Source organism: Falco peregrinus, chromosome 11 (assembly GCF_023634155.1).
Source record: "Falco peregrinus isolate bFalPer1 chromosome 11, bFalPer1.pri, whole genome shotgun sequence".
Taxonomy (NCBI): Eukaryota; Metazoa; Chordata; class Aves; order Falconiformes; family Falconidae; genus Falco; species Falco peregrinus.
Window position 1 is genome coordinate 10,612,227 of NC_073731.1, and position 243,793 is coordinate 10,856,019.

Sequence of the window (243,793 nt, forward strand, 5' to 3'; positions counted from 1 at the left end):
ATATCAGGTGCACTTTTCTTCAGCTGTCAGTTAGACTTAATTCTGTTGTAGGATTTGGCAGTTTGTGACTATTAAAAACAGTTTGAAAGGGATATTGCTGCCCTTGGCTGAGTTTTGCATTTTAGCTGTATCACTATTTAAAACCTCTGTATTTTCCATGTCACATGAATTGTCAAGTGTCATCTTTCAGAAGAATGGACAACAGCCTTCTATACAAGCTTACAGTGTATACCTATCTTCCCAATACCCTGTTTATGTATTCCATATATTTGCTTAATATTTAGTTGAATACACATAGAAGAAAATAATATCTGCATGTTGCACCAATGAAAAATAGACTATAAAGTCATTGCGAAAATGAGAGTCAGAATGACAGAAGATTCTTTGTATATTCAGACCAGCAGCAAAATCTAGAAATGATCTAAATTATATCTTCCCAGATCTAAAATTCCTAAATAAAGAACTCGGGCTCTTCAGCATTTCTCATATTAAAAGTAACATGCCTTGAAGGAGAACAAATAAATTTAAATTTAATCTAAAATGATTGAACAGGAAATGAATTCTGATTTGCAGACACCTTCTTAGAAAAGCCTCTAACAGTAATTTCTATTCTTAGCAACAGAGAAAATTCTGGATACCTCTGTGGCTTACGTTATCTGATACCTAATGTTTCTGAGCAGTTTTTGGGAGGTGGGGTGAATTGGCATATGAGGACACCATGGGCATGCAGTTATTTGCTCCCTCTATGATATGATAACTTTCCCATAAAAAAGGAATGTCTGAAGAGTGCTGTCCTTTTTAATTGAGGTGAACTAGCTCTATCAATTGATTTGAGATCATTAATTTCTGTTTGGAAAACATGCACTGTCTGCATTTATAATATGTTTAAATAAGACCTGATCCTTCTCCTACTCACATTTGTTGTAAAGCCCTTACAATGGACAAGAATTGTGCCTTATTCTGATAAAATACATGTGTTTCTCCAAGTCTTTTACTTTCTAATATGTTATACCCTTGGCAGAGGAAGATTTCTCAGTCTTTGAATATTTAAACCAGTAATAGTATTTGTCAGCATCAAGTATGAAGTTAACACCAGTTATGAATATAACCTTCCTGCTGGGCAGTCGTTAAAAAGTTGTTCTTTCTGATTCCTGTGTAAATATCTGGGTTAGATTCTTAATAAAAATTCTGTGAACTGTAGTTGAAACAAAAATAACAGAACTATTTGAGGTTTGTTACAGTCATGTCTATATCCAGTTGACCTTGTCCCAATTTTAGCTTTGTTTCCCTTTTCTGTGTGGCTTCTGGGAAGCTGCTTTGAAAATAAAATCTACTCAGAGGGTAAAATCCTGACTTTCTTACTCTGATAAACCTTCTATCTCACTTTGCCTGGCAAAGACTTGAAAACAGTTGCCTTTGTCCTCCTCATTTTTTTCTGAATCAGAGCTAAAGTTCAATTGCTAAGGCAATGAGAACCTAGAACAAGTTAGTATATATTGAACACAGTGATTTTGTGCCAAACTAAGGTTTAAAATAGTGGGGAAAAAAATAACTACCCGTTCAAGCATACAGGAAGGAATTTCAATAGTAAATAAAGGTTGTGTATTCAACATTAAGGATTTGGGGTGGGTTTTTTTCAGATGCGAAAGAAGAAGAAGTAAAAAACAAACCAATAAACTGTCTTTACGTGAGAATATTAGCTTCAGCAAAGCATTTCCAATTCAGACCATATGCTAATGTAGACTATGCCTTTAAAATGCAGGTACAGAGCACTTTTTCCAGGTTTTCATCCTGAGATGGGAGGGGGGGGAAAGAGGTAGTGCACATGTTGCTTCTTTCCTCCATAGCTTAAGTATACATCATCCAGCTTTTCACACTGCAGTGGGCTGTAAAGCAAGATCTCCATGGGTATCTGCCTGTTCTTCATCCCTTCTGGCCCCATAGTGGGAACAATGTACTACTTGAGTTACCTGCCTGGTAACACTGAGAAAATAATAGGGTTTTTTTTTATTTTTCTTCAGTTTCTTGCTTCTCCTCTGTTTCTTGATTAATCAAGATATTAGTATCCTGACCTCTTTCATAAAGTTCTTTAAAATGTTTAATAAAAATGCTACATTGTTTATCTTCATTGATAATTAAAACAATAGGAAACAATTTCAGGATCACTGGTAATCGTTAGAGCAGTTTTGCTTTTAAATAGCAATGACCAATAGTGTGTTCAATGATGATCCACTATGTACCAGTAAAAGTTAAATTTCTGTCCCTGTTTCTCAATTATGCTAAAAATGTATATTCTGCTCTGATAAGCTAAAAGAATCTCAAAACTCAAACCCCAAAGATCTCATAAATCAGGGTTTGCCTAGGGACATAATATAAATTTATTGTGAAATTCTGTAATAAAAAATCAGAAGACTTAATTTGTGGCCACCATTGCCTTGTGAGCATTTCATATGCAGAAGATAGATATCTAACTGATAATTTCCACATAAACTCTTCTGATTGCCTAAGTGAGTGGTCACAGCAGCCGAGCACAAACATTCTTGTATGCAGGCCTGTGCCCTGCTAAGTGTTGCACTTCTCCATTAACATGGTTAATTGCTAAGCGTCAAAGGCTGCTACTCGGTATACTGTCAGCGGCTAAGAATAGATCCTTGAGAGCCTGACCAAGCAATAGCAAATGAAGCACTGCACAATGCAGACCAGAGCCACAGTGACCTCCACCGTGGTAGGGGTAGACTGTGTACAAATTCGCTGGCCATCCCTTGCCTTTTCCCAAGTCACCTGCGTGCTATGGTATAAAAAAAAACACTGAGGATGGCATAATGCATCTATGAAAGCCACACTCTGCAAACACTGCTGTTTCGACCAGAAGCACAGGGGGAAGTATAAGTTTTGCATCCTACTCACTTTACCCAGAGTAGTAGGGTCTTAAGTCTAATAGAAATAGCCACAGCATTAAGATGAGAAAGATCTGTGGGCCAGTATGTCCTGCTCATCGGTTCTGATGAAGGAAGTACATACTGTTTGTTTCTCCTTGTAGTAAAGCTGTTGTTGATGATGTGTGGGACTATCAACAAATGTGGGACCGGATGTTATTCCTATTGAAGTAAATGTTAATACTTCCATAAGGAGAACAGGTGCTAAGAACTTGTGAAACAGGTGCTACACAACATATAGCTAAATTTGGAAGAGATTTTTGGATACCACCTACATGGCAGAACAGGCAGTATTGATTTCAAACTGTTTAGACATTAATCTTGTGGAAACAGCACACAACAAAATAATTTGAGAGGAAGTTTGCAGCAGGATGGATACACAGTCAAAAAAATATGGCAGCAATTCCATAAGATGATACATTACTAGATAAACAATAAACCACCATATTCAGCATCTAACATTCTACATGTTGCATTTTATGTCCCACAAAAGATTTGCAAAAAAAATGCTGACATACTTAAAGTTTTGAAAAATTATCTTCTTCAGCAGCTAATAGGATACAGAAAGATTCTTCCCAAGAGCATCGTGAGTTCTAACATCCTTTAGAGAACAATTAATTTTTCAAATAATATATGTCACAGGTAAACTATGTTCTGTTAACTGAAGTAGTAGATCATAAAGCAATCAGATACACTTGATCTCAAACAAAAATGGTATTTAAAATAACACTAAAGTAGCCAAATGATAAAATGTCATGATTAAAATAACTTTAATTTGACCTACTTGAACATATGCACTATCACAGTCTTGTTCTACAATGCACAAAATTTCCTGGGAAAGTGAAGCTTTTGCAGGTCTCGCTTTGGAAAACAGAAGTACAAGAGAACATTTCTTTCCTTCTCTCTTTTTTGCTTCATCCACCATCTATCTCAAACCCCAAATGGTGGAGAGGACTGTGGCATAAATTAGATATACAAATTAGCTAAATGTTACACAACATACCGTGTGCACAAAATTAATGCCAGTCACTTGAAGAGCTTAGTCAGAAAGTACAAATGAGAAGTTTTGAGACTTTTATCAGTAAGCCTTCAACAAACTCTACTGAGGATATACAAATGATGTTCTTAAAGCTTTACAATTCAGATGATTCTGTCTGGATGTTCCTCAGATTGGTACAGTCCTGTGTCTTATATCAGGACTGTTCAGTCTTTCAAAATAATCTCAATGGAGATGGTAGAGCTTTACAAAACATGGATTTTTGAGAAATGTAAAGAAGACCAGCTGCTTCTTTACCTTTCCTTCATTATTTTTCTTTTGAATTTAAGTTAAAATATAAAATCTGCTTGGAACAGAGAATAAATGTAGAATTTTTCATTTCAGACTGTTGACATTGGCAAGGCTATAGGCAATTGTAATGAAAAGAACTATGCAATGTTAATTTTGAATACCAGTGCTTATTCCCCCTAAAGTACATCCATTTCAGTATTATTTGCTCTGCTGCGTAGGGGGGAAATACATAGGAATTAAGGCTTTTACATTTATAGAATGTTATAATCTGTTGTTGATTATTAAGTATTAATGCAATTTATTTTAAAAACTGTAAGGATCAAATTCCTACCAGAATAACTAAAATCAATTCCAATGGTCAGTTCAACCCAGTATGCTTACTGTTACTTCTGCAATGATGTTTTTGAAAATGCAGGCTTGGAGAATGGAAAAAGTGAAGAAGTATGAAAAAAGACCACAAGGTCTGACACTATGGGTTCTTCCTTTCCCTCTTCTGGCTCATTTAAGGACTTTTTCCTTGTTCTTAGGAATGCATTCCCCAGGAATGAAGTAAGATCATTCTCTATTTTGCTTACCAAAGTGCAGAGGGAAGAACCAAGCCAAAGTCTGTTCCCCTTCTGTTCTGGCTTACAAAGTAAGTCTTAATTCTTGGGGGTCATCTGCTCCCAAAGGCACGTAGCAGTCCCATAAATATTTCAAATACCGCCTGTACGCTGGGAAGCTCCAGGAAGCATTGGGGTCTCACTGGAACAAGATGACTCCCCTGGGAAGCCATGAGCTTACGTGAGGCCTAGCTGTGCTTACGGGGATGACTGAGCTTTCTGTATTGCTTATGAGAACTCACATTACTCCTTACTCCTTTTAAATCTACATTTGTGGTTTCTCATTAACTGTTCCTTTAGCATATTATCAAAGTCTGATGATACAAAGTCCAACATGTGCATTCCTTTACTTTTACTCCATTTCTCCAGGAATGTGTCTTGCAATTAATAGCATTTGTAACCTTTTGTGTTACCTATCTGCCAGCCCCTTGTAACTACTTTTACCCCAATTCAACAGAGAGCTAGAAGACTCATCCGTATTCATTTTGTACAGAACTCCTGAAAATAAGCAGTCAGGGAGGCAAGAGGGATGCAGACATTGCTCTCCCGGCAGGAAAGGCTGCAGTGTGAGTGTAACCATGGTTAGGCATAGGAGAATCCACATGGAAATTCACCCTCAGATACAAATCATAGGAAATTAGGCTTCATTAATTCCACTGCTTATAGAACTACTTGTTTTAGGTAATATGTCTACACTGGAAATTCAGATGGTAATAATATCTTTTCTAATTGATAGAGCATTAACACTTTTGTACACTAATGTATATAAAGAGCAAGACGTATTGATCGCCTGATCCAGCTCCCATCAACAACATCAAAGGAATCTTTCCACTGAGTCAAGTGGGAGTTGGACTAGGCCCATACATAGTATTATCCATCATAAGCATTTATAATTGCAACATTAAAACATAACTTATTTGGTAAAAAACTCAAAAGCAGAGACAAAAGAAACATTTTAATTCAGGTTTTGTAGATTTCATTTATACAAACAGCAGCATAAAAGGAAAACATAAATTCATATTCGTAAAGGCATAAATGGGTGTACCATAAGTGCAAGTAATGTTCACTTCCTTCACTACTCCTGCAACTTTATTATATTTTGGAAATGAAACTTTCCATTATGCTAGTTCTTGTTCAGTCACGCTGCTTACAGAGGTGGTTTTCACTGAAGTACAAGATGGCCAAAGTTATTCTGCTGGATGGAAAATTAATGTATATGAGGTATGGAATTCCATGACTCCATTTTTAAAACATTATATAAATTAACATTAAAATTTTCAGAAGACTTGGCTTTCATGGATTCATGGAAGTCCTACAGAGGCTTCGGTAAATGCCTCCGTTGAGGAAATATTTCATATCCTCCAGTAGGCTGCTATTCCACCCACGAGAGCATTCATATGGCTCTTGAACCTATGTTAAAGCTCAGCTAAGAAGCCATTAACTGTCCAGATTAGTCCTGTACAGGAAAGTCCTGTATGGTGAAATGGAAATTCCTTGGCAAGTTCCTAGCAGAGTTTCCGCTGTATTGTTCTTGTGGGGAGAAAAGAGGGGTTGTGTTCCCACAGAACGAGCAGTGGGCTCAGTCCAAGGGGCTCTGGCAGGATTCATCAGGGTCTAGGAGCAATCACACGTAAAACTTCGCTGTCTTCAGATTGTAGTTTGGGTCCTTGTCTCCCAAAGAATTGTACTGTCAAGTCCTCCCTCTATAGTTGCTACTGCCCCAGAAGCAAAATACAGGTCTTTGAAATTTATAGAGTTGAAATGTGCTCAGGGAAAACCTAATGTCAGTTAAGAACTTATGCTGGTAGGTCTAGGTCTGATTTTGCCTCTCTTTGTAGCAAATCCTCAGTCCTATGAAGAAGCAGCCAAAATAGGAGGAAAGTTCCTGAAAAGGCAATACTGTTTCCAGCTATAGAATTCGTCTTGGGGTTACCTTTTTTTGCTACTGGGAAAGTGGTTGGACTGCTTAAGCCTACATTAAGTTGCTGATCATTGAATCAGTACATATGTGTGCTCACCAAATACTTTTTAAAAGGAAAAAAGAAAGAGGCTAAAATACAAGCTATAGTTAGAGGAATAGTTTCCAGTCCAGGAATGTGCCCTGACTGGCTCCTGAACGAAGAGTAGGGCAAGTGTGTAAGTTAGCCCTTCTCTCCCGTATTTCTGCTCCTCTTGCCTCTGTGAAAAGAAGGCACACACAGGCCAGACCACAGCGTGCCGCATCAAGTGTCCTGGAACTGCATAATCGTGGGTACCTGGTAGCAGCCAAGTAACCCCCAAAAGAGCCAAACTGACTTAGAGGACTAGGTCCTGATTTCAAATCAATACAAATCAACACAAAGGGCATTAATCACCTGTATACATTTGAAAATCTAAACGAAGTCTTAAGTCACAGGGGATGTAGTTTCTTCTGTAGGATTTCTGAACACAGAACTTAAGCACCTTAATTAGCCAAAGCACTGCAGAAATTTTCAGATATAATTTCTCTGCTAGTGCACTTTTTTCAGTCTTGAATGAATTTAATTCACTTGCCTGTGATACAACTGCAGTCTGAACTCTCAGAAGACAGAAATCTTAAGATTTACAAATCTATTTCCATTCATGACAATATGAATTTTGATGTCAATTAAATGAGACCTTTAAAAGCAAGGTATATCGTCAATGAAATGGTGATTCTACAGTAGAAAACCAGACCACAATAGACAGTAGCAATTTTTTCTTCTACAAAGATGGATCATTGATAATAGATCTTTTTTTCTAAAAACTAGAGATACTACTGCTGATTTTAAAAGAGCACTTAGTCTATTCCAGTTCAGTTGATTGTGAATTAGTACTTCCCTTCCAGATCTTTTCCTTCAGAAACTTATAAATCAAAAGTTTGTAAACTGTCAGGTACTGACTGACACTGCTTCCAGCTTGGATAATATATTTTCTCTTTGACACTCCTTGTACTAAAATTAGTAGTTTGACTCCTTGTTTCTTATCTGGTTTTCTCCTATGTAGTGCAGTTGGTTGTATAAAGTATTTTTGGATGATGATTTCTCCAATGAAGTATGTCTTTGAAATCCCTTCAGGTTCTCAACTTAGAGTATTTAACTTCGTTATCCTTAAAATTAAACAGTAATATATTTTCTATACACTGCTGTAGATTATTGTAGTTACCGTGTTTGGAGGTAGGAAGGAAAACATATTGCTACTTCCATTTATTTCTTGAAATAAAAAGAAACTTGATTTATTTGGGTTTTTTAACATTATCCAGACAAGCTCCGCTTGCTGAATGGCATGTATAAAATATATATAAAAAAATGAAGGTGAGGTATTTTGCTTAAAATGCAAGTATTTGAGATAATCTGTTCTAAGAGAAACACATCCACTGATTGCTGATTTTGCTTGAGATCCAGTTAGTTGGGGGGAAAACCCTTTGGGGGAAAGGTGGGGTTGAAAAGTTATGGCACCAGGATTTAATTTAAAATATTTGTAAGTGGACTCCTATTTTACTTTTTTTGTCTGGTGCTAAGTTTGAGAAGAGTTGTTTCTGTAAGAAGATGACCATGTCCTGCAAAGAACTAGAGAGGACAGCGTGCCACTCAGTACTTAGGAAACAGACAGCTGCATTACAGTTTGGCTTATGCAAAACGTGTCAGGAAAAGAGAGGACTCCTGTAGAGAAGACTTGATCTGTCACAGGAGAAAGCAGCAGAGAAACTGCATCAGATTATTACCAAAAGAGCAAGAAATTAATTCCTGATTTATTCTGGGTGATTTTGTAAGTACTTTAATGAGAGAGGCTTTACCTGGATAGTAGGAATGTAATGCAGTACAACTTATTGTTTATAGATTTCCCTTTGTATTCCTACCTTTCTCTTATATTTTCTTAAGAAGTCTTGTTTACTATCCATCAGGGTGTATTTAGACTTCCTGTAGTGGCTTTGGTGCAAAGGAACTGATATTACTCATTAATAACATTTTGGGAGGACGTCACCAAAAACATATAGAAACTGGTCACCAGCTTGGTTTGAATTTGGCAAGTAATTTTAGCAGAATTTTTTTTTTAATATCAAAAAGTAATAATTGACATATACAAAACGTGAATTCTTTCAACATATCGGTGTTTATGTATGTGACATAAAAGTCAAAGAAAAGAAGTATTAGACTCTGCAGTTAGATCATCCAGATAAGAAATGGGAGATGCGTGCTGCACTCCGGCTTCTTGAGAGGTGTTGAAATAGTGTTACTGAAGAGTTGCACTATCCCCTCACTGTTCCCTAACACACTGTGAACAATGGGGCTTTCTCAATGTCTTTTAAGGGATACTGTTCATTGTGAGAGGCCTATTTAGAAAAGAGAGGTACAGAGAGAATGTAGTGGTTGGTGGCTGGCAAAGGCCTGAAACACCTGAGCTCAAACGTTGTGCTCCAATACAAAGCAGAGCATCTCCATCTTCAGAGACTGAGGATCTGCCCAGTCATCGATGCTGCGCTGTGGCGATGCAGCTCAGGGAGGAGGATAATACAGGTTCAAGTCCTTTCAGGTAGGGAAAGGATCTCCTCACCATTTGCCCCCTTCCTGGGATGTCTGATATGAGGAGAAGCCCTGTCAGTAATACCAGTAGGAAACTAATTCTCCATCTCCCTGACTTTTATCAGTGTGCACCTGAAAATTGAAACACTTTAGAAATTACAAACTAATGACTAAATGCTACCAAGACATTTCAGCTTTGAAGGATTAAAAAGAAGATTTCACCAGTCTGGAGGAATTGGGTTCCTTTCAATTTTCTGGATTTTAATCTTGGTGACAAGAAATAAAAATATTCAAATAGACTTATTGTCTGCATAATTGGTTTGACAGCTGAACCAAAAAAAACCCCTCCAAAACCCAAAAATAAACAAACAGAAAAAAACCACCACAAAACCCCCTCAGAGTCTTTGCCCCCCAAGCAAGGTTCTTTGTGTACTGCAGCAGAAATGAGTGTCACCCTTCGAAGAAAAACTCTTTCAGATTGTGTTGAATAATTCATTTTCTGTTTTCTGACTGAATTTCATAACAGTTGTTTGACTTGTCAAGAATCCACGTGACCATGTAGTGCGCATTTGGATCCATGTAAAGATGTTGAGCTTTCTCAGCTGCATTTCTGGAGGTATGAAAATTGTCTCATTATCCTCTAGATTTCCAGCCGACATTTGCTGGTGTAGGTGAATGGTCACTGAGGCACAGTATTATCGTTGCTGCCACACTGCCCATATCTCAGAAGAACGTTACTGTCGCAGTTGCTGCTGTTCGCTTTTCTGTAACATGAAAAGACTTAAACTAAAAATGTCATCTGTTGAGCACATATGCTTTTATTTCCAAGAATCTGGATAATTTAATTGCATTATCTATTACAAAATGTGTTTCACATAAAAAGCAGTATTTTAACAAATTATTTTAATTAATACTAGATTTTAATGCATGTCATAAAATGTCTTTTTTTTTCCAGACAGTATGCTGTTGTTCACAGTGATACAAGTAAATTAATGCAAAAAGATGATGTAGTCTATTAACTACCACTTTCACTAACTGGCAGCCTTCATTCTCCACCTTTTTTCATGTTAGGTATTTGGTGGCAGAGAATGCTGCGTACCAGACTGCATCTTCAGTCTCTGTTCTGAGCTAGTGTACTCTCTTCCTTTTACTAACACTTTCTTTGTCTATTATTTCCATTTCTTTACACTTTTTTTTATGAAAACAAAGTTAAATCCTTGTACTTTGCAAAGACTGCATTTAGAGTCTGGACTAAGTTTCCCTCTCTGGGTTGAAAGTGCACCATTAGAAAAAAGTTCACTTAAATGTTTGGGGTTTTTTTTCATTGCCCTCTGAGGCTAAAAAAACTTGTGATCTGTCAAAATTGAAAAGGAAATTATTGTCAAAGATATAAAGATATAGGAGGAACTCTGCTGCCCTACAGAATTTATGTTGTGGCTGTTAAAGTGCCTGGGACAGTCATAGCTGGTGTGGTAACGCACACAGAGAGTGCAAATAATTCCCAAAACCTTTGGGGGAACTTACATATAACATAGTAGAGTTAATTGAAGTAAGAAGTGAGGCCTCTTAAATATCAAAAAATGCAGAAGTATTTTGCAGGGTTTTTTTCACCCAGGTTCAATATAAATTTGGTTTCGATTTCATAGGACTGTGTGAACTGAGACAGCTACAATTCTATGAAACGTGTAGAAACTGTTTGCTTCTAAACTTGCCTGTCACCAACCTCTTCCTAACAGTCCACATTTAGAAAAGAAAGAAAAGAAAGAAAAAAGGAAAAGGGAAAAGGGAAAAGGAAAAGGGGGGAAAAAGGGAAAAGGGAAAAGGAGAGCAATTCAAGCCAGGATGCTAAAGCCAGGAGGCTGCAGACAGGATATTCAGGCAGGTGAGGAGTGTCTTATGGCTGCAAAGGCAGCTTATGGATAGCTTCTTTAAATACCCAAGTTTCCATTGCTTTACCCAGCATCCCTGCATCTTAGAGAGATTTTGTCTGTATGTAGTAAGGCTTCCCTTAGGCCACAGCTAATTCAAGAAGGATCTGTAGGTGTTTTCTCCAAAAAGTCCCAGTACCTGGCAGATGAGACTAGGGGTATGTTGAAGTGTGAAGGTAGCTGTACTACCCAAACAGCACAAAATTACCAGGTACCAACTTCCCTGTCACATCCCACCCATATGAAGCAAGGATGACCGGCCCTCCTCTTCCCCACTGTCACCCTCTTCCTCCTACAGCACTGGCTCTAATTGTATTTAAAGCAACACACAGTTAAAACTAACATGCAATTATGACAGAAAGTAGCCATTCCTGAAGCTCATTGGTTAGCGGCCCTTAGAAATTACCTCCTTTATCTTATTTTAGGTCAAGATTCTTATTATTTGAATTTGCTGATTTTTCAGTCTTTGTATGTGGGATGTTGTAACAGTATAGTTTTTGCCCTCATATGTCCTGAAGGAGGACCTACAAATACATGTAGATTTAGAAACAGCAGTTTGACTAACAAGACTGGTCGCTTCAATGTGGTTTTTAAAGATGCTGGTGATTTTATCATTGTTTGAACAATAGTAATAAAGAGAAAGGAAGAGTTCCACACAAAGTATAGCTGTGAAAGAAGCAGAAAAATGCATCTAAATGGAGTCCTAAGACTACCAAAGAACCCTTTCTCTGCCCTCCTTCACCCAACATTATTTTGACAATTTCTAATTTCCTTTATGTTTTCCCCAGCAGTAAAGGTCATCAATAACCTGTCCCACCTGCAGAAATTGCCAGCGCATCGTAGCGCTTGAGCTTTCATCTGACTCATCTGAAATACATGCCACAACAAGTAAGAGAAGTCATCTGCACCGTCCCCTTATTGTTGACAAAGCTCATTTAATAGCCCTGTTGCACCTTTGTATTGACTGAAATGAGTGAAAGCTCTGCAGAGTAAAACACGGGAGAGGAAGTGGTTCAGAAAACAGGCACTAATAAAATAGTATTTTGGAATGAATGGGAATTTCTGCAAAAGACAGGGCACCTGATTGCTCTGATTTGAACTCCAAACAAAAATTTCAGATAATACGGTGGCAATTTAATCAAATATTTCCATATCAGATATTAAATGCTTTGCAGTGAAGTCCCAGGAACTGAAAAATCAGCCAGCTGCGCTGAATGGGCTTAAATATAACACCTAAGGAGAATCTGAGATCAAGTCAACACAACTCCCCAATGAATATTCTCCCCAGCAGAAGGTTTAAATAGACGCACTTTGGCATTTAAAGCAATATAATTTAAAGAACAACTGTCAGGTTTAACCTTTTATACATGTCATGACCATTAAATGGATGAGACTATTGATAGATAAATGTATAATAGGAAAAGAACAAATAAAAAATTAACCTCTAATAGCTTTTAATATAAGAAACAAAATTAAAAACTAATGTTTAGTTCACATGTCAGAATTGAAAATATCCTGATAATATTCTAAATGTTGACTCTTCCTGGGTAAGCAGTCTTGTGTCCTATTTATTCTATATATGCTCTCAATATTGTCATGGTTACAGTCCAGCTAAATTATTAATATATATGTACAAAAATTCTGAGACCAGTTTTAGATTTACAATTAAAGTAAGCAGTACAGCCTTGCACATTGCTTCTGTGCCTAAAAAAAAAAAAAAAAAAAAGCCAGGTTTCTTACATCAAAGTTCAGAACAAAGGAGAAATCTGAATCATAGTTGATTAAAGTTATATGTATTTTGCATAAGTAATTTTTAGCTATAAGTTTATGCAGTTAATTAGAGTATTTCTATCAGCATCAGTAGGTGTTCAGTCCTTTAGTTATGTGCATAAAGCTCTTGTAATGAAAAGTTAGCTTCAGTAGGTTTTAGGAGCAAATGCATATTTCTCTATTAAAAATATGTCCATCAGACAGCCATAGTTAAACCAATACTCTCTTTGTCACTCTTAAGCTTCAAATCTCACTTATTAAAAATTGCATCTAAATAGCAAAAAGGAAAAGCATGGAATATAAACTATTTGAATTATTCATGGTGATCTGGAAAAATTAATTGATACAGAGAGAATAATAAATGTCCAAGGAGTATTCCTTTTGATAATTTTCACTTTTCTTTGCCTATTTGGTAAAAAATGAAAAAAACCCACCTTTTCTTACAACAAATGCAAAAAGATGGAATAATTTGTTACAGAAATAACCAGGTGGATTTGAAATACTGCATACTGCATAATTATATTTTTTTAAGCTTCAGCTACATAATTAAAAATACTTATATATATATATATTTAAAGTTTAATTGTACCTAAAAAATGTTACATTGAGAATGAATACCTGAAGAAGTTTAACAATTAAAAAAAGAGTACATTTATGTATTTTGTTGGTATTCATTCTGAAAAGTTCTCTTTAAAACATACGATATGATCCCAGCCACATCACTGAAGCTGAATCAAGGAACATGCTTTCTTGTTTGAAAGAAAAACAACAACAAAAAAGTAGTAGGTTGAGAGATGGGGAAATGTTAAGGAAATAATGTATTGGGAGCTTGATCTGCTGAAGCCTATATTGGACCACCAAAGAAAGGAAGGGGGCTGAAGATGCTTTTGCCCTTGTTTGACGCTGGATATACAAACTGATTCAGAAGGTGTAGGAAGGACCTGGACTTGGGTTACACCCTGCTGCCAGTTGTTCTCAGTCTTTTTCAAGTGTGTCAGGGGAAATGTGACCTGTTGTCCCCTTCCTGCTCACCTGCTCATGTTCTTGAGACAGTATCAGTGGGTTTATCCTCCTAAAAAGTACTGTAAAGAGTTGGATGCCAACAGGACTGGAGCAGCACTCTAGTCCCAATCTGGCCAAGAGAACCAGCTGAAGGCTGAGAAAAACATTTCTAAAGCTCAAGTCAAGACAGTGACAGTGCTACACTTTCTCATGAGGGACTGAGACAGAGTCTGAAAAGGCTTATATGTCCTGTAGAACATTCACAGGTGTGATCTGCTTGCTGTTTGCAAATTTAGTAATGAAAAATCACCTGTAGAACCAGACTAACTGGCCAGTGAAAAATAATATTGTACTGCTAGTCTGCATTGCTGTGAAGGCTTCAGCAAAGCGTAACAGCAAATCTTTCTCCTTATTACTAAGTAAGAAAACTAACAGCTTCACTGCCATAAAATAATAGGAGCCCTGTAGCAGTGTTTCTGGAAGAATTCAGAGATTGGCTTGTGAGAGTTGATTAACCTTTTTTTCCAGATTTGTCACCTAAACTCCCTGTATCTTCTTTTCTGAAGAAAAAAATTATTATTTTAATAACAAACATGCAAAAACATGTCAGTCAAACACTCAAGAGAACATATTAATTATATTAAACCCTAGAAAGTCTCTTTGATAATTAAACTCACTATCAGGAGTTAAAGCAGGCTAAAATCTAGCTCCCCTGTCCAGAGCCTCGTTAACCCTGGGACAGGCTGTGAAAGGCTGCAATCAGCTACGGGGGCTAGACCAGCTAGCTAGGAAAGGAGAGGGGAATTTCTGCTTTAGCATAATCCCATAAATAAAGAATTTCCTAGAACGGGGGATCTACTTCAGCTCAAAAGCAATGATGAGCAGAAAACTTCATGAGAGGAGAATGCTTCTGCTTTAAAGGGGATGACTTTGTAGGCAGTTGACATTAATCCCCTATATATTAAAAGGGAAGGACTGGGAGAGTAATACTGATGACGTCTTGTGGTTTTTATTGTTAGGATGTGATAGAACATGAGATGTTTAGGAAACTGCTAGATCTTGCAATTTCCTACCAGTGATAGGATGCTGTTCCCCATAATTGCACCCATCCCATCTTTTCCCCTGGTTTGAGAAAACTTTCTTGTCCACCTGGTCTTTACTAGTCCATACTGACCAAACCATCCTCCTTCCTGTCTTTGTTATTGCTGAGGCATCTCAGCTGTTCAGGGCTGGTTTCCTCTCACCATTGTTTTCCCAACTTCACATGACATGTTAACTTTGTGAGGCAGAAACACTTTGAGAAGATGCTGTGTTCTCTTCCTAACTGTATCACTGCCCTTGTTACAAGCAAGCCATCTCTGCCTTCCTGCTTCTTTCCTTAACCCCCACCTGCATCCCTAAACTGAAGATTCCGAATTCACACTTGAAAAGATAAATGCTGTTCAAAACACTGGGTATAAAGCCAAGCTGGACCAGGAAATCTACTGAATGTGTATTCCTGCAGTATGAAAGAAAAGGTATATGATCTTGCATGATGTTGGCTATCTTCTGGTACAGGCAGAATGCATTAACGTTTGTTAAAGCCTCCAACAAAATCCAGACTTGCAAAATCTCTCAGGCTGCTTAGCAATTTACAAGACAAATCACCATATTTCTAATTATATACAAAAATAACCCCCAAAAGTTAGCAAATAGTTATTGCTAACATACAGAAATCAGCCATGGGAGGCCAACTGATGTCACAACATGAATAAGAAAATATTCACAGAAAACAACTCCGACAATTAGTAAGTTAAGGCCTAGATACCCTTGAAAAAAAAAATCTGGTTTTTTTCCCCTAAAATATTACAAAAACTAATACAGACCAAACAATTGACACAAAAGCTGATTTATACTAACTTTTTTCTCTCACTGTAATCACACCAGAATAACTTTAGACATATGGACTTTGCAAACGGTATCCAAGCTGCGCATAGTTCTAACCAATCTGTTTAAAAGCTGAACAGTTAGATTGGCTATTTACTGTCCATCAATAGAAATAAAGAAGCTCAAGCAATTGATAGAAAAACTGGTTTACTTTGGGAAAATGTCACTGCTTTCCCCTCATAAGCAACATCAGGTTCCTAGGTTGGATGGATAACTAGCAAAACTTGATTTCCCCAACATACTTGGAAGACTATCAGAAGGCGGACTTCTTCATTTGGCGTGAATGAAGCTGTTGTAATCAGAACAGCCTTTGACATTGCCCTAAAGTTTTTCGCTAACGCACATCATCATCTGCAGAAATCAGGAAGGTGATTATGGACATGAATGGAAGCAAGTCAGTAGGGATGGGTGGCTTTTATGACCAGTTACATTTATCAGCATTAAAATCTAGAAAGAGCTAGAAAAAACACACACTGGAAATGTTCTGTGATTTCTTGGAATGAAAGCTTCTATCCAGCTTTAATAAAACTATAAAAAAATAGTTGTAATTTGCTAAATGAGTAAAGGTTCTGGTTGAGATTCTTAATAAACCCTGGCATCAGTGAGTTCCAGCAGTCAGAATGCAGCCGGAATACTCAGATTCTGAAAAAGTTATAGAAAACTGTCCGGGGGCTCGCAGGGGCTTATCTAGCCCCCTTGCCGTACAGCAGGATCAGCTGTAGTTGCCTTTCAATCAACTGCTGACAGCTTGTCTGGGTTATAGATTAACTGTGTTGCGAGACGGCAGGGAGACTCCTGAAAGCCCTGCCATGAGCCAGCCCACGCCTGCAAGCAGGACAGCTGCGTCTGCAGGACGCTGCCACACTGGCGTCCCCCCCACCGCCTGGTCCCCACCCCCCGCAGCCACTGGTACCAGCCGCCTGCTCACTTCCCCATCGCATCCTCATCCCAAAGACCCCCCAGCATTCATCTGGGACTGCCCGCGGCCTCAGGGGCAGGGGTGGGCTTTCATACATACTTATGAATGTACTGAATGAAGTGAAATTTCTCTATCACAGAAGATATATTTTGGAGATGTTATAGGTATAATGGAGACACAGGTATGTTACAGGTCTATCACATAGGTATATGTAGTAGGTATATTGAGATGATACAGGTATAATCCTCCTAGAAAAAGAGAAACAGATCTTCCTTGTCATTAATGTTGTTATTCAAAAATCTGTTTTCAGTGGTCCCTGAATAAAGTTGCCATTCACTCATAATTAGAGAACCTTCCTTTAAGCATTTGATTCAGCTGCAAACCCGAGGAGAGGCCATTTTGCCTCTGTTTGAATCAGTTATTTGAAAAGTTTGAAGCTCAGTCAAGTTCTGATGAGTTTGAACTGAAATAGAGTATTACAGCTTGGGCCTGACTTACCTGCACAATCCGCTACCCACCAGCTTAGTCTTTAACCACCAACTTCAGCCTCTCATGCTTTTCCTCCAAGAGTTCAAAACCTTGTTCAGAATAGGAAGCACCTTGCCTAGAACTCCATGAACTTCTCTTGGACCTACTAAACTAGGGAATTAGCTATGACAAATTTTATATCACATCCAACAAATACTTCATCTTACCCAATTTCATTTTATGCTGCAGTTATTGATACACAGCAGATTGCTCTGAAATAAACACAGTATTTTCAGTTTTATATTTTAACATTTAAAATCTTATCAGTATGTGGCACTACAAAGAGGACTGTAGATACTGATCTAATCCACCTACTTTTCTGGTGGCCAGATTTTCTGTAATAAAAAAGCATATAACGCCTAGAATGACATACCAGTGTAAAGGACTTCTACGTTTCTTTTGTAAACTGACAGCAAGTTGTTTTTCCTTGCTAACTGTCCTTATTTGCTAAAAATATTTTCTTCATGCTAAAGAAGCTAAAACCGTGACCTTGAGTGCAATCAATTTAAATACAGAATTGCATTTCTAGATATAGCAGTTATTTCTCCTGATAGGCTCCTAGTAGATAGCCTTAAATAGATACATAGTCCCTAGTTCTTTAACCTTGCAATTTTTGATAGCTATTATGAAACATTCACATCTGAAAAAATGCTTACGTTGAACGCCCGATGCTTTCAGTGATTTAAGTGCAATGGGAAGAACTGCACCTGTAAATGGCCAGTCCTATTCATTCATAGCATATTTATGTATAATTTTTATTAATGTGTAGTTTCTAAACCTGTGAAAAAGCATGCTCAAGTAAATTACTCATGCAATTGTATTTTAATGCTGCTTACGTAGTTGCTCTGGCACCATTAAAAGAGCAGGTTCTTTTTACCTGAATGTTCCATATGAGCAAAGATGTTATTAGGAAAAAGCTACAAACAATTCTGTCCTTGGTTATTCTGGACTTAGATTTTGAACTACTGAGCTGTCCCAAGCTAGGGATTCAACTGAGAGGAAAAGCTTACAGGGCTGAAAAAAAACAACAGAGACTATCTGATGGGATATTTATTTATTGGGAACTGATTCAAAACAATTCTTAAAAAGATTGTTTCTATTAAAATGAATTCTCATATTCGCTTTCCCAACTTCCCACCATTTTCCGTTTAAGGGTTTTGAAACACCTTGCAGCTACTAGTGTAATAAGTTTGTGATATCTCTGTGAAGAAGAGAGAAATTACTCTCATGTGTTTTAGACTGATTCAGCACTGCTTGTATTAGTGGCAGGTTTCATCTTTATGGGTTTTTTTTCTGGGAGTAGAGATAGCTCATGTGTATAACCTGTTTACCAAAGAGTTTGTCAAGAGACTGCTACAAAGGAGACACAAACGATCTTAACAGACTAAAGAAAAAAGGAATTTCATGTTCAACAAAGACACAATGAGGCACAGAAAAGAAACAAAACATTTGCATAGAAAACCAGTATAACTTTGGTATTAAAATTTACCAATGTTCCCAAAATTCAGAGATAGATAAGGAGTTACTAGTATATACCAGCACAGTAGAAACAATGTTTTGAATTGAAATGAAGACATTTCGGTATTTTATATTCTGTTGGGGGTGGAGGTGTTTTTATTTTTGGTAGTATACAGTTATCTTCACCTATGTCAAAAAATGAAATCTCTATTTCTGTTGTCATTATTGTGAATCTCACACTTACCAGGAGGTCTATGCTGAACGCCTGTTTTTTCACGTGGGGAGATTTACCAGTAGGAAAAGGAGTGAGTACAGAACTGAGGAATTAGTGAAGAGAGCAGTAGTTTTCTCATAGCGCTGCGTTGTTTTGCAAGAGCTCCGCATTACACGATGACCAAGAAAGCTATACAGCTCCGCTGGATTACTGCTGCAACTTCATCCAGCCTAGATGTGGCTTCGATACAGGACTAACACTGCAGGAAAACAAGCCCAGGAAATTTCAGCTGCTACAGTCTGTTTATCAGAATGCTTTTCTTCCTCCCACAGTTGTACTTAGCAGTATTTACAAACCTGTTTCTAGGGGAAATTAAGAGTGGGATTTCACTTCAGTAGCTGAATCTACTTACTCCTAAGCTATTTGGATCAGTAAATGAAGAGGCAGCAAGAAGCAGGGGTGAGCGAATTTCCCTGTGAGGATCCTTCACTGCTTCTTGTGGGGGAAAGCAGGTATGTGCACTTCCCCTGTGAAGTCATCAGATACCAGATTTGCTGATTTCCAGGGAGGACCTTGTTGTCCCTATGGACCCTCAGGTTTGGGGCAGAGGCATTCTCTACCTTTCCTGTTGAATCTGTGCCACTGTGCAATGAAGTATTTAGATTCCTGAGGCCAGAAAAGGGAAACAAGCATACGCACGACCAGCCTGTGACTTGCACCTAAAGGGCAAGACATAGGGAGAACCCTAAAAAAACCCTAAATTTTGGCCCTTGTCCCATAAATATCGCCATATTTTGCTCCCTTACATGCAGCTATCACTGGGTAAACGGTGTACGGAGCAGGGTACTAATCCCGTTCGCAGCTGAAGCCTCCCTCATTTGGCAGTCAGCTCAAAAGTTTGCTCTCTTTTTCTCAGGGCCCTGCAACATTCTTATCTAAGCTGCCCGTAGCTTTCCTCTTCATCTGTTTTTGTACTGCTTCTAGCGCTTCTTTGTTCATTCCCACACAAGCAAACAGGCACAGTAGGTCCAATGAATTCTTTGTGCATTGAGTATACTGCACATCAGTACAGTACATGACTGGTAGGTCTGGCATGTCTGGGAAATATTGAACCGCCTGTGCATGCAATCCAACATGTCTGGGATTTCCATGCTGGCTATGTTCACAAGTCCTGGAAAAATACCTACATATTTTTCATAGACCAGTTCATTTTTCCACATGAAGGGATTCATACACTGTGATCAGTTCTCTTTTCATCTTTTGATAAACTAAGCTTATTGAATTCAAGTCTCTGATCATGTATTGTATTGTGCAGCATCCTCTCTCGCACTGAAATCACTTTTGTGATTCCTCCCATCACAATCCTGGGTTTGTGAACAGTGTTTTAAAAATACAGCCGCTGGAGCTGTACACCTCATTCGAAAAGCAATCTCAGCGACACTATTCATAGATGGTAAAACCCCTTCATGCGCCTCGTCAGTAAAAGACATGACCAAAAGGCAGTGTTTCCAGTTCGTAGGAAACGGCATGTTTTTACAAACTGCTCTCATCCACATCACAGTGGGGTTTTGGTGGAAACTTTTGGTGAATCAAAAGTACTCTGACCCCTGCAGGTGCTTCGGCAAACTGACACGAGAGGGCTGAGGGGAGAAGCTGCCTTCTTGAGGGAACAGTGCAAAATTTCTTGCTTGGTGTGTTCCTACAGCTGCGAGTTATCATCCATTTGCCATAGTGTTCAGAGCTTAAGTGCTTGTCTAGTGCGACCTTCAGGGTGCTTTCCTGCCTTACTGCTCTCCAGAATACAGGAACACACAATGTTTTTGGTTGTTCTCAAAAATACTCATCAGGTTTGTTTACACCAAAACTTGGCGCCTTTAATGAGATCACCTTGTCAGTTACTTTCCAAATCTATTAAAAAATGTAGCACAGGATCAGTTCAAAAACTGATGCCAAGTAGATGGCTGCTTCTCAGTGCCCATTTGCTGTTGTGATATGTCAGCTGCATGGCCCTAATCCACATAATGTATGCTGTACTGATAGTGCTTTATCACAATAATGAAGTTTCACTGAAAAAAACCCAACCAATGCCTTGCAAACTACTGGGGCTAATTAAAACATTTGTAGCTCTTGCAAAATAATCATCCACAATGTAGTTTAAGTTCTGAGTGGTTGAGTCTACAGTCAGCGATTCTGATATGATTAAAATGTCATTATTGTTAATAATAGACAAATATGGGAAATGCTTTTAGACAAATATGGAAACGCTTTATTTTTCGGCGTCGCGTTGCAGGGCTGTACTGCTTCCATCAGTAACAGGCCTGGGCTAGTAATAGGGAACCTTTGCTACTGGTAGGCGTTTGGGCTGGAGTGAACGACAGTGAATTACAAGGCTTTTAAAAACACACCACAGCAGTACACCGCTGCTGAGAAAGCTTTACGCTACGGTTTCCTCTGTTAATGGCGGCAACTTGTCTTTTGCCTGGCCGATGGGGCCATACACAGCAGCTCCACCGTCGACACAAGACCTAGTTCTTTCTGCCAAAAGGGATGAGCGCGCAGGACCGGAGAAAGTGTCAAAGCCACACCTTGGCACTCTCCGTAACGGCCAACGTTAAGTTTCCAGGACCTTTCGCCTAAAATACCCGCACAGCTGGCACCAGTCCCCGCAGCCGCAGGCTCTCCCGGCACCGCACAGCGCGGCCCCGCCGCAGCCCGGGCAGCCCCAGCAGCGCAACACGCCGCTCCCAGCGCCGCCTTCGCACCCCGGGCAGGGCGTCACACGGCGGCAGCGCGTCCCGCTCCCCGGCGGTGCCGAGGGGCTGCCCTTGCCAAGGCGACGACCTCACGTTAAGCCGCCGTCGCTGCTCGCCGCCGCCCGCGGTTAGCGAGCGCAGGCAGGCCTGCCGGTCGCTCGCCGGTCGCGCCTCGGTGCCGGCGCGGGGCGGGCAGCCCCCTCCCGCCGCCCAGCGCTGCTGGCCCTCCGGGCCCCGGCCCCCACCGCCGGGCCCAGCGCGGCAGCGCCGCCGCAACCCGCCGCCTCCCACCGCCTTCCCCGGGCCGCGCCGCGGCTGCCCGCCCCGCTCCCCGGGCAGCGCCGGCAGCCGCTCGCAGAGAGAGCGGCCGGTAGCCGCGGGCGCCAGCAGGGACCCCTGGCCGGCCCGGGGACGGCGGCGGGTGCCGAGGTCCAGGGCCAAGCCGCGGCACCGCCGCTTGTTTACGAGCCGGCGAAGGGCGGCCCGGGGCGGCAGCCGTGAGGGGCGGCAGCGCAGCCGCCTCCCGCCCCCGCGGACACCTGGGCGCGACCGGGGGCCTGGCTGCGGGGCCGGGCCGGGCCGGGCAGCGGCGCAGGGAGCTCCCGTCCCGGCTGCCCTGCGCCCCTCGGGGGAGGGCGGGCAGAGGAAGAGGCGGCGGCTCTCGGCGCCGCGGCCGCGGGGCCCCTGTCGCGGCTCCCCTCGCTGTGGCTGCGCCCTCCGCGGGGCCCTCTCTCTCCCCTCCCCGCTACCCGGTGCCCCTCGGTGGGCAGCGGTGTCCCCCAGGCCGCTGCTGGCCCGTCCCCGCGGTCTGGCGCCGCTGCCGCGCTCCTGCTCGGCGCTCGCAGCCCCGGGCGGGGGAGGGGAGGGGCAGGCGGAGGGAGAGGCGGCGGGCGCTGTGAGGCCCAGGCCGCCGCTCGCCCCCGCCGCGTCTCTCCCCGGCCCCGGGATCTGGGGCTGCGGGGGGGCGGGAGGCAGGCGGGGAGGGCTGGCCTGAGCGGCGCCCAATGAGGGCGCGCTAGCGGGCAGGCGGGGCGGGGCGGAGGCGATCACCGCCCAATGGGGGAAGGGCAGAGGGCGCACTCGGAGCGGGGCGAGTCGCAGGCAGGAGGCGAGTCGGGACTCGGGCAGCGAGCGGGGCAGAGCGGAGCCGAGCCCAGCCGCTCGCTCGCAGCCGGGCGCCGCGCTGCCGGCCAGGACGGTGCTGCGGGAGCCGGCGGGCGGGGGGCGAACGGACTGACGGACGCCGCTTGCCGAAGGGCGCAGCGGGCGGAGCCGCCGCCCGCAGGAGAAGTTTGGCTGAAGCGGCCGCTGCCGCCGCGAGAGGAAACTTTCCTCGGGGGGCCGGAGGCGGGGGCGGCGGGAAGGAGCCGCGGCGCGCTCGGGTCCGCCGCCCGGCTCGGGGGCTTCCGAGAGGCTCCCCCGGCCCAGGCCGGGCTGCGGCGGCCGGGATGTACCTGGCAGCGGTCTCGGCGGGGAGGAGGCGCCCGGGCGGAGACGGCGGCTGGCACCTGGCGGCGGCGGGGTGGCTGTCGCTGCTGGCCCTGCTGCTGGGCGAGTCGGGGACGCGGGCTCTCGTCTGCCTGCCCTGCGACGAGTCCAAATGCGAAGAACCGAAGAGCTGCCCCGGTAGCATCGTGCTGGGGATCTGCGGCTGCTGTTTCATGTGCGCTCGGCAACGGAACGAGAGCTGCGGGGGAGTCTACGGGCTGCACGGGGCTTGCGACCGGGGGCTGCGCTGTGTCATCCGACCGCCGCTCAACGGGGACTCCATCACCGAGTACGAAGTGGGCGTCTGCGAAGGTGAGAGGCGGTGGGACACCGTCCGCCCACCCGCCGTCCCCGGGTGGGGGTACCGGCCGGCCGGGGGGGCACGGACGCCGCGCCGGTGCGTCCCGCTTCCCTCCCGCCGCCCGCCTGCCCCGCACCCCGGGGTCTTGTAAGCCTTTCCCTCCCCAAAAAACCTCATCCTTATTTAAAAGTTTCACCCTTCACTTTCTCAGCCTGAACTTCCAGGCTCTTCCACTTCTCGCTTTCCGTAGGGATTCACTGGTTTGCTAATAGCTGCCACCAGCTACTGATGCCCAGCTAAAAATCCTTGGTAAAGGACTTGGGAAGGGTCTGGCAGATGGAGATCGGCGGAGGTCAGTCGTGCACACATGATGCCTGTTCCGGATTCCCTCCTCCGTAAGGAAACACAAAGGCAGATCATCTGTTGTAAAGTTTTCCTTCCTGTTCCTGTCACTTAATATCTGCCCGCCTGTCCCGCTCGGTGTGTGATGATAAGCGGTGGCTTTTCCCGGCTGGAGCATCAAGGGGGAGGCAGAAATCCCCAGGGCAGAACTCCTCTCAAAGTCACTCCAGCTTCCTGCCGGCTGCTTGGGAGGTGATGAATTGGTATGAAATGCAAGAGGAGTTCACCCACCACCCCCCCCTTTCGAATTTTGTATCTATCGGAGTCCCTGCGATTTATTTTTTATAGTTTATAATTTAACCGGAGGCGAGAGGCAGACCTCTAGGCTCTTTTTGCCTTGTACCTTCAGCCCCCTTTTCCCCCAAGCTGAGGGAAAACATGGCGCTGTAAAAAGATTACAAATAACCAGTAGTTTGGGATATGTGTAAATGTATGTGAGACTCGGAGCGGGAGCTTCGACAATTCTGGAAAAGGAGCGGGAGGCGGGCGGCGCTCGGCGGGTAGAGGGCAGCAGCACGGCCGGGGAGCTATGCAGGCAGCATCTCGCCGAGAAACGGGCATTTAAAATGATGCGCTGTTTTGAGCGAGCTAAAACCGGTCGTTTCTAGGGGGCAGCTGACCTTTGTCCCGGCGCTCATTATTAGTTTAGGACGCCGTTTGCCTCCCTGACAAATAAATTGCAGATCACAGCAGAGCAGCGCGTCCTGCCTGTGCTGGAACCAATGCCATCAGCCCCTGCAGTTGGTGCTTGGGTAGGATGAGCTCCAGGGTTAAAAGCTCTATTGTTAAACGATTAAAAATAGCCCTAAACTACTCTGAAGAGCTTGGCTGAGACCATGTTGCTGAACATGTATACGTGCTGTGGGCTTTCTGTCTCGTTATTCTGATATGTATTGGAAAAGTTTTCTTCGGTAGAAAAGTGCAAGCAAAGAGGGGAGAAGGTACTTTAAAAACCTACCTGGTTTTGGATGAGTCTTCTCTTTTTGCATGTTTTCAGGTAAAAGCTTGGCTTAAACAGCTACCCCCTCGCCAGCTCCCCCCACATCCCCCGGTTAAAGGAACTAAAAGCCTGCAGTCATTAAATGTTCTAACTCCCTTACTGTATCACAGTACGAACGTCCCTGGCAGTTTAGGAGTATTTCATTCCTTTGAAGTGATGCAATCTGTACATTGCTGTAGTTCAACTCATAACACGTCCCATCTACTGTTGAAAATAGTGTGAAGCATTTGTTGGCAAGATTGCATTTCAGTTAGTGTTGTGGTTAGAAACTAGTTCCAGCTGTCTCTATAGGAATAGTTAAGGAGATAAGTTATCTATTCAGTTTTCATTCTCAGAAATGAAAAGCAACTGAGCTAAACTGTCAGCCTAATAAATAGTCCTGGAATACCTATTACTGAATTGTCAGGAAACTGCCTCATTCTAAGCAACAGGAGTAATGTGGTGTTCATGGCGCGTGTTGTGCATGAGGGGTGGCAGCAAGGAAAAAAGGGGACTTAATGTACTACCTCCGATGACTAAACCAAGGTTGATTAGCTCTATTTTTTTGATTGAGGTGACCCAAACAGTTGTGCAGTTTACAGGCACACATGCGACAGGGTAGGCTGGTGATGTCTGATGTGCCAGTAGTACTACGCCGTGCCTTTATCCATTAATGAAATGAAGGGTACTTTTTTTTTTTTTTTTTTTTTTTTTTTTTTTTAAATCCTGTCTGCTGGGAGTGCAAACCCTTTCGTGCCCCAGTTCAGAGAGGAGTAAATGGAAGTGACTTACAGAACTGTGTGAATAGAAATTGGTATTTTTACTGTCCTCCCTGTCTCTAGCTTTTTCTTTCACTGCAATTTTTTACACTGAAATGACCCCTACTGGCTATAGTTATAAGCATATTTTTTATCATTTTTGAAGCTTCAGCAGTGTCTTATTTCAAGAGTATCAACACATATTGGGCTACAGAAAGCTTTAAGAGCTGGAGTTTCAGCAGGTAAAAATACCCGTCCATTAACTCAGTTTTAGTATTTAATGCACTCAGCATAAGTGAACTCTGTAACACCTGATGGAGAAGTCTCTGTGGCACCTGTCACTGGTAGCCTCCATTTCTGAAACTAGAAACGGAGTAGTCTTGGTTAAACCAGTGTTTATTAATGAAATATGTTGCTGCTTCTGGGTTCTTCCCTTTATCCTAAAATCTGGAGGAATTCCTCATTTATCTCGCCACCTTAACTTTATGCAGTTTTAAGGCTCCATTCGTGGCATTATCCTGAAGTATGTAAATGCCCTTCGTGAATGTCCTTGCATTCTTGCTAAAGAATAATTCTGAGGTCAGCTTCCCCCAGCGTGGGCAGGTACCCTTCGTGAAGGGCAGTCTTGGGAGACTTTGCACACCTCCAGCCTCTGTTGGCTTTACAGGGATGCTGCTGGATTGGTTCCATAAGGTGTTAGAGCCTGCAGCCCCTTCCAAACACTCTTAACCTTGAGAAATTTTGAGCTCAAAGCAGGGACTGCCCTGGGTCTCTGCCTTTGAAGGTAGACCTGGAGCCATCCCCTAATTAGCTTGGAGTTCCCCCAAAATACCTGAGGCTGGGCTTCTGCAGCAGTCCGGCTGGGCACAGCTCCCACTTTCTGGGGCGTCAGAAAGCCTTGGAAAAGCTCTGCCAGAGAAGTTCGGTTACTCTGAAGGTACTTCGTGTGATGGCTCTCTTGTCTGTTTCAACACTTCGCCAATTTCTGGTGCTATTAGATGAAGAGGCCTTGATTGCTTTGCTCAGCTCTTCTAAGGCATAACAGTAGCAAGTAAAATAACACTGAAAATGAGCTGAGCTGAAATTATTTTTAACTGTGTAATAGAAACATAACTTTTCACAATATATTTGAAATGCACAGTTAACAGAACTGCTAGTCTCACACTGTTCTTGTGTTCCTTTCAGAACATACTTCCGTATGAATTAAACACTGTGTAGTCATTGAAAGAAGGTATTTCTGCTCTAGTAACTTACTAGTAACATACAGCGCTTTGTTTGTTTTGGTGTGTTCTTTTGGTGGAGTTTGGGGTTCTTTTTGGGGGGATGAATACAGTTACTGCTATATTCTTTTTGCTGATGGTAGGTAGTTTAAGGCTTGCCTTGAGTACTTGGGGCTTGTCTGCTTATTGTGTAGGTTCTGAACTAGAGTTCCCTCAGGACCAGGAGAAAGCTGCTGTAGCAGACTTGAGGCAAGTATATGTGTTCGTGTTAATCATCTAGGAGGATGGTAGAAGCTTGTCCTGCTGTGGCTAGTCCTGGTATCTTAGAATCATCGAATCATTTAGGTTGGAAAAGACCTTTAAGATTATTGAGTCCAACCATAAACCTAACACTGCCAAGCCCACCACTGAACCATGTCCCTGAGCACCACATTTACTTGTCTTTTGAATACCTCAAGGGATGGTGGCGTAACCGCTTCCCTGGACAGCCCCTTCCAATGCTTGACAAACCTTTCAGTAAAGAATTTCTTCCTAATATCCACTCTTCTACTGAACTGCATCTTTTGGGGAACTTGGAGCATTACTGCCTGTCTGACTCCTTGTTGGGACAAGCAGTGAGAACTTGGGTGTCATGTCGTCCCCCGTCCCGTCCCCCTCCCATGCACCATGAAGCCTACTGTGGATTAATTTTCCTCCTGTAGAAACATGTGCTAGAGTATGATGTGTAAGGGCACACTGTACTGTATGTAACCAAACTGCAGAGAACCTGGAGCTGATGAGAGGAAAGGAAACTTTGAAAACTTAGCTTTTTTTTTTTTTAAAAAAAATAATTGTTGCTAGTATTTTTACCATAAGTGGTGCTGCTTCTTGTAACTTCTGTAGCTAGTACCCTTGGGAGAAACTTGTTTTCAGTTGTCTTCAGACCCATGCCCTGTAGCTAATGGGTCATGGACCCAAAGCATAGCACGTGATGCTTTCTCTCCAGACAGACTTCTATACAACATGCTTGGCTTTTTGCCCATGATGCGGTCCAGACCCCTAAAGATCAGGTAGTATTTTGCTTTGAGTAAGAGTTACTGAAGTTCAGGTAATTTAGAAGTCGCATGTGGGTAACCTGGTTGTTTATATCTGTTTGACTGGAGCAGTGTTGCCCAGATACCTTAACTTTTTGTTTGGGTTTTTATCTTACTCTGAGTGGCTAGGGAGATGTCCAAATAGTTCTGATGTGTGTACACAGGACTTCCTCCGCTAACATCGCATGTTAGTACTGATGATTAAGTCTGGGACTTAATCATTATTAAGTGATGCACTAAATGATTGTTGGCATGAAGACAGTCAAAATACTTGGTTCAAAGGGTGTCAGCAATCCAGACTTTTTTTTTTGTGTGTGTGTATGTATGTAAAAATTATTCATGGTGTCAAAAAAAAACTATCACGAAAATTACTGACCTTGTGAAACTGGAATGAGAACTAATTCTTTGGTGAATGTTCAGATTCTCACGTGCTAGTCTTGACCATATTTAACAGGGTTTTTTTTTATTTAACATATTTAACAGACCCTTTCCCTACCCCCTAGGAAACACTTCCTAGGCACACGCTGACTTCATAAGCACAGGCTGGGTGATTTCTAAGCTATTTCTACTCCGTCTTGTGTCAATGCCGAAATCGCAACATCAGTAAAAGCATGCATCTTTGAGTATGGCATGGAATTTGAATTAGATCAGGTGCGTATTTGACTTGGAAATGGTTTCCTTTCTGTTTCTGGGCATCATGTTTCTATTTTAGAAATCACTTGGTTCCACTATTTCAACAAAAATTAAATGGAAAACTCAGATAGGAGGAGGGATATTGATACAGGAATTGGTAGGCTTTTGCTTTTTGTGGATCAGCACAGTTTAAAACTGGAAATATCACTGTGGATAGGCTGAATGACTACACATCTCTTAAGAGGAATACGCTTTTATTTATTTTTATTTTTTTTAAACCATTTGATTTCACATGACTGTATGTCAAGCATCCTCTGCTGAAGTGAATTTTTCCCTGAAGAAAATGGTTATTTCATCAGATTCCCTAGAATCATGCTGGGTATAAAGATTCTTATTTTTTATTTTTAAACTACCTTCAAACTTGTCAAATAGTAATTTCTGCACTCCTAGGCATGTTTGCTGGTTTAAGCACCCTCCAGCTGATTCAAGTATACTTGCATAATTTAATTTCTTGTGTAGTACTTAGTCAACCAAAATGTCATTTGACTGGCAGGCATATTATGCAATAATGAATCCATTAGTATGGCTCAAAAATACCTTCCTCTTCCCCTCCTTCCTCTGCCTCTCCTCAAGGATTCTTCATCTCAATGCATAAAGTTTACAGCATCTTGCAGACAGGACCAAATGTTTCTCTGTTTTAATGGATTAAATGCTTTGCAGAAGTGACCTATTAAATGTCTCTTGTGACTTGTAAACCGCTTTCATTTGCAAATGCATTTAATCTACAGGGAATGTAAACTTGGATATGGTGAATTCAGGGTTTTGCCTGAGACTTCAGGTGACACCAGTTGTGTAGTCTGGCAAGATAATGTTTTAACTCTCCCTTTTGGTATTTACGCATGTAGTTTGGAAAATGACGGATACTGACACAGAAAACTTACGTATATGGAGAAACTTAGCAGTATAAACTAACATGGGAAGACAGCCTTTATACAAACTAGATAAAATTCCACATAAGCATCTGAGTCAGAAGAGGGTCCCTGAGGGAGCTCTAGTCTAAGCAGACTAGTTTGGCCACGTTTGGGGGGAATAAGCCCTTAAGAATGTATTGAGATGAATGAACGCAGTTCACTGCCTTTACCAGAGGCAATATTAGCTCCCCAGCAGCTTTCACTGGGTATACTGAGAACTTTACTTCAGCACCTGCAAATCATGTTAACACCTTGAGGGTCATGAGCATGCAAGTATTTCAATAAGAAAACAAACTGGAGAGCATAGGGTTGTGGACAGGAGGGAAAGCACTGGCTCACAGGCAGGCACTCATTCCTATGTTCTTACTCGTTTCCAAAACTTTAAGCCTTATAGAGCCAGCTGTCTTGACAGTGATAGGCTTCAGGTGTTTTTTTAATTAGTGAAAGATCTAGCAAGTGTAATCTTTCTGAATCAGAGAGAGACCATTCTCTTGGGTCCCTTATCCTTGAAACTAATTAAACTTCAGTGTTTTGCTACAGCCTGTGTTGCGCTCTGTTCAGGACTTTCTAAAAAGGTTGGATGAATGTATGTGGAGGTTTTTCTTCCCCTCACTGATGGTCTGTGGATAAAGAGCTGGGGTCATACTGATAATGGTATTACATCTGCTAAAGTAAAATGTGCTGCTTTGATAACAGACACACTGAACTTGATGTCCAAGTTAAGCTTTAGAAAAAGGAAAAAGCCTTGATGTTAATTCTAAATCCAGGGTATGTAGAGATTTTCCTGTGGTCTTCTGTGACTTCAGGAATCAGGTGTAATTCCTTTGAACCATCCTGCAATTCTGGTGTTCAGTGATGCTGCACTAATGACTGGGGGGAGAAAGTGGCAAAAGGTTTAGGATATCAGGTTTCTTCCAGTAGTTTGAGCTGCTCGTGGTATAGGTTGCTTTATTCATATCTCTGTTCCAGAATTTGTCTTAGGCAAAACTTCTTCCTCCTCCTGTCAGCTTTGCCTCTGCTGAGCAGCTTGTGCAAGCTACCGGCCAGCTTACTTGTTTGCAATGCAGCTGGTGCGTGCTGCTGTACACGCAGGCTTCTGAAGAGTGTAGGTACAGAGTGCAACTTGAGAAAAGAATTGGAATTTTATCCACCTTTGGAAAATGGATGTGATGGTTTGGCCCTTTGCTGAAGCTTTAGCATATTTTTTTTTTAAAGAGTTTTCTAGAGCTAGAAGAAAAATCTGCTGGGACAGCTGAAACTCTGCTGTCCGTGCTCATTCTAATCAAGGGAGTACTGGCAGAGGCTGTGGCTGACCCATTAAACCCTGGGACACCACGTAGTATTTTCAGTCAACTATTTACAAAGAAGACATGGTTCTGGTCATAAGATTGAAATAACTCACTTGCAAGTCTCTTCTTCAGATGCTTAAATGTCTAGGGGTCAGACTTCAAAACTAATTACTTATTATTTCCAAACATTTTTGAGGCAGAAGGCTATTGGACATAGCGTCCAGTCTTGTTGCGGGAATGGGGGGTGGTACCTGGAGAACTGAAATATTGCAGACAGTGTGGGCAAGGGAAAACTATAACACTTGAAATAGTTGTCTATGTCATGTGGTTTGCTTAACACTTCCATTTATCTCATTGCTTTCCTTATGGCTATTGTGGAGTTTCTGATAATTATATGGAAAGCTGGTTTGTTTAAATACTTTCTGCATTCCTTGGTATGAAATAACTGCCTTGAGACACATGCAGAGCTGCTGCAGTGAAAATCTGTCTCGCTATACCAGGGAATCACCTGAGATACACGCTCTTGAATAAGATAAATCAGGCAGTCAGATTTGAGACGAGCCTTACACGTATGGTGTTCCTGAGGTATCTAAATGTTATGGTGTGGTTTTGCTGTCTAGCTTTGACTAGAAATTTTATCAGGAGGCAGCAAAACCCTGTTGTACTGATGCACATTTCACATAAAGCTTTGATTTTGGAAAGTGCACCCTTCCAGAAGGTGGGAAAACTGCTTTATCATAAAACTCTCAGCTGGGTGTTTTACCATAAAAGTTTCTGCCAGCTCTGGTCCCCAGTTCATGGCTTCACTGATAGAGTAAGTTGGGAGAGGGGAGAGGATTGCAGCCAGTACATGAGCTCAAACTCACTTCAAGGCTAGCCTTCCCTTCTGCTGCTTTTCAAGGTCTGGGGCTGGGTTTCAAGCATTCTTTAGTGGTGATTAGTCAGTTCTATTGTTCAGCTCCTCCAAAACATGAATTTCCTTTCCATCATTCTTTTTTTTCCTGTTCAAAGAGAAGCCAAAGCTTACTGGCAAGAAGTATTTCCTTTTTTTTATTTTAGAAAGTCTGTAGAATCTTTTCAGAGTCTCATACCATCTTAATGAATACCACTGATTTGAAAATGCTGTTGTGTATCCCAGTGTGTGGGAGTGGTGTGGCTCAGACCTTGGGTCTGAATTGATGGAGAAGCTTCTGAAAGGTTCCCCCCCTCCCTTTCCCATAGGGCAGTATCAGTCCCAGTAGTGATCACTTCTGTGTCACTGTGAAACCCGTTCTCTCTTCTCCTTCAAATGCAGGATTTAAAAGGATGCAAGAGTCTGTAAGATGTGACTTTATTTCATTTTCAGATCAGCACTGTATTTGATGGTCTCCTTGCTCTTTCAGTATCCTGAGAACCTGCCTGTCACGCTTTAAACAGGCAGACATAGCTGAGGAACATGCTGTGGTTAAGTGTGAATTATGGGAGTTCACTCAATTCACTCCAGTTATGTTTACCACCACCCCTACCCCCCCGACTTGGAATTTAAGATTATTGTGGGTGCAGTGCTTGTATATTAATGTTCAGCAGTGATAATTTAGTGACTATTCCAGCATGTTGCTTGCTGGTTTGAGGTGATGCCTTATCTTTATAAACAGTGAAGGAAAACAGTATATGGTTTTCCGAACAGTAGCTGATATTAATTAAATGTCCAGAAAGGAAGAGAAGGGTTGGGGCACAAAAGAGAAGATTTTGTGGCAGGCAGAAGGAATTGGGAACTCAAAGGAAGGGAAAGCAAAAAATTTAAGCAGGGAAGAAGGAGCCTCTTAAAAGGTCTTTCCTTGTACTTTTAACTTGCACCTGTTTTGAGATGGTCCTTTGCATATGGGGACAACAATTGCAACTATAGTGAGCTGCTGTGTACTTTATAAACGCACAGTAAAATAAGGCTCTAAGTTAGTTTCTCATAGTTGCATGCTTTTCTGGAAACATGAGCAGCTGTTCAGGTGAAGAAGATGTAAATGCTTCAGTCCTGAGCATCGTGCCTTGCATGCTGCTGTGCTGCTGTGTTCTGAGTGCTGGTATGTGGGATTTGGCATGGAAGAAGTGATGGAATGCTGCTTACCAGAGGCATGTTTCGCAGACTGGACCTGTTGTTTAAGGACCTCTTGCTCAACTTGTTAATGCCTTAATCCTCTTCCCTACTCTAGCTGCATGCTATGACAGGTCTCGGGAGTTCAGCAACCCAGAGCAGCACTTGAACTGTTAGCAAGCTGAAACGTTTGCTTTGCAGAAAGCAAGTGATTATATGAATGATGGAAGAAAATGGAAAAGGTTTGGAATTAATGCGATGCCTCCCCTCGCATGCTTTCCTGATGGTATGAAAGCACACTTAAAAGAATGAAAAAAAACCCCAGCTATGTCCAAGGCTTAACTTTGGTCTGAGTAAATGCAGAACTGCTTTACTGGCTGAAAAGGAAACTTGCCTGAATGAGTTGGAAGGAGTGAAGAAATGCATGTAGGTAGACATGATTTGAAAGAGTGATTTCTGAGCTATAGCTATCGGCCTGATGGGAACATGGGAACCACTTCTAGACAGTGTACAATAGGTAGCTGAGTGGCTATATAACAATCCAACGTCAGCTCAAGACTACTAAAAAGTGGCCCGTCCCTTTTTTGCCCCTACCTGGTCATGCCAGCACAGAGATGGTGGAAAGCACAGCTAAACTGAGATCAGTTTGGATGAAAACTAACAGTTTACTTGGGCTGCTTTTCAGCTGGATTGTTTGTAAAAACTCAAGAATGTTAAACACCTACTTGGTTTTTCATATTTTTAAATGTCCTTGAAGTCAGCTAGTGGATAAGATGTGCATACCGAAGCCTGAGAGGCTCTTAGATTCTTACATTTGGGTTTTGTCAACTCTGCTTGCAGAGAAGTAAAGCATTCACAAATGATTAAATCTCAGTTTCTTCCTTCATATCATCCAGATTTCTGAGAGGTACGCATGAAAGAGCACTCTTCTTAGAAGGAAGCCATAGAGGAGGTCAAACAGCATGCAGGAAAATGCTTCTGCGGTCTGAAATTGTTCATGAACTGTCCCAGGTCTCCAGATTACTGGTGTGTAAAAGTTTGTTTTTCTGAATAGTCCACAGGACATGATTATCTCAGGAGTAATAGAGGCTAGGTTATATGCTTCACGGAGCCTAGACTTTGTTCAAGACATGTTTCCATTATCAGCTGAAATACTGCTGACCTTTAAAGGAAGAAGCAATGCTGTACTACTGGATGACCGCTTACCTGCATCAAGCACAGCACTAGATGCCTTCTCATCAAGTAACTAAAGCTTTGCATTGCAGTGAGACACAGGATTCATCCCTTTAGCTCATGCGAGTGCTCTCATGTGGTTGTACCTTTTGTACCAAGGAATTTTGTTCTGCCTATACTGATATGACTTCTGAGGGTTTACTTTGTAGTAAACAAGTACTCATTTAATGGGACCTTAAGATTCTGTTGAAAAAAAGGACAAAATCAACTAGCAAAAGGAGTCTTAAGTCTGCATGAAAGATCATGCTGGACTGCATTGATTTACTAAACTAAAATAAGCTCTCTTCTTATGACATGTTTGTTCCTTTATTGATAGCAATCGTATTTCTAGACAAAATGGTGTGAAAAGCAGACTGGCAAAAGATGTTCAGGCTGGAACTGGATTTGTATTCTTCCTGTCTGAATGATTCAAGATTCAGCTGTTAGATGTATAGCTTGCAATTATTACTGAGGGATTTCTCTTCTCTCCTGTCCTCTTAATGGCTACCAAGCTAGTTTGGGGGCTGTGGCACCGAAGACTTCAAGTGTGCCTAGTACTGGGGCATGCGCTTCGTATGTACCCTCTCTTCTGTTCCCATCCGAGAAGCCATGAGAGGTGGCAGGCAAGATATCGAACACTAACCTGTCCTGGAAGTGACATAATGTTTTGGGCAGTGCTGCAGCGTGTGGTGCATCTGCATCGAGGCGTTCTGCCGTGAGCGAGGAACAGCCCTGCTGCCCATGCCAGGTGGGTACCACCTTACGGGGGGTGAGCCGCTCCTGTGTAACAGGTATCCCGCTGATCTCTGTCAGCCTTGAAAAGATCTAGTTGCTGAAATGCCACTGGGCAGAGACACAGAACTGCTCTGAACTGGTGTGCTGGAAAAGCAAAAGCGTGCTGTCATCCCCGTCTGTGGGCTCCACCTGTCTGCACTATGCTGGTCTCGGGGTGCTGGTGGGCAGAGCAGCTCTGGGGAGGGGGGCCAGCCTGTCCACAGTGGTAAGGGAGGAAAGCCTATGTGTCAGAAACAAGGAATGATTCAAACAGTTTTCTTAAGACCATTGAACAGACCAATCTGGATGAAGCTGTGGTCCCTGTGGTTACAGAATTGGAAACACCAAGTCTTGGAGTGTAACTATAGCCTCTTTTGTTCCTGTCATTACGTGGATTACTGCTGTGATTTGTAAAATACAAATTGTCCAGGCGGTATTCCGGCTTCTCGAAAACAGGATGTATTATTGTTCTCCAAATTCTCATGATTTTTTTTTTTCTCCCTCTGCATGCGTGGCCTCCTCACAATGAAAGTGTCCCAAGTGTCCCAAGCGTTACTGAAGCGGCATCTTTTCTTGAAAGAATTTTAATAGTTTCTCTTCAGGAACTTCTACGCTTCCTTTGGCTTTTATTGATAGAGTTGTTGTATGGGATGATAGATGAACTTTAACTAAAAAAAAGAAAAAAAAAAAAAAAAAGACAAATTACTTCCTGGGGTTAATGACTGCCCTTCCTCTGCTGTTTTTATGGCGTAGAAGAGCCATGGGGTTCCCATGGAAGTTCCCTTCATTATGTCTAAAATCGACCTGGTTTTTATTCGGTGCTTTTTGTCAGCAGGGTACTCTGCTGACTTACAACAGAAAGCAAGCAAGTAGTTGTACAGGGAGAAACATACCTCTGAGAGTTGGCTGTGGCGCTTTCTGTAGCACCATTACTTGATAGGTAAATGGCTTTTTCCAGGTGTTTCCCCCAAATGGGAAAACCTGCAGGTTAGTGCATGTTCTGCATGTTTCTTAGAGTGGACAGTACTTGCATGTCAACCCCAGAGTGTGTGTGTATGTGTGTACACTGTTATTTACTACTGGTTTTTAGACTTCTTTTGAGTGTCAGGCTATAAATGACAAAGAGTTTGTGTTTGGCTGTGGCCTCCCATACTGGAGGACACTTCTGATAACCCCAAAACCAACAACCCCCCCCCGCCCTTCATAGCTGGAAGATGTTTATCTGTTGGTTTGGGTTTTTTTTTTTTTCAGATGTTTCTTGGCAGGATCTGTATCGGAAATTTGCTTGTTGGTAGTGTATATTAAAATTGAGGTGAACCTACCAGAAGGTGTGACGTGAAAGCTGCTGTGGAATATGAGGATGTAAAGATTGATAATAAATGTTTGTTTCTTTTGTCATTACTAGAAGCCAGTGGACTTTCTGTGTGAATATTTTGTGGTACTTGTTTTGGTAGACAGACCAGGTTAGAAAATGATCTGGTGCTCTGTAGCGAAGAATACCTAATGACTAGTTTATTTTCTTGAATCTTGCATAAAAAGCACATGTCTTACTTAAACTTCTGCTTTGGTGGGATGTTGCTGGGTGTGCACTTGACCTAAGGAAGCTGAGATCTTGTAGGACTGGTAATCTTGGTGGAACTCTACCAGCTGGATTTATCGCTTCCTGGACGGGGGTGGGGTGGGGTGGTGGTGGGGTGGAGTGGAGCATCTTGTTGCATGTAGCCTCCTTCTAAAAGGGAAATGGGCAGCTGTGCAGTGGGAACATCAATTACACACGTTTGACGGGACTCATTGGAAAGAAGCAGAATTATTTGAGCAGAAAGACTCGTTCCGGCCCAGCTATCCCTCCGCCCCTTGACAGCAAGGAGCGTGATGTGCTTGAGCAATTCTCCTAGAGTGTGGATGGCAGTCCAGGAGTGCTGGAAAAATCACTTTTGGTTATATTACAGAATTGGAGGCCTGGCATCTTGCAGTATTTTTGTAATGAAAAAGTTATCTCTGTGGAGTGAATTCTATGTGATGTATTTTTAATCGGGTTTAAAAATGCTCTCTTTCTGACTCAATTTTGACTTCTGTAACAGCTGCAGATTCTGTCCAGCATTCTCACTTCCATGATAAATATAACTTCAAGTATCTGCAAAAGTTATTTCAGTTAGAATAGCAGTCATTTGTACTACAGCTATGCATTTCCCTGAGACATCATAGTTTTTCATACAGATGGAAGTAAACAATGCCAGTAGCTGTAGCAAAATGGGCAATAGAACAGCTGCAAAACATGGTATTTGGCAAACCCCACAGTTTAGATTAATCCATTATTTTTTTTTAATGTGTTATCTTCTGTTTAGCACTGTTGAACTCCAAGTAGATCGCACCCAACTCCAAAGCAGCTGAATTTATATGCTACAGCCAAAATCCAATAGTGAGTGAGTTTGTTTGTTTATTTTAGATGAAAACTGGGATGATGATCAGCTTCTTGGATTTGAACCATGCAATGAAAACCTTATAACAGGTTGTAACATAATCAACGGGAAATGTAAATGTGACACCATTCGGACCTGTAATAATCCGTTTGAATTTCCAAGCCGGGATACTTGCCTGTCGGCCTTAAAAAGGATTGAAGGTAAGCACTTGTCTTCCATAATTCAGTTAGTAATTTTTTTGTGCATTTGATGAAAAGCTAGGGTCTAGTTTAATGTGTTTTAGCATGACCTGGGTGGTTTCAGATACCTGTGGTCTTGTACTTTTCAGAAGACAGTTGTATGTTTTAAAGGAAGATAGGATTTCGGTAAGCTTGGTCTTCTGAATGCATAGGTTTGGAAGAAGCTACTACTCTATGTATTATGATGTTTTCAGATTTTAAGACTAAACCAGTTCTGTTTATAGTTCATGATAGCTACCGTAGCATATCTTTGGCTGAGAAGCAGTGGGGAAAACTCCCTTTAGATGTATTGATATATGACTGAACCATGAATAAACACAGTGGATTGTGTTAGCAAAGGCATAGAAAAAGGAGTAGTTGTTGATTATGCTTGTATGTTTTCTTGTATGAATGCATGAATTGTTATTTCTTTAGGTTTACATAACGTAGCATTACTTTAATGCTCATATTTTTCAGTTTGTGTTCCTTTGATTAGACTTGCATTACGCCACATACGTTTATGCTACTGCACGGATACATGATGGGTTTTTGTCTGGGTTTTTTTTGGCTTTTTTTGTTGCTTATGGCTGAACTGGAAATGAGTTCGCTCAAAAAAATTCAGTCGGAATTCAATTCCCACGATGTGTTTCTAGGACTGTTTTGAACAGCTATCAAAGCTTTGATCTTGGGTCCTTTCTATGATGCTGTAATTACTGTTTATTTTCCAAAGTGTCCAGGAACATGCAAAAGTTGATTAGTGGTGTGAACCTGCTTAATGACTTTACTTTAAACATTGGTTTAAAGTCATATTGCAAAAGTAAATGTATTTATAAGGCTACTAACCATATTTAAAGTTGCTATCTTTGAGTTAAGGAGGTGTGATCTGATGTCATCTGTTGTAGTCCTTTTGTGATAAGAAAAGTGGGTTTGAGCTTTACATTAACCAAGGAGATCTTGTGAGAAAAATGCAGCTGGTGGAAGTATGTTTGTTATCATTGTACGCCTGTAGTGACTGATGTCATGACCAAGTGCATTGCGTGGGTTTGTGTTGTTTTGTAGGTCTAGGAAGAGGAGAGGCACAACCTCCGGCCTCTTGTTTGTTGTTGCAGTAGTGGGCAGTAGTGTATATGGGTTCTTAAATAACCTTACTACTTCTATTTTTATTGGTGAATGTGTGACTAAGTCTGTAGTAGTTCAGCAGGACTCTAATGGCATGACAATTTATCATGTGTTTAACTTGCTAAAAATCTCTTGTGGGATGCCTTTTTGTTTTTTGCAGGCTTGGAAGAAATGGACTTAAGTTTGTGGAATGGTATAGCTAAAGCAGGTTGTGAGTAACTTGCCTTCAGCAGCTGCTTGTTTCGGCTAAAGTGGCATTTTAAAAAGAGCTGCCTTTTGAGCTTAGCCAGGTGGTAACAATATGCTACATGTAAACTGTCTGGCATGACAGTGATGGTGCGGTTGTTTTTCAGAGGTGTACTTTTCTTTTTTGTTTTCATTTTCTTGGTTTTATTTCTTTTCTGGGCGTAAAGTGGAGGATGTTCTTCCAAAACCTCAGACTATATTAGAAGAGTTTAGGACACGTTGATTTTTAATCCTTCACAGGTAGGAAAGATAGTGATAAAACAACAACGGTACCCTTATGTATCAGAAATCTGGCAGTTAGACCTTGAGTATTAGAACAGTCCAGCTTTTACTCATAAGGATGTGAATTTGCATTTGAATCCTCAGACTATCAAACCCTGCCACTGAGGAATGTTTGAAGTTAAAGCCATCCATATTTCCTAACAGAAGGGCAGAAGTCATAGCATAACTTTGATTTGTCTGCATTTGACAGCAGTAGTCAGTTAAGTCTGCCTGCTGTGTTTTGCACTGTAAATGCTTATCCCTCTTTCTCAAAATAGGATTGGGAATTGAATCATAACTGCTTATGGAGGCTGTTTCCTTAAATGCATTACTTGTTTTGGTAATTAAAACTCAATTAATGCTTCATCCTGTACCTAAGCTAATGGAAAAGAAGAGTAACTTTCTCCCCTCGTGCTTGCCACATCCCTATTCAGTAAGCAAGCCAAGTCTCTTGGGTAGAATGGGATAGGTACTTTGGTGTGTCTGTGCCGCTATTTGCTGTTTGAGTATTTCAGGCTTTCAAAATTTAAAGCCTAGAAGTTGATTTGATCCATTTGGAAAGTCTACCTGAAACATGCTTGGGCATTAAACAAAACAGGCTCTTTGAGCATGTTAAAACAAAGAAATCTTTCAGTTTCTTTAAGGCAAGTTAAGTCCTAAACTGTATTATCGTGGAAAAAGGAGTGATTCGTAAGATCAGTTAAATATGTCTAAGATTTTCCTGAAATCCAAAGTACTGATGTGTACTTTACTCTTGGCTTGTCTGTTGAAGATAATAGCAGGAAGATTTGAAAATAGTAATTCAGATCTTGAAATACTCTTAATAGAATCCACTGGCATGGAAAGTAAGACCAAGAGAGGGTAGTCTTATGTCCCTTTCCTCACCAGACTTGATATGGTAATTAAATGCACAGTGTGATTAGAAAGATGTAAGTTGAGCACCTGAATGATATCCATCTGTGCCATGTGCCATGATCAGAGTTTCTCAAGTAAACTTAGAAGAAAAGTGCCATCTAAGCAGCTACTTCTGTGTATTTTCTACTTTGAGGATACTTACTAAATAATTGAAAATGCTTTGTGTTGTTCAGTGACATGTGTCACTCTGCAAGATTTTGATATTCATTATAAGTTTGTGTGTCATTCACATGTTGTTGAACTTCCATAACACAACTGAGGCAAGGGAAGATACTTAACCCCATACTGCTGAGGGGAAAAAGGGGTCAGGTAGCCTTCCTTCTAATTATGGAGGTAATTGGGAAGGGAGAAGGTCCTACCAAGGGAACTTTTTTAACTTTACAGAGTATTTGACTAATTGGAACCTAGAAAATTAGTATACAATGGCATCTAGAGAAACTCTGGCTGGAGGAATTTCATTAAAGTTGCATAGCTATGACAAATTGTCTTGGGCTGTATAAATTCATTTAACTGAGGAGCCGTCTTTCAGTTTCCTGAGCAGTTGAGGCAAGGCGGTTATAGAGGCCAGTGGTGCTAGGTCAGTGTGGTTTGCTTGTTCTGATTAAAATGAATTCTGTGGCTTTTCTTTCTTTCTATCTCCTTTTTTTCTTTTTTCTTTCTTTTGTTTTGTTGGATTATTCTTTTGTTGTTGTTGTTCTTTCCTTGAAAGAAGAAGGAAGGATGTATTTAGGCTGCCTGAACCATGCTAAGTATACGTAGGTCTGTGCACAGGAGGTGCTGGTGCCAGTGCATAGCGTTAGCTGTAGGTGCCAGCTCTATCAGCCTGTATGGCTGCCTCTGCCTGCAGGTGTAGAATCCGTTCCATAAGTATGACCTGGCAAATAACAAGTGGTAAGCTGAAATCTGAAGTACCATCTCCAGATACGAATGTGTATGTGCTTAAGGGGTCGGGGCTTTTGCACGTGCTCTGGTTTCTTCTGTCTCTTTGCGCTCACGCCTTGCCTTTCAAGTGCCTCTCCAGTCATCTTCCTTTTGTATCTAGTTTGTCTTATACTGAAGCTTTTCAGGCTGTGTGTGGTCTTCCCTTCTGGGCTTGATGTCAGTTCTAGCTTGCTTACCCAGCTAACCCAAAGTTTTTCTTGTTACCTTGGTATAGGATCTTTCCCTGTCGGCTTGTGTCTGCCTGCCTTCCTGGGCTCCTCATATTGCATTCTATTTTTACCTTTTTCTGCCTCCTTTTCTTGCTTTCTTTGCCTACCTATTTCATCCCATTCGCACCCCAGTTCACTTAAACAAGCTACATGAGGCAAATAGGGCAACTTTATCTGTCCTTCCTTCCCAAAATTGGGCTGCACGGGCTCTGACGTTGTGTGGTGTAGGTGGCACTGACAGGGCCTGAAAGCCACGTTCTTGATTTTATCTCCCAGAGCCTTGCTCTGCCCTGACTGGGACAGCCTGTAATGAGGAGAGTCTGCTTTAATCTCTACCCAAATGCATGTAACTTCTGTAGGGGTGCTGAAAAAACCCTATTTTTTTTATTTGCAAAGGAAGGACTATTTGCAAGAAAGGACTGAGAGGCTGGTGTGGGGTCTCAGTCATACCGGTACTGAATGCCCTTGTCACCCCCACCCCGTGCCCTTGTTTCCCTGGGCAGATAGGGTTGGATACATTTGAAAGGATTGGTTTTGTCATAGAACTTGGTAGCTAACTTCTAACTAATCTTCGTGTAGATGTATTGCAAATGTTCAAAGACTTGTTACTTGCGTAGAGTACCACATAGTGTAAAGCATGCTGAGGCCTTAGAGGTCTCCCAGCTCTATTACCAGGCTTAAAGTGTCTGCTTCCCTGTATGGGCCGTCAGCGACTTACCATATACACGATTTGCAAGGAGGTCACGAACCATCCTACTGTGAGGAAATACACATATTTGGGGCTAGAAAGAAACTGTCTGGAAAAGCTATCGCGTACCTAAGTAATAATAGATTCCTGTGTTGGGTTTTTGTTGTTGTTATTTGAAAAGCTTTTGGTTATTGTCTTGATGAGCGCCTGCTCTGATATGGCTCAGGAAATCCTGTGTTCTTGAGCTTGGAAAGCTTGTCTCTATTCAAGAGACTGCTAACGATGACAGTTTGGTTGAACTTGGGCTGTTGGAGTGGACTGTGGAAAATACGGCCAGAGGGTGAAAAGTGATGAGATGCCATCTGTCTGCTGAGCCACAGTAACAGGCTTAAGTCTAATAAGCTGCATCGACACATTCTTGTAGTTGTGATCTGCTAAGATTTAGCTGTGGACAGTACAGAAGAGTCAGTTCTTCAGACTTTGCGTGAGACACTGAGGATTGGGGGTGAGGGAAGTGGCGGAGAAAGTTGTGTGGGGGTTTTTTGTTTGGTTGGGTTTTTTTTAATCAAGATACATTTGCAGGGCACTGGTAGGTAGTAGCATTGAAAACTTGTGTTGTGCCAGACCAAGTACCTTGCAAGCTTGCCTAGCATGTATGAAGAGTCACTAGGAAGTCAGTGTCTGTCTGACATGACCCAGCCTCAGTACTTTCATTACAACTCTCCTGTTCTGGCATCTTCTTTTTTATCCCTCTGTGCTAGACTCTGGCAGCAGTTCAGATGGCCCAGCAGAGCTTTAAAGAATAGGAACCGAAGTATGTCCTTGAGCCCGCTCTTCTTCCTCCTACTCTCCAGAGCAGGTCAGGGTCTGTGCTGCCACAAGCTGCTGGTGGGACGGCGGTGTGCCCTGCCGCCACCCCCCTTCAGAGGCAGCAGCAGGTCTTTGCAGTGGTAACTTGTTCCTTTAACAACCATACCCTGCTGAAACAGCTCTCCTCTCCCCTCTCTGGGAAGTGAGGGAAGAGTTGTGGATCAGAAGCATCCAGGCTTTCACTAGGTGGGCTGTACTTCAGGATGGGATCTCTTCGACTGCATTTACTAAAAAATTCAGTCTGCTGATTCTCGCAAAGATGAGAAACTTCCTGGTACTAGTTTGCTGCTTTAATATAATTCAGCAGCTGTGTTTGTTTTGGTGATACCAGGGACTGGTGTGACACACAGATAAAGGTTTCTCAAGTATTATGGAGAACCTAAGTGCCACTGGTCGTAGCAAAGGTGGTGGTTTTGTGTCACGATCTCTCAGTGTACACTTGGGCTCTTAAAGCAGAGAAACCAATTGACTTTCTTTATCAGTTCATGCTCTACAAAAGCGTGAGCATTTTCCATGTCAAAAGTTAACCCCTGTATTCAGAATATATGTGAAGGATAATTTTCTACCTTCTTCAATGAAAGATGCATTTAATGCTTTAGGTAAATAGACACCCTTCAGTTGCATCTTTGCATGTAAAACCTGCTGCTGGTACTAAGTTATTGAAACTGCTATTTTAAGAGTTGCTTCTTGGCTACCTGGCTTGCACCTTTCTGAGCTATTCACTGCTGTCCTTCATAGGTGAAAGAAAAAGGCCTTTTAAATCACTGGCATCTATTAAGCCGGCTTGTTGCAACATACTCATTGCATTCCATTATTTTTTACATGTAACTGAATAACTTTATGCTGGCAAATGTTGCAGTACCTGTTAGACCAGTCCTGGAATAACAAATATGAGAAGGTAATTTTATTCTGAATGCTTGTTTGGTTGTTGTTGTGTCTGATTTTGTGTTAAACTTCACTTGTGTGGTCTTAATGGCTGCAGCTATGCTGAAAAACTAGAACAGAATAAATCCAGCTTTATGCTGAATTATCAAGCAAGGAGGGGAGTGAAATACTTTCATATGTGCTTAATCTGATACACTTTCCACTCCTCTCGCATAACAATTAACGTATGTTTTTGCTCAAATAACTGAACTTTGAAGGTTGGCATGCATTCGCAATAAGGAATGTGGTTGTGGCAAAGGTCCAGATTTTACCCTTGAACATGCTTGTGAGAGCCAAGTAAATGCATTTGAAGGCAAAATTTCACATGAAAACACTGAGGAAAATAGCAGTATAGCTTTTGGGCTTTGTTTCTGGATGCGTAGATACAGAAGGAAAAAACATTTGATGTGGAAATGGTTCAGATTAGTAATAATGATATAAACTTGAATATACAAAGAAATCTTCCCAAAACCAAAAAGGAAGAGAGCTCACTCATTAATTGATGAGAGGGTTTTGTGGCATTGCAGTTGCCTTCAGAGCATAACAGAGCACTGTTAAATTTGCAGGACTTGTCACTTTTTCTAACTCCTCAGAGAACTGTTCCCTGATCAAGGAAATATCATCTTTTTCTAATGTATTGGCTCTTTCAGCATGTCCTATTTTTAAAATGAGTTGTCACACAGAGAACATCTGTGCCATGAAATTTCAAGCTAACAGTAAGAAAACCTTGCAGAAGTTTCAGAAAGATATCAAAAGGGAAAACTGACTTTCATATCTCTGTATTGATGTGGCCAGATACCTAATTTTAGGCTTAATTAGATTATGAATAATGCTGTTTGTATTAACGGGGGAAAAGCTGCATTGCAGAAACTGTTCGGAGGGAAGACTGAAGAAAGAACCCAAAAGTGAGTAGCTGGTTTAGGAAAAACCCTGGAATTGTTAGCATCACAGAGGTCATGTACGATTGTAACTAATACTGTATCTTTACATTTCTATTTTTTCCTTGCCATTTTATGTAAATGTGTGGTGTTTTTACTGTATAGTGACTGAGTTTATTGCCTTTCTGTGCTAATACGAGCTCACGTGAGCTGCTGGGCAGATGCCAGCCTTGCCTTTTCTTCTGTATCCAAATCCTGGGGTGTGGAATGCTTATGGAGAGAGGGTACAGGATCTTCAACTTGTGACACTTCTCTTTAGAGAAAACTTGCAGTTTCTGAGATGGCTGTGGACAGAAGTGTAACCTTAACTGTAGGCCTTGGGGTAGGGCTGCGTGACAAATGCATCCTACAAAGCTAGCAGTCTGCTGTGGATGGTCAAAGCGTGGTTTTTCCTAAAGACAAAGGCGCATTCTTCTCACCTTTTGCTGTTTCAAATGCTTACCTGCATTCATCTGAAACAGAATACAAGATAACTTATTGTACCTGGACCCTCTGTAAGAGACGGGAAAGGACAGTTACCTTACAGCTGGTAAGATCTTAACTTTTGATAAGGTCAGTGCCTGCCAAATGTTCTTTTCCATGTTGGCAAGCAGGCTGTGCTGAACTGTGTCCGCTTTAACTGTAGTGGCAAGTTAGAGGTTTTAATGAATGCTTGACCTTAACCTCTGTTCCAGTTGGGGAAGAGAGAGAAAATGAAGCGGGTCACTCTTAGCAGAACACTTCCAGATGCGGTGTTGATTTTAAGGATCAAAAGTTACCTACATGTGACAGAAGAGACTTGAGCAAAGATCTCAGATCTCAAATTTGAATGGAATGTAAACATGAGGTTAATGTGGCATGCTAGCAGAAAGCTATATTCCTGTGGCACTTCATGTCCTGGGTCACAGGTCTTGTTTTGACAGGGCAAGTTTTGTTTGGATATATGCAGCATTGATGCTGATGGAGATAACTGAGTGTTGGATGAATGTATCCAGTGATATTCTATCGGTGGCATACTGGCCAATGTGACAGTTTTAATACAATGGTTATGTCTCTGTAAATAATGAAGAATAATTTATTGGAAAAAGTTGTCTCTTTTTTGTTTGTTTGTTTGTTTGTTTGATTGCAACCAGTAACTTCACAGTTGTGTCTCCTAAAGACTGATATACCAATACTTTGTAGTTCTGAATGGTTGTATAGCATGGCAACAAATTATTTTAGATCTTTGTCTCCAAATTTAGGCTTTGAATTATTTTGTGAAGTTCTGTTGTGTTTTTTTCTCTAAATAGAACAAACATTATGCGGCTTCCACAGCATGAGGCTAAATTTTCTGTGCAATAGAATAAAGCATTATCAACAAAATGTTCGTTTCCAAGATGGATGGAGGGATGGAGACTAGAGGCAAAGCAAGATCCTGTGAACTGGTTGGCTTTTGGAGAAACTTTGAAGTTGGATAATCCCTTGCAGAGGATGGAAGGTGGGAGGGGAAAGGAGAAAGAGCAGTGTTTCTGGAAAACTTCCAATGACTCTACTTCAGAACAGGCTGCAGGTAGGACGCTTAGTAAGTTTGGTTTGCCCTGGCAGCTTTTAAGTAGAGCAAGGATACTTGAACAGTACCCTTTTCAAGACTCAGAAGAATTTAACTCAGTCCAACTTAAACATTCCAAAAATGTGTATGAGCCTGCTTTTTTATCTGTATTCACTACTAGAAGATGAAACACTTACTTCCCCCATATGCAAAAGCACTTGTTAATTAATACAGTAATAGAGGATGTCCCTATCAGTTTTCAAATATAAGATTTTCACCCTGTAAGAAAGCAAAATGATTAATATTTGCAATGGAATTGTGATATTAGTGTAATACAAAACCCCAAAATTATTTCTGTACCAAAAATAATTTTTTTGCATTACTAACCTTTCTCCTCCAGGTTATCAGTCCTTATTAATTTAGTAGCTTTAGATCTGGGTGATGCATGTGACAAGTCTGTAGTCTGCCCTTCCCTTTTAAAAAGGGGGGGGGGGGGGAGGGGTGGGTATGTGCAAAACCATTTCAGGTTTTCCTGTACATACAACAGCTTCAGTCTAACTAGCTGGGATTGGTCACTGACAGCCTGATCTAATGATCTAGGCAAGAAGTTTTGTTCCAAGCTTCTTAGTTCTGTTTGCCTGTTATATTGATCCTAGAAGGGCAGAGTGAGCAGGTGTTGCTTGATTGCACCCTCCTGCCTCCCAGAAAAACCCCAGGTCTTTAAGTTCTTCTTACAAAGATCTCTGAGAAGGATGTCTCACTCTGCCTCAGAGTGTTAGCAATGGTATAGCTCACAGTACAAACAGAAGTCCAAATGTCTGTTTAAGGGTATGGAAACTACCTAGTTGTAAATGGGCATGTTGGGACTCGGTTGCACCTTTCCTGGTGACACTGCAGTGAGATGATGCTCTGGCCAGCATCCTTATGCACTGGACCTGAGTGTAAGTGGTACGTGTGTGCCCTCTGTGGATGCCTGGAAATAAAATGCCTGTGCTGCAAAAGCTGGGGCATCTCTCTGTTCGCTGTCAATTCATTTTTGGGCACATGCTTGTGCTTCCAGTTAGCAATAAAGGATTCCTCTACACAAATACTTGGGGGTGGTGGTGGGTGCTCTATAGGCAAAGCACTGACCTACAGGTCGAATGGCTTTCTCATAAAAAAAAACCCTCAACCAAAGGCATTATTAGCCTTAGTGTTGATAAGCAATAGCTCTACCTCCTCCTGAATTCCTGCATATTCTCTTCTCTGTTCAAGGTTCCTTCGGGTGTTCTGTATTCAAAGTATTTTTTAAATTTTTGCTCTTCAAATCAAAGAAAAATTCCTTCCCTGTGTATAATGTAAGTTACTTGATGAATATTAAAAAGGTTGTCTAGAATCAGATATGTTATGCCAACTTACGTTAAAAGATGTAAATTCTGTGTTTCTGTCCAGGAGAGGTAAAGCTTTCAGTAACTTTTAGCTTTGGTTAGGAAGAGAACAAATAGTACTTTTGTATGATCAACTTTGTTCTAGAGACATGTAAAAATTGTTGTCATAGTGACAAACCAATCTACATAATTTAAGGTGCTAGAATTTAAATGACTTGTCAGATACATATGCCAGAATCGCAGCTTCTATAAATGAATGCACTAATGTTAAATGTTAAACATGTTTGGCACTAACATATAACTTTAGAAGGGCAAAGAAAACACTCCCTTGATTTAAAACAAACAAACATTTGAAAAACAAGACCCAACACTGGAAACCCAGATCTGCTTTTGACCTCTGGCTAGGAGATGTAGTCACATACAGCAGCGGAGGAAATGCCTGACATTCTAGCCATCTGAGCTGGGGCTTCCAGCTCTTTGGCACACTGACATGTGTAGGTCTGATGTTTTTTTCTTCTCAGTTGTCATTGCAGACTTCTTGTAGAAGTGAATAGGGGACAGAGTAATACCAAAAGCAATGTTTTATCTTTGTGCTTTGAGTCTTTCTGCATTATGTATTAATTGCTTTATGCAAGTTTGGAACACGACTTCCTAATCTTTTGTATGCTTTTAGAAGCCAGGTTAGAATATTAGTATCAAGATTTTACAACTTGAGTAAAAATACTATGTTTTTAAAAAGCCAGTCTGGATGCATCTGAAGAAAACTGCTTCAAACATCCAAAAATGTCCAGTGAACTTGTGACTGATATACCATACTGGAATGATGGACAGAAAAGAAGATGTAAAATAAATTTTTCTAATTATTGTGCTGTTAGTTTGTGGCAGTCTGGGTATTCCTTACCTGGACAGATCATATGTGACAGAAGGCTAAAACATCAATCTCAATGCTGCTGCTTTTGGAAAGTCTTGCATTTTGTACTGCCACATCAGCTGTACAGTTAGAGCATATACTTCAGTCCGTGACACTGTATGAAGCATCTAGTCCTTACCAGCCCTCTGTGTACAAGCCACTGCTTTCAGCTTCCAGCTTGCAATATCTGGGTCTCTGCTGTTGGGGCTTTGATGTCCTGCAAGGTGGGCAGGCTGGGTAGAAAGCAAAGACCTTGAGCCTGGAACTCTGCTGCTAGAGCTAGAGAGCTATTGGGAGCTAAGTGCCACCTGTGTCCTTGAACTGGATCAGTCCCTGAACAAGATGCTCGCAGCCCCCAGAAGTCATGAATAAGGAGAGCAAAGTAAGGCAGGACTCCTCGTCCCATTCAGAAGCTGAAAACAAGTGAGCCAAACGAGATCAGACTGCAGTGTCTGTGTGGCAGTGGGGATGAAATGAGAAACAAATGCCTGTCTCCCCCCCAGACATCTGGTGTTGGAGAGTTAAAATGCTGAAACAGATCAGTCTGTTGATGCTGTTTGTTGTGTGACACTAGGTGTGCTAAGCAAGAAATTTGAGTAGTTCAGGAAAGTGGAATTTTGGGAGAACATACAAGTAACCGAGGGTGGATGGGACTCTGATCCCGGCTTGGGGGCTGTACTTGGATAACAGGGCTCTGTTCATTATAAAAAAACTCTTGAACAACCGATTCACTGATAGGTCAAGATGTCTTACAAAACATGATATGCATAACATCTAATGAAGCACAGCTAGAGATTCGTAGAAATCAGATCACAGAAATTATACTATGTGAAAATGGCTTACTGTCTCCTGTGCCGTTCTGACTGAGCAAGTTATTTATTGAAATGAAGTGTAAATGAGGACTCTGGTTAACAGTCCCTTTTGAATATTGTCCTATATAAGGGGCTGTGTTTTACTACTGTACTCTGCAGGTTGCTTAGGTTGCAGCTGAGTTTCAACAGAGCTGGTCAGTACTAATGTGAAGTGAGATTAAGTGAAATGTGGAAACTGGGATACATCTTTATCTTCACCGTAACACATCCCTAACTTCTTGTGAAGGGTACCGTGATGTTACAGTAATGTGAGTAGCTTTCTATGGGTAGCCTAGAGCATGAGCACTCGGTGTAAGAAAGCCTAATGCTCTCTATGCTGAGCCATTGTGGGTTTGGTGCAGGAGGCTGCAGACAGAAGCAATCTGTGTCTGGCTTTTACTCACAGTCCTGTATTTGTGAAGTGTTGCTTCGCCAATGCATTTTATTCCAACAATCTCTGCTTTACTTCTCAATTCTAGGGACTATTGCTGTGAAAGCTACTAGCTTGCTGACAAGGGAGAGCGAGCTTTGCTTTCTAGCAGAAATCTGGTCTGTCTTTACAGCTGCAGTCCACAAAGCTCATCAGCGAGTGGTCAAACACGGTTTCACATCAAGGTACACATTGCACCTCTTTTCATCACTGTGGTAGTTCTTACATGCTTATTTTACAACTATACCTTACACAGCTGAAATTCAAATCTGTAGAATACAGAGCAAGAAATGAAACTTGCTGAAACATTCTCTTTTTATTTTCTCATAAAAGTCCAGCAGAGATCTGTGAATCATTGCTGCCTCTGCAGTATTGGCTCACCTGTGGTCTCCTGTGGCAGATCTGCCTTTTTCCTTCTTCTTCCCTACCCCTTAAGGGGGAAAATTGCCATAGGCTGCAGTTAACAAACTTTGGGGGACGTGCAGGGATTGCTGTGGAGTCAGAGGTAAAAAATTCAGAAGGTGAAGGAAAAATGTCAAAAGGATAGGACTTACAGCTGTATAGTGCTTGTGATCTTGCTAATGTTTTGGGTTTCTTGCATTTGTGGGTTTTGTTCATTTGTTTTTTTCTGGTGGTTTGGTTGTTGATTTGTTAGGGTTTTTTTCTGGACTGAAACTAAAATATCCAAACCTATCTGTTACTTACTAAGGGGTCTGTAGTAGATGTAGCCCAGAACTGCTCATAGCTTCCCAGGTTTACAAAAATTGTCAAATAGGGGCTGGAACCTGAGGCATCTGGGAGAGTATAAGCCTAGTAAGAATAGCAGATCACTTCAAACTACATTGTCAGTACTCCATGGAGGAAGCATATCTGTTTTCTGTGGAAAAGAGTTGTTTGTTACCTGGCTACGCCTGTGAGAGGTATGTTCTCTGAATGTGCCTTTGATAAGGATTTGTTTCTTTTTAAAAAAAAGGAAAAAATAAAAAGAAGAGATGCAATATGCTGCTCTGTGCTTTGTTGTCCTGTGGTTTTGACTGATCCTAAGTTGAACAAGTGATACTTCCTTTCTCATCTGTGTTTTGTGTAAACAAAGACTGACCTAGTTTAGGCATTAAAGTGTTTCTGGCTTTGAATCCCAAGTGGGAAGGGGGTCTTTTGAGTTTATGGCCTGGCAAAAGAGGGGGGGTTCTGCTAGCTGCTGGTCTTAAGGAGTTCCTGCCTCCGCCTCAACACGACACGCTGTGGCTCCTTGCTGTGAACTGGGCAGGGGAATCCCTTGACCTGCTGGGGCCCACAGAGATTCTTTACTAACAGGCTGCAATGCAGACAGTGTTGTGAGGAAACAAGGCTTTACCATGCTGCTGCTTTTGTCTCCGTCTCTGCCTTACCCTGTTTCTTGCCCACAGTTACTTTCAAGATTTACCAGATTCCAGCGGTTATGACAAATGGATAGGACCTCAAAGATACTGTAGTAATGCAAGTACTGAAAATGGGCAGCTGACTGTAAGAGAAGACTGTACAACCTGAAATAGACTTCAGTGTTAAGCAGCAGAGAATCTAATAGGAGCTGGAGGAGGGATGAAGAGGAAATATTCTATGACTGTCTGAGTAGCTAGAAAAGCTTCAATTGAAACTCTCATCATCTTGGGTGCTACAGAATGTAGTACTGAAATGAAGCTGCAGGGAATCAGGCATGGTAATTTCAATGCTACTGAAACTATGTGTTCTCTATTCTATCCTGTGCTGTCAAATGCTTCCAGTTAAAAAAAAAAAACAAACAAAAAGTAATAATAATATGGTAGAAGCAATAATTTGAGGATCTAGATGCCACTAGGTGGCAGAACCCCTGCATCTATTCTGTGTATGTCTCTTTCTGTGTCTTGATTCTTCATCTAAGTATACTGAAAATACTTTTTAGCTGTAGTGTAATGAGAATAGACATTGGTAGGGATGCTTGGATACTATCCTGATAGGGTTTATGTCAGCCGTTGTTGTGGGAAATGTGCAGGGCTTTCAATACTCTATAATATTTATTGCTGAGGCTGCTACACCTTCTGAAAAGCCTGCAACTCCAAGCAGTTTTCCTTCAGTTTAGTTGCATTTTGGTGTCGACACGTGAGTCTCTTCTTGCCCTGTTTCTTGGTTCTGTTGTTAATAGATCAGAAATTAGATGGCAAAGAGGAATATACTGTAAGGACTGATGGCAGTGGTAAGAGCATGAAGATGGTGAGTGGTGTGACCTGTGGTGGAAGGCATGATATTTGAGTGTTGGAAGCTTACAGTGTTGTGGAGTGAGTCACTTGTGTTGACCAGATGGTTGTAGCTAAATAAAGTTACCACTTGGGAACAAATGTATCTTGAAGCAATAGCTGTTAATGACTGTCTTTGATAAGCTTCCTCTTCTTTTAGTGCTAGTCTTCAAATGCAAGGTGCTTGCTATCTGCTCAATGTGGGAGATTATTTTAGCTTCGTTTTGTTGCTATTTTGACTCTCAGAGCAGCTGGGGAGGTGGCTGAGAACAGCCCACGAATAGGGTCATTGCCCGTCTGTATTTACTAGGAGAGGGCCAGATAGGTCATGGGTGTGGGGACATGATAAATTATGCAATTATTATTGTAAGTTTGCATATTGTAATACCTGGGCTATGGCCCTCATCTTGCATTTGGGGATACACTTGGGACCAAGCCAGAAGACACCCACATCTTTGTGATCTAGTTCATAAGTACGTCATCTCTTCTGAGCATCCACCCATTGAGGTCTTCATTAGTTATGAGTCTGATAAATACTGAATGACAAATCTTAAAGCAACACTATGGGTTTCTTTCTTCGGGTGCTGTATTTCAGGAACATCTTCTAGATACTTCAGTTTGGGGTATTAATACTGGTTGAAACAGAAGTGTCAGATTTTGAAGCAACTTGGTTGAAGTTCTTGGAAGGGTTAGAATCACTTAACGAAATGTGATGCCTACTCTGAATTTTTTTTGTACAGTTGATGTTCTGCTGCAACAGGGCAGTTTAATACAGATGCTTCATTTCAGCTGTGAAGAAACATGAAGGAACTTATTCCATTTGTTGGGTACCTAATGGTTAGTTTATAACTTTATTTTGCAGTTCTGGAGTAATCATGTGAATGAGAGTGACCTTTTGAATGTAGTGTCTTGGAGGAATTATACAAGTCTCTTATTTGTCAGTAAGCCCAAATAAAAGTTTGCATGCAAAAGGTTTTTCGCTACTTCTAATTTTCATCCAGTGCTACAGTCAGCTCTGTGTACAACCTTCTTACTCCTTCTCCTTTCTAGCACATCTACTGTGCCTACTCCTAACCATCTTTTCCCTAGCTACCCTACATCAAACCAGTCTCCTCTTCTGGTGATCTTCCGGGGCATGCCCAAACCTCATGGACACCTCATTCCTGGCTTCACTTCTTTCCTTGCTTCATCTTCTATGGATCTGCTCTGAACAGCTGATCAGGCAATGTGGGTGGTGACGCAGCCACTGTCCAGCTCTGCCGTACCGCTTTGGGGATGTGATGCGGATGTCTGGGAACTTCTGCTCTGGGTGGTGCTAGGTATAACTCTTAGTCTGGACAGTGTTGGTTTGGTTTTGGTTTTGCTTTCTTTTTTGAATAAGGAGATCTTAGGCTGTCAAATGCAGGCAGTGTGGCCTACCTTGAAAAGCTCTTTATTGGTACATGTGTCTGAAGCTAGTTTGTCTTCACCATTTCTTTAAAATTACTGGTGTTTGACTGAAGAGTCTTTGTGGCATGCATAAAGGAATGTTGAAGGAAGTACTGTGAAAGAAAGAAATTCAGCCAAAAATTAGGGTAGTTTGTAGGAAGGTGCTACTTTGGCTGTATGTTTGTTTATAGTGGGAAGATAAGTTAAAATACAACCCCCAAATACCAAAAAGTCATCTGTTTTTAATCTATTTTTAAAAATACATTACGCTGACAGAAATTCCTGAAGCATCTTGGTGCTCAGAATTGGGTGTATAGTTTCTCTCTTGTATCTTGTTCATGTCATCCAACTCCATATAATGGCTACCCACAAACCAATGCCACAGAGATCATTCAGCAGGATTTGTGGTGTAAAAGCTATGGGTATTTATGCATAATAATGACTTCTGTTTGAAAATTACTTATCTCTAATACATGCCTTCAGTTCTTCACTTAAAGCTATTACTGTCCTACTTACAGTATTTTGAAGATGATACATTTCTTGAAAGTTTGAGGGGTTTGGTTGTTAGGGTGATAGCGTTTGAAGAGCAGAAGTTTGATTTTTTTGTTGTTGTTGTTTGTTGGTTTTGTTTTTGTTTTTTTTATTAGACTTTACATTGCTTTAAAAATTGTGCATAGAAAGCAGCCTTCCTAACTCTGTGCTTCCGTATGCCGTGTTGAAAATAGCTGGTGGTTGGACCTTGGCAACTCGAGAGCTGTAATACACGAGATCTGTGTGACGCCTGGTGAATTCTAATACTGTCGTGTAAGGCAGCATACAGCCTTGCATGCTAAACTGGTGGTGCAAGATAGTTTGTACTAAGCAGATGAACTGTGAGCAAGAGTGATGCCTGGATATAGTCATCCCAATGTAATTGACTGTTTTCAAGTGCTGATGATTTCTGATGAAGCTATTGTAGTGAGGTAGAGAATACACTACTTAAGCAAGGCTTGGCAGCCCTCAGGTGCTGAAGAGTTCAGTGTGGGCGAAGGGGATTATTGAAGAAAAAATAGTGTTGTGGGCATGTGGAGACACTGAAAATACTATTTTACAGATAAAACCCCGAGTACAATTGAAAAGACAGCTGTGGAGTATGCATTCAGAGAAGCAGTGTTAGAGATAAAGGTGTATTTATCTCCTGTTGATGAGAGGATGGCTAATGCTGAAGAGAAACTCTCCTTCCTGGCAGAGGTCTTGTGTGGGTCCTGATGCGTTTTTGTCTGTTTAGAGAGAGGAGCTGGAAATCCACAGTGAGGGAAAACACCTTGCACTGTCAGATAGCCTTGGGTTCTGTTAGGCTTTGTTGTGGAGTATGTGAAACACCGTATGACGTCTGCCTGAGACACTGGGAGAGAATCTTGCTTGAAGAGGGGCTTGGCTTTAAAACACTGTTTTGTCCTGACATACAGGGTTGTACTGAGACTGTACGAGTGTGGTGGGCTCTATTCAGAAAGGGTGTTTCTGAATTCCTGAAATGATGATGACCCTGTAGTCGTTCTGAAATGAGAGACAGAGAAGACCGTTGTCAGTGCTGGCTTGTATGTCCAGGTTGTGGCTGTGGTCTTGTCAGCCTGGGGAGGAAACAGTTCAAGTTAGTTCCGTGCCAGCTTCTGTATGAAGGAGTTTAATTTCAGCCTTGCAGTTCTTCTTCCAGTTCATAGTAGACGTAACTGCTGACTGGGATGTAAATGTTTTAATTCCCATTGTAGTGTGCTGTGGGATATTCTTTTCCTGCTTACTTACGAGAGTGCCTCTGGGGAGAATTGCGTTGGTCTGGTGTGTCTTGTGCCCCTGAGGGACTGCTGCCACCCTGATCTGTTGGCTTCAGATTGCTTCTGTGACTCTGCCTGGCCAACGAGCTAGACAGTAAAGTTTTCAAGGGATGTCACACTGGGTTAAGTGAATTAGATTTGGACTGTGCAGCCAGTGGTTCTTACCAGCTCCAGCATGATCCTTTTTAGCAGGTGGATTAAGTCTTATCAGCTCTGCAGTCCCTGGCTTCCATCAGTCTTGAGCCTGTGGATTCGTTGGCACTGGAGAAGGTAAGTCCCTTAAAAGGGAATTTTCTTTGGAATAACAAACCCAGCATTCCTTTCAGTTAGCTTGTGAGGGAGTAACTAGGAGTTAGTGCTGTATATTTAGACCTTTCACTACTGCTGCACATGCCAAGTGATCATGCAGTGATCGCCACTCTTGCGGAGAAGTGTTTCCCAGTGTTGTTTCTCGAGGATCACAAAGCTTTGCTGGATCCAAGGGGATCATGGAGTATTCAAGAGCAGTACCATCGCTCTCCCCTGTGGCCCTGCCTTGCTCCATTTGGCCAGGGTTGGGAGAGGAGAGAAGCAAGCATTTGCAGAAACTACTGGCAGCTGTTCCTCCCCTCCGAGGGGAACGTGCCTGCAGCTGCTCCCTGCTCTTCTTGCTCAGCCGTAGTGGAGCTGCAGCCGATAGAAAGAACTGTGCAAGAACAAATGAGCCAAGCGGGAACTGTGCTTTCCAAAAGTTTTGAACCCTCTGCTTGTGCGTAAAAAGGCGTCACCCTCCTTCCCTGAGGGTGATGGTAGAATTACGTTCTTTCAAGTGTAATAAGTGGTTGTTGCCTTCCCTGCCCCGTTAAGACTTAGTTAAAGGAATGCTAAATTTTCAGGCGTTTTATCTGTGAAAACATGAAGTATCTCTTTTCTAGTCATGTCATACAGTTTTCTCTCTGTTGGTAAAAAGTTCGTAAGCTGTGGTTCTTAACATCAAAAAAAGAGGATAAATTGACTGAGACTTCTGTTGTCTGTGTCTTGAGGAGATACTGAGGTATTTGCAGTTCCTGCTGTTTGCAGTGAACCTCATGTAGGACTGGAAGCGCACAGATGACCAGTCTGAGTCAACTCCTTCATCTGCTCCCTCCGCAGGTCTTGGCTATGTAGGAATTCAGCTGCATCTCAGTTTTCCATTCTTAATCTATAAAACAGGAAATAACAGTTAAAAAGAGAGAAGAGCATTAAGTAAATAATGATAGATCAAGAATTTAAGGATCAGGGAAGAGGAATAAGTGTTGAAAACTGTCCCTGACTCGTTCTCTAGACATTCATAATGAGAGATTTTGGGTTTCTGATGCATGCAGGGTTGAAGCTTCTCTGCAGAGGATACTGAATTTTTGTCTTGCCATATTTCCAGCCTTTTGGCCTGGAATGCAGATGCTGAATCACGAGTGAGTGTTCAGTGCAAATTATGGTATTAGAGCACTGTACTTTTCACTTTTGAAGCTTCCTTTGTTGCAAATATGAGGTTATTATGAACCATATTATATTGTTGGTAGCTTGATTTGGAAACTTCCTTTTGGTTGGTCAATAAACATGATGAAGACTATGAAACTCCTTTACTTTTCCTGTTTGCTCTATCTATTACAGTTTTCTGCCTATAGTCACTTTCCTTTACATACTAACATTTGTGTTGAATTTACTTAGCTAGTACAGGGAGGTTTATATTCTTAAGTTTCGCTTAATTCACCTCTAGGGTTAACATTTTAGGGAGGAGTTCACTGTTCTCCATAATAAAACCCTTTCCCTTCTAGTCAAGGCATCTGCTTTGTTCTGTGCTGTTTCCCCAGAAACTATGAAATGTTCCCACTAAAACATTATGCCAAAATTGCTCCTTGCTAATTGCTTGTGGAAGCGCAGGATAGGTTTTACCACTGTTTATAATACTTTTTTGTTTCTACACTTTCACTGTCAAGGAAAAAAAATATCTTGAACCTCTTTTTAGAGTTTAGACATGAAAATTTTAAGATTATATTTAACACTCAAAAAGACCCCATGGACAGCAAAAACCCCAGCCTGCCCCCCACCCCCCCCCTCCACCCCCCCCCCCCAAAAAAAAAAAGGAAAAATAAAATCAACAAACAGTTGAAGGTAGGAGAAGCAACAACCACTACTTTTTTGTTCCTGTCTCTTTCTTATAGAGAAGAGATGGAGAGTAAACTGAATTAACTCCTATTTTGCTCTTGCATAGTCATACTTAGATCCTCTAGTATTGTGCAGCCTGATGTCTGCCAGTTAGATATAATTCAGGTTTTCTTACATTCTTTTAAGTTCCAGGTTGTATCAGCAGGAGGTGACTTCTGCTAGGTCAGCAGACCCTGTAATACACACTATGAAAACCAAGCGCTCGGAGGGCTTCCTAACCTTTCAGTATAGTAGAAATTTCCTTAGTTGCAGTCATCAGCTGAGAAGCAACCTCCTTCTCGTGCTTTTGCAGCATGCTTGCACTTCTAACATGAAGATGAGTAACATAAACAGAAGTAGTCAAAATCGGCTCCTTGCCAGTTCTTTTTAATTCTTGTGTGAAACACTTACCGTGCAGTTTTAATTTTTTGGGTTTGGGAATAGTTTCAATAATTGTAGAATAGCATTATCTTTTCTAGTCACTTTTGGAATCTAAAATATTTGATATAAATGTTGACTAAATCTCACTTTTGTCCATTAAATACTTCTCCTCCCTCTGCCCCACATTGTGGAGAGATCTTTGCCAGTCTTAGTCTTCACCTGTGGTATTTTTACTACTGTTTGAATTCTTTCTACTCTGATGTGTTTATACAGACATACTTAATTATTTTTCATAATTCCACTCTCATCATCATTCCTATAATAATGTACTCCCATTAGTTCGTAGTACCCAGTAGTTATTTTATTTAATATTGGGAATTTTCTAGTTGCTTTTTGTTATAACACACTAATAAAGAAGATTCTTAATGATTAAATTATGTATTTGTGTATATAATGTATATGATTTTGGATTATCTGTTCTTATATTCTGGTCAACTGATTATATTGCTGACTTATTTCCAAAATGTCAATTTTAGATACTATTTAAATCTCGGTAAAAAAGAAAGGATTTTGTGTCTCTGTGAGAGTTGAAGAGCAACACAAAAATAATTTTGGAGTAATATAATATTGTACTCGGCCTCATTCCTGTCTCTGCATTGCCTGCCTGTTGCCTTTTACTTTCAAAGCTGGTGGTACAGGTAAACACTTCAAAGATTGAGGAAGAGGATGCACTTGAGCTCCCCTCAAAGCACTTTAGAGAGGAAGTACAACTGACCCATCAATGAAATTCTCTATACAGCAAGTGCTGGTAAGTGTACTAAATGAACTGGGGGAAAAAAAATTGTCTATGAACTTTTAATTTTAGCAGTCCTATAATAGGACTACAGTGTCTAGATGACAATGTATGTTTGCTTTTCAAGTTGAATGGTGCAAAATTAATCATCCTGTCTTTAATTCTTCCCTTCTCTTGTCTTGGATCTACAATTGTCTGTTTCTTTCAGATAATCTGTGAAATTGCTTTTCCTAGACTGTTGCCTTTCTTGGCTGGCTTTCTTCCTTACAGCATATTCTCCTGTTCCTTTCACAGTAAGAATATTTGTCAGCAGCAGCACTACGTATCCATGTATGATCTTAAAGCATAGTTTTCTCCAGTGGAGGGAAGAATTGTTTCATGTGTGTATAAAAGTGTCTTAGATCTGCGCTTAAATCTTGCTGATTATTTGCTAACCACGCTGAGTGTTTGTTAGACCCAAACCATTTTGAATCCTCCTGTAATCAGATTTATCCTATGTTTCTAAGATGTGGAGATATATGATCTGACAGTAGATAGGTGAGTGTCAGCTGAATAAATTGTAACTGCTTTTGTCCACACGCTCAGCTTACTGCAAATGCAAATTAGAATTCATAAGTTTAGTTGGAATTTGCATTTGGGGCAGAGAAACCTGGTTGTTTCTTGTCACAGCTTAGGTGACCAAGTGCTAGGTTGGTAAGACAAGGTAATAGTAGTATAGTATAGATAGCACATTTGTGTCCTTGGCCTCATTGGAGGTATTGACAGTTTTAAACTTGCCTGTTACTGTCCATCCTTGATTTCTGACTGACTGTTCTATGTAGTACTGCAATAACTAATACTGTAGCTCTAAAAAAAAAATATTTTTTTCCCTTTTTTTTATAAGCCCAAGAGAGTCTTTTTAATAATAAAACAGATTTTTTTGAAACTTGTTTTAGAGAAATATTCCTTGTGGGTAGTTTCCTGGAAAAATTTACACAGGCATTTTCAAATACTTTGTGTTTTGTTTGCCTTGAATTCATATCCTCCCCCGCTTCCCCCCCCCCCCCCCCCCCCAAAAAAAAAAAAAAAAAAAGAAGATCCTAATACACTTTTTCATTAGGTAATTCTGTGGACTCCAAAGGTCTTTAAATGCTTAATTATGAGTATCTGCCAGTGTCAGATGTTCATTTCATTGACTGAAAAGTTTTGTGAAAGTTTTGCTTAGTTTCCTAATGATTGTATCCCAGTGAGACATGGAACTTTTGTGTGTTTTATTTATTATTTTTTTTTACCTTTTTTTTTGGAGAGCTGCATGTAGTAGGCTTTCTATTGGTAGAGGTTGGAATAATTTAATTCTTTCAGCATTTTCAAACATCGTTCTTGATGGCCTGAGACACTGTATTTTAAAGAAATCACTCCTTGCTTATCTTACAGACTTTGCTTGCCTTAACAAAAGCAAAAATGCTTTCTAAAATGCTAGTTATCCCCTCGGCTGCAGGTCTGTTGAACATCCTCGATAGCATTTTACTCAGTTCAGGCTTTTCTGGTGTAGTCATTCCTGGTAAAACTCCTCCATGTTATAGTTAGGATGTAGTTACAGTGAACTCTGAGAGGCAAATAGGCTTTCAGGAGCAACTTTTTTTTTTTTTTTTTTTTTTTTCCTGTGACATGTGGATGCAAACCTGTGTTAACTCCAGTAAGGACTGTAGTAAATGAGATGCTGTCTCATGGTAGTAGTTTAGAGGTTAAGGCTCTGAGGGGCTTCCTTCACTCCAAATAAATTTTAAACCAGCAGGTAGCTACAAAAAAGCAAAATTCAGAGAACGGAAAACTTAAGACCTTTGGTTTCATAGAATTGTAGAATCGTTTGGGTTGGAAGGGACCTTAAAGATCACCTAGTTCCACCCCCCCTGCCAGGGGCAGGGACACCCCCCACCAGCCCAGGCTGCTCCAAGCCCCATCCAGCCTGGCCTTGAACGCTGCCAGGGATGGGGCAGCCACAGCTTCTCTGGGCAACCTGTGCCAGTGCCTCACCACCCTCACAGTAAAGAATTTTTTTGTTTGAATCTTTTTTAATCTGTTTGAATATTGCGAAGCAAATGCTGCTTCACAAAAGTTTGCTTTTATGCACTGCTTCTGTCTGAAAATATCTGTACAGAGATGCCTTCCTTCAAAATGTGGAGTGATACTAGGCGAGGGTCAATGTGTATATATGCTTTTTCTTAACGTTGTGCAAAGAGGCTGAGAACTGAAATGAGAAAGTAAAAAAAAAAAATGCATTGATGCCAGTTGATGTGAACTTTGATTAAAGAAGAAAAAGGGAAGTGGCATGGCTATAATTGAATTTTTTAGTTATGAAAATGGAAGAGAGAAATTAATAGGTGATAAAGTTGACAGCTTAAAGCCTGGGTGAGAATGAAAGAGGAACAGTTGAGGTGTAATGGTAGCTAGCTAGTGTGGTGCACAGAAAGGTCTAGGAATGGAAGTAACCAAAGAGGTGTTAATAATGTGACTGAAGAGGATAATTGAGAGAAAGACGTGTAAGTTCATGTAGTTTTGAGAAGAAGAAAAGGGAGAATGTGAAGACGGTAGTTACTAAGAAAAATCCAAATCCTATAGTTGTGGTTCTAGGTAAGAATAAGGCAGTAATGAGAAGGCTGCAGGGTGCTTGTGTGTCTGGAGAGCAGTTGAGAAGGGTGCCAGGAATGGAAAAGTGTCACTCTTAGGGAAAATGGTCTTCCTGGATGATGAGATGAATCAGTGACATGGAAAGTGCAGAAGATAAGACTGAAGGATGTGAAGAGTATTAATTCTCCGAGGCAGAAAGGCCGGCTGTGGATTGGGAATTTAAGGGCTCTCTTTTCTTTTGATTTTGACAGAAACATGACATCTAACAGAAACAAGTGATAATTGCCATCCTGGAAAGTCATTGTAGTGTTAAATACCTGTTGAAGGGCTTTTGGCAGCCTGATGGTTTATGAATGTGTTCAGAGAGCATTTGATAAGATAGGTACTGAGGTGTGGCAAGGTGCACTCTTGTCAGGGTGAAGAACTGCAGCATTTCCTACTTCCCACTTAGGAGCTTGTTTTCCTGGGTCAACCCATCTGTGTGAAGAAACTCTCCTGCAGTTATTGTAAATACTTGTAGATTGGCTGGGGTGGGGAGAAGAATGGAGTAGCGTTCAGCACAACTGTTAAAAGCACAGGCTAGGTGTTTGCCTGAAGGTGTGCTGTGCACTTTTCCAGTGTTTCTTATATAGTACCTTCTGGGTAAAGGTTTTTGAACACCTAGTGTAGGTTAAATCTTCAGTGCCCTGGGGCAGATGGTGGTTCTTGTTTGGTTTTTTTTTTTTTTTTTTCTTTTTAAAGGCTGCTGGGCTTCATGCTTGATGAGAGATGTTATATTCAGCTTTGAGGTTTTGGAGGTATTCAACTTCGGGCTTCAAAGTGGGAGCCTTCAACTCCTGTTAAGTTGTCCTGGCTAATTCCATGTGCAGATGCTCTTCATTTTCTTAGAGGTCTTGGGTGGTTTTGAATGGCAGGAAGAATGGATATGGCTCCTACTTTTAATCTGGCCTTATACCAGCTAAATGCTTGTTTCCTTGTCCATTTCATATACTTCCCAATGTTTCTTTGCACCATTTATTTATTTATTTACTTTCTGTTTCTGTTGTGTTGGTAACTGTGTTACCATAATTTTGATACTTTTGGTTTTTTTAAGCACTGTCTGAAAAATACAGATGCCCAAATGCAGGCATCTGAGTCCGGTTTTGCAGAGAAATTAAATTGTAACATTTTGAGTTACCTCTGTGAGAATACCCGCCTTGGCAAGCTGGGAAGAAGAGACTCCATTCCTACAAAATTCTCACCTTCTTGGGGTGTTGTCTGGTCCATGCTCACCTTCAGCGTAGTGAGCTCACTTGGTGTCTCAACTCTTAATTCAAACAGGTAGCATTTCACTCACATGCTGATTTTATCTCTAGAGTCTTTATTTGGCACACAGGAAGTTTTCTGTGGTTTGATTTATTTTGTTGAATAATTATGATTTTTCTCATTTACTAACATTTCTTATTTCACCCCTTTCTTAAATAGCTGTAGTTGCTGGTTCCTTACAACTACATGTAACATGCTGTACAGACCTAAAATAGAAAAAGCTAACTTTTTTTTAGGTTTCTGTGGCTTAACATAGTAGTTTCTGTAAATGGTATTAAAATGTGACTATCCTTGAAAACTTCGTCTTATTTGTGGCATCGGTGAGCTTTTTTTTTTTTCAATTCTTAGCTCTTAAAAGAGGCAATTTTAAAACCTTTATGTAGAGAAACTTTATTGTAAAGAAAGTTAACACCCGGGAGAGGTGAACCTCAGATAGAAAGATGATCTCATTCTTGTTTTCTCTCATCGGCTTATGTATCATCACATCAACCTCTTCTCTGTAGCTAAGTTTTTTATACATTTGAGTTCCTCAGAGGTTATGAGTTTCAAATGTGATAATACCAGTAAGCTTGGCAGCTGAGAAGCCTGTCACTTTTACCTCAAAATAAAAACCACTTTTTTTTTTTTTTTTTTTTTTTTATAAAGCAGTTGTAATACTTGGAAAAAAGCATGTTAGAGGCATGGAATTTTATGACTACTTTGTCAGGTGTCCTCATTTTAGACAGGTAAATTGTCTTACATCAGCTCACACAGTTCTGAAAAACACTGTTTTGTGCTAGTCAATACATCTTACATTCCTCCTCTTCAAAGACTCCTGAGAACAGGTAATTTTCCCCCTCTATACAAAGATTAGATTAATTTAGCAGATACTTTATAAATTCCAACAAAAATAATAGGTAAGTATAACAAGCTTGTCTACAGCCTTTTAAAAAAGTTACATGCGTGTAATGCAACTAACTAATTTACAGATACACAGGTACAGCTAGAATAGCTTAAGATGGATTATTTGCCTCAATCCTTTGTACAGTCTTTCCTCTGGAAGTTGCATTAATAATGAAAGATTCATATCTCTTGTCTTCAAAGGACAGTAAGCCAACATAGCTAAATACTGCAGATAGTTGAAGTTTATTGGCCTAGTAGCACATCGTCTTACTGTAGCAGGAACAGCAAGTGTCTGTAATAGCAATGAAGTCCCATTCCTGTGTAACTTGCTATGCCCCATTAAGTTTCAGCTGTTCTAGTGTTTAGGCTGGATGGATTTGGATGCATGCCTTGAGTGTCCATTCGGCCTCTGGTAACTGTTCATAGCAGCCTTTCTTTTCTTTCTGATTTCATTAGCAGAAGCTCCTATTTAAGAAATGTATGGCAGGGGAGAAAGAGAAATCGTCAGCAAGCCATTGCTTCTCTCCAGCCTCCTCATGCCTCAAGCAACTGCTTTCCTTTTATTCCTTCTTTGTTACAGATTGGTGATGAGGTCTTTTTAGATTCTCACATGCAGTTTAGGTCTCCCATGCTATGGCAATGTAACTGAGATGGAAGTGCACAGGCTGATACTTCCTTAATGACCTTGATTGACAATTCTTTTGCTTCCTGGTAGGTGGGAGTCGTAACGCTTAGTGTAAGGACTCTGTTGTAGGCTGGAGGAAGAGGAAGACCGTGATAAACAGGACTACCGGTAAGTAACACTTCCTCCCCTCCCATAAAAGTGCTCAACAGGATACATGGTGATTGTTCTGGAAAAATTATTTGATTCTAGATGAAAATGTGTTTATTCCTGAGGCTTCCCAGGAAACTTTCTGTGTTGCTTAGGGATGTGTCTTAAACTCTCAGGAGGTCAGAGTGGCCAAGAATAGTGGTCCCAAGTAATGGGTGTGTGAAGGGCACTTTGAATCTAAGAGGCAGTTTCAGAGCAGCAGGACTTTTCAATCTCCAGCATGTTTCTGGATTAAAAGAACTCAAACATTAAGAAGTATGTTAAGAACAGAAAGATCACCCTCGGCAAAAATTATGTGACAAAATCAGATGGAAGAGCGTGGTTTCCCTGGGAAAGGAGTAAAGGTATTTCAAAGTTATGCCTGCTGTTTGGCTGTAGAGCATTTTAACACTGCAGGAAAATGTATGTTCATTAATTGAATTGCCTCTGATATGTATTTGGGAGGATGAGTTTCGTTCTAGTGCTCTTTTAAAATCTTTAAGATTTCTGGGTGATGGTATGATAGGCTTGAGGATGAAGAAGATGTTGGCGTTCAAATATTGATATGAGTAAAGCTCATAGCACATTTGTTTGTAGCCAGGGGAGAAGTGTGAAATAGTGACAGCTACCTATGTTGTCCATCTCTACATGAGAAAAATGAGCGGTGCCACTTAAATTCAGTCTGTTGTCCCTTGTATAGCCTTGCAGAACAGGTGACATCTCAGAAACAATGAGTTTTACATATAGCATCAACATTACAGCACTCTTGCAGTGTTGATTTTTCAATGGCAACTGCAGGACTGCGATGATTGTGATAGAGCCAGTGCTAAAAATTACTGGTAAAGGTTTGAGGAATCATCCTGGCCGTTTTTCTACACTGGCCACTGGCTCCCTGATAACCTTCAAAAGGTATTAGAAGGTAATGATAATACATAGAAAAATAGCTGGTCGCAGTAACCTGTGAAAGTTACTGTATTTTACAAGTAAACTTTGTAATAGTATAATCACAAAAGCAGGCTGAGGAATGTTCATTCATCAAATGGTGTTTGCTATCTTTTGAGTAAGGATTGAGTTAGGATAAATCTGTGTAACCAGCATGGAAGCTTCTAGAAAGCCTTGAACAGAGTTGGTAAGGTAGTCTACACTGACAAATTTGCTTAGGGAGGTAGATTTTCACATTATTTGCTGAAAATTGCATGATAATAAAAAAGACGCTATGAGCAAAGCAGGGGTATGGATGGATTACAAATGCATTATCACATGCGTTTACCTTAGAACCTGGGGTAGGCAGGGATAAACGGTTCCTTTCTTCAGCATAGAAGAAAGGTTTGTTGCAAAATAAAATTGCTGTCCCTTGCATTTTTTAATGATACTTTAACAAGAAAATGAAACATCAAAGGATGAGAGATACTTGCTTTGTTAATTATTTTTTTTCATATGCATGAATATAAACTAATCTTGTAATCTTTGCAAACGTCAGATGTTTCATTGACCTCCAGTTACGTGGAAACATTGCCTTATATAGTGTTTTACTTAGAGAAAAAAGCTTAAAAACTTAAAAATATGTAGTTGATGATTCATAATTTAATACTTCCCTTATTTTATTTTATGATATTATTTTTTTTCATCAGCTTTTGGAAGCTAGGGTTAATTTTGGCAACACCATCTTGTTACAGATTTCCACACAATGCTGTTGAAACCATCTCAATGTCTTAAAACTGTATTAGTGCTTGATCAGACTTTCTTAACTTCAACTCTGGATATTTGGACTGTAGTTTGGTAGCTCAGCACGTATAAAAAGCCAGAATATATCAAGTTTTTTGTAACAGCAGCAGGCTTCCTTCTGGGCCCTTTGAAAAAAACAAATATTCTTTCTGCTCCAGTTTCTTAACCTGAAGAACACTATGTATCTCTGGAGCTTCATAAAGCTTAGAGGGTGCTCATGTCTTTTAGCATTTCTAGTAACAGAGGCAGGTGAGGCTGAAGGGCCAGGCTTGCTGGTCTCTACAGAGAAGTGGAGTTACCCCACAGTTGTGTTTAGTGGACAGTTCCACTTTAGTGTGGTTACAGGAGCTGAAAAGAAAATAGTAATTTAGTACTGAGAAACTACTGTCACCATCTTGGGGCTATTAAGTCAGAAGCGTTAACTAGTATACATTTCCAGATGCCTGGAAGGAGAAGCATTTTGGCTATGCATTTCAAAATAAAAAATAAAAAAAGTGTGCTACAGGCTGGCATATATGCCTTTTAGCCCTTAGTTTGCTGTAAGTTATTATGTCCCTTTCACAAACAGTTCACCTCTTGCACTCATGCTATTGGAAGGATGTCCCGTAGTAGTTCTAGCTAGAAACAGCATTGCTATTTGCTTTGATATATCTAGTTAGCACCCATGCCATCGTACCGCTTCTAATTGGGAGCAAAGGGCATGCTAGTCAGCTGGAGGAAGAAACAGAATGAGTGTAAGATGGAGACAAGTCATCCCTACTCCCCTGCCCTTAGAAAGCACCAAAATCGGCTTAATCACTTTCTTCCCCCTTCCAGCCCTTCTCTGTTTTTCAGAACGTTGTAGCACTAATACTCCTGCAGGTTTCTGTGCAGCTTTTCTTTCCCATTCCACTGTTCCCACGTGTTTTAGAAAAGCTGTATACCCCTGCTCTGGCAACAGCTGTTTTTCCTCCTCAAAGGAGCTATATGGATACGATGAATAACTTCTCCTTACATGTGAGTTGTCCCATACGGAAATGATCAAAAGACGTTCACTGTGAAATAGTGTATGATGTGATGTGGGAGTACCATATTTACTGATACTCCATTGGGTGCACAGGGGAAAAATACAGCCATCTGACTAATAATTGATAGCTTGTAAGTGATTATAACTAATGGTGGTTGTTACAAATTATGCACAGACCTTAAAGAGAAAAAAATCCTCCAAGACCAGAAATTGTTTTAAATGTATACTATACTTGGAGTGAGGGAGAACAGGTCAATTAAGAAAAACTTCTGGATTAAAAGATGACAGACTTTCAGAAAAGACACTGTAAAACAGTTGGTGAGTGATATGTGATGAGAAGTAGTACTGCAGTGGGAATTAAAAAAATAAAAAAAGCAAACCTGAAATTTTCTGTAATGAAACATGCAGCCAGCTCCGTGAGAAACCAGAGATGCCCACTGTGACTAGTACACTGGGCTGAAAGAACATTTGTTCAAGAGAAATCTGGCACCTAACCAAGAGGATTGTTTCGAGTTAAGAAAGTAAAAGTTAACTGCACTAAATGTAATTTCAAGTGTAATGGTTGCAGGCTGCATTTTGGGCAGCCTGATCTGGTGTTTGACCACCCTTCCTATGAAGAATGTTTTCCTTGTGTCTAACTGGAACATCCCTTGCTGTGGTCCGAGACCCCGCTGTGCTCGTCCTCCTGCTGGGCACCTCTCGGAAGAGCTGGGTGCTGCTTTCTTTGTAGCTGCCTTGTCGGGCAGTTGAAGTCAGCGGTTCTGAACAAGACCATTTCTGTTTGCTTCTCTCTGTACCATGTGTGCTTCAGAGCTGGTTCACCTTGGTGGCTCTTTGGGGATCCTCAGTGCAAGGTACTGACAGACTGCGGCAAGTCCTAAAGTGTGTGCCCAGCGTAGCAGCCCAAGGCACAGAGAGAAATAACAAATTTTCTTCAGCCTGTTGGGTGAACTCTTACTCGTGCAGGCGGGTGTCTGGTAGCCTGTGTTGCCACAAGGCCACCCTGCTGACCCGCTGTCCGACAGTGCCCTCAGGTTGTCTTGTGCAAAGCTGCTTTCTGAGCAGCTAGCCCCAGCCCATACCGCTCCGTGGCGTTACTTTTCATCCCAGCAGCAGTACTTCCATGTTCACCAAACATGCCAGCCTGTTTTTGCAGCCTGTAAGGATCCCTGTGAACGGCCTCCCATTTATCAGCCATTCCTCCCAGTTCGGTGTCACCTGCAAACTTGCTGGGTTGTGTCTGTCCCATCATCCAGCTTCAGGAAGGTGCTAGTCTGTGTCAGTCACTGCAGAGGTGCCTGAGGAGCACTGCTAGTAACAGGTCACCCGCTGGACATCAGGTCTGTGCCCACTTGCTCTAAGCCTGGTAGTCCAGCAGGTTACTGGCTTCCCCTTGTGCTCCACCTGTCCAGTCCATTTCTTGCTTCCTTGGTTGCAAGATTGTTATGTAGGTGTTATGGGGAACCTGTGTTGAAAGCCTTGTTGAAGTGAAGGTAAAAGATGTTCACTGCTCTCCCCTCATCCACCAAACCAGCTGTTTCGTTGTAAGGAGCGATTAGGCATAATTCAATCAAGGGTGGCTGTTCCCAGTCAGTTACTTCATGTATCTAGAAGTGGCTTCCGCAATGACTTGCTTCATATTCTTCTTGTGGGCTTGAAGAATTGCGTATGTCCACTTTGCTCTCAGCTGTCTTGAACTTTATCTTTCTCAACCATGAGATAGTCCTTCATCCTCACGAACGTGTGGTGGTTCGGGAAACACTGTGTTTAATTTAGCTTTTCACAGATTTTGGCTATTGTATACGGAATAGAACTCTGCAGACTAAAAGAAGTTTGACCCTTCTTACAACAGATCTTAAGAAATAGTTTGCAGCAGTGGGGTTAATGATCTTTCAGGTACATAAGAAGCAGGAAAGAGGTTTTTCCCAAAATCAGCATTAAAGAAAAAACCAAGGAAAAGCATCATTGTTGTCCTTGTTCCCAAGGTGTTAAGTCATACATTTTCTTCCTTGATGAAGTTATATGGGAAAAAATACTCATGGTTGAAGTGCAGATAACATTTAGAAAACCAGCATTTGATCAAGTGTATTTGAAAAACTTTAAAGAAAAAAATCCTCTAGATAACGAAAATTTGGAAGTTACTTGCTAATAGCAGTCCTAATATGGGTTGGCTTTTTGCACTGAGAAGAAATTATTTTTTTCCCAGCACAGTTGTGAAAACATACAGAAGAAATTGACTGTAACTGTCTATTTTAAGTCTCTTTTCATACTTGCCTAGTAAATTCAAATACTGCAAAAGTTTTAATAGCAGTCTTTTTTTATAGAACATGTACCGTACATGATGAAGGCAAGCGAGAGGGTGACTTTGTGCCTAGGTCTGTGACCAATAACCATTGCAGGGCAGAGCAGCACTTCCCCCAGTCAGTTCCTCAGCAGAAGGTCCTGATCAGAAGCATCTTTGTGAGGCTTTTCCAGTGGAGGTTTCCCACCTCGCATGTACATTTGAGGAAAGGATTTTTTGCTTTATAGCTATTCTGCCCTTTGATTTTTTTTGCATTGACTTAGTGATGTGTAGCCTCTTTGTTGTTTTTGTTGGCTATAATTTACTACACTGTCACATTTTTCATACTTACTGTATTTAAGTAGGTGGTGGGAGTTGTATAGGTGGCTCATGAATTGTAGAATATTAAGCAATACAGGAAAGAATGGGTGGCCAGAACACTGGGTTTGTTTTCACTAGTTCAGGTGTTTTTATAATGTTGTCAGTTATTCACTTTGCTCTTGAGGAATGTTGAGGAATTGGTAAGTCTGCTTTAAGCAAGTGTTAATGTAATTAAGCAGCATTTCAGAAGTACCTGAAGCTGAAACACTCACATGTATTGGAAAGCAGTGTAAGTATAACGAAGGGCAGTACTAAATGCTAGAATATGGGATGTAAGAGTACCTGTATGTTAGTGTACTGCGTCAGGTTGATAGAGTAGGTTTTTGTATTGTCAGTCAGTGCTCTGGAAGTGGTAATACACAGAATATGTATCAAAGCCTCCACATGATTGTGAATTGAGTAACTGCGAGAGGTAACATGTATTACATGTATCCAGAGAAACTAGAAATATGTAACAAGCTCGTCAATTAAATATTCTGTCCCGACTGTTTATATTTTAGAGGGAGGCAGAAGAGACAAAGACATTTGAAATAATTACTGAGGCAAAAAAACCCAAACCTGATCATTTAATGAACAATGTAATGATTGAAAGTCTGTTGGGATACAGCTGCAAGGGCATTCTTTAATTGGGTCATTTGATGATCTGTTTAAACAGCCATCGCATACTGCAGCGAGAGTAAGAGATCTTCCCTGAAGCTCCTCAGAGAATCATGATCTTTTTCATCTTTCTTCCTTCACTAGTTTTTCCTACTTCAAATATATATGCCTGGCATCTAATCAGTATTGAGATTTCATAAATGGAAATTTTAGGTCTGGTAACATATTTGTTGAAACTTCATTTATCTTCTGCTTTCTATAATCAGGCTCTCTTGTGATCTCTGTGCACAGAGGAGCATATGCAGATTTCTGCAATTTCAGAATTCCCCATATTTTTTTATTGTTTTTAAAGTAGGTATATTTAAATGTAGGTATCAGTCATAATCTTCAGATGAAAAGGAACAGTTTATGCTGCTTAAAATTTTCTGACCCTGACCGTAATATAGTCAGATATAGCAGTGACTTACAGTAAAAGGACATCCTGGGAACGACATCATTAAGGAAGCTTGGCACTGTATTTTTACTGTGTCCTTAAAAATTACTTTTTCATGCAAATCTGTTGTTTACTAATTATAAATTCTTAGTTCTGTGGCTTCTTAACAGGAGCTGTTGAAAATTTAATTGATAATTCATCATCTTAAAATCATACTCCACATTCTAGTTTCTGATTATTTTTTTTTTTTTTTAGAAAAGTATTCAGGAATGAAGGGAGAAATATTTTCAGCAGCGAAGTAGAATCTTTTTGGGGAAGAGAAGCCAAGAAGCAATGGAGAAGATGCTTAGGATTAATTTGAAGGATTCTCCCATTAAGTTGCTAATCATGTCAGCTTTCACCTTGTGCTGCAGTACAGATGTGGATAGTGTAGTACTACCTGTAATGGGTTTGACTCTGAAATAGCAGAAGTGAATCAAATGCAGGCATTTTTCCTAGGCATTTTTCTGAAATAAAGGGATTACAGTGTTTCTAAAGGAATTCTGAAAGCTCTTAAATTTGGAGTAGTAGTTCCATTAGACTTATTAATTGCTCCTTATCTCAAGGTAATTTTAGTATGTAGAATTCAGTGTGTTTCTGGGTTAGAACTTTTTCACACACCACGTTCTTGTGGTTTAAGCATAAGATACCATCCAATCTGACCTCCAGTTTAAAATGACAAATACAGTTTTAGCTGGTGAAACTTAATTGAAAAGATGATTTGCAAGATGAGCCGTATGGAATAACCAGTGCAAGTATTCAAATGCAGTACGTACCTTAAACCATAGCGCTCTCTATTAATCTTTCCAAAACAAACTTTAAATTGAAATTCAGACCTTATTCTAAGATGATAACGGGTATTCAGACTAGTTGAATATGTAGCAAAAGTAAGTGTGCTGGGTAAAGAATTGCTTATATATTACATCAAAACTTGTCCTCAGCATAATTTTAATGATTCAGAAGGAGAAGCAAACCTTTTTGTACTTGTTGTGATGGTTTTGCTGGTTTGGATACTTTGAGGTAGAACTGTCCTGCTCTAAGCTTACAATGAGTCTCCTAGAATATCTCAGTTTTCCCTTTAAAAACAGGCTATGTAAGTTAGTATTTTGTACTCTTAAGTCAGCCTGTGTGCCATAGGAACTCATCCGCTTGGTGAAATGTTAAAGGTAATGGTTTAAAATCAAAACTATGTGTTCTCTCTGGCAGAGCATCGCTCCCGAGTCACAGTAAACCATTCCAGATCCCCACCTAGACCCTGGGAAAACCTCGTTGTTTTTCTCCTAGCACAGCTGTCTTAATGAGCACTTGACAGGTTAATCTGTGGTGTGCTGCCTCCGCTTTCTCTCTGATGTGTCGGTGTGGGAAACAGGCGGAACTCCCCAGCGGCCGGCGGTCTGCCTTGGATTGCTGCGGCAGCCCCACAGCCCTCCAGCTTACGGTTCACCACAGAGCACTGGCTTTGTGGTGAACCATAGGAAGTCTGACTTGAGACTGTCGCCGGCTGCTGTTCCCAGTGCTGGTACAGCTCCAGAAGCGGGAGAGAGGCAGAGCTTCTGCAGGGTGGTACAACTAGTAAGGCCAAGGCAACGACGTAAATCTAAAAATGAAGTATTTAAAATAAAACACATCTTTTTCCATTGTGATTTTTTCCTCTAAGGCTTCGTAAAAATAGCCTGCTACAAATGCTGTATTTCTGGAAACTTTCCTTACACAATTCATCATCTTCAGCCAAAGCTTGAATTTTCCCTGTGACTGTTAAATCTGAGGTGAACCTCCCATCCGTCTATCCTGCACTGAGGACATCTGTTGTCTTTCAGTTGGGCGTAGTCACCCATTCTGGTCCTCTGCCCTGTCACCTATCACATGGTATCAAAGTGCATACTTACCAGCTGGTTGCAGCTTCAGTTTTACTGAAATTTAGCTGATATATCCAGAAAGGAATCTCAGATTGCAGAAGGTAACATTTTAATACTACATCCTCAGCATAATCTTGTATTGCAGTCACATGTTCATGAGTAGTTCTTTTACTTCATTTTATCCGCAGTATGTATGGAAATTGGTTATTTATTCTATGTTGTGAGTTGTAGTAATGAAGTTTAGCAGTTAAATAGATTGAACAACATGGCTAATAATATAGACAGACTGGGTTTGTGTCCTTTTGTGGTTTTTTTTGGTGGTGTTTTGCTTTTGTTAATGCCATTACCATAATGTATGCCTGGCTGAGTTGCATTAGGGGCCCAAATTGTGTTAGGGGCTATACAGATTCAAAACAAAACCATTTTTCTGTCCAACTTACACAGAAGCAATGGATACCAATGAACGTGTAACTACAAAGGATCAGTAAAAATTTGGCTAGTGTGGAGTCTAGCACTGGAAATCTAGTATTGTCAAGATTTGTAACTGGTACCTTAGCAGGAACTTAGTAAGGATCTGGGGATAATGACACTGTGGGACAGTCTAGTAATCTGAGGGTGGCCACCACGCTTTTGGTGGCTTCCCTTTTGGAAGGGAGTGTCCATTTGTCCTTCACCCGTGCTATTCAACCGCCTCCTTTACTTTCTCTGGGTTTCTTCAGGTTATGGTTACAGGGATACAGGATTAACATATCTGGATAATTATGCTACTTGAATATTCACCACTTGCTTTAAACTGACCTCTGTTTGCTTAATAATCATAGGCAGCTTTTTTAGTGTAGTGAACTAAACCTTGCCATAAGTAATGTTGTTAGATGTGCACTCCACTTGTTTTTTTTCGGGTTTTTTTTTTGACCTGCTCTGTATGTATAGCTCTCTTCAGTACTGTAAATACATTTCAGGGAAATCAAGATCAAATAATACTATTTCAGAGCTCTGCTATTTGGTTTTGGGTTTTTTTGTTTTAGTTGGTTCAAGAACCTTACCTATGATAACTAGCTTGTGCTCTTAGGAAAATGTTTCTAGATGTGTTTGAAACTGTTTTTATTAAGAACTGGAAAAGTTCATTCTGCTTTGTAAGGCAACTTCAGTGTGTTCACTGTACAAAGAGAAGACTTATTGGTTATTTTTTTTTTAATTCTGTAACAGGAAAAAAGATCCCTCTGAATGAGGTGGGCACGTGGGTTTGAAGATGAAGGTGTAACAGATGTAGAACCTGCAAGCTAAAGCTTAGAAAGAAAATCTCATTAATGTTAAGGCTGGTTAAGCTGTAGATTGATTTTATTTATTTTCCCTACCAGTTGCATTTTCAAAGTGAGCATCTGAGTATCTTTCTAAAAAGATTCTTGAGCTTAACTGGAGACAATAGCTGCTATGTTTTTTTTGTCTGTGTGTTACACAGGCCAGTTTATATAATAGTGATTATTCCTCTTGGTATCAAAATAGTTCAGGAAGCCATATGTATGTAATATTATAAAGTTTATTTGAATGGAGTGAAAGGTGAGGGACTAGTGTGCATGGGCTGCATTAGGAAAGACAAGAAAGTCATCTGGACTAGTCAGCATGGATTCACCCAAATGAAGTCATACTTGGCCAATTTGATAATCTTCCATGATGGAATGACTGACTTAGACCACTGCCCAGCACTCTCATCTACTACCTTGACTTCAGTAAGGTTTTTGGCACTGCCTCCAATAAGATCCTCACAGAAAAGCTGCTGAAATATGGGCTGGATGAGCAGACAGTAAGGTGAAAATTGGTTGAATGCCCAGGTCCAGAGGGTGGTGATCAGTGGTGCCAAGCCTAGTTGGAAGCTAACTAGGGATGTACCCTAGAGGTCAATACTGCGTTCAGTCCTGTTCAACATCTTCATTAATGATCTGGATGATGGGGCAGAGCATACCCTCAGCAAATTTTCTGATGATACAGAACGGGGTGGAGTGGCTGATACACCAGAGGGTCATGCTGCTATCCACAAGGACTTCAACAGGCTGAAGAAAAGGGCTGGCAGGAGCCTCATGAAGTTGGAACAGATGAATGCAAATTCCTGCATCTGAGGAGGAAAAACCCCATGCACCAGAATATGCTGGGGGATACCCAGCTAGAAACTTGACATCACAATAAATAATTAATAAATATTAATTAAATAATAAAATACACAGGAGGCTCTAGCTGTGCTGGGGGGCACCAAGTTGATGTGAACCAGCAATATAACCTTGCAGTGAAGAAGGTTGATTGTGTCCTGGGCTGCACTGGGAGGAGTGTTGCCAGCAGGTGAAGGGAGGTTATCCTTTTACGTTGCTCAAGACCTGTTGAGGCCATACTTGGAGTGCTGTGTCCAGGTCTGGGCTCGACAGTATGAGAGAGACATGGACATACTGGAGAGCATCCAGCAAAGAGCACAAAGATGATTGACTGGAACACCTCTCTTTTATGATGAAAGGTTTGAGAGAGCTGCCTGGGACTCTTCAGCCTGAAGAAGAGGAGTCCCAGGGGGGATCTCTACAAAATACTTGAAGGGAGAGTGTAAAGAAAATGGAGCCAGGTTCTTTTCAGTGGTGCATAGTGACAGGACAAGAAGCAGTGGGCACAAGCTGAAAGACAGCAGATCTTTCAGAACATCAGGAAACTTTTGCTGCGCGGGTGACCAAACACGGGCACAGGTTGCCAGAAGCGGTGGTGGACTCTCCATCCCTTAGAGATAACTGGAAAGCTCTCTTGATGGGCAGCCTCTGTGCTCAGGATGGCCCTGCTGGAGCAGGGAGTGGGACCAGATGACCTCCAGAGGTCTTGGCCTGCCTCAACTACTCTGTGATTGTGAACTAGAACACTGCAATTTCTTTAAAACTTTTTTTTTAAAAAAATAAAATTATAAATGGACCTTCTAAAATAGTACTTAACAGTGTCACAACTTGTAATGCCATTTTTTTTATTTGAAGTTTTTAACCAAATTGAAGATATTTTTATTATATGTATGGAATACTCAAGTATAACTCTGGGGCTTGAATTGTTAAAGTTTGAAATTGGAGCTTGTGTATTTCTGTCTTCCTGATTTCAACAGAAAAGTACCACTTGTCAGCCTCTGTAAGTTGTGTGCTCCAAACAAAACTTTTGCTTGTATGGTAGTATTTTAGCAGTGCACATCCCTGCCTTAGACACAAAAATATTGACTTTGTTTTATGGAAGAAAAAAATGAATTTTCTTAAAAAAAAAAAAAAAAAGTCTACTCGCAAAGGCTTTATGCCGCCTTCCACAACTGTGAACGTCACAGGTCTTTTGAGGAAGAGCATGTGTAGTATCTGTTACTTGGGTGAATTTCCCCTTTGTTTACTGCTAGGGAAGTTTTCCGGGGGGGGCTTACACTGGTAAGACAGGCAATGCCTAGATCATACCATTTTCTCCTTTCGAACATAAAGACTAATCATTGCTGTCAGTACTATTTATAAAATAAAGCACCAAGGGCTTTGCTTCTTTCAAAGAATTATAGATTAATAGAAATAACATCCAATTCAGAAATTGTGATCATCACAAACCAAGTGTTTGAATTTCATCTTCTGTTTGTCTTGGTATACACCTATCTTAGTGCCTTCAAATTGCAAGTGTTCTATTATATAAAAGTATTAGTGATACATTCTGCAATAAATGATTGCTTTAATAGTTGTTTTACAATACCGTGGTATTGCAGGAAAATGACAGTTTTCCAAAATAACTTTCATATATTTTTGAAAGGTTATTGCAGTCTTCTGCCCTCAAACCTTAGAGGGGGAAGATTACTAATCCTTAGAGCGTGGCTTGATTTTCATAGTACTACTGTTCTAATTTGGAAGAAGACAATTCTTGGTAGTGTGCCTCACCTTGTATACAACATATACTCTCCCTTCATCCATACCAGGTTTTAATTCCAAAGCCTAACTGAGACATTTTTTCGTGGTTACTTCTACAGTCTCAAAACAAGAAGTCTTAAGAAATCCAGTCCTTAAAACAAAATGTTTGAAAATATGTATGAAAACTTTGTCCATATGCGTTTACATTTTTGGGGGAGAAAAAAGTCCCAACAAATACTGGCATCCAAAATTAACTTTCCCAAATAATTATCTTGCAAATAAATGTGGAGTAAGGGCAAGAGCTATTCCGCTTTTGCGGTTTTGTACCTCTGTCCTTGCTGCTTTCCATCAATGTCCTACTTCACCTCAGCAATCTTTTGGTGTTTTTGTGATTCATGAAAAGTGCTGTAGAGTTTAGCATTTTGCCAGTGTGAAAGTCCTGACTTGCACAATAGACTAATCCTTAACTTTCTGTTAATATAATGAGTTGCTTGGAATTCAGAAAGATGAGAGATGAATTCAAAAAGATTAAGATAAATCTTTCTAGACTGGTCATCATTGCACCATGAAGGGCTTAATCCTGTACTTCACAGAGCTAATTTAAAGGTAAGGAAATCTTGCAAAAGTAGAATATTTCTATTTTAAAAAGTGCTTTTCATGTCACACTAGCTTGCTCTAACAAGAGAACTTCAGCAGGACAAAAATAATGTTTTGTTGTGTGAGAAGTTTCCTAACTGTCCTCCCTAAAGCCTCACTGAGGAAGGTGTGCAAATCAAGTTATGTGCTGTTTGCAGGGTAGTTTTAAAGTATGTGGTTAGGTAATCATCTGCCATTTGTCTGTGTCACAGTATCTGGAGATTGACAAAGCTGCTGCCAGAGTTAATGAGAGCACTTGAGCATCTATCCCTGAAATAAAAGACCTTCAAAAAGGATCTTTGTAGAAGCCATAAAGAGCTTAAAGCTGCCCCTTCAAACAGCAGTAGGAGCTGCTTAAACCATCTGACAATTAATGCCGGGTGCTTCCAGTATGGAGACTTTCTTCCCTCTCCTGCTTGACCAGCTCCAGCTCCTCTCACTGCCCTTCCAACTGTTTGTTCTGATCAACCTCTCCCAGACCCTCCAGCGATGTCCCTTCTGCACTTCTATCTCCTCTTCTGTGTGAATGGTGACACAACGTTCATAAATAAAAAATGACAATTGTAACCCTATCTTTTGTCCCTATTTCTAGGCTGTTGAAAGCAAGTCTTTTTCATAGCAAAAGTTTACAGTCTCTGGCAGTACTGCAGCATCCTTTCAGCCTTGGCCTTGTTATTACATGTAAACATAGTTTTAGTGTAAAAAATATTCCTAATTAAAAAAAAAAGAGCAACAGGTTAAACTTCTCTAGAGTATTTTGTCCTTGAATCTTACTCTATTTTCCCATGTCTCTGTCCAAAGAAAAGCCCTAAAAACTCCCCATGTATGTCTGTTAGTACTGTCTTTATCCTCATTTTTCTCAAATGTGGAACAGTATTTTAAGTTCTTCCCATTTTACACTGTACCAGAGTACTACTATGCATGGTAAAATACAGTGGTACATCTGTTCTTTGAAAAAGTTGAATATTTTACTGGGTGATTTGGATTAGATTAGTTTCTGGTAGGTGTAATTCTGATACACTAAAAAAGGGTAGAATGTGTCAGAAATACGGAGTCGTTGTGTGGCTGATAAGGAAGCTGGGAAGAGGATCCAGGCCACCTCTGAATTGCCTTTGTGTCTATTCCAGGCCTGGCCGTAGCATTACGTCAGCATAGGGAAATTGGGTTCATAGTTTAAATACTTCAGCTGGATGCCTCAGGTTGAGTGTGTAAGTGGTATGAAGCTCCTGGTCACTGCTACACAAGCATGGGTTTTGTTTTATGTTTCCCTGACTCTTTCTGCACCTTTCACGGCACCTGTGCTAGGCAAGGAAGGATGCACGGTACGTAATTAACAGCTAAGCATATGATGATTGTCTGCCAACTATTTTTAAAAAGCAAAACACTATTGAATCTAAAAACCAATACAAATGACCCCACCCCAAAAACCCAGCAGCAAAACTCTACTTTTTCTGTTTCTCAAGTCACTAGTTAATGGTAATAATCAGATACTGGCTTCTTGTTACCCCTTACCTTTTAGGAGCTTTTTTCCTATTTTTCAAACTCTGTCCTTATTTGACTGGAATTGGCAACAAGTTTAAAAGCTGTCAGGCAGAGGTGTTCACGGATTACCAAAGTTGTGAAACTAGAGTAAAAAAAGGATCAGCTTGCTTTCAAGAAATGCCAGTATTGCTTCTCTTATTGCCTTGAAGATTCAATCCAAGCTGATGTTGCTGAAATGTGGTGGGTTTATTTCTCCTTAATAGTAAAGCCTGGGGATCAAATACAAAGAATTCTGGGTTAAAGGGCTTGGTTTGCCAGTTACAAGCAACCAAAATCTGATTTCAAAGATAAATGATAAATGGTGTTAATTACATCTCATCATTAGAAATTGTGACCTAACCAGACTTGAGGCTCTTATTTTGTTGTTTTGAGATTCGTCCCATCCATATAGTCTTTCAGAACAGTATACTTTTTATTGTAAAACTTTGGAAATACCCATGACACTTGTGGTTGGCTTTCAAAGAAAACCACAGACACGTACATCTGAATTGTTCTGGAAATCAGGAGTTGTAGGGCAGTGTGTTGAACGGGCTGGCAGACCTAGTGACTGGGTGGCAAAATAGGCTATTTTAAGACTTTTTGGAATGGAACAGGCCGATGCTGCTTTAAAAAAAAATAAAATTAAAAAAATATTAAAAAAATCTTTGTTGTATATGCATCTTGACATAGGTGATGTCCAAAAAAGTGAACTGTTTCCATTTGCAAAAGAAAGCAAGTTGTGTGGACTATCCAGGCCTGAAGAAAAGGCAAGGGTTCTGTAATGGGCAAGTGTGTAGCTGTACAGCATCGGTCTCTTGAGAATATGCAGCAGATACCTGTCACTGTTCCCAGTGTTACGTGTGAGTCAGACCTCTCCAGAATAAATGGGAATAATGCACTGAGTAGACAGTAAGAGGAAATCAGCAAAATCAGGTAAATGGGGAGAAAGTATATCTGAACAGGGTTCAGTGCTAAATCAAAATAACCCTGATAAGTTGCAGTGAAGATGAGCTAACTTTTGTACACAAGGAATGTATGTTTTATACACAAAGTTATATATATATATATATATATAAATAATAATCTATATCAAGATAGGAGAAACAGATTAACATCCTGCTCCAGCAAAGTTGAAAAGAACTTTCTGGAATAGAGTCTGAATCCAAATGCTTCTTGCTGTTGACTGTTCCACATTCACCTTTTCTGACGGAAAGTGTGCAAATCTCAAATAGGCTGTACCCAGGCACTTGAGAAACACTCCGAGCAGAGCAGCACAACTGCTCACAGACATACTGGGATTCCTGCCCTACAGAGGTAACAGCCACTTCCAGAGGGCAGTTGTTCTTCTGGAGCAGATTAGAAGTACAGTTACAAATGCCTTCATTCTGCCTCCTATTTCTCTCGTACTTTACAATTGCCTGTTTGTTGCATCTGAGAGATAATTAAGTAATTTAAAAGATTAATTGGTTTCATAACTGAATTTGCATTCCAGGGATTCTGGAATTGCAGGAAACTATTCATGCAAAAAATGCCTTTGTGTTAATTCTAAATAGCTTTATAAATATGAGACCTGATTGGTTTTATGACCATAGCCTTTAAACAAATAACTCGTCTGTCTTCAACATGATTAATTATTTAAAACATTTAGGGTGAGATTGATTGTCAAAGGTGATTAAGATGCTTTTATCCAATATTTTTCAATATAGGATTTAGAATTTAATTAAGATGTTGCTATCCAGCTGTCTTTAACGTGGAAGAAAGTATTCTCTCTGTATAGTTGTTTTATTGTTTTAATTAATGGTAGTTATTGGCAATAGATCTACTGAAGGTATGTACTGTAGTACAGACAAAAAAGATTAGTAGTTGAGTTTGTCGTTTTTTGTGTTTAAACCAAATGGTGTAAACAAACATACATTCCTTATCACAGAGCTTAGACTGGAAGTTTCATGTGTCTTTTTCTTTATGTTGCTAGATCTCAAGGCCCAGATTGCGATAGTGTGCCACAATGGATGTTACTTCGTGGTGCAGCATAACCCTCTATAATTTTCTTCTGGCACAATAGGATTTTGGAAATTATGGGGGGGAAATATTTATATAAACAAATGTTGCTTGCCTTTCCGCCCAAGTCCTGACAATCTTTTCAGATGCAGCACGTCTGTTTTTATTTTGGTTTAGTCCTAGAAGGCATTAAGTAATTACATAGACATCATTGCTTTGCTGTAGATTAACATGGGTGTGGAAAAGTTAGTTCATAAACTACTGATTTAATTTATTGCTTGCAGCTTTCTCATAGTTTCTTCTAGTTAATTTGTGTCTGTTGTTCATGAGATTGGTTAAAAACTAAATTCCTCATAGAGCTGTTTATAGTTGGAATGTTTCCAGGAATTTCTTTGGGATAAAATCTTCCATTTTATTAAAAACACACTAGATGACAGTTGCTAAGCTCGGGATATATAATTTGATTTCCTTTAAAGTTTCAAACGTATTTTCTTAGAATTCAGGATCCACTGAGCTTGACTCATCTGAGCTTCCCTAAATTTAATTTTACTTTTTGTTGCGTTTTGTTCGTAGGTGATCTCCCACTTTCCTGGTTGCACAGTGGGGCTTCTCCCACTGCTGCTGGTGCCCCAGATGGTGTCACTGTGGGAGGAGCAGCCTCAGCCGTTCTGCAGGTGAGTAGAGGCCATTGGGATGGAGGCCCGGACAGCAGTGCCTCTCCTCCTGCCTGTTCTCCCTCTGTCCTTCCCAGGCAGCACATGAGCTCCCCTCAACCTTTAACTAAACAGCATGCAGCGTTTGCATTTTCCTCCAGGTTACAGGCATGGTAGAAGTCTTTTGATATATGTTTTCATCTGGAGAAAAACTCTTGATAGCCTCCCAGTGAGGTGGTTGTAAGAGTGTGCCTTTCTGCAGCTCCTGGTTAATCTGGTAACTGCTTGCTTTCACTGATAAAGAAGCACCCTTTCCCATGTGCCTCCGAGTCTCTGTGGCTCCTTCCTTCCATCACTAATCTCGGTCACAAAGCTACAAGACCAGCCGGTGTTACAAGATCATGTATTCTTGTGCTTCTTCTGTTTCTTTGCCTTAGTCAATCTGGCTCTGATGAATTCCTGTTTGTTAGTAGAAGTTGGTGGAGAGGTGCAGGACTTCAGAATGGGAGAGGGAAGAACAAACAAAACCTCATAGCTTTTCTCTCTCTCTCTCTTTGTTAAAAAAAGATCTTTTATAGTACTTTATAGAGCTCCTGTAACTGGGATGGTTTTGGAGGTGGTTAGCTAAAATAAGAGCATACTTTGAAAACAGTATATTTAGTTTTACCCCTTTAAGATCAGTTTCTTATCTTTTGTCTGAAGGAGCTCAACACAGTACTTAACTCATTGATCATGAAGCTTTTCTTGTCAGCTGGAAGTGGCGCTTGAGTTAACAAGTTAGAGAAGCTTTTTCAAATAAGCAAGTTTTCTCTTTCCTAAAATGGTGGGATTGAAAGTCACCTTCACACTGTTGCTTGGTTAGCTATTAGCTCCATTTAGGATTTACATAATGCTGTCTTTAAAATAAACCACTGCAGTTCAAAAGCTATATAGTAGCATTTAGTACTAAATGATCATCTGAGAGGTTCACATACTCAAGATTTAGCAACAATAATCTGTTGAAGCCTTTAGTGTCCGTGGACGATTTATATACCTTCACTCTGTGTGAAAGATCTTTGCAGTATGAAGCTACATATTGCACGTTTATCACCAATACATCTTGAAAATGTTTTTTGCTATTAGACTGAAAATGGTATGAATTATCTTTGATGCAGATGTTTTCAAGCCTGTTGTAAAAAAACTGGTCAGATAGAGAAAGGAGTAGGTGCCGCACTTGCAGCTATCCGCAGCTCTTGACTCTCGGCAAGTGACAGGAGCCAGTTCTGCTGCAGGGAAATTGAGTGGGCAGGTGGCCAAGACCGCTTTGGCTGGCTGAGACACCACTGATGCTGACCAGGATGCTGACCAAGTCCAGCTTGGGATTGTTTTGGGATGTAAGTGAGCGAGCAGCCGTGCCAGGTTTCCCTCGGTTCTGCGCAGTGCCACCGTGGGGTCTGCCCGCAGCAGTGTGCAGGCATCTCGCTCTTCCCCTGGCACTGCCTGCAGGCAGAGCTCCCTGCGGTGGTGGCGATTCTCTCCTGTTCACTCTGCCTAGCAGTAAGGGAGGGTTTTGGTGTTCACCATGCCAGTGAAGAAAAGCCGTTTACGCAGTATGATCTTCTCAACTTCATGTCGTCTTCCAGTCATTTAAAATTCTCCCAAACTATGTTTTTGCACATCTGGCAGTAAATTGTGTTGATCATACCCGAGCTTGTTTTGTGGTTGAGGCTGCCTTCAGGCAGAGTTGTATCAGTCTCTTCAGTTGCTCAGTAAAACAATATCTTGGACTCTTTGATGTTCTAGTAAGCTCTGCATATTTTATAACGATATTATCATTTTAAAAAATCACAACAGAACTTAATTTGGATAATTTTTCTCCTCTGTGTGCTTTTATGGACAAAGTGGACAAGTTCATCACTTGTTTTTTTGTGGTGATAACATTTAATGGAGTAAGCATGTTTGGAGCAGGTGTGCTAAAAGAAGCCGAAGGTTGCTTTGAGGGTCAAGGCATACTTGACCTATTGCGGTTTTTTTGCTACCTTCTTGATGGACTGCTTCCAGCGTGTCCCTCTGCACCACACTCTGTGGCAACTGATCAATGCACTGGCTGCTCTTCTTCGTTATCATGGTTGATTCTGCAAATGTAGCCACGTTCTTAAAAAGAAAAGGCTTTTGGGCTGCATCTTTTATTTCTGAATTTCATGTGGCTTCTGTGGTGCCGTTGGTCCTGTGAGGAGCTCAAACTCAGTTTGCAAGGGGAATGCTTGCAGTGGAGGCAGATGATTCTTGATACGCAACATTGCCTGTTCAAAGATCTGAATTATTCTTAAGTCTTTGCTGTGTTTTGCAGTCGTGCCATTCCTCACGATGTATCGAATGTAATTAACTCTTCCCAAATTTGTTGTACCTCTGACTGACTCATCTGTTTTCAGACAAAAACAGTATTTCTTGTTCATTTACTTGTAGCTTGCTTCTGTGATGACCCCTGAGGGAGGTGTTCTTGACTACCTTCTTAGACACGATGCAATAGCAAACACCTTTTCTTTTGAACTTTTTTATTTTTTCTCTTTATTAGGAGCATTAGAAAGCTTTTCAGATTGATCTGGATGTGTGTTTCTCTCCTCCGCATTGTGGTGATGCAGACAATTAGAATATCATTGAGGAGATTTGAATACTCCAGGAATGTGTACTTCAAAGTGACAATAGCTTGTTTTTGTGAAGATAAAGGTCTGGTAGCTGCTTTTCTGGTGCTTATTTCCAGTGACGGTTTTGCTTTGATTTGCAGTTAACAATAGTAAACAGGGAAAAATCCCAACAACGTGGTTTGTAACTGTTACTAGTAGTAGCAGATATATGAACAATATTGTAGCAAATTCAATGATCTTTTTAGTGAGTAGGTTTTCCAGGATGACATAACGTTGTGGGGGTTTTTGTTTTGTTTTTTTTTTGGGGGGGGGCGGGGGGGGGCAGAGGGGGTTTTCTCAGGGTAGGCGGTATAGTTTATTGATTTGGCCTTATTTGTGTGGAAATCTTCCTATCATCTGAATTCTTAAAGAAAATAGCAAAGTAGTTCATTGCTTCTGTATTGTTTCAAAGAACAGCTGTGTGTGTTGTCTCAAATGTTACGCATAGTTCAGCGTGGTCAGAAGTACATGAAAAACCAGTAGGCTTTGTGATGAGAAAAAATGCACTGGTGATAATGCAAGAGCGACTGGGTTTGTTTTTGCTAGATTACTATTTTAAGACTGTTAGATAAACTTTGGGGAAATTACCTTTTTTTCCTGTAATCAGTGATATTTAGCTTTACTGGGTAGTAATATCAAGCAGACTTCTTTATGTGTAAGGAAGCTGCTGTATAGTGACTGTGAAGGGACTAGATATCCAGGACCAAATAAACTCACTTTAGAAACTGTGGACACTTCCAGTTGTCTGAACCTTAGGTTTGTATGAAGGGATCGACAGTTTTATTCACTTAACACTTGTCTCAAAACAAGATTTAATACATTCTTTACCTTCTCCCCGCTTTGAAGCACAGAGCAGGGTATTAAGCATTGTCGGTATGTTTTAGTATATGGCTACAGCTCAAACTAGTAAAATCTTTCTCCAGGTGATTGTTATTATGAGCATGTACGTTTTCTACTTACATTTTCTTTTGCTCTTTAATTGTGAAGAGGTGTTACTGCCTGTACGTATGATTAAAATGAAATAATTTTAAAGCTTTGGGTTTTATCATTAATGAAAAAAATATTGGCAAAAAAATTGAACAGTAAACAAGTTTACAGCACAAGGAAAATTATGTTAGGCCAGAATGAAAATCTGAAGTCAATTTTTTTAAAAACCACATTTAAACTGTATAAGCTTTTTAAAAGATGTTGTTATTTTTTTCTGCTGCACTATTTTGATTTGCTGTTCCTGAAGAATTTGTCGGAGGGGGGGAAGACTATCGTCATTTGATATTAAGATGGTAACTTCTGGTATGAGCTTGGACACTTAGTTCAAGTACGCTGATCTCGTTGTTCCTAAATATATATGTATAGGAACTTTAGCTGGACTGTATCTAAATGATGTTTACAGCCTCTATTACTGGAAACAGCAAAGCTAGAAATAGCATACACAAGGTATAACATCCTGCCAATTATCTGGGGTCCATGTAGTCATTCAGCTGTTTGCTTGTTTAGTATTCCAGGAGGTACTTCCATACCCTTTTCTCCTCTAATAAAAACTCATTTTTTACCATCTGATATTTGGACAGAACCTTGTTAGTCATCATTCTTGTCTGTTGCGTTTTTACTTTCTCAAAGAAATTGCTGTGCTATGTACTTCATTGGATTACACAGTTTTCTTCTGCATTCATAAGTGTGTGTAGTTGCTTCAATTATATCTTGCCTGGTACAGTGACTAAACCCATGTTTTAATGAGAAGGATGCATTTAGTCTTTAAGTAATCGCTTTCCTTTTCAGTCCTACAGATCTGTTTTCTTGAAATCTGATGCAATTCTGTTGAAAGCCTGCCTTTTTTTTTTTTTTTTTTAAAAAAAGTTATACTTCTGAGCATCTCATATTTATGAGCACTGTCTCCCTATCTGTTTTCTTCTTACTACATATTTTCTCGAGTCAGCAATGATGAATCTTCAACTCAGGCAGGTTTGGGCTGGAACCACCACCAAGAAACTACAATACGGGGAGGGTGTGTGTGTGAACTAAAATTACAGCAGGCAGCAAAGGACACAGTTTTTATCTTATTGTTTGGTGCAAGCTAGGAGTGTAAATTTACAGTGTATTATTTGTTAGGGTGTGACTGCCTGTATGTACTCTTCTGTCATAGGGTCACTGTGGGCTGGCTTGACTGGTGGAATACCTCAGGAACAGTAAACAGTCTTAACGCCTCAGTTTTGCTTATGATATTTATGGCTTTGTTCCTGTAAATAAAGAGTTCATCAGGATTTCATCTCATGTCACTTTGTGCTGTTTCATGGAAATGTCTGGTATGAAACCCGAGTTGACTCGCAGTGTCATTTTGCTGATGTTTTGATGAAGCAAGAAAAAAATTCCTTTTAATAATTCACAATTATTCTACTTTCTAATCTTTTCTACCTATTTTTCCCCATATTCTTGGGTGGATGTGAGAACTGTGTCTTCACTGAAAACTCTGTGGGGTGCGTTTGTTTGAAGCCAAATGTGAAGCTTAAAGGCCAAAAAAGCATGCCCAAAATCTTGCTGCTTCCCACGTAAGTTGTATGGGAAGTAGTTTTGTCCTCTTTCATCCTGCACCACATTCTCCCTGTTGTATTTTTCTGCTCTTAATATTCATGATCCAGATGTCTTTGGTTTAGTAACTGATAGATGCAATGACACATCCTTGCTGTATTTGGTGAGAATAATCTGACAGTTTTTACTATTCCAACTGTACTACTTAAAGCGCAGCATTTTAGGTGTATCACACTATTCTTTCTAATACTTTGTGGGGGCTAAAGCCTTCTCTCTCTTCATTTCATCTTGTATATGTAAGTGCGTTACTTTCAATGTTCAGTTGTTGGCAGCATCCGTTTCTCAATTTCTAAAGCACCTGTGCTTGGCTCCAGAATATTTATAGGAACTGGAATTGGCAAGCCTTTATTTCTTTCCAGGTTGTTACATTAAACTACAATAGATTTGTCAAAAGTGGCTTCTGACACTCTCTGTGATTGAAACATTTACAGTGTATAAAATTACGTAAGTGTTAATTGATGAAGGCATGGAAACTTGCTTTTACAACGAAGTGAAGCTTCTAATCCCTGAGCAACATGATGTAGAGGGAAAGATGGTATTTAATTTTTAATGCCTAATGAAGTAGCCTCAACTGGAAAAATTATATACCTGTGGAATTCTGTGATGAGTACACTTTTAAAAATGAGGATTTAGATTCATATGCAGAAAGGATTTGAACCTGAGTTTCTTCCAAGTTGAAAGTGGTGAGTGTGTGTCTACTGTAAATTCCAAAGGAAGAAAGGCAATTGTCTTTTATCATGAGAGAGTGTTGCCATGTTGTAGATGTTGATCTCCAGGATAGGGCTTAAAGCCCAAGTCCTTCAGGAAGGTCTCCTTGTGACAGTCACCACATGCCGTTCTTTTTCCTTATGCAGGTGTTTATGAACTCCCTCTGGGGCCTAAACGAAACCTAAAGAAACTCAGGGAGAGGAGTATACAGGGTTTTGACTTACGCTAGATATCAGACTGCCTAAATGGCTTGAGCCCTCACATGTAGCACAGAAGATCTTTCAGAATATAATTTGAGTTTTTCTTAATTGTGTTTCTCTTTGAGGAGAAGCGTACAGTTGCAGGCCTGCCTGGTTTCTTTTGAGGGTTGTTGCTGAACCAACATGGCAATTATACAGCGCTTACTAAAGAGCATACACATTGTAATGTACTCGTCTCAGAAAGAGCGGTCCAGTTTGGTAAACGCTATTGATGGCTTTGCTGGCACCATACAGGTGAAGTCAAGAGGACCAGCAACAACTACAGTTACTTCAGTTGTGGTGGGTCAGGCCCTTAAGGCACTGCTGTGGTCGAGTTTTGGCACAGCTGTGCTGTGTGGAATGAATACGCAAGTACACTGGGTATTTAGTGCTCTTTACGTTAGTGAGTGGGTCAGGACCGTGCTTTGCACCATGTTTCTGGTGCAGGTTGGGGTTCCTCACCCTCTCGCTTACCTGACTGTCTCTGAATGTTACTGAGGCAGTTGTTGGGTTCTGGCTGTCTCCGGTTTTTGTTTGTGCGTGTCAAGCGTGTTCAAGCTGATGAGTTCTGGGTTTTGTGCTTCTGCATGTATACCTTTAAACGTAGGCAGAACGTCAGGTGTGTTTCCTTCCCTTGCCTGTTCCTGTCTGCGTGCACTGTATGGTACGGGATAAAAAAAGGCTCTTAAAACTGTCATGGTAGTTGCTGTGCTCTTCTCTTCAATTCTTGGTGGCATTTCCTAAGTGAGATGAGGTATGCAGGGAGCAAGTTATGACTAGTGTTGAGATAATTTAGCAATTTAAATAGTTTTGTCTTCAGTTGTGTAGCTCTTCGCTGAACTTTAAATGTGTAAATTGAAGTGCTTTTTGCTGTCGTCTTCTGGATGGTTTAAAACCAAAATGAGAACAACAAAGTGCAATCCCAAAGCAAATAATCACTACAGGTTTTGTTTTCTCTGCGTTTTAAGTACATCATAATGATCATGATTAGGAAAAAAAAAAAAATGAAAAAAACCAAATCAACCCCAAAACCCCAAACTTCTTGCAGTGTTTTCACAGAAGAGCTCTGCCACAGGTATGCTGTTCATCAGATTTAACTTTGACATTGATGATTGCTGTACTTGGAGATAACTGGTAGGGGATCTGTATTTGTTATACTCTTTCCTTTATCAGCTCTTCCTTTTGTTGTCGACAGGACATTATCTGTCAACGGAGGTATTGCTTGTAGTTGGACGGGGTATAGACCATTCACAAAATGTTTGCAAAGGTTCAGTAGTGATTTAAGACAAAACTTTCCCATTTTAGTTCTCGGAGCCCTCTGTGTGCTTTGGACATGGGTAGACTGAGGAGGACTTCATGCAGGCTCTAGCTCTGTGTTGCAGGCGTGAGGGTTGAAAGCAAGGACAGAATTTTATGTTCTTGCTGCTCCACTCACTTGGACAGCGCGTGAAGGCATTTGTTTGAACTGAATGGAATAGGGATGGTATCTGAAGAAGGGGAAGGAAAAGTATGGAAGAGGGGCAGGGCCAGTATCGTAAATGTGAGGTGGCTGGTAATGAGGGAAACGGTGATGGGAATTCAGAAAGGGAGAACTGGAACAGATTGGGGGGCAGGGGGCACCACATGATAAGAGACTGGCTTTTGAAGAGGCGATGAGGAGAGGAAGATCCATGAAGTTTTGGGTCTCTGTACCGTCCATCTCTGCAATCCAAGCTTGGAATAATTGACAAATTTCATGGATTTGTTAACAAATACCAAGTAAATTGGTCTTGGCTCACTGTAACGTTGGTCCAGATTAAGCAAATTATGAATTTCTATTTTGTAGGATATTACTGTTGGAAATTATTTACAAATGCTGTAAATTGGTGGTGAATCTAATAAATGTCCTTCCTGCTGATATATTAATACAGTTCCAAATTATGTAAATCTTCTATTCTAAAAATCAATGCAGCTTTCAAAAATAAATGTCATGTCAAAAATCCTTGAATTCACGGGGTATTCTATACATACATGTTTTAAAAAGTCTTTGCTTCTGTCGTGGGGTAAAATGTTTCTGCATTTAATTATTTACTAATTGTCAGTAGTGGGCCTAGGAAATGCGTAAACTGATGTCCAGGTTATGATGTGGATAGAGCTGATCTGAGAGCATAAGGAAAAACATTCCTCTAGCAGGAAAATATGGTATTTAACTAAATTCTAATCCCCTTTGAATACCTTGGAATAATCAGAGGGTTAATCTCTTAAAAATGTGTACTTTGGGGTGAATAAAGCTGTATCCCATGTGTGCATGCAGCAGAACACTCACTACCTTGTGCAAGCTGAGCTCTGCTGTTCACTTGTGCTGGTTTGGGTTTCTCCATAGTAGCTTGCATGGGGCTGTGTTTTGGATTTGTGATGAAAACAGTGTTGGTAACGTACTGGTATTTTAGTAATTGCTGAAGAGTGTTTATGCTGAGATGGGGTCTTTTCTGCTTCTCACGCTGCCCTGCCAGTGAGTCGTCCGGGGGTGCACAGGGAGCTGAGAGGGGACACAGCTGGGACAGCTGACCCCAGCTGACCAAAAAGATATTCCAGACCATATGACGTTGAGCTCAGTAACAAAAACTGGGTGGGGGAGAAAGTTCGAAGCAGCGCTGTTGCTCCGGGTCAGCTTGTTAGTGAGCAACTGGGGCTTTTTGCATCACTTGTTTCTATTGGGCTTGTTTTCCTTTGGGGAATTTTGCTTTTGCTTTTTCTCCTTTCCCTTTTTTCGTTATTAAATGGTCTTTATCTCAACCCATGAGTTTTTAAACTTTTACCCTCCGAATTCTGTCCGCATCCCACTGGTGGGTGGGCAGTCAGCAAATGGCTGTGTGGTACTTAAACTGCCTGCTGGGGTTAAACCGTGACATAACTCCAGTTCATTTATGAAGGTTTATCAAAATGAAGCTCTGAAAAGTTTGCTGATTGCCTGCTGAATATTTCAAGTTAATGTGAAGTAGTAATCTAGACTCCTACATGCTTTCAGGGTCTGCCAGTGGCCTTTTGCATCGTCTCCTCTACACTTTAGGGTAGCTTTAAGGGTCTGTGTGCTTATTTTAAGACTTCACCATATTCGTGTTAGGTTTGATGTTTTGCTTCTGTATTTCACTTTGACTACTTGCTCTGGAATCTAAATTACTACAGAAATCTTCTTGTTTGGTACTATTGCTCATGAAATTGAATCACTCCAGTACTGCAGCGATCCTGCTACAGTTGATATCTCTTCGTTCCACACAAATATATGCTGTGAGGTGAAGTTTAGGTATGACTTAATAGGCAAGGTGTTCATTTTTAATGTATAAGATTCTAGTTCCTTGTCAATTTGTCTCAGGAAACTTTCTTTTAAAGTCCAAGCAGTATTTATTTTCTGGTTTTTTTTAAAAAAAAAATTGCAAGAAATTCTGATTTTGAAAGAGAGAAGAGGTTCCCATGTTCTTGTCCTTTGGGGGGGGGTGAAAAGTGCGGTGGATTATATGTTTTGTCTTGCTCAGTATGCAGATTGATTTTAATATAACATATATATATATAAAACCAGAAATATACCACTTTTAGTTATTTTACATTTTAATAATAATAAGGTTAAATATTTTTAATAATAAGTGTATTACATTTAAAGAAGAAATACTTGAAATCTCTAAAGGAAACAGCTTGTATTATGAATTTAGCAAAATAATTTTCATTTTGCACCACTTGTAAAATAGATCATTATTTCTATTTAGCTGTAGCATGGTAGTGTTCTTGAAGCACAGAAGTGATGCAGCTATAGCACCTGAGCCTTGTTAGCGTAACAAATGTTGCCCACTTACTGTTGGCTACTGTGCAACTTTATTCCCTTTATTTTCAGATCATTACTACAGTGCTAGATTTTGTAATGATCAACTGCATCCGCTACTGGAGAATCGCTATGCCTGGTATTACCAGGCAAACACAGAGCTGTGACCATGAGCATGAACACAAGTGTGTTTGTTTTATTTCAGTGTTCGTTGCAACCTAGTCTTTTTGAAGGCAAGCGCTTTGCAGTGGAAGTGAAAATTATTTCTTATTGGAAGTCTGGCTCACTTACTGAGTTCTTACAGGAAAAGAAAAAGTTACTGCAGGCCAGTCATGTATGTATAAATAATATATATCCAACTAGTTATTCTGTGTGGTCATTCTGATCTGAGACGTGCCCACACAGCACGTGCGGTAAGCCTGTCACTCAGTGTGATGGAAAGCTGCTGATAGCTGGACTGTGGCTGTTGGTACAGGTGGGCGTGTGGGGGTGGAAGAATGTAACCTGTTGTACCGAAGCTTGCTGCGTTGGGACATGCCTTCTGCTTGACCTGTACAACAAGGCTGCAGTCTTTCCAGACTTGTCTGGACAAGAGTGGGCATCTGAAGAGGGGCTGCACATTCGGAGGGGAGATGGAGGAGGTGGTAACTCTTACTGTGTTTGCTAATAAAAAAAACCAGAGACGCTGCCAACCTCGTAAGCCTTAGGGTTTTTGCTTGGAAGCAGATAAGCTTCCAGGATAACTTAAGGTTATATTAAATATTTAATATAGAAAAAAATTGTCTGGGAGTTGGGGGAAAGAGTACTATTGTTTCTCCTCAGTTGTTACTCAGCACAGATACTCCCACAGCACACCACCCCCCTCCACCTGGTGCTCAACTACTAGAAACAGAAGCACTGAGATGAGAAGGGGAGGTTGTCATAACTCATCCTAATGCTTCTGGCACTGTCTATCCCCTTATATCAAATCAAGTCAGTGTGCTATTGCAGAATGTATGTTAACTGCAGAAGGAAGCTTATTTGCCCATTAGTGTCCATATAGCGCTCTCAGCCAACAAATAAAGCTAACTTCAGAGTTAATATTTAGATCAAGAGCAGAAAAGGGCATCTGATCTGACTGTGTGGAGATGACATTGCATACCAAAACTGAAGGCTGGATGACAAAATGTCAGGCAGGATTGTTTCCTTCATAGCCCAAACTAACAGAAGTTCCTAACAAAAAGAAATAAATACTTCTCTATGAATAGAGGAGGAAAACAGTGTAGTACTCTGAACATTTCCTTCTGTTTATTCAGAATTTGTCTGCTACAGGTGAAGTTGAATTCAGGCCACAATTTAAGAGAGCAGGTAAATTCCCTGCTGCAGTAGTAATTTGTAGACAAAATTAATTTCATTTTCTGCAGTGCATAAGCCTGTGCTACTGCTGAACGTTTGAACAGCTTCAGGAGACATAACTGATATGGAAGATAAAAACTGAATCCAAGATTAAAAAAATACATCTTTGAACTAAAAACTGAATCCAAGATTAAAAAAATATATCTTTGAACTTCTATTATCACATTTGTTGATCATAAACATCTAGCTCCAAAAGAAAAAATAAGCATTTTGGAGTTTCTGTTTGGTTTGCTGGACTGTAGAAGCCGACGATGGGATGGAAAGCCTACCTTAAACTGGTTTACTAGTAAGGAAAAGGTCACACTGGGGCAGTATGTTATTAATCATAGAAATTTCTGCCCTCATGAAAACTTCAGCAGGGAAAAAACTTACCTGTCACAGACAGGAGTAATGACTTACCCTGACCAAGACTGACAGTGCAGCGAGGTGAGCACGAGTCAGCAGTGTGCCCTTGCGGTGGAGGCAGCCAGGTGCGTGCCAGGCTGCATCAGCGGGAGCACAGCCCGCACAGCCGGGGGCAGACACTCACACCACCTCCTCGGCACTGGCCAAACCTCATCTGCGGTGCTTGCACCCAGTTACAGGGTCTCCAGCGAAAGAAGGGTGCTTGAGTAGGAGGCTGGGGAGCACAGTCTACGGGGAGAAGATGTTTTGTTCGGTCTAAAGAAAAGGAAGCAGCAGAAGGGACTTTTACTGATGTCTTCAGCTGTCTCATGCTTGGTTACAGAGATGGAGCTAGGTGCTACTCCAAGGTGCGCATTGGAAGGATGAAAAGCATCAGACATCAGCTGCAGCAAGGAACATTCCGGTTAGATGTTGGGAGATGCTTTGCGAGGGTGGTCAAGCGGAGGGACAGGCTTTCCAGAGAGAGAGTGGAATTCCCATCCTCAGGGTTGTCCCAACTGGACCTGAGCAGCTGATCTAGGATCAGCCCAGCTCTGAGTAGGGGATGGGATCAAGTGGCCTCAAAACATCCATTTGGACTGGAATCTGCAGTTGGCAGGCTCAGGAAGTATAGATCCTCACCAGAATTGATGGAGGGGCTCAGACTTGCCTTGAGAGTTCTGAAATAGCTTGCCCTGGGGAATGCATCCAGAAATTTTACTTAGAAACACTTACCATTCTTGAGAGCAGCTGTGGACTGCATATTACCTGCTAGGCTTTGTTCTACAGTACCTGTTCTAAACATAGCTGGATATCCCAGCCCCACCCCCCACCCCCCCCCCCCCAAAAAAAAAAAAAAAAAAAAAAGCTGTACAGTCACTGCGAAGGGCAAGAATATTCCGATTTTGCAGGGGAGAGCATTTCAGTCTATTTACAAAGCAGCATATGCCAGACTGTACACGATGCATGCTGTTGTGGCCTTGAACACTTTACTATTATGATAAAAAATCCTGTGTAGCTGTTTCAAGAGAAGTCTTCGTATTCTGTCTCAATGTCAGGTGCAGAAATGTTTTGAAAGGAAGCATTTAATATTTCCCTCAGCTATCCAGCAACTTTATGGTGGATTTTTTATTAGTTTAGGAATGTAGATGCCTGTAGATTAGGAAGCTCATAACAGAAATTTAAAGAGCTCAGAGTATACATGGAAGAGCACAGGCTTTGCTTCAGTGTACCAGAGCCCACGTATGTAGTTTGCCTGTTACATGTTCCCCCCTCTTGCTGTGAGTCAACATAGACAAACAAAGGTTCCTAGTATCATTACTGTGGTTTATGTTTGGAAATAAAGTTGTCCTTTCTCAAAGAGATTTGGTGATCCTGTAACACTGTTATGTTGAACATCAAGTTCTTCAGTCAGCATGCTTGCCTTTTAGGATTACTGATCCCCTTCGTGAATGACCAGTCATTTCTGGTGATGGAAAGATGTTAGACTCATTATTGGAATATAATAAGAGACCCTAAGGGCCACCCTGAGTTGTTTTTCACTCTTGCAAAAGCCTTCTGAGACCTGTGCGAAAGTTTCATAAGGGTCTCGTGCTCTATTTTATCTCTTTCTTTATATAAAAGTCAGTTGGAATAAGTAGTTTTTATGAGACATTAATACTTTACCCACTTCTTACTCTGTGGTTGGTTTAGCTTTCTTCTTTCTTATGATGTGGTTGAGACAGCTTGAAAACTTTACTGTATAGAGCTCACCCTGCTGGGACAGTGGTTGGCTCTTCTACTCGACCTTTGAAACAGCCGCCTTCTGAAAAATTATTGTCTATGAAAGACTAACCAAAACGCGTTTTCTTCCATTCTTGCTTTATCCCAGTCAGTATAATATGCTACTAGCAAACTACTTAACTACATCATGGGTGTATAGACTAGTGTTTAAGGGTTAACTAAAAGAAGAAAAATGAAGACATCATGCTTTGGTTTAGTCTGAATTTTGACTACCTCAAACTTGGTAAACTAAATGCCAATTTGCCACTACTTGCCAGTGACCGATTAGTGACTATTCATGTGATAGTGCTTTGTGTTATCTTCTGTTCAGCTGATTCTTGTCGAGGAAGTACACTCGGATGCAATTTTTCTATTGAAGATGAACTTGTGCAGTTTTTTCGCTGAATATTCCAGTTTTCTAGCAGCTGTATAGTGTTCTCAGATACATATTGAACAGTTGGAGTTTTTCTTTGGTGGGTGGTGGTACCTCTGGGGATCTTGACTGAAAAAAGGATTTTGTGTTGTACAAAGCATGATAACCACATGCAGAACAAGTCCCCCTGCACTTGGGAAGCAATTGTGTTTATAAAAATGGTGGTAGGTTGGGAAGTGAAACAGGAGCAAAATAATAGCTTGTCTGAATTACTGAAAGTAGGAATGAGAACTCAGTCCAGTTGAACGTGATGCTAAATTTTGGCTTAAGTCTTCTATCTCTTCTGTCTGTTGGAGCATCCTTTCTATCCAGTTGGTATCTCTTGGTTTGGCTGCTTAGTTACATAAGACTCTCTGTTCTTTTGTTATTTTTTGGTTTTCTTCCCTTTTATTCTTGTGATGCATTTCTCTTTGTATTTATTTGGGGGAGGGAGGTGTTGTTTTTACTAGAAGGGGGGATTTGTGTTTGTTGTTGCTGGTTGTTTGTTGTTGCTGGTTGTTTGTTGTTGCTGGTTGTTTGTTGTTGCTGGTTGTTTGTTGTTGCTGGTTGTTTGTTGTTGCTGGTTGCTTGTTGTTGCTGGTTGCTTGTTATTATTTTAGTCAGCACTCCTCCTTACAACATTGTAACTTGCAGGCCATGAAACAGTATATATTCACACCAAGTATTTTGAAGTCCCTGATTACAAAATTAGGCATTTAAGGCAATTTTTGCTGACTGAAGATCTTTAATCTTCCTAGATAAATAATTTATTTCCAAAGAGAAAAATTCTGTATTTCTTAAACTGTGCCTTTACAGGTTATTTAAGCTTGTCCGTTTTTGTGTCATCTAAGTTTTGCTTGTTTTACAGCATAATAGAAATTGTGGCTACATTATGACATTCAGTTTTGTTTTGGTTTGGGGTGGGTTTTTTTATTTTTTTTTCTGAAATAGTTGGTGTTTAAATGCTATTTTAAAATGCCTTGAAATCTACAACATGATTCAAGAAGATTACATGAGATGAGAGAAGGTCAGCATGTTAAAGGTGATATTTAAAAACCTGCTTCAAGAACACTAGGTGGGTTAAGCATGAGGTTAAGATGAATACTGCAAGTTAAGTATGTGAAAGATTTATTAAACTTAATAGCTTTGCTTCCTTTTAAGCATACATCAAAAGCGTTAATGTGACAGTGGATGGGGAGGGTATGCGTGTAGTAAGAAATATAGAGTAAAACTTCTAACTTTTTTCTGTTGTATTTCAATTATTCTTTCTTTTTATGCTGATGAGGTGCTGAGGGCATGCTTCACAGGTGACAGAGTTGACATACTTGCATCCTATTTTATCATTGTTGACATATCAGTATTAATTAATCTTGTCTTTCCTGCATGCTTGTATTGCAGGGATTCTGGTAAATCTTTGCAAGTCTTGATCCAGATTTCCATGAAAGCATGTATGTATTCTGTGTTGAGAAAATGCATTCATTGCATCAGTTGGAAGAAAGATAGAGGAGAGTTGTATGATTGCTAGCAGTAATACTAAGTCGTATATTATGCAAGTTGGTCTTTTATTGGAAAAAAAATGTGCGTGTTTTGTTGTGCTAATGAACAGTCTCCTTTAAAAACTCACCTCATTAATACTGCCTTCATTAACAATTAACACCTACAACAGCTTTAATTAAAGATCTGTTTTTGAGTATAGAGAAACATTTTTCATTCTTGCTCATTTATGTCTGTTGCTGCTGGTTTACCATGAGGAGTGCTGTTGGCTGAGGTGCACTGTGGGAGGGGGTATTTAAGTGACGTGTGACATAACTCATCTGTGTGATACTTCATTCTCTCTGGTGTCTCTTTCCGGCCAGATGGTGGAAAATAATGAAAAGAGTGTTGTTTGAAGTAGCATCACTCTGCTTTGAGATGCATAAGCATCATTGTCTGTGGTATTTGGTAAAGCTATTTGGTAGCTTTTGCTTTCTGTTGGATGTCAACAGGCTTTCCTGGTTAGCACTGCTCAGGCTTTGCTGACTCCTGTGATACCACTTCTCAGCTTGGACTCTATGAAGGAATATGTTCTCAGCCTTTGGATTTCTTAAATGTATTGTGTTAGTTCATACGAACAGTGCTGTATCTTCGTTATAAGGATCATTGCAGCTTTTGAGATAGAATTTCCTAGTGTTTGCTAGTAACCTCAGCTTTTTTCCTACTATTTTTCATTAGTCTGGTTTGAGCAATAGAATAATTTTGCTGACAACAGCTCTCAACTATAATTCTGGTCTTTTTGCTCGTGGTGCCCCTCAGAGTGTGCTTGTGAGGTGGGACCACTGTCCTTGCGACAGATTCCCTCGGGGCACTCAGTAGTCGCTGTTCAAAACTGCGTTTGTCATCTTCCTCCTGGTAGAGTTTTCCCAGGTTTGCCGAGGAGTCTGTCAGCTCATCAGATACGTCACTGCTGGCTCTCTCCTGTTTTGGAGAGGCTAATACCACTCTTCTGGATTAGGTGCCATTTTATGTACTTGACCAGTTTATTAATAAGGTGGTATGCCTTCTTTCTGATAACTGAACCTTATACTCTCTAAACTAATGTGTTTGCTGCAGACTTACATGTGGGATTAATGTACGTTGATGTGTCTCATCCCTGAGCCATGCACTGTACAGAGTATGATCTGAAAATGGCTTTGGATGTGACTCAATCCCTGTGACCTATGCAAGGAGTGCCATCATGGGAATCTTACTGGATATTATACTGATTTTCTTCACTTACAAAGAGCGACTGTGTCTGCAGTTTCCTGGCCGTAACTTCTGTCACTATCCACAGTGTTCCACAAAGCTATGTAACCTGCATTTTAGTGCTTGTCAATTAAACCTGCATTCGAAGCTTAGTCAAACTGCCCTAAGAAATTACACTAATTCAATATTTCTGCATCTGAAAATAATATTTTGTAGTAAGGTAGATTGTTACACAAAGTGTGTTGCTGTATGTTGTACTGATGGAGATACATCATTGGAAAGACGAAAGGTTAGAAAAGATGTGAAGTAGATAGTTTTGGAGGTTTGCTTTAAAGAGGGCGTAAACAGAAAGTGTGTAACTTAAGAGGAAAGGATAAGGAAGGAAGAAAAAGAAAATCGCAGGTTATAGAATCAGAATAAATCCATGAGCCAGGGTAATTTGTGATACTCTTCTACTTTGACTGCTAAATAAATAAATAAATCCAAACAGTACACTTGGGAAAAAGAGATTGCCATCCTTGCAGTCATGTAGATCATTCCCCTTTAAGCTGCTCTTGGGAACAAGCTTTCTAGCCAGTTAATACACAACTGTAAGCTTCAAATGAGATCAGAAACTGAATCTAATTAAAGAACATTGCAGCCAACAATATTCTGAAATTGAGAGATTATTTTAATGTATTTGGCATAGGATTGTTGGTCTTTTTCCAGACTTGCTGTCTTTTGTTCATGATAAAAGGTGTTGGCATTCCTCCAGCTTGAAATAGAGGGGTCCAAGTTTAATGACTACTGCAGTCAGCAAAATCCTTGTACTAGTGTTAACAGAAGCTTAGTGCTGTGTAAGCTCTGACTTTCTGCTTTTTTGTAGTTCTGATATTTAATTCCCTCTGTGGGATGTTGCTGTTTTGAGGTAGAATAAGGGGTGATGCAGCAGGGTGGTGATATCTGGTAGCATTTAACGTATAATGGATGTGATGCTGTGTTTAACTGATACCGTCTGTTTTGAGCATTTATCTACCTGCATAGCCCTCTGCAGGCACCTGTTCAGTGACTATGTGAGGAATGAAGACTGCGGATATCGCGTATTCCTGAGTTGGTGTTAAAATTAATCTGGCTTTTTACGTTGGGTTTTGTGCGGTGGTATTGCAGAACGGAGCAGCTTGTTTGCCCTTCCCGTACTGTGGTTCCTTGCGGTCTTCAGTCCACTGGAGGACTGCTTATGAATACATGTGTGCACGTGACTTATGTTGCTCCTTTTCTTTTTCCTAAATGCGTAGATATTTCTGGTTTGGATACTGCTGTAGTTTGGAAGCAGGAAGAGTAAGATTATCACATTTCCACTTGTCTGGCTGTCTGTATGTTTCTAATCAGTTCTCCACAACTTTTCTGCAAACAGTTGAACACCTGTTTTCTCAAGCTTAAACTCCTTATGTCTTAGACTAAAACAAAGACGTCCTGTGCTGCTTCTTGACATTTGCTGTTGTTTTTCCCAATAAATAGTATTTTTTGTGTGATTGATAGTTACGAAAAAACAGAAATCCATCCACTCTAGCACTGAAAACAGGTATTGCAAGCAGGAACATGGGATTTAACAAAATGCATTATGTGATGTTTAAGTGCTTTATTTAATTTTATTTTTCCTAGTGCAGGTGTTCTTTGGATTCAAGAAAGCCTATCTCCAGAAAATCGTGGATTTTAAATATTCCATATTTTTACATGGAATATAAGCAATTGCCTCCAGTATAAGAACCAAAGAAAAGAGTGCTTTAATTTCTTTTACAACTGAGTCTTCTGATATACTGCTTATTTGTGCATCTTGCATCTTAAGTGTGAGATGTGGCAGTTAATTAGAAGACTTTGTCTTTTGTTAAAGGATAATGTTTTATGTGGAATATCCACCATTTCTGTATTCAGTGAAATGCTCTTAACTAGAGTTTTGTCAAGTGTCATTTCTTTGCAAAAGTAAATCTAGTAAAATCCTTTATCTACTTTTTCTGGACAACTGAGCTGTTTAGTAAATTCTTTCATGTTGACAATTTTTCTTGTAATAGGAAATGTAGTAAAAATATTGTAGAACATCTTCACTGCAAGGCACCAAGAATTTTTACAAGAATTCACTGTGTCGTATAGATTTAACCCAAAATTATAATGTCCCCTTCTGCTTTGCTGCCATATTTCTGATTACAGCTAGAGCTCTTTTTCCGTTGTCTCAAGCAACACATAGCAATTTTGTTCAGTAAGCTGATGCAGATTTGGTAATTGATGAATTGCAAAGTAAGGCTTGTTAAAATTCATTCTAGGAAGACAAATTTAACAGAAATAGTCATGCTGAAAAGATCTTGGGTAATATGGAAAATCGTTAGAGATACTTTTAGAGAATTTAGAGGGGCTATTTAGAAGAATTTAGGAAGAAGCCAACCCAGAGAAGTCAAGAGAGATGAACCATAGCAGCTGGAGAATGAAAACGTCCCGAAATGCTTGGGCATTGGCCCCTCACCGTTGGAAGTAGTCACCTTCTGTTTGCCTGGAAGAGGGAAACTGCCTCTCTTCATACTTTCTGATAGCTGTATCTTAAGTTAGTAAAGGGAAGAATGAAATGAACAGGGTTGATTTTCCTGATGTTATGCATCTTGAGTGTTTTTGTGGAAGAATTTAAGAAAAATGGTTGAGCTGCTAACAAATAGGCAGTGGTCCTTCGAACATAAGAGCTAGGAAAGCTGCTTTGCATAATGGAGTTCACTTGCCGAAGTATCTTAAGGCATTTAAGTCCTTGTTTTATTGTGCGTGGGTTTAGATTTGGGGGTTTGGGTTGGGGGGTTAGGGTGGGTTTTTTTTACCATTAGTATGTATCAGAGAACTAAGAAAGCAGGTATCTTGAATTTATTTTTATTAACTTAATAAAACACTGAAGGGCAGACAGGAGTCGATTCAGTTTCACTAATAACAAAAAGTTGTGCTCCTTTAAATATCAACCTCCTCACTTCTAAGTTAATTTTTACCCCTTAGTTGCTTTTTTAAAATCTAATTCCGGAAAACTAATTGCTGTTCTTGTTGTTCTGAGTTTTATCCCAGTTGCTAACTTCTTACATATGTGAATTCTCATTTCTTTGTAAAATCATGTATTTATTTTAATTGTAGCTTCCATTTGTTGCAAATGCAAGTGTTTTCTGGGTCCCTGTCACACTGATGTTTTCAGACGTTGGTTAGGAGGCCAATGGTGATTTGAGGCTACTACTTCAGGTGTGATTGTGTGGTAGAGCATGTCGTTTGGTTCTCCGTAAGTCCAGAGGTGTTTGCCCTTTGAGGGGTGTAAGTTGCATGCCCAAATCCAAATCCTTTCTCTCTGTCACACCAAGGTGTGTGTCGCAGTACCTCTCCTTCAGTGAATGCTTGTGATTATTTCTCCAGATGTCAGCTAGCTTATGTTTTTCGTAAGCTATATTGAGCAGAATTGTTCCAAATATTTGTGCTTTGTCATCATTCTGGTACGCATTCAGCAGTAGCTTTGGTTTGCAGCTGCTTCTATCTTTGTCATAAAGAATACTTTCTGCTTTAGGTACGTTTACTACTGGTGTACAATTTTGTAAGTCCTTGAAGTGTATGCAGTTTATACCTGTTGCGCATTTAGCATTTTCATTTTTGGGGTACTTCCAAAATGTTTTGGCATTCTTTTAAAGTCTTGGCTCTGTAGTTGAGACCACCTCATTACTGTTTACATACTCTTTCTTTCTTTGGAGATTTCAGTTGATTTGCCATTATAAAGATTGAGCAATAGTAGGAGTTGTATCATTCATCCAGAATAATATGCTCTTTTATATAAAGAAATTGCAGGGTACAATGTTATTCCAGTCACGACAGCACTGAAAACACTGGAGTTTGGTTTGATTAGGTTTTGGTGGTTTTGGCTGTGGATTTTGTTTATGTTTTTGTTGTTGTTGGTTTGGGGTTTTTGTGGGCGTTTTTGACGGGTTTTTTCGTGTTTGGTTTTTTGGGTTTTTTTTACAATGGAGGTAACAGATTTTTTTTTTTTTTTTTTTTTTTTACAATGGACTACACATAGTTTCCTGCTCATCTCTCCACTTCTGAAGGATTTTCAATACTGAAGTGTAAAGGTGCTTTATTGCTATTGAAAGCAGTGCAGTTTCCCAGTGGCAGTGGATCCTGTCCCTGGGGTGGCACACCTCTCCCTGCCCACAGGGCAGCGGGCTGGGCTCCTGGCCTCTGCCTGTACAGTTCCATCAGGAAGCTGACGTTATCCATTCTAGGTTTTGGTTAACTTGTTGGTGTCAAGCTGTTAATTTATATTTTAAAATGTTAATGCATATCCATTGTAAGGAGGTTTTAAGTGAAATGGAGGAAAAGGAAAACTACCTTTCAGTTTCCCAGACTTGAACTGTTTCTAAGTATAATGGAGAAATACTTTGAGCTGGGAGGTCTGAACCCAAATGCAGCTACTGCCGCAAACAGTATTTGTTTCACAGAACTTGCATCTGCGTGTAGATGCAGGGAGTGATGAATACTCGTTGATTCCGTTAAAACCCTTTCTTTTGTAGACAAGGGTTTGGCTTAAAGCCTGATTGCACTTGTGCTGTGTGTTTGGTTTTGAATTACCATCTTTCTTTTTAATATTTTCAGTATTGAAAAAGAAAAAAAGTTGAGGAGGTGGATTTATAATGTCCTAATAGCTTTGCTATCCAAATGGGATGGTTGTCTTTCTTGGCCTTAGCCATCTTGAGTGGCGTAATCCTCATTCCTGGTTATTTGGTACTTGAAATGAAAAAACTTTGGCAAATCTGTAGTGAATACCGTGTTGCGAAGATGTATATTGACAAGTGTGTATTTAGTAAAACTTGTATCTGTGACTGTTTTTTAACCCAGGTTAGTCGCCGACTGTTCCTGTTGTATCACAAGAAGATTAGGCTGTAGTATGGGTGGGACAGATTGCTCCACTGTGTAGTATGTGAAATCCAGAGTGCCAGAATGCTGGAAGGCAAAGCAAAACTTGTTTAAAAAACAGAATGGATTTTAAATAAAGTTCAGTTTTAGGTAAAAGGTCAGGCTCTAGTTCTTTTTTTTTTTTTTTTTTTTTTATTTCTAGCAGTTCATCCGTATACAGTAATGTGCATATTGTATGTGTAAGGTAATCTCATTTTTTAATCTACTATAACTGTCCTTTTGATTCTTGAAAATCCTTTTGGGTATTTTGCATTCTGATATCGATCCCTGTCTGTCTGAGTGCTTCAGCTGGGTAATCATTTTTCTTGTTTATCCCTAATCCTTTTAATATTTCCTTCCTGCCACTGTATAACGGTACAGTATGCCTATTGTTTAGTATGTGTTTCGTGATGACTGTAAGACTGTACAGTAAAAGTGGCTGTATTTTAGCCTAGATTTCACAAAACCGGTTTACAGTGAAACAAAAATGCAAAGCTGAACAACACGTGTCTTGAAAGCATGTATGTTGACCTGAGTGGATCACTTTGCTTAGTCATACAAAATGTTCATCTTTATGAACCACGTTCTATTTTGAACCGCTCTGAAAAAGGAAATAGGGAGCTAGCTATTTCAAAATGCTTCTTATTCTGTATTCTTCTTAGGGACCTAACAGGAAAAAAAAAAAAAAGGATTTTATTCTCTCTGTCCCTGTTTGTGTATATACGTATGTATATGTATATCCATATGTGTACATATTAAAAACTTGTTTTTAAAGGAGCAGCTGTAGAACAGTTTAAGTGTCTCGGTGGAAGCATTCGGACCTGAGCCTCCGATAGTCTGTCTTCAGCCTTCTCCTTGGATGAAAACATTCTGTCCTCGTTACTATGGTGACTGAGTAAAGGCATCTCTGGTCATACAAAGTTTTGACAAAATGATAAAAAATCCCTCCCTGAAAAGGTTTCCAGAAAAGCACGCATCAGTTTTCTTTCACCTGAAGAATGAGGAGAAGACCCTCCCACCCCCATCGGGGCTTTTCTTCTCTCTTTCTCCCACACTAGGTTATATCTCAGGATCCGTTTGCTGTGCTAACCAATGCTTTAACTGTTCTGCTTTTCTCATTAACTAAACTTGGCGTATACTTTCTCTGCGTGTCAAAGCAGAGCGTGCAAACGTAATGAAGGAAAAGAATTTGATACAGAGGTGAAGGCAAAGTTTTCAGTTCTTCTTCAGGAATCATTTGTATTTCCATACTGCTTTGGTACTAGCCAAGAGGGGTGGTGGTGGTGTATGCTTAGTTGGGTTTTGTTACAGCTGCTCTAGTTTATCAAAACAAAAAACCCCTGAGATCCAGACTTCTATATTCAGTGACTGTCTTAATAAAAACATCTCTAGCTAGTAGCCAGTTTTAGTGAGTATCATCTAAACCTTTCAGGAAGCTGAAGAAGCTACCTTCTTTCAGAGAACGCATTGGTTGTAGCACAAAGACTTTGATAACTTGCTGTTTTACCTCCACTTCCCTGTAATAACTTGGTAAGGTCATGGGAAACATAATTTAAAAAATACAGAGTACCTTTTGATATGGAGAAACTTTGTGAAGTTTTCTTTTGGCTTTATGGCTGGTGCTTTGTGACAGACTCTTTCTAGATGGCAAAGAAAAAAGAACAAATCCACATCTTGGTTTCTTCTCTTTATCCTAGCCTTTGAAGATTGCTCTCTTCCCCTTCATGCACTCCTTAATACCTACGCTGTGGTTGCAGTGAAGGGTCAGTTTGAATGCTGTTAAGCCTTGACTTCTGAGATGCTACAACTTCCCTGCGTGCCTCCGAGATGAAAATCTGATGACAATGAGAAGTGGCTTTGAGACATCCTGGATTCTAAATGAGCAATCCCCATTTTAATGCTAAAGCACACAGTACATTGTAACTTACTGAGCTGTTATTTTTCAGTTACACATTGTAACGGGTGGTTCAGTTATTCTTGGTAATTGTAGGGTGTCCTCCATCAGGAGTGTAGTTATGGCAGGGGGGTTTTGCAGGCTAGTTGCAAAGTAACAGCAAGAAAGCCTGAACCTCCGGACCTATAGAAAGTAGAATTTGTCTTGAAATGCAAATCTGTGCAAGTCTGATACCAGTAGTAATTTATACCTAGAAATAGCACTGTCTCTGGTAAACTGAATAATTTTACATTAAAAGGCCTGTGAGGCTGCCTTTTATAGGAGAGATGAAGTGTGTTTCCAAGGACAAGAGTCTTATTTTGAATTAATAAAAATGTCAGTTTTCCTGTTTGGATAGTGTTCGGTTTATTAGAAATGTTATCTTTCCAGATACACCTCTGAATTTCTTGAGAAGATTGACTGGCTTAGAATAGAGTTTGTAAAAGCTTCATTGATCCAGACTCTTCCTTTATCTGTGTAGAGATTCTTTGTTGGCTCAGGCTGGTGAGATGTCAGCAGTACCAGAGCACTTCCAGCTTCAATGGTGTTTGATGAAAGACTATAAAGGGAATGTGTCCCACAGAGAAACCTCATCAGCAAACCGAGAGTCGCTGTTCTTTGTGTAGTCATTTGAAATGCTGCTTTTTTGCACATAAAGGCGTTCGCAGCTAACTAAGTTTTTCTTAGTGGGTTGTAGGTTATCTGTTCAGACTTAATTTAGGAGAAGTTTGATGGATGCATCTTTGACAAGTAATTGTTCTCCTTGTTAATGGTTTCTGGTTTTTTTAAGGGAGAGGCTGAAATGTGATTGTGTATGCTTTTTCCATTAACTGTCTGATTCTGTGAAAATCAAACAGCAAAAGTGTATACAACTCCTCACTTCATTAAATTAATTGGTGAGCTGTATAAGCAATTTCTTGCCTTGCTGAAACAGTCAACTTATTAAATGAGACCTATCAGCTACTTCAATGGTAGAGGTAGAACAATATATGATAAAAATGCATTTTAATTAGTGTGATAAGTGTCCTGAATAAAAACTCTTAATTCCAAAACCAGACTTCTGCTTTAAGAAATAGTTTTACTGTCTTTCTACGTACAGTTAAGGCTGTATGAAATTGTTCTTGTAAGGGGATCTACATTATGGGTTAGGAGAATATGATGCGTGTGTATCTTCTTGTTGTGTAATCTGTGTGTAAAGATGCTTTCTTATTCAGGAATAAGTATCTTCAGTATTTTATGCGTTAATTTATTTCACAGTAAGTCACATATATAGCTCTTCCTTTCCTTGAAAATCTGATTTTTTTAGGTTAGATACACCACTTTGAAAAATGAAATTCCCCTGTTTCTGGGCACAAAATAGTAATTGTTTATGTTCTATTTATTATCAAAACTAAGATAATAAAATGGATTTTTAAGTCCTGATACCTTGTTTGACTTTGAAGATATTGGTTAGGAAGATCCTGATTTGTGTAATGGACAATAGCTTAGAACAACATCTAGGAGACAGGTCAGTGCTTTATAGTGTCTGTGTGTGTTTGACAGAGAAGCCGTAGCTGCTATTGTGAATCTGCCTTGGTCAATTGAGAAGCTACTTTGAAATAGTTCGCGTTTGGTGTGTGCAAGGGGTAAAGTAGCAAAAACATTGCTGGTGAGTGATTTCACAGTTGTTTTCTGTGGAGTGCAGCTTGCCATTGCCCTACCTTTCTGTCTTTTGAGGTAGTCTGTTGTGGTTTTAATTATTCTGCTCTGACGTGTTTTCTTATGTGTTCCATTTGTAAGGGATAGAAGTTTGTTAATAAAGGAAAAAAAAAGCTATTAAATTATTCCTTTTGTTTGATGAAATCTTAAATAGCTGTATGTAATGGAATTAAATCAGGAATCCTGCTAAAGCAGTGACACTTACAGCTGGTTTAACGTTTGTAATTTATTTTGAGAACAAACTCAATTTTGATGCCTTCTTCGACCAGGTAATGAAAAGGTAAATAAGTTCAGTACAATGAATTGTAGAAAAATGTCTCATATACAAACCTTTATAAACAGAGGAGATGGGTATGCTTGCCATTTGCTGAGATAACAAGAAGGAAAACCTTGAAACTTTTCTGAATGGTTGCTTAAAAGTAATGCTTTTATTCAGGCTTGGTATCAAAATGAGGAGCCCTCATCAGCTTTTACTGAACTGCGGTAAAACAGGACTCCGAGCTTCGTATATTGCAGTGAGTGCTGGGCTGAGGATGAAGTTATGCTAGCATGGTGCTAGCTGGTTGGAAGTTTTAACTAAAATATAGTGATGTTACACTGGGAGCTTCTGGATTTTTCTGTTTTAGATAGATTATTTTCAGAAGTATGAACTAGGGACTCTACAAGAAAACACTTTAAATACTGCCAGTCACGTAGCATTTCAGTCACTTGCTCCTTTCTATAAAAGGAAGACCACACCAAAACTGAGAACCAAATCATGACATACTCTGCAAAAAATGTCTTTACCTGCCCTTGGTTCTGTTGTGCGCTGGAGTTAGGGAAGCTGAAGGACTTCTGTTCTTCAACAACATCTGTCTGTTGGCTTGACATAGCTTGGGTTAATATATTTGACTTTCCTCTTGCTCGGTTGTGTTTGTATACTGGGGAGGGAATGGTTTACCATGTGCGTAGTTTGAGATCATAATTTGGAAGCACAATATTTACAGAAGTAGTAGGAGGAAGGGGGCGGTTGGCTGCTTAATTTTTCAGGACTATGAAGTACAAAGATAACTAATGCTGTGCTAAAAAGAAAACCTTAGGTAATTTCTAAATATCTAGTGGTGTTGTGTAACCAGGTGTTAAAACATAAACACGTACTTGCAAGGTGGTGGTTGGTTGTGTTTAAACCATTTCCTCTGAAAGCTGCGCTGGTTTTATTTAATGGTAGAGTCCTATTGTATGCTGTTACAGTTAACTACGCTGAGCACAGTAATGTGGAAAAGATTATAGAGGATGATGACTGGAACACTGAATGTTTAGTATAAAAATACTCATTACAGTTCTCTGTTTTGAATTTCTCTTTCTTCAGCTGCCTTTGATGCTCCTTACATGCTGATAGTGACATATCCTTGTTTTCTTCATATTTTTGCTAGATCCTCTAATCAGCTCCAACAGTAGGCTTTGCATTGGTCTTAAAAATATTTAGAGTTCTGAATAGTCTGAATCCCAACACTTTGACGTGTGTTTCTGACAAACCTTGCATTTCTGAAAGTTGTATGTATGTAAATGCAATAAAGTAAAAATAGTAGGTAAACTTTTAGAAATGTGTAATAAAAAGCCTCTTCACAAGAAAGACTGCATGAGGATGGAATTACCTGTGAGTGGTGTAAATCAGAAAATCACTGCGCGCATAACGCTAGGGCAAAAAAAGTCATAACTGTGAATTTAAGGGTCCAACATGGGTATGAACATCAGGGGCTTCTGCTGCACTACTGTTGTGTCACTTCTCTAGGCATAACTAAACAACATGCAGTGTAAAATGAAAAGATTTTTAAAAGCGAAAATGTCAAGCCTTTTATTATATCCATAAACTAAGGAATATCAATAAAATAGTGAAACTAGTATGTTATCTATTATTTATACAACATCCCACAGTGAACCTCTATAACCAGTAATGTTCAGTCTGAACAATGTGTTTAATAAAGCAATAAGAACTTAAATATAAGGATAGGTTTTTTAAAAAATTGGTCTTACAAATGTTGTTTAGAATTCTAGGTAAAATACATGTCTAGCTTAGGCTATTTTAAAGATTGATGGAAATAGTGGGGGTTTTAAATGTAAGAAAAAAGTTGTGACACTATCTATTATCACATTTAAGTTAGTAATCTCTCTTGCTTGTAAGAAAAAATATAAAGTACTTGTACGTGAAGGAAATACATGTAATTATTTTGTTATTCTGTGTTGCTATATTTGGTGACTAAAATTGAGGCAAATGTTTATATTCATGTTTTCCTTTTGCAATTACTAATGCTAAGACCTAGATTAATATTTTTCTAAGCACTTACGTGTCTAGGCATTATATCCCTCTAAGTTTCATTTAAACTTAAGCACAGTTAGTAAATCAACCATGTAGACAAGCAATACTGCTTTGATTTTTCAATATGACCTAGAATGCCAAAGAATATGCTACAATTAAGTGTAAAAATGATCCTCTGGAAAAAAGTACTGCTGTTATTGACATTCAGTGCATGTTTGGAAGCAGAATTACACATTTGTTGCTTTTTGTTTAAGAAAACTCAAACATAATATCCAGTAATATTGGTAACTCTAAAAACAGTGAGTTACTAAAATTTTGGAGAAAGTATTCTTGACTTTTTATCAAAAATGCTCATATTTGTTACATCTTAGTCATTGAAATTATCGCTAGAGATTTCATTTTTAAAATCACATTGGCTTAAACATCAGATTTATAAACTTAGTGTTGTTTTTACTTGTTTCTACTATTCTGCATCTAAGTAATGACAACAATCAAAGCAGTGGATACATTTTGTTGGTGTAATAGTGACATTTGTAGTAGAAGCATCTAGTTTAAAAAGTTGCAAATAACCAAGGAGTGGTACAAACAGTTATAAATTCAGATCTTGGATTTCTATTGTTGAGGGGGCGGGGGGGGGGGGGGGGGGGGGGGGGGTGTCAAGCCTGGGAAGTCTCCCTGAGTTGCCTCCAAGCACTTCACTATGTCCCATTGGCCTAAACATAGTGCTCTTCTGAGTGTCTGGAATCCACTTGGTTTTTAACTGCGTTCAGGTATATTGAGCAAAGTGAGACCCTCTTGGATACACGCAAGTTTCTCACCATTTGCATTACAGAGTAAATCAGTCACAGTAACAGTCTGATTTTTTCCCAGTATGTCTTTGTCATTGAAGAGTATGGCAGAATATTTTTGCCGGAATTAAGATTTGGGGTTTTTGAGAATGGAGGACCCTGACTTCTTTTCCAAGTTCTGGCAGAGTGTTACCCAGTTGTCCACGAACCTTCTTCTGTGTCTTAATTCTGTCATTGTCTTATCTCGTTGTTTGTCCAGCTTGTCACAGTTCCCACCAACCTGTTGACCTTGCTCCTCAATATTCTGTTCCTTCCCGCTGTGTGCCTGTAGCCAGTGCCTCAAACCTCTAGTGCCTGTAGGCAGTGCCAGGCAAACCTCTCCTCTTTTGCTGTTTAGGCCACTGAAGTATATAGAAACACGTTTAGTGTGTGAGCATTGGGAGCACGTACTGGACAAATCCTCCTCTGCTAATGCATGGCCTGTCCGAATAGGTTAGCTGTTGAACATCTAACCAGCTTTTTGAAGATGTAACATTTCAGTTCGGGTCAATCAAGTTTAATAAATCAACCCATTGAAATCAGTTGCTCCTAAGGAAAGTTGTAGGAAACTGAAGGTATAGGTGTGAGCGTCAGGGCTGTGCATGATGTGACAAGGTGTTTCTTAATGGCATGGCCAAATGTGGAGCTCTGCAGCCGTTTCTGAGCCTGTGTGGCTCAGCAGTCAGGCACATTGCACAAACTAGAATTTTTGTAAAATGTTTTGTAACGCACCTGCCCTCTTGTAAATAAGATTTTTTTTTAAGCATACTCCGTAATTTTTGCTAATGAGTTCAGCAGCAGCAGTTTGCTTTTCTTTTATTGTTTTGGGGGGAGGAGGAAGATGGGGAACTTCATCTGAGCTCATCTTCACACCTTCAGTACGGTGTTTTACTGACCTATATGGCATGCTAATTTTTCTCTCCCTTTCAGAAGAGAAACCTGATTGCTCCAAGGCCCGCTGTGAGGTCCAGTTTTCTCCTCGCTGTCCAGAAGATTCCATCTTGATTGAAGGTTACGCTCCTCCTGGTGAATGCTGCCCACTCCCGAGCCGATGTGTGTGTAATCCTGCAGGCTGCTTGAGGAAGGTTTGCCAGCCTGGCTATTTGAATATATTGGTTTCTAAGGCATCAGGAAAGCCTGGGGAATGCTGTGATCTCTATGAATGTAAACCAGGTAAAAGTAGATGCTTTTTTTCCCCCCCGTTTTTCAATTTTTTCTAATTGTCTGAAAAGCACAACCACCTATATAATTGCATGTAATAAAGCCTATACAGCCTCTGATTTTTTCTGATTCTTCTTCAAAATTAAAATTGTTATATGTGGGCAATACACATTAAAAAAAAAAAGATAAGTATTATGATAAATTTTACTTCTTCTTTTTTTCAGTTAATTTAAACGGAGCAACAAAGGAAAACTAGCCTAGTGAGAATGTTGCATTTCTGTGGATGCTACTAGTGAAAGTGACATACTTTATATACTGATCAGATTATACTAAGTTTTTTTGTAGTAAGAAAGTGTTGTGCGTAGACAGGGAGTTAAGGTTTCTGTCTGAATATTTCTCTAGATTACAAAGTGATGACCCTTAAAAACTGGAGAGCAAAAGGATTGTGGAGGAGCATATTGAAAGACTTTACAACATTTTCAGTATTTGCCCATTTTCCATTTCACGAGAACACAAATCACCCTTTCTTGGGATTTATTTTTCTCTGTGAAGTGTAAGATGTAATTCACTCTTCTTTTTGATCCAGGCTTTGGTAAAAATGAATAATAAAAATAGAGGGATGAAAGCAGGCATATAAAATTGAATAATCCAAAATCTTAAATGCAAACAGTATGTTTAAGCTGTGCTTTTCCTTAGCTTGTTTAACATTTTCTTAAATCTTCCACAGAAGACGATTGTGCAGTCGTTGTGTCTTCTAGTGCTTCCCTTTGCGTTTTTTCCCATTATCCAATGCAAATCTGTCTGTGTGGAAATTCAGGCAAACTTTCATTCTCTGTCCTGAATAGTTGGTGAACAACTGTTTTTCTCTGGAACGTTTTGTCAACATTAATCTTCTTTTACCTAGAATTAGCTATAATTTCTTATGGCATAGTTTCCATTGGCTCCTTCCTTGTTATGTTGCCCCCTCTGTATAGTTTTCTTAAGTCTATCCACATGTCTTTAAAATGTGGTGTCCAAAAGCAGAGTACTATTTTGGGTGATCTTCATCAGCACTAAATACAGTAGAATAATCACTTTGTCTTTCATGCAGAATTCTAAATAAGAGATGACTCTTTTGCAAGAGTTATATTTAATTTGTGAAATGCTGTGATCCCAAGATCTTTCTGTAGCATGACTGCTACTGAACCACTGTGTGTGTACATTTTAGTTCTTTATATTTATACTGCAAGTATGCCTTTTCTGAATGTTATCTTGCTGACTTTTGATTATTTCTTTATTTCTTAAAATAAATGTTAGCTCTTATCATGTCCTTCCAACTGTTATTTGCATTCCCATCTTGTAGTTTGCAAATAACTCCATCCAGACTTACCTTTGTATGTTACTTCTTGAAGGGTGTTTTCAGCTTGTTAGTATTACAGAATCTTCACATTGAATATGTCATTATTTATTGCATTTGTGGATTTATACATAACTGCACATTGTTTTTTAAAACAGTTTGTATTTTTTGTTGTAGGGAGTTCAGGGGTGAAGGTACATGGGACTGGACAAATGAGGATGCATGTTAGGAGGGTAGAAGAGCAAGCAGAGTCTTTGAAGAGACTTGGGAAGGAGCTTAATGGGATTTAAGAGGAGTGTAGAAATTTGCGACAGGGACTAGAAACTGAGAGGCTAAGGGAAAGCAGAGAGTTCTCCCTCACTTGGGAGACAACGAGCGTGTGTTTCTTAGGCAGTGGCTAAGAGGCTGAGGAGTGTAGGTGGGTACTTCTGTGCATCCCTGCAGTGACAGCGGATGAAAGATGTAATGGCTAAACTACAAACCACAGAGTGAGTGGGGCCCCTGCTTCTTGCAGTGTTTTGGCTTTAGGGGGAAAAGGAGGAGTGCTATTAGTGTGGAAATATACAGAGTGCTATTAGGAAGAACAAGCCAACACAAGACTGGAAGACAGGGACAGGAGTAGGTGAATGTTGGCAGATCTTATTAGACTACAAATTACTTGCCACAGAAGGCTTTTTTTATTTTTTTAAAACTGCAAATCTTTGCAAATATGAACTTTTTTCAGTTTTGAGAGGAACTTTATTTTCAGAGTGTAGACTGTACTTGTATAGACAAAATAATTGGTATTTGATATATGAAGGAGATTATAAACTGAAAAACCACTGAAAACTTTTTTTTAAATGTTTTTCTTTCTTGTAGAAAGTTTTAGGGATTTAATTTTTAAATATGCAAATCAGCATTAACCTTGCTGTTTTGTTCCATTTAAACTGTTCCGTCATGTTCACCACTGTGGTTTTAAAAAAAGTCTTTGTTTAAGAACAGGCAGTGGAGTGTCTTGTTTTATTAGGATTGTATATTCATAGGCTTACAGAATAACGTAGGTTGGAAGACCAGATGACTCTGGAGGCAACCTAATCCATCCTGCTACTCCTGCACTGTTTTATGCCATTTATTCTCTATGTGTATATATACTTGTACTACTGTATATGCAGTAGCATATGTTATATGTATGTATGAAGAGATGCATGTGGTTCTGTTGAAGTCGTGGTCATAAAGTGAAGTCAGCTAATGCTCTTTACGTGGCAGGAATATTTATTCAGCCCATCATAAGCCTGGTAATAAACCTTGTGTCTTCAGAGTTTTACTTGGTGTCCTGAAGAATTGTAGGAAAGGAGTTGGAGAGGAGCTGAACTAGCAGTGCTCTGTTACATGCTTCCTCTGTTTTTAATGCCATGTTGGTAAAAAAAATGGGACCATGGACAGTGTAAGGCCTGGTAGGTGGGTGTTCATGCAGACCTTCTTATGGGGCCAATGTCTCTAGTTTTACTGAATAGTATCTATGTGTCTATGTAGTTTACGCATCAGAGAAAACTGTTTTCCATACTTTGCCACAGACCTAAAAACTTTAGTTCTATGAGTGCTGCTACCAGAATGTGCATCCTGCACCTTCATGGCTGCTTAACCGGCCTCTGCAGGGGTTTGGCACCAGCAAGGGCTTTCTGGTGGAAGCAGACTGCCAGGAGCTGGGAGGACTGCTTCCCATGGTAGCACTGCTGCCTTATGCTATATAAAGGTTTTGTGCAATTAAAGCATAAATTGTGTTTATTTCTGTTCCTTAAATAAGATGCCACTGCTTTCCAGCTTACAGTGGCATTTGAGTTTGGAGTCTTCTGCTGAGAACTGCGTATGTTCAAATACTGGGACTGGCAACGGAGTTACTGAAGGGAAAACAGGAAATGCTTCTATACCACTAAATATTAGAATAAAAATAAAATCCTTCATTTTGAGATCCACTTCCTCTTATACCTCATTTACTTTAGGAATACAATGATTAAAGGAATCAGCATTCAGATAAAATGAACAGTGAAGAAACTTAGTAGCTTAATCAGAACTGTCTGTTAACCTCCAGATTAATTTGTCTGAAGTGTTCTTACCCATTGCTCCACCAAGCACCTCCGCGCCGTTGTGGTGCCTACAGAGAACAGCTATGTTATGTCCCTTTTGTTTTGCTATGGTTGCTAAGCTCAGAGGTGAGAAAACACTGGTCTGGTGCCATAAGCAACCTACTTTGTTCCTACAAGCTGTGTAAAACTGGCCATTCGTGAGCAGTGAGCTTACTGCATGAGCCCTGAGTTTAGCTGGAAGCTGGGAGTTACGGTTCTGAAAAAGCATGCTCAAAAATACGTTTAGTTTTTTCTTAAAGATGGTTTGAAGGAACAGTCTTGAATGGAGCTGCATAATGTCTTGAGAGTAAAAATAAAAATAACCTGACACAAGATTTGTATGAGTATATGGGCCTCTTTTGCTGAGAAGCTAAAACAGTGTGAGCAGTGATGCTTTTAAAATCCTGTTTATTTAAAGACAGAGTCAAACTCTAAAAGGTATTTTGCTGAAATTGTGATAGGAGCTGTAGCTGCTACTTCTGAATAGAGGTAAATAGTTTACTTTGGTGGTCACCCAATAGATGTTTGTTGTACTTCTATTGGTGACTTTGCTGTTGTTGTGCTATCTGGTGAGCTGGGAAGTGTCATCTCTCAGTTCCTGACATCCTTGGGAAGGCGTTGGGAAGTGTCTGTCATGGTAAACAGAACCTCTGCTGAAAAGACCGCTCATTTGTCATTCTTCTGGCAGTCCTTCTGTCAGACCTTTCGTTCACGCACCTTCTGCAGCATCCCTGCACGGTCTGAAAATTACTCTTACTCAAGTGGAGGGGTTTTCTTCTGGTACCGAATCTTGGTTGAAACACAATAGTGAAGAGTATGTTATTGTTTGGCTTATTTCTTTGGGGAATTCTGTGCAGTCAGGGCTTGATGGAAAGTCTGACATCAGCAGCGAAATTTAGTAGGTAGTATGTGATGATACACGAAGTAACTTGTGCTCCACCCTGGTACAGCTTCAGTGTTGAAAATCAGGGCTGGATTTTTTGCAGTCTTGCACTAAGGACAAGGGTCAGCAAAATCAAGTGTTCATACATAGTTGAGAGAAATAGAATTACAATTATATTTTTTTTCTGTTGCTTACAGAAATAGTACATGTGTTGTTTTATTGGATGCTTTGTTAGAAGCTGGTGTGGAAGGAACTTCAGAGAGAAGATGAGATTGGGAAAGGACTGGAGAAGAATTACAGACATGTTTTCAATGGACTTGGAGAAATGGCTTTTAAGTTGACAATGATGGTGAGGGAGGAGAAGAAAAATCAGTAAATACAGCTGTTGATGCTGGGAAGTACCTGTGATAGGAGAGTTAGGGGAGTGATTCAGACAGTGATAGAAATGCATTGAAAGTCAAGGAACTCTATCTGTTCTGGCTGTATTTAACATGTTCTGAAGTGTGAAGGAATGTAAAAAGGATGATGCATTGCCATGGAGAGATATTTTCATGTTTTCTTTCTCCTTCTCCCAGAGCAGAAAGTGTAACTACCATTATCAGATACCGTCAGGTTGCATTGTGTTATTCATGCAGGACCAGCTGAAATGCATCTGACCTGAAAGGAAGGGTTACGTGATGCTTCTTAGCTGCTGTAGAAGCAGACTCTGGACCCTCAGAAAGGTGACTTCTGGAAAAATGTTAAATCTTTCTTATGCTGGGTCACTCTGTTGCATCAGAGATGCAAATATTGCCTTAATCCTGGACCTTTAGATGCAAGGTAGCTATTTAGATCTTGCCCCTAAATTGCACATTCTATATGTTGAAAAGCCAGTGTAATAATACTTGTGTCAACATTCTACTATAAAGTTATTTTCACCTAGGTGTTGACAGTTTCATGATCAAAGACCTTCGGTTCTGCAGTCTACAGAGTAGATTGCACAGTATTGCAGCTACCTCAGGGTCTGCAACCATGGTAGGGTTTGTGCTACATTCCTGTAGAAAAATTAGTAACTCTCAGATGTTACTGTATACAAATTCAGTGCGTAAGAAAATTCCTGTAAGCAAGGGTTGGTTTGGGTGCATCTTCACTGATAGGAAATTGCAAAATGTTTATGCGTTCGCGAAGATATCTAGTTGTCAAACTATATATTTGCAGTTTAAAGCTTCTAGGATAGGAAAAATTAATTTTCTTTAGACAAGTTTTTTATTATTATTCATAATAAAATATATAATAACAGCTTATAATAAACCTGTTCATGAAAAGTATACTTTGTAGTCATTGGTATCAAAGTAAGATGTGAAAACAAAACCGGTAGTTCAGCAGCAAATGTTTGCAGTCATTATTTTATAGGGCAGTAGTACAGCTGATCTGGGGGGCATCTTTCTAAGTAATGAAGAATCCAATTATGGACTGCTACGTAACCTTACAACATCTTCAGCTTATCTGGAAGTTTGGCTCAATACTTCTTCCATTTTGAGAAACCTATTTAAATCTGAAAAAAAGTAGGATTTTTTTTTTTTCCTTCTTCAAGTATCTTTCCACACAGAAGAGAGATGAGAGATGAAAGGTGGAGAAGTCTGGGACTGCTCAATCTGGAGAAGAGGAAGCTCAGGGGAGATCTCAACAATGCATATAAAAACCTGAAGGGAGGGGGCAAAGACAAAGCCAGGCTCTTCTCAGTGAGGCACTGTGGCAGGACCAGAGGCAATGGCCACACACTGAAACAACGGAGGTTCCCTCTGAATGTCAGGAAACACTTCTTCACCTTGAGGGTGACTGAGCACTGGCACAGGTTGCCTGGAGAGGTTGTGGAGTCTTGTGGTGCCCATCCTTGGAGGTATTCAGAAGTGATCTTGTCACGGTCCTGGGCAGCCAGAGCTCTGTGGCCTGGCTGAGGGAAGGGGGTTGAGCCAGATGAGTCCTAGAGGTCCTGTCCCACCTCCGCTGTTCTGTGATTAATCTAATAGTGTAATAATGAAGATCTCCCAGTGTGGAGAAAAGCCTGAGGTGGGATATGAGTGTGGATTATGAAATTCTGTGGGTGGTGGATAAGCTGAGTACGTACCGTTTGTTTACCAAGTCCTGCTAACCCTCACAAGAGTTGGAGGTACTAGTAAGGGATCAGTATAAAATAAATTAAACCGGATAAATTAGATCAAATGGGGGAACCACTGAGTGACCACAGGCACTTAATTACATTAAAATTTTCTATTTGAATGCTCTCGATTTGGGGTTTGCTGGAAATTTTCCTTAGGTTTGTACTGTTTTAATAAAGAGACCGTTTGGGGTGGTTTTCAGTGTTAGTGAGCCATGGACTAGCAAGCTATAACCACCGGAAAGAATCTGAACTATTTGGGAAGAAAAAGCACCCTAGCTGAGACTTGGTGGCATCATTAGGGAGTGTTTCGTTGTCATTACGGGTGTATGGAAAGATGGACACATAAATAGCTGTGCAGTAGCAGCTTGCTGGTGAAATTCAGCTGGTTTTTCCCCGACTGCTTACCTGGGAAGAGGCAGAGGGGGCCTTGAATCCAGGGCGGCAGCAAGGTTATTGGTTTGGATTCAGGAAACTGGACATTGGTGGTTGCTTGGCCCAATAGAATTGTGCAGATTGTATTGGTTGTGTGAACCAGACTGGTAAGCTCATAATCCTCAATGCCTGTGATGATAAGGGAGGAACTAGATATGTATTTCTTACAGAAGAGCTGTTTCAAGCGTGTTATTTGTTAATAAAATGGAACATAGAAGTCTGGGTTTTATTTAAGGCGAAATATTATGAAATTAAGTATTCCTGTCTTAAAGGCAAATAGGTATCTTTGTGTGTTTATGAAAATGTATGAAAGTTAATTTGATAATTGCCATTTTTGAGATGAACAACTGGAATCTTTCCATTTGAGTTTAGTAACTTTCTTTATTGCTCCACAAAATGGACTTTTAATTAAATTTGTGCTTTTCTCAACAAGAACCTCTTGAACTTGTCAGGTTGTTCTGATATAGCAGATGGCTCAGTTTTCCAAATAATGGGAAAAAGGCAGATTCTGAACATACAAGCGTAATGGAGGATGACACTCACGTACTCATGGACTTTGAAAGTTGATGGTCTTGAAGACAAAACTACTGGTCCTAACCTTGATGAGCTGCAAACTGGTTTCATTTGAACTTGTGATTTTATGTCAGTGCTTAATGAGATCTGCCAAACAGGTGTAATTCTGAGACTCATGTCTCATTATGACAGATTGAGTTATTATTGCTGTGTACCTCTGAGGATCAAGCCTGAAAAATGTATGACTCGAAGGCAGAAAACAGTACTTTGAAAAGTACGGGCTTTTACAAGAAGTGTCTGTAGCATTGCCAAGCTGCTTTGGCGCTGCAGTAAGCAGTCATGATAATGTCAATACCGAAGTGAAGTTGAATCGGTAATCAGTGATAACCATACTGTATAATTTTCAGTCTGATAACATTCTGCTCATCCTGCCTACTCAGTTAGTAGGTGGCTTATTTCTTTAAAGAGGGAACCATGTTTTATTCTGTACTTCCTTAGTATAATTATGGTAAGGGATGGCAAATGGATAATGCCTGAGTTGGTATCATTTGTTAACGTGGGAGATGTGGGACCAAATAAGATAAAGATGTGTTTCAGCTTTCCTGAGTATGACTTAGAGAATTAAATGTATATTCAGCCTCAGATTTTTTTTTTGTTTTGTTTGTGGGTTTTTTGCATTGGTTGCTTTCTAAAATTTGTTGGTCAGTTTTACTAGTTATGCAGAATTCTTCATGTCATTAATGCAGATAATTTGGCAATTTGCTTCTCATTTTCACCATATATAAATACCTAAACAACACAACCTAATGGAATAAGCCTTAAAAATGTAGTTTACATGTGCAGGCATAAATCCATAGTGTACTTTTTAATTATTATTTTCTATAACCCAGGCATTTTACTCTTTAAACAGACTTTAATCAGGAAGAAAATAAACAATGAATTGGTTACTGGTTTAAAAGCTATGGGGAAAATATATTCAGTAACCTAGTATATTTCCAATAACTAATATTATGCACAGGTGTAATGATTGTTTAATGTTGCCTAACTTCTATAATTTTTTTTATTAACTAATATTAGTTCAGTTGCTTCCCAAGTCAATAATTTATAAAAGTGAATCTTAAAGAGAAAGGAAGTCTCATTGTAATGTTACTGACCAAGAATACATTCATTGGATAATTTTTCTGACTGAAGAGGCTGATGCATAACTGGATGCTTATGATGAAATAATTTGCAAAAATCTTCTAAAGCATGAGTAAAAGGAATTTTCTTCTCCTCCTCTGTAGTGTTCAGTGTGGATTGCAGCACAGTCGAATGTCCTCCTGTTCAACAAGTTGTTTGCCCACTGGATAGCTACGAAACCCAAGTCAGGCTGACGGCTGATGGCTGCTGTACCCTGCCCACGAGGTTGGTGTCTTGATGGTTGAGTATTTCAGATTTGTTCTCTACGCTTCATGTACCACAAATACAGGGTAATAATGCATACATCTGTTCAATAAATGTTAATACATAATAAAAGATATATGAAGTAAGTTAAAGGTGGATCAGGCTGACAGAAATAAAAAATACTGGGTTTGAAGAAGAAAAAAATTCTCAGTGAAAATGTATGAAGCTGGCTTCTGCTAGAATTACGTTCTGTATGCCTTTAGATTGATTCCTCCCCCCCCAATGTATTCAATTTTAGAAAAGTAAATTCTTTCGAGACACTTTTGAAGGCCTTTGATGGTAAGGGATTAAATGATGAAGATGGCAGAAGATATGTCAGAGAGAATCTTGCCTAGTTAAAGAAAAAAATGTGGGTTTTTTTGTATGTGGAAGATTGCTGAAAGATGATGGCTATCTGAAACTGCAGGCAAACAGAAATTTCAAGTACTTGCTTCCATTTTACTTCTGTTGTTTTTCAAATAAAAATAATTTATTAAATTCAGAAAAATAGGACAATTTGAAGATTATTTTTTTCCAGAATTCTGCATTGTTCTTTCGGCTTTCGTTTTTACAACAGTCTTTCTAAAACCTGATTCAGCAATATGCCCAGTAAATATGAATTCAAGCAAAAAGTACTGTAAATGAAAATATTTTACAGAAAAAATATTTCTTGTAGATGTAACTGGTTGTGTTTATTTGGTAGGGAGGTCTTTGTACCATATGATATTGCCATATTCTCAACCCCTTGTGAGACTGTAAAGGAGTGATAAACTTGCAAAGAATTCAGGAAGTAGAAAAAGGCAAAGATTGTGTAATGAATTGGGGGTGTTCCCTGCTGGGTACTCTTTGGGTACACTTTTAATATGGTGACTTCTTTGAAACTTGTTTCCATGAAATATGAGGGTCTCTTGTTGCATGCAGAACTAAAAGCGTACCTATATTTTAAATAAATAAATAAATAAATAAATCAAGGCAAGCAAAGACATGTGAAGAACTCCATATAAAGCAGTAATGCTGTCTATCAAAATTTGAAAATATATTTATAAACTGACAAATTTTATTTGTAATTGCAAAATCCACATAGTAGTCTGCTACATAATAAGTATTAATTATCCTTATGCAGTGAATGCTACAAATGTTCTTTCTTTCTGAGTTGTTGTTTTCTTTTTTGTTCTCTGAATTTTGAATCAGAACATGGTATGGATTCTCAGCATCCTCCCTTTATTCCTTAACACATTCTCATTAAAATTTCTAGGAATTAGGATAATTTCATATTAGTCAAGAGCTGACCTGGCTAGTTGGGATTGCACTGGAGGCTGTAGATTTTGACTTGTTGTTGTACTGCCATTGCTGCCAGTACAGCTCAACAGGTTCAAGATAACTGGAATAAAATGCTACTAAGAACTGTATTCAGAAAGATAGAATATAAAGTCAAAGAAGCAATCTCAGATGAAAATTTCATCAGTTTCTAGTTTAGATGAACACCCAGAAACCGTGACACAATAGAAAACTTAGATTAATGGTAGATTTTTACTTCTAAATTTGTTTCAACTTGCTGGATTAAAAAGTGATACATAGGCCAAATTATTTTTGTTTCCCAAAAGTAAAATTGTGTTCTATTTTTTTGCAGTCTAATGTAAGTTCTGGTTTGATTTTTCTATTGCTTGGGCAGAGGGGATGAAAAATACCTGCTTTGTTCTTTGCAGATGATAACTTCAGTGTTCCTTTTATCAGGGAGCATAGAGTACCAAGAGAATAAAACTTCATTTACTTCAGAAAAATGACCAGTTGGATATATTTTCTATTTTGAGCACACATGGGAACTAATCTTAAACAAAACACAGAGAGCAAACATGTCCTTGAAAGAATCTTCTTCTTCTTTGATGATGTTTAAAGATATAACCAGTTAATTTGCTGTGTGTTAACTATAACTGAAGTATGGAGCATACTTGTATATGTGCATGGCACTTCAGTGACAAAACCAGCGTTCTCATCTCCTGCACACAAAGACCCCAATTGTGCAAGCAGGCTTAGAGTGCGTGGATTTATTAGATAATTGCGAATTGCACTGAAACCTCTTGGAAATCAGATTGCTGTGCATTACTGGGATCAGAGTTTAACAAGAGTTCAGAGCTGGGATAGGTGAGTTCTTAGCTCCTGGAGTCTTATGATCGGATCTGAGATTTTTTTGTGTTAATATTTCTGTCCTCCTTGATGTGTAAAACTATGGAAAACCAGGATTAGTGTAACCTCGTCTGTCTGCAGGCAGGTTGAAACAATTATAGGTGTCCTGTACACCTCCATTAATTTTTAATTTTGTGGCTCAGTCTGTGTTGCTGTATGTAGTTATTATGTGGGTTGCTAGATTTTTGGATTGCCTTAATTCAGCCAAAGCAATAGTGCACTTTTTAATAGAGTAGGTGAGAAAGACAGAAGAAAAGCTGAATCTGGCAGCTGTAAGATCATATAGGTGCTTTACATGTTGTGTGCCTGCTGGAAGTGTATTGAGTTATTGTGATCTTAATACGCTACTGTGCTTCTTAAGGAAGATGGTGCCATAGTAGTCATTCGTGTGCTGTAGGTAACGATACTGTTTGAAGGGGGGAATAAAGGATCATAGATCTGGGCATAATCAGAAAAGAAAAATTAGAGGAAGGTTAGAGAGAACAGAAGTATGTGTATGAAAAGAGAGAGCAGAAGGGGAAACTGAGTTCAGTTAATTGGAACATGAAGGTCAAACAAGTTCAGTGTTTCCTTGGATCTGAGGAAATATTGGATCTTTATATTTGAAGCCAAGGTCTCTACCGCATATGAGACTTGCATTTCAGAACTAAAGAAAAAGTCAGATAAAGTGCAGACTTATGGATGAATGACTGCACTGGGAAAAAGGGATGTTTTTCCTTAATTCTGGAATTTCTTACTAAACTCATGATGAAATACTAACATTGCATTGACTGTGATTCAGTTTAGAATCACTTAAATCCATGTCACATCTTTTTTTAATCATTAGATTTAAGTTCAAAAGAAGTGGCACTGTGTGTTTTAATGTACATTTGAGAATAATTTATTAAAAGCAAAGTAGTAGTGTTTCATAAGGTCATAGTCTTTAGACTTCATCAAACTATTTTTGTTAAGATTATAGACTTTTCCAAGAAATTACAGTTGGGTCATTTACTGCCACTAAAATAAAGGCTTAATACCAGCAGCACCAGAGGCCAGTCACGTAGAGTGTCGTGGTGAAGGATGGATGTCACTGACTCGGTTAACAAGTAGCTGACAACTTCACATACAGCAGGAGCAGACTGGCTTCTGTCCCGCATCTTGCTCTTGGCTGGTTTCTTGTATGTAATACCCTAGGAAATCAGAGACCCTTAAATCTGGTGGCATTTGTTTTATGAGTGAGCTCTTGAATGCATATTCATAATACTGAGAACTCCTTTAGCAACGCCAGGGGAAATGTAGCAATAGTAAACAAACATCTGATACTGCAAGTTCTTGTACTTGCACTCAGAGGTTACATTTTGATTTTGATTCACAATGATTTCTAGTGCAGTGGTTCAAACAAACATACTATTGGTTTGGCACTGATGCCAAGACACTGCTTGGTTGCTTCAGCTTTCATCAGACCGTTATGAGACACTTACCTTGAATTTCTAGCTATTGTGTTAGGAAATCTAGATGATGTGTCTGTCTCTGATGTTGGTAAAGATGCTCTCTTCTCGAAGGAGCTTAGCAAGTGAAAATGTATTAAGAGCTCTTACAGAGAATGTGTTCTCACAGCTTTGTTAATGTAAGTTTGTCTTCTGTTACAAAGTTAAATGAAGGTGTGATCAATATGAAGTGTACAGAATCAGTTATCTTCAGATGCTTCCAGTTTTCTGTTGTAAATTCATTTCCTTTAAATTTTCAGATGGCTTTGAGAATATATTTGTAAGTGTAAAAACCTTTATCGAGATCTATTTAATTTTTTAACTATGAAGAATAGACTGTGACAACAGGAACTGATTTCAGTGATTAGCGTTGGTTTATATCTTCATTGCTCACATGGTTTTGTACATTTTTCATAGGATTATATACAGTGGAGTAAATGGCATGTTTGGATAGCTTTGCACCAAATATTTTTGGATTATCCCTTTTTTCTTTCTGTCTGCTCTCTTTATTAGAATAATTTGGAAGTTTAGTCTTTATTAGGTCCCCACTTCTTGCTCTGGTTTTATCCCACTGCTTCTGTGCTCTCTTCCCTTCACATAATCTAAGTATAGTCTCTTCCCTTGTACCAGTTTCCATTCTCCCTGCTTTTGCCTGTTATAAATCTGGTAACTTCAAGATTCATTCAACTCTGTTATCTCAGAGGTTCTGCACACACACAAACAAACCGCCAGCTGTTCTTGGTCAACCCTTTATTAAAACCCGAGAAACCAAGAAAATTCTAGAGAACTAGAAAGATGTTAGTACTGTGCCAAAATTTATGAGAACAACAAAAAAAGTAATGAAAGTCTGGTTATCTTAATGTCAGTTCTGTGAAAAATAGCGGGGAACACGGATAGAGGATTGAATTGAGGATTGAAGGATGTAACTATAGCGAGAAGCAACTGATGTTGCTTTGATAGAAACAGTTTTATAAAACTTGATTCTGTCTTTTGAAGGTACTAAGCTTGCCTTTAAAAAAATCTGACCATCAGAGTGTCTTCTTTCTCAGTTTCTGTCTTCTGTAGTCACCAGTCCTTTTCCTTGTATTGGATTCTAGGTAAAAACAAACAAACAAACAACAAAAAAAAGTGCAAAAAAACCCACAAAAACTACCAACAACCAAAAAAACCCCCCACAAAAACAAACAAACAAAAAACCACAAACCAAAACCCTACAGCTTTTTAATTGATAATTGTCTCACAGGGTTCACTTTATAAACTGGAAATGTATATCGTTCCCAAACTACTGAATATTGAAGAATATTTCCCACCAGCGTCCTCCCCCAGATTTTGGAAGTGAATCCCAGTGAGTCAGCATTATGGTCCTTGAACTTCTGAGGTGAACTCTTGCACCATGCACGTGCTGGATTGAATATCTTGCTGGTAATAGAGGATATAATAATATCCTTCTCGGAGGAGAAGAGCATCCAGGAGTGTGTTCACTAAATCCCAATAATAAGTTTTCTTGACATACTTATTTAAAAAGCTCGCGCCATAAGCTTGAATGTGTTCTAGATTAGAAAAAAATTGGAAGTAATGGATATGTTTATCCATCAAAATCTCCCGCAGTGTATTTTCTGTCTGAGTCTTAGCATTAAAAAAGCAGTTTCAAGGTTGATGTGGTCGGAGAAGGGAAAAAAGGTAAATGAAGCATAACAGAATCCGATAACAAGGTAGAGAGGCAAAATTTAAGAGCAGTTCACTGCTTAATAAATCTGAATTAAACAGGAATAGAAGTCACAGTGACTATTTCATGTTGGAAAAGTGAAGAAGAGCTTTCTACAGATCCAGTCTTGCAAGATTGGAGCCCAAAAGGCTTGAGCTTGAGGGATGAGTGAATGAAGACTCTTCGAGTCGGACCATTTCACTATCGCTTAGTTACAGGTAGCTGGATGGCATTGCAAATGCAAAACTCTCAATTGTGTCGAGTAGCATGGAGGAGCAGGATTATACGTTTATTGTTTAGAAGAAAACCTCTGAAAATTTCTTAAATTAATTAGTCATAGGACTTTTTCCTTGTTTGGACGGTCGTTTCTCTGATGAATTTTCTTTCCGTGTGGCTAAAATGTCTCAGTCTGGGGCTGCCCTGAATGGCAGTGCCACGTTTTGGTCTGCAGTATGGTAAAGAAGTGAAATGGGCTTAACCAGCAAAAAGTGCTGGTTCACTGGATCGTGTAGTAAAATACTGTTTTACATTGCAGTCACCTATTCAAGACTTGGAGGAGCAATTTATGTGTGCATTTTGTTTTCCCCAAGCATAAAGCTTTACTTGGCAAACAGCCCAGCTCCCCCCCTCATCCTCAACTCTTAAATACTTACACCTTTATACAGCTCAAGAAAATGAGTAATACTTTGATGTGGTAGCAAATCATTTATTTACCCAAGGTTTATATTAAGCTATATTTGGATAGAAATTGAATACATCTTAGAACAGTACAAACCCAGATTTTATTATCATATTTAATTAGGTAAAAATTACCTTTCAAGGGATTAAATAGTAGGAAAAAAGGTAAATTTACAAAAAAATAATTCACTTTAAAGATAATCTGTTAAATTAAGAAAACATTCTTTTCCATCTGTCCTGTACTAAAATATTTTTGACGTGTGCTTTATTCAGCAGTTCTAAAGAAATTAAAGAATAATAGAGGTTTATATTACAGAGTCTCTCTGATTTTTGTATGCCATTACGAAATTGGTTTTGATTCCAAAGGAAGAAATTGCCTGTTCTATTATTTGTAGTCTTTTGTTTCTAATAGAACTTTGTGCTGTTTTAGGCACAATATAGATGCCACTTGAGAAGTTCATTGCTGGCATATTCACTTTTATTTTAGAAAACCCTCATAGATACCAGTTAAGTCAACCATGCTGTCCTTTCATGTTAGTGAACTGAAACAGAAGTCCTGTGGCAGCTGTTTATGCAAGCGTCACACCTCTTTAGAAGTCATTTAAATTTATTTATGATTTTGTTACCCTTCGTCATTACTTTGCCCAGCAAGCAATAGATTTGATGCACTTTATCTCCTTTTATGATACTTGGACCTGTTGTCACTGTAGCATCTGTTGTGTCTGCAGCCTGTCACAGCATTAGACCTACCACCCAATATTCTGTATTTCATGTTACACCAGTATCTAGGGAATCCTAGTGGTGGCTATACACAAACCAGCACAGTTCTTTTCATGTCATTTTGTGGCAGCCACCAGAACTGTAACTGGGAAATCTGTAGTTGTAAGTTCTTTTTTAAGCTATTAGCAATTTCTACTTGTTTATATTTGAGAGTACCTATACACAGTTAGTTGGGTTTTTTTTTCTTCTGATGGCATTTGTAGAGGTGGCCTGTGAATCCCTGATTATCTTTGCATCTGTCCCACTTGATAGGAGGGGTAGTAGTGTACACCCTCTCTGTTCATTCTTCTTAGCTGCTTAGCTGGGCCAGGTCTTTCCTACATCATTCTGTATCAAAATGTGATGATTCTTGCATGTTTGTCTAGATTCTTTTCTAAAGACAGGTCTTCCTGTCTTTGGAAGGCTTTAAGTTTATGATAAGTTGTTTGGGTGTTCAGTACAGGATTCACGACTTTGTTTTTCCCAGCCTTCTTTAGAGGGCAGTCATGATTTCCCAGGAGGTGTAACTTTTTCTCTTTCCCCGCCTGTACCAGTCACCTCTCATAAGCAACTTTTGCTGATACAGAGGTCTTCCTTGTATTTGTTCTAGAATTTTAGATCCTTCTCCTCCACCCATCTCATCCTCAAGAAATGGCATCCAAGAGAAAGTGGTTGTGGATCCCAGTTTTTGTTAAAGGAAAGTTCAGCTGGAACTGGTAAGGCCAAATACAAATCCAAGCACCTGTATCTTCCTTGAGATTTATTTTCAGGGCTTGGCTTCTGAATAACCTGTGCAGCTGGACCAAAGGTCTAACAAAAGCTTGTTAAGGGTTCTGCAGAAGCTTTTCTGTGCCTTCCGTTCTTTTATCAGTGCCTTAGAAACTGGTTTCTAGCTATCGTGGCCAACTTGAGCAAGTTTTTCCTCCTGTACTTTAGCAGTCCACTTTGCCATCTCAAGTACATCTGACCATCCAGTATGATGGTGTTGTAACACTTGGTGGTGGATTGGAGACTGTTCCTTACTGCAGAGGCAGTTTTTGTGTCAAAGGAAGGCTGTATGTTGGCACCAGTTGAACCCATCCCAAGTGAAACTTAGGTTTGCAATGGATTTTTGTTTGTCGTAATATCTGGGAATAGGTGTTTAGGCATTTTCATGTATTTTAGTCCTTAAAGAGAGATCCTCAAAAGTTAGGAAAAGGCAAGTATTTTTCCCAGGAAAAACATTTTTCTTCATTCAGGTCTGCTAAGTGAGAAAATGGTATTCAGTCCTGTTTACACTCTACTGCACTGAGTATCCACAAAGAGCAAGGAGAAAAGGGCACATGTGTAACCTTTATAGGTGACCCATGCTCCATGTCCATCTTCTCCATGTTGGTCTTCCAGGAGATCTAATGAATTCATGAATTCAAAGTTCAAGCAGTCCCCTTCTTCCTCCCTTCCTACAGCTGCCTCAGCAATTCCTAGATGTTCTCAGTGTGGTGATAGTTATTGCTGCCTTGGCATACAGCCCCACAATGTGGGTTGTTTTGGCAAGCAATCATATTTTCCTGAAGTCCAAAAATGAGAAAAAGATGATAAGTATTTCTTTTTTCAAGCCATCTCAATAAAACTTTAACAGAAGCTCTTGAAACACAAGACATTTCTGGAGCCTGATGGCTGACTTCTGAGTGTGGGAGACCTCTAACAAGGAGAGGAAACCTGAGATTTTCAGAAGAAATAGAAGGTGCATCTTCTGCAGAAGAAGCTGTAAGACCTTGTACATATACAGGTCCCCACTTGCATCTTTTATAAGATCAGCTTTTTGCACCTGTATTGTGTAAGTTAAAAATCCACATCTATGCTCTTCCACCAACTCCTAGGAAGTACTGAATTGCAAAACATTTTAACACAATGCCACCTAAAAGAAGGAGCATATTTCCCATAAGCAAAAATAACAACATTTGCACAAGGGGAGGAAGTATTGATCGTAATTATACTAACAGCTTAGGTTTTTTAATGTATGAGCTTTTATGGAAAAGTGTATGTAGTATTCTAATCTGGCCATGTGCTGTGTTAATGATATTTTTACTTCTTCAATGTTAAGAAGAAATTCTAACCCAAATAAAGTAACTTAATTGTATCTACTTTTAGATGGTGTTTTATGCTTGGAAGTAAATGAAATTGTACAGTGTGTAGAATTTGGTTTCATTTGCATTCTTGATGTGAAAGCTGACCTTTGAACTCTTTCAGTTTATAATAAGATAGTAGACATATCCTCCTGTTAAAAATTGGTGGTTTTCACTTGTCAGTGTAAGAATCAGTGTATACCTTCATCACACTAAATATTGCTGTCCTCTCCCCACAAAGACTTCCACTCTGTTTTGTTCCGTTTCTTCTTAATCAGCTGTTCACTTGTTTGGAAATTGAATAGGTGATTTAGTTCAGAATAATTCCTGACTTGAACAGGCAAATTTCTGCTTCTGTCATTGGAGATTAATAATGTCTTTGAAAGTTGACTTCAAACTCACAACTGCACAGATGCCTAGGGAGACCTACATACATAATAAAGCAATAGAATTATCACTTGGATGTTTGCATTTAGAAAAGAAGTAGACATGAGAATTTCCTAGCAGTTTCACAGTGCTTTGAGCAGATGATAATACCAACATTATTGAGATTATATCCAAAGAATTTGAAGTTGCATTTCCTCTAGAAAATAGCAGGAAACGTTGCGTTGGACTTCAGGGGCCACAAATCACTGCTTCCTTTTTTCCTTCTTAAATTATTTAATATATAAAAAGTGGAACTGAAGGTTGTGGACCATTTTAAAATAATAAGTAGTTTCTCACTAAGATTCCTTGAAATGTCATTGGTGGAATTTAAAGAATATTATTTCTAGAAAGGGTTTACAGTTCTTGCATATTTGGTTCCCACTGCATGGAAAAATCCCATTAAGTTTGAAACATAGAATCATTTAGGTTGGAAAAGACCTTTAAGGTCATGAAGTCCAACCATTGACCCAAAACTGCCAAGCCCACCACTAAACCATGTCCCTAAGTGCCACATCAGTGTGTTTTTTAAACACCCCCAGGGATGGTGACTCCACCACCTCCCCGTGCAGCCCATTCCAGCGCCTGACCACCCTTTCAGGGAAGAACTTTTTCCTACCATCCCATCCAAACCTCCCCTGGGGCAGCTTGAGGCCGTTCCCTCCTGTGCTGTCCCCCATCACCTGGGAGAAGGGACCGACCCCCCTGCCCACAGCCCCTGCCAGGAGCTGCAGAGAGCGATAAGGTCCCCCCTGAGCCACCCCCTCTCCAGGCCAACCCCCCCCAGGTCCCTCAGCCGCCCCCCGTGAGCCTGGTGCTCCAGCCCCGTCCCCAGCCCCTGCCCGGCTCTGGACACGCTCCAGCCCCTCAGCGTCCCCCCTGCAGTGAGGGGCCTGAAACACCCCAGGGTGCGAGATGTGGCCTCACCAGGGCTGAGCATGGGGGGACGGTCACTGCCCTGGCCCTGCTGGCCACACAGTCTGTGACACCAGCCCGGAGCTGGTGGCTCCCTCGGCCCCCTGGGCACACAGCTGGCTCATGCCCAGCCGGCTGTTTGTCAGCTTTCAGAAACACTTGGATTCTGGAGCAATCTTCTGGCCTCATTTTTAAATGTAATACGTAATGGAAGAAATTCAGAAGCTAAATGGTCACCTAATAGTTTGCCACATTTTTAGTAAGGTCGTATTTGCCCCTTCTGCACAGTTTACTTTCTTCTGTCTCATATGAAAACAGCATGAAATAATTCTCAAGCAGAGTCTTAGTCAATTTATCAAAGGCACAGCTGGAGCTCCAGGACATGTCTGGAGCTGAACTTGGCAAGAGATGCAAAGAATGGTAAGAAAGGCTTCTACAGGTATGTCAGCCAAAAAAGGAAGGTCAGCGAAAGCGTACACACACACGCAGCTAACCCCAGCGAGCAAAACTGGCAGACTAGTAACAATGGATGAGGAGAAGGCTGAGGCACCCTTGCCTTAGTCTTCTTTGCCTGCAGCCTTCTCTATACTGGCAAGATACAGATTTGATGGTGGACTGTCTGGTGGATGAGGAATTGGTTGGATGGTTTCATCCAGAGGGTGGTGGTCAATGATGTCCAGGTGGAGACCAGTAAGTGGTGTCCCCCAGGGGTCTGTACTGGTCCCAGTACTGTTTAATATCTTCATCAATGGCATAGACAGTGGGATCAGGTGCACCCTCAGCAAGTTTGCAGATGACACCCAGCTAACTGGTGCAGTTAACATGCCTGAGGGACAAGGTGCCATCCAGAGTGACCTGGATCAGCTCAAGAGGAGGGCCTGTGTGAACCTCGTGAGGTTCAGCAAGGCCAAGGGCAAGGTCCTGCACCTGGGTTGGAGCAATCCCCCCGGTACCAATAGAGGCTGGGGGACGAGGGGATTGAGAGCAGCCTGGCTGAGGATTTGGGGTGCTGGTGGATGAAAATCTGGACACGAGGCAGCAGTGTGCGCCCGCAGCCCAGAAAGGCAACCGTATCCCGGGCTGTATCAAAAGCAGCGTGGCCGGCAGGTCGAGGGGGGTGATTCTGCCCCTCTACTCCGCTCTGGTGAGCCCCACCTGGAGTGTGGCGGTCAGCTCTGGAGCCCTCAGTACAAGAAAGACATGGACCTGTTAGAGCGTGTCCAGAGGGCCCCCAAAATGATGAAGGGGCTGGAGCACCTCTCCTGTGAGGAATCGCTGAGAGCTGGAATTGTTCAGCCTGGAGAAGAGAAGGCTCTGGGGAGACCTTATTGCAGCCTATAAGAACTTACAGGGGGCCTAATAAGGAAGACGGGGACAAACTTTTCAGCAGGGCTTGTTGTGATAGGACAAGGGATAATGGCTTTAAATTCAACTAGGTTCAGACTAGATATAAGGAAGAAATTTTTTTATGATGACAGTAGTGAAACATTGGAACAGGTTGCCCAGAGAGGCAGTAGATGCCCCATCCCTGGAAACACTCAACATGAGGTTGGACGGGGCTCTGAGCAGCCTGATCTAGTTGAAGATGTCCCTGCTCATTGCAGGGGTGGGCGTTGGACTAGATGATCTTTAAAGGTCCCTTTCAGCCCAAACTTTTCTACAATTATCCGTCCTAAACTTGTACCGAATTGCCTTCCAGGGATATGAGAAAGGTGTTTAATACCACAAACGGCATGGAAAAGCTAAACATGGGATAATTATTGGGTGCTGGTTCTTTCTTTCAAGGAAGAAAGACTGGACATCAAATTAATGATAATGTGTTTTGGAGAGATTGTTGGGGTGGTTTTGCCTTTTCTTGTTGTTGTTTGGGTTTTTTGGTTTGCTTATGGCAAAGCCATCCCTTAGGGCTTATTTTGAGGGAGGTTTGTCATTCAGGTAAAGTTTGGAGTTACAGGAATATTAAAGTTAGTGAATTACTTATAAATCCGTTATTTTAAAGAGATTTTTGACATGAAGTCCTTAGAAAATGTATTTTATCTGTAAAAGGATCATATATTTATAATTCCTCAGTAAAAAGTAGTGAAATAAGAAAAGAAATGGTTTATTTTAATACCAGTTAACTAACATTTGTATAACATCTTACCTAATATCGTCTTTGTTTTTTAAGTGTTTGTTTTATTATGAAGGTTGAGGCTGATAACCCTAAGGAAAGAGTAACTGAGGTACATGGTAGTACAAAACTGAAGAGATCTTCATCAGAGGAAAACATAAGTTGGTACAGCAAAGTATGAGAAAAATGCAGAGTTGGCCTGGTTTATATTTTGTTTTATTTCCTATACTGATGAATTCAAAAGGCTCTATACATATATTAGTGTACTTGAAAAAAATCAGTGCACTTGAAAAGTCAGCGCACTTGGCCAGTGATTGTATGCCTACTGGTTCCATGGCGTGACTCTTCTTTGGGTGTCCTTTTTTCCAGTCTCATCCCTCTGGGAAACAGACAGTTGATTTAACGTTACTCAAAGGATGAAATCAAGTCTTTTAGTCAGATGAACTCTTAAGATTCGAATAAGCCTTGGAAAGATGATAATCTACTTGATGTGAATGCTGATTTTATGACTTTTTCCTTTGCTTAGCATCTGTTTGCTATTTCCTCATGCTAATAATATGCAAAAGATGCACATACCACATTCCCTTTCACAGTGTCATTAATTAAAAGCTAGATAGTTGTCTTTTGTAATATTTAAATGTCCCTTGTATATAAAGATTACTATAGTCATGGAAAAATGCAGTGTTACCTTGGGTATCTGTTTGTAACAACATCCAGAATTTTAGAAAGGAATTCTTACTTGGGAGGATGCTAGCTTTGATTTTTCAATGAGTAACCTCCCTAGAGAATTAAAATAGGAAGAACTTCCATATGTGTCAGTTCACATATAAGTGATGCATAATTTTTGAACATATGGAAATGATCTGATTACAAGTGTTACATGCAACTTCCAGAGTTCTGCCATCTCTTTCTACAGGTTTATCATTGATCTCCAAAATGAAATACTAAAAGCTTTCCAGGAAAAAGGAACATTTTCACTACTGACTTGCTTAATCATATCTTTAAAACTTAAAATGAAAAAATGCATGAAACAGTGACCCAGAACTTGTGGGCCAAAAACTTTCCAGTCTGTATGTGTGAAGTTTTAGGAAAATTCTAGCTGAATGTCTTGGATGGAGGTGTCCGCATGGCTTTGTCTTTGCCTGCAGCCTGTGCCCTGTGCAGGACTGGAGTTTCTCTTTCAAAGAGTAGCATTTGGTTGATTCCTTAAGCTGTAGCTTGACCAGTTTAAAATTCAGCATCTTGCCTACTTAACACACGTGGTGGCTTCAAGTGTAACACAGACATAATCTTCCCCTGATTTTGTTAGATTGCTATATTAATATTTCATTTTGCTGTATCATCATCTCTTATGCCTTATGCTTGATAATAGGGAGGGTCTTTAATTTAGTCTCTTTTCCTTGCCGGTAGTTCATCTAGCTTTGATAATGCTGGGAGTTCTCTTCTGAAAATTCCTTATTTTACAGTATAACTTCAGTGTTTTTATCACTAACAAATCTGTGGGAGTTTGTCTACTACATTTAGGTAACACAAGTGCTAATAATGTTAATGCAAATTGTATTAGATTCCTGCAAGGAAAAAAATAAGTACCATGATAAAATCTCCACAGGAATGTGATGTATGTTTCAGGAATGCTTTTCTCTAGTCTCAATGCTTTAGACTTAATTTTGTTTTGATCCTGAAAATAAATATCCCTCTCCGCAACACACCACTGCCCCAACCTTCCCATTCACTGGTACTAAATCTTTTTTCCAAGGTGCTTGTTCTTATTTTCATAGCTATTATGCCTTGTGCCTGGAGAACTCTTTTGATCCTATCATCAAAACAGCTTTTCTGAGGCTAGTGAAGCCTTTCTGTCTTTTCATCTGTTTAATAACAGAAGTAAATGAACCAAGATAGTTAGATTTTAAATAAAAATTGTCATTTACAAATATTCCATTTGTTTTTTTATATACTTTTTCCTTTTCACACTTTTGGTGACATAAAGAAAAAAAGGAAAATGATGATACAATATTAAAAGAAAAAACCAACAAAACCACCCCAAACCCAAAACAAAACACCAAGAAGACCCAACTCTGACACACACAGTTCACAAGTATAAAAGAAAAAAAGTAACTAAATTATTTCTGTTTTGAAGAACTTAAACACTGAAATAAAAAAATCAGGCCATTTATATTACTGAAGCAGTTCCCTTCCTTAGCCTGTAAAATATTGGTTAGTAAACATTGTCTTGTTTCTGGTTCTTCATGTACTGAAGTTCCCTTGCTCATTTCTTGCAATTTCTAGGATTATTTTTGGTTTTTCTTTTGTTGGTTTTGTTGTTGTTATTGTTGTATGTTTATTTGGTTAGTGGTTTGTTTGTTTGTGTTTTGGTTTTTGGTTTGGTTTGTTTTTTTGTTAACCTGAAGAACTGGAGACAATTTCTCTTACCAATCAGGTTGATTTTGTTTTTTCTAATTTTCAGTACAGCTGGCTTCTTGGGATTCTTGGTTCCTTCCAGGCCATCCCACCACCTTTTCAGGCAGCACTCCAAGAAGTCTCTTGCATGACTGTTTGATTCTCCTTTTGTTTTCTTTCTGGGCCCTCTTGTCAGGGGACGTTGCACTCTCTTACAGGGCTGTTCTTCCCTGTTAAAAGGACATGTTCTTTTGACTTGACATGAGTGCTGTTGTGGTATAACCTCCCAAGAGACGTGTTTCCTTAGAGCCTCTGCAAATAAGGTGTGTGAGGGGCAGGTACAGGGTGCCAGCTTCTTGGTACCTCAAATACAGACCTCCCTTTCATGGAACTTCTGGATGCCACTGTGCTGTTTGATGTTGCAGCAGTGTCACTGCAGGCTGTGAGAAGAGAGAAGGTGATGTATAAAGTTGTCTTGTCTCTGGGAAGTTTTCCATGTAGTAACTCCTGCTGTGCCCGTTTTCCTTGGGCAAGTTAACAGTGACAGAGGGAGCAGCTCAAAAGCAATATAGTGCCTTACTGAGCAGCAATCTGAGCAGCTAAATTCTATAGAAATTACTATAAATGGGACCATGGCCACTATCAACCGGTTTATCGCAATCTGGCCTACTGAACTCCTTCAAACCAACTGCTCAGTACCAAGGCTGAGATCCGCGTGCCCTGCAGGTGGATAGCTACCTGGGATAAAGCACGGAGCTGGATGACAACTTCTCTTCCGTCTGTCCCCCTGCTCCAAAATCACTTCAGAAGAATCTTGTACTATAAAGCTCATTGTGCTCTCTTACTGAGAATAGGATCGGTCATTCCAAATTTCCAGATGTTGTTTTGGCAGCGTGTCAGCCATCCCCGGCTACCAGAATTCCTTGGGCTTCTTCCTGAAAGACTTCTGTCTCCAAAACAATGTTTTCCATGCTAATAGCCTGGACGATGGTCAAAGGTTTTCCTAGCAGAGCTGGCTGAAAAGAATGCAGAATATTTAAAAGTCCATCTGAAAACATTTGCTGCTTTGACATTCTCTGATGTGTGGATTGTTTTTTAACCAAATGGGAAGGCAATTTATAAAATTTTGGAGGGTGGAGTTTTGTTTGCTTATGCTGTGAATGAGTATGCGAAGCTTTGATCCCTCTGAATGGGAGGGAGCCTTTTCTGCAAAAAGGAACGCTGGCTCCCACCAGTCCTTTAAACATCATTTTCAGCCCTTCTTCTGGAAGACTGTCCTATCTTAAGTTATTTAATCTGGTGGTTCATATTTTTTGTTGTTTGGTTTTGTGTTTTGGTGTTTTGATTTGGGTTTTTTCAAAGCAGTTGACTGGGAAGAAAATGAGAGGGGAAAAGTGCATGTTATTAATCTAATCATTTAATATTCCCCAACTCAAGTCATCAGTGATAACGAATGTGAGGCAAAGAATGGAGTAGATACAGGCGTGTCTGAAAAAGCTCATTGTGAAGACAGTAAAACTAAGAGTGGTAATTTCAGCTCATGAGACTTGGGAAATCAAGGTCCACAACTGTATTTCCATAATATATGCCATTTTCTCTGTGAATGATAGGAATCTTCAGGAAGTTTGATCTACCTCTTTTTTCAGAGGTTATCTGCATGTTGAATATAGGGTGATTGAAGTGAAACCTAATATTTTTTATCTTTTTAATAAGGTACTTAATAAGTTTTAATAACACTTTCAGACTGTGTCTGTACTTTTTTGTTTATATATATTTTTTAAGATTTTTTTCCTTCTTTAGTAGTATGTAGGTGCTTATTTCTGTGTTTCATTCTTCTCACAATGGAAAAACATCTTCCAAAGCAATGTCTGTTAGGTAGGTTAAGGTACAAATTCTTTGACTCTTGACAGTGCTAGTTGTTCTTTTTCACTGATTGCTAGACATCATCTTCTATCCCCACCTGCCTCTCCCCCCATGCCCCAACAAGTATCTTCCTTTTATTGGGGTATCAAGGTGATATATTAGTACAGAATTCTGTAAGATTAAGAGTTGTCTTAAAGGGAAGCTGCTGTCACAAATCCTTTGGGGTTTTTGATCCCATGTAATAGAAGACATAATGCTTTTTTTTTTCCTTCTACATCTCTGAAGGCAAAGGGCATACAGTAAAGAAAATAATTAGATTATTTTTTTGTATTTACAAATAACTTGAGAAGAAAATGTCAAAAGCAAAAGTATGGTAAATAAAACTTTGGTTTCTGTACTCTTACTTTTTTGTTGGTTTCGTTCATTATCCTTTACTGTTATGGTATGTACAATATATATTAAAAAAACCACTTGAAATGCCTCTTTTAAAACTGTCACTATACTGTAGTATGTATGTGCACATAGAATTAAATTGCTTCACCTTATCTTGACATATTTAATGTTATTTGTGAAATGTGATATAATTAATACTGTTTTTTCAAGGGTTTATTTATCCCTTTATAGTAACACCCTGCTGTAATGAAATATTTTAAGAATCCTTTTCAGATGGTATAATAAAATATCTGTAAGATGCCTTACCTTACTTGTATTTGTTCTTGCAAGCTTCCCTTTGAGTAATACCTTACTGTGGAGTATATAACAACGTTACCTACCACTGATGAGGTTAAAGGAAGAGATACTAAAGCTCTGTCTGTTGAGAGGTGGCTCTTCCTTATTCATTGAAACACTGATCCGAGATGTAATGTCTGTCGGGCAATTAAGGAGACGTGCATGGTAGAGGAGAACCGAACTTCTTGCTTTTGAAGCAGAAAGGATAAGCAAACACATTAAGTGCTGATAATGCTTCTTACTAACGGGTGGTTTAATGTGGGGGTTGTCTTGGAATACTTAAAATATTTGAAATAGTTATTAACAAGTAGAGTTCTTATTTTCATTTCTTTAACACATAATTACAGGATCTTCTCCTGAGTTCTTTTGTTCCTTTTGAATTCATGTGTGTTTGTAGTACGCTAAATTAATCTACAAGTTTTTTTACAAAAAAAATCTGTGATTTGCAATTGAAAAATTTGCTATTCCATGAAGTTGCTCAGCTATGATATTTGCATATTTCTTTCTGTTCATTTTGTCTTGCATTTTATTGAATCATTGCTGCATATCCCTATAATGTGCCCATTGTTCATGCAAGAACTCTGTTAAATGTAAACTTATGCAAAGTCTCAAGTGTTTGGCTTTTAAACTGTTATGTTTAAACTATTTATGTTAATCATAACGCACAGAATCTGGAAAGAAACATGACTATTGTTTATCTACGTTTTATGTCTTCCAGTTCTTCAGACTCTTCTCTTAAATAAGCAAATAAATATTACTTACATGGAGAGAACACTCTATTTAGTATGGTCCAATCTCTAACGCTAACCACAGTATTTAATACAACTAGCCTCCCACATTATTTAGCATCTCATGTAAGTGGTTGCCCCTCCGCAAACTGAGGACAGCATCATCAAAAACCAAAAGAGAACCTGCAATTATTTTAATTTGGCTTAGATATAACAATTCTGCATGGTCTTCCTTTCTCTTTAATTATTCCTTATATAAAACTGGGTATATATGGTTTCCTAATGAGAGAGCAGTCTTCTGATGAACGGGTGCAGGTACTGCTATTAGTGTTTCACCAATTTTGATTTTTCAGAGAGAACTGGCAGAGAAGCCTAATTATGCAAGCCTGGTGAATACATTTTTTTTCAAACAATCTGGAGCAGCAGTTTTCTACAATTATACGTACAGCACTAGAGAAGTGTTGGTGTTGCACAGTACCACCGTCTTGCTTGCTTGGCCAGCAAACAGAGTTCAGATGGTTAAAATCAAACCTTCAGGCTGATAAGCTTTCTTGGCTGTTGAGTTAATTAAGCAAGATGAGTCTAAGATACGAATATGCTAATACTGGAACTTGTGTTCTAGCTTTCCATTTTCCTCTTGCTTATTCTTTCCCCTTATACATGGCTTCATTTGTTTATGGAGTTTTCCTTACTGTTCTTTGGTTTCAGGTGCGAGTGTCTCTCTGGTTTATGTGGTTTCCCCATGTGTGAGGCAGGCTCCATTCCCCAGATAGTCTCGCGTGGAGATGGAACACCTGGCAAGTGCTGTGATGTCTTTGAATGTGTGAATGGTACGTAAAGCTTTCTCTTAAACCTGGAGAGGAGGATTTTATCTGTCTGTGGGAGGGGCTGGGCATTTGGTTATTTTTACCATGTTGTCAAGTTCTAGGAGAAGTAATTTTCTCGATATTAGCTCAGTAAGAAGGAGCTGGAAATTCAGCTGAAGGTACTTTAGTGGAAAACTGTGTCATTTGTAAGCTGTCATGTTCCTCTAACTTCCAAAGCACTTTTCCCTGTGACCCAGGGAATTAGAGTTCTAGCAAGACTCCCTCACTGCATGTTTTTCAGGTCCTCCTTTGCCAGTAGCAAACACTAGAAGTCCTTTTAGAAATGACAGTTTTGCTCACCACTGCAGCTGCGTGTTGCCGTACTGTAAGCAAAAGCATGCTGGTTAGATGTGGGGTTGGCTTTAAGAAACATTCACAAAGTAACATTTTAACACAAATATGTAGCCTTTGGAAATTGTAAGTCAGTGTAGGAATAGACTGATTCACGTTCTTTGTTTCGCGATGTAAATGTTTAGAAAATGTTTAGAAAATGTTTAAAAACCTTGAATTTGTTACACAAGTGACCGTATCTCAGAACTGCTCTATGTAATATATAGAGAGATGCGTATATGCTAGATACGGTGACTTGGGAAGAGACTTTGATATTTAACTATTGGTAGATAGAAGGTGAAAAACACCCTTGAAGGGCTGCGTGCTCAGGTAATTTCTGAGCATAAGAAGTTACACATTGGTGAAGTATTTACTAATAAATTTATTCAGCGATATTTAATCATGTTTAGCTTTGCATGTGTCATATGTTTGAAACAGTTTTTATTTTGCATTCCTCATTGCAAATGCACATAAACGTATATAGAGAGAGGGATACTGCCCCAGGAGAATTTTTGTGTTTTTTACACGTAACGATATTTTAAATACTGAATTACTGATTCAGAGTAATATTTAATACATATAACGGGACATCACATATATATAAATTAACTACTTTTATTTGAGTAAGAGAACGTGCATCAGGAAGATTCTTTAGCTTTCAGATTCATTCACTATTTGGCGTAAGATTGTAGATATGGTGGAATTAAATGCAATTTACCTAATTTTTATATCAATTTCTATCTAATATAAATATTATAGTTTTATATAATCTATAAATATTTCAGATTTTATTTATATACATGTATTTATAAGTATATTTTATATTTTGCCTGTTTTTTAAAATACTACCTGTTATACTAAAGTAATACTCAACTTCCTTTGCTTCATATTCATGTCATTCTGTTTAAGTATCGTTTCTGAATTTGATTTAACTCCGTGTCACACCTCAATGAGATGTTTGATTCAGGATTTGTCTTAGTACTTTGAGCAAGAAATGCAAAGCCGATTTCTGATATGAAGTCTTTGCTCATGTGAAACGGTCTCAAGGTACAAACCACCTTGGTAACGTTCCTGTTTCTCTCCAGTCTGCAAGTTATTTGTGGGTACTGCTATCAAAATTGTTGCAGTATATATCATATCAGGTGTTAGATAGAGCTGTTTAAATTGCCCAGGGTTTTTTGTCCTTAGTCATTTTCATATCTTACTTCCAAGGAGGAGTTACATTCATTTTTCATTGTTAACAGTGAATTTGGACTGACTGTTGCCCTGTGCGTCATTGCCTTATTGCTCGCTGTAACTCACTCCAAAGATTAAACCTGCTTTTCGGTCAGGGTTTATTTTGCCTCTCAGGCAATTCCTAATCTTCACCTTCATAGCCTATGAAGACAGAGTAAGTTCAGGGGAAAAAAAATAGGCATTTTTGAAGGGAAGTTGATGCCACAGGGGGAAGCAGAAAGGCCAGATTGGAGGAAGATGAAGGTTTGTAGGAAGAGATACTGTTTTGTCTTATGTCCTTAAAATGTCAGTATTGAAATTACAGTCCAGTATGGAAATTATTTTTTTAATAAGTTCCTCTTTAAAAAAAAAAAAATCTGAGAGAACTGGTCAGAAGAGTTAAATACATGTGTTTTTTAACAAAGAGCATTTGTCATTATGCTACTTAATGTTACAATCAGGTTTCAAAAAATAATATTGTATGACATGACTTGGAAGTGCTTTGTGTATATTTAGAAGAGAGAAACTTCCAGATGCAATTATTAATGTTGCTTCATTTTGGAAAGAGGAAATACTTACAAGCCTGAAGATGATAAATAGTTTTATCAACAAGCTGGGAGAAGCTAGTCAGGAGGAGTTCCTGATGTTTGGATTGTGTGGCAGATCATTAGTAAAGAGGACAGACTAGTCATAGAACTTGATCTGCACTACTTTATAATTTGGGGGTTTACAAGTGCATTTTTAGGATGGTTAGGTGGTTCTTATCAGGGAAAAGCCATACCTCTTAAACCCCTAAATTCCCAGAAAACTAATTCTGATAAGAACTTACTAGATAAATATCTAGTGCAATGACAAACTAGGTAAATACAGTGATAGACAGATAGATAGATAGATAGATTTATATTTATATAAAATCCCTACCATTACTTCCATCAGTTGAAAATGAAGAAGAGGGGAATGTTGTTCATGAGACTGATAGTTGACTGTCCAGTACTAGTTCTTAAAAGGGTCTTGAAATACTAACAAGTGCAGAAGATACATAGTAGGTATCAGTGACAGATGGAGAAAATATCTTAAGTGATAGGCTTAGACCAATTTCTTCATTTCAAAAACTTGCCATCAAAGTAACAAGAGCCAAATCTTACAGATCTAGGACATTCTGTTCTCAGCAGTGAAGGTGGTTAGCTCTTGGCACAAACTGCCGGGAAGAAGCTGAATTCCTTATCTTCGGCCTTTCCAGTTAGGACTGGATTCCTCTTTAAAGTGTGTTTTAATCGAATGCAAGTTAATGGGTTTATAGATGGTAAGTGGGGGAAATAGTGTAATCGGTGTTACCAACGAGTTCCTTTAGTTACTTCTGTGTTTGAAAACCTCTGAAAATAGGCAAGAGGGTGGAATAAAAATGTGCAGTCACATTAGTGTATTTTTGCCTTTATAGCATCTATTTAATGTTACAATTAAATAACTGGGGGGGGGGGGGGGGGGGGGGCAGTGAGGAAACAGTCAGAAACAACAGTGAACATTTGAGTGACCTTAAAATAAAGGCACCCATTATGAATATGTGTATGTCGACTGCAAAATATCTGGTTTGTGTGTTGTGGGGTAATAAAATTTGTCTTTAGGTAACCCTATCAATGTGCAGAGTGTTAAAGCAGTCCAGCTGTCTGCAATATTTATTGCAAGCACATGGTAATGTGACAAATGTATATTTGCATGTTCAGGGAGAATACGGGGAGGCTGCCTTGACCATGTAGGAAGGAGATCTGCTCTTGTTGAAGAACAGCACTGGCCAATGTTGAGCAAGTAATTAAAGAGTAAGAGGAGCAGAATAAGGGCAGTTAAGGAATCAACATGCATATAAATAAAATGTTAATAAGTTAAAAAGGAGGGGTAGCAATTGTTGGGACCACAGCTGGATGTGAAAGTAAACTCAAAGCTTTTACAATCGTTCACTGTGAGTGGGAGGGTTGGTCAATGGGTAGCAGAGACTGAGTTTTAAATAACATAAGGACAAAGTCTAACTGACTTCTTTTCATTCTTATCGGTTAATGAAAAATAAGATGCTAGATAGATTCTGTGGAACTGATGGTAAGTCATATATAAAAAATATTGGATGCCAGATGGTACAGTTCTGTATGGTTTTGAAAGTTTTAAAAAAAAAATAATTGGTAAACACTTGTAGTATTTACTTTGAAGTAGTAATGGGTTTTTTGCCAAAGTGAATCTTTTTGGTAAGCTGATGTCTTCAGTAATGTTCTGACTTAGATATTTCTAGATGCTTAAACTTGGACAAGGTTGCCAATGCTTTGGACAGCAAGGTTAGATAGAATTAAATATTTTTCTCAAAGACTGGAAGAAAGGGTTAGACCTGTTATAACGCCAAACCGCAGCCTTGTGTTACAGGTTTGGGGATTCTTTTTTCCTGCAATTTGTAACTTATTTTATGCACTGAAGGCTTATCACAGATGTGCTGGCAACGAGTGATGGGTTATGCCAGTACCTTTCCGTGGTGCTGAGGTTGTTTCGGCTGCCCGTGCCCTGGTGACATTCCTAGGGCTAAACTGATCACATGTATTTTCTCCTGTGATAGACTGACAGAGACTACTGGGATTTAAACACATTCCTCTGTTATGAAGGACACGGCTTCCTTCCAAGAACTGCTTGGCAATTGTATCAAGAATATCTGTCGCTGTTTGGGGGTTTTAGAGTACAGACACAGCCCTCAGTGGCCCCAGCTCCTCCTTTGGCTGTCCTGGTTTTCTGTGGCAGAGCTGTAACCTACTGCAGGATGTTAAAAAGTAGCACTGCTTAATTTCTGGAAGAAGGTATAGATGAAAGGGGGATAGCTCTGAGGAAGGCCACAGAAACAATCAAACACTGAAAAGCATGACCTGATGAAGAAAAACTAAAATTGAAAGAAATGTGTTCATTTTATCTGTGAAAGAGGATGGAGGCAGGGACATCCACAATGAGTCCTCTTAGCAACAGATTTGCACATTAGAGGAAGGTAAAAAACCAGGACCAACGTAGAGCTTGAAGATGGGAAAAGCAGTGAAACTTTGGAAACTTGCTTTCTGTTTGTTTGCTGTTTCTGTCTAACCTGAGTCTACCCTTGCTGTGAGTTGAGTTTAGTTACATTAGTTAAAACTGTGGAATTTTTTAACAGGCAGGGTGCAATTTCTTCATTACTGGTGGCTTTAAAGAAAAGATTAAGCCAGGAATGTAACAGGTAGAGCTGATTCTGCTGGGGGGGGTCTTTCCCTGCTCTTTCCATGGTGCAACCTCTGTGCAGTATGGTGGCTTGGAAATAAGTCTTCTGTCTCTGTGGGGAACACCTTGCAGTCTTGTCTGCTGTGTGTGAAAAAGGCATGTATATCCATGTACACAAGAGCTGTCTTCTGAACATGCCTGTAGATTACTGGATTGGGATCTGCTGCTGAAGGGGACAGAAACTTTTAAGACTTGTTGAAATTTGGCACTATATATAGATTGTGGCAGCTGGATATCAAAGTGCTTTCTAATGTGATGAAACAGACTTTCTCTGCTAGAAGCATTACTATAAAAATCTGATTATTTCCATTTTGTTTTAAAGGTGTAATTGCTGAATTTTATTTTCCTCAGCATCCCAAGTATCTTTTAATATCTTTTTTAGACCACAGCCACCACAAAATAATGGTGGTTTTTTTCCTTTATAGCTGTGCAAGGATGTATAAATAATTGAGTAAAGACATGCATAAATAATGCATTGATTTACAAATAATAGTTACAGGTTTGTTTAAATTTTGAGCTCTTTGTTTCTGGATGACCTGTTCAGAAGATGCAGGAGCAAAGGACTTTCAGAATAGTCCTGCAATTGAGTTAGTAGGGAATACACTGCACTAAGCAGTACAAGAGTAAGAACTCAAATTATTTTTTCTACCTGGCTTGTTATTATATATTTGCAAGGAAACAAAAGCATAGTGTGTTGTCCTTTAACATTGTTATGGGCTAATTCCAATTAAACTTATCCTTCTTTTTTTTTAAAACTCCGTATCAGTTCAGCTTTTGAAAAACAAAGCTTTTCTGTATTTTGTTTATACAGACACAGGATTCAAGTTTATCAGTTTCCTTCCCTTTCATTTAAATGAGAGTTCACAGCACTTGCCCCAGTTCCTTCCAAGAGTGTGGTACAAATACTGCTGCACACTGAAGGAACATGCAGAGTGCTGGAATCATGAACCTTTTAATCCTCTAAGCAACAGAAAACTATTTTGAATCTTGCTTCTGCTTTGGGAGGGCTGGAGTTTCTGATACTACAAAAGCAAATCTGCAAACTTACCTACAGGCAGCTGATGCCTGAAGCATCTCATGTGCTTGGCATAACTGTGTGCAGAATTATTGCCTCGCGAGGGGTGGATTGCCAAACTTCCATGTGTTTCTGAGCTGTTCCATGATTCTTAATCAAAGAAAACCACAAGTGTTGGGAAACTACAGAAATCTCAATACCAGAAGTTTTATTTTGGGCTAGTTCAGCCAACAGAACTGTATTTAGTTAGATTTAAAAGTATAAGGTGAAATATCTTAGAAAACTGATTTGATAAAACAGATTATGTCTGCAGTTCACATGGAAGATAAAGGTCTTGAGAAACGATCACTGTTTCTGCCTGTGTGAGGCCGTGTGGTTCGCTGCAGCATTGACTTTCAGGGCTCTCCTAGAACAGAAAGGCTGTGGCTGTGAGACCTGTAGAGCTAAATTTGTGCCAGAACTGTCGAGCTAGATTTGTGCCAGAACTGTTTCTCATTTAACTCTGTGGCAGGAACTTCAATGCCAGATCAAGTCCATTCCTTAATCGTGCTTAACTTTATATAGGAGCAGAGTTGTAATATCATCTGTCCTTCCACAGCCAGTATAAACTCTGTATTGTGCTGGGTACTGCCCGCTCTCTCCTGGCACCTTTCACAGATGGGCAGTTGTACGTCTGTGCTTGGTCTGGATCAGTCTTGTGTTACTGGGCTATCTGATAGCTGGCAGACACGGATTTTGTGTTCACAAGTCCATTGCCTGGGTGTCTGTGTCATACCCACTATTTCGTCATGGTAGTCTGCATCACGAAAGGGGTTTGGGGTTTTGGATATGTTTAAGCACTCTGTGCTATGAAGTTCAGTCAGTTGAAATTACTTTGTCATGCAGTGAAGCTTTGGTACTTGAAGAATTCTACCTGTAGTATTCTCTTTATTGGCAGAGTTATGGCTACTGGCCTTTAGGAAAAGATGCATTTATTTATTTATTTATTATTAATGTTATGATCTTTCACTCCTTTATGCTGCCACGTGTAGATTAGTAAGGCAGTGAAATTAGCTTGTTTTTTGTTTTGGGGTTGTTTTGTTTTGGTTTTTTTGTTTGTTTGTTTGTTTAAAGAGAACTGCGAGAATCTTCCAGGGTATGGTGGTGGAAGAAGTACATTGTTACAGTTCCACAGCGTGGTGCTCACTCTTGCATTAGGCTTCCACTTTGCGAATACCTAAATCTAGAGTTCTTGGTTTAGTGCTTGTTTTGGCTTGACTGAGCCTTAAAACTGCAGTCTTACATATGGTTCTAACAAAAGTAATCCTTGTCTCATAGCTGGATGTATAGGCTTAGGTCAATAGTTTAGTATGAATGTATACACTTCCATAAAACTGGACAGTAAAAACACACATGTAGTGGAATTCTATGGTGGTTTTCATTGTAGGAATAAAACATATTGTTTCCTTTCAGGATTTACGGTTACTTGTTTGGTCTTGTTTGGACATTTTCACAATGAATGATAGTTCATTGAAGATGAACTTCTAACTAGACAGCAATTCAGATCTACTGATTTTGGAGCATGAGGGGCCGTCGGAGGTGGGAATAATCAGTAAAAATCTGGATAGCTGCAAAGTAAAGTCAGAAGCAAATGGATTAAAGGTCTTTTGAGTTGCGTTGGCACTTTTTCCTTTCTGAGAAGGTTTTTAAACTAACAGCTTGAGCTGTATAAACTTGAAATATTTCTCAAGTGTTTGTTTATGTGAATTGCTTTCTAATGAAGTCATAGCTGTTTTCCGGGACACAGCGGTATTTCCTCCTGTTAGTCTTTTTTTTTTTTTTTTTTAAATGCTGCTTTCTACATTGTGCCTTAAAGACAGAACAGGCATATAGAAATCAAACATTGCTCAGGATACTTCCAAGTTTCAATTCTAATGCTTTACAATCATACTAAATTATTTGAGGCTGGAGCCTATAAGCATATGTGGAAAGAAATAGAAAAGTCCTTGAACTGCTTTAGAGTTTTAAAGAAAACCTGTATCATTGTCAAGAGTAACTCATGAAGAGGGTTTTGCCCCCAGAAGTAAGATGATTGGCGTAGGCAGCATTTGCACCTGCAAGTGCTGGATTTCATTTATGTATTTTTCATCTCATACGTGAGATTGAGCGCTAACCAAAAAGGAAAAATAACTTGACTACAAAGTGTGCAGTTTTCAGCCCAACGTGGGCATTACACATGTGAGTAAATAAATAGTATTTTCCATGTATTCTACAGAAATAAGTAACATAGGCAATTGTCCCTTCTTTCCTTTGCTATGTTTAGCTCAGATGTAATGAAATGTGATGGTTTTATCTACAGTTTGGTAATGTTTTTAATTTTTACTTTGTTTAAATAAATAGTTTCCTGTTTGCAGAACCTGTGGCTTTTGAACCTGCTAGTTTTGCAGCTTTTGCAAAAATGCATCTGTTTACTAGATGCTGGTTTACTTCAGGTAGCTGTTTTCAGGTACCTTAGGATAGTGTCAAAAAAATGACAAAAATTTTATTCTGAAGTGGCAAAGAGAGAGGAGGCCTATGTCATTGAGTAATGCAATGATGAACCTGTGAAGTCATGATTTCCTAATGACTAATGTGGTGTCTTATAGTTGAACATAAATTTGGAGTATTTCTTCTATGGTGTCTTCAGTCACGATGATTCAGCCCTGGGCTGTGGAGCTGCACAGTGTTATGTGTGTGTCAGTTATTCAGTTGAACAGAATATGCTCTTCTGGCTGTAGGTGTTGGAGGTGGAGGAAGGTTCATGTGTGTGGGGTAACTGCAAGGTCAGAAGGCCTAAGGAGACCTTACGATGTATTCATGATGTATGGATCTGCTTCATAATCTGGAACCAAGTATCTTTGGTTTAAAAAACTAATACTACTACTAAAAAAAGCTGTATAAATCTGTTTTCTTGTTTCTGTTAGCATCTCTTTTTTTTTTTTTTTTTTTTTTCTTTTTAAAGTTAACAAAGTAAATAGGCAATGTCCTTCCCAAAACACTTGAGAATTTTCGGAGGCTTTTAGTTTCCCACAAAGTTTGGATTTAATTGTACACTAGGGCTCTGCTTTAGATAGAGGCATACAAGACATAGTTGTGTTGTGGTTTTGAAACACTAAAGTAATCACATAAATATTTATTACAATTGAGGTTATCTTCTGTGGGGAGTATAGGTGTGAGCTGACTAGTACAGCCCCAGGTTGCTTGAACTGAGAAGCGTTCAGTTCTGCGTAACAGATCATGCAGTCAGGAAATATTGGGGCTTTTTGAAAATATATGCCTATGGATTGAACAGCTTTAGTGCAGTTTATCCACCTGTGTACCAAGTCCTGCAGAAAGGAAGGTTACACTTAAGAAACATCAGAAACTGTCATCTTAAAAAAGAAAAATTGATTGCTTTATGTGCCAAAATTTGAAGTAGCTTCTGGCTTACCCAGAATGAGAAATATTTAACACCTATGAAGAAATACCAGTGCTGTAACCTTCCCTCAGTATTTTAAAATGGCAACTTTTAATTGTAAATAATTTCTCTGAAAGTAATTTTGAATAGCATTTTCTTTTCTTCTGTTGCTGAAACGGACAGTAATCTATAACATTTGTAAAAAAAATAAATATGTATTTGAGTTTAAAAAATGAAATAAAAATGAACAGTCTCTTTTATATCTGTTTTTGTCAGTAGCAACATGAGTTTAACTGTTTCCTGTTTACCAATATCTGTAAAATACCTTTTTTTTTTCCTTCTCCTCCTCCTTCTTTCAGAAGTGAAGCCAACGTGCATATTTAACAGCATGGAATATTATGATGGGGACATGTTTCGAATGGATGCTTGTCGTTTTTGTCGATGCCAAGGTGGAGTCTCTATTTGTTTCTCTGCCCAGTGTGGTGAGCTACACTGCGACAGGTACTATGTGCCAGAAGGAGAGTGCTGCCCAGTGTGTGAAGGTACAGTACCTTTTTAATCCTGTTTGCTTATTAATTCCACTGCTTTTTCTTTTTTTTATTTTTGTGCCTGTTCAATGCAAATGAACAAACAAGTACTTTATTTTGTTCTTCTGAAGTTTGCAGGTTCCTCCTTACTCCAGTTTACTTCTACATTTTTGCTGTGTCTGAGCATGCTGACAGTGCTTCTCCAACATTGACACGCTGCCCTTTTTATATAGAGCTGTTTGGGTTTCCTTTCCCTTCTGCATCAGAACTTCCTTAGACATGGTCAAGTGCGCAGTACACTCTGGGGGGCCTCCTTCCCAATGGACATAAGCTGTTCCTAGTTTCTGCACCAGGTATTTAGACAGGCTCCTCCAAAGCAGCAGTGCTGGCCCTAAGGTGCATTTCCATTGCTTTGCAGCCTCTGTCTTCCAGTCTTGTTCTGTTCAGCTGGAGCAATGCGTACACCTTCTCTAAAATTATAGTCATAGGATAGAATCATTTAGGTTGGAAAAGACCTTTAAGGTCATGAAGTCCAACCATTGACCCAAAACTGCCAAGCCCACCACTAAACCATGTCCCTAAGTGCCACGTCAGTGTGTTTTTTAAACACCCCCAGGGATGGTGACTCCACCACCTCCCCGTGCAGCCCATTCCAGCGCCTGACCACCCTTTCAGGGAAGAACTTTTTCCTACCATCCCATCTAAACCTCCCCTGGGGCAGCTTGAGGCCGTTCCCTCCTGTGCTGTCCCCCATCACCTGGGAGAAGGGACCGACCCCCCTGCCCACAGCCCCTGCCAGGAGCTGCAGAGAGCGATAAGGTCCCCCCTGAGCCGCCCCCTCTCCAGGCCAACCCCCCCCCCCCCAGGTCCCTCAGCCGCCCTTGTAAGAATTGTAAAGTCTTCTAGCAAAGAAATAGGGCAGTAATCTGACCGCAGTGGTTTTCTCTGCCTTCTCTGCCCTGTTGAGAGCCATCTCCCCTGCTTGCTAGGCTTGCAGTCCTCCTAAAAAGGGTTCTGTGGAAATTCCACATTGACCCTCTTGCTTTTACACTAGAAAACACTTGACGGGTCTTCTGCCAGCACACAACCCAGATCCCAGCAAAGGGAGATGGGGCTGACGCTCTGCGCTTGGATCTCACTCCGGTGGGGGTCAGGTCATCGCTACGACATAGACAAAAGGCCTGTCAGGCACTCCTGGTCCCTACGTTTAAATGTGAACTCAGGAATGACTTCTCAGCAAGCACAATAAGCTGGAAACCTCAAATCCTTTCCTAAGCGGAGAGGAATCTCATTACTAATGTCACTTTGAAACACTTTGCAGTGTGCATAATAACAGTATTCCTGCAGTTCCTTGCAGAAGCAAATAAGCCAAAAGATCCATTAATGTTGTGCTTCATTCCAGACAGAGACTTATTAAAGTAAAGAATCTCATAAAAATGAGTCTAAAAGAGGCACCTGTAAGATTTGTAACCTCCTCAATCAGCACAGGATCTAGTGCAGGATACTCTTTGGGTCGCTTGTTTTCTTACAAACTATTGAGAGCTTCTTCAGAGATCTAAAAAAAACCCCAATGGATAATGAAATATCAGGGTGGGTAAGGTAGGAAGTCATTCTTTAAAGAATATTTGTGGGTTTATATATTTTAGTGTTTCAGTTCATATCAGGTAGGCTGATAAATGGTGTTTACATGTAAAGAAACTGAAATACAGATGCTGTAGTCTTAAGTATTCTAACGAGATACCAGTCCACATTTGCCCTGTGTTTGTGTCTGGTCTAGACATTCATTCATTATTGACTATAGTTAGAGGCAGGATGCAGACTTTTTGGTCTCTCCTGGTACAGTTGTTCCTATGCTTTTAAGAGCCTTCAATATATGGGGGGAAAAAAAAAAATCAGTGCCATACCATCATGTAATGATAGACTGAAAAAGTTTAGAGAAGGCATGTCTGATGTAGCGAAACCCTTCCTAAGTGCAGATCCACTCCTGAAGAAATTGCTGTATGAGCTGCTTTCTGGCTGTAGAGAATATATTAAATCCGTTGCTTTTTTGTGTAATTAACTATTTTTCACATATGTGTATATTCTGAGATTTGGCGTTATGAAATCATTATGACAATGTATGTAAATGATCTATGTGTGTATATGCTGTATCTGGGCTCTCTGTATCAGCTCTATCATACTCAGATGTGGGTGCCGATTTTCCACATTGGACCTGCAGTTCTAGGTATTTCCTTCACCCTCTTTGGTGTTTGAAATATTCAGCTACCTTACGAGTTACCAATAAATTCTTCTGCCATATCATCATACAGTGCTAAAAGTTGATTTCTCCATTTTTCCAACTTTTGAATCAGACTATCAAGAAAACCTGCTAACATGTCATTTTGGTTAGGCCTCCAATGGAAATTTATTTTTAAGACAGGTCCTTAGTAGATAGAGTAAAATGGATCATGGTTTGTAATTGTTGACTACAATCATCTTGTTCAGGTAATGACTGTGATTTAATTTCTGCTCGGCTGACTGAGATGACGAGTAACAGGGTCTTTCATCAAATCATCCGGTGCTGTTTGGCTTCCTTGTTTCTGTTGCATGCTTGTCTGATAGGGCTTATAGCACTAGATCAAGGTAGTCAGAGTGCTGACTTCTGAATGATTGGATGATAAGGTATATGTTGTTTTTTACTATAAACGTGTCTTGATTTAGTAGAGTTATTTTAGGTGAGGCTAGACAACTGGCTCCATTATAATTTTCCTAGTTCCTTTAAGCACTTAGAAAAAAGAAAGCTCTGATCCCTTTCTTAATTAAGTCTGGTTAAGTGACATCTGAATTGACAAGGTAAGTCTTTTAAATGAGCAGAATGTATACTTAACAGCCTACCCATTCATGCTTTTCTAGTTGGTGAAGAAGTGGCATTTTTACTACCTGCTCTCATTCTATATGTTTATTTCATGACTGATTTTCAAGGTGATTGTTTCCTAGTAATGTTTTCTTGATGATGGAAATTTAAAGAAATATAATGCTTTCTTCTTTTCTGCAACAATTTTAAAATGGCAAATGGTAAATTTGATGTGTGTTGAGTAGCACAGGCACAAGCCCTTCTTGCCTTAGCTACAGGAAGAATTCTTTCTCAAAGTCCTGTAGGATACCTCAGCATCTGGAAATGTAATTTCCTGGGCTCAATTTCTAGCTTTAAGCACTACTGATCTTTTAAGGGTACCAGAAACTTTGTGCTTTGAGTTGCATGGGAGACTCTTGCAAATAACACAAGTCTTATATGGCTTTTCTGTGCTTTTTCTGTATTCCTGTGTCAATCAGAATCTCATACGTGAGTTGAATGATAAAATTCACTTCATTTGTGTATGATCTGATTTTTGGCTAGGTCAGAATAGTAATTACATATGCAAGGTAATCCTAAAATATAAAAGGTTCAAAATTAAGAGATTAGGAAACATTTTCATTTTCAAATGACTTATTTTCCCAAACACCTTTTTTTTATATTGGCTTAACCCATTTTGCTAAAATTGGGAATATCATTAAAATTCAGGATGGGAGTGAATGCCAGGTAGAGGTAGAACCTGTGCACAGTTTCACTCCGAATGTTCAGCTTGATACCATCATAGAGGTATGCAATGGCATTATAATAATGCAACAGGTATTAGCACTGCTGTTGGCTTTATCTACACTTAAAATGCATTGCTTACCTTTCAAAGGGGAGTGATGAAATTCCAAGTTTCATTCATTCCTTTTTTTTCCCTTTAGGACATCTCTTTTCTTCCAAGTCCTTTGTATTTAACATTTTTTTGAAAATTAACTTATAGGTAAATTACTTGTGCTTTTTTGATGTCTGCTATCTGTAGTCTGCTAAACAATGCTTTTAGTTATATTTATTGTTTTTAATATATTGAATTAGCTTTGATATGTAATTTTTATTATTCCTTGCTTTGAAATCTTGACCTAATTACTGTACATTCTTAGGTATTTAATTTTTGAGTCTAACATTTATCTTTTTACTAGCCACTGTGATAAGTTGCATACGTTCACATCATGCATACTTTTTTACTATTAATGTGTTGCTTATCACATTTCTGAAGAGTAAAATGTTATTTCTGAAGAGTAAAAGCTGCTTTTATTTCAAGTCATGAATTAGCATATACAGAGTTGCATTATTTGTTTCCATGAAACTTGAGAAGAAATCTTACATAAAGTATGTTTGCCAAAATTCTGTTATTTAAATACAAAAGTCTTAATATTTTTGCTAGCAGTTAAGTTCATCTTGTGGCTTTTAAGGGGAAAAAGCTCCAAATGAAATTAAGTTGAAAACTGAGCGAGATCTTCTGTTCATGAAAACTAGTATATCTCCAAAATTTTGGTGAGGTGTAGTTTAAGGCAGTCTCACGTGTTTCAGCCAGAAATGTGCTAGAGGTCTCATCTTTGCTCATACTCTAAAATAGTGGTGCAATGCTGACACAAGACACTCCAGTGGTTCACTGAGGTGTTTTCAGTTTCCCTCAGAACTTGTTAAGTTGGTACAAAAAATAGATTGATAGATCCAAGGTCCATATTGTTCTGAAGAACAAAATCAGAAAATAAAAAAAATTAAGCCTCGTAATTGTTACATACAAAACTTGAGTTGAAATAGTTAAAAATAGAACACTGAATTTGTGGATGTTCAGTATAAGTTGACTTTTTCAACAGTAAGTTTCAGCATCGACATATCTAAGTTGTTACTTATTTTATCACTGTATGGTACAGTGTGGTTCTTTCAATGTTTGATGGTGACTGTACTTAACCTTTCCAAGGTTATGTGAAATCATGGTATTGTAGTTGTTCATATGTAAAGTTTAGGTGTAAAAGGGAGGAAAAAACTTGCAATTCCTCTCATTTCAGACCCAGTTTATCCGGTAAACAACCCTGCTGGCTGCTACGCCAATGGTCAGATCCAAGCTCACGGAGACCGCTGGCGAGAGGATGACTGTACTTTCTGCCAGTGCATCAATGGAGACCGGCACTGCGTTGCAACCGCCTGCGGGCAGAGCTGTCTAAATCCTGTTAAAGTTCCTGGGGAGTGCTGCCCGGTGTGTGAAGGTAAAACTGGTATTTCTCCTGTTATGTTTTGGTCTGTCATGGCTGCTGCTTACCTGGTAATTTCTGGTTTACTTGAAAATTCTGGAGGATTAAGTAGCTGATACAGCATTGCCTGTGACTGAATAAACTAGCAAGGGTGGAAAAAATAAACTACACCTGTATGTGGCAATGCCCAATACTCCTTTGGCTCAAAAGGGTATAGTAAGAGATCATTTTAAATCCGCATGGTTCACTAATTTTACTCTTAGTTTGGCTTAAAGGTTATTAATAAACAAAAGAGAAGTTAGATCAAAATATTCATCAACTGGTATCACTGATAGTTGGATAATTCCATTTTTCATATTCATCAGTGTCATTTAGTTACAACTCAAAATATCTTTGCACATTATATTTGATATTGGACATAGTTATTTCACTGAAACTTACAAAAGATGATATTATCTAGCAAGACAGATTAAGTTTTAGAGTTTAAAATGCAATTTTCATTATCTTGTGGAAATGCATGTTTCTTTTATAACTGACTCAGTTCTTGATTTAACTATATGGTAAATGCTTGCCCAACCTGGCAGTATAAATGTGAAGATTTTCAAACTAAGACATTAAAAATATATATATTTTAATTGTATATATACATGTACATTCAGAGTTGCTTTTCATGGAGTAGTTGTTCATCATGAAAAACACCCGATTGCTAAGTTTAGAAACGATTAAGCTAGACCTGTCTTCAGAGCCATCTTCACAGTCTACTAATGCTTGTGGGTGCTCAGTGAGCTACCACTTATATTTTTCCAATTCCATCTCTGATGGAGCAAAATGAATTTTGTATAACTGCACATGTCTCAGGGCCCTTTCTGAGCTCCAGTATCCATCGAAGTTCACAGGGATACTTACTTTTTAGGATAAATCTGAACAGTGTAAAGATTTCTTACAGGTGCTCTTTCATTCCAAAATTCACATCACAATATGTGAAGAAAGTGTCTGATAATGTATAAAAGCTGCTTGTCGATTGTAGAGAGTTGCAACTTGCACTGACTTGATTTTATGATGAGAGAGCAGGTTAACTGCTTTTTAACCCTAGTAATACCCTCATGATGGGTATCGCAAGAGTATGTGCTATCACCCTTCATTATTTAGTGCGTAGGTGAGCAGGCTTGGGAAGGTAGTAGAGAGCTTGATGGAGATATTTTCAGTATGTTGAGGAAGGAGGTTCCTCCAATTAAAGAAAGATAGCCAAATGTCTCTTGTTTTCCTGTTCCAGATTGGAGAAAATGGATGAGAGATAATTGGATTAAATGCTTATCTATATCAGAGTGAAATGATTATGATGAACCGTGGGAAGCAAACATAGGGTAGAGCATAGCCTTCCATTTTTAATTACTAAAGGTTGCAGCATAACCAAGCTGGTGCTTCATAAACATACCACAATACAGTGCTTTCAGGACACAAGTTAGCTCATCTGGAATAGGTTAGGAAAATCTCTTCTATAGCATGCTTTTACTCTTAGAGGCAGAAGCAGCTAGCAACTGCTTAAGTCCATAAAAGTTGTTCTGCTTTTGTTGGGGGAGGATGGTCTTTGGTGTGGTGTTAAATTATACTTATACAAATGGTGTCAAATAGATCAAGGCTGACAACAGCACCATGGAATGAATATTTAAATCAGATTCTTGTGTCATCTTAATTGTACTTTCTCTGAAAATAATACAACTTGGTATTTTGTTGGTCATTGTTAGCTGTTGTATAATGTACACTTAATTGTAGTCATCTGGTTTTGAGTGTGTCATCTGGAGGCAAGTAATACTGAATGGTACTTTGAGCAACTTCCTAAATTTTAAGCTTAAAAGCATCGCATCTGACTTGGTGTTTCTTTGCTAGCACATACTGCCAAGTAAACAGTCAAAGGGCAATAAAATTACATAAATGATGGAACCAGAATTAGTGGAAGTGGTTTTAGTTCATACCAGCAGAGGATTTGATCACCAGGGTACTAGTGGTCAGAGGATACCTGAAAACACACTTGCATCCTCTCTTTATTTCTTCCCTTCCCGCCCCCACAGCAAACAAACCCAAACAAAACAGGTAATTATGCTCTGTAAGGCCAATGTATTTAATTTCAGGAATTCAGGTTTGGAAATACTTCAAGGATCAAAACTCTGGACTGTTAAAACTCAGCAGTGAGTTCAGATGCTAACACTGAAGATTCAGAAAGAATGAGTTTGCAAGAAGCAGTTGCACATGACTTTGAGAAATTACTTAGCATCTGAGACTTAACAACTCTTTCTGCAATAATAATAAATCAAAAAAAAAAAACCCTGAGAAATGAACCAGTCAAGGGTACCAGTAAACTACTTGAAGTTCTGTTTTGGGGCATCAAACAAGCTGAAGGCTTCTATGCCTTCAGCTAATCTAGTGATTAGCAGCCTGAATAAAAATGCCTACATATATTAGAGATCAAGGTGTTACCAAACTGGAAGTTTAATTATGGAGACCCATTTGTCTTTCTGGATATGTTCACATTTTTCTTTGAAATCCTACATTAAGAAAATCCCAGAACATTAGTAAAAAAATAATAATTTGTTAGATGTTGGCTGTCTGCGTGCTGTGTATTTTTAAATTATTTATGAAAAAACTAAATGTTTGAGCTGATGGCAGCAGGGACCTGTGTATTAGCCATAGATTTATGGCCCACCTCCAAGGTCAGATAGCGTTATGTGTCTTAAGCCTTAAATCTGAGATTAGTAGTGTTTCTACTTGGACTTTGATGCATGGGTAGAAAAAAGTACGGTGCTTTCTTTGCAATACAGCTATTGCTTGCTAACCCACTAGGCAAAGGGCATTTTAGATTTCTGTTCTCTGGTTTTCTCCTTGTAAGTAGGACTGAACTGGGGAAGTAACAGTCCTATGGGAGGACAGGCCTTAAAAATATTCCTTCCTTTGCACATCTTATTGCCCTGAATTTTGGTCATATAGTTTTAATGACTACATGGTCCTGTCTAAAATGCTGTTCTGTTTCTGTCATCATCCGGCTGGCTGACATCACTGTTCTCTTGAACAGGTAGGCTGCATGGGTCAGTGCTCCTTCCCCTTTTAAATCAGCTTCTCACTCATTTTCCTGAGCATCATTCCTGTTCATGAGGTTCTGCTGCCAATACTGTGTTGTCAGTGACCTGCAGGGGTGGTGGCATCAGAGAAGGAGGTCCTGGTGGGGAAGCTGGCAGACAAATCAATCCCTTGATTTTAATGATACCAATGAAAAAGATGTGCGGTACATTTGGTGAAGATCTACAAGCAATAAAATACATTCCAAGCACAGTTTTTCCAAGGAAGTATTAAAAACCATCAGTGTCAGCCATGTGATGTTTTTCTGTTTATTACCCCATTAAACCTGCCTATCTGCAGCTTAACCTTTATTTTGCCATCTAGTGTATTAGTGGAAGTGTTGACTGAATAGAAACTGAAATGTTGCTAATGTTGCACCAAGAGCTTAAACCTGCTATCTTGGATTCTCCAGTCTGTTGCCCTTTTTTTTCCTCATCCTTTGCATGTCTTATCTCATATTGTTCAGCAAAGAAAACCAAAATACTTATCTAGTGTGAGCTAAGTTCTGAGATCACTGATGTTATGTAGTACTTTCAACTGTATGGTAGAATACTGTAGTATTTTTAGCTATGAAAGTTATTCAAGAAAGGAGTTCAAGGGAGAAAGCAGTGTAACAGTGATATGTTTAATGAATGGGCAAAATTAATGTAAACTTAGCAGGTGATTTTGAGATAGTATTTTACTAGTTATTGTAAGGATAAACATACCTCATTTTATACTTTTCTTTTGAATGGCTACCAGTTCTCACTCACATCTCAACTCACCCTGTAAAGTGTTAAATCCATAGAGAATGTACCATAGTGAAATAATGTAGGTTTTGTAGATCAGTTTAAAATGACCATGTTCCGAAGTTGTATTATACAATTTTGTCACGAATATACTTTACTTTTCTAATCTTACATGTTTGTTATGTTTCTTAATTAAGCTATAGCTCTTTTCTCTTTTTGCATGAACTACACTTGGGGGGGGGGGGGGGAGTGCGACTAGCGCAGAATGTAGGAAACCATTACTTCTCTTCTAGAATCTTATTTGTGCTTCACCTTTAAAGCAGGAAGAAGACTGCTGCCTGTTGAAAACTATTGTTTTTGCCAATTTAGTTGCTGATGGACCAATTCAAACCCCTATTTCCATTTAAAAATAGGCATCAGATCAAGAATAATGTCACACACTTTATATGCTTACCACTATTTTTTAAAAGGTTTAATTTCTCATCAGACTTCTGTTTACACATAAGAGAACCCTCTCACCAGCAGCCAGCTTCAATTGTGTGATCTTGCTTTAAGGATGTCAGGTATTAGCTCTTCAGTATGTGAAATCAAAGATATTTCTATCATTTTTTTTGTTTTGAGTGATGAGGGATAGAGTAGTTTGTGGGACATGAAACTGATGGACAAATTGTAGTCAAAGCTGCATGTGGATCTGGCCTGGCTGTGGCTCATCTAGAGTTAATGGTTATTAGTATCGGTCACTTCTGACTTTCCCTCCCCTCTGTCTTTGATCTAAATGCTGCTTCACCTACAGTTCTGCCTATTCAGTTATTACCTGGCTATTTTATAATAGGTTTCAATGAAGAAAATCTCTATTTCTCTGGATAAGTGTACATTCCTGCAGCTAGATAAAGATAAAATTGTTCTTAGATTACATTTTCAAAAACTTTTGCAGTCAGAGATCAAATACAGTGTAGTAGAAATTCTTTGAACACAGGTTCTTGAAATACCAGCACGGTATGTCAGCACACAAATGTGTTCGCCCTTTGAAGACAGTAAATTCAGACTAAACTAGAACATTCCTGCTTCCTCATGAAAAAAGTCATGGTGTTCTTACTACAGCAGTGAGAAAACGAGAGTGCAAGGATTGTTGGCTGAAGTTACAGCTGTTCACAGTTTTCTAAATTAGAGGTCAAGGAGTAGCAACTGTGATAGCAAAGGATTATTACCATACAGACTTGATTTCTATCAGTTTTCCACAGTAAACCCTTTTTAATGTTTCTTTACACGCTGCTGTATACATACCCATAGCATATATCCTGTATGTGTGTATGTAGCCCACACGATACACATTCCAGTGTTGACTGGACTGCCAGATTGGCTTGAAATGTATAATTTTCTGAATGCTTGTCTGGGGTTTGCTGGATTTGAGGAAGAGGGTAACTATGCAGCTCCCCTCACCCCTTCCATGCTGGAAACATGTCTACTGATGCTGCTGGTAGAAGAAGGAGGGTGAATGAGGTATTCTAGGGGCGTTATGCTGGAGCTCCCTGGTAGGATTGGTGGGGAGGAAGAAAAAGGAGCCTGGGGTAAGTATGTGGAGGACAGGGATATCTCTGCATGTGATGCTCCAGTATGAGGGGTTTGTACATGGATTTACTCTTCAGAAATCTGTGGGCAGCCTTTCTTGAGTTGCATTGTAGTTGGTATCCACTAATATCTGTGCTGGGTCTGGCTCTGATGTTTTCACTAGCTCAGATCGAAGCTATATTTATTTTATCTACAGACTACAAAGCTAAAAAGGCAGCCAGTGTCTTGGAGAGCATAGTGTGAACTCATATGTTTGTTATAAAGCAGAGAGTTGGCAGAAAGGTGTTGACCAGCTTCAACAAGGGAAAATACAACGTGCTACACTTGGAGGAGATTTTTCATGAGTCCAGAACCAGAGTAATTGTTAAATTGCAGTTCTGCAGGAGAAGTCTGGTGATTAAGGGGAAAGAAAGTTGAACATGGATTTATAGAGCCTAGAGAAGGCAAACACCATACTGAAATTACAACCAAGAGTACAGTGCAAGACCTGAAGTGATCCTTTTTGCTCCCTTTCCCGTGGGTGGCTATGTCCCTAGCTGACGTAGTAGGCTCTTGGTTCTTTTCTGGGCACTGTTCCTCTGAAAAAGATGGAAGCAAGCTGGAAAGAGTCAGAAGGACAACTATGAGCACAGTCCACAATTTGCAAAACATATCCTAGGAAGACAGACTGAATAAATTGGGTTGGTTTAGCTTAAAGAGAAAATTGTGAAGTCAGAATGAGAAGATACCAGTCTTCAAGTGCCCGGAAGCTTCTTGCAAAGAAAAGGGTAGGACAAGAAAGAATGGAACTGAATTGCAAGAGGGAAGATGTGTTTTACAGGAAAGCAGAAGGTTGTTGAGGAAATGAAAATTCCTCCCTTGGCTTGTCGTTACTAAAATTGTCTCTTTGATGCATTCAGGGCGTTGCAGCTTGTGTCTTCAGCCTCAGGGAAAGGAGATTCCCTCAGGATATTGCATGCATGACTGAAAGCAGTAAGGGTACTTGGCATACAGCTTTCCGTGTTTATGCAGGTGATGGCTGTGGCCCACCCATATGTAGCTGCTGGGTTTTTTTCAAGTAAACATCCAAGTGACAAAAGCCCTTTTGGTGAGACGTCTTGTTTTAGTATGTCTGCTTCTGTCACTTTTTTCCTGTTTTCTGGCACTGCAGTGCCTGTGGGTTGTGCAGGGGATGTAAGGTAAGAGCCCAAGGTGTGAGCAGGGGGCTGCCTGCCCTGAGGCGGCTGTTTCTGGGGCCGGGGGGGAGGCAGAAGGCAAGGGTCACGGGCAAGGCGAGAGGCTGGAGACAGAGGCACATGAGACAGGTTACTGTGGAGGAGAAGGCCTTCCTTCGCCAGCCTGTCCCCAGACTGAGGCTCTCCAGTGGACACAGCTTTCCAGGGCAGGCGCCTCCTTTCACCGGTGAGAGCTGGGAAAGGCCGGCCCATCCCATTCTGTGGATCTGACACAAAGATTTTGTTTTAAGCTTCTGATGGATGCTTTGATACCGCTTCTACAGCTGCTGTAATCATGTTGGTCCTTAGGGATTTGCCTTTGTTTAAGCTATTATCTGTGTAGTCTGTGGGGGGGGTTCTTTGTTTTCTAGACTATCTCCATTCAGAGCTGAGGCACAGGGAACATGGCGGCCCTCTGTGCTTCCCCCACAGCTTTAGAGCTGATGGCTTCCTGCAGCACAAGGAAGTCTCAGAGAAAACCCGCTTCTATAGATCTAATGAAAACAGACAGGCAGAGGGGAGAAACTGATTTTTCAAGTGCTGTAAGGGTGTGCTCACACTTCAGACTGGGAGGTTCTCCACAGGAGCTGGTCTGTGTGGAGTCACACCTGGAGGTAACCAGATCCATTGGCCACCAGCTGCAGGCAATACTGCTGCTGACAGAGCTGCTCGCCTCTCCCCTGGGCTAACAGTTGTGGATTTTCTAAATAAAACTGGTGTGGTTTTAAGTACCACTTGCATTTTTATTTAATTTTACCCACAAAAAACACACCCTGAATATTGAAGCTTAAAATAGCTATTTAGTGTCAATATATAATAGCATATGAATAACACCAAACAAGCTACAGTGATAGAAATAACCATGTTTCCCTCAGGCCATCTGCATCTGTGGACAGCCATCTGCAAATTGGAATAATAGTTGTGTTCACAGCAAGTAAACTTGGTGAGGGTACTATGGAAAGACCTGATTATTTATGATTTTTTTTAACAAGCTAATAAATACAAGTGCTCAGCACTGGCACTGATAGCAGAAATGTCCCTTAGGAAAGTCTATGGTCACTTCAGTTCCCTCCTATCTCCAAGAGGCTCAGGCTATTCATAGGGAAAGCTGCAGCCCAGTCTGCTGATACACAGTAATTGGTTATCTCACAGTACATCCTTCTGCGTGAGAGCCCTCAGGTACAGGTGGCAGGGTGCCAGCATAAGCTGTGAATAAGAAATTAAGTGTTAAACAAAATCCCCTCGGAGGATTTTCATGAATAAGGCCCACATTACTTTGCTGTCATTATGGCTGACACTCTATCTTCACAAAAAGAAATTAACATTTTCATCAATAAAGGGCTCCAAACTCTAGCTGAGATGTAATTCAGTTCAGTTCCTTTAGCGTGTCCAGCACTTCATTAAGTAAAAACAGGCAGCAGAGCCCAGTGAAAAGAAATTTGATTCATTCAGGGTGAAGTCAGTGCTACTGAGCAGTGTTCACCGGCACAGGATTTGGGCCCAGAGATCTCCTTAGAGCGTGAAGTATCAGTTATTGTTCGGCAGCAGCACTGTAGCTCTCAACCAGCCTTTTCATCAAAGTCAATTAAGGGATGCAAACGCTGTGCTGAAGAGAATTGGGCTTACGTTTGCCAGATCATGATTTAGCATAGAGATTTTAGACAAGGCAGCTGAGCCTGTTGAACCACACCATCCAGGGTGTAATGAAACCTACTGCCAGTGAAAGTCTCCCTGAGTTTAAGATAGCCAGGAAGACTATACTAGGGTAAAATAATATTTTCCTAGTTTTCAGTGATTCGACTGTTAAGTTCAGTGGAAGACTACTGAAAGGATAAAGAACTAAAGAATCCTAATAAATACATGTCAGTGCAGCTAAGGATGTCTCACTTATAAAGAACTTCACAGATTCTCTAATGAATTCTTTTCAGCACCTATAGCATTCATAGATTTGTCCCAGATGCACACTTATTTAGTGTGTTTGCTGTATGTTCACCTAGTAACAATAACTGAATAGCCTTCTTAATCTATTTGGACATTTCTTGATAGACTTAATTGATTCTGCTTTAGTAAAGGTAGTTATTTCTTAGTGTCACTCCGCCTGAAATTGTCAAAAAAAGCCTTCTCAGTATTAAAATATATTGGAAGAGGGGTATACATACCTGTTGAACCAAAAACTGGAACAATTTGTTATGGCAGACAAAAGGTTTTAACTTCACATCTTAGGAGTGGAAAGTTTGTGAGTATTTGGTTCCATCACTCCAAAAAGAAACACACACACACACACACACATCCCCATGTGGCTTTGGTTCATAGGAGGCTTCTTCAGTTTACAGCAACAAAAATAGTCTTCGTTTATAATAGTTACTTTCAAGGAAAAATACATATTTAAGTATTTTCAGGTTGACAGTATGAATAAAATTTGAAACAAAAGCCTGCCAAACTGAACTATGTGTTTGGAGGCATTGGTGAATACATTTTCAGAGTTATTTGTGACATGAGAAAATTATACAATCTTAAGTCCTTGCATACCTTTTATAAATAGTTATGTGATGCTGAATTGTTGAACCCTGATCATTAACACAGATAGCTAAAAGCTGGGAAAAAAAATCCTGCAAGTCATAAGGTATTTCAAATCCAGGAAGGAAATTCTCTTGCCTAGGACTGGGGACTGGTATTTTTCATGTAATGAACTGGAGGGGCGGGGAAGGCTGGAATGCGAACTATGAGGATGGAAAACATTTAGTCACTCTTGGAATGATATGAATGTTTTTACAGGAAGCTTAAGTAAACACACATGCTGCTGCTTAGTAGGCTGCAGTTAACTTTTTTGGACAGCAGACAAAATCCAAACAAGTATGCAGACTCGGATGAAAGGCTGTTGAGCAGCACACCCTTCAGGACTAGTTGTTAGCCACTTATGACATAAAGCATTAGGTAAAAAGTTAGACCACTGTTCACTTTTTTTTTCTTAATTTTTGTAGTAAATGTTTGACTAGTAAATGTTTGAATGCACTGATGCTGCATTTCTTTAAATCAGGTGGTGCTGGTTTCGTAGGATCAGAACATGTAAATCTTTTGAGGTTTGTGTTATACTACAGAAGAGGGAGCTATTGCACTTCCCTAAACAGGCGTGTTCTGTATTACTGATGTTAGGGGTCTTTCTCCATGTATAGAACATGATTTTGACTAATTTTTCCTTCTTCCCTCAGAAGAGGTTTTCATTTCATGCTCCCAATGAGATGTTGGGCTTTCTAGAATCCTCTGCTCTTGAGCTTATTCTTTGAACATTTTGTACACTTCCTCCAAATATCCAAAGACTGATCCCTGCAGAATCTAAATACACTGTTATTTGTTATGAGTCATTCTCTCTGGGGTTAAAAATCATTGTGAATTAAATGTGTAAACTTCAGACAGTTATTTTTTTGAATTTGTGGCTGACCACAATAAGACCTTTATACAAAATTTCTTACTGTTGTGGCCCCCTTGCCAAAAAACAAAAAAAAAACCACACCAAAACTACAAAACAAATAAATAAATTTAAAAAACACCCAAAAACAAAACCCAAAAAAACAAATACCACAACCCAACCCACAGTTAATTATTGTTAAAAGTATTGGAAATATTCATGGGCAGAATGGGTAATGGAATTAATTTATTTCTTTTCCCATTTATACTGAAAAGGGATTTTTTTTGTGATCAATACCACTGGTCTAAAGTTAGGGAGAATATACATAGTGGTGTTCACAGGTGTATATAAAGCTTCCCTGTGCTATACACTGAAAATGTATTTCTGTCTTTCAGCCATTGTAATAATAGGTACAAGGAATTAATCTACTTTATCTGACAGTCTTTAGTTAAACTATGGACTGGTTCACGTGAACAAGATGGGAATGTGAAAGAGGAGGTTGGGGAGCTGTAGCACTGAGTGGTAAAGCATACCATCCCACTCCTCATTCTGTAGTTCTGACTACATAGTCTTCACATTTAAGTTCAGATTATTTTTAGACCTGGTGGCTTCATTGTGCCTCATAACAGTTAATTTGTTGTGCTTGAGAAGTTTGTGTGTTACTGTTGGTATGAACTTCCATGTTGAAATGATCTTGACTGTAATTTAGCCTTTCAAAAGTACACATGCTTCTTCTTTTTTTTTTTTTCCTTTCTTTCAAATATTTTTCCTATGCATGGAAAGAAATCACTGGCAGCTTTATGTTCCAGTTGCATGAGCAATATTCTCCAAATAATTCCTCAAAATATCTTAATTACAATGTACTGTATTTGTGTTATATAGTAACTATGAAAACAAACATCTGAAACTGGTTTTAAGCATGCCAGTAATAGTCAGTATACAAATACTGAATAAATACAAATAAAATACAAAATAGTATTTTGATGGGTTCCAGGGATGTATATATTTTTTATGTCTATTAATACAAAAATTATTCATTTGGCAATGAATTTTTAAGGCCTGTGCTCCTAAATTCCTTGTAAAAGATAGGTACTTGCACTGCACTGTAGTTTGCAGTCTTACAATGGACTGGATGAAATCCATGGTGGTTTGGCTATTCAAAGAAGGATCTCAAAAGATTATTTTCAAACTCTGTATAGTGATATATCTGTAGAGCTTATGATTTCATAGTTTTGATGAAGAAACGTGTTTCTATGATGGAGATTGAAACATCTTTGTTAGTGTGAAGTTGGCTGGAAATGAATTTTTTTTTATGAATACAGGTAAACTTGTATATAAAAAACCCATAAGGCAAGTAAAATAAGCATTCATGCACACATAAAACACTTGCAGCTTTGGGGCCCAAGATGTCCTGTGTTTGCCTGGTTTGAATACATATACATGGACTGCTGCCAGCCCACACTGGGTTGTAGTTTGTTATTACGGCATTTGCAAATAGTGTTTTGATATGTTTGAGACCCTTCACTCCAAACCTTGGTAGGACTTGCTAACTTTGAAGCATGTGCATTTAGAGTAATGCTGAATAGAGCTGTGCTGGGAGCACTGATGAAGAGAAGTCAGACCTGTGTCTGCTTAGCTGGAGTAACCATTGTACTTGAATCAGAGTAACTAAACCCAGGTATTCGATGCATACTTTTGTCAAACTAATATAGCAAGGAAAAATACAGTAATTTTATTATAATAGAGATAGCTTTTTTTCCCCTTCTGTATTGATAGGGCAATATTTATGAATAGAATACAAACTGGAATGATGAAGTATCGTAAAATACCTGTCACCTTATATTTCTAGTACTTTTAGGTTAAGATACGTGATGGTCCAGATATCTAACAATTGATTAGAAACAGCAATAGGCAGAAAAACACTTAGAACACAGTTGTTACTTCCCTACTTAACCTACTTACTTTTGTAAAAGCCCAGAGTAGGTATTTCCCTCACATGGTTTTACTGAAAGTGTGAAGCAAAACCTGTTTTGAGTTAAAAGTACTGCATTCCAAATGAAGCAAAGCAAAGTTTGTTTTAAGTATTTTCCATGTAATAATAGTAATAATAAAAATAAAAATACCTTGCCAAAAGGTGAAGCATGGGTAATGTATTAACTTAAGAGAGGACAAAAAATGACACTGATTAAAGGTGGCTGTGGCTGTCACTAAATAATGCTTTGGAAAGAATTACTGTTATAACTGCCTGGAAGACATTTTGCTTATTGAATTAAAATCTACTCTTTAAGTCATGAAGTAGATTTCAGAGAGATGATGTTAGGCAAACAGGTACTTTTATTGTGGAGGAAGGTAATCAGTACTTGGCAAAAGCATATAGAATTCATGAGAGATTGAAGTGTGTATCTTTGGATTTCAGTCCCCTGATCAGGATCCATCAAGGATATTGCTGCTTTCACTGAAAATGTCCCGAGTTTATGGGAAACTGAAACTCATGGAGTCAAGCCAGTTGGAAAGGACCACCAGAGATTTTCTAGTCCTACCCCCTGCTCAAAGCAGGTCCAGTGGCAGCAGAATCTCAGGGCCTTGCCTCTATTAAATTTTGAGTATTTTGAAGGATGGAGGTCCCACAATCTCTCTAGGACTCTTACAGTCCGACCACACATGCGGTTTAAAATAAAGAACAAAACTACTTTTATCAGGATGTAATTTCCCATGTTCACAGTTGTGTTCATTGCTTTTCATCCTAACCCTGAGCACCTCCAAGATGAGCCAGGTCTTGTAGTCTTTCTACCCTCCCATTAGGTAGTGGTAGACAGCAGTAGGATGCCCCATCGCCCCTGCTCTCTCAGCCTCTCCTCGCATGTCATCTGCTCCAGCTACTGACCCACTTGGCCCCATGCAGGACCCGCTCGGGTGTGTCAGTGCCTCGTTTCTACTGGGGACCTCAAAGCTGAACGCTACTCCAGCTGTGGGCTCACAATTGCTAAATAGAGGGGAGGCATCAGTTTCCTGCACCTGCAGGCTCTGCTCTTGCTAATACCGGTCCCTCTTGTCCTTCACACAAGCCAAATACAACCACTTGGCGCTTTCATAATACATGCGGCTTTGCACTAGTACAGTTAAGTGGAATCCCTCTTCATTTTTTGATGTGATTTTGATGGCCAGAGTTAAGATTTTGAACAACTACGGGTATGATAGGAAGTTGGATATAATTTTTCATCCTGGTACCAGCCTTAGGGAGGATATTTTTTAGTTCTCTTTAGGATTAGCTAAAGAATTACATAAATGAAATCTCCAAAGTTAGAAGGAAAAATGAAATCTTCAGTGAACAGTTCATTTTTAAAATTCAGATAGACAGAAGCCAACAAGATTGCAGTAATTGTCTCAGACTTTTTTGTTTCCTTTGATTATTTTTTTGTTGTTGTTTTCCAGGGCTTCCAGCAATTAATGGTGAATTTTAGTTTTCTTTCTCTTCTTTTTGATAACTTGAATTGATCGAACTGTGTGTAATAAAATTCTAATCCTAAGAAACTATTTCCCCTGTTCTCACTGAAATATGGATGTATCAGTTTCTCTCCATTTCTGAATACTTTTCTGAATACATTTCTGAATACAGCTGAGCATTATCCTAAGACCTCAATACTCATTCAGGCATCTAACAAGACCTGTACATGAGGCACAGTACTAGAGCAGATCGATTATCCTGTGTTCTTGTGTGTGTATATGTGTGTGTATATATATCATTTCACTTTTTTAACAGAAGAAAATGTCTCCTCTTTTTAATACAAGCTGTGTCACATCACTCACAGGAGAAGTGGGAGGTCTCAGAAATCAGAAAACAGCAGAAAAGATTTGGCTTTGTTCATACTACAAAAGTATCCCATGTACAAAAACACCAATGAAAATACGTTCTTATTCCACCTTGACAGCTTCTTTTTTTTGTGTGACATCCAGTTTTTGTGTTGGTATTGCTAATGCAGGCTTTGTAAGGACAAAGACAGCTCCAGGCATTACTTGGATGTCACTGTCGTTCCTTCTTTACCTATAAATGCAGTTTGATTTCAAGCTGGGGTGAACGAGATTCAGGGGTTTGATCACATACCGTAGTATTTTTCAGTGGACCAGTCAGACTGACAGACCACCAGTGGCTGAAATATCCACTGTGAATTTCAAAGGGTTTGAAGGTGTTTTAAAGTAGATGGCAGTATAAAACATTAATTCAAAGATTTGTATCAACCTCACAGCAGGCAAATTAATAATCCTCTGCACTAAAAGTCAGCATAGAAAGCATCAAGCTCAGAGGGAGTATATGGAAGCAAGATGTTCCAGTAGAAATCTGCATTTAACATTATGCACGATCACTTGACATCAGTAAATTCTCCGCTCTATTAAAAAAATCCATTGTTTTCCTCCAGACTCTCTTTAGTCCCCTTCTCCTTGTTTTCTTCTCTTTCTTTCTATGCTACAGGTTTTTGTTGGGAAAGCACACAGGCAGAAACAGCACCCGTTTTTCCCACCCATTGTCTGTGCATTTGCGCGCTGGATCTTTCTTCTGCAGTTTCTACAAGAGCAGCAGTGAAAGCCTAGCTCAGATCATGCAGTGGTACATGCTTTTTCAAGCTTCGCTACTGCTTGCCTATTCAAATAGCCAGAAGCCTGGCAGAGCAGAGCTGGCTTTATTTGTTGAGTCTTGTCTAGCGAAGTGAAAAGGGCTGATGATTTTTTTCCTGGCTGCATTTTTGCACATGTGGGGGTAGGGAATGAAATTATTTCTTTTGTCCCCTACTTGCAGCTCATTGAGAAGCAGGCATGCATATAAAATTACTGTATCTCAGGGCTTACCTTTAGGGACAGGAGGCAGAAAAAACAGATTTATAAGCTTGTCTGGAAACACTGAGGATGCTGAGAGCAGACACAAAAGTGGGACGTAACAGAATAATAAAACACAATGAATAGAGGACTAACAAAAACCTTTTGAATTAATATGACAGTTTAATTTTGTCCCTTGTAAGAAATACCACATTACTGGATGTATTAAGGGGGCAAAAAAATGTTATGCCAATGTTTCCAAGACACAAAAGCATCAAAGCACAGCATAGGTTTGAAAAGTCACCATGAAAAATATGTAACAAAATATCCGCTCTTTTTTTTTTCCTAGCTATTAAATTATGCCTGCAACTAAAGAGAAGTTATCTTGGATGAACTTCAGTGATGAGGGGTGAAACACAATCCTATTTCTCTCTAGGTCTAGTTCACACCCAATTGGATCAATGAGTACTAACCTGCATCTCAGCTTTTCAGTGAGCTTTTGTGGATTTTTTTAACCACATATTTCACCTAACTGTTCTGCAGTCAGTGGTAAAGCTACAGTCTCCTTCAGTTCTTCAGCTTGTGTTACTGCCTGTGAACTCTGCTTTGTGTAGCATTAACCATCCCCATGATTTGTAATCGTTTTAACTACTGATGAGTATGAGCATTACTGTGGCTTTTTTGTCATTTGCCCAGTAAACTGAATGTAGCTTCAGGGTGACTCTTGTAGTTCATGTCTTTTGCATGTTTAGGGTATTTTGGTTAGAGAATGGAGTGAGGTAGAAAAGGAGGTTATCAGAACAGGCACCAGATGCTAAAAATGGCGTTTGTTTGCAAAACTAGGTTATATACTCTTGAGTCCTAAACAGATGGGAGTAATTACTGGATTTTCTGGAATATATGATATTATTGATATATATCAATATGTTCTTGATTCCTAAACTAATGGTTTGTTAAAGTTGCAGATGTTAAAGTTTAGATACGAATATGATTTAGATACAAAGAATTCACTGAGATTGAAAGAAGCCATGGATTCTGAAATGCATTGCTCGTTATGGTTACTCTTCCATACCACATGTGCAAGCTCAGAGCTGTGAAATGAAGAATTCACAGAAATTTATAACATCTCTCCTTTGACCTCCAACCTAGTAATCTATATTAAACCCTTACAAAAAAGTACGGGAAAATTTTAATTTAAATTAGAAGAGCTTTGAGGCGTCTACAGAGACATGGATGCTAATACACAAATTTCCATCTTGTATTTGAACAAAGCTGTTGATGGTGTTTTATATATGTATGAAGTGTATAGCTACTTTTCCTGCAAAAATTACACAAGTAACAGAATTTGAAGGTTCATTTGAAACTTTCAGCAAAGTGAGGAATCTGAACTGCAACATCTGAGATAAGTTTGAAGTCATCCAACTTCACTGTAGTGTCTTTCGTGCAGTTTTCCCCTCCAAACCCTGTACTTAGCTGACGTAATATAAAACGGATTAAAAATGTTCATCTGCTGTATAAGCTGTTGTGAATGAAAGAGCAGAGCTGGGGAGAAGCTATGAAAGCTGAAAATGGTGAAAGACAATGAAAGCAAAAAACCTCGTTCTTGTAGTAGGATAATTTTCACTTGACTGGAAGGCATGGGTACAAAAGCTGCCTGCTGGACATGGAGCCAATAGGCACAGAAATGTGTATTTCGGTCAACAGTGTATACTTCTAACAACTTGATGGGGAGTGGTATTTTACCCACAGTCTGAGAGTAAAGACAAGCTGCCTTTCAGTAGGCATGGCAAAATCTGCCTTTCAATGTGTTTGGTTTGAGGATGAGAGATGGCAAGATGTGGCCACCTCCAGTCCATGAAAATTTGCGTACTGTGTATAACATGCTATGGTTTATTGCCCTTATGGTTAGGATACTATTTCTCCGTATTTTCACAATTCATCAATACACGTATTGAATTTTTTTTAATTGTAATTTTCTTTAAGTCGTCTTTTCTTGAGATAGAGGAACAGAATAAACTGAAACAATTGAAACAGTGAAACAAAAGCTCACAGTTAGTTCTTTAAAAGTCATGTAATTTGTGTTTCCTGAATGCTTATTATAATGTTAATAATGCTCATAATTATAAAGTCATTGATTCTTAAGTGCTTGAGTTCTATGAAAACACGAGAAAGATTACATTAGTCTCACAGAGCAAAAAGTCGTTCAGGAAAAGATCATTCTGCATCCTCTTTTAAGATGGTAGTGATGAGGTTCCTTGTATTTTCATAATTCTTTGGGTATTATTTTATTCTAACAATTATGTATATTAAAACACATTAATATTTCTAGCTACCATATTAATTAAAACAAATTTTCTACTCCCAACGTATTTAAGTGGTGTCCAAAAGTAAGTAGTATACTGTTCATAAATACCTAATAATTGGCAATAATATCCTCATTTTCAAAAAGCATAATCTGGTACTGCAAAGTATACTGGAAGAAGTGATATATGTTTTCATTGAATAGACATATTAAGTGATTTTCAGAGATCTTTCACAGCATATCTTACATTCCTTTTTGGTATTCAAAGTCTTTCCTGCTTGAAATTTCAGCAGAAGTGATCTTATTCACACAGAGAAAGATTTGATCTACTGAGTCATGTGCTTTGATTTGCAGCTTGGTAGTCCCAGTCAACTGAGAGTCGGAGGAAGCTCTGTTCAGTTTCTAAAGTTTAAAAAAAAAAGTCTGCATGAAGTTTTGATTAAATATTTTTGGAGAAAAGTGGGCAAAATTAATAGATGACATTCAGTTTTAAATATATGCAGGAAAGCTGATTTCATCGTGAATAAAAAATGCAGCATTTTTTCTTGTTTCAGTATTTCAAAAACTTTATGCAGTTTTATACTCTGTGATGAGTGTATATCACTTTAAAACAAAGTCTGTTTCTTGAGTTGTATGAGAAGTACCAAGAATATTCAATCATCAGAAGCAAAATTAATTAAAAATTATTCTTTTTGATATTGTATTGTGTATGCCTTTTTATGAACATAAATTTGAGGTTACTTGAGTATTTTAATTATTTTGTTTACGTTTTCTTACCTTCAGAACCGACATACATAACAATAGGTCCGCCCACCTGCGAGATTTTGGTGAACTGCACTTTGACTGAAAAAGACTGTATCTATAGCTTCAAACTGGACCAAAATGGTTGCCGCATTTGTCAGTGCAAAACTAGTGAGTATGCAAAAATACAGAGGCTTCTATCTTTTATTTTAAGATGTATGTGAAAATGCTAGTATGCTTGTTTTTTCCATTCATAACGTTGGTTACGCATTGTATTAGGATGCTTGTGCTTTATAGTTGTTCTTCTTTAAAGGATAGGTTTCCAATTTCTGACATGGCTCATCTGCTTGCTTAAAATGTGTTTGGAGGAAAACATAAAACGTCTGACTTCAGGTAGAAATTAACACCTGCATAGAAAAGGTAATAATTTGGAACTTTGTTCATTCAGACTTTGAGAAGTCAGGCTTCCACATTTCATTTTCCTCTCTGTATGTAGAGAGTTTAAGAGCATCTAGGTTTGCACTTCAAAAATTCCTGTTGCTAAACAGCATATTTTCAACATAGCTATGCTTAGGTTTTGAGGATAAATGTTTGAAAATTACATGCCTAGGGGTGTGTTCGTATATATACAAACATATCCATATATATATATATTATATAATATGTTATTATATTTGTATTTTTAAAATATATAGATATAATACTTTAGTTAGGATTTATGCAGGTTTTAACATGTATTTCTTCCCCAAGGAAAATCATTGTACCTTATGAGAATTTTGTGTGTATCAGCAAAGCAGGAAAAACATATTTTCTGTATGTTTCCTTAAGAATTTGATGTTTACAGATGAAATATAAAGCAAAGTCAGGTTGGTTGTTGGAACTGACCAACAAAGGACACCTGTTGTAATACTGGTCTCAGCTGCAGGATGCATCACTCTGGCTGCCAGCCCAGCCAAGGAGCGGGCTTAAACCCTCTCTGTAACTTTATTGTGGTTCTGCAGCTTCCTTGTAGCCTCTAAGGCTTTCACAACTAAAGTCGTATTCTATTCCTCCTCTTCTGATTTCAGTCTGCCTGTTCTCAGCCACTTTCTAAACCAACATGACTGTTTTAGTGGTCCCCGGAAGAAATGGTCAAAATAAAACTCTTAACTGGTAACTGGCACAAACTGAAGTTGTAGGATTGGATCGGTGTTTTGCTTAAGGAGTAAGAGAAGGGTTTGTCCTGGCTTTTTTAACTTTTTTTTTTTTTTCCTGGGGAAATGTGCTTTTTTTAATTTCCGTAAGGCAAAGGACAAGGACATCCTAACAACTAAATGTATGGCAGGCAATAATGTCATTATTGTAATATAGAAAGAATACTGTTGATTGCAAGTTATATTCATGGCAAGGGCGACTTTCCATAGCTTGCATCCAAGCTATTGTATACTTACTTTGCTTAGTTCTTCCTAAGGACAAAATTAGAAAGTTAAGATCTGCCTTTAAGATTGCAGTTTGATTTTCCTTCTTTTTTTAATGTTGTTAAATTGATTGGGAAGTTTGACACAAAAAAGAAGATGGACATACTCAGCAAATGTCATCATCTATGCCTGCGCATGCAGTCCTCCCCACCAGTTTGATGCACAGAGTACCCATCACTCCAAAGGATCATTTCTTTTCTCCTAGATTAACAGATTGTACGTGTACGTATACCACATCCCAGGAAGTCTCTGTTCTTGCTTGGAGTGTTCCTTATTAAATAGTGCTTAAGAACCTATTTGAGGGTATTTTTCTCTTGCCAGATTTGCTTGAAATTATTTTCATTTTGCAGTAGCAAACTACCTGGAGCAAGCTTAATAATATAATTTGTCTGTCATCTTTTTTTTCCAGTTATATAACTTAAATAGTAGATTGCTTAAATCTCCTCAGTCATTCAGAGAGGGGATACCTTTATTTTTCTAAAGAAGTGAAGAAAAATAACAGATTGGAAGTCACTGTCACTCGGTGGTTATCCATCAAAATGACAGAATTTTTCTGTCAAGTAATGTCTCTACCTTGCAAGGCTCTGGACGAATGAGTGAGTGAGCACTGAGAAAAAAAGGAGTTTTAGGTCAAATGTGCTGAAAACGTACTGTGCTAGTTCTCTTCCTTTTGAGATCCTACATACTTCCATCTCCAAACCAGTTTAGTTGCATCTCAGCTCTCTTAAGTATGAGAGAATGTGTATTCTCTTTCGCTTGTGTAGACACATGTGGACTTCTGGGAACATCACTGTCTTAATACTGCACCTACTTGTTTCTTGCTGGTCAAAGCTGCTCAACTGAGTCAGATTTAAAGTGCCTGAGTAAAGGAGGCCCACATGCCTCTATTACCATTTGAATCCATCATATCCTAATTCTACTATTCTCTTTCCAATAAAGTTTTCTCTTTTGCTGGTTTCTTAGATATCTCTGCTGAAGATTTGTTATACTTTAATCTATTTCAGCCAAACTAAAAGCAAAATGACAAAGTGGAAGAACATAGAGTAAAGCTGTAAATTGTTCATCGTTACTACCGTCATTTACATTCCTCTCGCCAGAAATCAGTACAACGGGTGTATTTGAAAAAAATTATCTAAGTACGATATCATGAAACTTAGTTGGTGCTTTATTGTCTCCAGCTTGACTCAAGAAAGAAGCAAATCATCACATTTCTAGAATACAATTTTAATAGTAGTAGTTTACTTTATGCTTTATTCTTCCTGTTTTTGCAGTGAACGCAAAGACATGCTGTAACAACACGCAGTGAAAACATTCACGCTGTAAAGTAAAATAACAAGAAAAAAAAAAAAAGAGAGGCAGACCACAGTTGTAAGAGGATTACACCTCTGCCAGTAATGTTGCCCAGTGCTGGTGATTAAAGCGTATTTGGTGCTCTGCTGGCCTCAGCATACATCCTTCATGAACAGTACATGTTTGAGGGCTTTTTTGTTGCTTATTCTAGATTTGAAGCATATATTAGCAAGATAGCTTTGCATGAGAAAAGCACTACCACTGAGCAAAGAGTGATCACAGATAGATGGGGGGGGGGGGGGGGGGGGGGGAGTTCCAGTGAGTAGAGACAGAACCATGAATGGTGAGGGAGAAAGAAGGAACATACTGACCCAGAATGTATAGAAGCCCAGGCAGCACTGCATGAGGATAAAAGGAAAAAATAAAACCCATAATGTAGGAAGAACTGCTGCAAAATACCACGAATAAAACTAAAACAGAAGGGAAAACATGAAATGCATTACAAAAAAAAAAAAATTATATATATATATAAGATGATACAAGAACAAGAAACAAGTTGAAAAAAGTAAATAAGCAAAAAATTGTTACTTGTAGGATGCAGCCATTTCTGTTGTGTTTGGAGTGTCTAAGCCTTTTCTTTCATAGGGAGAACAGGAGTGGATTAAAGTCTTTAGGCGGAGTACCTTAGGGGAATGAAACGAGATCAGTGGTCGGCTACTTGTGAGGCAGAACTCCTGTTGCTCCAAAGAGGACTAGCAGGCACATTGTATAATGCCTGCTGATTGTAGTAACACAGGATTTAAAATCTGAAAGTTGCTGCCAGATACCAAATCATTCTTCAGTGAGAGTCTGCAGTGAGGGCCAGTACTTTATTTGACCTTGTCTATTCCCTGTATTATATTCACAGAAAAGAAAAACCTCTCCTGCAACAGAGCCTGTGGCATTTTACCCCAAATGAACGTGAAGTACTGTTCAGGGTATGACTGTGAGCATGTATGACTTTAGTATTTTCTAACCTTTCAAATCTTACTAAAATTGAATGAAATTAGAACATTGCTGTCAATTTTAAAAATTGTTTGCGTCATTTAGGAGGCTTACCTTTGCAGTCACAAGATGCAACTGCCATGCAATTTCATTAATTCCAGACTGCTTTTGGAGAGGCGCGATTGTAGAAGGCTGAGATGGGTCGTTTTCCCTGCAAATCATAATGCATCATCATCCCCTTTGTGTTGTGGCCTCTTCTGTCTGTCAAGGCAGACCATGAAATCACTGCTCAAAAATCAGAAATCTTGGTATATTATGTGTTTGCACAGTTCTCTAGACATAAACTCACCTGTTTCCCTCAAACACATTCTGTATAGATACAGAAGTATTTTTGGAAGAGCATTGATACCATTTCCTTAAATCAGAAGAAAATGTATTCTACCATGGAGGAAAAAAGGAACTACTGTTGTTCACTCTATAGTAGCAGACATCTGCAGCATGGACTTAAATATTCTGGCAAGTCACACCATCTCCCTTTATACCTGATGAAGCGGAGTGGAATTCTAGCATGAAATTTGGGGTTGGCAGTGTGGGACTTGGTCTAGTTGTGTAGATGTTGGAAGGTTTGAGAAAAGTTAAGTAGGTGCATCTACAGGCTGTGTATAAATACCAGCGGTTAAGGCTCTGGAAAAGTGTACGGAGTGATGATGGGAAAAAGCCTGAGAAAAACTTTACAGGGACTACAATGGGAGAATACATCTCAGCTCCTCTTTTCTGTGTGTTAATCATCCACTAGTTAGTTTGGGATGGGTTATCCTAATGTTTTGTAACTCTTCCTACCCAAAATTTAAATATTTAATTCCTTTACTCCTGTAAATAATCTATACTGAGGGATGTGTTCTGAGCACTTCACACCTCCCTCAGTGTTAATTTTGTTTGTTTAAACTAACATATTTTATCTTTACTTTGATATCAAGCTAAGGTGGGGCAAATAGTCATACACACTAATTGTGCAAAATGTACACTTCAGTGTAAAATCCCTGGAAATAGCAAAGTAAAAAATAAAGTAACACTTCTCTATTTTAGTAACAATTATCTCCCATTGTTACCTTGACTTACTCCATGGGGAAAAAAGACTGTAAAAAGAAAGACAATCCAGGAAGTCTCCTTTAGAGCAAAGAGAGCACATCTTCGATTTTTGAGTAATTTTGTAGACCTGGCAGAAGGAGGATGTTTTATTATCCTTCTGCAGCAATGTGAAACGGAATAGCTATTACATATTAGACCTCAGTTAGTGAAGTACAGGCACTGAAAACTGGGGATGAAACATGTTTCTTAAAAATTTAAAGCTTAGATCAGAAAAAAGTACATACTCGAACACTAAGTACACATGTGGAAGATAGCGGAAGTGGTCCCTGAAGAGGGTGGAATTATGATGAACTACTCTTGCCAAATAAATATTATCTGTCTTCTCACCAGAATAAAAGTCTTTGGCAGGGATCTCTGAAGATTACAATGTAATTGTTTTGGTCATGGTTACAATGTAAATGCAGTAGAAGCAGATAAGAACTTCACTTGACTTGTGGAAAAACAAAACAAAACCAATATGCTGCTAGAAGGTTTGTGGAAGCTTGATCATTTTCCAGTAATTCCACCTTTGAGATACCACTGCTACAAAATCCATTTTCATGAAGTCGTCATGTGTTGTATGTGAATCCTAGAGTTGTTTAGAGCAAGTATCCAAGTGGGTAATTTGCCTCAACGGACTCATGAGATTATTTTTTTAAACAAGGTTTTCTAGCATCACAGTGCCCAGTCCCTTCATTTTTATCCAGCTATTGTGAATCGTGAGTTAATTCTAACAAAAGGAGGGAGGGTTAGTGTGGATCTGTGGAGGCAATATATTCAGAGAATTCCAGTTACTGATAAGTAACCTAGTTTTCTCCTTCATAAATTTGCCTCCCCAGATCCCCACCCCTGAAGATTAACCAGCAGTAGCAATCCACACCGAGAGGACGGCTGAGGAGTGCTTAATTATAAAGGTACTGTGAAACAGTTCTCCTGATATGATCTAGCCTCAGCATCAAGAAAATAATGGTGGTAAAGGTATGTAGCTAGCTTTGTGTAGCCACGCTACAAATTTTCAAAAAATGGACACCAGCCTAAGCCAAGTTGAAATACTGACATAATTCCTGTCAAGTATCTCTTAATATTCTCTGTCAGTCATTTTTTTATCTGTGAATTAGAGGATTGAAGACAAAGTATTTCAACAGGCTATGCATCTCTAGAATGCATTTTCAAAAGTTTTTTGACTAATATGACTTTCAGTCTTTACAGTACAATTATCAATGTGTCCATATGTAAAATAATAAATTGGAGAAAAATAAATATCCCAGTTTTAAGAGCTTAGAGGTTTTTATATGCCATATATATGCTAGAAGAAGGAAATTGAGAAATCATTTTTTAACTAAGTGTTAGCCGAAATTGCGATCAAGCTGTTCGATTTTCAAACAGAAGACCTTTATCAGACCTAAAAATGCAATTCATGGAATTCAATTATGTTTACTTTTTGGTTTGATTTTTTGAGCAATATTTTGTAACAGTCCAAATACTCATAGGTTCATGTGAGGTGAGGACATGAGCACTCTGAAATCAGGAATAAATCATGCATCTGATGGCTTGAATTCAGGTCAACGAATTCCTTTTGAGATCATTGCCTCTGAGATACCGTACCTGAGAAGGAGAGATTGCGTTGTATCTGAAGTATCCGACTGCTGAGTGAATCCTCACAAATACAAAGATTGCTACATTGCATATCCTGGGACAGAATTTTGTTGTCATCTCATTTGCAGGGTGGGCCCCGGACTATAGTAGGTCATGTTGATACATCAGCTGCTCTTAGGTGCTGATTTTTGTACATATCTATCTTTCCTTTAGCAGCCAGCGACTCAGTCTTAAAAACGAGGGTCAATGTTAGTGTCGAGTATGAGATACTTGGTGTAACACCACAGAGTTTGTGTGCAGTGTGCTGTGTAGAGCCTCACCGTATCTTGGTAATCATCTGTTCTTAAGACAAGACTTTCTTCTTCATCCCCCATATCCCAGACAGATTCCCCTTAAACAGTATCATGCTCTTCTGCAACTCTAGTGTTTATTTTATTATAGTCTGTGTCTATGTAGCTGTTTGTGAGTGGGCGAAGAAAAGGGGAGAAAGAAATCACTATATTTAAAAGGAATTTATAGGCAATGGTGACCAGGCTTAAAAACCTTGGTGCAAATGTTTGTTTGTTTGTTAATAATTCACAAATGTTTTTTGGAAGACCAATTCAGCTTCAACTATTCTTTCCCTTTCTACTTGTTTGTTGGGTTTTTTTTTCCAACAGCATCTTACTACATTGATCCAAATGAATCCAATCATTTGAAGTTCCCATATCGCAGTCAGCAATGTGTTAAACTGTTGCAAACCACAGAATGAAGTATTTGCTAGAACTACAGTTCTCAGAGGGGTCAAAGTCTGTAAGTAATAGCTTTTGCCAGTGTAGTGAGGTCTAGTGAAGAGAGCAACTAGAAATATGGACCTGTTAGTAACTGACTTTGTTGCTGCTTTTGCAGTCAAGGTTGCGCTTGGAAAAGAAAACTGCATGGTCTTGTGTGGGCTGGAGTCACTGCAATGAGTGTTTAGTGTATGTTTGTCCTCAAGTGACTGTGTTCCTAGCAGGAGTGTATGTTAATAATGTCATTGGTTGAGGACAAACTCTTGCCTTTCCATGATTATTGTCCTAGCCTTCTGCTGTTGAAATCCTTCCACAATTTTACATGGTATTTCAACTAATGTCTGTCCTCACACGAAAAAGCGAATTATTTGTGGTAATAATACAGTTCTATTGGCCTGCGACATTCAGAAACACATTCCTCCTTTTCCAAAGTCATATTACATCAGTATCATTCTGAGATCAGCTATCATCCTGTGCCTGAACTCTCAGCTTGTAGCAGAAATTCATGTTTTATTCCCTATGGGCAGCACGCAAATGTATATGTTTTCAATATTGAATATCACCCCACTATTATTATTTTGTCCCCCTAATACCTCCTGTTACCTTGTGGGGGGGAGCAATTGTTTTCTGTGTTGATGTTACCTCATTTCATGTTTCATAAGAAAAATTAATGAACATATTTCTACTTCTCACACAGAAAACTACTCTCCAGCCAGGTATTTCCCTAAGCAGCACAATGAGAGACATCTTCCTTTTAACTGGTTTCTTATTATTTTTTTCCTGGTTTAGAGTTCTATCTCCTACCTAACAGTTAGTTTAGCTCCCTAGGTGATGTCATTACAACTAATCAGTTAGAGAAGAAAAGGTGGCTCATACTATGTAATCAGAAGCTTGATCCTATTTTGTTAGAGGTGCAGTGAAATGCAGGTGCGTAATGCAGCTTGCTCAAACTCTGAAAGGTAGTTTTCCTTCTCCATTAGCTTTTAAAATGTTTCCTATACTCTCAGGTTACTCCTGATATACTTTTGAAGCAGTTATTAGCCCAGTTAGGGCTGGATCTCTTTCCTGCAAATACATTCTGTTATTTGGGATTCGGGTTCCTTGTGAAATTTATCTAAGCAGAGGTGGAAAAAGCCCTCAAACAACTAACCTCCTAACATTTCATCAGTTCATTGCAGTTGACTATCATGAACTAATTCTCTTTATTCTTTAGCATTTGTCACTTGAAATGCAAAACCTTAGCAGAAAATCTGCTTTTAGTTATCCTTTCATAATTAATTTGTGATTATTTTATTAATGATGAAGTTAAAGTTATAGCTAAGGCTATAGAAATATTGTCAGGATGAAAATTGCATACGCTGTATTTGAGTCACATTTGAATCTTTAGGCTTGCAACTTTTTCCCTTTTCTCTCTCTGAGAGCTACACTGTGCTTTGTAAAACTGATGGTTCACTCTGTTTTCTGAAAAAAATACTGGGTTTAAAATGCTGGACTAGGGTTTTCAGCAGGCCTCAGCAGAGAGACGTGAACTGTGTATGTACCAGATGGTACTTCAGTTTGAGACCACCTCTGTCATGTTTTTAATAATGTTTCAGTAGGAGAAATTTAGATGGTTAGAGGTAAAGTCAGAAAGCGGACTGGAATTAATCATAGAGAAATTTTTTTCAACAACTATTCAAAATCTATTTCCACAACTGGTAATGTCGTACTATCAGAAATTTAAGTACAACAACATGTTAGTTTTAGTAGCAACCATCTTCTCTGTAGGCATGATTTTTAGCTCTTATTAGAAAGACTTGTCAGCAGAAGTCTGTGGAGATTATTCTGATTTTCTCTTATAGCAGTGATATAACTCTAGTTCAGGTGTGAACAGTGAGCTGTATTGACTTCAGCAAACCTTCCCTGTACATTTGACATCACTAGAATTTTGGTGATATTTTGTATGGTCTTTGGTGTCCGTTCCTGAGAGGCAACAGTGGTTAGTCAGCTATCCATCCTAAGGCTCTGAAGAGTTTTTCTTCCTTGGCTATTTAGAAAGTGAAAATTCTTTTGAGGATAACTTGCTATGCAAAGGATTAAGCAAGGAAGATACTGCCTTGAGACTGGATCTTCTGGTTCGTATATCAGCTGGCTATTTGAGTTTTAAATATATTTAACATCATAAGCTACTTGGGATGACGCACTGACTTCCAGCTTGTATAGCACTTTTAGACACCTTGACTCTTTTAATAAAGTATATTAACTTTATACATAAAGAAATAGTTTTGCATCACTGAAAAGCAGTTTCTCTAACTGAATCAAAGCAGAAGAGAAGACTGAAAACAAAACCATATTTGGCTGTGGATTGTAAGGAATCATTATTTTGCCGTCTTCTTTAACTTCATGCTCAAAGCCGGGTGTTGCATTTTGATAGCTCTCCTTAACACATAATCTGGAGACAGGTAAGATAAAGATACATGCCAACTAAAAATATGTTCTTCTTTTTTCTATTTTTGTAGATTTTTTTTTATTTTATTTCGACCTCTTCCTTTCACTGTTTTAAGATGTGTATTTGTTTCTCCCATGCCTTTGCATTTGTACCCTCTTGTTTCTTGACCGGGCTTTCACGAGCCTGATGTTTATGGTCAGCCACCTAAATACTTCATCTCTGTGACAAAGTATGCTTCAGGAAATGAATGGTTCAGATCGATCCAACCTGTGCGATTCTGTAATTATTCACTCATCAGTTCTGAGCACCTGCAGGAGATACCATAACTTGCATCCTATCAAAGGTCACAACTGAATTTAATTCTTTTTGGAGATATTCCAGCGTAGGTGTACTTTTCCATACATTCCTTATAAAGTTTAAGTCTAACTTTAAAAATTATGACTACTGTATGAAGACATGCATAATGAAAGTTTTAGTTAATTTTATTATCACTATATTGCTGCCAGGGAATAATTGTCTACAAACATCCTAGTGTAAAAGCTCATAAATTAAAGACAAATTCTCATTATTTTAACTTGCTTTAAGGAAAGTCTTTGTGTTACACCTACATCACTGTTTACCAGAGAAGACTATCAGGATTTCCTCTGCATTATAATGTTCGGCATTAGTGGCTATGTTTTAAAAAGATAGAGTACTCTTCATAGATCAACCTGAACCTTTCAAGAACTTGTAAGACTGCATGAAGATCTTTGTATGTGTGTTTCTCTCTGAGTAAAGAAGAACCTGAGATACGGGTTACCATTGCTGTGCAAAGGTTAGATCTGACTGTGAGTAAATGCTTAAATCTTGTGGCATTGGTACTCTGCTGACAGAGAACCTCTAGAGGATGTGGAAGGGTCTGGCATTTCTTTTTCTGTATACTGAATGACAAAAGAACCTGCACCCTTTTGGCTTCAGACACCAAATTTACATAAAAGTGGCAAGGTGGGAGAAACAAACCTGATGATCTTCATACCACTGAAAATGAGAACTGCTGTTTGGGATAATAAGGCTTTGACGTTGCATTGCACTTGTATGCCCAAATTCCACCACAGAAGTAGGTGGCGAATTGGCCAGTTTTCTCTGAGGCTTCAGTTTCACTCTGAGGTACTAAGAAACGTGCCGCCTTCACCAAATGAGCATGAACCTGGTAGAATAGATACGGGAATGCTTAGCTTAGCCAATCTGGTTAACTCTATACATTGCAGTCTTAAATGCAACCTCACAAGAACAGGCAGAAGAGAAAGCATTTCAGTGAAGCAAAGAATCCTTCTGTGGTCTGCCTTCAATACATTACCTGGTTAGAGACGTGAAGATTAACTTAATTTCAGACCCACAGAAGTAGTGTAAGGAACAGAGAATGTGCTGATCTTTGGAAAAACCCTGTGCCTACATGTTCATACACCTAAAGGAAAGTGATCTTCAGAGCTCAGATGAGGAGCACATCTGGAGGAGCGCTCTTCAGCTGCCCTCAGTATAACCAGTACTTTGTAGTGGTGTGAATGTTTCAACTGGGGATCAGCCATCCTTTAATTATCACTCTGAAAGTCGGCCCTTTGGATATCACCCATTACATTCTTCCGTTGAAGAGTCCCAATTCTATTTCCCTTTTCCTATTTTGATCTTATTTTGGCTATTATAATAAAGGCCATTTGTGTCGTGTGTGTGCCCCCACCCCCACCCCCCCCATGTTTTGTATCCCTAGAGTAACAGAAATCATAATTTTCTGTGTCCTCTCACCTCTGCAACTGATAAATGAATTTTGTATCCCAGAGTATGTTAAGAGTGGTCTTTGTGGCACCTTCTTTCAAGAAGAACAAAAAGAAACTGGTCATTCTCGAAATAGTAAATTCCAATGAGAGGGAATGTAATGACTGTTATTTATCTCTGTACTGGAGAAACTGAGATGCCAGGGACTCAGCATCCCCTTCATGCCACAAGATGCTGATAAAAAAATGGTAGTGGACTTCAAGGACTTCAAGAGACAGGTCTTTTAGTCTAGCATCTCTAAGCTTAGATCATATATTTGGGTATTACAGGTCATATTTTTTAAAAGTACCTGCTTAATCACCAAAGAGTTGACAGCAAAGAGCATAAAGAATAAAAGTTGTGAATATATCCTAACCTTTCAGTTCTATTTTAAATAAGTAGAGGAGAAATAAAGGTGCTGTATATTCAACAGAAACTTATTAAATCCATATAATGGGTTGAAAGTACACGTTATTTTAACTGTTCTCTAAAAGGCTAACAGAGTCACAGATGTTGAACTCCTTTGGCTGTGCATCTGTTCATAAAATCATGTTAGTTTAGGGTATCAGGTAGTACTCCCCAGGGTCTTGACTGAAACAGAAAACAACCTGTAGTGTCTGCTCATGCAGCTTCGGTCACTACTGGAGAATTCTGTTGATTATTTTAAAATTAGGACAGTCCGAAGGTAAGGCTTACCAGTATTGTAAAAGGGAACAGATTTAGTCTCCTAAAGATGTGGTGGTTTGGTATAAACAGTTGTCACGATGTGATAACCCGTGTGTCTCCTTTGCAGGGGAGGAGCTGTGCACCGGCCTCATTTCGGGCTGTTCTTTGGACTGTTCCTTCGGCTTCCAGACTGATGTCCACAACTGTGAGATCTGTCAGTGCCGACCACGGCCTAAGAAGTGCAAACCCATTGAATGTGACAAGTACTGTCCCTTTGGATACTTGTACGTATTCTTATTCTGAAACGTATTTAATACTATCCCTGTACATACTGAAAATATGAAAAATCCAGGCATGCGTACTTGGGTTTACTTTGTGGCAAAGCAGAGGGAAGTGTAGGAAAATAGAAATGTCAGTTCTTGATGTGAGATTGAAGTATTCTTCAAAATGGATTTTGATTAACAGATTAAGAAACAGCAACTAAGAAAACAGCGGCAGATTATAAAAGCAAAGGAGTGCTTAAATTTTTTTGAAGAACATTTGACAAACAAGATGAAAAAGCTGCTTACAAGTCATGTCTCTTGCATGTGGCTTTTTGAAATTCTGTTTGCCTGTTCTGCTGTGATACCCTTTTATTTTATAGCCCATTTATTTTGTTCAAATTATTTTATAGTATTTCAAGGTGTTTTTCAATGTTGATATGACAGCAGACTAGTTTTAGTTAGACATTTCTGATAGTTACTTTACAGGATTTGTGAAGAACAGTACTGTCTCTTATCTAAGGTTTTGTAATTCTTAAAAACCTGTACTGTTGGCTGGACTCCTTTCTCCATAAAAGGAAAGAATTGCAGTATTTATTCATTTATGGAACAGCTGGTGAAAACTGGGCAGATGTTTTGTCATATAGAAATGTCTTCATAATTATTCTGGTGGCTTTTATATATATATATATATATCACCAATACATATTATTTTTTGGTAGGTCTATTCCATGTTATTGCCTGCTTTTCATAACAGTTTAATTTCTACCTCATGACAGCTGATCTTCAGATAATGCTCATTTGTAATTTGTTTTTTTAGGATTTGTAATGAAGTTTACTAATGTTGCAACTCAATGTTTGATACTAACACTCCTTTAATTTCTGGTTCACTTCAGAGTTCTGTTTCACACTTGTTAATAAATGCTGCAGGTTTTTATAACAGTAATCTTAGGGTAGTATTAGAAAATTATATATTTATATATATCTTATATAAAATATAAGAAAAGTAGTCCTTTTCTTAATATGTGGGTTTAATTAACTACGGAGAAATCAAAATATGGTAGATCCCAAATGATCAGAAGATTCATAGATTTTAGAAAAATAGAAATCAAGCTGTAACATAGTGACATTCTCACAGATTAGTCAGCTCTGCTCATGGATGGTGCCAGTGACCAATTTATGTTCTCTCTGGTTGTGCTTCCAAAGTAAAAACACAAGGAAAAATGAAGAAAAAGAAAAAAAAGGAGGGTACCAGCTGTACACCTTCCTTTATTCTTCATGCTATTTTTAGCCATAAAGTCATATTCTACTTGCATGAATATGCTAGTTGAACTCCCACTTATTGCCCATACAAGTTGTGCGTTGTGCATGGTGCTGAACTGTGTGTGTGTGACTGGCAGTAATGTTCTTGATTTAAGTCTACCTCATTCATGACCAGACCATGTATAACTGCTAAAAACTATAGTATTTTCTTTGGTCCTCTTTTCTTCCTTAGCTTTCAGTAAAGATGAACCCCTTACTACTTCTTACATATATTTTTACTCTGCAACTTCTGATTTTTACTTTCTTTCCTTAAGTAAAGGTTTCTCTTTACTGTTGTCATTTATGCTACTTTTTAGTATTGTTCAGTTTGCAGTGACATAGGCTGTTCCATGTGAACTGAATTAATAAGCTTTGATGCATTCAGAAATTTGTTACGTGGTTCGACGGGTCTGACTTCCATGGTGTGTGTGTCTCATGAACTGTGGCTTAACTGGTCTTCTAAAGAAAGTTGTGAGCAAAGATGAGGAAGAGCTTTACGTGTAATTGGAAGATGACCCTCAGGTTGCAGTGAATTTGACCTGTGATATTAAGTTATACTCTGGCACAACAGTATAAATCATCAAGAATACCTTTTTGAACAACACTCCCAAAAAAATCTGAAATCATTCTATTGGCCTTCTCTTGTTGCACTCCATGTGAGATGTGCCTGCATTATTGTGAAAGTCCTTAAAGGAGAAATCTCTAAAAATGAGAAAGAGAAGAACCCAAGAATGGAGCCTAATATACTTTGCACCTTAATAAATTGATTTTCTGTGTTTGAGTGCAGTCCTCTTGACCTACAGAGTCCTGTAGTTTGTTTGATCTATGAGAATCATCCTGCTAAGACTGGTGCCTAAGCACTTTAGGTGATTATTGTTCATAAATCTTTGGTATGTGTCAGTAGTAATCTAGCTGACTGTATGGGGAAATCTAAAGGTGTCCGTGCCATCACCTTCAATGTGGACATACCTGAAGCTTGCATTGATGCTGTCTGTCAACCCAGAAATGCTTCAGTCTTCTGAATGAAAATCAAAGAGGACTGAAGAGAAAAAAGATAGATGGACCTAGCTTTATATAAAGAAATCGATCAAATCATTCATTTTGCTGGAATGCTTTTCTGTAATAAAGAACTCATGTCTCAGTTTCTGAGAAGGATAGGAAAAGGCCAATGAGTATTGTCCATGAGCGGCAAGAGCACTTTAAACACAGAGATGCTTAGTTGTAGGTGCAAGTATTTTTCAGTGTCGATCATGTGTCAAGGATAATCTGTTAAAGGATACAAATTTGAGGCACAAATCCCAGCGATTTTCTAAACTCGTGAAGGAAGCAGCCAGTGTCTGAGAAATTGTGTGATACTGTCACATAGGAGTTGAAAAAATTTAGAAAAATAGTAAGGTTTACGATGTTGAAGAAGATAATAAGACAGGCTTCATTTCCTAGATTTACTGGTCTTTGTACACCTGAGGGAGACTAAAATTACAGAGTAATACCCTTCAAAATGGAAACTCAGATCTTCTAAAATGGAAAGTATCTGGAATTTAGTGAAAAAGAAGAAAAATGGTGAACAAGTTAAAGTTTAAAAGTGTAAATATTGAATCTTGCAATTTGCAGTTATTGATTTAAAGTCCTAGACATGATAAAAATGACACCTTGATCAGACATTGATTCCCAGCGTATCGGATGGGGACCATATAGTGACTTGCCCAGGCACTCCCCAGTCCAAGGCACGCTGCCTGCCCCACCATGCCATACCCCATCCGGAGTGGCCCTGGGAGGTTGGTGAAAACATCGCTCAGGTCAGGACTGCTCCATGGGCTAGCACTGAACCACATGATTTGTCTTCAAATAGAAAGCATTATAAAAAAGATAATGTGCAGCTTCTCACAGAATTACAGTGTTTGTTAGAAAGAGTAGTAATTTCTAGCCTGTATGCATGACTTATTTAGTGTATTGACCTACAGAGGAAAACTGCAGATTTCTGTATGTGTTTTCTGCAGTTAGAGAAGCTGAAATGCACTCTTCTCTCTCTCCTTTTTTTTTTGAACTAAAGTGTACATAAAACAGTTGTATTAGAAAATCTGTGTGAACTATATAGCAAAAGCATTTTATAAATGACAGCAAATATTAATGGGCATAGTGTGGTAGCTGGGAGTAAGATAAAGATGTTTGAAAAATAAGCTGATTTCAAGCTGGTGCTAGTGTTTCAGGAACCCTGTCTTTGGGATGATCTTTCCCTTCCATTTTTTTACATCTGAAAAAAACTGAACTTCAGACTTCTTTTTTGAGCTAAATGGAAAATAATCTTCGATGTAAATTCTGGTTTAAAATGTAGTATGTAATCTAATTACACGCAATGCTTGGCTGCTGTTTTTGAATGCTGAGTGTTTAGTAAGTCTTAAGACGATTATAAAAACCAACAAAACTACTAAGCATTGGAAATGAGCACCCTAATCTTGTCACTGTCTATAACATACACGAATAATTGTCTGAATTAAATTAATAACATTTAAATATAACTATGTGTGTAACAGTTCATAGTATGAAGAGCTAAAATTGTGGTAAGAACTACTTTAAGATCATTTCCCATAAAGCCTTACTTTGCTGCCAAAATTATTTAGATTTGCAGTTGTACAGTACATTTGTTTGGTTCTTTACTGTTACCATGCCAGTTTCTTTTCTAAACTAGCAAGCCTTATGTGACTTACAAGCCTTTTATGACCATCAAAAGTGTGGGATGTAATGAAAGACAAATCTCTCTTTTAATGTAAAACTTTGGTTACAAATAGGACACTAAAGGAGCAAGCATTAAAAGTATATTAGAGAGTGAAAAGTTAAGGAGTAATCAGCATGGGGGGGGGGGGGGTGTTTGCTTTTTTAAAAAATAACTGTTAGAGCTTAGTAACTGGAAAATCTGAGTTTGTGCACCTTTAAAGAAACCAAGGACTTTTCAGAATTGTCTGAAACAAACTGCTCAATAGGTTTCACTGTGTGAAGACTCTACACATTAATGGAAAGAAGCATTTCTTTTCTTATGAAAAGTGCTGTGTTTGCAGAGGTTTAGGAGGAAAAAACAGATGGATAGGAGGAGAGAATGTCTTCCATTCTCCGTCCTACAGTATGACGATGTGTTTTCCTCAGCCTTTTAATTAAAAGTTAATTTTTTCTAGATTTTGAAGTCAGGCTTCCTAGAGATTTACATACTTTATTTCTTCTCTATGCCTCTAGGTGTTCTTCTTTAACTTCCCACATTTTGTCTTTTGTTTGGGGCTGGGAGGGTTGTGTGTGCATTTAATACTGTATTATTCAATGAGGGATCTGTCAAGTTTCCCGATAAATGTTTCCCAATTTTAATGAGTTACCTCATTAGAGCACTATTTTTGTGAGCAGACTTGTGAAAATCATTTATTGGGTTTTTTTTCCCCTCAGTGTCTTGAACTTCTTCATTTGAAAGACACAGAAAATTACTCTTATCTGTATATGACAAGAAATAGTACAGCTATGCCTAAAGTTTAAAACATTATCTGTCTTCCTGAAAAAAAGACAAACATATTCAGTATAGGATTCTCAGAATCTGAAGAGATGCTTTCAGGTGGTGCTCTAGACTCCTGCCTAGATTCACTTGGAAGCTTGGGAAGCATTTGTGTTCTTGCTTCTCTGTACTCTGCTGAAAAGTTCTCTGGTTGTCTGTGTTTCAAAATTTGTTGCTGTGAGGCTTCTACCTTTTTTTATATGGGTTACTGGCATTCCATGTGCTAGTTTTCAGGTAAGCTTTGTGTCTGCTTACTTTTTCGGGAAACAGCTGTAGTTTTAATACACAAGAGAGGGAATCTACTGTACTTGTTGTTGGAGGAAAAAAGTTAGCAATAATTTTGTCTTATAAAAGCGCAGTCATTTTAACTGATTCCTACCTACCCCTCCAACTTCTTCACAGTTTTAGAAGTTTTTCTTTCTACATTTTCTCTTGAAAAAAGGATTTTTCATCAGTAGTAATCACAAGCACGTATGTCTATATTATGTGCTATGGCTTGAAAGTGAAATGCAGAGATTTTGCCAGTCATGTGGAGGAGGGAGCACATGCCAGGGATGGAGACCTGTACACCCCACAGACCTGCTGAACATCAGGGTGACAGTTAATGATAATTTTCTTTACTTGATCAGTTACTTCTTTAGGGGATGCTTTTGCTTTAAAGATACGACATGTAAAAGTAACCTGCTGACCTTTTACAAATTATTTTGGTTATCTAGGAAGAACAAGCATGGCTGTGAAATCTGTCGGTGTAAGAAGTGCCCAGACCTGCCTTGTGGTAAAATCTGTCCGATGGGCTTCCAGCAGAACAATCACGGCTGTGTTATCTGCAAGTGCAGAGGTATGTGCGAGTGCATTACCACCTCTAATTACAACTAGTTTTCAAAGCAGTTGGAATCTAGAGCAAAAGAAAAGGAATACTGCACAGAATACGTAGGAATTGAAATACAGTAACTGGTGGGGGAGTCGGTTCAGCTTTGCTCAAAGGAGTGTATTATTTTGCAGGTGTTATTATCTGTGTTCATCTGGGCATCAACAGAAAGCCTCAGCTCTGCTTCCATCTCCCATTACAAAGTCAGAAAAATCAGTTTGTTATCATTAATAAAAATTAGATCAGGCTTTTAGTAAGTAACTACTAGCAGTAAGCTAGGTTGGGTATTTTTTTTCAGTAGCACTGTTCATCTTAACTTTTTCGCCATCATCTTTTCTTTACAAACTCAACTTTTTGGATTTGATAGATGCCCTGTACACCACGTAAAGTTAGAGTGCTGTTTCTTGGACAGTTTTCAGGCGGTCTTGAGAAACAATGAGCAGAGAAAGCGCTTACCCAGGAGAAAGCACTGGGTATTCTAAAGCTAAAGATTTCACACGTGCCATATCCCAAACTTGAAACCACCAAATCTGAGGTAGAGACTGAAATATGATGTTCATTGGTTGTCTGCTTTAGTTTTGTGCTGCTTTCAACATGTCTCTCTTTTAAGATATTTTCAGTTTGTGTTTTGTATTAGTCTGGGTATCAGACTTCCTTCATTGCTCACCTCTGTGTGTTGCATTTAATAACTTCGTTTGTCCTCAGGCTTTCTCTGATCCTAACTGCTCTTTCATGCTTATTTTCTTTGATTCTTACTTGTGTGGTTTGATTTCTAGCTATAGGCAAAGAAGTTTGAGTATTTTCCCACTGTTTTGTGTAATAACTCCAGTCTTAACTTTTTTAGCAGCTATTCCGATGCATATTAAGAAATGATAATACATTAGAAGATAAGACAAGCTATGGGAACATGAGACTGGAAGAAGGTGTATGAGTTCCTGAAGTCACTGTCCTCTAGTTGGAGGCAAACTTGCAACCATAGAAATCAGAAGGACAGGGCTGGGGTAGTTTTCTGGAAGAGTCCATTTCTCTGCCCTCACATAAAATAGAGTGTATCTGGATAATCCTTGACAGATGTTTGTCTAAGATTTAATTTATTAAGAATCTCCACTCTCAAAACGAAACAAAACAAAACCTCTAAAATAATGTTTTCCAGTGTTTACCAATATGTGACATTTTAAAATAAATTTTCTAATATATGTGTCTCCCTTTCTATAAATTGCACCATTTACTTCTTGTCCTAACTCAGCAGACGTAGGGAACAGCTAAGCATCATTCCCTTTTGAATTTTTGCAATATCTAAGAGGTTGCAACTGGAGCTCCCCAAACATTTTTTGAGATTTTTTCCTAGGTCAAATAAACCCAGTTATTTTAGTCTCCCATTACACTTCAGAAACTGCATATTGTACTTCAGCGGTAGCAAAAACTTCAAACTAGTAGAGATAGTAGCACTGCATTTAAATTTACAGTGGTCCTGTACTTGTATCTTATATTGAACTTGCCTTCCCTGCAGTGATATCACATTACTGACTCATTTTTACTTGTGAGCTACTGTAATCCCAGATCTTTTCATACCTCTAGTTATCCAGTTATTCCCATTTTGTATTTGGGCCCTTGGTTTCTGAAGTATTACCTTTTATACTAATTTTAATTAAAAAATGAAAAGTGCAAACAATTTTGGGTTGTGAAGTTAATTTTGAATAGTTTACTATATGCTTGGCTTGTTTCTCAAAATTTTGGAAGCTATTTTAGAATATTTCAAGGGAAAAAAAGATCAGTTGCATCAGATACTTTATTTATTAAGGAAGGGGAAGGGTATGACCATCTAAGACACTTGTGTGTCAATCATTTTAAACTAGGACAGTATTTCAGTGATACTAACTCAAATAGGAATTAATATTTACTCTGATAGTAAAATACAAAAATGCAGTAACTGAATGTCAGTTTTTTTCATAGTATTTCTGTTTGTGCAATGGGATGAAGTTTGTTCTAAGAACTATTTTATCCTTATGCCATGGCTTTTTAATTCACAAAAGGATATACTAATGTAGTTTCTGTATATTGGGTTCTCATTCTGATAACATGCATCAAACTTTATACCATCTGCCTACCTTTAATAGATCTGCCACAGCTGAAGAAGTGCTGACCCACAACATTAGCAACAAACAAACAAAACCAAAAAACCCCACCCTTACTAAAATTACATATAAACATGACTACTTTTCATACTACATCCTTTTTTAAAAGGAAAATGAAATAAGCGACTTAATAGAAATAGCCTTATTTACAGATGTGTCAGCAGAACATGGTTGACATACCACTGAAAACAAGTCAGTTCACTGACAAACTGATCCTAAATCCTTCACTATCATAATGATGTGGGTGAGGGAGTGCTGGGCTCTGACTTTACTCTGCTGATTAAGAAAGAATGTATTGAGGCTGATTCCTGCAGCACTTAAATACCCCTTAAGAGAGAAATGAGACTTTATCCTCCTTAGACCAACTGCTTGTGTGTTCTGGCTGAGTGCAAGTAATGCAGCAGTCCAGTGCTGCAGTCTCATCTCAGTAAAAGCTAGGAATGAGGGATAAAATTGTCAAAGCACTTACCTTCCAGACATCTCATTTACCATAGTAATATAAACAAATAATTTCTTGTAGGTGAGTGTTTTATGAAATATTTCCAGTATCTAGTATGACCCTGTTAGAACTTGCTTGTAATTTTTTGTCATTCATGATAAAAGACCATCCTTAGCTCTTGTAAATGCTTTTATATTCTACTTGCTATCAGATACGCACATTATAGATAATCTAATACACTGTAAAATTTAATGGTTTCATTTTAAATATGCTTTGTGCTTCGTTCTGTTTCCCTCCATTGCATTTCTTTTTTTTCTTAAATTACTTAGTGGGTTTTGCATTTCTGTATGATTAAAAAACAGTATAGGTATGCAGAAAGAAGTGAAAATATTTTCCAGGGAAATACATTCTAGTACATCCTGCCATCCCCTCCAGTATACCTTTTAACTGTTTCATGTGTGTTGTCACTTTATTTCTAAGTATAAATGATAGAATTATTATTCACTTGGTCTTAAATGTGCTTTAAAAATAAATGCAATCCAGGCATGAAAGTTGGTGTCGTTTTTTCCTAAGCAACATACTCTTACCAGGAAACTTCATTTTCCTTTGATTTTGTGCAGAGGCAACTGCTTCTCTTATGCCTCCCGTTAAAACAGGCTCTTGCCTGTCAATGGATGGGCGCCGACATGAGAACGAGGAGAGCTGGCACGATGGCTGCAGGGAATGTTACTGTCACAATGGACGGGAAATGTGTGCCCTGATCACCTGCCCTGTTCCTAATTGTGGCAACCCCACCATACATCCAGGGCAGTGTTGCCCATCATGTCCAGGTACCGTGCTTGTTTCTCTATGCTTTGTAATCAGGTTTCATTTTACATGTGTTCTGTTTCCTAGTACATGAAGATAATCTCATGCATCGTTCAGCAATAGGTATACATGAAGGTTTCTATGCCCAAATATAACATGATGAGTGTCTTTCATTGAGATTTCAGATGTGAAAAATGGGAACTTAACTATTTAAAGCACGTGCATGTTGTGGGTGCTTACATGTTAATCTCTGACACATTGAAATCTTTAAAGTAGAAAAACTTTCTGGTCTATATTAGCTATGATAGAAAATTCATACTCATATACAATTTTGTTACCTATAATAGCAAGTATTATAATAAGCCATTGCATTTTCTTTTTTTTAATTTGGAGTTTTATTAAAATTCATCTCCTGATGTATGTTTCACAAGCCCTCAGAGGAGTACATATTTGAACAGACTTCTTAAGTAATTGAACAACATAATTCTCTGTTCTGAGGGAAGGCTCCTGTGCCACCAGCAGTAGAAGATTATTTCAATACTTTCAGTGGGAAGGTGGTGTACAATTAATGCTGCATTTCAGTACATTTTTAATAAGTGTTAATGTGAAAAACATCTATGAAAGATGTTAAAGAGTGTGAGTAGAGTGTAAGATTCATGCCCTCTGTCTTCAGAATGATTCCTACAATATTTTTTCTGCGAAACAGATTCTTTTGTAATACAGTGATACTGTCTGTGACTTTATTGGAAGTCATGTTACCAGTAGGAACAACCAGGCTCATGATACTACTATAAATAGCAAAATGGTAAGACAGCACTGGCAGGGTATAAGCAATTACGAACTGTTTCAAATTCTTTGTAAGGAACGGGAAATCCTGGGGGCAAAATAAGCAGCCAGAGCCTGTTTCTAAAAGTGACAGAGAAGAGTGTATCGTCCCTAGCACCTAAGGTAACTAATCTCTTTAGATTCCTTAGACAAATGGTGATCTCCAATCTAGTTCACCTTGTGATAACTGGAAAAACATAGTTCCCAAAAAGGTGGGAGACTCCAAAAGGTCTGCCTCCCTTCCAGCCTTTTTCAGCCTGCACCAGTCTCCTCCCCTTAGCGTCAAGGCTGGGGGCTGTGGTTCCTGTGGTTCCATGGCCAGCTGTGGTGTTGCTTTTGGCACTGGCTTTCAAGGAGCCAAAGCTATTTTAAATACTAAGTAATTTAGCAGTGCTCACTGAGGCCAGGCTCTTAGTGCTTAGCATCTTAGTAAAGAAAACCATTAATGAATTTTTTAGCTGAGATGGAAACACTAAGGAGGATAATCCCATCAGTTACCCACACTAGGGGAACAATCCCTCGCTCACTATCTTCTCTTCTGTTATTGAGTTTCTGGCTAGTCTGACAGGGAATTTAGAGATCATGTTTAACGGGAACCTTAGTGTTTTATCAGCTTAGAGCACATTTTTTTGCCACAGCAGTGTGCCATGTTGGTCTGTATGCATCCCATCAGATATTGTCTTTCTTTCCTCCAGCTCCCCACACACAAGCACATCCAGTCTGTTTTAAATAATCCAGTTCTCTGCCCTATGAAACCTCGAGCAGGGGGAGAAAACAAAACAACAAAAAGATTCAATGGCAAATATTGTTCTAGGAGGAGCAGCCAAACAGCAAATAATAAATACAGAATATCGTATTCCTAAAGTCATGTTACTAGACAGGGATGTTATTTTCCACTTGCACTAGCTGGAATTCAGGGCTGCACAGAAGTTGCTGTTGGAGTACCTGCAGCAGTCACTCACCTTTCACAATAATTTGTGTATTATTGTAGGGGATGGTATACTTCATATGGATGGGCACAGGTTAGCGTGTCAGTCTGGCGTTACATACTCATTCAAGATTCAAAATAAAAAATGTAGGTTGGTTGTTCCGGTTCCAGCAATTCTGTTGTTAGGTCTCCAAGACTTATTCCTGATTTCACTCTATTATCAGCATACTTGTGCACAGTGATTTACCTAACACATACAGAGCACCTCAGAGCATTCAAATAAGCGTAATGTTAATTTTGGTCTTTTGGAAGCACCAGTGGTTAGTTACATTGTGTACAGAGAATGAGTTTGGGTAAATCCATTCTTAAGCCCAATGTTCATGGAAGAAACATCAGTATGAGATTATCTTCCTACGCTATACATTTCTTGTGGATGAGATCAGTGTCTGATTCTGAGCATCAGCAATGTTGGTCTCTAGTATAAAAGAGCAATTGCTTACCCAGTAGTGCCCATTCCCTTGAGGTATAATGTCTGCACAGGTTTCTCTGATGTCTTTCCTGCTTTCGAGTACTGGTCACCTTAGCTTCTGTGTTAGCAAAGCCATACTTGGTGTAAACTCTTACAATGCAAGGGCAGACACAGCATTTTTTAAGTGATTGCATATCTAAGTGCTTGAATTAATATGGCCAAGTTAGTCCCAGTGTGGTTTTCTTTCCCCACTGAGGTTTTATATTTGTTAGAAATGTACTTCTGATTTTATTTTGCAATGTATTGATTCCCCGCTGATGTTAAATAAATATCGAGGCTTTCAGTAGGCAGGAATGCAGTTTGGAATTGTGAGACTGTGAACATATCACTCGAATGTGTCTGGCATAGGGATATTGAAATGATCAGCAATCCTGATGTACTGAGTTTTGAATTGCACTTTAACTGATCAAGAGGGAAGTGGCAGCTCTCGAGGTAATTTTTCAGACTGAACAAAAAGTTAGTTTTCAACAGAGCAAGGTATACCTTGACTGCTGCAACGTTCATTTTAATTGTGTTTCTGTATATTAAGAGATTTAAGTGGGCTGTCGCAATGCTTTTGAAAAGCTCCAGGTTTCTTGTAGGATTTAGAAAGCCATTAACTGCTAGTGTTTTGCAGAGCCACACTGTCCAGAAAGCATGTATTTGTTTGGCTAGTTGCTCCTTCAGAAATATTGTAGCAATTGAGTTGCAGTGATACATCAGTATCCATGCAGCAAAGGGACCAGTAGGCGATACTGTATGTACAGCAGTACTATGTGGTTACGCTTTTCTGATTATGAACAGTGTATGAGCTGTAGTAAAACAGGCCTGTGACTGCAGAGAACTAAATGTGAAGGAGATGACTCAGAAAATTTCCAGATAAGAATTAGTATTGCTTTTGCCATGTTAGGATGCTATGCTATAAAATGTAACATATTGTTCCAGCTGAAATAAAAACCAAACAGTGACAAGGCAGCGGACCAGCTATCTCACTTCAGGTAAATGCTGCTGGCTGCTGAATCACATACATAGTTCATAAATGTAAGCAATAGGAAAAGCATAGCATAACCAAATAAATGAAAGATAAAATAATTCCCTGGAAAAAGAAATGTGCGAGTACTTTGTGAACGGAGTATGATTGGCCAGAGTCGGGATCCTTGAGTTCTACTGATCATTCTCCAGAAATGAAAACAAGTAATTGAGTGGTGTGTCTTCTGCACGGCAATGCTGTGGAGCACAGGGCAGAAACACCATTCTCCAGGCAGGTACAGCAGTGCTGCCGATGTGGGGCGAAGCACGTGCACTTTGTGAGCCTTGGCCTGCCTAAATGACTAGAAGAGGAGCAGCTGTCCATTTAACTTTACTGTCCTTAACAAGATACTTGCATTAGGATGATTTTCACATTAAGCGTCTTTATAATTGAGTAGAAGAGAGGGACCTTCAGAAGGTGGTTTAGAGATGTAGTGTTGTTACCTGGAAGCCACTTTCTCTTCCCCTCCGTTCACAGCACAGGGAACCTGAGGCAGCTCAGTTCTGAGTAGGCCCCTTAGTTGTCCAGTGTTACCTGGGTTGAATTCAGGCTGAAGGACAACATCACTTAGAGGCCTGAAGCTTCATGTTGCAGCACGTAGCTTTCAAACTCATGGCTTCTGCAGCTGAATAAAACATGCTGTGTGAGGCATCTCGGTTCCTATACACAGTGCATGGAAAAAGCTGGTGGACTCACTCCAGATCCAAAGCAACTGCATGTTAAGCAGGCAACTAGTATTGCCCTCAGTGCCCCTTATGTGGGAGTGGGCTGCTGATGCATTTTAAGCAGGCTGTGAGGATGCAGTTCGTGCCATAACCTTTTCTTGATTTTAAGTGCTTGAACACTTCCAAAGTGCAGGACAGGTTTCTTTTTTCTTTTAAAACACCAAGAGGTAAAAAGAGTTCCCCCATTTTTTCAGTACCCCTGTGGCTAGAGGACACTCATGCTGAACAGGGAAACAGCTTCAGTTCCTTTCTTAACTTGAAGGAGGTCAAATCTGTGCTCTAAACTGCCAGGTTAGAGGCTGGTGGATCTTTTAGCCAGGGCTGTAGAGGTAATGTAATTAATTTTTCAGAAAGGAATTAAGGTTCATTTGGTGAGATACAGTCACTGGAAATATGAGTCTACACACCCTAGCATCTCCTTAGGTCCAGTTTTTATTTCAAAGACTGCAGATTTCTTTTTTTTTTTTAATTATTTAATTATTTTTTTAATGGAACGAAGCACTGAAGCACTTCCACCAGTGTTAAGTGCTTCCTGTTTCTAGGAGTTTGGGTAGGGGGTTCTGTGTTTAATCTGGCACCAAATGCTACAGACATGTATCACTCAGGAAACTTTAAGACAGACAGTTGAGTCTGGACTTTCTAAATCCCATGTGAAAAGCATACCTATCCATCCTTTCAGGAATTGCACTTACGCTTATATTTAGCAGTTAAGAAACTGTCCAATGAGTACAGTTTTTCAGAAAATGACAGGTGTCTCTTCGAATTCCTGTGTCACTGGTTGGTTTGATTTTTTTCTGAAATGCAAGGAATGCTTCAAGACTGATTCTCAAATTGTTTCTTGTTTATATTTTTCCCTTCTTCCATGAGATGCAGGTGACAAAGTCAAAAGTGACATAAAATTGAAAGAGCTTCATTAAGAATATATTTGTAGCTGGTTTTGTTACTCCTAGTATTGTCAAGAATAACAGACATTACTAATCTTGGGTACATTTGTTAATCATTAGAGTCACAGTTGATTTTGCCTGTCTTCTAATTCTGTTTTTCCCAGATGAAATCATTGTGCAGAAGCCAGAGCTCACTAGTCCATCAATCTGTCATGCTCCTGGTGGGGAATACTTTGTAGAAGGAGAGACATGGAATATTGATTCTTGCACGCAATGTACGTGCCACAGTGGACGTGTCCTGTGTGAGACCGAAGTCTGTCCACCTCTTCTTTGTCAAAACCCCACCCGCACACAGGACTCCTGCTGTCCACAGTGCCCAGGTATATACTGACAACCAGAGTCCTTTCATCACAGTCCTTTCTTGATCTGAGAACGTAAGATGTGAATATTGAATGTTTTGCTATGAGCACAGCTGGTTGTGGTGGTGCCTTTGTTCTTCAGCGGTTTGGAGTGAGAGCCTGCAGTCCTCTGTTTCAACTGCAAAACTGGACCGTGTGCAAGAGATTATCTTACATGTAAAGGGGGTTGTGGCCCTGGAGTTTGAACATCTTTTAAGACAATCTAATAATGTAGGGGTTGCATGAGAATCAGAATCCTTAGTTGGAAGATCTTTGAAATATGCACTGGCTCATTTATGGAAGCATGCAGGATTAGAGAAACTTCGAAAGTATTGAAAGTAATCAAAGTGCTAGGCATATACAGACTTGTTTGTTTTCCTTTCTACATGCCTTGTTTTTTATGAACCATGTTGTTACTATCTTGTCTATTTGGGATTTGGTCTCAGAAATACTTCTGTTTGCTTTTACCTTCACCTGGTATGATCTGAGAGTGACTTGAAGGCAACTGAGTAATATCAAAGCATTCCAGCCCAGCAGGTGTGCCAGATTTTTCCTAGACTGCCTCACAGTGTCAGGAAGGGTAACAGAATTTTCTTTCCCCTGAGGAAAGAGATGCAATTATAAGTGCACGTGAATTCCTATTTTACATAGCAAATGGGGGAGTTTAGTGTACTGGAAATGTAGTCCAAACCTGTGAACGGTATATAAACTTGCTGTGAAAATACTTGTCTTCATTAAAAACAAAATCTAAAAAATTTTACTTTAGGAAAAAAAAAAGTTAGGTTTTGCCATTTCTTCTACAGGGTGTTTGTTGGGGTTTTGATTTGGTTTGGTTTTGGGTTTTTTTTCTGAGAAAATATTTTCAGTGAAAAAGCTAGTTCTCCTGGCTTCCCTTTTTCTCGTTATTAATAACAGCAACATTTGCTTAACTTCAAAACGCTGTTTGAAGGAGCTGATCTTTTCTCACTGGCTATATAAGGAGCTTGGTCTCATAACTTATGCAGTTAGATTGAGAACCTGCCCTGAGTGCCCTTATGAATCCTTTCAATTTTTTTTTCTTCTTCTCCTTTTCTTACATGTTCTCTGCACATACAGTCATATATTTCTTGATCTATAATATTTATTAAGATACAGCTTCATTGCAGAAATATGTCTCTTCCATGTGTGGGCATGAGAATTAAAGCAGGCCCATCGGCATCAAGCTGAAGCCCAATCAAGTTCCATTTGTTTCTCAACAGTTTATAATTAGCTTGTGTAAGTCCGCTAGCAAAGGTTGACAGCAGCATAATAGCTTTTCACTTTGCATCATTCAAGGATTTGAACTGACGTTGCAGAAGCTGGGATTCAAGTTTTAGATTTAAGTTTTAAATTCAGCTGCTTCTGATGGCGATTGTTTTTCACTTTGCTGTTCTTTTTTCTTTCCTTTTCTTTTTTTCTTTAAGTAAACTCAGTAAAGGTCTACATAAACTTTGTTCTTGAGCACATCATGAGATCCTTATCACATGAAGTACTGAAGAGGCATAATGCTCTGTCCTAGTTCTTCCGAAGTAGTGAGCCAAATTGTTACAATTCCGTTGTGTTCTTCAAGGGTGAACCTTCTGTAAGGAAATATGAGAGATGTGTCCTACTGTAAGTTAAATAACTTAATCTGTTTATATTTACAGATGAGCCTCTTCAGCCCTCTTCATCAAGCAATGAGAGCATGCCCAGTTATTGCAAAAATGATGAAGGAGATATTTTTCTGACAGCGGAGTCCTGGAAGCCCAATGTCTGCACTAGCTGCATTTGCATGGACGGTGTGATTAGATGCTACTCTGAGTCTTGCCCACCAGTATCCTGTGAGAGACCGGTGCTGAGAAAGGGACAGTGTTGTCCTTACTGTATTGGTGAGCAAATAAAAATAGTTGATAAATTGCTGTTCCCTTCTTGGGCATAAGAAAAAAGTTTTATTTCCAAATTGAAAAATGTTCTCCCTGTTTTGGGGAGATGCAGTTTGTGCCTTCAGTTGAACTGGAGAGTGAAATCTGCCTGGGAGCTTTGAGGATCGTGATTTGTCATTTTTAGGTAGAAGTGCACAAAGATGTAAATGTAATTTGTCTACAAGCTTGAAAAGACATCATCCTGAAAATGGTTATGTAACTTACTAGGTGAAAACATTACACAAAAACTGTTTTATTTAAAAGATCTACTAGGTAACACATATGTTATGTCAAGATCTATGTGATGATATGAGGAAAACGTTAATTACCATTGCATTGTGAAATTTCACTGAAGGGAGAAGTGTTAATAAAGCATCCGAATTAGAATACAGGAAAAAAAAACAGGAAGTTCGCTGAAGATAGTTATAGAAGAGGCGAAATAATATATTTGAGAAAAAATTAGGGAAAACATTTTTTTTAAAAAAACCAATTTTTTAAAAATACTAAAAATGCATAAAGAATTAAGGGTCGTGCACTAGCTTTGAATTTGGAGTTGAAGTGAATGGTGGATGCTGTAGACAGTGAAAATTGCCAGGCATTTTTAAAGTTGCAGAATTTGAGATTACTGATCACTTTTTCATTGTATTTTGAATAGGAGCATTTATTCACAGATTACTTTTTTGTGAGTTCACAGTAAGTACAAAGGCTGTAGAATGGAAGCTGATAGACAAGAACTTTATAATGCACTTACTGAAATCAAGTCTTAGTAGTATTGTTGGTAAGCATTCAGAGCTTATTATAACCTTCAGTTCCAAACGTAGTAGGGGGAGATACAGTAGAAAAAAATTCAGTAAAAAGGAATATAATAAAATTGACAGGCTTTAGTGTTAATTGAACATGTGAATCAACTTGCCCATCTATAAACAAAACAGTTCTTCATCAGACAGGTGCCAGAAAGGTTGTGAAGTCCTTCAGGTACGTTCCATTGATATAGCTCTTGAAATCTTTAATTCAGATTAAAGATAAAAAAATCTTTAATAATAGCTGATACAGTTTTATAGGATATGAAAGGAATTCCATCAAAGAAATGCCTGGAAAGGCTGGAAATTATCAAAATTTCATTTATGCTTGGAACCCTATTTGGATTCCTGATGAGGACGCTTTGCGGGGAAAATACCATGTTATCCTATTATTACTTTCTGATCATGGTTTGTCTACAAACTGGGGAAGATTTAAAGTTTCTTTGACAACTGTCTTTCTGCAGGCTTTTCTTCCAGTGATTGACTTTGCCAACCATAAAGATAATTTCAACCCAGAATACATTTTAACCTTAAAAAAAACCACAGTGTATGCAAATGTCGACAATCAGACCTGTAGAGTCAGAACATGAGCCTTAGTACTGTACTGGAGAATTCTTTTTGGGGTAGAGTAAGGGGTACACCACAAGGACTAGTGCCAACAACTACAACAGTAAAACCTCTAGAACTTAGTGCCTACACGTTGCATGTCAGGTTTGCAAATACATACACACAACATGTAGATACGGCTTTAATTAATTTACTTTGAATCTTGCACAATATTGCCAGTACTTAACTGTATGAGCTCTAAAAGCATGGTTTGGTTTTTTTAGTAGCAGCTATAAGAAATACAGAAGCTAGATTTTAATTAGTGCTTCAGATACAAAGACTTTCAATGATGATACTGTAAAAATGTTTTGTATCTAAATAACTGAAATTCATGGAAACAACTTTTTAATTTTTTTTTTACGAAGTACTCTTGCTTATAAGAGGAGTAAGATGATGCTCTTAATTTTTGTCTTCCTGGTTCTTACGGGTTTACTCTTCATTTATTGAGAGCTGTGAAGCACATCTTTGTACAGATTGGTCCTTGCTCCTTTCATGTCATTGTTGATAAAATGTGTAGTAGGCAAATTCTGTGGAAACAGGCCTTCTTCATTTATTGGAATTTCAAACATTCACCAGGGTTTTAGCACTGTGTTCTACTTCTTTCTAGATCCAGAGCTGGTTAATGCCTAACAAGTTAGTGTAGTTTCAAATTCTAAATTTTACAGGATGCTTTGTTGTTTGTCTGAATCCTCAAATTCAGTCCTGTGTGTTCAACATTCTTCTTTCTTGTGGAAAGAAAGATTAATTTGGAAAGATAACCTTCTACTTTAGAGAGGATAAAGGGATATCTATTTGATTAGAGACAAGATTAGTCTTCTGTGGAAAACAGAGGGAGAGAAAGCAAACAACTGTTTGTTTACCAGATGAGACCGATTTACTGGTGCAGCTAGAGGAAACTGGAGAGAAGACTGATAGACCTGCACGCAGTCTTCTTTTTTGTGTTTCTTACTGCAAGTCTCTCTTGTTTCCACTGTCCTTAAGCACTTGGTGGTGGTGTGGTGGTGTGGACTTGGTGATCTTAAGGGTCTTTTCCAACCTAAGTGATTCTGTGATGTTGTGATCTTCATCCTGTGCTTCTGCTTGCATAGAGATGGACACCAAAACGGGAGGCACGCACAGGGCAATATTTCCCTAGCACTTAAAAGTTTCTTCTTGAGGTTCAAAGGTGCAACACTGCTATTATGATTTTACCATTGTTCATTCTTCCAAAAAACATTTACTGTTATTAAATAGTAATGTGTTCTCTAAAAACTTGCAAAAGCCTGAGCAAGTTAAAGGACTTTTCCAGCAAAACCAGCTGCTGAGTTGAAGAAGCTGTCCTGAGCGGGGCAAGGTAGCACTTCGGGGGCAAATCAGCCCCGAGTGCACAGGGGGTGCTCAGCTTTAGGGATGCATAAGAGGACTGCTGAGGCTGTGTGCCTCACCCTCTCCCCAGCCATATCTACTTTCTGACCAACACAGGGCTTCACTGGCTCTATGTGCTAACATGCACATCATCACTGGAAGAACCTACTGTGCTTTCTGCAGCTTGCAGCCACTTTTTCCTCCCGCTCTTTCTTTCCAATTTCCACCCCATATTCACTTACAAAATCTTCTACTTGGAGAATATGTTGTCACTAATTAAAAGCTGTACTGATGGCCAAATTATTTAATACTTTTTTTTTATTTATATTTGGGAGGTAATTCTAATATTTACATGTTTACATATGTGATCTGTGTGAATGTTAAACCAGTATTTCTCTGACAGCTTAAGAAGGTTACTTTGTGATTTCATTCCTTTACTTCATGCACATGCTTAATCTGCAAATTCATGTCATCAGCAAGTTTCATCATAATAATTTTTGCCTCTTAAATAAAAAAGGCAGCAAGAAGCTAAGATGAAAATGAGGTACTGGTTGGCTTTTGGAGGTTCTGCTGCGTAGTTTTATTTTTAATTATCTATAAAGTGCTATAGCAGCAGAAAACATCCTAGAGTAAGCAATTCATGACTGTCTTCCCAGTGAAGTAGACAGTATACTGCAGACCATCTAAAAGGCTTGCATAGGATGCAGCATAAGAAAAAATGGTGTATCGAATGCTTAGGCAAAAAATGTCGTCTTTTAAGTGTTTTCCCAAGACCTACTTGCTTCATCAAGTGCAGGTCCCTATCACATACTGTGTCAAAATCTGTCTAAACTATCTGAAAAATTGTTAGTTTTACAGCTCTCAATCTTTGGGAAAGGTGTTCTGGAACCTCACTTTTTTTCTGAGAGTTAAGATCACACCAATTTCCAATTTATCTAATACTAACCATGAAAAAATGTATTGAGTTTGGTTATTGCCCTTTTTCTGGAGGTTTCCATTGATGTGGTTACAGGGAATGATCAGATTGGTTTTGAATCTGTTTTATCATAATAAATAGTCTAAGCACTTCTAGTTATGTCACCTGAGAGTTACTTCATCCTTCTTGGCATCCTGCCTGATCTCTTCTTCAAGTATTCCAGTTCGAGTTCATCTTCCTTTAACCTTGGTATTTAAAAACGTAGGAAGTTTGGGTTTTTTTCTTTGTTAAATAGGATTTACTCGGAAACAAGGAGGAGGAGATGGCAGTCTCAGACAGTCAAACATAAATCAGTTTTTCCTAATTTTCACAGCAGTTCTGATACCATCATTTCATGTCCCAGTCATCCATCCTCCAGTCTCTTGCATGAGGAAGATGAGGAGAAGCAGCCCAGGCTAATTATTTACTTCATAAAGAAGCAGGAATGACACTTTTTTGACACAGATTTTCTGGAAGATGTAGAGAGAGTTTTTTAATTACAGATGGGATTTCTTTGTAGCTATTGTTTCACTTTTGTGTTTGGGGAAGAAAGCAGATTTGTGGGTAATTGGCCATTACCACATGATCACACCACCATTTTCCTTCAACAGAAGATACCGTTCCAAAGAAAGTGGTCTGCCACTTCAGTGGAAAAACGTACGCAGATGAGGAACGCTGGGACATTGACAGCTGCACACACTGCTACTGCCTGCAGGGTCAGACTCTGTGCTCCACTGTCAGCTGCCCACCCCTGCCTTGTGCTGAACCCATCAACGTGGAGGGAAGCTGCTGTCCCATGTGTCCAGGTAACATGATGTGAGAACCCAGGTAACCGTAATGCTGGTTTTCCAGGACTGATAATAAGGTTTTTAATTGTTTTTTGAACATCAGTCCATGTTTGAACAGTATCAAGAAGACAACAGATGTTTAGACTTCAGGAAAATTAATATTCTTAACAGATAGGCATATTGTGCAAATATGTAAGTTTGAATTTTGCTTATTCTGAGAACTGTGAATTCAAAAATTAGTTGCTTGCCCCTGCTGTGTCCTTTCACAAGGTTACGGAAATACATTAGTGAAGTAGGAAAATGAATATTCTTACATCTCTGCAGATTCTGTCAGTGATTAACATTTCTGTCTTTTCTGAGTCTCTTCATTACTTTTCAAATATCGCATTGCTTTATTCATCATTTTAACTTGTTGTAAAAGTAATATAACATTTTTTTAGCTATAGACACAAGAGGCATAAGAATTGCAACCAGTTTTTAATGCTAGTTCTGACATACTTCAGTGGGAGTTTGCTCGTCTTACTCAATCAGCTGGTAACTGCTTCCAACAGGACAACTGGGGAGATTCAGCAGTACCCCCTCTTGCAATTCTCTTGCTTTGAGAATTACAAAAAAAGGAAGGCAAAGAAACCAGCAATGACAGTTTACAACTGAGCTGAGAAGATGTAGCCTTCCCTTGGTATTTTTGTTAATTAGTATCACAAAGGAACAAGACTGTAGTAAGGCATGTATTCTGAAATTGTATTTTCAAAAGCAGATTTGTCCACATGACTCTGTCATCCAATTCACATTAGGATGATAATGGCAGCAGGCATGTATCCCATATACAGTATGAAAAAAGTTTTAAAACAAACCCCCAGACTATTCATGGTGAAAATTCTGAAACAAATTAAAGGCTTCACAGGACAAAGAGCTGCAGATGGCTGAATATGTTTCCTGAATTAAGAGCCGCACTGGGAAGTTAAGCAGCCTGTAATTTGTGAAACATTTAACCTCCTTTCACAGAGATGTATGTACCTGAACCTACTAACATCCCCATCGAGAAGACAAATCATCGAGGAGACATTGAATTGGAAGTACCAAACTGGCCAACACCAAGTGAAAATGACATCATCCACATTCACAGAGGTAAGGTCTGATATGAACTAAGCTGACTTAGGTTTGTGTTTATTCCCCCTGTTTTAATGTGTCTAGGTTGTTCTATTGAGGTAGCATCTGTATAATGCTTTGAAAAGGTGGTTATCTGAGAGTATTCTTCAGCGCAGTACTCTCACATGCATTTTGCTTTGAGTAAAGATGAGTCAGTCTATTAAATTATATTTATGCAATTTGGTCTCATTATCATTCCGTCTTCAACTTGGAAGAAACATCTGTGTTAGTGTGATGGAGTTCTGTAAAATGAAAAATGTGATAAAATGGTGAATGAGGAGTGATTCTGCAGTGTCTTTTCTGATACAAAAATTAGAAAGCAGGCTGTTGTCAGGCCACTGGAGTTGACAGACCTTCATTTGATCCATTTGATGTTCTTACATTGATAAATAAAAATGGAAGGACAGGTACCACAACTTAACACGTATCTTATATAAATATCAGAGGGTTTTTTTAAAAAAAAAACATTTCAGGTATAATGACACAGAGCTAATAAAGTTGTCTAAGGATGTAGGTGCATCTTATGTTTAAAACTGTGCTGAAACCATTATTCCAGGGTAGGAGAAACACTCTCACACAGTCTTTGTTAACCATTTCTAATTGAAGGACTACCTAAACTTGTGTTTCTGTGTGTGTATATATATATATTTATTAATTTTATTTTTTTTAATCTAAGCATGGTGTCATAGCATATTACAGTTTGGATGAAAGGATACATGAAATTTTAACTGCCTTACAAAATTGTAAGCTTACACTTTTATAATTACAGCATTTTCATTTCTCACAGGCTTTACTAGCTGGCTTGCAACTATCTTGGCTGCAGATTATAAACACACTGCCAACTGTATGGGAATGTTGTATAGGTCATTGAAAATTACCATTCTTTGCAATTATTTGCAAAACCTGGTACAGTCTAGTAGACTGCCAGCAGTCTGTTTTCACAGGCTGAGTGGTGCAAGTATTGTAATATGCTCCCAACAAACGACGGAGCGAACACATCCTAATTGTCTTCACTGGTTTTTAGAAGGGGGCGGGGAGCGGGGTGGGAGTTAGGACTTTCATCTGAAGACTTCCAGGTTTTCCTCAGCACAGAAACACAGGCTGATTTTTGTGCAAGTGGGAATTTGGTTGCGATCAGATAAGATGATGCAAATGCAACTGACCTAAGAGGTTATTGTCCAGCTGGCTTGTTATTGTGCTTTAGATTCCATCCTGTTTCCTCTTTTTGATGGCCTTTCCCCGGCTAATGTAGTCCCTGTACAAGATACTAGCTTTCAGTTGTTCTAATTTATATAAATAAAGTGACATTTCAGGAGAGAAAGTCCAAATTCATGACTGACAAGATCCATGACGGGGACTTCTGTAATTACAGTCTTCTTTACGGTCAAGGCCCATGTATAATTACCAACAAACGCTCGCGTTTGCCTTGCAGACATGAGTCATCTCCAGGGTGAGTACAGAAGCAGCAGCGGACCGCACCCAAGTGAAGATGCGTCAGTTAGCTCTGTTGCCTTGGTGACAATTCCAATCACGATAGCGCTCTTACTGATCATCGTCCTTCTGCTTGTCAATCAGAAAAAGCAGTGGATTCCAGTGTCCTGCTACAAAGCGCCAACAAAGGTGCCGTGTTTATGTCTATTTCCAGGCTTTCATGTTTTGGAAAACAGGATTAACTGGAATATTGTGTAGGATGCAATTGACTTCACATCGTGTGAATGCTCTCAAATGATTTTCTCCTTATATCTTAAGCCGTTTTATACTAGCCAGTCTGTTGGTATTTATTTAGTCTCCTAAATGACTTTATTTACTACCAAAAGAAAACATTTCCTGTTCCATATAGTAATGAGTCGTCACTAGATAGAAATCAAGGTCAGCAAAACAAAAAATTCCAACTCTGTATATGTGTAGGTAAATACATGCCATTTTCTTACCTGTTGCCAAACTCTTTAAGAAACTATCTTTGCTTTTTAACTTTCATCCACTTTAAAACTCTTTCTTTGAGCAATATTTTTAATGCACATTCAAATTTGTAGATCATTACATACTCAGACTCTCACTTACTGGCATTTGCCTTAAATTAAAACCCCTGTTCTACATTTACAAGCAAGTAAGTACAGGTCTACCAAGTGCCACGTCAACACGGGCATCTCGGCAATAACAGACTGCTCTGCAAGGAGGTAACACTTAGCAAATACTAGATAAAAGGTAGAGGATTTCGTAATTGAGGAGGTAATACATAAACCACCCCAGAAAGGAATAGAGAAGGTTCCCATAGGACACCCCATATCAGGACTATCTATAACAGCTGAGATCTGTCTCATTCTCGTGGTGGAAATACAACCAGGATCAAAACATTCTTGAAAGTGATTTGCAATGAAGAGCTTGTTAAAAGTCTCAGAAACAAGCTGCTGCACATCTGAGGCAACAAAGTTAAACCCTTGTGTGGCACTAGATTAACAGAGGATGGTTTAACCAGTCCATCTGGGATATGGAAATTCCAGAGCTCCATCCAGAAGATGAAAAATGGTGATTCAGGAGAGAGTGCTGGTCTGTTACTGTGCCTGGCATAAGCTTTTACCAAGTTTAGCGAAAGCCCAGACTCTTTCATTGCTGATTTGATTTTTGTTTTTTACTCATGGACTTGAACCACAAGCACTTTTTAAACTGTGTGGAATACAAAACAATTTTTAATGTACTCAATATTCCCTTTATGTTTTAACAGCCTTCTTGCCTAAACAATCAACTGGTATACGTGGACTGCAAGAAAGGTACCATGGTCCAGGTGGACAGTTCTCAGAGGATGCTAAGAATTGCAGACCCAGATTCAAGATACAGTGGATTTTACAGCATGCAGAAACAGAACAACCTACAGGCAGATAATTTCTATCAAACAGTTTGAAGAATTGCACCCTTACCAAGGATTTAAGAAAGAAAGAGAGAGTGAGAGAGAGAGAGAGAGAGAGTGAGAGAGAGAGACCTAAGTCTGCTATTAAAATAAAACTAGAATTGTGCACTTGCTTAGTGGATTGTATTGGATTTGTGACTACATGTACAGCTCTAAGACCTTACTGGGATGAGCTCTGACTCCTGCAATGTGCCAGAAAAAGCATTCCCACTTTTCCTTGAGATAACTGACCAAGTGTTTCCTTAGAACCAAAGTTTTAAAACTTGTTAAGACGTATTTGCTTGTAACATAGCTGTAGAGATGTTTTGGGAGGGGGAATCAGGGGTTAGGGGTAGGCAATGAGGTAAAAGGAAATTTCAGAGAAGAAAAGCTGGTCATGCTTGGCTGGACAAGAAAATTAATAAAAGAATAGTGCCGAGCAGCAGGATAGTGTTTTTTCTTGTTGCTCTGAAATCGCATCTGTTGCAGCAAAGCCTAACCCCAGGTGAAAAAATATGAAAAGGTCTGATTTTTTTTTTTCCCCCCAGCTGTTGCTACAGTAATATACTCCTAGAACAGAATTTGTCACATCACAGGTGTGGTGGTGTAGCTGCAAATATTTTTCTATATGATGAGAAGCTGCAGTAGTTAATGAAATAGCAAGGAAAAGGTTATAGCAGAAAATAAAGGGTGGGTTTATTAAGGATGTATAAAATTATACCTTGTGCTGCTTTTTGTTTTTATTTTTGTTTTCTTCAAAGCTGATTGGCTAGATTAGCCAGACTTCGGCAGAGTTAGCAAATGACTGAGGCCTGAATAATTCCTGATATGAGCACTGGATCTTTTGACAGCAGTATTGAAGGAAGGAAGGAAAAGTCAAGAACACCATGCAGTTCCAGGGGCTTTTGTTTGTTTGTTTTGTCTGTTGTGGTTTTGTTTTGTTACTTTGTATCAATCTCTGGTTGTTCATACAGGAGAAGGAAAAATATTTTTGTTGGACAAAGCTCTTGCTTACAAGAGAGTAAAAAAAGAGACTGTTTTAAGGTTGTTGTTTTTTTCCTGTTGATGTTCTTATTTACTGGTATGCAGATTTAGAAACTACTTCCATGCTAGGAAGCTGCTTAATTTTAATTGTATATTACTCAAGCACCTTTTTTGAAGCTCAGAAAAAAAAAGGAGAACATGCTTCTTTAAACTTTAGCATTATAGGAATATTTATGTAAATATAATTATGCTAAAAACAACAAAAAGTATTTGTATGTTTGTGTATATATATGTATATACAAATGCATGTAGGTATACATATGTATATATACATGCATGTGTATATACACTATACGTATATATACTGTATATATAAAATACTATGTATACAGTATATATTTTTTCTATTTTTTTTCTTGTTGAATGTATTTTTATCTGAGAGAGATTTTACCCAGAGCAGAAACAGATAAACAGGCATTCCATATCAATGCTTAATCGCTTGTGAGTTTAGGAAAGACAAGAAAAGAGCATCTCATTCTACCTACAGTTTGATTTGATTTGAAAGTGTTTGTGTGCGCGCGCGTGTGTGTGTGTGTGTGTGCACTCTTGTGTTTGCGTGTGTACAGTACGTGCACGATTATAGCAGTAAGCGTTGCTCTTGCTACTTGCTACATTTCAGGGTGTTTCTTATTTTTCTTTTCCTGCTTAGCCTTAAAAAGGCTTTTTAATGAATGCATTGGCTAGAGACACTGATGACAATATACATGCAGCACTAATCAGCTCCACAGAATATCACCATCAGCTCCTGGATTTTCTTTTTTTTTTCTTACTTTCTTTTTTTTTTTTTTTCAAACAATTGTTTGAAACAACTACTGGAATATTGTCCACATTAAGCTGGAAGTTTGTTGTAGCTTGCCTCATTTATAACTCTGACTGTATAATACAATGTTAACTTTCCAAACAGGTCTTGGCACTTTTATACTAATTACCCATTTGTGCATTGCCTTTTTTCTTTTACAAATGCTTGTCATAAGAGACACAGATACCCAGTATGCTTAATGTGAAAAGAAAATGTATTTTTTGTAAAGGAACTCTCAAGTATTGTTGTAAATACTTGGTCAGAGGTTGCTGAACTTTAAAACTGAAAAAAAAACCTAATTTATTATTATAATGACCTAATTTATTAATCTGAAGATTAACAATTTTTTTGTTTTAGACTATCAAAAAGGTGTTCTAGCTGTTTGCATCAAAGAAAAAAATAGGTGTACCAATAAGGGTCAACATTTTTTCTGCTTATATAACTTCAGTTTCCAACCACCAGTAAGAAAAAATGTAGTCTCCCCAGTGTTTTGTACTCAATCCGATATTGAAACAGAGATGTTTCTGTCCAGTTACTACAAAGATTTTGTCAAGACAAAACATCCATTCCTTGCATAAGAGTAAGCAGTCTTTATCCAGAAATTGTAAATGCTTGCTTTTGTTTTACAATCAAGGCCATATTCTGAAAATATTAGCAGGATATAGGACATGGTGTAAAATGTTTTTTATTATTATTATTTTATTATTATTATTTTAAAGATATGATTTATCCTATGTGCTGTATCCATTACACTCTTTTACTTTGGTTCCTGTTGTGCTCTTGTAAGAGAAATGCAGATATAATTTTCTGAAAAATAGATGCATATGTGGCACTCGAAGTGCACTGCGGTTCAGCAGATTGCTTGTTTACTTTTTTAACTGTAAGGCGGTTTCTTGTAATTTGGCTCTTGGCAGCACAATAAAAAAATTTTAAACCTATCTGCCTATTTTCTTAAGTGTTTGTATTTATTACTTCTATACACTGGTCCTTGAGACATTGGTTCATAGCTTGATATTACGGTGAGTTTTTTTCCCCTGGGAGTAGGAATTCACATTACTGTTCTGCTGACCTTAGATCAGAACAGTGGGTCAAGAACAGCTTGCAGTTACAGAAAGTTCTGAGTTTTATACTAAAGAATTTTCACGTTAGAGGGATTTGTGGAATTCCAGATAAGCTTTGGCATTCAGCAAAGATCAATTCTTAAATGCAAAGTTAGGCCTTTGTCCTGCTATTTAGTCCACCTGGTCTAGTTGTACTGGACAGAAAGCCATAATCATTCATACAGGTCTCCAGCGTGAGGTCCTGTAGAAAGTGTGTGGAACTGGACTTCCTGAGCCGCAGATTATTTTTTACCTGTTAGCCTATAATGTTTTTTCTTCTAGTAATTTGTAAGTTAATGGACTTGATATAAAGTTCTGGTATGTCACTTCTGAGGCAAGGAGTTTTTCAGCTTATCCACTTGCTCTGTGAAAAACTGCCTCCTTTTCTTTCTCTGAACGTACCCCCTTGATGGTTTAATTTGATATCCCCGACTTTCTGCATTCAAAGCAGCAGTGGATCAGTACCTGTATGGCACCCATTAATTTAGAGACCTGTATCTTTCCTCCATTTTTTTTGTGCTGAAAGCCCAAGATACGATTCTTCGGGAGCTGTGCCATACCTTCTGGCCAACCTTGCCATTCCTTGTACTTCCCGTCCTATTACATCGCTTTGAAATCAAGGGTAAAGGGATTGAAAGTGTCCACGTTGCTCAAGCACCATACACCCTGGCTCTAGCATCGTATTTACTGTTTGGGATTGCTACTGAGTCAGTGCTCTTGGAGAGGTAGCTGCAATAATCCAAAATGCCCAAGTAGTAACAGTTACCACAAAGCCCATAACTGACTTTGGCTAGGACAGACTGGTATTTCTGTGCCTCCCTTTATGTTTATATATGCTGCCTTTCCTGTAATTGCCTCTCACTTGCTAGCTACCTGTTCCAGCATTTTTGGTTCTTCCCAAGATTATGGCTATGGAAGACTATGTCTTCTAGAACAGAATCTGCAAATTCTGCCTGCAAACATCTTGGTTTCCATCCGAACGGAATGGAAACCATCGCTGCGCTAATGTACAAACCAACAGCGCATCCGCATTTGAACACCCAAACTACTCCTGGCTGCTGCTGCACTACTGCCAGGGTCAGAAACCGTCGTGCTTGGAGAGCTGTTGTATACAGTGGTGTCAGCCTGAAAAAGCTGTAGCCGAGCAGGATAGGACAAAAGTCTTTGAATTACCCCAGTGGCACGGAGATGCTTAACTGGGAGTTAATTTTCCATTTGCCCTGTCTCTTTCCAAACACCAAGGAGGAAGCATGAAAAGAAACTTAAAAGGAGGCTCACTCAACTGAAGTTAAGCAGAGACATTTCCTGCTATGTACTGTGGGAGATGGCGAAGTTTACCGTGGCTCAGAAAAGTGCTATATAAAAAAACCCTCGTTGTAAGATACTGCACATAAGGACACAAAATGGAGCCAGCAAAGGATGGGCGCGGAGTGGCTGTGCTGGCGCCAACCGAGCGTCTCCAAAACTTGGTGTCATGTGCGTGAGGTGGCTGAACGGAGGGGAAAACCACAGCCCCAACGCCACCTGCCCCCAGGCTGCCCGGTTACCCTGAAGTTACGGCAAGCACTGCTCCATGCCCGGCCCTGCCCCGGGGAGCCGCCTCAGGCCCGGGCCCCGTGAGGCTGCCCGCAGCGGCGCTCGCCGGCACCGCCAGGCCCGGCTGCCGCCTCGCCCTGCCAGGGGCCGGCCCCGGCTGCCCGCCCCCCTGCCCGCCCCGCGGGAGGCCGGGGCCAGCCCCCCCGAGCTCGCCTGGCCGCCGCCGCCGCCCGGCCCCCCGGGCCGCCTCCCGCCGCCTGCGCACGCCGCGCCCCGCCCGCTGCGGCCGTGGGGCCGCCCCCGCCGTCACAGGCCGCGCCCCGAGCTGCGGGAGGCGCCGGCAGCGCGCAGCCCCGCGTCGCCAGCTGCGGCGGCAGCGATGGCGGCCGCGGCCTCGCAGCGAGACCCGGGGGACTGGCAGGACTTCTCGGGCTTCCAGCCCGCGGCGGGGAGCGGCGCCGAGGCCGGCCGCGACAAAGGCGGCTGGGGCGGCGCGGATCTGGGGGCCAAGCTGTCCTTCTGCTTTGAGCCCCCGCAGGCCCGGGCTGGCGGCGGCGAGAGCCGCGTTCCGCTGCGGCCCCTCACGGAGCAGAGCGCCCTGCAGGACGACGAGTGAGTGCGGGCCCGGGGCGGGCGGGGAGCGGCCGCAGCCGAGGGGCAGGAGGCCAGGCCCGGCCCGAGGCACCGCCGGCGGGTGGCGCGGGCCCCGGCGCTGGCGAGCGGCGCTGCCCCTCCGCCTGCCGCTCGCCGGGCGGTGAGGCCTTTCCCCGCCCCTGGGGGGCGGCTGGAGCCGGGGCCGGCGGGCGGGTGTGTGGGCAGCCCGGGCAGCGCCGGGGGGGGCGGCCGCGGGCCGCGTGTGCTGGGCTCCGTGCCGGCTGCCCGCGGGTTGTGTTTGGAGTTGGACACGGGAGCTACGGGGAGCGGGTGAAGGACAGAATCTCAGCCGCAGCAGTGTCGTTGGGTTTCCCCCTGAGCTGCAGAGCCTTTGCGATCTGTGCTGCTTTCCCGTCTGTAAAGTATTTGTATGTAAAATACCTCTTGTACGGGTATTTATACTTGCTATTTTACAGCAAATTTCAGTCAGCTTATCTTCGTTAAAAACACTGCGGTTTTTCTCGTACTTTGAGGTAACTGAATGGTATGTCCTCTTCTGAGAAGCAAAACAAAAAAAATCACGTTAGCAAAGGGCTGAATGCCTGTGGTGTGAGCAGTGAGGTCAGGTCTGGGAAGCATCAACCGAGAGAGATGCCAGGCAGTGATGGGGCTGTGCCTGCCCCGCCGCACCAGCCGCACCAGCCCCAGCCGTTCCTCTGGCTTCGCTGGGCATCGCTCCCCGGCATCGTCCTGCGCCGGTACCCCGTGCCTGCACCCCCGGCATCACCCCGTGCCTGCACCCCCGGCATCACCCCGTGCCTGCACCCCCGGCATCACCCCGTGCCTGCACCCTGTGCCTGCACCCCCGGCATCACCCCACACCTGCACCCCGAGCCTGCACCCCCGGCATCACCCCACACCTGCACCCCGAGCCTGCACCCCCGGGATCACCCCGAGCCTGCACCCCCGGCATCGCCCGGCATCACCCTGCGCCTGCATCCCAGCATCACCCCCCGGCATCGCCCATACCGGCGGTTCTGTGAGCTGACTTGGGGCACCGACCCACTGCCGGGGCTGCTCTGTTCCAAAGCCCGAACTGTTGTGCCAGAATGGGGCTGCACGTGCGAAGTTGCTGGCACAGCCGGAGAGGTTGTAACCCGTAGACAAGTGGTGGGCTGAGCCTCAATCGTACTTCTGGGTAAAACTAAACTCTTGCACAATTTTAGTATACTTTGTGCATGTTGGGTATTCTGTGATAAATGGAAAGGAATTAAGAAAGGTTTAGCTCAGAATTTGCTGCTCGACCTCTGCTAATTCCTGATTTTAATGTGCAAAAGTCAAGGGAAACGAACAACACTAGGTGCGGAAATTATAGCTGAACTCAAATGTCATTAGAGCAGAGGCTCATCCATGCCCAAAAAGATTGTGAGTATGGTTACATAATTAGTAAAGAAGGTGTCTCTGCATCACGTTTTATTTCACTGCTGTGCATACACTGTTGGTTTAAGAAGGGGAAAAGAATTAGGCTTATCAAAACAATATTTTCTCTGAGCTTCGAAGCATTGTAAAAATATTGTTAGTAACTTGCAGATGAGTATTTAGGGAAGGAAATAGTTGTTGATAGAAATACATTATCATTACAAATATGTTTACTGCTGATCAGTTGCTGCTTGTTTTAAGGTCTACATTTTTGTTCCTTTATTCCTCTCTTCAGGATTTGGAACGCTTTGACTGATAATTATGGTAACGTAATGCCAGTTGACTGGAAATCTTCCCACACCAGAGCTTTGCACTTGCCAACACTGAATCTTTCAGAAAAAGGGGTAAGTTCTGATCAGCAGAAATACCCTCTTTGGATCTTTTATACTCAGTACAGAAATAAAACAATTTGCATTTGTGTAAAAGAGTGTTGTTATTAAGTGCCTTAAAATATTTTTTGTGCTTGGCATTATACATGAGAGGTTTTTAACATGAAAAAAATCAACCAACCACAGATACAAGTTTTGCATCTCCTTGGGTTGGAGTAATTTGGGGTTAGTTTTAGATGGGTGTTCATTAGAGCCAGAGCAGGACAGAAAAAAAATGTAAAATGAGAAAGTGTTTCACATAAAGTCTTTCCTACAGTCTTTTTCGTGTTGAGCACTGTTCTGGGTAATGGAGGAAAAGAAGTGGGAGTACTCTGATTTAGAAAATCCGGTGTGGACTTTCTTTAAGTTCATCTCTTCTGTAGTCAGTGGAGACTAAAGAGGCTTATTTTACAGGAAAGGTGACCCAGGAGACACCGAATTGCAAAAGTTTGTTTTGTTTTTCCTTATTTAACAAGTAGAATAGTTGTCTGGGGAGGAAGCAGGGAAGGAAGAGCTTCAGAGAGGTTTATAGAAGGGGTTGTCCTCTGATCTTAAAAGTGGATTAAAATGCTTCAGGAGGAGAAGCTAGGGAGAATTCCCATCTCCCAGGTCTTCTGAGGAAACAAGCGGTTTATCTTTTAAACCTAGTGAAGCTGAGTTATGTTGTAAAAATATCTATGTGTGTAACCTGAGAATAGGGCAATACTTGACTTCTGCCATCCATTATATAATGGCTGCTACTTTGTACTGTGGCAAGAGCAAAGATTGTTCTGCTGAAGAGGATACTTTGGGGTTCAGCAGAGGAGGATGGCACTCTGGAACACACTCTCTCAATCTGAGTCTGATGATTATCCCTTGTATTTTACTTGTGCTTATTCTGATTTTTATTAGAGTCAGATTTTCCGAGTGGTTTTAGAGTAATTAAATCTTTACCTTTAAAGTAAGAAGGCTTACAACCCCCCATGCTATGACCTTGTTGTGTGACTGAAAAATGGACTGGAAGACTGATGGATTTCTTGGTAAGGAACTAGATACAATATAAAAAAAAATGTTGCACGTAGTTTTTTGTAAGTTCTTTGCCGGAGGTTGTGGAGGAACTACATGAAAAAAAGTGGTGTTGCTGGGTTAGAAAGCATCTGAGGTATGCTGCCAGTAAAGGGAAAATTAGTTCATGGATTAAACATAGCTCGAGTTTATTCAGCTTTCACTCCACCTGGCATGCCTTTTGATGTGTAAAGCCCATCTGTTTGGGAGCATTTGACATAGGTTTTATCTCTCCTTCCCTGTGTTTCAGCAGTATTTCTGGATATGTGACAGCGCATATGGACCAGCTAGTAGCTTGTTTTAACTTTCTTACAATGAATACTAACAGCTAAGCAACACTTCCTTGATGCGTTTGAAGCTAATAATATGCTGTTGAACTTGTGCTTAAAGTATTTCTTTTCCCATTTTAGTAGGAAAAAAATGTAAAGTGAATGAGGCTGATTCATCTAATCTCTGCTGCTTCACATCACAGATCTGTGAACACTTTTATACAGCTCTGACGGTGAAAGAAGTACTTGAGTGGAAGTGTTGTGCAGTGGTACAAGGGACAGCACTATGCAATTGCTTGTTTAATGTATTTTTGTTAGATTATTTTTGAACAGGTCATTCTCTGGTAGTGTGAGAACAGAAAGAGGCATAAAATGCGTCTGGGTAGAAGGCCACGTGGTCCTTTTGGCATCAGCTGTAGCTTGGGCTGTTTGAGGTGGTTTATTAGCCTAAATTATCAGAATATATTCTGATAGTCTCTCAAAATGTTGTTTCTGGAATGTCAGGAGGGGAAGCTAACCTCCTCCTAGATAAGCTGTTATCCTTGCTTACTAGCCCGTAGTTGTAATCCTATATACATGGGAAAACATTTGAGGACTGCAGACATTAAAGAATGTGGACACTGGGGTGTATCGGTGCAGCAAGTAACAGATACTCTTGGTGGAGCCCTGTCACTGCATGGTTATTGGAATTCAGATTCTGGAAAAAAGTGGACATTTGACTTCATTCTGATGGCTGCAGTAATACAGATAGTATGTTTTTCCCTGTAGACTAGCTGTCTGGAGATACCAGTAACATCTTCAAAACGAATATGAAAACTATTAAGGTTTCTGAAGAAACTGGGGAGATTGGAGGAGTTGCAACAAAAATTGAAAACTGATACAGTGAGACCAAGGACTTCATGCAGCTAGTTATAATGCTTGTAAATTAGCCCAAAGATCAGTTAAAGTGATTGAGCTCAAAATGTCAAAAGTTAGGGGTTGTGGCTTTTGAAGGATGAGCATAATTTGATGGCATAAGTGTGGGAACAGCATTGCTTCTCTTTTTTTTGGAAAAGACCCTGAGATACTCAACAATATACATTTAAAATAATCTGGGGTGATAACCAGGTTTGGGTTTTTAAAACATTTTTGTTGCATCTTTTATTATGTGAAAAAGTAGACCTATAAAAGCATGTGAAATAGGAGGTTTGTGTAGTGTTAGAGATTATGGGTAGGTTTGCACCCCACACTGACAAATGTCTATGTTCATTTAAGTATTTACATTGGATTGACTGCCCTCCATGCATATATCTCCATGTCATTGTGTATATAGTCTTTATATGCTGAAGATATTTAAAGACTGATAACTATTTTAACTTTCTGCAATTGCAGTTTTAATTTCAGGTATCTCAGTTTCCAGGTATTTGACAGCAAGAATCATTGATTCCATTATTATGGACAAGGAATCTGTTTCATTCTTAAAATTCAATGATCACTTCTCTTTTTTTATATATGTACATGTGTTTTTTACATATACGCACACAAAAACATGTGTATATATATGTTAATATGTATTTTTAGGTAAATGATAACTTGAACCTTGACCTGTCAGATGATGAAGAGCTGAGAGAACAGTTGGATATGCATTCTATCATTGTTTCCTGCATCAATGACGAACCGCTCTTCACAGCAGAGCAGGTAAGGTGTTCAGCAAAGACAGTGTTGATGGTGTATTTTCTTTTAGTCTGTAATTACTTGTTTGTTCTTCCTTGCTGTTCACCATAGCTAAGCTGCTTGAGTGTTCTTTATTTAGGCTTGTAATAATGTGTGAAATATTACTATGTGATTCAGGTTTGGAAAGTATTCTTGCGCTTCAGGTGAGGTTGATAGCCCAGGGTCTTTGAAATCTTTACAGATTTCTTACCCCAAATTAGTCAGAAATACTACTAAATTAAATACATATGTTAAAAAGCAAAAATATTTTCAGGATGTTGGTATTGTAGAGTTTGTAGTTTTACAACGTGACTTTGTGGCTGTTCATAGCTTCACGTGGCTTTGTGGTTAGCAGTAATTCTTTGATGTTTTTGCCTAATACGAGGGCACATCAACAGTTCTACGACTAAGCTTTCAAATTGCTTAGTGTCTAAAGGTTTCTGTTCCAAGTCCGTGGATTGACTTCAGTTATCTTGAAAATTGCTCTTCTGAGTAAGGTTAATGACTGTCCATTCAGGTCTTGCTTTAGTAAGCAAACAAGAATCTATTTTCCTGTCATTTAAATGGTTACCTGCAAACTGTGATGAACATGGTTATTAAAGAGTGCAAGAGACAGGATTGCCTAAACTCCCTCAGCTCTTTTTTTTTTTTTACTGTGAGGTGAATCTCAGCACTGTGTACAGCCTTTAAACCTGCAAAAGTCGATGTGTTATTTATTCAGCTGTTCAGTTAAGAATTTAGTCTATAAAATATGGTCATTTCTCTACTGTAAAGTACGCCCTCTATGCATGGAATTTCTGTTCTCTTACTTTCCTTCTGGCTCAGATCTTACTCCCAGGGTTGCAAAACAGCTTCAGGTTATGATGACTTAGTTCATAAAACTTCTCATAAGCACAGTAGACTTTCTGGTCATTTAGAGCCTGGGGTTTGTTTTTTTTTTTTGGTTTAGAGAACTGTAGTGAAATGGGTGGTAGGAAGGTAATTGATTTCTGTTGTTTTGTTTTCCTTCAACTAAATACTCAGGAAAGATATTCCAGCTCACTCTTTAGTTCGGTTCTCTTAAGCAGAACCATGTGTACCTTCATATAGAAATAACTGTGTAGTTTCAAGACACTGGTTGTTATGAGATCACCGACTTACTTTGAAAAGGTAGGCTTATTCTCAGAGAGCAAAGATGGGGAGGAAAGGTCAATAAGATTTTGTTGATTCTTGTCCATCCAGTCTTGGTGTTAGTTTCATCCATCAGCATCTTCGTTAATAGAAAGTGAAAAAATCCTTAATGTCTTAACAGCTTTGCTTCAAGGCGCAGTCTGTTTCTCTTCGTACAGGGGGGGTTCAGAAGGGTTTTCATGTTTTTTGAAGGTGATTGAAGAAATAGAGGAAATGATGCAGGAATCACCTGATCCAGAAGATGATGAAACTCCCACACAATCAGATCGGCTCTCCATACTTTCCCAGGAAATTCAGACACTCAAGAGATCCAGTACGAACAATAGCTATGAAGAAAGTAAGTGATATTTAACATTTTGTTCTTATGCTTATTGAAAATAGTTTAAAACGTAAGTTTGCCATGTGTTTGAGTTACAGCTAGTCTTTCTTATGAAGTACCTTCATTCAAAAATATTTTCAAAATGCCCTGAAAGGATAACCTGGATTTAGAAGATAAATAGAAGACTTATCTTTGTCAGCATTCATAACTTAGAATAAAAATAAAACTTCAGAGAATATCAAATTAAAGCAAATATGCTGAAGCCTGACTCTCTGGAATGAGGTCCTTTCACAGGTAAAGTGATGTCCGTCTTTTTTTAAACTTCATTAATTTCTGTGTTGTAAAGTGAGACACTTTCTTGAGGCCAGTACACTGTGTTTAAGAAGATTAGTTAAAGCTTTTAAAGATATATTATAAATAAAGAAAATGGTGTTTCTTTGGTACTGTTTCGGTGACTGCAACATACCTTGATCTACAGTAGCACAAAAATAAGGCAACTGCTGCCTTTTTTGCCCATAAGGACCTTGCATACTTCTCTGTCCTGCCCTTCCATTCCTCTTCAAAAAGCTTAAAAGTTCGGAAAAAAAAACCCCAAACTTTGTATCTTCTACTCAAAGGAAATCATCTGTTCTTCCCTATACAAAAGAAAAGGAAAAATTATGTGTGTAGTTTCATGGTAGCAGGTGGAATTGTATGTAAGAAACCCCTATGATTAGTCAGTTTCATGATGGAAATTCGTTTCATCTGTATATTTGTCAAAATCAATGCTAGAAGGCAATAGGAACACAACGTTTGCTGGGTGGTCCTTCTACTCTGATCCCTCGTAGGAAGTTTTGTGCTTTCTTTCCTGTAATCTGGGTCAGCAGTGTGGATTCTGTAGAAGATTCAGAAGACTGGCTGACCTTTTGTGACATGACTTAGAGTTTCTGCTACGCTTCTGATTTATGGAGGAGATCCTATTTTCATGGTTAAACTCTTGGCTGTCTCAACACATAAATTTCAGGAATGTGGAAGTAAAGTGTATTCTGCTCAGCAGGGCTTCCTGCTTTTCTGACAGTTCCATATGTCCTTAGGTTTGGAGCTAATCAAGTTTGCTTGGTATTTCATATCATATTTATTTTGCTTTGCCACAGGGGTTCATCTTGTCTGTTGCTTCTATACGGTTTAAAGGTCAGCCTTGACCAGCCAATGCCTTGAGTTACTTTGTCAGATAATTTAACTTTGCTTCACTAGTTTCTCAGAATCTCTTTTCATGTCTTTCAGGTCACTATTTTATTAAAAGCTCTTGCTGAGTTGTTTTGTGTGCAAAGCTGCCTCAGAGTTAGTCTGGATCACTCTGAAGTTGTTGCAGGGTTTTCCTAGAACCTGTCTGGCTTTTATAAGACACGTCAGCGATGTTAGTGTTTAGGATTGAGAAGAAATCAAAGCTTGTGTTTACTTTTTTTTTGGATAGGAAAAGACATGTATTAAGACAGTCCAAAAATAAAGCCAGTTACAGTTCTGGTTACACAGGTGAGTCCTTTAGCCTGCATATATAAGATTTAATCCAGGAAGTCTGCATTTAAATTACTCTTGTCTTCACTCACCTGTGTCAGCTGGGTAGTTCCTATGTAGACCTTTCATAGGCTTTGATAACAACGACTGATCTATCATAAACAAGTCAGAATTGCGGTTGGGTAATCTGCATGTGGTTTTGGAGCAACTGTTCCTTAGCCTGTGAAGCTGGTTCTTAAGTGCTGGGACTCACTGGTGTTTTCTCTAGTCTTCTTTCACAAAAACAAAACAGTGGTGCAACCTATGCTTACTAGACTGTCCTTTGTACTGAATGCATATGAAACTTATATTAATTTTTACATTGCAGTACACTCAGTTTCACAAGCTCTAAGGCCTATTCTGCAATTTGCACCCACAGACCACCAAATAATCTTGTCGCTGAATTTACTTTTCTCCCCCCGCTTATGTTTGAGTTGATGTTGCTATTTGCTGTTGCTGACAACCAGAGTTGACACGGTTACTGCTGTAGTAAGACCTACTGTGATACGTGCAATAACTGTGAAAATAGCCAAGATCAGTGTTACGAGTAGAGGCTGTAACCTGCATGCGACATACTTGGAATAGTTTAAACAACAATATAGGCGATGGATGGTTCAAACTACTTGAAAATTAGATCCTTAAGCATACAATACTGTTACAGTGTTTGAACAGATTTTAAGACCTAAGTTACTCTGAAAAACTGTGTCTCCTTGTTGGAGAACTGCCTTAACAGGTTTCATTTCTTTTTCTTTAGTAAGTGAATGACAAGGAGCTTTCTCCAATCAGTTTTCCCTGCTGTAATTTTAGAGAGGAAAATCATGTTTCTCCTATTACCTAGAGAGCTATACTTTTCATCATTTGTGGCCTTATTTGTATTTTTCAGCACTTGTCCGTAGGCACTTCCCCATATAGCAATTTTTTTAGACGTGACATCTACTAGACTAATTCAATATAACCAAATAATGACAAACATATATGCGGTGTCCTTAGACAGATTGTATACCCTTCAGCGTAACCAGGGCTAGCTCTTTCTCAGATGCCAGTGAAAACAACATTCTTTGACGTAGCAAGTGCTGGGACTTACTCACTTCCTAGGTGTGTCAGACTTAACTGGGAGTGGAAAGCAGTCCTCAAAGAACATGCTAACTTTTAACTCAGGCAAGCCTCAGAACATTCTTCTTAGTCATAATTTCACTCTTTGTAACACATGAGCCAATAGTACCTTTAAAATGCAAACCTGGAGAGGTTTTTTTGTTTCCAAACTGACATTTTACAGGCTTCTGATTTAGCTTTGACCAATTCAGTCTCATGCTATCTCAAAGCTATTAATGCTAATTTTTGATTGAAATGAGCCTGTCAGTTAATTTTGATCTAGGTTCTTGTTTCAGGCAATACAAGGCCATGCTTTTGACTGCAATCCCTAGACAAAGAAAATCTAGAGGATTTTGTTGGTTTTTCCTCTAAATGCATCTAAAAATATTATAAAAGCTTTGTTCAACCTTCTATGAATATGCATGCATACCTTAGCAATATTCCCAAGAAGATTCCCTTGCTCACAGAGTATAGTTTCAGTATTGCTGTAGATGAAAAATCCAAGGATGAGAGAAAATACGGAGAGCTTTTGCTTTGAACAGTGAATGTCAGTGGAAAGTTAATATTAACAGAGGTGTCAGTATTAGAAGTTTAGCGCTCACTTTAGCTTCCTTAACAGCTACGTGCTCTGCATATTTGTAGATTGTCTCCAATTTCTCAGAAATAAGAAGTTGAACCATCTGGTTGCCTCTGTGATGTGTTTATTCCTTTAGGAATGTTGTTTTATTTTAGGTGGTTTTAGAATTTAATTTTTTGTTTTGAAAAATTTCAGAGTACTTTTTTGCTTGTAATTCCCACAAGTATTCTCATGCTTAAAATCTTGACAGATTACTTTTTATATAAACTGTTTATAGGAGTAAAAAGACTGTCTGTTGCTGAGTTAAATGAACTGCTAGAAGAAATTGAGACTGCTATTAAGGATTATTCTGAGGAACTGGTACAGCAGTTGGCTCTGCGAGATGAGTTGGAGTTTGAGAAGGAAGTGAAAAACAGCTTCATTTCTGTCCTCATCGAAGTACAAAACAAACAGAGAGAACACAAAGAAACAGCCAAGAAGAAAAAGAAGCTGAAAAATGGTAGTCCTCAGAACTGCAAACAAGAAAGAGGTCATATGCCTGGAACAGTAAGAAAATTTTTGTAACTATTTCTACATCTAAAATATTTTTTGTTTTTTCCCTATGGGAAGTAGTAGTCCTAGATTTTATCAAGATACCTGGTATACCTGCTTCCATGCCTTCATTTGCAGCCAAGGCTTAGGCACTTTCTATTGCAAGTATGTTTTCACAAGGTCATGTAACATTTTATTCCTGTCATACTCCTGAAATGTGTTTTTTTATTGTTTGCAAATTAGCCTGGAATCAGCATACCTTTCTTGCAAAAAATACTGTCCTTGGACGTTCTGTTCTGTTGTCAGTAGGCTTTTATCTCATTTGTCTGTTTGGTTTCGCTATGAGAGTTTTAGTATGTGTGTACCACTGTTAGTCTTGCAGGAAATTCAGTATTATTGCTGATGTAGTTGAACAGATATTTATTGATCATGTTGGGTTTTAGGTAGGAAAAAATTAGGGGCTTTATTCTGGATCTCTTGAAACCTGCAGCAGAGTTACTATATCCAACGAGAGACACAGGTGAGGCCAAAGTGTAGTGCAGGTGTACAAGGAGCCGGTAATTTGGTTTATTCTTTACTGAACATAGCAACAGAAGGAAGAATGTCTTTCAAACAGAGTTTGAATTATAGGAGGCAGAGAATGAAAGAAATTAGGTTATTATCTTGTCAATGCCATTTTTTCTTTCTTACCTGTCTGGAGTAATTTTAAAATACTTCAGTGGGATATTAATGTTAGAATTTCTTAGTGTCTCTTACAGGACTTATAAAATGTGGTTAATGTATTGTAAGTCTTGGCTAAGTCCCAGAAAGAATGCTTCGGTTTGACGTTGGAAAGCTTTGGGGTTTGTTTTTCAACATAAGAAATAAATGTTTGCAATGAAACATTATTTCTTCAGAATCTGTTTCTAAACTTACAAGAATAAGATACCTGTGATATAGCAGAAATAGAGTTCTGATCTTGTCTGTCTAATGAAAAGTGTTTGCATACATAGCTAAGTTTTAATGGAACTCTAACTAAGTGTATGTCTGGAAAACAATACAGAATAGTCATCCCTTTGCAGGAGCACAGTGAAAGGTGCAAATTTACTCCTTTTTGGTTCTCAGTCATGGAAAGGCAAAAAGTTATATTGTAAGTAGAAAGAAAAATAATTACTTGGTTTTGAAACTTGGAGTCAAATGATTCATAAGCTATTCTGGTTAGTTTCAAGTTTAGAGTCTTGATTGATGCTTTCAAATATAACTGTATATATACATGGTCCCAATATAAGATATTTTCGTATTTGGTTGCTTCAAGAGATAGATGAGTGACATTTGTTTTGTGAGAGGGATTGAACAAACTAGCACCCAAGTAAGACTGTGGGCTGTGTATGTGTGGTTCCTATGAAAACAGCTTTCACTATCACCAAGTACAGATTTGAGAGCCTTCTTCCAGAAAGAGGTGTAAGCTTCCTTCATTCAACACTCCTTTTTTTCTTTTATCTTTTAAGGAAGTGCTGAGAATGTGCATACAGATAGTATGTTCTAGTAACTTTGTGAAGAGTGAGTTTCTGTTAATAACTCATGTATAAATTAGTAATTTTATTAACAAACTATAATGAAGTCCCATTTAAGTACAAAGCTTGGAAGTAAGGTTTACTTCTTATACTCTTCAGAAAATAAATTCTCCTGTAGATACCATAATTGCATTTTAATAAAGACAGACTTTAATTCTTTGTCCCTGATACAGTCTTTGGGTGAATCACTTTCTTAGATTTCTAAAACTTTTGCCTCTCTCACAAGGCCAGACCGGGGAGTAATTAGAAATAGTCAAGGCTTGAAGATACCAGTTCCTTTAAGTAGGATATCTTCAAAGAGTTAAGATGGCTTTGGCAACATCTATGTCTATTTACTGACCTCGTTGTGCTTTAGAAGACAACTGAATATTGTATTCCAGCACATTTTATTCCCCCCTCCCATAAATAAATACATTCAGATAAGTGTGCTGAAGTGTGCACATCATACTGCCCTGTGTCAGCAGCTTGACAGGTTCTTCTTTTTATGTTCTTGTCAGTTGCAAATTTTTATATCTCGTGCTAAACATCAAAATTGTTTTGATATTTATTTTTTTTAACTTGTCTCTCCAGCAAGCAAGAAGGTTTACAGTGTTGAAGAAAAAAATGGTTGGATTATGTATTAATTTTTCTTTACTTGTATTCCATGATTCTGTGTAATGGAGCTTGAAATTAATATGGATGCGTTCTTAACTCGTTGTGTATATTTTATCATATTACAAAGAAAATGGAGAATATTAATTGTTGCTTCAGTTCTGGAAAAGGAAGTATGAAAGCATAAAATGTTTTAAAGAGGTGTGGCTGAAAATTATTACCTCTGAATAATGTTTCTAGTAGGTTAGGTGCTCAAAATCTGAAAAACTGGTATCAGCAGTGTCTCTAAAAGTGTATTGCTGAAACACAAATGTTAAAAGAGATTATACTGGGAGCTAAACTTTCAGAAATACTATTTTTTACATTTCAAAATGAAACAGCCTTAAAAGACAAGTCTCTTTCTGGGTCTGCAGTGTGAAGACTTCGTTTGATTAAATTTTGATGTAGATATGCTGCTTAACTGCCATTACAAGATTTGCTTTTCAATTAAAAAAAATAAGTAGATGAATGAGAAATAGAAATGTGCTGAAATACATCCTAGAGCTTGTCTTTGTCATTCGTCTTTTATAGTCTTGACAAATGTTGGTTAATAGTCTTCTGAACTTTTCTCTGTCCCTTTTTTTCTTTCTGCTATGTTTTCACTACTTGTAGCGCTTCAGCATGGAAGGGATCTCAAATGTCATACAGAATGGCTTCCGCCACACGTTTGGAAACTCGGGTGGAGAGAAACAGGTGCTGGGCTATCTTCTCTCTTTTCTTCATTCTTTGCCTGCTCTTTCGGTAGGAGCTGAGCTATTGAAAATTGACAGTAGTTGAAGATAAATGCTGGGATCGAAAAACATAGGACAAAAATGTTGGAATCTGTACTCTTTCCTTGCCTCAGGACTCTGATCAGCTTACAGTCTCTTTCTCTCCTCAACAGCTCGAGACAGTCAGGATTTGATATCCTGATGCACTGGAAAAATAACCCTTGTTTCTTACACAAGACAAAAAGTCTGTTTTGGCATCATAACACATGCTTCAAATACCTTGCATGTCTCTAAAAATCTAATATCCAATCAAAGAGTATGTGTCAGGTTAGACATAACTACCTTTAGCCTGAAGGATTTGGGTAACAACTCCAACTGCATTAGAACTGTTTTCTTTGTTCTTCAGACGTTCAGAGCTGATAGATCCAAAAACAGAGTAGCATCTGGAAAATGCATGGGCTCTGCTGTATGTCTTTCTGCCTTTGAAAACTGCATGATGTTAAAAGCAGTCAAGTGTGCGCAATGCAGTTACTGATATAAAATGCATAAGCCATCGGCAAGTTCGTGTCTTTTCACTGACAATTTAAATGTGAAATATATAGCACAGAGACCTGGCTTCAGTGGGTATCACTGTAGATGTTACAGGTACCTAAGTAGCAAGATTTTTACGTTTTATTTCAAAGAGATACTTGTTTGTTTCAGAACTGTAGTGTATTTTATCAAATTATTCTGTATTTTGGCAAAATGTTAATGCTTATGCTGTTGTTCAGGCTTTTGGCATACGTTACAGAATACTGGTATGTCACATTACTTAATGCATACTCACCCATTATAGTTTATGCAGTTGTGTCGGATTAGATTCCGCACTCCTGTGAGAAGTCAGTCCACTGAGGCAATAAGCTACCTGGTACTTTAGAAGTCATGGCTGATCAGGCTTTTGTCTGGAAGATAACTGCAGTTATCCTGCAGAGGAGTTCAGGAAGTAAAACAATTCTTCTCAAGTCCTTCCAGAACCATGAGGTTACAAATCATGGACTTACCCTCTATCTCAAGCAAGGTATTTGTATGAGAGAGTTCAGGAAGACATAGATGCAGCTATTCATCCCCAGCTTTGAGGATCTTGAACACGTGCATCGAGCTTACTGGACAGAGCTTTTGTCACTCTACATTATCTCAATAATGGTAAAGTAAAAGCTGTGCTGTTTTTTTTTTCTTTTCGTTGCTATCTTTACCACTTAGTAATAAATTACAGCTGTTTAATTGTATCTTTAGCTATTTCAAATATCATCTATTTTCATAAAGCAAACATATTTAGCTATACCAGCCCCTCTTACTTCTGGTTAAAAGACTTCTTTTACGTACATGTGTCTACTCAAATGCACCTTTTCTTTTTTGACTGCCTCCTAACTTTCTAGGCATAAGTAGCATAATCATATATGAACAGTAACACTGACTAGATAACCCTTCCAGTCATTATTTTAGTTAGTTTACTAATGCTAGTCCTCATGTTGATCATATGTTTCCCCTGATTTATCTTATACTATATCCTTGTTGGCAGGGTTATGGGTTTTTTTTCCCCCTCCCTGTATCCTAAAGCCTATCATGGAAATAACAAGAGCTTAACATGAAAAAAAGGAGAGGAAGGTAGGAAAGATAGCAGCTTTTTTCTGTTTTAGTCCTGGAAATCCATTTTTCTACGGCATTTATTTTTTGTTTGGAGTTGGCTGGTATCACATTGCCAAACCTTGGCCCTGCTTTTAAAATATTATGCAGCAAGTTGTAAAGTAAAATTATCAGACACTGTTGCTTAGTGCTGCTCTCAGAATACTCATTTGAGTGTTTTTTTCAGGGTGTATCATCACTGTAAACTCCCATTCACGTGTTTTCTGCTAGCAGGGGAGCATTAGTTAACAATCTGGAGTTGTGTCAAAAAAAAAATGCAAGGACAGACAATTTTTTTAGTACCTTAGAAGGTAGAATTTATACGCACAAAGTCACAGCATAAAGTTTATGACAAGTTTGTACAGTTATTTCAGGAGTCTTTCCAGTCTTTTAATTTTAATGGTATTTACCACCTTTTCTATTTCCTAGGTAGTATTACTTTTGATAGTGAGTACTTTCCTTTTTAAAATGGTAGTCCTTTTTTGTGTGTGTGTTTTTGAGACATGAGTGAAAATCACTTGGAATTTTTCAACATTTAAAGAGAAACTTCCAGTGGGAACTCCTTGTTCCCATCTGATGAAGCAGCTGGGAAAAAACCCACACGAACAACTGCCTAAAAGCCATTGGAGTGTTGGTAGCAATTTTCGTGATCATATTTCCAGAAGAAAATTCAAGATAGTAATCTTCGTTTTGATTTTTAGCCATATCAAACTCTTTCTATGCGTGATTACTTATCATATTGTCGAATCTGCATAAAAAGTTTAGAGGTCACAGTAGACTTAACACTTGGTCATGTCAATAAGGTACACTTTAGTCACCTTTTCTTCCTTTTCATAGAATGTCATTCTTCACACAGCGATTCAGGGAGTGAGTTTTTGTAGTGCTATTATACAGACATACTGTTACAGCAGCAAAGTACTGAAGAGAAAAACACAATGATCTCTGGAAACTAAGAAAGAAATTAATTTTTTTTTTTAATTATTATTAGGAAAATTGGAGGGTGGCATTTACAGGAGAAGGAAAACAGCGAATATTGATATTTGGTCCAGCAAAACGTTTCCTAGTAGTTTATGGTCTAAGTAAAGGGTAGAATGCCACTTGGTTCTGAAGGCTGAAAATGACAGCCTGAAATCTGATTTCTGAATTAGTCGATCTACTTTCATCTCTGACATTTGCAGATTTAGCAGCCTGTATCTAGCTGTTGATTCTGGTAATTTTACTAGGAGTACAGTTATCTAACGATACCTGTTGGTTACATCTGCTGGAAAAGAAATTGAAAATTGACTGTTTCCTAAGAAGTGTTGCACGCTTTCCTCTGCTGTACTCGGTGGATGTGAGAAAATGCAAAATGAAAAAGAGAGGAAGGAAAATGCCCTGTGTTTGCATAGGGTCTTGGTGAGTTGTCAGTACATCCCGTACAATAGGTTCCCGTAAGTGACACAGGAGTAAGTCTGTCTGGCTTTTAGGCAGAGGATGTGGTTGAGCATGAGGTGTGTGGTCCCACTCCAAACATGGCAACGGTCATAGCTACTCTTGGCAACACAGAGTCTCCTTCTGTAAAGTGAACCTCTTCACCAGCGTCTGAGTTACACTTGACTCTTACTGAAGTGCCACTACTAGGAGAGAAGACCTTGTATATAGCTTATTTTCAGATTGTTACATGGCAAAACACTTAGCTCTCAAGTTGAGTGACAGAAGGTTGTTTTGCCTACTGCCTTGTGGCTGTTAACCCAGGATAGAGTTCCTATTAAATTCTTAAAAGTTAAATTGAGGGAAGTTTTGGGAAGCTTTTTCATTAGGTAAAATTCTAGAGTTTTCACTACTTTTGAAATGCTGACTTCTTTAAGAAGAATATGCATTCATACAGGCTGCAAAGTAAGATGTCATCTAAAGGCATTTAATAAAAGCAAATGGGTTGCTTCAGGAATCTGAAAATAAATCTTGGTTGCACTGCAAGTATGAAAATTCTAAAAGATTTAAGAAAATTACTGCTTTTTTTTTTAAAGCTGCTGATCAAAGATTTTGGTAAAGAGTAATTACAACAAAAATGGAGTTAGTTTGAAACAAACTGTTAGCACACTCTGCTATTAAAATTGAGAATTAAAAGCAGAATCCAAATGGGGGGGGCTTACATTTAATTAGGCTTGCTTTGGTCCTTTTGGTTGGAAGTACACGGCGTCAGAAGGCAAAAGCTGTCTGGTTTCATTTTCACCTAACTGTGGGGCAGCATGATCTTCTTTGCACAGAGGACTGTAGATCACCTTGGGAGCTGGTCTGGGCAGTGCTCTTTGATCTGTCAAAATTCTTGACATGTTTCGCTTCTCAGTAAGAGTTAACCAGTTGCTGAGAAAATCCTACGGCTGTTTTAAGGCTCTTCAAACACAGTATGTGCAGACTTTGAAAATGTTGCGTTTTCAGGGGGGTTTATTTCCCGAATACTTGTTAGCATGTTCCTACAAACCTGAACGCCTTACTTAAGGCACCCTGAGAGCCTGTATCAGTTGTGCTCTGGAAACCTTTAAAAAGCTGACTGTTACCAGTTTCCCAAGTTGTTTGAAGGCAATATCAGTGTTTACCTGGAAAGATGTGTTGTTTGGGGTTTTTTAATGTACTTACTGGAAAGGAATAATTACTTTCAGATTTTGGATGCAACTGGTGACATTCGCATGATATTTACACTTTTTGGTTTTTTAAGAGCAAATTTGAAAATTGTTCATCTGCATTTGTAGTGGTGTTAGAGAGGAGGTGGTTTTTCTTACAGCTTTTCCTTGATTGTAAGAAGGACTTTATGTGAAGGACTTCTGGTTGACTTCTGGAGGAAGAGGCAAACTTTTACTATTGCTGGCTCTGAGGAGGAAACTTAATGAGAAGTTCTACTGTGAACAGCTCCGATTTTTTAAGTACTTTTTGATTAAGTGTTTAGCTGCACAACTTCTAAAGTGATCACATAACTTGGAATTAAAACTTGATTAAAAGCTTTGGAATAGGAAAGGTACAATCTTAATCACTTGTGAAGTATGATCCTTTGAAAAGCTTTTAATTGTGTCTGTCAATTTCAGTTGCTACAATTCTTGCAAAATAAGATGCAAGTGACATGAATTTCCTGAAAGGACTGGCAAGTAACTCTGTTTTTCATTTGACAGTACTTAACAACCGTCATTCCTTATGAGAAGAAAAATGGACCCCCATCAGTTGAAGATCTTCAAACGTTAACCAAAAGTGAGCATATGAAGTTCCCCCCACTGATTCTTTCCTTTTTATATTTCCAACTGTGGTTCCTTAAAACCAATGAATCCACAATTACCCCTTCCCCCTTACCCTATGGCATGTATGTAAAGGTGCATGATTTTTAACCATGCATTTTGGCCAGTTTTTACTTGTTTCTAGAGCTTTCACAGTACATTTTTTAGCGGTTCTCTGAAACCTTAAAGGCAGAAACTTGCATGTATCAGAAAGTAAATGTTCTCACATTATTTCAACAGGTGGGCCTTACGGAAAGTACTGCGTGCCATGGAATTTGGCAGTGCTGTCTTATAGTAACTGATACACCCTTGTTTCTTAAAACTTGCAGTGCTTTGAGGTTATTGTAATGACTTTCAGAAAATGGAATGGATGTTGGGACACTTATGAGTAGTTGTATGGTCATTGCACTTGATTGCCTTTAAAATAGCCTGACTTTTGACGGTGCTTTAAATTCCCCTTTCTTCGCATCTTTTTAGGCCAAATCCTCAAAATTTTTTATGAGTCCTCTAGTTTGTTAGTTTTTTAAAAATTCTAATTTGCATGAAAAATAAGGTTGTGTTTTTAAAATTTTAATTATTAAGGTGGTTATTACAGTAGAGCATCTCTGGGAGTCAGTGGCATCTTCATTTGAGGTTTATAGGAACAGTTTAAAAATAGATGATAGAGTACATCAATGTGTTTGATCAGATATCAGGACTTTGGATTTAACTGTGTCTTAAGGTGCTTTCCAGCAGCACAGGTCTGTGATTCTGCAGGTGGCTGAGGCATGGTAAAAGGTTCACTGGCTGTTTCCTGGAAAGAGGAAATAAATGTTGTATAAATTCTGGAGTAAATTAAATGTGTAAGCAGGAATTAAATTTCCTTTATTTTTTCAAAGTAGGTACCCTTAGCTGGTAATTCAAACTAATTCTGTGACAAATAGGTTTTTCATTTCATGTTTACTCCTTACTCATGCAAATAAATCTTATCCTCTTGCCATATTTAAATTTCACTTGAAAATATTCTCAAAAATTAAATATTAACCAGAGGGAGCTTAAAGCCTCCTGGAAATGTTTTTTGGTGCATGACGGCTTATTAACAAAATGTCTTGTACAAATGCACTGTCAAGTATTAACAGTATTGCCTTCTGTGGGCTGGTTGGAGCTTCATCCTGTGCCTCAGCCGCAGATTTCTGACTCTCTCTGCTGTTAAGGCAGACAGTAAAGCAGGTGTCTGGAGTTGTTTGTTTTTTCTTTCAAAGCTGTGTTACTTTGTAGTTATGAACACTAATGTTTTCCTTCAACATCAAAATTGAAATAAAACGCTTGTTATGTTTCGAGTTCAGAGTCACGTATGAGGAATTGGGAGTTTATTAAATCCTGCTGTTCAGTATCATTCTGTACTTTTGATTCTTTCAGTTGTGTCCAGAGAACTTCCTAAGGGATTGTTCTTGGTGCAGCTAGGCCAAATGTTTTTCCTTCTTTAGAAATATGCAAGGCTGGACAATTTTGACTTGATATAAGTCACAAAAACGGCATTTTGGCATTAAGTTAATGCCAAGTTCAGTAATGAATTTAAGAGTTTTCTAAGCTACAGCTGCTAACGTGCACCATTTCAGGGACATCCCCCCCCCCTCCCCAACATTTCCATCAGGTCATTCACAGCAGTGTTTCTCCAGAAAAATGTCATTATTTCATGATTTGGGATGACAGTCAAGGAAATAAGTAATGAAGCGTACTATTTGCCTAAGATTTCCAACCTTCCAGTAGTTGTAAGAACATTTTAATTTTGGATCTGGTGACTTTCTTTTTTGAGAGATTCTTTTTTATAGGGAAGAGGTTCATTCCTTGTTGTTATGACTGATGACATTTTACTGTAATAATTAACCACATAAAATGGGTCTGTTGAATCCACCTACTGTGGCCTTCAGTGAGAGTTACACAAGTGAAAGGTGGAGATACGATGTATTCCATTGTATTTTCTCATATTCCAGTGAAGGGTTTTCTTACTAATCTGGTAGTATATCCCTATATGTAGTTGAAACAGCTTTTGACAGTGTTTCTTTTGACAGTGTTGTCTTTGTTTTATGACTAAATATCTGATAATTTTTTTTCATACTTTAGTCCTGCATGCCATGAAAGAGGATAGCGAGAAAGTGCCAAGCTTGTTAACAGACTATATTTTAAAGGGTGAGTATATTTTTTAGCAGGGGTGGTTTTTTATTCTAAATTAACTTTATGTACGTACACGGTGTATTTGAAGAGAGTAGTCCTGTGGCATTCATGAACTATGTTGCTTTTCTATCAAACACAGTTCTCACTTGTCCGAGGTTTCTGAGCATATAGTTCATAAATAAAACATATTTATTTCGTGATAGTATAATACAGCAAAGGGTGCAGTGTATATTCAAGTAGCTGAAGGACATCAGCAGGAGCAGAGAAGTCTGGCTTACAGAGTTAAATGGGTATAATTAAAAACTTGTGTTGTACAGGTTTTTCAGAATCAGAATTCAAACTGCCTATGGTAATAATGCATTTGCTAGACGAAGTGCCTATACCTTCATTATAAGTGTTGCCTTCTGGTCAATAGTAAAAATGATTTTACATTTACTTGTTATGCCTTCTTCACATTTTATTTGAAAGGTTTGCGTGAGAGTCATTTATTTTCAAGTCTTACACATTGTATTAATAGAATGTCAGACACTGAAAATCAAGGTTTGCTTTAGCTTTAAGAAGTTGTTCCAGGTAGTTTCCAGGTTGATAAATTTCTTTTTATAAATTTTTCTTCTGGCTGCGTTTCTGCTTAGATCTTACTAATGCTTATGTTCTTACTTCTCAGCATATAAATGGTACAGTCTTCTTCAGTGTTTGAAGTGTAGCATATGCATCAAATTCCCAAGATCTGACAAGCAGGTGTACAAAAGAATAGTGGATGCCTTTTTATTTGGCACACAAACGTATCTTGTGTTCTGCTTCATGTTCGTATGCTGCAATTTTTTTCTTTTCTTTTGATACCATGCTTTCCAAGTCTCAGTTATTTCCCTCCATTTGATTTTTAAAGGGTTTTGTATTTCTTACACAGACTTCTAATCACTCTCATCTCACAGAGATTCGAAAGTGCTTTCAGATTAAATTTGTGTTTGAAATTTAGTGTGCTGTTGCTTCAGAAGATCTGAAGAGAGCACCATGCAGTATTGTAGAAGCTCCAACAGACTTCCTGTTGGAAGAGGCTCATTTCTGAGTTTTGTGTAGGGTTGCAGAGCTACCACATACAATAAGAATGCAGAGATCTTTCAGTTGATTCCTTTGATTTCTCCATTGTTTACTTACCCTTTTTGAAAATCCTTCTGAAATTAGACAGATGTATTTGCTTGTGAGCTTAGAGCCATTTAGGCTCAAGATCAAGGGTTTTCTTAATGGTGATGGCACTAAACTTTATTTAGTTCGGTGAGGCAGAATCTTTGACCCAAGAGGATGAACTGTTGTCAATAATTAAAGCTGCTGGCTCTTCATCAAACATCTGTTAGAAACTGATGGGAATGAATAGTGCTCTTTATAGTGTCTGCTTTTATTTTCAGACATAGCTGTCCAGAAAAGCTTTCAGCTTACTAGATACTGAGAAGAAACTGGCTGCCTAGGGAAATGACAAAATCTTCTGCAGAAAAGGCTTATGAAAGTGTATTAGCTGAACATATGACAGGATGATCTAGTAAGCTTGAAGCTGAGGTTCCCTCCTACCTGTGCATGCTTGTGCCTTTAAAATCACCAGGGATGTTCTACTGACTAGATGTGACCATTACAAAAACTTCATACTCACATTAAATGTGTTGGATCAAACAGGTCATCATATACAAGCACTGTTGTCTCTAAATAAAATACAAGTGACGGGAGTATGAAGAGTGATCACTTACTTGCGTCACTGACACTGACGGGAAAAGGTGATTTCCCCTCAGCTACCATTTCAGTACTGAACAGAACTAAGTCTTTCTTGATTTCTCTGGGTCCTTGCACAACAGCAAGCAGTCATACAAGTTCGTGAGCACAGGTTTCTACTCTTTCTTTCAATGTAGCCCCAACTAAGATTCATATTGCTATGTTTAGAGTATGTTAAATATTCATAGCTGGGCTGGCAGTGTTACGTTGTAATGCAGATTTATTCTGTGGAACAGGCAAAGCCTTCCAATTGTTTCTGAATTTGTAATCCGTTTCTCTTTTTCTGCTACTGAAACTTCTGGCCTGAAGCTTCAGTGAGGCTTCATACATGGTACAAAATACTTCCAGCCACTTGCCTATTGTCTGGAAATTGTTTCTAAAGCTTCTTAAAGGGAGATTAGATGATTCCATACAATCACTTAAAGCAACCTTCAGTTCAGCTTCTGTATGTGAAATTCCAACATCCTCCTTGGATTTCAGAATAGAAGGAGTGACCTACATTTTGAAGAGTCTGCTCTCTTCATTGGAAAGAATAAGAATGTCTTGGCAAGGTGAAAATGATATGAGAATTTAGGTGTTTGAATTTGTTTCCCAAAAGAAGCCAGAGGATAACAAATTCTGGACCCAGTAATAGTCATCCGGTATGGTATAGTGATAATTGTGTTCATTTTACATTTGTTTACTCTCTGATCCAGCTATTGTCTTATACTGAATGGATGTAATTTCTTTTTATTAAGCTTTAATCAAGAAGTGAAATTTTGAAATGCGTCGATTATATCACCAGAGGTACTTTGTTTTGTTAGAATAATAACTTCTTGATCCTTTGAGGATCATTCTTCCCAATCTTAAAGCAGAAAAAAAACCAGGCAGTGACTTATATGTGACTATAGGGTATGTGTAGCTTTATGGAAAACGTGGTTAGTGTGGCACTTGGTAACACAGGTAAAACCTTGTTTCTAGCTCTATATTCCATTTTACTGAGCAAAGAAGAAAAAAAAAAATCTTAAAGTCAGTCCTTTTTTTTTTTTTTTTTTAAGCAGCACTGGTTTTATTCCATGGTATTTAAAAAATTAGAACATGCAGTCTTATGTGGGTGTTATGGCTGTGCACAGAATTAGTAATAAACTTACCCACATATTGTTAGTTACTATTGAAAAGTTATTTAGATTGTTTAGAAGCAAAATCTAAAGAAAAAATATCAGGATAAAAGTGATAATAACAATTGCCCTAGTATTGTTGGCATAATGTAATGGGGCAAATAAATTAAGAACACTGTGAACTTGGAAGAGTTAATGCAACCATACAATTGAGCAGTAACTGTTGATTTAACAAGAAGTCTTGCCAAATCCACTGGTGTTCTGATTAAAAAAAAAAGACAGTGAAATAAGTTTATATTTTCTCTGGATTTCCTAGTGGTTTTGTATGTGTCACCATCTTGAATATCTTTAACTAGATGACAAAATAATTCTGAAATTTATGAAAGACTGAATTTGAATCATGTAGGAAGACACACACAGACCCCCTCTGGGTGTGTTGTCCAATACTTGTTATCTTCAATACTTGATTGAGTAAATTTGTTCTGGCAAGGCAGTTTGGGCGAGAGCTGGAGTACAGGACTAGAACTTGACTGAGGTTCTGCAACCACTTCAGCTATTGACTGCCATTGTTAACATGGATTATTCTGGCACTTTGTTTCATAGCCAGCTAATGCTGAAATGCTGCAAGTAGAAATCCTCAGAACATGGGGTGTGCAAATCTGGTATAATACAGAAGCAAAAAAGGCCAATGCAACTCAGTCCATTTCATGTTAGGGGGAAAAATAAAACAACTTCCATATGCATTTTTGTGTAGGATTATTAGTTTTGAAATTATTTCTGGTGGTTGCCTTTTTTAGAGCATCCTCTTTTCCCAATTTCTACCGCCCCCTTGTGTCTCCCAAAATATTAAAAATACCATTTTGACCTCCCTTTGATCAGTTAGTTCTTCCCTGGAGCTATTCCCTAGGGAGTACCTACTCGGAGGTAAGTATCTCAAAGCCAGGCTATGTACATATTCTATGTAGAGTCTTGTACAATGCAGTAACTTACCTTCTCTTGTTCATGTTACTCCTGATTATTACTACATTATTTTAAAGGGGATTTTTTTCCCTATGTGGGTTTTCAGGTCTATTTTTACTTTTCCGTGAACATTTCCATCCTGAAGTTAGTAATAATGAAAGGGACTTTGTGATCTTTGCAAGTAAATCGTAGTTCTCCCACCAGCATATGATTCATATCAATATTTTGTAGATTTAGAATGTAGATGGGAATGTGAAATCAGTAAGCATTTGCAATTTTGCTAATTTTTTTTCTGAATATGTTTAATATATTAATATTGTTACTATGTTTTATCACTAGGGGTCATGAAACAGAAACTGAAATTTGGAAGAGGGTGGGGGAATGCATTTGCTGACAGGGCAAGAAATACCAAGCCAACACTGAAATTCTTGATCTTAGTAAGCACACTTTTGGACTGAAGCTGGCAGCTTAGTAAGCTCATTGTGTTTAAATGCTGTTTGTGCTGATCTTTCTACTGATCTTTTTTCATGGTTTAACAAATATAGCATGCTTTGAAAATATTGTATTATTTTCTGTTGAAAGACCTACATAAGCAAGTAAGCAGCAAAGTTTCTTGTGCACAAGTTAAGCTGTGAAGCAGGGAGCACAGATGGAGATATTTTTGTCATATCTTGTGGTTGCATTGGTTTTAGGTGTCGCAACAAGAATTGGTACCGTATCCCTAAGTGAGAGCATGTTTCTTTTAACTATACCCATTTAATTTTATTTTTTTTTACAGAAACTTTCAGTCTTTCTTCTTGCGTGTATAATGTAATTATTTTCTGCATTATGATATATTTGCCAAGTACAATAATGAACAAGTAGTAGCATCTGTAATCTTTTAGGTATGCAAGTTTAGGTTCCTTTCAGAAGAAAATGCCTCTGCAGTCATGTCTATCTCTTCAGCCTTGAATAATAATGTCAGTTTCAACCCCACAAGGCAGAAAAAAGGTTTGTGGGAATAACTGCATTTCACAAATACTGTGGGGAACTGCATCGAGGTAGGAGGACTGAAACCACTGTTTCCATTGCGCTAAAGGCTGTTGGCTTTGAAAAGCCAACATCCAGCTGGCCAGGTAGCTTTTATGTATTCACGTACCAGTGAATGCACTTACAATAGCTCCTGTCACTTTGGGGTGTGAGGACAGAGGAACGACATGGGGAAGACCTGCTGGGATGCAGGTCGTAGCAAATTTAAAGTAGAAGCTGAGGAAGGCATTGTGGGCAGTGGAATTACCTGGTTTTATTGTTATGAGGGGAAAGAGGAATATCTGAGGAAATCTGCTGGAAGCAAGTGTTCCTTAATATAGCTACTTACTGAACAAATCAGTATTACATATGAAATGTAAGCCTGTAGATGTACACAGAATCAAGATATTAGGGATAGGTTGTCTGGTATCACATTTAGACACGTTTTTTTTCTTCCTTAAGTCGAGAACACATGTAAGCATAAATAATTGTGACATTCTTAAAACATAAGTATTGTATATGATAATATATAAGCAGGTATTTATAGCTGAAATAAATGCCTTTGAAATCAGATGTGTCCTTACAGTAAACCATTCTAAGATGTATTTATTGCCATTTTGTATTCTTTTCCAGTTGTCCTTAAACAGTAATTGTGACAATAATATACAGTGCTAAAAATAATATGCTACACATTACTACTGAGTAAAATGCATGGAATATGTCTAATAGTATTTTCTTTTAGGCTTTTTTTCTGAATGTAGATGTCATGAAAGCAGAATCATTTTCATTCTTTCAGCTTGTTTTGTTATTTCATATCTGATTTTTCAAGCTTCTAGTAAAGGCTTAAAAAACACTAGTTTTTTGTTTTAATAAAGCAAGAATTTACACCTTGTTCTATTTTAAATTATGCAAGTATTTCAAGTAAGAACATCTGTTTTCTTGCCTTTGAAGTTTTTGTGTCATTGTTACACCTGACTTCTTTATTTGCTTTTGTGTTGTGCTAGCATTGGTTTGAAAGCTGGATTGCTCTTGAGGTTTGTGTCTTACATGTGAAACAGGAATGAGAAACACATGAAGGACATGTCTTATCGTCCCACTGTGTGATTCAAGTACACGCACCAGAAGTAGAAAGAGCTAGCATCTTAAATTGTCAGTGCATATTTTTTAAATAAAACTGCATGCGTCACCTTTTACTTAATGTTCTCTTTGCTAATAGAACACTTCAAAAAGCACTGTTTAAGACATGACCTTTAGTTAACTCATTTCTGGATAATATTAGATAAAGAGAGTGGGTTGTGTCACTTAATTATCTTTCGAGAAGAGGATGATATCTTAATTGCCGGTTTCAATTGATTTCTAGATTTTACTGTGTTACTAATAGGGTAGAATTCAACATTTAATTATTTTAGTATATACATTATATTTCTATACATACTAACTTCACTGATGTTTATCAAGATGTATTTGTGGTTCTTTCGCAGTTCTGTGTCCTACATGAAGAGGGCTGCCTTTCAGAATTAGCCAGGCTCCTTCCTGTGATGAGAAGCTTTCTGTGAATATAACTCATAGTATTTTTTCATTTGGCACTATACCTAAACCAGTGTGCATTTACCTCCTCTGTGTGTGCGTGGATTTTCTGATCCTACAGTAAGTCTTCTGGGCATGACAGCTCCTCCATTTTAAATTAATAGTGCAATGAACTGGAGCAGGGAACAAACATTGTACAGTTTTACTCACATTGTTCTGGCTTTTTAAAGTCTATTTTTACATTGTATAGCATGTAGTAAATCCTCCTGCACATTTTGTTGTTGGAAGGAAAAGTAATCTTCGAATAGTGTAAATAAAATAAGCCTAGTTTTAAGGAATCCATATTTAAAAGCATCCTCAGTTCCTATAGCAAAGAAGTAAGAAGGATCATAGTCAGGCTTGGACTAAAAGATGAAATGAGTTCTCCGGGAAGCGCTCCAGAACAGTGTTGGTGGGGGTCAGCACTGAACACTTAAATTTGGTAACTTTGAACTATACAACAGTATTGTTCATACAGTCAACGAATCCAGAGTCTTTGATGGTTTGGCATAAGTATTGGTGTGTTACTTAGCCTTGTTATTTAACACAAACATCTGAGTATTGTAATATTTCATACTTGATTTTAATTATTAATGTTCATGTGGCTTAGATATTCTCCCATATTGCTGCTATAACTTTACTGGTTTTAGTAAGTGTTTGATCTTAATGAAAATGCTTCAATATAAAAACATTTTTAAAAGGCTGTATCTTTTTAAAAATACATGTACAGTTTGAAAAACTTGCATCTGAGTTCCAAGTTAGTATTACATTGAGACATTTGTTGTTGTGTGTCTCTAAATTTTGCTACAGATCTCTTGTAAATTATATGCACGGTCTCCTCTGTGATGATGTATCTGCATTCAACAGATGGGAATGTATTTTACAAATCCTGTAAAAGAAACGTACCCGATAATCTCAACAGTAAATACTTGTCACAAATAAATTTGCCAATCTTAAAGATTAGATTGAAATGTAAGGAGTACTAATAAAAATAAAGGAACTATTTTCTAGCTTGAGTTCCTATTGATTCTACACCTAGATTTATATACTGTATATGGGAAGGCACTGAACGATAAGGTTCTAAAGAGATAAACATGTCTTTTCTTCAATTTTTTTCTATTTAAAGTCATCAGTCTTTTTGTTGAAGAGAAATTTGCTCCTGAATACCTTGTCACTTCTTTAATACTCAATTTTATTATCACCAAAAAAACATTTTGATCAGTAAAACACATTCAGTTTTAAAATAGTTCCCATAATGCTTTATCTTTCTCTTCCCCCCCCCCCTCCCCCCCCCCCCCCCAATTTTTGTCTTTTGTGCCTTTTTCGGTCGATAAAGTTTTCAGCTTAAAATTCTTTCCTCCTCCTTCTCCCCCTCATGATGACCAATGTATACTCACCAGCTTGCTCAGGAATAAATAGGCCCTCTGCATAAGTGTCGTATGGGAGGAAGTGTTTGTGTTGCTTTATTCTGCTTTGTGGTTTTTCTAACAAGAAAGCTGCTGTTTATTTCTTTAGTCGATGTGTAATGAACTCATTATGGCATGCTTTTTCTATAGAAATGCTTGATGTTGACTGTTGATGCCTGGAAATTGGCAAAGGGGGTGACCCTGCTTTGCTTCATGTTTGTTTTTTTTTAAAAAAAAAGATGCACATGTTGGGAAACACACCATGTCTCCAAATAAGATTTGTTCAGAATGTTTCAGTCTACTCTTGAGGCTTGAGGTGAAAAGGTAGAACAAAAAAAGGAGATAAGTAAGGGAAGAATAAAAAAAAAAGAAAAAAAAAATTTTAAAAGTTTGCGTTGTAAGTTGTAGCAAATCTTGGATGACTTGAAGTCACAGAATACTAAAAGTAGTAAAACTTGAAAGAAAACCCAGCTGTAGTGAACTAGGCATCTTTTTGGGTATATCATGCCCTTCATCAGACTAAACAAGATTTAATTATGGAAAGTACCTGTTTTCATTGTATGTAGAATCCTGGCATAAAGAACAGCTGCCAAAGATGGCAAGTATGTTTGTTTATATATATACACACACATGCCTATATATGTACATTTAAAAAAAAATTATCTCAAAACTTTTGAACAAAAACCATGCAAATCTGTTTTTCTGTTGAGTTCTATGTACTTCATATTCCCTATTATGCATTCTTTTTTCCAGATGCATTATTGAACCTTGCATTTTTTCAGGGAGCTGGATTTTTGTTATTCTTTTTAGTTTCAGCATGTGATAACTGTAAATGGCCACCCAAGAACAGCAGCTGACAAATACCCTAGAAGAGATTTGATAAAAATATATTTATACCAAAATCAGTTCCTTTTTTAATTTGAAGAGGCCTGGAAGCAAAGTCTCCCTAAATTAATTGAATTTAAAGTTACTTAAACTTAGGTTATTTGTATCACTTGCTTTAATAGCGGGGGTGGGGGGGTGTCCTCTTTTTTCCCACTTTTTTTTTTTTTTATCCAACTCTTTCTGGGTTTCAACAATCTTGTTTGATACACTCTTACTCGTTTCCTGGCTAGAGTCAGGTTCTGAGTCAGGAAGTGTCTGGACAGTATGTCAGAGGTAGGCAAGAATCCTAGAATTTCTTGGTTAAGGAAAGAAACTTGAAAACAATGTCAGTTCCCTTCGGGTGAAAGGTCATGATTTAGGTGGGCTCATGGCTGGTGTAGGTAATTGGTGATAAAGAGCATCTGCTGTTGGCTGTGCGTTGTATTGTGCTACAGTGGGTAATTGTAGCCTTTAACTTGGAATGGTTTATGGCAGTTCACATTGCTGTTGCTTCCAGGCTGGATCACCCTGGTATTTTTCCTGCATGCAGGGCACAGGGAAGCTGCAGCTAGCCGGGAAAGGGCGCTCCGTGAGCTTGGCAACAGCGCCGATAACCCAGTGTGTATCTGCACAGTGTCTTGCTGCCTCCTTGTTCCCAAGGGGACAGTTTAAGATAGAGGTTTCAGCTGCTGCAGCTGTGGATGGTGCAGGCCCTGGGTAGCGGGCTTCCCGCTTCTCCAGCTCTGGCAGTAGCAGGCAGTGGAGGTGAGCAGCTTCCTTCATGTCAAACAGCACCTACCCAATTCAGCTGGGAAGGGCCTAGAAGCAAAGCTCTCTAGTAGGTGTTCTCTGCTCTGATGCACCCAAGCCTGCACTTACTGACTCGTCTCATCATTCTGCAAAGTGCATCTTTTTTGAGGGTGATGGGACTGTTGTAACAGAATCCACGTGGGTTTTGGAACTGTTTTCTGATTCAGATGGCAATCCTAATTTTTAGAACTTCTCATGAACCTCCAAGTTATCCCTAGATAGAAAGTCACTCCAGAAACCGTAAGAACTGACATCCGTTAAAAATGGAAATACCAGAACAAAATGGGTCTTGAATCGTGTTGGGTGAATGCAGTGTTCTGCTTCTCTCGGGGGCACGGCAGTGTTTATTTTAAGCCTAAAAAGAAATGCTGATTGTAATACAGACAATCTACCTGTTCTAACACTTAAGATAATACAATTTCTTTTCAAGATGTCTGCAATTTAGCAGGTAGCAGTGAGTGCTAGGAGGGGTTTATAGGGCACATCTAACAACGGAGAAGTGCTAGATACCTTCCTTGCAGAGAGTTTCTTACCACTGAGGAATTACAAGGAATGTTTTCGGGTTTTAGGTGCTTTGTCCTAACTGGTAAAATGAAGTGTCTTGTTCCCTTGCTAAGTTTCTTTTGGTCAGGATCTGACTCAGGACTTCTTGCATTTGTGTTTGAATGTATCGATCAGCGATGGCTCTCTGGATTAGCTGATCAGTGTCCAGTTCTAACAATAATTGTTGACCAGACTGTACGGGTATACTAGTTACTGAATTTTGTCACTGCATTTTGCTTTTCTCTCCT

General features: G+C 39.2%; 2 protein-coding genes across 5 annotated transcripts; both read left to right on the forward strand.

Moving 5' to 3' along the window:
- The first annotated feature begins 22,887 nt into the window (after nucleotides 1-22,887).
- Nucleotides 22,888-211,216, forward strand: CRIM1 (cysteine rich transmembrane BMP regulator 1). Of its 2 annotated transcripts, XM_055816288.1 has the most exons (17): nucleotides 22,890-23,644; nucleotides 37,459-37,632; nucleotides 110,540-110,782; nucleotides 119,460-119,580; nucleotides 138,369-138,490; nucleotides 148,131-148,313; nucleotides 153,183-153,380; nucleotides 171,288-171,416; nucleotides 183,480-183,636; nucleotides 189,160-189,281; nucleotides 192,506-192,715; nucleotides 197,757-197,972; nucleotides 199,655-199,876; nucleotides 204,226-204,420; nucleotides 205,408-205,530; nucleotides 206,984-207,171; nucleotides 208,274-211,216. In XM_055816288.1, exons 1-17 carry the CDS (start codon nucleotides 23,293-23,295, stop codon nucleotides 208,448-208,450), a joined length of 3,132 nt encoding a protein of 1,043 aa, XP_055672263.1. In that variant the 5' UTR covers nucleotides 22,890-23,292; the 3' UTR covers nucleotides 208,451-211,216. The 2 variants fall into 2 exon arrangements, with proteins under 2 accessions (XP_055672264.1, XP_055672263.1); XM_055816289.1 differs by lacking the exon at nucleotides 110,540-110,782 and having other exon boundaries at nucleotides 22,888-23,644.
- Nucleotides 211,217-213,213: 1,997 nt separating this feature from the next.
- On the forward strand, nucleotides 213,214-240,932 carry FEZ2 (fasciculation and elongation protein zeta 2). Of its 3 annotated transcripts, XM_055816389.1 has the most exons (10): nucleotides 213,214-213,526; nucleotides 215,223-215,331; nucleotides 218,229-218,345; nucleotides 219,723-219,867; nucleotides 223,329-223,597; nucleotides 226,378-226,458; nucleotides 231,281-231,356; nucleotides 233,483-233,548; nucleotides 239,361-239,390; nucleotides 239,838-240,932. In XM_055816389.1, exons 1-9 carry the CDS (start codon nucleotides 213,294-213,296, stop codon nucleotides 239,369-239,371), a joined length of 1,107 nt encoding a protein of 368 aa, XP_055672364.1. In that variant the 5' UTR covers nucleotides 213,214-213,293; the 3' UTR covers nucleotides 239,372-239,390; nucleotides 239,838-240,932. The 3 variants fall into 3 exon arrangements, with proteins under 3 accessions (XP_055672364.1, XP_055672363.1, XP_055672365.1); XM_055816388.1 differs by lacking the exon at nucleotides 239,361-239,390 and having other exon boundaries at nucleotides 213,215-213,526; XM_055816390.1 differs by lacking the exons at nucleotides 226,378-226,458; nucleotides 239,361-239,390 and having other exon boundaries at nucleotides 213,217-213,526.
- The last annotated feature ends 2,861 nt before the right edge of the window (nucleotides 240,933-243,793 follow it).

What these genes read in the sequence shown, in the direction of transcription:
- FEZ2 (XM_055816388.1), top strand. Translation starts at nt 213,294, where the DNA reads ATGGCGGCCGCGGCCTCGCAGCGAGACCCGGGGGACTGGCAGGACTTC. An exon ending in ACTCGGGTGGAGAGAAACAG is followed by an intron (nt 226,459 to 231,280) that starts GTGCTGGGCTAT and finishes TTCATTTGACAG; the next exon opens with TACTTAACAACCGTCATTCC. An exon ending in TCTTCAAACGTTAACCAAAA is followed by an intron (nt 231,357 to 233,482) that starts GTGAGCATATGA and finishes TTCATACTTTAG; the next exon opens with TCCTGCATGCCATGAAAGAG.
- CRIM1 (XM_055816288.1), top strand. Translation starts at nt 23,293, where the DNA reads ATGTACCTGGCAGCGGTCTCGGCGGGGAGGAGGCGCCCGGGCGGAGAC. An exon ending in GTGCTGCCCAGTGTGTGAAG is followed by an intron (nt 148,314 to 153,182) that starts GTACAGTACCTT and finishes CTCTCATTTCAG; the next exon opens with ACCCAGTTTATCCGGTAAAC. An exon ending in TACTGTCCCTTTGGATACTT is followed by an intron (nt 183,637 to 189,159) that starts GTACGTATTCTT and finishes TTGGTTATCTAG; the next exon opens with GAAGAACAAGCATGGCTGTG.